We start from the raw sequence: 217,284 nt of genomic DNA, 5'->3' as shown, positions 1-217,284 counted from the left end.
ACTGTGATCTTCACTCTACGTCATTCCAGGTCTTTGGAGCTTAGCTCCATCCATGGTTGAAATGGTACCCATGATGCATTTCTTAAAAAAATTTTTGTTTTAATTTATTTGGCTGCTGCTGGGTCTTAGTTGCAGCATGTGGGATCTAGTTCCCTGACCAGGGCTCAAACCTGGGCCCCCTGCATTGGAAGTGTGGAGTCTTAGCCACTGGACTGCCAGGAAGTCCCCCACAATGCATTCCTTCATTTCCTCAAGACTTAGGGAAGGGGCAACACAAATATAAACTTCTTGATGTATCTTTATCAAGAGTCACTTGGTGGGCTGTTTGGGGATTTGAGAGGCCACTTGTGGGCTGAACTATGTCCCCCCGAAAGATATGTTGACTTCCTGACCCCTGGAACCTCATGTGTCCATATTTGGATATAGGGTCTTTGCAGATGTGATCAAGTTGAGATGAGGTCATTCTGGATTAGCCTGGGCCCTAAATCCAGTGCCTGGTGTCCTTATGAAAAGAGGGAAATTTGGACCCAGACACACAGACACACACAGGATGAATGCCATGTGACCATGGAGGCAGAGACTGGAACAATGTGTCCATAAGCCAAGGGTTGCTGGCCACCACCAGGAGCCAGGAGGGGCCTTGAGCAGATGCTCCTGAGTCTCCAGAGGGAACCAACCTGCCCTCCCCTGGATTTTGGATGTCGACTTGAGAACTGGGTGAGAGCACATTTCTCTTGTAACCGCCCGGTGTGTGGCAACTTACTACAGCAGCCCTAGGAAAACGAGTGCACCGCTATTCCAGAGACACCTTCTTCATCTGCCAGAACACTGAATCCTGCATCGTGGAAGCTTCGAGACTGTGGGGTGGAAGGAAGCTAGGCATGCATCTGCAGAAAATGAAGCTGTCTGAGACTTCCGGTGGCCGTGGGATAGATCACCCCACTGCAAGTCTGTCACCGTGTCCTCTGCAAAGCAGAATGAGCCGAAGACCTCTGTGTCTGATGCATCACAGGCCTGCCTGTCGGCTTGCTCAGTTGTGTCAGACTCTTTGCGACACCATGGACTGTAGCCCACCATGTTCCTCTGTCCCTGGGCTTCTCCAGGCAACAATACTGGAGTGGGTAGCCATTTCCTTCTCCGGGGGATCTCTCTGACCCAGGCATTGAACCCCCGTCTCCTGTATCGCAGGTGGATTCTTTACCGTGGAGTCACCCGGGAAGCCCACTGTGGCACAAAGACGTGAACTTCCGGCAGCTCCCTTAGGAGTGCCGTCGCAGCATGCTGCTTTCAGCGTCTTTGTGCCGCAGCAGGTGGTTCACTTGGATACTGACACGGATGCAGTCTTCTCACTGAGTGGGGCCTGCAGAGGGAGCTTCGTCTTCGGGGCCCCTGACGCCTGCAGCAGACGTTACAGGTGTGGGCGGCACGAGCCCACCTTCCGACCCTCATGAAGAGTTTCCTGGACCCCGAGCTGAGGGATGCCGGCACCAGGCTAGGTCTCTTGTTGGTTTCCTGGGATTTCCTTCCTGGAAGGGGATTCACGCTTCCTCAGACACAAGCTCCTGCTCCGCGCCCTCTTTCTGTTCTATCTGTTTGTGTCAGCAATAAATATTAGGACCAGGTAGCAATTTGGGGGGTTTGGTTTTTTCTAATTTTAATTTTTTATTGGCGTAGATTTACAGTCTTGTGTTAGTTTCAGGTGTACCGCCAAAGGATTCAGTTATATCTGTTCTTATTCAGATTTTTTCCCCTGTAGGTTATTACAGAGTATTGAGTGGAGCTTCCTGTGCTACACAGTCAGTCTTTATTTTGTAATTAAATTTTTTATTTTGTATTGGAGTAGGGCCCATCAACAAGTAGGTCCTTGTTGATGATTTTATATATAGCAGTGTGTGAATGTTAATCCCAAACTCTTAATTCATCCCTCCACTCCTTTCCACTTTGGTAACCACTGTAAGTTCGTTTCCTAGGCTTGTGAGTCTGTGTGTGTCTTGTAAATAAGTTCATTTGTACCAATTTTTAAAAATAATTTTATTTCCTTATTTTTGAATTTCACTGCTGGGCACAGGCTTTCTCTAGCTGTGGCCAGCGGGGGCTCCTCTCTAGTTCCGGTGCCCAGGATTCTGGCTGTGCCGGCTTCTCTTTTTGGGGAGCACGGGCCTAGTACGCTCATGCTTCAGTTGGTGTGGTTCCTGGGCTCTAGCGCACAGGCTCAGTAGTTACAGCATGTGGGCTGGTTGTTCCGAGGCAGGTAGGATCTTCCAGGATCAGGGATTGAACCTGTATCTCCTGCATTGACAAGCAGATTTTTTACCACTGAGCCACCAGGGAAACCCCTACCAATTTTTAAATTCCTCACATAAGTGATCTCGTATGATACTTGTCTTTCTCTGTCTGACTTACTTCACTTCGTATAATCATTTCTATGTCACCCGTACTGCCAAGGGCATTCTTTCTTTCTTTTCTCTTTTATGCCTGAGTGCTATTCCGTTGTATATGTGTGCCACAGCTTCTTTGTCTATTTCTCTGTCGTGGACATTTAGGTTGGTTCCATGTCTGGGCTGTTGTAAATAGTGTTGCAGTGAACACTGGGATGTGTGTGTCTTTTGAAGCATCGTTTTCTCCAGATACATGCCCAGGAGTGGGATTGCTGGATCATATGGTAGCTGTATTTTTAGTTTTTTATTGAGCCCAGGGGGAGGCTATTGAAATGATCTCCACGCCATAGTCACAGAACCCAGTGGAGCAGACTGCAACACGCAAGCCCAGGGAGAGTATGGGTAGCCGTTCCGATCGCAGGAGGCTGGGCTGTACTGCAGGGACAGATGACTCACACATCTCAGTGGCTAGAACAGTAAAGGCTCATTTCTTGCCCCAGATACATGTCCACCGGGGGTTGGCTGTAACCGTGTGATCTGAGATCCAGGCTGATGGAACAGCGTCTATCTGGAGCACTGTCTGTGGTGTGGCCAGTTCTGGCTGCTGTAACAGAATACTTTGACTGGGGGCTTAACCAACAAACGTTTATTTTTCACAGTTCTGGAGGCTGGGAGTCTGGGTTTGAGGGTGCAGCATGCTTGGGTTCTGGCAAGGACTGTCTTCCTGGTTTACGGATGGCTACCTTCTTGCTGTGTCCTTACATAGCAAAGAGAGAAATCATCTTCGTAGTGTTTCTTTTTTTTTGGCCACATGGCTTGTGGGGTCTTAGTTCCCCAACCAGGGATGGAACCTGGGTCACAGCAGTGAAAGCACTGAGCTCTAACCACTAGACCACCAGGGAATTCACTCTAGTGTTTGTTTGTTTATAAGGGCACAAATCTCATTCATGAGGAATTCACTCCCATGAACTAATTCCCTCCCAAAGGCCTCATCTCCACATATCATCAGCTTGGGGGCTGGGGCTTCAGCATGTCCCCTGGGGCAGGGAACACAAACAATTAGGCCAGAGTACCTGTTTTATGGCAGAAGGAATGAACGATGGAGAGAACCACATGCTGGCTCTTAGGTTTCTGCTCAGAAATGACACGTGTCACTTCCTCTCATATTTCATTGGTCGAAGCAAGTCACATGGCCAAGCGTGATGTCACCGGACAAGGATGTGTAAACTCACAGGGAGGGGAAATGAAATGCTGCAGTAAGCAGTGAAATGTGAAGGCAAAAGGCGTTCCTGTTTCTAAGAAAATGAAGTTGAATTTTTTTGGAAGACTGGATAACAGCAAGTCCCTAAAAATACTGTTGAATTATATTCGACTCAGATAAGTGAAGACACTGGCGAAATCATAAACATCTAGGATTCTGTGTATCAGCTGCTAACGCAGTGCCTTTCAGCTCTGACATTGAAGAAACCAAGAAATTATACACAATCTCTCACAGGTGAGGACTGTGCATGGAAGATAGGAAGGCATTTGATTGGCATCTTCCCCAAACTAAAGGCTCCAGGCTTCATTTAAAAGCCATTGTGGACTCATTCAGTGTTCAGGCCAGGAAACAACCCACTCCAGGTATTTTAAGTAGAGAGGGATTTTGCAGAGGGAGTCGAGTGCTTACAAAAAGGCACAGACATCAGGGGCCGATCCAGACCTGTGCTTTATGGCCCTACCACCACAGCTGTCACCCAGAAGTCAGAGCTTGTTCCTGTCTGATCACCCACACCATGAAGCAGGTGACCAGGCAGTGGGGCTTAGGTCCAGCTACTGCCAACATACATGTCTGCCAGAGTCTGCTTGGCCCCTACTGCCCTAATCTCCTTGGAAAGATTACCCCCAAGGCTTGCATGGATATGTTCAATTGGTAAAACCTTATGTCCAATGGAATCCTAGCTGCAAGGGAGTCTGGGAAATGCAGGCTCTTTATTTTCTAGTGTTCCTACCCCTGCAAATAGATCATAAGTTAAATGAGGGTTGAAAGAAGCTATGTATCCAGTAAAATATACTTTTATACTTAAATATATTTTTCTTTTATAGAGTTTAAATTAAAATAAGTTGTTTAAGGGTGAAGACACTCCAATGATAAGATGTTAGGATTTCTGGCTTTCACCAGTTTCTTCTTCTTGAAGAACAAGACCCCAGTGCATCAGGTGATGAGGCATTAACATAATTCAAAATATACAAAAAGCTTGCTGGGTAACGGGGCGCCCTCAGGAGCAGTACTGGGAAGGGAGAGCTGGCTGACTGCAGAGAGAGTGGATTTGACCCAGGGAGCTCTGCTGATAGGGGAAACCTTGAATGATACTACTTAGTGATAAAGATAATCAAAACAGGTAGCTCTATATCTCTTCCTAATTATAAAGTTTTTTTTTTTTTTTTTTAAGAGCAGATGCCAACAACTCTCTTCCGGGGGCAATGCCTTCTTGTCAGTTTGGTGATGGACAGAAAGTGTCCCCTGGGCGCACCTTGCTCAGAGTAGGAGCCCCACCACGTGCCCTGGAAGCCCAAGGTTTCGTATCTCTAGCTCCTGGAACAAAGCTCAGCACAGAGCTGGGACTGTGAATATTTACTGAGTGAACAAATGCGTGATTATCCGTAATTGATAGCTGAGGAAACCAAGTCTCGGAGAGATTGCATACCTCACTGAAAACTACAGGGCTGGGTGGTGGTGCAGGCAGGACTCCCAGCTGGGGATCAGGAGTCCACAGCGCTGAGGCTACCGGAATGACTGGGTTGATTTCTCCGTGAGAGGGTAATATTTTGAAGTAAGGCAGTCCTTGATTTGCAAGGTAGCGTGGGACTCTAGAAATGACTGCCCAAGTTAAAAACATGCAGAACCACCTTAGTCAGTGGGTGGGGGAGGTTTGCAGGATACCACTAATACGCTAAAAACCACTGACGTGTACACTTTAAAATGGTTAAGGTGGTGAATTTTGTGTTATGTGAACTTTGTCCCAATAGAAATTGTTTAATGAACAAGTGGTAGAAAAAAAAAAATCAGTGGGGAAAGTGTGATTGTTTTATGACCTTCAAACCTTAACAATTTTCTTCTTGGTTATAACTGCATAGGGAAATAAAAAATAGTACAACTAACATTTATCTAGTACATTCTAACTTAAAACACTAGAAGCACTGAGAATTAGAGTGCTCTATTTCTTTGTACAAAGGTCACACAGATACTAAAACTGGAAAGATACAGAGAAGGTGAGCGCAGTTTTGCACGAGGGTGACACAAATTCATGAAGTGGTCTGACTTTTTACAACAGTGTGAGTGGAGTTAATGCCACAGAACTGTATACTTGGATGTGGATTTTATAGTATGTCTTTAACCACAATTTTAAGGAAAACTTATCAGGAGTAGTTTGAACAGTGCCTGCCCTCTCCTCATTGTATAACTGACCATAGGGAACAGGCACTTTTCTCTGCCATGGTGAACTGTCATTGTCCGTTCTAGATCCGGACCGGCCTCTGACATGGCCTTTGCATGCTCAACCATTTGAAACATCTCTGACTTCCTTTACCACGAAGGTTTTTGTTAGCACCACTTCCTCAGAGCCTTCCTCCTTCTCATCACTCACCAGGTTCCTCAGCTGACACTTCTGGCCCTGGAGCAGCAGCGGAATCCACATCTCCCACCAGTTCTTTCTTCTAGAATTGTCACACGCATGCTAACTCACTTCCTCCTCGACCCAGAGATTGAACCCGCATCGATTTCGTCTCCTGCATTGGCAGGCAGGTTCCTTACCACTAGCGCCACCTGGGAAAATGGGCTCACTCCAATCTGATTGAGCATTATGAGCAGTTTTGGTACCTTTCCTGCACTTCCACCTTTTAGCCAACTTCCTGTGTCAGTTTAAAAAAATTATTTATTTTACTTTATATATTTTTAGGTCAGGTCTTAGTTGCTGCAGGTGGGATGTTCGGTCTTCACAGGAGCATGTGAGTCCTTTAGGGCAAGCGGCTCTTCGTTGTGAGATCTAGTTCCGCACCCAGGGATTAAACCCAGGCCCCTTTGCATTGCGGAGCACACAGTCTTAGCCACTGGACCACCCTGGAGGTTCCTCCGTTGATACATTTTTGTAACACGTTAAGTGGGTTTATCACAGGAGGCAACACAACTGCACACTTTGCTGGCTGTAGGAACTGAGTGGCAGCTCTGCAGTGGGCAAGACTTTGAAAGCAGCGCCATGAGGGGTTGGCGCAGGCCAAATAGCCCGCAGCGCAGTTCGTACTTGAGGCAAGTCACTCTCCTTAACACACCGAGGTGACTGATATCCGAGCCCTGCAGGGACTGCTGTTATTTTACTGGCCCACAGTAACTAAGCTCAGTGCCTGTCGGAGCTGTGTAAGCAGGGACCGCCTACCTTGTCGCTTTCCTTCCCTCTTCCTGCTCCTTCGCCCCCTGTAAGTAGGAGCCAGCCTGGGCCCCTTGCCGCAGGACTGAAAGCGGAAGGTGCCTGTGGGTCTTTCAGACTTTGGATTTTCCCCTAAGTCCCAGACAACAAGGATGTAAGGAAGAGGAAGGAAGAACTGGAGTCTCCCTTGTGGGCAAAGTGTCCTGGAGAAGCGGTGGGTGATGAGGTATCCTGGGCTGCGGGGAGAGGTAGGGGAGGGGGTCCCGGGCCTGCTGCCCACTGGCCCCCAGAGAGCAATGCAGGGGGGGTGCGCTCAGGTGCAGGACCCCCGACAGGCTCACCAAAGCAGCCCTCGAGGCTGGGGGCAGCAGACATGGGATCCAGGGGCTGCAGGGACTGGTGTGGGTGGGTGAGGAGTGGCCAGCAGGTCTCATCCCCCCCGCCCAGGCCCTGTTCCTGCGGAAGTCCTGACTCAGGAAGGTGCAGAGCTCTGGAACGGACTCCTGTGATGTGCCACCCCGTGGAATCGTGGGATGGGAACTGGGGTCAGAAATTAGGCTGTTACAGAAAGCGGAGCTGGTGGAATGGCCCGCACACACATTTTTGGCTGGGGAGTCATGCCTCTGACAAGCACGGCTGTGCCCCGTCCTGAGCTAGCCTGACCTGATGGCTTTATCTGACGTCCACATTAGTGAGATAGCTTATTATCACTGCAGTTTGAAGACAGGGCAATAGTCGAAGGCAGAAGTAACCTGCTAAAGATCTCATAGATAGCAAGATGCATAGGACGAGCTCAAACTCAGGTGATACTGCACATGTCTAAAGCCTTTTAACCATCAAGACGGTGTAGGCCATCTCCCCCACCCCCCAGTCTCCAATGTAGCACCAAGCACAGAGGGGCTGCCATTGCTCCCTCTCTCTCCCAAATATCCCCCAGCAGCCACTCTCTGAGCCTCCACTTTCCATCTGTAAAATGGTGGCCACTGGCCTAGAGTGACAACATGGTCATCCAAATATCTGCTCGGAGGGTTAAGCATCCTATTGTTCACTTTGACAAAAGAGTTTCCTCCTTTACTTCAAGGGATGGAACCATTTTACAGCCCCCTGCCCCAGATTTCCAGCAGGACTCCTAATCTGGTGAGGTGCAGAGCAGAGGGCGTGGTGTCCTGCTAGGTGGGACTTTGTCGAACCTCAGTGCAACGGTCTGTTTTCAGCATGAAGGCAGACTGGACATGTCCACAATTTTATTGACAAGATAAACCCCAATTTTGCCCTCAAAGTGACAGGACGTAGTGTTTCATCAGGAAACACGTACTACTTCCTTGACCCCAGTAGACGCTGGAATCCTCTGCTCTGCCAGTTGGCCTTCTTTAAGTCTGACAATTGCCGTTTCTCTATCCTAAGCGATTTTGTATGTATTTTCTAAGTTGAGCAAGAAGGGGCCGTGGTTAAGCCATTTAAGCTCTCTCTACGTCTGTTCGTCGCCCATGAGGACAGGAGACAGTGTTTAGAAGCACGTTGCCCAGTATTGTCTGGAGAAGCTGCACCGCAGCCTGGAGGGTGGGGGGTGGTTGTACGTTGAAAATGGGATCAAGTGAGGCTGGGAATCCCTATGCTAAACAAAGCTTAAGGACAGGACTTTTCCGCAGAATGTGAGATTTTTGCAAAAGCCACGTGACTCTCCAGGGGGTGGGAAGGTGTGGTGTTCCCCAAATTACCTGGCTATGGCATGTTTCAGTGGAACACTGAGATCGAGCCAGTGTGGGGCTAGAGACCTACAGGCGATGCACGGAGCCACCAGCACAGAGCAGACCCAGGCGCTCAGTAAACCGGGGCCGTGAGTTTTACACAGCTCACAACCAGCGGCTCTGCTGATAGTCCTCACCGGCCAGATGAAGGACTCCACAGACATCCGCCTGCCTTGCTCTCAGGCTTGTTGAAAGATACCTTTCTCCTGCTACTAAGCTGCCTTTGGAGGGGTTTGGAATGTGAGGCTGGCATGGCAGGGGGTGGTGAGCAAGTTCTGGTTCTGATAGGATCCTGGTGCTGCCACTACCAGCTGAGTGACCTTGGGTGAGTCCCCTAACTTCTCTGTGCCATCTTCCCCTTCCTTACATGAAGATAATGAACCTAACTGCCCCAGCAGCTCTGTGAGGAATACACGAGATAAGGCGGTAAAGCTGCCAGAACAGTGAGAGGTCACTCACAGCAGCTCTTGTTAATGCTACTGTTATTAGTAATAATGATAGCAGCGCTGGAGCCCAGTCTGCACTGAGCCCTGATCCCAGGTCTGGGAGGAATGTAGGACCTTCTGGGCACAGATCTGTTTAGTTTTGAAGCATATACATATAGGTTTCCCTTACTGAAAAGCTAAGACCAGATATCTTGTTTAAATTGCATGTTTATTTTTTCAGCTTTCAAAAAAATGTGGTAAAATATACATAAAACTGGGACTTCCCAGGTGGCGCTAGTGGTAAAGAATCCACCTGCCCATGCAGGTAGACATAAGAGACACAGGTTCGATCCCTGGGTCGGGAAGATCCCCTGGAGGAGGGCACAGCAACCCACTCCAGTGTTCTCGCCCGGAGAATCCCATGGTCAGAGGAGCCTGGTGGGTTGCAGTCCACAGGGTCGCAGAGTTGGACACGACTGAAATGACTCCACATGCACGCACTCATACATAAAATTGAAGCATTTTAAGTGTACAATTGGTGGCAACCATCACTACTGCTGCTGCTGCTAAGTCGCATCAGTCGTGTCCGACCATGTCCAAACAGAAACTTTCTACTCTAAACAATAACTCCCTGTCACCCCAACCAGAGGCGCTGCTCTGGAAGGAACTCCTCCTTGGAGACCTCCCTTCCCCAGAACCCAGTGCCCCCTCAGCTGTCACTTGTCACACACACCAGAACGCAGCCCCCGGCAGCAGCTTCCGCCCTAGCATTTACTCAGACTTGAAGCCAAAGAGAAGTTCAGCAAGTACATGCTTCTTTAACCTCATCTCTCAATACTGCGCCTTCACAATGAAAAAGTCAGGTGGACAATCACATGTGATGCAGTATTCAGACGGGATCCTGACGCAGAAGAAACATACTGGGAAAAAAACGAAGAAACTCTGAACAAGCTGTGGACTCCAGTTAACAATAGCGTGTCTATACCGTTAAGTCAATTGTAGCAAACGCACCAACCATGTAAGATGTTAGTAACAAAGGAGATACTAACGTAGATGTCAATAACAAAGGAAATTGTGCTGTGTGGTGGTGCCATGAGGAGTAACATAGGTACCCCTTTACTCTTTGCAGCAAACCGAAAATTTTTTAAGTCTGTTAACAAAGAAAGTGAGGCAGGGGCTGCTGTGATGACCGCATGGGTCACAGAGCCCCTCCTCTCGAGGGGGATCAGACCTCCTAACGCGGCGGTGGGTGGCTCTGGTTCTCTGGGGAAAGGGTCCCGGGGTGGCCATGCCTAGTCTGCTCAGGGCCCGCCCCTCCCTTTACGGTGAAACTCGCAGCTCCCGCCCGCCCTTCCAGCATCCTGAGTGTGCTCCCAGAAGACCAGGAGCCTGGTCTTCCAGACACCGGGGCCGACGATGGAGATCAGGGGGGCACGAGGGCCAGGCGGTTCTCACCGACGAGAGCCGAGTCCCTTCTGGAGGAGCTGTATGGGCTCCTCCGGGTGCAGGAGCCACCTGGTGGAAGGCCTGAGGGCTGAGCAGGTGGACACCTGGGTCCAACCTTGGCTCCTTCGCGCCCAGGCTGTGCGGCGTCAGCACTGACGCCCCTCTACGACGCCGACCCCATACTGCTGCTGCTAAGACCTAGCAAGACGACACAAGGCGAGCAAGCGGTTCGCACCGCCACAAGCCAACTCTGGACGGCGGCCCCGGAAGTCAGACAAGGACAGGGGGCTCTGCTCAGCGCGTGATCTGCGGTCAGCTTCCCGGGCTGGTGGAACCGGGCGCCCGCTTCCCGGGGCCGCCGAGTCCCTCCTGGCCTTCGCCCAGCTTCCTAGCCGGCGGCGCGTTCCACGCACCCCGCCTCCTCTCGCCTGGGGGCAGCCCTGGGCCCGTCTGACAGGTGAGGGCACTGAAGGCCGGACCACGTTTCCGGCGGGCTCCTTGTTCAGTCAGCGTTGGGACTTGCCCACGAAGGCGGCGTGCGGACGCCTGGACCACCCCCCGTCCCCACCCGCCCCCCGGCAGCCCGCGAGCTTTGCCAGCAGGAAGCCCATTTTGACTCCAGATCGCTCTAAGCCCTTTACCCCGGTAGCGGCCGCTGCGGTCACGTGTCCCGCGGAGACCGGACGCCCTGGGATTGGCCTCTCCCTGCCAGGGGGGCGGGAATCTCTCTCCGAGATCTCCGACTTTTGCGTGAATCTCGCTTGCTCGCGAGACTGCTGTCCAATTGGTGACTTTAAGCCCCACAATGCATCGGGCGGGGCGGACGTGTGTCTTCGCGCGCCGCTGGCGTCATCTTTCCGAGCCCGCCTGCGGTTTGCGGTCCTCACCCGGAAACCTTGGTTCGGCTCACTTGTTTCTGGCGAATGGGACGAGTTTCTCAAAACTTACGGGTCTTCCGTGGCCGTCCCTGCCCTGGCCCTAAAGGCCTTGTTCCCGCGACCTTCTCCGAAGCCTTGGGTTCCACCCTCGGTTTTGTCTTAGGCCTGGCTCGCGCTCCAAACCCTGATTTGAGATTCCTCGTTCCATCTAGACTAGGGATACTTAAGCCGGGGTCTTTGACTGGCCTTTCTGGGATCCCCTTCAGATTATATGCAGGATAGGCCGTGTAGGAAATGGCAATCCACTCCAGTATTCCTGCCTGGAGAATCTCATGGACAGAGGAGCCCGGCGGGCTACAGTCCATGAGGTCGCAAAGAGTCGGACACGACTGAGCGACTAACACGCAGGCCGTGTAGGAGCTCCTGCGGATTGTTGGTGGGGAGGCCTTCATTAGGTTTATATGCTAAGAACCCTCGCAGGACTAATGGGGCCCCACTTAGTCCATCCGTTGGCTTTTTTTTTTTTCTTTTCTCAGCATAGAATCTGGCACAGATGTTCAGAGGTGCTTATTAGAGGGAAGAGACTATTCTAACGTTATTTCTCCCAGTTACCCTGTGCACACGCCTGTCTACTCCAAAGGAACACTTGGTATTACCTGTACACAACTTTTGATTGCACAACTGCCTGGGGGAGTCAGGCTCTTCTTTCTGGCGGATGGTTCAACCGTTCATTCTTCCACCCGACTTTGAGCTTGTAAACCAGCCAGTCGAGGGGTGGAGCACAGCGCCAGACCCTGGAGGCACAGTGGTGAACAAGACGGGCTCAGGCTCTGTACCCATTGAGCTCACGGTCTATGGGAGATACATTGAGCTAAGACCTGAGGGACAGGTCGTGGGTGCCTCTGGCTGGGTCACCAGGGAGATCTGAGACTGAAAGATAAATAGCTAATAGCCGAGTCAGGGTAGAGAGGGGAGCAGCATGGGTAAGATTCCAGCTGTCACAGGAGGAGAGGAGAGAAGGTGGCAGGGCCAGCGTTTTGACCCTTGGAGGATTGCTGGGAACGTGCGGACCGATGAGAGGACGGTGCAAAACCGGGGGTGCTCTCATAGGAAGAGCTGGCTGGCTGTTTATGTGAGCGGTTCAAGGGCAGGAGGGAGTTGGGCAGACTGAGGTGGTAAAGGGAACAGCTGAACAAAGGCTGGTTGTGGAAATCTGAACATTGGCAGGAGCCTCTCTAGGCCTCAGTTTGCCCATCTGTAAAGTGTGGGGGCTGGACCCATCATTAAGGTCCTCCTACCTGTGATTCAAATTGAGCAACACTTGAGTTAGGTGAGGATTTAGAAGTGATTACAGCGGGGAAAGAGAAGGAAGGAGGCAGGAGAGAGTGACACAGACACAAAGGGAACACTGGGAAGAGTGGGACTCAGCGGCTTGCTCGGTCGGAGAGCCGGCCCTAGGTTCAGACCCTCAGTCATCCAGCTGTGGGACCTTGGGCAGGTCACTCCAAATCCCAAGGGATCGAGTTTTGTCTTTATAGTTTGGGAATGGTAATAATAAAAATTCTGGGTGACACTGTCTTTGGGTTTTAGGGGAGGCCAGAGCCAGAGCCAACTCTGAATAAAACAGCATTGATTTACAAACATTAAAGATAATCTCTGGAAAAACAAGCAGACTTGTCTCGGGGAGTGGAACTGGGTGAATGGATGGTTTGGGGCAGGGAGGGCACAGAGGGTTGGAAGGAGAGGGTTTTTTGTTTTTTACTGCTTTTCATTTTGAATTTTGAACAACATGGCAAGTCAGAGAGTGATGCCAGGCCTTGGTGTTTCTGCACTGGTCCCAGCTGGGCACACACCAGACTTGAAGGCAGAGGGAGCATTAGCAAGAGCACATTCTGGATACCTGGACACCTGAGTTCTGATTGGGGGTCTCCCACCAATATACCTTGGATTTATTTTCTTAAGCCTGGTGTGCTGCAGTCCCTGGGGTCTCAGAGTCGGACACGACTGAGCGATTGAACAACAACAAATTGATAAATTTGGAGACAGTGAGGGCTTTATAGAGGGTAAAGCAAGATCTTAGGGCCCTGCTGGCCTGCATTTGGATTCAGAGTCTGTTAGTGACTAGCTGGTGAGCTTGGCTCAATCACTTAATTCCTCCGAATCTCAGTGTTCTCATCTGAAAAGTGGGGATTAAGAACACTAACCTAATTGTTGTGAAAATTCGATAAGATGCTGTGTGCAGAGGGACAGTCCAGCATGTTGTAGGCGCTCAGTAAGAATTACTTCTGGGTGGGGGAGGGACAGACTGGGAGCTTGGGGTTAAGATGCAAACTATTACATATAGAATGAATAAACAACAAGGTCCCACTGTATAGCACAAGGAATTATATCCAACATCCTGTGATAAACCATAATGGAAAAGAATATAAAAAAGAATATAACTGAAGCACAATACAGCAGAAATTAACACAAGATTATGAATCAACTATATTTTAATTTAAAAAATTAAAAAAAAAAATTCCGTTCTCCCCTTCCAGCTTAGAAGAGCCAACCATGACCTGGACTAGGCTGGAGAAACATAACCGAGTTAATATTTTTGTCCATCTCACAAGAGCTTAATTTCATTTAAAGGGTATGATGCTGGGAGAATGCATCAAGAAGCAGAGTGTTCAGTTTACAGCACAACCTGACCAGCAATTATGTAGAAACAGTTTAGCATGAGGAGGCTCAGGCATCCCATATGCCAGCTGCTGCTGCTGCTAAGTCGCTTCAGTCCTGTCCGACTCTGTGCGACCCCATAGACGGCAGCCCACCAGGCTCCCCGGTCCCTGGGATTCTCCAGGCAAGAACACTGGAGTGGGTTGCCATTTCCTTCTCCATATGCCAGAGGGTGGGGAAATCTCTGTGGGTGCTTCTGGCGCCCTCTAGTGGTGAGGAGGGAGACTGCGGGTCAGCGTAATGGCCTGAGAGGCAGCGGGACCGCCTGACTCCAAATGTTGCATTGATAGGTGACACACGATTTAAAAAAAATCAGGAACGTACACGTGTGAGATCAGTGCACGTATTTCAGAAATATATAGGCTCTTGGCATATTTAATTTTTGCAATACTGACATTATATATAGTGTATGGTATAATATATATTGCTGTTCAGTCTCTGAGTTGTGTCCTACTCTTTGGGACTCCGTGGACTGCAGCACGCCAGGCTTCCCTGTCCTTCACTATCTCTAGGAGCTTGCTCAAACTCATGTCCATTGAGTCGGTGATGTCATCTAACCATCTCATCCCCCTTCTCCTCTTGTCCTCAAACTTTCCCAGTACAGGGGTCTTTTCCAATGAGTTGACTCTTTGTATCAGGTTGCCATAGACATATATATTTTCATTATATATAACATATATATTCATAATACATATGAATTTGAGCAAACTCTGGGAGACAGTGGAGGACACAGGAGCCTGGTGTGCTGCAGTCCATGAAGTCGCAAAGAATCGGATATGATTTAGTGACTGGACAACAGTATTATATGTATATATATAAATAAATACATATGTTATAGTGTGGGATGCTATATATGTGTATGCATATAATGTGATGCTGTTATGCAAACTGTTTTGGACCTTGCTTGTTTCATCTAAACATATGTTTTGAATAACTTTCCATGTGAGAACATACAGTTTTAACACATTGTCCATTTTTAAAAACTGTTATGGAACTGTTGAAAGCATAAAATATATTCATCTTAGGCCTGTGGCTCGATATATCTTCGCGTGTGCACACTCCGAATGCATTCCTTTTTCCAACAGATGAAAAATGATAATAATCATAATAGTACCCTGAATATGTTCCAGGCACTACTGTAAGTGCTTGGAGAGCTTTCATTACAGTTTACATACTGTTCCGTTCTACAGATGGTTAAGGAAAACAGATATCATTCAGTCACTACAGACCCCAGGGGGAAAGCTGAGTTCCGCTCTGACTTGTGCAGAGGTGACCGGTGTTTTAAAGAGAGGATGAGCGAGTCAGAAGGGACGTGTGGAGGGTGGGGGTTCAAGTGAAAAATCACCAAGGCTGGGTGAGTGCAGATCAGACAGGGCGGCTGGGTCAGAATTCTACCTCCATGGGAGCTGTATCCTTCCTTCTGAGTCCATTTCAAGGGAACGACTTTCAGGTCCTTGAGAAAGACACTCCTGGGCTGTAGGAGGTACCTATCCGCCTCAAAGGGGCAGAGGAAGGCTCACAACTGCAAGCCCTTCTTAGTAAACGCTCTAGAAGGGAAGTCAGGGCCTGTGGTCAGGGGTCGGCTGGAACAAATGGAAAATTCTCCTAGGGCAGTCCCCTGGCTTTCTCAGGCGGGTGTTTTAATGGGGAGCGGGGGTCCTGGGGTCCTCCTAGGGACACAGCCTCGTGCCACAGGAACCAGGCTGGAGTTTCGTCATCTCTTCGTGCCCGGGTTTGGACGGAGCCGCTATGTGCCAGGAGCTCTAAGTTCTCAGGATGCACCTTTATTTATGAAATAAGTTCTCTGTGGCTTCCCCCACTCTTCACTGTAGAGACCGAGGCTACTGTGACCATCTCAGGCTCACAGCCATCGTTCTCCTGTGCCAGTGTTACTGGTGGCGGAGTGCCTAGACGCTGACTTGCAGTGTGGAAGGCATGACATTTAAAAGATGTTTTACAGGTTTTTTTGGGATGTGAATCACTTTTAAAGTCTTTCTTGAATTTGTTACAATATTGCTTCTGTTTTATGTTTTGTGTTTTTTTTTGGCTAGGAGACATGTGAGCTCTTACTGCCCTGACCAGGTGAAGGTACCCCCTGCACTGGAAGGTGAAGTCTTTTTTAAAAAATCTACTTATTTATTTATTTATTTCTGACTCCTTATTGCCAAATTCAGACTTAAATTGAAGAAAGTAGGGAAAACCACTAGACCATTCAGGTATGACCTAAATCAAATCCCTTATGATTATACAGTGGAAGTGAGAAATAGATTTAAGGGCCTAGATCTGATAGATAGAGTGCCTGATGAACTATGGAATGAGGTCTGTGACATTGTACAGGAGACAGGGATCAAGACCATCCCCATGGAAAAGAAATGCAAAAAAGCAAAATGGCTGTCTGGGGAGGCCTTACAAATAGCTGTGAAAAGAAGAGAAGCAAAAAGCAAAGGAGAAAAGGAAAGATATAAGCATCTGAATGCAGAGTTCCAAAGAATAGCAAGAAGAGATAAGAAAACCTTCTTCAGCAATCAATGCAAAGAAATAGAGGAAAACAACAGAACGGGAAAGACTAGAGATCTCTTCAAGAAAATTAGAGATACCAAGGGAACATTTCATGCAAAGATGGGCTCAATAAAGGACAGAAATGGTATGGACCTAACAGAAGCAGAAGATATTAAGAAGAGATGGCAAGAATACACAGAACTGTACGAAAAATATTTTCACAACCCAGATAATCACGATGGTGTGATCAGTGACCTAAAGCCAGACATCCTGGAATGTGAAGTCAAATGGGCCTTGGAGAGCATCACTACGAACAAAGCTAGTGGAGGTGATGGAATTCCAGTTGAGCTTTTTCAAATCCTGAAAGATGACACTGTGAAAGTGCTGCACTCAATATGCCAGCAAATTTGGAAAACTCAGCAGTGGCCACAGGACTGGAAAAGGGCAGTTTTCATTCCAATCACAAAGAAAGGCAATGCCAAAGAATGCTCAAACTACCGCACAATTGCACTCATCTCACACGCTAGTAAAGTAATGCTCAAAATTCTCCAAGCCAGGCTTCAACAATTCGTGAACCGTGAACTTCCTGATGTTCAAGCTGGTTTTAGAAAAGGCAGAGGAACCAGAGATCAAATTGCCAACATCCGCTGGATCATGGAAAAAGCAAGAGAGTTCCAGAAAAACATCTATTTCAGCTTTATTGACTATGCCAAAGCCTTTGACTGTGTGGATCACAATAAACTGTGGAAAATTCTGAAAGAGATGGGAATACCAGACCACCTGATCTGCCTCTTGAGAAATCTGTATTCAGGTCAGGAAGCAACAGTTAGAACTGGACATGGAACAACAGACTGGTTCCAAATAGGAAAAGGAGTACGTCAAGGCTGTATATTGTCAACCTGCTTATTTAACTTATATGCAGAGTACATTATGAGAAATGCTGGGCTGGAAGAAACACAAGCTGGAATCAAGATTACCAGGAGAGATATCAATAACCTTAGATATGCAGATGACACCACCCTTATGGCAGAAAGTGAAGAGGAACTAAAAAGCCTCTTGATGAAAGTGAAAGTGGAGAGTGAAAAAGTTGGCTTAAAGCTCAACATTCAGAAAACAAAGATCATGGCATCCGGTCCCATCACTTCATGGGAAATAGATGGGGAAACAGTGGAAACAGTGTCAGACTTTATTTTTCTGGGCTCCAAAATCACTGCAGATGGTGACTGCAGCCATGAAATTAAAAGACGCTTACTCCTTGGAAGGAAAGTTATGACCAACCTAGATAGCATATTCAAAAGCAGAGACATTACTTTGCCAACAAAGGTTCATCTAGTCAAGGCTATGGTTTTTCCTGTGGTCATGTATGGATGTGAGAGTTGGACTGTGAAGAAGGCTGAGTGCCGAAGAATTGATGCTTTTGAACTGTGGTGTTGGAGAAGACTCTTGAGAATCCCTTGGACTGCAAGGAGATCCAACCAGTCCATTCTGAAGATCAGCCCTGGGATTTCTTTGGAAGGAATGATGCTGAAGCTGAAACTCCAGTACTTTGGCCACCTCATGCGAAGAGTTGACTCATTGGAAAAGACTCTGATGCTGGGAGGGATTGGGGGCAGGAGGAGGAGGGGACGACAGAGGATGAGATGGCTGGATGGCATCACTGACTCGATGGACGTGAGTCTGAGTGAACTCTGGGAGTTGGTGATGGACAGGGAGGCCTGGTGTGCTGCGATTCATGGGGTCGCAAAGAGTCGGACAGACTGAGCGACTGAACTGAAGTGAACTGCGCTGGGTCTTCGTTGCTGCACGAAGGCTTTCTCTAGTTGCGGCGAGCAGGGGCTTCTCTCTAGTTGTGGTGCTCGGGCTTCTGCTTGTGGTAGCTTCTCTTTTTGCAGAGCGCGGGCTCTTGGGAACGTGGGCTTCAGTAGTTGTGGCGCTCAGGTTTAGTTGCCCCACTGCATGTGGGATCTTCCCGGACCAGGGATCAAACCCATGTCCCCTGCATTGACAGGTGAATTCTTAACCACCAGACCACCAGGGAAGTTCTTACAATAATTTTAATATTTAATATTTTAAACATTACCCAACTGCCCTTCTAAAGAGTTATACAAGGTTGCATATTCATCAACAATAAACGAAAATGCTCTTTTCCTCTTCTGCTCCCCCACCGCCCCCACTGCAGTGTGAATTTCTTTCTCAGCTCTGTGGTGACCAGTGCATCCCATCAGGGTGGCTGACTTTCCATGGTTGAGCCCCCTTCCCTCTCGGAGCCCTTGTTTTCTCGCTGTGAAACGGGGCGAGGGTACGTCATAATTATAGCAGGTGCCATCTGCTGGCTTCCTCTACCTGCTTCAAATGATCATCTCTAATCCTCCCAAACACCTCCCAGGACTGAACCATTGTCTGCATTTCATGGTTGGGAGTCTGGAGGGCGAGGGAACTGGAATCGCAGCCCAACCTGCAGGCTGCAGGCCGCTTTCCTCCCTAGAGCCCAGCCTTGGAGGGCGAGCTGGAAAGCGGCCGTGGGTGGATGGGTCCTCTGGCATCGGGACGGGGGAGCGTTACGGTAATCACCTGCTTGACGTCTCCTCAGAGCTTATAGGGATGCACCCCTAGGGAGGACCCATCGGAGGAAACCGATTCCTTTTCCTCCTTTATAGTGACAGAAGGGCCAGCTTCCTCTTGTCAATTCTGGGTCATCACCTGTAGCGTCCTTGAAAGAGTAGGTTTCATGGAGAGTTAATTCTATTGTTGTTGTTCAGTCGCTCAGTTGTGTCTGACTCTTTGTGACCCTGTGGACAGCAGTACACCAGGCTTCCCTTTCACCATCTCCTGTGGTTTGTTCAAATTCATGTCCATTGAGTCAGTGATGCCATCCAACCATCTCATCCTCTGTCGTCCCCTTCTCCTCCCGCCTTCTATCTTCCCCAGCATCAGGGTCTTTTCAAATGAGTTGGCTCTTGGCATCAGGTGGCCAAAGTATTGGAGCTTCAGCTTCAGCCCTTCCAATGAATATTCAGGGTTGATTTCCTTTAGGATGGACTGGTTTGACCTCCTTGCAGTCCAAGGGACTCTCAAGAGTCTTCTCCAACAGCACTGTTCAAAGGCATTAATTCTTTGGAGCTCAGCCTTCTTTATGGTCCAGCTTTCACATCCATACATGTCTACTAGAAAACCCATAGCTTTGACTATATGGACCTTTGTCGGCAAAGTGATGTCTCTGCTTTTTAATACACTCTCTAGGTTTGTCATAGCTTTTTTTCCCAAGGAGCAAGCGTCTTTTAATTTCATGGCTGCAGTCAACATCCACAGCGATTTGGAGCCCAAGAAACTAAATCACAAAACCTCACTCCTGGAGGAGGGGGCAAGCAGGTGGGGGGAGGTGGGGCCCCCGTGCAGCCAGAGAGAATCACAGCACTGGCCTCACTTTCAGTACAGCCTCATTTCACACTCAGGATTCACTGAGAAAATCCAGGAGGTCAGAGAGCACCTCCGTCATCTACTTGCCCCAAAGCTGTACCTCTATGTTAATTTCTCCCTCTCTTCCTTCTCTCAGCGCTGCGTCTCCTTGCGTGCATGCGTGTGTGCTCAGTCACTCCAGTCGTGTCCGACTGTGTGTCCCCATGGACCGTAGCCCACCAGGCTCCTCTGTCCATGGGATTCTCCAGGCAAGAATACTGGAGTGGGTTTCCATGCTCTCCTTCCGGGGATCTTCGTGACCCTGGGATCAAACCCGTCTCTTACATCTCCTGCATGGTTCCTGCATCTCCACGTGGTAGGTGGGTTCTTCACCACTCATGCCACTTGGAAGCCCCTGAGCCCTCTTGCTGCCCCTCTTTCTGGCAGGCCTGCCGTGTCTGGTCAAGGGCCCGGGTCGGCAGGGGCGGGTGACAGACGAGAGCAGTGTTTGGATTCCTGTCGCCTGGATGAGGTTCCAGCTCCGGTCTGCTCAGAACAGGGCCAGGCCACGTGACCTCCGAGTCTCTGTCCCTGGGCTGCCTCCTGGGTCAGCGCACAGCCCGAGAGACAGCAAGTGGACGTTCCCCGGGGGCGGCACGCTGGCCACCCTCTGTGCAAGGGGACCCTGCACAGCCTTCTCCGGGCACCGCCCTTCCTCCCTATGCGTCCAGCCTGACTCCTTGGCATGCCAGGGTTTCTTCACTCTTGGTCTCCTCCGCGGGCACCCCAAGTCCCAGTGGCAGCAGAGACTTGGCACCCTCAGGCGGCTCCAGCTCCTCCCAGCTGGTCCTCACTCTTCTGCATGGGAGCCCCCACCCACCCTAGCTCTTGTCAACTTGCAGGGCTTACCTGTCACCTGCCTGTTCTAATCTTGTCACCCCCTCTGGGTAGAATTCTTTTCAGTTGCCCACTGCCCACGGGCTAAAGTCCGCATCCCGCTGGCCCTTGCACACATCTACAGCCTCATTTTGCAACCACTGCCCTGGGCCCTCGGGTGGCAGCGTAGCTCCAGCAGAACTTCAGGCCTTTCCCACCTCTGGGTCTTTGAGCGCTTCCCTTTGCCTGCAATATTCTCCGCCCTCAGTGGGCAGAGCCCAGTGGGGTGCCCCTGCAGAACCCTGCCCTCTCCCTACTGGGTGCTGGGGTCTGTGCTGCTCATCCCCACCATCGCTGCCTGGCACATCCCATAAACACCCATGGGATGAGGGCCAAAGGGTCCTCCTCCTCATGGCCACCTCCTTTGGGTGCACAGCCCCTCTCGGGTGGACATCCAGCCGTTTGTACCTTCATTTGCTTGACTGAGTGAGCAGAGTATCCCAGGGACGGAGCTGGGCGCAGGCGACATACAATGAGAAACAGGTGAGGTCCCTGTATGGCGGTGGAGGCTCTTAACTGAGAAACAAAATTGCAAATTGTATCAGGGCTCTGAAGGGAAGGGAGTGGGCTGAGAGGAACGGGGATATCCAATTTGATAGGGTGGTCAGAGAAGCCTTCTTTGAGGAAAAGACATGGCCATTTAGACCCGTGGGATAACAAGAAGCCGGCCAGGCCACTTTGGGGATGGCAGGGGCATGACAGCCTGTGCAACGGCCCTGAGGCAGGAAAGAGGCAAGACTGAGACCAGTGATGGACCAGGTCGGCAGGAGTCGGATCAGAGACTCTTGTTTCTGCAGCAACGAGTTCAGGCTTTAAATGCCTGGTGAAACCACTCAAGGGTTTTAAGCAAGAGGGTGACATGATCACCGTTTAAGATGCTCTGGAGAGAAGGTTGTCACACTGTCCAGGGGACTATCAAAGCCCACGATGGAGGCCCAAGAGCGAAGCTTGGGTAAGGCAGATGGACAGGTGCAGCTGGGAGGCGTGGGCCCGGGATTCAAGACTCCACGCGCAGGGAGAGCCAGGCTGGCCTCCGGGCTTGGCCAGCGGAGGAGGTGGCACTGGCCCCTGGGATGCAGATGTCAGGGTCGTGGCTGGGAGGTGGCAGGCAGGTGTGGCCCATCCTGCCAGCGCTGGCCCCTGTGTGTGGGGTGTTGAGACCGTCCCAGGCACCCTGGGCCCCACCACCCACACATGCACAGACATCTGTCGTTCAGAATTCTTTCCACTGTCTTCATCAGGTCACATCTTTACTCTTAGCAGCCTGGGTTTGATTTTTTTTTATACTCAAATTTTGCAAGGTTAATGAGTGAAAAATATGGTACTTTTTTAAAAATAGGAAATATGTGGTTATAAATGAACACTTCTGGTACATCCTGAATAATGGACTGAAGACGATTCAAAATGCTTTTCCCAAATGTTCTGAGAAACTTGGATTTTAATATTTTGGGCTTCTCTTGTGACTCAGCTGGAAAGAATCCGCCTGCAATGTGGGAGACTTGGGTTTGATCCCTGGATTGGGAAAACCCCCTGGAGAAGGGGAAGGCCATCCACTCTAGTATTCTGGCCTGGAGAATTCCATGGACTGTATAGTCCATAGGGTTGCAAAGAGTCGGACACGACTGAACAATTTTCACTTTAATATGGGCCTTATTTATTTATACATGCTGTGCGGCTTGGGGGATCTTAGTTCCCCAAACCAGGGATGGAACCTGGGCCCTGGCAGGGAAAAAAACACCGAACGCTAACCACTGGGCCGCCGGGGAATTCCATGAGAATTTTTTCTTTTCACTCTGAAAATATTTAAATTTTCACTTGTTAAAAAACATTTCCATATGAAGCTCATTGCCTGTCCTAAGTATTTCATTTTCCTAGAGAGATAGTTAAAAAATTCACAACCTAGAAAGAATACAACTGGCAGGCAACATAAAGGATGACCCACAAACACACAATTCTGAGGCCGCATTAGATGGGCTGGGAACCAGCATCTGCTGGTTTCATCCAGGGCTTTCCCGTCTCTGGGTCTGTTTCATTCTCTGTAAAACAAGGGTTTTGAACTAGACCAGGGTTCCTAGAATCCCAGATTCTGCAGAGCCGGAGGCAGATCAACGCTGCTGTATTACTAGTTTCTCCAGGGGGTGAGGGTGGTGCACAGTGGCACCAATTGTTTTCAAGTAGGGAATCACTGAAAACTACTATTTATGTTCATGTTTCACGAAGGCTTAACGCCAAGTGTGGAGGAGAAGCATGTCGGGTGAAGGACAGCTTCCTGACCCAGGTGGCACAGTGGTAAAGAGCCTGCCTGTCGATGCAGGAGACGAAAGGGACGGGGTTCGATCCCTGGGTTGGAGGATCCCCTGGAGGAGGAAATGGGAACCCACTCTGGTACTCTCGCCTGGAGAATCCCATGGACAGAGGAGCCTGGCGGACTACAGTCCGTGGGGTCACAGAGAGTCAGACACGACTGAGTGACTGGGCACAAAGGGAGGGAACCGGCTCAGTGCCCTGGAGGACAGAGGAGCCCTCCGTCATGCCCAGCACTGTGTGAGGAGACCGGTGGTGGGGGCCCGGGCATGGCCATCAGGGATCCGACACGGTTCCCATGTCACCTTAGATGGGGCGGATTTGGGGTCTCAAATCATGTCGACAAGAGCAAGGGGCTGGGAATTGGGAGATGTGGCTTTTCTGCTCACTGAGCATCTGTGGACCTGGGTATCCTCACCCACGAAGCAACTTGCTTTGGGAGGAAGTTATGCCAGTCTCCGGGCCGGAGAAGAAAGCTCACAAGGGACCTAATGGTAACTTAGAGTTACTGGACTGCGTCTTGGTTTGGGCAGTGGGCCCGTGGTGTTCATGGTGGTTATGAATGGATGAGTGAAGTCAGGAAGCCTCTTTTGCCCGAGATCCCCACCCTGGAGACTCCTGGGCCCCTGTCTGGCTAGGCGGGTAACCAAGACCACTGGTTACCTAGACACCTCCCCTTCCACCACTCCGTACTTACCAGGATGCCCTCGCCGACCCGCCTATTCTAGAAGCCCAGGGAGCAGGGAACACGTTTCCCCCAAGTTCAGACTCTGAGTTGAAGGGAAAATGTAAAGCGAGGCGTATTTTCAGGTTTATTTGATGTTAATGTTAAACACAAGTCACCTCGGGGCCACTCCCGGGTGTCACGCTGCGTCCTCCGGGAGCGATGGAGCCTCCTCTTCAGGCTCTGTCCTTCTGCTGGGCAGCTCAGGAGTCTCGTCTCCGGAAGCTTCTACTTCCTCAAGTGGCTCCGTCGGAAAGCGGGTCTCGCAGTTCACCCGGCAGCCCCCTCCTCTTCCTGTCTCCACGTGCCTGCGTGGTGGAAGCCGTTAAAGGCCCCGCACACAGGTGCCACTGGCTGCCTGCCCTGCCCCGTGCTGGCCGTAGCCGGGATGGTTAACCAACTTCGCTGTGCCTCCCGCTCATCTGTGAGGCGGCTGAGCCCCCAAGGGCTCCCCTTTCCCCGACACAAGTCTGCCCTTTGCTCCCGGCAGGTCACCTCTCGGCCCTGGGAACATCCTGCCTGATAAGTTCATCTCGGGGGACCTTGGGCCTCCCTGGAGAGTCTGTGCTAACGGTGGGATTTGCGGGGTAGAGGGCAGAGCTTGGGGCGCACAGAATCAGCTCCATCTTTGGGGGGATTGGACAACACTCATCAGTTGTCAGTGTGATTGACCCCCAATTAAACTGGACACCAAGGCTGGGGCCACGATGGCCAGGAGGAGCCGGGTGGAGGGAGGGAGGAACCAGGTGTCTGGGAGGAGGTGGGTAGGTGGCGGGGAGGAGGAGCTGGGTGGTGGAGGCGGGTGGGGAGCTCCCAGCCGTCCCAGATCACCCCACTGGCTCCCGCATCTCTCCCTGCGCTGACTTCCATCTGGATCCATCTGGATCCTTCTGCTCATGAACCGTGAGGACGGCAGCTCCGCTCACTTCCACATGTCCTTAAGGGGAATCAGGGAGCCTGAGGTGCTGATGTTGGGACGCTGAACTTGGCAACAGCCCTCCCACCGATGGCCTCGGTGAGTGTCAGGCCGCCCTCGGGGTCCAGGAGGCCTGTTTTCTCCTCTGCCCATCATGTGAGTGACCCCCACCTGCCGTGGGGCTGGGTTTGGCTCAGTTTACCCTCCACAGCAGGCTTTTTACTCCAGTCTTTTTGAAACTCAGAGAAACAATTGTGGAAGAAGCAACCTCTAGGTTGCCTAGCAGAAGCGTTTACTATGGAATCATCTGGACTCTGACCCAAAGAGAGAAAGCTTTAAGATAGTCCGCTCAACAGCAACACTTTCTGTGGACATGACCTGCTGTGCGCTCACCTGGGCTAAGTTCTGAGGAGCCTGCCTTCAGTGTGGTCTGAACACCCTCTAAGCAGATGTGGGGTGAACGTGTCCCCTGGGGCTATTTCCCCTGCTCTGCCCGAGTGGAAGCTTCAGCTCACAGCCCTACCCGTGTGGGCCCTGGGGCTGCAGGAGGCAGTGGCAGGTGCCCTTAGATTTACAGGGAATTTGAGAGGTTTCTGGCAAGCGCACTCAGAGAGGGCAGTGAAGACTCTACTAGGGGCCCCGCCAGAGCCAGTGCAGCCCGACCCTGCCCCTTGATCAGTGCCAACCCCCCCAGCGCATATTCTGACTCTGTGTGTGCTGCTGCTGTGAGCACGTCGGGGTGTGTGTGTGGGGGGTAGGGGGTGCGGGCACGGGAAGGCCCTGAGGACACAGCCGCTCCAGCAGCTGCACCAGCGCCGAAGGGCCGCCACACTCGGGTACCCTCCGCGGTGGCGCACGGCCTGTGTGCGTCTCCAGAGTGGCCCCGTCACCAGACACGCGGGGACGTCCCCGAGGTCGTCACTGAGCCCCGGCTCCAGGAGCTACTTCGGCACGTTCGTCATTGGTGGTGGGTGGCGGGGAGGGGTGGGGAGGAGTCACAGGGCCCGCGTGACAGACAAGGAAGCGGAGGGGCCTGGGTCACAGCCCACCCGCTGGGAGGCCTGAGGAGGGTGAGCTTGTCGCCATGACTCCAGGGAGTGGCTGATCCTGGGCGGCACCGGTGAGGACAGAGAGCCCCTGGGGAAGATGAAGGTGGATCAGCTAGGACCCCAACTCCTCCTCAGCCATCCTGCTCTGCTCTCAAGACTTTAACGTCCCTTCAAGAACCATTTTAAACATCACGGTTAGGGCTCGAGTAATTCCATTTCTATAAACTGTGTTCTGATTCACATTTGCCTACTCGTAAAACAAGGGTGGTCATTAAAAAGTCATCTCTACTTTTTTCCATTAGAGAAACAAACAAAAAAAATGAGCTTCTGGAAGGCTCGGGGAAGACAGGGCTGTGGTGGACGGCAGAGTGGCCACGCAGCCTGTGTTGCGAGGGCCTTCCAGCCGGCGTCCCCGGCGGGGCTGCCCGCCCCTCACCGTTACCTCACAGTGATCGGCACCGGCTTGCCCAACACCATGGCTGAATTTAGCGTCATGATGAGCAGTAAAATTCACAGGTTCTTTATTTAGTCCATATAATACACCATTTTTTAGAGTTTTTCTTCTTTTAAAATTAGATAAAAGAGCATATTAAATGGCAAGTGTATGAAGTTTCTCTTCATAAACAATGTCAAAACGAAAAGTTCTGAATTACAAAATGTTAAAAAATATGTAGGTACTTAACATTTCACTAAAGCATAAAGTTACAGATATTCTCTAAAGAAAAATAACTGTGCCACTTACCTATTTTTGCTGTTTCTATGAACTTTTTTTTTTTTTATTCTGTACATAGGACATTTTGTACAAAATATGAAGTCTACATTTTTATTACTCATTACCATAAAACAACGGTACGATGTATGTACAATATTAAAAGGAAGCCACACTAAAGCCGCGCTAAAAAGACACTCGGAACAGTGACATTTCTGATGTACAGATACCTTTTGGAAAGAGTGAAGATGCCAAACGCAGAACTTTATGAAGAAAAACAGTCACCAGTTTATTTTCAATGCAGTACTTTTGAAATCAATTTGGTACAGAATAAACAGTGTATCTATGTAATAATATGTAAGCTGAACAATTAGCACAGGGAATCTGAGTTCTAACTAGGAAAACTTTAAGAGGCCAAAATATTAAATAATACTCTCGTCAAAGAAAATCAGTTTCTCTCAAAACCTTTTTTTTTTTTTTTCTTCCCTTTTTGGTGAATGTTTGTCTTCAATAAAGAGCAGAAGGAAAACCTAGACAAAAAGATGTTCTTAAATGCTGAGCTTTCCACGTCACTCAAACCCCGAGGTTTTTCGCTTTTTTTCCTCGGGCGAGAGGAGAGGCTTCCCAGAGACCTCTCGGGGACACACCGAGAACATCCTCCGTCAGCTGAAGACTGAAGTTCAAACAATGGTTTATCGAGATACACAAGACGCTGCTTTATACAGTGAAAAGCACCCTTTTTCCCTCAAAAGGAGAAGGCATCTGAACTTTTTTTTAAATGATAAATTTCATAATGGCAAAGTGGAGGGATACTTGTCAAGTTTCTCAGGAAGGTTTCTCCTCCCGCTTTCGGCTGGGGCGGCCTTCCGATTGACTACCTGCTCTGAACACAAGGGGTCCGCTCCCTCCAAGTGACAGGACCCAGGGAGATGCACGCCATCGGGTGGGGGGGTTAACTGAGACCCACGGGCAGGAGCTCCGAGCTGCATGGGGAACGATGTCTGCTCTGCTCCTCACAGGGTCTGAATGCGTCCCCCCAGACCTTGAGCGAGAGATACATCCCGACGGAAGCCTCTGAAGCATCAAGACATTTAACATCAAGTTGTAGCATCTTACACCAGAGACACGGGAAACTAGAATCACTGGTTGAGGGCAGCTGTGTGCATCTCAAATAGCTTTCGAGCAGGATAAGTCAGTCAAAATACTGGCCACCAGGAGAGACGTAAAGAACAGAGCCTTAAGTTTAAAGACTTTTCTCCTCGTGCTGTCCCATTGAAAACAAAGAGCTTAATACATGCAAGGAAGTCTGAAATATTTAGCAGCATTGAAGACCAGTGAAGACTCAGACGCTGTATTTTCCTTATGAAGCTTCGACTAAGGTGTCCTCTTTGCAACAGAGACTCCTCGGAGGCCATCGCTGCTGCCTCTGCCGCCTCCATGAATCCCTGGGGACTGCACTGTGGGGAGCGGATGGGGGCAGGGGTGGCACTTGCCCATGGCACTGATCCTGTGACTTCTGCCCAAAGGCAGCTGTGGCCTGTCTCGGGCCTAGAGCTGGCCTCACTCAAAATGATTCCCGTCTGACTTTCTATAAAATGTGGAATTCTCAGAGAATTTTATCAGTTGAAGAGCCTCATTCAAGGGTAACAACATGTTAAGTAAAGAAAAATCATTCTTCTAAGTAAGACATTGAGCACGCCACTTTAAAGTTCCAATTCCAGGCAAGAGAAAGCTTATTATTATTATTTTTTTTAACAAATTTCTCCTATGAGCTCACTCCTGGGACCCTGGTGCTGGACCACAGACCTGGAAATATGGCTTTAGTGACACGCAGCAGCAGGGCATGGTGTGCACGGCACTGGTTGGAGTAAAGTGATACCTCGGGAAGACATGGCGGGGAGAAGGGTCACGTCACTTTCCCAGTGAGCTGTGTTAAGATCAACAGCATAGAACCACCTCGGTGGGATTAAAAACAAAAACAGACCGAAAAAAAAAAACCCACCACCCAGAAGGAAACTGTTGGTGTAACAGTCTGAAGGGCTGTACAGTCTTAAAAAATATGTGATACTCTTTTATAGTGTTCCTTTGATTTGAAAACCATTGATATTCTCATAGGACCCACCTATCCTAAATGATTGCAAATCCCATTTGCGGAGAACGTGAAGGTGACGACTGGGGTGCTTTCCTTAGCTCTGATTTTGGGGAACCATCTTACGTGGGGCCGTGCGGGGACCCCGAATTTGGGGGGCTGCGCGCACAGCCCTGGGGGGTCACCATTGTTTGAACTCCTAGTCTCGAGCTGAGGCGGAAGGACGTGATTGCCTACAGACGGGGTTGGAGAAAGCTTGGACTTGAGTGTGACTGACTGGTATGGCACACGGAGCGTGTCTTCTCTACAGGCGGGCGTGGGGGCTAGCGCCCGTCCTGGGGCGCCGGCTCCTCGGCGCGGCCGTGGGCCTCCAGGGCGCTCTTGGTGTGCAGGTCCTGGGGAAGCTCGGACTTGCGGCGCGCCAGGGGCCGCTCCTTCTTCGGGTCCTTCTGTGCCTGCAATGGAAACGCACAGCGTTGGCGACAGACCCGGCGGCCCGGAGGTGTGCTCGCCCTGCTCTGAGCCGGCGCAGCCCACGCTCCAGGGCCCCCCTGAGGACTCCAGACGCCCAGAGGGACACAGTGACTGAGGGGGATGCCTCGTCTATTAAGAGATAACCCAGGGACGGTGTGCGCGGTGTTGGCATCGTGGTCTTCTAAAAGGTACAGTTTTGTCCAGGGTATTGGATACCTCTGTTTTGCAAATTCATCAGCTTTAGTACATCTCATAAATGGCAAAATCTTCCCAGTTCATAAAATGTCACCGAAACCATTTTATGGTTGTGTCCCTTACAGAAGCATTTCAGGAAGTCGAAATTTTCCTTGGAGGTAGATAAAAAAAAAGAATGAACAACATATTTAAACTGGACTCAAAGCCAGCAACGGGTCTAAAACTTCTATTAAATTTCAAAAAAGATATTTAAAATGAGAGGTATTAAGTAGGTCATGTAAGGGGAAAAACCTTCTAGAACTTAAAAAAACTATACATTTAATCATCTACATAAAATTTCCTAACATTAAGGGTACGATATAAGACTCCCCTCTCCATTCCATTTTCTTCCTAAACTTAGGACATTTTGGTCTTACTAGGGGAAAAAAAGAAGGAAAAAAGTTAAACGAACCCGTTTGCATGGGGATTTAGAGAATTGTGTCTGCAGAGAAAAGGTGGTCTGAAATACGGGGAGTTTAGATACCAACAGAGTCCATTTCCATGAGAAATAGTTAAATTATTCAGTTTTGAGGTAGGGCCATTGCATCAATACCAGTATATCTGAAACAAAACAAGAAGCCATCAAAGTTGCCTCAACACACCGTTATATACCAGGAGGCAGCCAGTTTGTAAGGAACTTTGACAGAACCACAACTTCCTTTCTGTTTAAGTGTCTCCAGCAAAGGGGAGATAGTACTTAAATAGCAATACTTTGGTGGTGATGAGCAAACACCTACCAGAAAACACTTGTACTAAGTCAGTCACTTGATAGCAAAAAGCACACATCTCTGACCACTCCCTGGAGTAGCCAGCTTGCCAGCACTGCTGGCATGATACACAAAGTATACTTCTCTGTGCTTTAATAACAATATTCAGGGACTTGCAGAAACCATATATGAAAAGTTCAGCTTTGCAGAGCTACTATTTCTTACGGTTCTTTGCAAATTTATCTATGAAGACCATAATAATGTCAAGGTTTGGAAAGAATTTTGTGTCACATCATTTTAGGATTGTTTCTAGAAATGTTATTTGGATATTAAGGTTCATTTACGGCAAAGGCAGGAATTCTGATTTTCTCTCCTGGAAACTGGTGTAAGACAGCTTCAGGACCGCCAGCATGTCGGGAGACTGGAGGCCCCCCAGTCCCCGAGGGGCTGCTGATCATGGTCACAGCCCTTGTAAAAGTGCCCTCATCGGTGAAGCCTGTTTGCCTTCGACCCGGGAGAAACTCAGAGGGAAATTCTACCCTGAATTTTATGTCCATTCCATGTTGAGTTGTAAAACAAAGCAAAGCAAGGCAAAACAAAAGCCTTTCAGATACTTGAAATATTTAATAACTGCCACCGACAGGCATTTCAAAGAGAAGAAACATTTTCATAGAAAAAGGCAATAGTAAAAGCCTAGGAGCTGGAAAACAACAAACGCAAATTGAGAAGGCAAACTCGACCGGGGAAGCTTCTGGAAGGAGAGAAAGAGAGAGTGAGGGACCTGCTGAGTCTTCCTGTGTAGCCATTTAAAACCAGGGTGTAAAGCAGAGAGCAGTTACACAAGCCACAGAGGTTAAAAAAAAAAAAAAAATCAGAGACACAGGAGGCAGGAGAGAGATGTCATGCAGGTAAGTCACCCCTGGAAGAGCGACCCTGGTGGAGGGGCGAGCATGCTGTCGATGGGGTGGACGAGACAGATGGAAATGCTGCCCCGGACACCTCCGCGGAGGTGAGCCAGAAAGACGTGGTCTCTGTCCGCAGTGGGACAGCGGCTCTGAAAGTGGCCATTCAGGAAGTGGGGGGCAACATCGGGGTGGGCGCATGGTAAGACAGCACGCTTCCACTACTTAATTCAAGGACAGGACTCATCAGAGTCTCCTGAGGGACCAGATGCCTTTGTCTTCACCATCACAAGCTGGAATGACAGGGGGGAAAAAGGGAAAATACTTCATGTACACAGCATTGTCAGTTCTTTTCCTAAATATAAAAAAAGCCTTATAAATACACTTCTACGTACTGGAGTAAGGAACACCTTCACTTCCCACCTTCCGTCTTTCTACACCTTCCTTAACTGCACGCTCGACACTGCTTTCCTCCCGACCGACTGTTAAAAATGAGAATTGCAAAACATTTTAAATTTCTCTGGTATATGAACGTCATTCACATGAACTTTACTAGTTCTCTTTGGAGGTTCTACATAGGGTTACACAATTTTCTCGGAAGAAATACAAACCACAGTTCTGACAGGTAAATACAGAATCGAATTTCTCCACAGGATCCCAACCCAGTATGTTGCACGACCATTAGGGTCTCCTCCACTGGAGAAGATTCTCCTGCAATGCTGCCTGCAGTAAATGCAGTGCTGCATTCTCCTGCACTGTACCTCACGTCAGCTGTGAGCCCACATTCAAATTACTTCGAAGGAATGTAAGAGTTATTTTGGAAAAAATAAACATAGCTGAAAATAAACTAAAAGGGGCAGTGAAAATATTCAAACTGCTAAATATAAAAACTGAAAAGCCTAGTTTTTAGCATAACCTCTTAAGTCAGTTTGGTCTCCAAAATAGATTTCCCCTGCATCTCAGTATCTTCTCTTTGCTTTAACGACAGTGTTTTTGAGGATTTCAGGACTATGACTCCAAATACTTTCAAATTGACAAGAGCCTGTCATATCAAATATTATGGCTAAGAGACTGCACTATAAATGTCTTCACTAGGTAGGCTGCTATTTGCAGGGGGTTGGGTGGGGGCGGGGAGTTCAACTGATCCACAGAAATCCATAATAAGTCTTGAAATCGGGTGGTGTTAGTCTTCCAAGTTTATTCAGAGTTATCTTAGCTAGTCTAGCTCCTTTGCATTTCTGTATACGTTTTAGAATTAGCTGGTCAATGTCTTAAAAAAGAGAAGGGTGACTGTTGGGATTCTGACTGGGTTCTGTTAATTTGGGAGAGAACTGATACCTTAATAGCACAGAGTCTTCCAACACAGGAGCAAGATCCATAGACACTTAAAGGTAACGTGAGGGGCGGGGAGGGGAGATTTTTGTAGGAATGTCAATTACACAGAAAGCTCAGTCTTATAATCTAATTTCAAGAGTTTCATGAAAATAAACTGGCAAACAAAGAGACGCCCTGTCTACACCCAGTGACCCAGGACTAAGGAGTGGATAAGCAGAGAGGCTGCTTCCTTCTCAGAGAGGGGAAGGAGACACGCCCTCCACACGCCCTCCAGGGGCCGCTGGAAGATCAACCAGCTGGGAAGGAGCAGCCACCACGGAAATACGAGAGCTGACTTTCAAAGGCAGTCTTTCTCAAGGCAAGAATGCTGTTTTGTGTTCTAAATCCCCTACAGAGTGGGCCCTGAGTCAGAAATATACCCAAAGATCGCACAATTATGTAATGTGTTCATTACACTTTGGGAGTAGTCTATCTTTTTCCTGGGTTTAATTATCACGTCAAATGACGTCCCCCAAAGAAAACCCCTCCAGCCCTAAAATATTTAACGTATCAGGACTGGCTTGTAAGCTGTCGGTTTCCCTTTCTGTGTTGTTGGGCCTGAGTGACCTAAAGACCACCGTGAGGTTAGACTGAAGGCCACCCACGGGCAGGCTTGCTGCTAAGAGGGACCCTGACATGCAAGCCCTCTGCCTGCCTGCAGTTCTAGCCCACCTGAGGCTGTAAACTCGAAATGGCAATCAAAGAAATGACTTCAAATTCCTTTCCAAGTTAAAACAAAACAAGCCTTAGTAAAGTAACACCCCCATAAGACTGAGAAAAAAGATAAAGGTTTTCATTTTTTTTCATTCAGGCTATTCATTGCTAAGACTATTGTGAGGAAATGATGGAATCCAAACTGGATTAAGTAAAAAATGCATCACTGATGTTTTTCCACTGTAGTTTCAGTGTTTGCATCCACCTGCCTTTCCCTGAACCTGAGGCCAAGAGCTGGCCGGGAGGGAGGAGGCATGGCGGGGTCCAGCAGCCCCTAGAAGGGGGTCTGGGCCCGCGCTGCTGGGTGGCAACACAGCGCTGGCCACACACACAATTCCAGACTGTCTAGCAGCCACGCTGAAAAGGTGAAAAACCAACAAATGAAAATCATTTGAGTAACATTTTTCATTTAACCCAGTATATCCAAAATATTATCATTTCAACACCTTGTCAGTGACAGAAAGCTAAGAATGAGCTTCCTAGGTTCTCTTCTGTGCATTAAGCCTGGGAGTCCCTGGGTGTGTTCCGGGCCACAGATGGCCATGGGGCACACGGGCCTCTTGGCTGCCGTGTGGGGCCATGCAGTCTGGATGGTCCAGAGCGTGTGCCCGTGGCGACGTCCAATCCTGTCTGATCATGCGGGGGACACAATTTACTTGAATGAAAAACACAGAGTTAAAAAAAAAAAACACAACCCTGAGCTCAGGATGACCCTCTCCTCTCGAAACCATCTGCATTCAGCTGCTGCTGCTGCTAAGTCGCTTCAGTCATGTCCGACTCTGTGCAACCCCAAAGACGGCAGCCCACCAGGTTCCCCCGTCCCTGGGATTCTCCAGGCAAGAACACTGGAGTGGGTTGCCGTTTCCTTCTCCAATGCATGAAAGGGAAAAGCGAAAGTAAAGTCGCTCAGTCGTGTGCGACTCTTCACGACCCCATGGACTGCAGCCTACCAGGCTCCTCCATCCATGGGATTTTCCAGGGAAGAGTACTGGAGTGGGGTGCCATTGCCTTCTCATTCAGAGTGCAGCTCAATTTTAGCCTCTCTGTTTTTACATTTCAGGATTGTAGCGCTGGGAGTCTTTAGGAATTCTTATGAAGCTCAAAGGGGATTCAAGTTTTAGAGTCAGAAAGGGCCATGTCCCCAGACTCGGGGAGCACTTATCAGCTGCCTGGACTGAGAACGGGAGGCACCGTCAGAGACACAGGACGACCGAGGCGCCCCTCGCAGGCAGTGACTCCACCCACTACCCTCTGCAAAGCCTAAATAGTGTCTGCTCCCGACTTAGCGACAGGAGCCTTTCTTTGGACCAGCGGTGATCTGAATATGCATCTCTGCGAAGTGGAAACAAGACCATGTGACTGTGGGTACTGCCTGAGGGACCCCAGAGAGCCCTGGTGTTGAGCAGGACCCTGCTGTTGACAGCACGAGAGCTCTGCCTGCCGTCCTGGGGCCCCTGGGGGCTGGCAGGAACTCTGCGAGAAGTTAAAGGGGCCGGCCCTGGGCCAGAGCAGGAGCCAGAGGTGGGCAGAGGGCGCACACAGGGCAGACATGACCGCACACCTTTCAAGTTCTCGCTCTAGCTGTGAGCTGACCTGCAGGTAAGAGCTGGGATTATTACTCTTAAGAGTAAACATAGAAAACGCGTTTCAGGCATGTATTAACCCTTAAAAACTGCTTCTACTAACTTGATCTAAGATGGACGGATGGGAGGCTTCCCGTAAGATGGCCAACTCATGAGTTTCCACGTCAGCTTGCACGGGAGGCGCTGCAGCCCACCACGTGTCTAAAATCGCACACACGTCTTATAAGCAAGTCTCTAAGGGGCGCGGCCAGCTGAGCTCTGAGCGCTTTTACCTGGCGAGCCTCTTCGTTCACTGTCTTTCTCAGCATCTGCACATCTTCAAATAAAGGCCCATCTGTCTCCATTGCCACCGGGATGCTGATGGTGCTCGCTTGACTATACACTGCGTACTGCAATGCAAAGCGCGGAGTCATTCTCGGCCAGCACTCAGGGGGGCGGCTCCAGGGCTCCTCCTCTAGACGCCGCCCTCCCCCGGGGCCCCTCCTCAAGGAAGCCTGTGTGCAGGAGGAGCCTGAGCCTGGCCTACACCTGCCCACCTGCGGGCGGGGACAGCAGAGCAGCCGCCTCACTTCCAGGCTCTCCCAGCCCTGGGCCACAGGACACCACCCTGGAGCCTTGGCCTCCTGACGCCCTGGGCCTGCTCATGGGGACCGCTTCCTACAGAAGCCTGTGCCTCCAGCCCCAACCTCTGCCCCCAAGCTGCGGGCCTCATCGTGCCTTCCCTGTGTCCACGCCACCCTGACTCATGTCCCTGTTTGCTCTGCATTCTCCAGACTCGCCCCAACCCCAGCACGGACCACACCCGCCCTTTGACGCCTCTCTGTTCGCCTCCTGGACGATGTGCTCTTGATAGATCCCCCAGCTCACACCTCACCCTGCCAGGCGGGGCCGGCCCTGCGGGGGGCCTGATGCGCCAGTGGGGTCCCATCGGGGCACCTGGGGATGCCACTCTCCCCGGGCTCCAGGCCAAGTCGGGCTCTGGTGTGAAGTGTGGTGAAGTGAAGTCTGCTCAGTCGTGTCCGACTCTTTGCGACCCCATGGACTGCAGCCTACCAGGCTCCTCTGTCCAGGAGATTCCCCAGGCAAGAACAGTGGAGTGGGGTGCCATTTCCTTCTCCAGGGGATCTTCCTGAACCAGAAATCAAACCTGGGTCTCCCGCATTGCAGGCAGATGCTTTAACCTCTGAGCCACCAGGGAAGCTCTGGTGTGAGCAGGACGGTTTCTGACTTTGCTTCTGAGAGTGCGACTAGGGGTGGGGTGGGGGATGAGCTTGCTTCACAGGTGCTGGAGAGGCCTGACTGTCCTTAGCGCTCAGCATCCACTCGTGTGTCTGCTGCGAGCTGGGTGCTACTCCAAGTACAAGCTATAACGTGAGTGCTAAAAGCCCCTGACTGAAGGATTGCTGCGGTCCTTACGCTAACCCACCGAGGCTCCGGGCCAGTGCAGGGGGGTCGGGGTCCCGAGCTGAAGCTCCGCCCTCCCTGCCCAGCACCGTGCCCTCCTGTCTGGGCGGAAGGCTCTCCGGTCCACAGCGAGCCCCTCCCTCCCACCGGGCAAGCACCCAGGAGAACCGCTCAGCTCTCGGGGGGGCCCTTCTCCTCCTGATCCCTCAGGCCTGGGTCTCGCCTCTCTGACGGGACGCTGGGCACCAGGCTGTGGGTGACCTTGTGACCATGCGCTGACCACCGTCAGCCCTGAAGCCGCCCCCTCCCGGGCCTGGGGCGCCAGCCAGCCCAGCTCCTCTCTCCTCTGCCACAGCTTGGATGACACAACTGTCCCCCCTCACAGCCCCCGAGGGTCTTGCAGACTCCCGCCCTCAGCCCCCTTGCAGGAGCCACATCCTTGAGTCCGATTCTTCCACTGAAGGTGCCCAGGCCCTTCAGCGCCCCCACCCGCCCTGGCCAGCAGCAGCGTCTCCACAGGTGCCCCAGAGCACCCCAATGAGCTTTCTGAACACAGGTGAGCCGGGACGACGCCCGCACAGCGGAGGGGATCAAACCCACGGGTCCTGCTCCCTCTCCAGCTTCGGCCCCGACTCTGACCACGCCTACTCCTGCCCCGTGACGACACTCCATCCACGAGCAGCTCGGTCTCCTTAGTGGCCCCATTCTGTCCTGACCCCCGGCCCCTGAAGCACCTCCCAGCTGAGTTGAGACGTGTTGGCTCCATCTGCAGGCAGCCCAACGCTCTTAAGTCCTGGTGGCGTGGGGACACCCGGCTGTGCCCACCCTATCCCCAGCCCTCCTTTACGTGTCCCTCTCTAAAGGCACGACCAGACTCTCGCCAGCATCATCCCCCATGTTTGTATCATCTGACAGTCTGGGTTCTCTCTGTTCCCACCTGGCTCCCATCCTTGACACCCGGGCCCTGTCTCATTCTCATCTGTGTATCCTAGGACATGCAGTTGGCACCATCAGCTGAGAGAGGAGGGGGCCTGCTTGGCACAGGGAGCTGGGGGCCTCACGTGACTTGTCCCAGCAGGACTCAGGCTGGGCAGGGCAGATAGGGCAGTGCCCAGGAGGTGGTGCGTGGGGTTTGAACCAGTATTTCAGCTTTTGGCCATGCCAGGAGAAAATCAGTGCTCCACACAGAACCCACGGATGAACGGCTGTGCCGAGAGCAGCGGAGGGGGACTCTGAGCCCCTGGGGGGCTTGGGGCAAAGAGAAGTTCGCACAAGGATGCTAGGTGATGTCTGCAGGAAGTCAGTGTCACCAGCAGGCTCGGGGCGGGGAGGGGCGTGGGCAGAGGAGTCTCACCAGGAATAAAAACCTTCCCCCACCTGCCGAGGCTGATGTTTTCAACAGGTGGGAGAGGGAACGCACATGCCCAGAGGCTCGTCTCGCACAGGAGAGGCAGGCAGCCAGGCTCTGTGCCCCGGGCCTGCCACACATTGTCCTCTCGCTGCTAACGGACAGAACGCTGAGCCACAGCCGCATCTGAAAATCACAGAGGTGCGCCTGGACTGCATGTCACGAGATGCCCGCAGAAGGGAGATGAGCATTAAACCGCTGTGTGGCTTCTTGGTGGATTGAGAAAAACACATTCACGTTAGAAACCTTCCGTATTTCACGACTTTACTAAACTGAATTACGTCTGACGTTAAAAACACCCCAACGCAAGCCACCACAACTGCTAAGACAACCCGAATCCTGAAGGACCACCGCTTTCTGAATCCAGCGGCCTACGCGGGGACCTGCGGCCACGTCTCAGGGCGGATGAGACCCGGCTTGGGCAAATCCAAGGCTCAGCACCAGGCAGACTGCTAGAGTCCCCCCCGCGAACAGAGGGAGGGGCTGGGGGCTGCCTTAAATGAGGAAACTGGTGAACCACTTCTCAGATGGCAGGTTCGAGATGGAGCGTGAGGCTGCAACCACCCAACTACCTACTTTCGTTACAGAGATAGAAAGCAAACTCTATTACCCACAAAATTATTTACCGTTTTTGGTTGTCATAAATGGCAAGCAGGATTAGAATTTAGAAAAGATTTTCTCTCTCTCTCGAGAATGAACAGTGAGCACCAAGGCCCTGATTTCCAGCTCTGAGACACTAGCCCATGAAGTATTTTCCGACAGGGAGCGGTGGACTGCAGCGTGTGGATGGGACGGGCCGGGGTGGAGGTGGAGGTGGTGCTCAGGCACAGATGAGGGACGGGGCGGTGCTCAGCCCGGGGCTCCGCAGCACAAACGAGGCGGACCCCAGCAGAGCCCACCCCGCGAGATGCCGGGAGACAGAGCAGCCGAAGGAGGGAAAACGCGATGGATGAACATTCAGGAAAGGTTCAGAAATGGGAATGAGGACGATACATGTATATATGTTAGCGGGATCTCCCATGGGGTTTTATTCCTGTTTTCCAGGTAAAACAAATAAAATCAGACCCTCTGATTTGTACACATTTCACCTGTTTTCCAAGGGCGTGCGTGACGGGGGCCCTGATGACCTTGACTGGGACCCTCCGCCCCGTCTGACCTCGGCACGTGAGCTGTCAGAACAGAGCAAGGCAGCCGGGTGCCTCGTGAGGCCCGGCCTGTCCACCAACACACCCCAGACGCAGGGCTTTACAACAAACGTCAGCCGTATTTTAACCTCACGTTCAGCACAGATTCTGTTCTTAAAAGTATACGCCCATAGCCACCCGCCTCAATAACTACCGCACTGTTTCACAGTAATCTTGAAACAGTACTTCTGCATAAGAGCGTGGCATACAGACAGGAATAACAAATCAGCATGTTGTTACGAAGGTGAAGGACGTATTTTCAACTTTGATTCACGTGTCACTTTTTATTAATCGAGAACCCACCGAACACCTGAGATCACGATGACCTGTGCACACTTCTCACCAAAGGCAATAAATAGGCTGCGTGTCATCTGCTTCACCTCATAGAACCTTTCAGGACCTTAGTGGGTAGCTGGAGCAGTTATCCTCAGAAAACAAAAGTCTTTCCTTTTCTGGGGAGCTGAGCACAGCCCTGAGAATTCTCAGGGGCGGCAGAGACTCACAGAAAGGGCCTTCAGGGACGGTCAGATGGACACTCAGCACCGGGAAGAACGCCTGCCGGGACCTGCTCCAATCCCCCGACCAGAGGACACGACCCCAGCAGCCCCAGCTCCGGCCCCCGACTCCGGCTGTCTGGGGGGGTGTCAGCTGGCTCACCTCTACAGGGGACACTGCTTCAGAAGACACTTCTTCCAGAAGACACGCCCGCTGGGCCCACTGGCCAGGGCGCGCCGGGACGGGAGAAAAGGGTTAGTTGCTAAGATGACAGAAGTCAGTCCACTGTTAGTGAGAAAGGCTCAGGCCTGTAGAAACCTCATTTTAGGAAACAGGTCACTGACTTCATACTTCACCTATTTCAAATCCAGTTTTTATTTTTTTTCCCTGTAGAATTAATTTGATATTAAAAAGAAAAGAAAGTACTGTTTCAACTACAGCATCTATGATATCGGAGAGAGAAAAGCAAGCTGTAATCTGGGCCCAGAACAGAGGTTGTATCCTGGCTTTCTTTTTACCACAGTATATTCGAAAGGTCTGTATCTTATTTAAAAAGCATAATAATAATAATAAATAAAAACGCCAATCCTGTGGTAAAAACTTGGTGGGGCAAAATAAGTACTTATACGAAAGTTGAAAAGTATTTTTATTGCAGACAGTTTCATACACAATGTTAGTGAAGTGGATCTGTCTCCCTCCCACGATGAAGCCACACTCCTATCTCACAAAAATACTCAAGTCACACCCTAGACGTTTTCACGTCACTCTCTTTTTTAGTACCTGGGGGTTTGCTTTGGCTAGGTTTTCTATTTTAACCCACGCTTCTTCTCGTTCTTTCATTTTTAGCTTCTCTCTGAAAAATAGTAAAAGGTCGTTGGCGTTAGAGAAACAGATCAAATTCAAGAGAGCGTTAAGTGGAGGGGGGGCCATGGCCGGCAACACGACCCCTCACTTCCCCTTTGTCACCGTCTGGTCTTATCTCACGTACGTCACAGTGGTGACCACGAGGCATGCAATGGGGGAGAAAAACAAAACTGGGCTTAGAGGAGAAAGAGCTAAAATTACAAACACACCAAAACCTTAACACGTCTAAGAATTTCAGCTCTTAGGAACGTCTGTGCCAGCACCTCCACGCCTCCTTCCTCCCCTGGCTCTGTTGCGCTGTCACAGGATGCTCACGGCTTCGAGGAGAAGTCTCTACACCCGTGAAGAGTGAGACCGCACCCCAGCGTGGAGGAGCCAAGTGAGGACGTCCTCACAGAGGCACAGCATGCAGGTCTGCACCCGCGAGGCACAGGACCTTCAGGAAATTACTCATCACGGGACCGACTCTTTAAATCTAGAAACCGTGTGGCCTGATGAGTCAGGTCCCTTTTAGGGATGCGATGTCCCATGGACATTGATGCACCATCAGACAGGCCCCGGGGGTCACGCACTTCAGCCCTGGACACACGTCCACCCGAGGCAGGAGGGGAGCCAGGCAGCCTGAGGCCTGAGGACACCACGGCCAGCTCCCCGCGCCCTCCTCCTGCTGCTCCCTTTGTTACCGCCTCTCACACACTCGTTGATGTTTTGCTATCTTTCTCTTTCTGCACCGCCCAGGGCAGAAACTCCAGAAGGGCAAGGGTTTTTGTTTGTCTTATTCACAGCAGGGCCTGGCATACAGGTAGACACACACTGAGGAACGAACATGGCACTGTGTGATTCTAATAATGGATAGAGCACGCTGTTCCCAGCACCGCTCGGGGACGGCCTCATTGAGCGTGTCCCTGTGCAGGTGTGGGCTCTGGCGTCCTCAGGGCACGAGAGCAGGGCCCTGATTTTGTGAGGGACTCAGGCACCAGACTCTAGAGAGAATGCCCGAATTTATGGAGATCAACAAGTCAGAACAATAAAGCTACGCTGGATGAAGTTCCAGCTTTCTTACACAAAACTTACAGGATAGAATCTAAATTCCTGCCTGATGACCATGAAAAATTACTACACATTCCTGTTTTTAAGTGTCCCCTGAGAAATGCAAAGATTTTGAAAGTTAAATTCTTGATTATTACATGTACTTTTTGCAAAGATGACTGAACTGGTAGAATAAGGGAGGGAATAGCTAAGGTCTGTTTTTTGCGGAGGGGCGGGCTGTGAGGCTTGTGGGATCTCACTTCCCCGAGACTGAACCTGGGCCCTCGGGAATGGAAGCGTTCAGTCCTAGCTACCACGGAGGCGCCAGAGAATAGCTAACTTAGAAAATACGTTTTCATCACAAAGATTTAATTTGCTTTCCAGTACAACAGGGCAGACTTTGCTTTGAAGTGAAGAATAACTTTTTAGGACAAACTAGTGGCAGAGGTTTATTCAGGATCAAGGGGAAAAAAATCCTTGAAAGAGTAACTGTTGAAAAGAGCAACTTACTTCAGTTTCTCTGCTTTAAACTGCTGGGTGCAGTCATCAAACAGTTTTTGGTTCATCTCCATGAAGAGCTTCAGTGCGTTGTATATCAAGCCATGTATTGTCCTGCAACGAGAGCTTCGTGTTCAAACTCAGGATGCTTCATCTTATTCATCTTTTTGGATCCCTCTCCCTCCCCTCCCCCACCACACACTCCTTCCTCTCCCAGCCTGGCAGCGTATTTCAATAGTCCCACAAGTCTCCTAAGCTTCAGAGTTAAAAGCCTGTGACTTTTTGACTCCTTGCTGGTTTTCTCAGAGGCAGCCCTGCTTCACCACGCCTCTCCTCTCAGCGCCTGGGCCTTCTGGCTCACCGACCTTGCTAATGGCAGCCAAAAGCCGCATCATTACTTGAAGTCGAATAAAAAACGCTGAACCTTGAACAGGTACAGTTAAGGCAAGGTTAGTCATACAGAGAATAATGGAACCGTTTTACTTCCTGTAGACGTCAGCTTCCTTTCAATCTTACTAAGGACAAAAAACTAATGTTGACACTGCCAGAGCACAGCTTAGGAGAGTGTTAAACGAAACTGCTACCGATCAACTTAATCCAGCTCAGGTCTCAGGCGCTGACACCAGGAGGGGGAGGGCCCAGCTGTCCCCCTCCCGGCAGGGCCTCAGGAGGACTCCGGTCTCACCTGTCATCAGCTGCAGCCACGTGAGGGACCCCCCCACCCCCACCCCGTGATTCGGGCAGAGGACTGCCCCTCGGAGCCTGGTCAACCCACAGAATTGGGAGCAACAACCAAAAACTCGACTCGCAAGTCTTAACTGGTATTTAATTCACTATAATAAAACCAGACCCTGTTTAGCAAACATCTAACAGGACACGCCTGTCTTTGCAGGGGGCAAGGACATAAGCCGTCACTGCCGGCCTTTGCAGCGCTCTGCACCACACGCAGGAGCTGGGGCTTAGCTCGAGGGCTTGGTTAGCACCTGCTGAGCTCAACAGAAGAGGAACGTCACGCAGGAAAGCTTGTTGAAAGCGACACATGAACACTGACCGCCAGGCCACTATTCCCACCGCCACGGCTGCGTCTCTCCTACCCTGGCCGTCGGAACCACTGCCAGACCTGTGGCTGAGGGGCTGCTGCAGAAGCGCACTGAGTGCAGACAGGCGCCAGGAGCTTTACACAGACGTACACTCACTCCGTCCCAACCAACCTCCGCAGCAGGGTGGAGGGCACCACAGGGCAACACGCTGCATGTGGCCTGACGTTATCTTGGTCGATCGATCACCTCTGAACAGTGGGTGCCAACATTTACTCCTTTTTTTTTCTTTGGTTGAGCCAAGTGGCTTGTGGGACTTTAGATCCTGGACTTGGGGGACCCTTGGCAGTAACAGTGAGGAATCCTAACCACTGGACTGCCAGGGAAGTCCCAGTGCCAAGATCTTCTCTACTTTTCAGATGAGGAGGCTGTGGCTGAGAGACCCAGTGGGCAGCAGGGCAACTCTGTGAGCCAGAACAGCAGAAGGGGTGACGGCAGACCCCGCGGACAGAGCGGCCCACCAGCTCCCGGCGGCGGGCCGGGCCGCGTCCCACCCCGCCGTCCCCCCACAAACAGGAGGGCGGGACTGGATATCAGGGCTCTGTCCCTCCTGCTTTAAATGTGGATTCACTGATTATAACCCAGAAAGGGCAGAACGTGGACGACGCGGAAGCCTGACTCCTTATTTATGAGCACAACGAGGGTACCAGGGCAGCCCGGAGGGTAGCGTGGTTTGCAGTCTTAGCAGACGACCGCTGCGAGCGTCAGTCTGCTCACCTGTGTCAAGTGAGAGGAGGGGGCAGAGCAGCACGGACAGCCAGGTGTCAGAGACTCCGAGGTAGCGTTTAGGTTACTCGCCCCTTCTCTCTGGCTGCCTGGGCAGCGGGCACAGAGGGGCTCACTAGGGCGAGTGTCAGTAGGGCTCCGGGGGCCCCCATGGGAGGGGTGGCCTCTGTGCTCCAGCGGGGACTGAGCCCAAGGCTGTGATGACCTTCAACTCCTCTGGAGGGAACTTCAGAGGAGGCCTGGAAGATGCACCTCCTGACCCGCCCGGGGACAAGATGGGGCTGGGCAGGGAGGTACTGTGTCCACCTACGTGGGCCCGACTTGGGCACAGGATGTCAACGAAAGGGCGAGATGCAGTCCACGCTTCTGCTTGGTCACAGCCCACGGAGAAATCGGCATCTAATTTTTTAAACTGATACTGAGACTTGGATTCAATAGTAATTGGTTTCAAGTATCAGCAAAATACTGTACACAAAACTTAAAAATGGCCAGCGCAGGACTTGCTTGGTGGTCCTGTAGTTGAGAATCTGCTGGCCTATGCAGGGCGCGTGGGGCACGTGTGATCCCGGGTCCGGGAAGACCCTACATGCGGTGGAGCAACCAAGCCCGTGTGCCACGACTCCTGAGCCCGCACATCTAGAGCCCGTGCTCCGAAACAAGAGAGACGCTGCAGTGAGAAGCCCATGCACGCACCTAGGGAGGAGCCCCTGCTAGCCCCAACGAGAGAAAAGCCTGTACGCAGCAACAAAGATCCAGTGCAGTCAAAAAATAAAAGCTACTTGAACTAAAAAAAAAACAAACAGGTTAATTAGAAAGGGGTAAAAGAAAGGCGGGCGGCGGGCGCTCACTTGTTCCAGTGGGTCTTGGAGTTGCGGTACAGGGACGGGAACATGATGGGCAGGATCTTGGCCGCGTTGTCGCTGATCAGGCTCATGATGTACTCGTTGTTCCAGTAGTACAGCGCCCGCTCCGCCACCTGCAAGGCAGAAGGGCGCGGCGCTCATCGGCGGTACGCACACAGGTGGGAGAGCGGACTCTACTGGACGGGAAGGGTAGTATCGCTTCTGCAAATGAGAGTGCTCTAGACTGTAACCCTGAGGCGCCTTCAACAAAGAGGCGGATGACTCCATGTCCCTCAAGATCACGGTCACTCAGCCTTCCGTGAGATGGATCAACACTGCTGTGGGACACGGGCCAGGTGCTGAGGCCACAAATCACATGAGGTCGCCCTCCTTAACCATCAGCTGCCCAGCACCCTCTACGGGCGTCTCCCCCTGGGGAGGGCGTCTCCCCCTGGGGAGGCACCGTCCGGCCCTGAGGATCCTGCGGGGAGGCCTGCAAGCAGAAGCCGTCGCCGTCGGGGAGCTTGCGCTCTGTGGGGTGAACCCGTGACGCCGAGTGGTCTGACGTGTTAGCGCTACAGTGCGTGGTGAACGGCAGCAGGGGAGGCAGGGGAGCCCGTGTGTGCACGGAAATGTGGCTTCTGCTCAAAACCGGTGGTGGCGGGGCCCGTCCCTGCCGAGGGCCGGCGGGAGGGGGCGTGAGATGGCTGCTGGGTGGCCGGCTGGGGACAGCAGGGTGGGGGACGCGGGCCAGCTCTGAACCCGCTGGCAGGACGGAGCAGCCACACCGCCCTCTCCGGCCAGATCGTGACTCCCTGGAGACTGTGAGGTTCTGCTCCTTTGGTGCTTACGTTTCTACCTTGTTCACAAAGACTTCACCATAAATACCGTCTCGATACAAAACGATGGGGTGCCCAGTGTGTTAAAAGAAGGCAGAAAGGCTGGAAGAGCCACCGGGATGACCTCTGACGGGGGCTGGGAGGGTATGAGGGCGTATCGGGAGAGGCGTGGCATAGCTGCGGCCCCCTCACAGGGATGTGGAAGGGATGGAAATCAGAACCACGACTGTTTCCTAAAACTCATGTGTCAGAAGTGGAGTGCTTATGGAGGGAGGGAGTGGAAGCCAAACAGCTGCACATTCTCTGTAAATATTGAGATCTCAGCTGTGGACGGTAAGGCTGTGTGTGTCTGGCAGCCCAGGGAACGCAGAGACAGAGGCGGCTTACAGAGAAGCTGCCGTTAATCACTCTTACTGAGAAGCGTGTCTTTAGTGGCAGGGCGGGACGAGGCACTGGAGGCTTATTTCATAGACCCGAAGCCTCAACGTGTTACAGCTGAGGCGAAAGCCTGATTGTCACCTTCAGATTACCTGAAGGGCAAGAACACCACCAGCGATGCCCCGGGACCCACCAGCTCCTGAGGGGACGACTTGAGGCCGCTCTCTGCGGCGCCCTACCTGGAAGTGAGGGCTGGAGACGCACTTGGCCAGCTGCCGGAAAAGAGGCTCCATGATCTTCACGAACTCTGACGGCTCAATGACATCCAGAATCTCTTCCAATTCGTTCAGGAACATGACTTCTTTTGGACTGTGGGTCTTTGGCCAGTACTTGAGAAGTGCCATTACCACCTACAGAAGAGAGAACACACGGGGGTCACGGCCTGCTCCCCTGCTCAGGGGTCCCCTCTGAGAAGCCACAGATGAGGTGGTGCTTTCTCCCTTGTAAGAAGGAACAGTGATTCAGTGGTTGAGAACGTGGGCTTTTATAATTAGTGTTCAAGGTGTTAGTCGCTCAGCTGTAACTGACTCTTTGCAACCCCATGGACTGGTGCCCGCCAGGCTCCTCTGTCCTTGGGATTCTCCAGGCAAGAATATTGGAATTGGGGGTTACCATGCCCTTCTCCAGGGGATCTTCCTGACCCAGGGATTGAACCCGGGTCTCCTGCACGGCAGGCAGATTCTTTACAATCTGAACCATGAGCTAGACCTAATCTTACATACTTTAGAATCACAGTTTTAATTTATGTGACCTACTCTGTTTAACCACCCTCTCAGTAAGAGTCAGATCTTTAAATTAAAAAAAAAAAAAAAGATATGCAGTTAGGTGAGTTTAGAGAAAATAAGACCAATTGAGAAATGTAGAGCCTATGAATTTGTATAAATGTCTTAGGGTGGAGACACACATACATAGGCACAATCCATTTCTCTCTCAAATTAACTGACTCGTCATATGTATTCACACACATACACACACAGGTGGCTTATGTGGTAAAGAATCCACCTGCAAGGCAGGAGATATGGATTGGAACCCTGGGTCGAGAATATCTGTTGAAGGAGGAAATGGCAACCTACTCCAGTCTTCTTGCCTGAAAAATCCCATGGACAGAGGAGCTTGGCGGGCTCCATGGGGTTGCAAAGAGTCAGACACAACTCAGCGACTGAACACACGTATACATACATAGCTGTGTACAGTGTTTTCAATGTGTTAAAACACATCAGAAAGAGAGACGTGAAGTGCTGTGAAGTACTGACGCTGCTGGCAAGCCGTCTGCGTGGCCACGGGCTGGTACCAGCCCCTCAGTGTCCCGGAGCTCTCCTTAAATACCAAGGGGAACGACAAGCCTCGCCTTGGGGCTGCTGAGAGGACGTTATTACTAAATCCACACAAGCGCCTGTGGAGTGCTGGCTGCAGTGCGGGGGTGAGCCTGGCCCGGGCCAGGGCCCCAGTGCAGGTCTGTGCAGCCGTTCCCCGTGAGGCGTGCCTGGTGGGGTGGCAGCGGCCTGGCTGGTGAGTGCTGGCCGCTAGGTTCCTTGCCCGTGACACAGGCAAAGTCCCTGCTGGGCAGCCTTTCTTCATCGTGTTCCTACATTTCCCAAACTTCCTACCAGTAGAGGCTGTTCACCCAAAATATCTGATGGGTAATGCAGACTAGTAGTATCCCTAAGAGTTTAGCTACCTTAAGCCCAAAATGGTACAATGATGCAAAACATTATGCTGCTGCTGCTGCTAAGTCGCTTCAGTCGTGTCCGACTCTGTGCAACCCCATAGACAGCAGCCCACCAGGCTCCCCCGTCCCTGGGATTCTCCAGGCAAGAACACTGGAGTGGGTTGCCATTGCCTTCTCCAAAACATTATGTGCGTGTCTGTAAAGCGCAGACACCTACTCGCCTGTGTAACTGAACGACGGCGACGTGTCGCCTGACGCAGCCATCTACCCTCGTCACGGCTGTTCCTGGCCGCCAGGGCCAGGACTGTGGTGAGGATCGCTGCTCGTGGCCGGGATTCCATTCGCTGCTCATCCCCGGCTTCGCAGACCACTCCAGCTCTGCTGCCAGCATGGGCGCCGGCACCGCAGGCAAAGCGAGCAGCTTCGGAACAGCGTCTGCCGAGGACAACTCTGCCTGGACGCTTCTGACCTTCAGGCTCCTGGATAACCTTCTCTGTCCTTACACTTTATAAAACTCCAAATTTACTCAAAAAGTGCCCCCAGTTTTGAAGTCTGTCATAAGAAGTTAAGACACAACTGTCTTTAAGAGGGATCATTTAAAAAAAAATGCATTATTTGATGATTTTCCTACTTTTTTGCTCAAAATCATGTTAGTAGACATTTGAGCCCCCCACTCCACTCTGTGTACTGGAATCACTTTTAAGGTTCAGCAGGTGCCAATTACTTCACAAACCCACCATTCCTTGTCATTTGACAGAATGGAGTTTTTCTAGGAGAAATATGCTGATCTGTGAACTACAGAACCCAACTGATTTATCTGGCTAATGTCTCTAGAAAAGGTCTTATTTCTGGAATCAGAGTTGTATACTGGGCTTACTTTTCACACTGTTTGGAACGACTTCTGACCAATAGCCAACTGGTTCAGCTCCTTCTGAGGGTGAGGATGTTCTGCAGGAGCAGGAGTCTGCTCAGGGAATGCTAATCTGAGCCAACAATGGCTCTCGCTGTCGGGCGCACTTCAAGACTGAGTTCTCCTGGGGAAGCCAACGGGCGGCCTGCTCCCAGGGGGAGGCTGGTGGGGGGGCAGTGGTGGTGGCTGGCGAGCCCGGCATCCCGGAAACCCCTCTCCTGTCCTGGAACACCAGGGGGAAAGGCCACGGGGCAAAACTTGGTCAGCTTCAAGGGACAGGTGGGTGGAAAAGGAACTTGATTTTACTTCCACGATGAGCCTCTGACTCTTATAACGACAGTGCACACGTTCCACACACCCAGAAGGCTTTTGGGCACTCTACACAATTTTAAACAACAACACAATAGTTACAGATCACCAATGGGTACATCGTGGGTGCAGGACCGTGAGACGCAGGCCGAGTGCCCATCCCAGTGCCTTCACAAGGGCTTACACCTTCATCAAACTCTCTACATGCCTTTGATGCTGAAGTCAGACAAGATGGGCTTTGGATTTTTGTAACACATGAATTCTAAAGGAAGGAAATTACTGAGGCGAGGGTCTGAACATTTGCAAACTTTTTTTTTTTACATTAACATCTTTAATAGCACTCTGTAATCAAGGGTGCTATTATATTACTTGTGCTATAGGAAATCAAGAAATGAAGTGGTTCTGGGTGGAAATACTGGGGACTGCGTGTGGGGGGACCTGAAGTAGCTTTGGGCTCATGCCGAGTCATGATATTAGTCATCTATCTACTATCTAAGACAGAAGGACCCCACTGAAGCCAGGAAGGACACTGTCTGTCTCCTGCCTTCTTTCAGACAACTACAGTTAAAAGCTCTCACTGCTGAAAAGTTGTATTAGCTTATTATTAGTGGGAATTTATATGGCAGTTCAGCTGTTAAAGAATCCTCCTGCAATGCATGAAACCCTGGTTTGATTTCCTGAGTCAGGAAGATCCTCTGGAAAAGGGACAGGCTAACCACTCCAGTATTCTTGGGTTTCCCTGGTGGCTTAGATGGTAAATAATCTGCCTGCAATGCAGGAGACGAGACCTGGGTTTGATCCCTGGGTCAGGAAGATACCCTGAAGGAGGGCGTGGAAACCCACTCCAGTATTCTTGCCTGGAGAATCCCCATGGACAGAGGAGCCTGGTGGGCTGCAGGCCATGGGGTTGCAAAGAGTCGGACACGACTGAGCGACTAGGCACACATGCATAAGCTTTATCAGCAGCCATATTACTTCCAGGTGAGAGAGAGAAGGGGGTGCAGGCATTGACTGAGTCTTGCTGGAGCAGGATTAGGACCAGGTTCTGACAGATGGTGGTGGTGGGGGGCAGGGTGGGGGGTGTGCAGGTGGACAGAACCTGCAGGGGGCGGCTTGGTGAGAAAACCTGATTCCATGATAAAAATGTAAGGTAAGAGTCAGTGAATTCTTTAGCCACTAGACAGCATGAGAAATACGCACAAAGAAATATCACACAAGGAAACTGCACACTCTTCTTATTTTTGAAGTAGGAACAGTAGGAAAAGAGCAGGCTTCGTGTTAAAATTTCTTCATATAACAGTTTGGAAAAGAATTGCAAATATAGACAGGAATTAGGATGTGTCACTAGAAAGACATTAAAAAGGGCTTTTTTATTATTAGTGCTATCTCATTTTTCTTTCCCTATCTAAACATGTCGTCAGTTTAGTAGGAGGATAAAATAACACGTCCTCAACCTAAATTGCAGTAAAGACTTTTGTGTATGGTATGGAAGTCTGGTAAGATTTGGTACATCTCCTGGTTTGGGAGGTGGACGTCCAGAATGTTGGTCAGAGCTGAGGCAGAGGTGCAAGGGAGACCAGGGAGGGGCTGCAGAGCAGGGGGCTCCTGTTCCCCCTGCAGGCAGAAGCTGAGCAGTATGACCAGGGGCTTTCCCTGAATTTTAGGGTGAAGGGGGGTGGCCACATGTGGAATTTAAAAGCTTACAAAGAAAGGAGAGATCAGAAGCAGTTTAACTCAGGATACAGTATTAAGAATTTCTCTTTTTTTTTCACTATAAAAATTACAATTTCAACAAGGAAACTGTGGAAGACCACTAAAGGACAAGGAGGAGTCAGGAATTACGACAGTCACCTTTTCAGTCCAGTAGTGATTTTTCAACGTGTTCAAACCTTTAAACTGGCACCTGACACTTCCTGCTCTGTTACTCAACAGTAAACCAACCCAATTAAAAATGGGCAATGAATTTAAGAGATTTCTCCAAAGAATAAACACACATGGCTAATATACATGTGTAAAGATGCCCAACATCGTTAGTCATTGGGGAAATGCAAATAAAAAACCATGAGATACTCCTTCACACTCACTAGAAGGGTTACAGTAAAAAGAACGGAGAACAGCAAGTGTCTGCGAGGGTGTGGGTCAGCTGGAGTCCTGTGGCTGCGGGTGGGAATGCAGAACGGTGTGGCTGCCGTGGAGAACGGGACAGCATCTCCACAGAATTACCAAACGATTCAGCACGTCCACTTCCTGGTTTATACACAAAAGAACTGAAAGCCGGGACGCGAAGAAATGTTTGCACACAGGTGTTCACAAAAGCTGAAGTGCGGAAACAACGCGAGTTTCCGCTGACAGGTGAGCGCGCTGCCCACACTCGGTCTAGCCACGCAACGGAACACTACTCAGTCCCGACAAGGAGTGAAGTTCTGGCACACGTGGCAGCACACACAAACCCTGAGCACATGACACTGAGACAAGCCAGCTGCAGAAGGACAAATCCTGGACGAGTCCACTCACATCCGGAATCTAGAGCAGTCAAATTCAGGACAGAGAGGAGAGCTGAGGTTATCACGGGGAGGGTGGAGGGCAAACGGGGCAACCCTGCTTAACGAAGACAGAGCTTCTGTCTGGGGCGCTGACAAAGTTTTAGAAACGGTGGTGGCAGCTGCACAACATCCTGAATGGAATCAATGCCCCTCAACAGCATTATCGACTCAAAGGACACGAGCCTGGGCAAACTCCAGGAGAGAGTGGACAGGGAAGCCTGGTGTGCTGCAGCCCACGGGATCAGAGTCAGACATGACTATAGCGACTGGACAACAACAAAACTGTAACCTTCAAATAACAATCTTGTTATACGGTATATTTTACCACATTTGAAGAAATTAATGACCTAGTATATAAAAAACCATTGAACCACACACGTTAGGTGGGTGAGCTGCATGGCACAGAATTACATCTCAATAAAGCTGGTGAAAAAAGTGTATTCAAACGCTTCAACGGCCACCTGACACACCCAACTTTGTGAATCTAAGTGACAACAGCCTTTTTATTTTTAATAAAGATAAAGTGCCAAGAAACCTGGAAATCTAAACACTGACGGTGGCAATCTAACGTTCATTTATGATACAATGATCATAAAATAGTTACACTCTAACTTGGGGAGAATTTTCAAAACAGCAAAAGCTCTTTAGTATAGGCATTTTGAACCCTTACTACACTTCCTCTGACTGAAGTCAGTAAACTGTGCCGTTAAACCAAGCGACGTAATTAAAATTGCTACAGTTTGAAAGCTCGTAACACACGAATAAGATCGGTCTGCGTCCGTCGGTGCTGTAACTTAGGAGGGAGAGGCTGTCGTGGTGAAGGTGGAGGAGCCAGACTGCAAGGCTGATAGCTGCAGTGCGCACACCACACCGCAGGGCCCTGAGCGAGCGGCTGTACTTACCGGCTCAGTGAGGGTGCTGTCCTTCTCTAAAAACTGCACCACGCAGTAGGCCAGCTACGCGAGAGAGACAGAGTGTTAACATCGCACGTTACCAAGGAAACGCGGCATCACCGCCAGACACCTTCCCCTGGGAGACAGGCCTGGACGTGACCCGTGCCCCCCACCTCCCGCCCCGGGAGGGACTCTCAGGGAGGGACCCAGGACCGATGTGCGACACAGGTCAACTGTAGAAGGAACATCAGGAAGCTGAAAACAAACAAACAAACCCAGGAGACGGTCTTTTAGACCAAGACTGCCAAGTCAGCCCAGGGCTGGTGAGGACTTTCCCTGTGGCCTTTTGGACACCATAATGAACAAGTAATCTAAGTGCTGGGGGAAAAAAAATCTGTTTCCATCTTAAATCCCTAAACTATTAATTTCTAATACAGAACAACTAACGTGATAATAAATTGGTTGGATGTAAAGATGTTACCAGTTAATAGGAAGCAGAGAAAAAACTCTAAGTAAAAGATTTCTCAGGAAGCCAGTGTTATTAGAATGGCTGGGTTCCCCAGTGGCTCCGCTGGTAAAAAATCCACCTGTAATGCAGGAGACACAGGTTCAATCCCTGGGTTGGGAAGATTGCCTGGAGAAGGAAATGGCAACCTACTCCACTGTTCTTACCTGGAGAATCCCAAGGACAGAGGAGCCTGGAGGGCCACAGTCCATGGGGTCACAAAGTTGGACACGATTTAGTGACTAAACCACCAACTACCACCCAGGAACACACTTTCTGATGCTATGAGGCACACTCCTCGAGGGAGGCCCCACAGAATGCAGGGGGGTGTTTCCTGGTTCTCAGACCTAGACAAGGACCCGAAACTTCCCGAGCCGCGTCAGTGTGGCTTATTTCTGTCTACATGGAACTTAGAAGAAAAGTGTGAAGGAAAATCCAAATTTCCCGGGGGAAATGCAGCCAAACAACCAGTTAGAAACCATTTATGGATTAGTTTTTCAGTGTAATTGTAAACAGATGTTTACAAAGTTATAAAAACCCCACAGCTTCAAAAAAAAAAAAAAAAAACAACTTTTTGTTTGGAAATATATACTTTTTTTATTCTTTTGGCTGCACCACGTGGCTTGTGGAATCTTAGTTCCCTGACTGGGGATCAAACCCGTGACCCCTACGGTGGAAGTGCAGAGCCCTAACCACTGGACCGCTGGGGAAGTCCCCAAACAACCTGTCGTTCTGCCACTTTACTGGCGGGCAGACACAGCGGTGTCGTCTTTGGGGTGCGAGGTTTCTATCCCACCACAGGAAGTCTTCCTCCGAGAGGTCTTCCTTGACCCCTTCATTGTGTGAACCGCTCCCTTTTCGATACTGACAACCAATTTTGAAATTCTCCATTCTTGAGAATTTTCTGATATTCTTAAAAAGCAATCTCCTTTACTCCCTTATCCTTTCACTCATCATCGGAATCCTGATACCCAAGTCCACATGTAATGTAACAGAGAAAGCACTCCCTGCTGAAGGCTGGGGTTCAACATCCCAAGTTCACTGAGGTCCAAGCAGAGACGGCCACGCTCCCTCCCGAGGCCCCACCGACCGTCGAGGGAGGAGCCCTCACCTGCGGATGGTAGACGCTCAGAGACTTCACTTTGTGCAAAGGTAATAACACCTTCAATAAGAAAATCTTGTGCTCTTCTTTTAGTGGTAAGGCAAATCCGTTAATTATACTGTGAAAACAGAATTTATTCAAAGTTTGAATATTTATAAATTCCAGGTTAAAAAACGTATCTCGCCGTTTTTTAGTTTTTGTGTTCACCATGAAAACCAGCAAGCAAATTATGAGTGTCAGAAAAAAGGAGGGCGGATAGTAGCAAAAATTAAAAGACTGTCAGGTCCCTTTCAGGAAGCACAGTCATTTCTATCTTTGGAACTGCAGGGTGATTTAAAAATTCTGAGCTCACAGGTAGCTACCCGGAGTAGTGGGAGCCTCTGGGGGCAAAACCTCCTCCACCAGGCAGGGCCCTGAGACCGGCAGCTCGGGTGGGCACCAGCGCCTTCCTTCAGCCTCCACCATCGTCTGGAATTCTCACTCACTTCCCCAGAGAAATCCTGCCTCTTTATTCTAGTGCTGGCAGAACAGTCTGCGTGTGCAGAGTGGGGGTCATTTAAAAATCAACAAGAAAGCTGTTCCCTTCTGCAGGGAAAGGGGATCCCCTGCTCTTAACCTCCAAGCTGAAGTTTTCATCTGCAACATCGAGGGCTTAGTTACCTACTTGGCGTTTTACACTCAGGTAAGTTGCTGAGAGCTGCAGAAGTGTTACAGCAGTTTCTCAACTGGTGCCTTGTTTGTGAGCCTGGCGCGCTGGGCACTCAGGCAGGATCAGTCCGAAGTGACCACTGGGGTGATTTGGGGACAGGGGGACAGGGGGACAGGGGACAGGGGACAGGGGACAGGAGAGGACCTCGTGTGTGGTGTGGGGGCTGTCCGGACACGTCACTTGGCTCACCTCAGCCTTGCAACAATCTCAGACATGAACACGATTACCTTCCCATTTTACAGGGAAGGAAACAGGAGGCGCGAGTGTTAAGTAAGGCACAACAAGGGCACCCACTCTCGTGCTCACTGCTCTCTGCTAAGAGAGAACCCGGGACCGTGTCAGAGAGGAGCTCGCCACGAGGACTGTTGTTAGCTTTACATTTTATCTGAAACGGCGAGGGAAGTTGTTTTCAGAACGACTGGGCCTCGGTTCGCCAGATGACAACACTGCAACGGTGTTCTAACAGCTTTGGGAGTTATTAGACTGAACAGGAGGACAGTTTCCTCCCCGCAGGACTCCTCAGAACCTTTAGCTTCTAACGTGAACTGAGGTGTTGGGGAAAAAGCACTTTCGAGCTTATTCAGCGTGGAACCCTGAGGAAGGCTGTTTGAGAATCAGTGAGTTAGGAGGCCTGGGAGAAGACCTATTGGTCGTTGATTAAAAAAAAATGATATGAAGCAAGAACTCTACTTGGATTAAGACAGTGACATTTTTGAAATGTTAGTTTATAAGAATACATATGAAAAATTTATAAAATCAAAGCAATTTCAAATACTAGTATTTACTCAATACCCCAAATGTATAATAAATGACCTATTCTTCTTCTAAGTGTCAGATATAAATCTTCTTAATGTAGCTATTTTTAGCACTGCTCTTGAGGAAATAATTGAGATGGGTTCCCATAGTAATGCTACTGAGGTATATACGTGGAACAGAATCTACATATGGAACCATACGATGGGAGAGTCCCGTCACTCAGTCCTGATCCGAGGGCTCACCAGCCCCTGCCACTCAGTGAGGCTGATTCCAGTTCCTTCAGAGGACAGCCTGCTCTGCCCTGCTCTGGGGGGGCGGCTGAATGCAGTGAACTGGATCGCTTTGGCACGAACCCCACCAAAGGCTGTTCACTGCCAATTAACAGAGAGACAGCTTACCTTCCCAATATTTCCAGTAATTCTGCTATGCCATTGTGATGCTCTGTTTCATAAATAAATCTGGAAAAAGCAAGATGTCATTTAGAATTAGAACGCTGAAATCATGGCTAGAAAAGATGAAAATGCTCTGAAGAAGAAAACAAGGCTTTTAGGAAGAAAACCATGTAGCCAGGCAACGAGAAGCACCGCTAACTGTTATCAGAGACTCCTCAAGGCCTGGGTGTGCAATACTCAGGGGGCAGGGAGCAGGGCTCGCTCCCGTTTCTCCCGAATATTTCACTTTGAAAGTTTCAAACATAAATTGGGAAGGATGTTTACAGTTAGCACTGCATCTCAACACCCGGATGTGACAACAAATAGCCTGCTGTTTGCTTTTATTTTTTTGCTGCATCTCAAGCTAAGCTGACACCTGACTCAATTTTAAAGCCTCCGATATTTAGCATGGTCTCTGCAAAGGGTACAAGCTACTTCCTTACCACTGGGGCTGGCTCCCTTACCTCCTCCCTGACACCCCACACTTTTCCTACGTCGCTTCAACTGCCATCTTCTGAAACCCGTCTGAGCAGCCGCTCCCTTGGGCCCCGTGCGTGGTCCCTGGGGCTCCCAGCGCCTGTGTCAGCCTGAGGCAGCAGACCAGAACTTATTGTCAACACGTCCCTGGTGTGAGGGCCAAGCCTGGCCTCTGAGACACGACTGCTGAGTCTACTGGGGCCAGGGACAGGAAATAGGACAGCGTCTTCTCTCTCCAAGGGTCCCCCAGGAACAACCCACTGCCGCCCCACAACCTGGCTCGCCTGGAGTCAGCCTAACCCAGAACACGCAGCGAATTCTGCCTGAAGCCAGAGGGGGCTGGTGTTTGAAAAACGTTCCTGGCTAGCAGACAAACACTACCAGTTTAGAGCCAGCTTCGGGCCAAAAATAAGTTCGCAATGAATAAAAATTTTCATGGTCCTCGTTTGAAACAAATGGAATAGGGACATTAAGGTAAAGACCAGGTCGGACACAAAGTGTGACACGCTTCCGAGGAGCGGGTCTAATGTCTCTAGATTTTGGAACCAATCTTTTAAAAATGGGGTCGTGAGGCAGGGAGGTAACCCCTTTGGCTACAACAGAGGTGGGTGATGGGCAGGCAAGGCAGTCACGCGGAGGCCTGGACACCAGCTTGGACAGATCGGAGCTGAGCCCACAGGGACCCGGGTGACAACCGCTGAGCAGCAGAGCACAGTGGTGTGGTCGCAGCATGGAGCTGAGGCAGGGGTGTGCCCGTGATGGATCGTGGTGGCCAGGCTGGTGACAGCAAGGCTGCGTGGCGTGTGGAGGCTGTGCCAGCCTCAGACACATCGGCCCCGCCGCCCTGCCCTGAGCTGGAAAGCTGGCCCCTAGGGAGCTCCAGCCTCCTTGGACATCTACACGGGGAGGAGCTTCAGCTCATGTAACTCAAGGCTCCCTTCGCTTCACCTGTTTTACCAGAAATACTTAAAAACGGCTCAGACGTACAAAGTTACATTTTTGTCCAGCACGGCTGGCCCACTTCTGTTTCTATTCCTCTGTGTCCACCGGGGCGGCTGGGCAGGCAGCAGCAGGGCCAGGCTCCTGAAGCCTGAGAGCTTGGCTCTGGCTCCTGACGCCTGGAGGCGGCCAGGCCCCTGGGTGCCACCTGTGACCCAGCGCCACCAGCGCCGATGTTTAAACAAGGGTGGCCTGGAGCCGGCAGCCATTCTGTTTTCCTAAATCAACTTTACTATCTTCTCATCGATAAACTCTTAATTTGGATTACTCGATAGATGTGGAGCAGGTACAGGAAACAGAAGGTTTCCCTGGTGGCTCAAACGTTAGTCTGCCTGCAGTGCGGGAGACCCGGGTTCGATCCCTGGGTTGGGAAGATCCCCTGGAGAAGGAAATGGCACCCCACTCCAGTACTCCTGCCTGGAGAATCCCATGGATGGAGGAGCCTGGCAGGCTACAGTCCATGGGGTCGCAAAGAGTCGGACACGCCTGAGTGACGTCACTTCACTTCACAGAAAAGAAAAAGCAAGTACAGCCCCCTTCCTTCTTTTCCAGAGGAGAGCAAGAAAGCGGGTGCAAAATGGGAGGCAGCCCTAAGGGTCCATGCAGAGCTGTGGTGTTCCTTCCTCCTTCCACACAAAGGAGCCAGGACTCCCCCCACGCTGGGCTGAAACCTGCCTGTCAAGGACAGGGCCCCCACAAACGGATGCCACGCACCCCTCTCATGAGGGGTGAGGCGCTCTGCACCTCACACGGAGGCGGAAGCTGGTCCCCCTCGAAGCTGGGCTGTGCTCACCTCCCCGAGTAGCTCTGACCCATACCAAGGGAAGAAGCCAGCTTGCCCCAGGCCGAGGCCAGGCCCTGTGGGGCGCCGGCAGCCCCTGCGGCCTCTGCCTCGAGTTCCTGGGGCCTGGGCGGGTCACGGGACGCGAGGGCCAGCAGACGGCTGACCGAAGCTTCCGGCTGCAGGGGCGCGTTGGCAGCAGAAGCTGAGGCCCGGCTCTACCTGCCACCTAACCTTCGGGCTCCACCAGTGGCCAAGACGGGTGCAAGCCCTCACCCGGAGCTGCCAGCCCTCAGCCGGGCTGTGTCTGACTCAGCTGTGAAGACGCTGACTAGACTTGAGAAAGCACAGGCCTAGGTAGGGGCCTCGCACCAGCAGCCCGGGGAGGGGGCCGAGCGCATCGGAGACCGTCTTACAAGCCACGGCTGCGCCACGTCGGGCGCGGCGAGCGGGGTGCAGCTCCTGGGGACCCTCTCCATCTTTCTCACATGAAGTGAGGAGCGGGTGGTGCTGAAGGTGGAGACCAGGCTGGTCACGGAGCCCACAGAACCGGCTCCATTCTGACCGCACCCATCAGGGGCGGTTCTTACAGACGGGATCACTGAAGATAAGAGGAGACGGCCACGTGCCCCGCACCGAGCGCGCAGGGAGAGCTGAGCTGTACCGGGTGACAAACTTCTGGACAACCACCTCGTCAGGCATTCCAGGCCGAGGTCACGGTTCCTCAGGTACGAGGCAGCCTCTCCTCCCTGCACGCAGCACTGACTAGTGGTTCTGCACAGAACAGAACCCACCTGCCCAGGGAAGGAACCTTCAGGCAGAGCTTCCTCCACTTTAGTCTAAAAGACTGGAACTGAAATCCTACCTGCTTGCTGTTGATTAAACAGGGGATGCTATGCTTTGATATATAAGCACATCAGCCAAGGAACGATCTTGTTAAAAAGGAAACACTACACCAACAAAGACAGAACAGGACATGACATTTAGGAAACACGACGTCACCCCTCTAAGTCATGGGTCCAGCCTGGGCTCCGCCATATAAATGGGCCATGTGGAGCGTGGAGGGAGTCTGAAGGGAGGCCATTCGTGAGCTGGACAGTTCTGACGCCAAACTGCATTGTCAAGTCTGCAGATAAAGTGGGGGGCGCCAGACCCTGCTGACCTGCAGGCGGGCGGGCGGGGTGAGGGACGGCTGGGGCAGGCCGGCCCTGGGGCGGAATTCCCAGAGAGGGCCGCTGGTCTTGGCTACAGGACCCTGTGTCTCGCCCACTGTCTCAGCCCCTCTGCTTTCCCTGCTTGGTCACGGCCACTAAAAAGGCCCCGGCCAGGCTACTGGGGTGCTCTGTGCGGGTGCCCCCAGGCCACCCCGTCCCACAAAATCCGCCGGCCTTCCAACCTCACAGCAGATGCCCGTCAGCGCCGGGATTCAGCACTGCCTGAGGCATCCCAGAGCCGGGGGCTTGGGGCTGAACTGCCCCTTACTGCTTCCAGGGGCAGAGAAGGAACTACGCTAAGGGTTTTGTCCACGGACATTTATCGGGCGCCCCCAGGAGCCGGGCAGGAATCTGGAGCTGGAGCTGTGAGACCAGCCTGCCCTCCCAGGAGACCAGACCACCCGCCACGCCGGGGCCTTTCTGGTGTGGGTCTGTTTCCAGAGCCCGGGCGGGTGAGGAGAAGGGCTGGTGGAAAACGGGAGGATGTGCGGGGCACTGGGGGCTCGCCCAGAACCTACATCTGCTCATCCGAGGAGCATGCTGGCGCAGGAGTCGGCGGATCTAGGGGCGTTAGCACCCAGGTTCACAGAGGTGGAGGTGGGCCGGTGTGCGAAGGGAGAAGGGGGTCAAGCTGAACACTTGAGGGACACTCTTCCCTGAACCCTGGGGCACGGCCCTCCTCCACCATACCAGGGCCGAGCCGGCCCCCGTGGACCTGCAGGCCTGGGGAGGCCCTGGTCGCTGCTCTGCCTCACCCACTGCTTCCAGCAAGGACGCCTCCAAAGAGCCCCTGCGCCACCCCCCACCCTCCTCCTTCCACCAAGATCCACAGGGAAGCGTGAGCTGGTGCGGCTCTGGGTGGGTCCAGAGGGAGCCAGGCTTGGGGTGCCCAGCCTCCTGATAAGAGCTGGACCACAGGCTGGGGTGCGAGCCGTGGGGTGTGGGGTGGGGGGGTAGGGGAGCAGGCAGAGCGAAGGGGCCCTGCCCAGCGCCGAGGCAGGAGGTGTAGATGGGCCCCCAGCTGCACACGACAGGCCGGCTGCTCACAAACAGCCCCTCCTGCTCCTCAGCCTCTGAAGGAAAATGGCGAGGCTAAGTGTGACGGGACCATCGGCGTGCAAGAGGGGAAGGCCACCGTGCACGGACTTACCTATAAAATATATTATTTATCTGTTTTCTGATGTAAGCTCTTAAGCCTAAGAATTTTCCATAGATTCTGTGAAGGGTAGTTTTGAGAAAATCTCTCTCGCGGGGATCTTCACTGTCAAAGAGCTCTAAAAGCTTCAAGGAGAAAAAGACACTCAGTGACACGGTAATGCTCTCTGCGTAGATCACGCAATCTGTAGCTTCAGCTAATCTGGGCCTTACCTGCAATACAAACTTCTGATCAATATATTTCTTCGCTATATTAGGTTGGAAATCTGGAGACTCTAAAAGTCTTAAGAAAAACTCATAAACAAGCTAGGAGGAAAGAAAAAAAAAACCACAGTGAGTCAAATAACATGGAATTTCATTAAATGGAGATTTCAAAATATACTATGAGTTGAATCTCTGTCTGCAAATACTAACCTTAAAAAAAACCACAGGCATGTATCTAAAGAATCCGTATCAAAGCACATGGCTTAATTATACTGAGGATGGTAATTGCTTTACTTATAAGAACCACAGGCTATACTCTTCCGTGGCATCTACACAGGGACGCCCGTGGCTGAGGTCGCCCCTGCTTGGAGCCCACAGTGCACAGGAGCCACGACCCTGGCTGGGAACAGACTCCAGGTGGGATGTGCAGGTCCCGGCATCCCAGGGTCCTGGTGGAAGGCTGGACGCACAGGAAGCTGGGACCCCCGCATGAATGGGCTGCAGGCTGTCACGGTCACACACGATACTGAGGGCAGGGTGCTCTGCCTCTGGCCCCTCCTGTCTGCTCCCCATCGAGCTCCTTCCCAGGGTGTTTAGCTCCCCGACTGTCCTCCTTCAGCCGACCCAGACCTCCCGATCTAGCTCATGGGGCTGGCGCCCTGCCCAATCCACCTCTTTCTTCACAAATGTGTCAGAAAAACAGCATCTGTCAAGCAGGTGGGCCCTGGGATGCATCGCAGGCAACAGTAAGTCTGAGGACCAAGACTGAAAAATGTCTGCATAAGACCCGCGACCTCAGCTCAACAGTTACTTCCACTGAAAATATACTGACAGTTCTGTAGCTGTGTAGTTTCTGTAACGTGTCCAAACAAACAAAAACCTTCTGCTACAACACTGCTCTCGGATGTGCAGGTCTGCAGGGCTGTGACACCAAAGCTCAGAGGCCTCCCCCCGCCGCCCCGGGACCAGCTGGGCGTGGGCTCCCGTCCTGGAGAAAACACCGTGTCCCGCCCCTCTGCTTCTGGGGCACCCGCGACCCGTACCTGCAGGTGAGGCCAGGCTGCTTCTAACGTTGGCTCGTCTTCCTCTGGGTCAAATTCTGCTCCCGTGGGGTTGGAGGAAGGTGGTAACGTTCGAAACATGTTAACTGCAAACTAAAACCCACATATTTTATAATTATAACCAGGATATTAAAACAATTTCCAGAGAACATCTACAACAATCTCAAGGCATTCTAATGGCAGCTGCCTCCTGTGGCGATCTGGCTCGTCTTAGTCTCAGTGTTCGGAAGCGGCGTGGGTCTCGAGAGCCTGGGTCAACGCCGCAGCCGGACCCAGGGCCGTGACAGCCTACACCGAGGTCCCTGCCTGACCTCTGGACAGCCAGCACCAATATGCACCACCCGGCAGGGATGACATCTGTTTCAGAACACGGAGAGAGTTCCGAGTGCTAGTGAGAAAAGCGGAGATCACAAAGGAAACTGTGGAGATCCAAGAACTGCAAACGGGGAGGAAAAAGCAGAGGTCGTGTTGCACTGGACGCCGTGTGCACCTTCTGGAGTCCTCCGCAGGGACAGGGACAAGAGAGGCCACAGTGACGACACGGTGGTCTCCGGGTGGGCGGCCAGAGGAGCCTTTCCAGAGAAAGGGCTGTAGTGTTGGCAAGGAGAGGAGGATAGCCTCCTCTCGCCAGACAGCCCGGCCTGTGCCAGGACAGGACGCACAGACGGGCGAGTCCTCTGGGGTCCGGGCGATCCCCCCGCGCGACTCTCTGCCCTCTGCTTTGTTCTCCTCCTGCACTGTCCGTCACCACGTACCCCCAGCCCAGGCTCTGATTGATCCCAACTTCATAAACATCAGCGGGCTTTACAACACATGTTTTCTATACACAGTCTAGAATTCCTGGGCGCACAGGGGTCCTCACGGTTAATGAGGATAAAGCACAACATATATGACAGATTCCTGATATAAAATAAAAGTTTAGTTTCTCTCTGTCACCAATTCATAACCTATTTTTCTTTTGTAGTCAGTTTATTTCTAGAAAATTTCTGTTTTGTTTGGCTGTGTCGGGTTTTGGCTGTGGCGCTCGGGATCTTCTCTCGGGGCACACGGACCCTCCAGTTGCGGGGCACAGGCTCAGCAGTTGCGGTACTTGCTCTCCAGGTGCTCCGGGGCACCTGGGACCATAGTTCCCCAACCCGGGACTGAACTCACGTCCCCGGCATTGCACGGTGTATTCCTAACCACCGGCCACAAGGGAAGTCCCCTCGTAGCTACTGGTTTAACTGTGACCAGTGACCTCACCAAAATCTTTGAGCCGACCTACGCCAGTTAACAGAGCTTGACTCCAGGGATCAAAAGAAGCCCTCTGTCCCTGCAGCCCAGATGCACAGAATCAAACCCCCCCAACCTACAAGGCAGAATCCCGTTCCACGGCAATAGAGAGGGTCTCTGCAGGGAGTTCAGAGCAAATCTGGCTCTTCAGAGAACAGCCTTGTAGAGACCAAGCGAAAACTCCAAGGCACCTGTTTTGGCTCGTCCTGTTTTTCTGTAACACCATTTTCCATGAACAAACACAGTCACTCCCCATACCACGGGCTCCAGAAGCCCCCACACCGAAAGTCTGGTCTCTAAGTCGTGTGAGAGGAGCCCACACAGGTGGTGCAGGAACAGGAGGAACAAAGAACGGCTGGAACAAGGAGCCGAAAGCCGGAAACAACTGCAACAGTTTACTAAAAATACGAGTGACGCTCTTCTTGCGGCTCAGCTGGCAAAGAATCCTGCATCTGTAATGCAGGAGACCTGGATTTCATCTCTGGGTTGGGAAGATCCCCTGGAGAAGGGAAAGGCAACCCACTCTAGTATCCTGACCTAGAGAATTCCAAGAAATGCAAGGACACGCATGTGTAGTGCAGGGGGTCGTAAAGAGTCGGCCATGCCTGAGCGCTTTCACCCTCGCTTTCCTAAGATAAAAGTAAGAAGGGGCGGTGCTCCAGAACCTGTGGACGGGCTGTGCGCACAGGGCCCGGAAGAGGCCCCCCAAACAACAGGTGACCGCAGAGCAGATGCTGGGACAGCCGTGGCCAGGTCGAAGGGGCAAGTCCTCTGTCCCTGGCCCCCAGGTTCCCGCCCATTAAAGAGAGGCGAGCTCGTCTCCTCCGGGCCTGAAGGGTGGGGCGGGGGCAGCAAAACAAGCATGGTCACCACCGCCCGCCACCCCCCCTCCCAGGCTGCGGGGTGTGAGAGGACAGGATCAGAACGGAGCCGGGGGCCTTCGTGGGGTGCGGCATTCCTGGGCCGGGCTTCCCAATCCTCTCCCTGAGAGCCACTGGTTGGGGGGCTCCCAGAGACTGGGGCTGGGAGCCCTGGAGGGGAGGTATCTGTGAACACACTCCGCCTTCCTCTTTGGGAGACTTGCTGGTGGGCCCATGATGTTGGGGTGCAGGGCACCTAGAGGGGAGCACAGGGGCCACAGAGGTCAAAGGGGAGAGAGGAGGGGTCAGCTTGCCCGGATAGGGGCTGGAGGCTGGGACACATGGGGAGATGGCCGCCCCTCAGAGCGGGTATCCAGGGAAGCCCAACATTCCCCAGAGCACAGACACCCCTGGGAGGGGTGGTGACCCGGGCAGAGGCCAGGCTGCAGGACGGCAGGCACAGGCCCCGCTCAGGGGATAGGTGGGGATGGTGAGGTTCTGAGCCGGGGGTTGAGTGTTAAACTTGCTGTGACAGCCATAACCAGAGGAGCAGGAAAGGGAGATATGACAGATTGTGGTTAAGGCAATGGCTGAAAAAAAAAAGCATACCTGGCTGACGGCTTAGAGTACCCACTATTCAATCCAACAGTGATCTGACTGTCACTGTGATGGCATTTAGTCACTGTGGTCACATCTAGATCAGCTCACTTTAAGGAAAGATTACCCTCGAGAATGAGAGTGGGCCTCATCCAAGCAGTTGAGAAGTCTTCTAAGAGCAAAACCAGCTTCACCAAGGAAGAAGCAAGTTCACTGTGCACAGCGGCGGCTGCTCCCGCCCCTCGGGGTTCAGATCTGCCCCGTCGGACTCCACGTGTCCTAAGACAGAGCCTCAAAAATCCACCCATCCATCCATGCATCCATCTGCTCCTCTCTGTCTTTCTCTGCTCTATCTTACTGGTTCTGCTTCTCTGGAAGAACTCCGACTGATCCATCCTTGGGGCCTGCAAGGGGCTGTGGACCAAGTTGGTTTGAACACAAAAGTCCCCTTTTCAGTGTCCTGTGAGGATGACCATCTTCGGTCTAGGAAGTTTTATTACTGGCCAGCTCCAATGGATAGAAAATTATTTGTTTCATGCAACAACAACAAAAACCTCACACTAATTTCTACCCTCCTTTCCTACCACATTTCACTGCACTGATTTAATGCTCTAGAAAAGGGTAAAGACATTAAAAACTAAAACACAGATAAAAGAGCAGAAAGCAAAAAAACAGGCCACCTCAAGCTGTCCTTGGGTTTCCAACCCACCAACATTTCTTAGCCCGGAAGCTTCGGGGTCAAATGAATTGAGCACCGTGGCGTGGAGTTTAGCTTCAGCACTATAGGAGGCGATCACTGCCAGCATCACATCACGCCATGGATATCAGAGGGAATCCGTTTCTGCCGTGAGTCTTGAAGCCTTAGATCTGGTGCAGATCATGCAGACCACCCCCCACAGCCTCTCAGCGTGCACCCCGATCCGGGCACACAGAGCCGGAATCAGGTCTTGGACAGAAAGGTGCAGCGTGACCTTGGGGCAGCCTCCCTGGGCCCTCTTCTCACTCAAGAGCAGGACCTGAGACTCAACAGCCTACTCAAGCCTTGGTTTTCTCACCCGCGGAAAGAGAGTAAACCCCTGCTTTGCATGGGGCATGTGAGAAACAGACGTCGTGACACGTGTAGGCGTGCACAGCCCCCGCGCACGGCGTGGACTGACTGTGCCGTAGGAAGCACCTGCTTTGACAGCTCTCCCGACACTTCTACTTTCAGTATTTAAATGACCCTGGAGATGCTCTTCTCCCAGTTGCTAAATTTACTGAGTAAACACAAACCAAAATGGCTCAAGAAGCGAATTTATGGAAAAGTCTCACCATTGAGCAGTAACATGCACGCTTTCTATGCCTGTGATACTCACCGCCAGTGGGTGAAGTAATACAACACTCATGCTGTGAGACACCTGCAGTACAGTAAACAATATAAAGGTTTAAGACAGGAAGGGATACACTCCAAAAAGGAACACTGATAATCTAATTTCAGAGACAAGGAAAGAAAGGTTGATTACTCAGTTCTCTGTTTAAAACCACAAGGGTTCTCTACTGCTACTGATTCTGTTTTATTCATATCACTAGGATTTATAAAGATGAGTCCACCAAAGACCAAATTACAGCCCTTCCTCCGGTAACAGGAAGGCCAGGCTCTGAGGGTCATATTGCTAAGAGACACATTTTGGGGGTAGGGAGGAATGGAGCCCTTCCACGTTATATTTTAAATGGCAAGCTGTTATTTGACTGCAAATTACGTAACTGGGAAAACCAACAGAGGCAATGGCCAGAGCATCACAGTGGACCACCCATACGAAAACCAAAAATACACACCTAACAGCAACAGCCTCTCCACCAACAACAGGTAATGAGGAAACAGCTTCTCCACCAACAGCAGGTAATGAGGAAACGTGATTAATAGGTGGACCCCCAGATATGTGGCCACAAAAACGACCAAGGACCTGGGAACTCACAAGCCAGTTACAAGGCCTCAGAGCATGAAAACCCTAGGAAAGGCACTAAAGAATACCCGAAAGAACAAGGACCCTTCCCTTCGCCAGTGTGAGATGACATCGTATTACAAAGATGTAACTTTTCCACAAAGCAATTCATACTTTGAAAGCAATCGTAGTAACTCTAATTGACTTTTTAGGTGGATAATAATCCTAGTAGCAGTCTTACAGAGAAAAACCATCCCCTGCCTCACTTGTAAAATGAGATCAGTCTGGTTTCACAGCAGAATTCAGGCGTCATCCTGGGGAACGTCTGCTTGACTTTGACCCTCCAGCACCTGCCGCAGCGCCCAGCACCTGGTAGGGCCTCAAAAACCTGCTGAGAGTAAGTGGGTCCTTTGGGAAAAGCACTGACCAGTCACCTTATTAACTGCAACACCAAGTAATTACCTGGAAACTGTGAAAATGTCCCAATTAAACCTCAGCTCTCCGCTGCAGTGTCATTTCATCAGGGGAACCTCTCCTGACCCCAGGCCCAAATTGGGCCCCTGAGTTCAAGCTCTTCCATCATCCTGGACCTCTCTTCATGATCTGTGTCTCAAATATAACTGGACGGTTGGGTGATTCCTGGTCTAATGTCTTTCCCCTGGTGCTGCTTTCCAGGGCCCATCGCTTCATGCGGCACAGAATGAGCACTCTATTAACGTGGTGGGGCAGTGAAGTTGGGTCCCCTCCTCCAGGAATCGACATCATCACTTCCTCTAAGTGACAACTGCTTTCAAAGGATGCAGCTTCACCTTCAAACAGATGCCCGAATGAAGGAACCACAAGCTGAACTCTTACTGTGAACAGCTGGTTATTCTTACGATCAAATATGTTCTTAATCAAAGTTAAAGCTATGGAAATAAATACCTACAAATCTTTATAGAATACTTAAATAAAGGAAATTTACTCTCACGTTTTCAAACAACATACATTTTAATTTAATGACTATTTCACTATTAAGGGTATAATAGCATCTTCTTCAAATGAAAATATGCTCGTCATTTACAGTTATGTGATTCATGGGGTCGCAAAGAGTCGGACACGACTGAGCGACTGATCTGATCTGATCTATAGTTATGCATATAAATTTATTCTTTAGTTTTTATTTTTTGAACTTCAGAACAGAACATTTACTTACAAAAGATAACCACTAATCTGCAATACTTATAGTTCAGTTGGTGCTATTTAAAGATAACACTGCAACTGGAAGCTTCTCCTAAACTGTTTACTCTGGATCTAAGGTGACTTTTACACAGCCTCTGAACGATGTATTCCCCAGTATCTTGCTATGAAAAACCTCAACGATAAACAGCTGAATTTCATAGTGAATAACTATACAGCTACCAATTAAATTTTACCATTAACATCCTTATACATTACATACATTGATTTTTTTTTTTTGCAATAAATTGTGAAAAAGTTTAGGAATGCTTTGGAATGGCAAAACTATGTATTCTGCATTCAACATGAGAGAAATGAACTGAAAAGGGAAGCTTAAGAGCTAAAGTATTTTATCTGCTGGTCATGTATGCATAACCAACCATCTTCTTGCTATGTGCCATCTCCACTGGCTAGATGTACACAGCTACACGATTATAAATTATGCACATAACCTTTAATTAGTTCATTTTTTAGAATCATTGCTGGACCACCTGTGTGGATGCAGTTACAAACCAACTGAGTATCTATTATAAATGAAGCAGAGACTTACACTTCCTGACAAGACACAGAAACAGAAATGGGATTTGCCCTACTTCCTGAAACAATGAAAAAAACTAAGCTAAAACATATGGAATAATGGTTTGCAAGGCATGGATTTCAGGCAGTGAAAGATAGAGATTCCTGAGAGATGGGAAACAAATACCCAGCTTTCTCCTCCAACAGAATTTCCAGGTTTCAGCACAGGCAGAAAGAACCCAGGTGACGTTCAGCAGACACAGGTGTTAGAATTTGCAAGGTACAGTCCCAGAGAGGACAGAGGTGCACAGAGACAACTCCAGAGACTGCAGAGGTCTCCTTAAACTATTCAGCAGAGGACTGACCAGCACATCTGTGTCAGAAAACTACTGGAGCCTGCAAGAAGAACACCCGGAAAGAGCAGAGACCCAGTACTCCCCCGGGGCCAACAGCAGTGCCTGTTCCCACCAACCAGACTGGAAGAATTCATTAATTCACAGAGTACCGGGCTCATAATCAGAGGGGTCTTATCTCAGTAGAGGGGATAATTAGCCACAGAGTGACTATGACCACAGTCCTTCCTTCTTGTTGTTCAGTCGCTAAGCTGTGTCCGACTCTTGGCAACCCCATGGACTGCAGCACTCCAGGCTGCCCTGTCCTTCACCATCTCTTGGAGTTTGCTCACAGTCATGCCCACTGAGTTGGTGATGCTATCCAACCATCTCATCCTCTGGTGCCCCCTTCTCCTTTTGCCTTCGATCTTTCCCAGCATCAGGGTCTTTCCAATGAGTCAGCTCACTAGTCCTTCCTAACACCTCTTAAAAGCAAGAATCAAAAGGATCAAACTGTTTGCAAGTAACTTAACTGCATGCAAAGCAAAGCTCCAGAACATTAGCAGAAATCAGTTAAGTACGCAGTATTCATCAAGACAAAATCCACATGGTCAGGCATCCAATAAAAAATTAATTACCAGACACATAAAGCAGCATGAAAGATATAATCTATAACAAGAAGGAAAACCAATCAATTGAACTGACCTGGGACTGACACAATGGTGGAATTAACAGATAAGGCTAAAACAACATTCTGTGTTTATAAAGTTAGGTGGAGACACGAAGATATAGAAAATACATAAACTATATAAGATGAAGACGACAATGTGAGATGAAAAACTTACTGGGTGGGAATTAACAAAAAAGTGGAGACACTGCAGAAAATTACTGAACTTGAAGACAACAAAGGGAATCACCAAATGAAACACATGGAAAAAAAATACAATGCTAAAGAGAAAAAGAGCACCTGTGAGCTGGGGGACAACTCTCAGGGGCCTAACACACACGTTACTGGAGTCTCTAAAGGATTATGGTGCAGGGGGGCAGAAAAAAATGTTTGCAGAGATAAGGGCCAAATACTTTCCTAAATTTGATAAAAATTATAAATGAACTCCAAACACAAGAAAAAGAAGAAAAATACACCAAGGCCCATCGTAATCAAGGTGCTTGATTAAAAAGAATAAAAGAAAAAGATCGTAAAAAGCAGCCAGAGGGAAAAAAAAAAAGATGCACCAGGTTCAAAGGAACACAGGCAGGAAAGGCAGCCGACTTCTCATGAAAAACGATGCAAACAAGGAGAGAGTGGAGCACAATTTTTAAAGGATCAAACTCTGACCTGCTGCTCTATACCCACAGAGGTATTGTGGGTTCAGCTCCAGACCACTGCAATAAAGTGAATGTCAACAATAAAGCTAGTCACACGAAGCTGTTGGTTTCCCCGCGCCTAAAACAGTTACACTGAAACCGTATTATAGTATATTAAGTGTACATTGAAACCGTATTATAGTATATTAAGTGTACATTGAAACCGTATTATAGTATATTAAGTGTACATTGAAACCGTATTATAGTATATTAAGTGTACAACACCGTACGTCTAAAAACGCTAACCATTATCTGAGTCTTCAGAGAGTCATAATCTTTCTGCTGGTGGAGGGTTTGAAACATTTTGAGCATTACCAAAGTGTGACAGCGGGACACAAAGCGAGCAGAATGGTTGGGAAATGGTGCCAACAGAGCTGCCTGTCACAGGGCCGCCACAGATCCTCAATGTGTCACAAACACAATGCATCCAAAGCGTGATAAAGTGGGGGATGCCTGCGTGTCATTCAAGATCAAAGGCAAAAGAACGACTTTCTCAGGCAAACAAACGCTAGAAGAATCAATCGCTGGCAGACCTCAGGGGTGGGCCTCCCTGATAGCTCAGCTGGTAACGAATCCACCTGCAAAGCAGGAGGCTCTAGTTCGATTCCTGGGTTGGGAAGATCCCCTGGAGGAGGGCATGGCAACCCACTCCAGTACTCTTGCCTGGAGAATCCTGATGAACAGAGGATCCTGGCGGGCTATCGTCCATGGAGTCGCAAAGAATTGGACACAACTGAGCGACTACCCATAGCACAGCACAGATGTCAGAGGTAAAGAATCCACCCGCCACACAGGAGACTTGGGTTTGATCCCTGGGTTGGAAAGATCCCCTGGAGAAGGAAAAGGCAACCCACTCCAGTATTCTTGCCTGGGACATCCCATGGACAGAGGAGCCTGGTGGGCTATAGTCCCCATAGGGTTGCAAAGAGTCGGACACAAATTAGCGACTAAACAACAACAGACGTCTACGACAAGAGAAATTTAAGAAAGTCCTTCAAGCAGAAGAAAACTGGAATCAGATGGATATCGGAATGAAGAATACTGAAAACGGTAAGTATTTGGGTAAGTATAAGAGGGTTTAAGAAAGAGAGGAAAACAATAGAATGGGAAAGACTAGAGATCTCTTCAAGGGAACATTTCATGCCAAGATGGGCTCGATAAAGGACAGAAATGGTATGGACCTAACAGAAGCACAAGATATTAAGAAGAGGTGGCAAGAATACACAGAAGAACGTATGAAAAAGATCTTCACAACCCAGATAATCACGATGGTGTGATCACTCACCTAGAACCAGACATCCTGGAATGTGAAGTCAAGTGGGCCTTAGGAAGCACCACTACAAACAAAGCTAGTGGAGGTGATGGAATTCCAGTTGAGCTATTTCAAATCCTAAAAGATGATGCTGTGAAAGTGCTACACTCAATATGGCAGCAAATTTGGAGAACTCAGCACTTGGCCACAGGACTGGAAAAGGTCAGTTTTCATCCCAATCACAAAGAAAGGCAATGCCAAAGAATGCTCAAACTACTGCACAATTGCACTCATCTCACAAGCTAGTAAAGTGATGATTAAAATTCTCCAAGCCAGGCTTCAGCAATACATTAACGGTGAACTTCCAGACATTCAAGCTGGTTTTAGAAAAAGCAGAGGAACCAGAGATCAAATTGCCAACATGTACTGGATCATGGAAAAAGCAAGAGAGTTCCAGAAAAACATCTATTTCTGCTTTATTGACTATGCCAAAGCCTTTGACTGTGTGGATCACAATAAACTGTGGAAAATTCTGAAAGAGATGGGAATACCAGACCACCTGACCTGCCTCTTGAGAAACCTATATGCAGGTCAGGAAGCAACAGTTAGAACTGAACATGGAACAACAGACTGGTTCAAAAGGAGTATGTCAAGGCTGTATATTGTCACCCTGCTTATTTAACTTCTATGCAGAGTACATCATGAGAAACGCTGGGCTGGAAGAAGCAAAAGCTGGAATCAAGATTGCCGGGAGAAATATCAATAAGCTCAGATATGCAGATGACACCACCCTTATGGCAGAAAGTGAAGAAGAACTAAACAGGCTCTAGATGAAAGTGAAAAGGTGAGAGAAAAAGTTGGCTTAAAGCTCAACATTCAGAAAACAAAGATCATGGCATCTGGTCCCATCACTTCATGGCAAATAGATGGGGAAACAGTGGAAACAGTGGCTGACTTTATTTTTCTGGGCTCCAAAATCACTGCAGATGGTGACTGCAGCCATGAAATTAAAAGACACTTACTCCTTGGAAGGAAAGTTATGACCATCTTAGACAGCATATTAAAAAGCAGAGACATTACTTTGCCAACAAAGGTCTGTCCAGTCAAGGCTATGGTTTTTCCAGTGGTCATGTATGGATGTGAGAGTTGGAGTATAAAGAAAGCTGAGCACGGAAGGATTGATGCTTTTGAACTGTGGTGTTGGAGAAGACTCTTGAGAGTACCTTGGACTGCAAGGAGATCCAACCAGTCCATCCTAAAGGAGATCAGTACTGGGTGTTCATTGGAAGGACTGATGTTGAAGCTGAAACTCCAGTACTTTGGCCACCTGATGCGAAGAACTGACTCACTGGAAAAGACCCTGATGCTGGGAAAGATTAAGGGGAGGAGGAGAAGGAGATGACAGAGGATGAGATGGTTGGATGGCATCACCGACTCAATGGACATGGGTTTGGGTGGACTGCGAGAGTTGGTGATGGACAGGGAGGCCTGGCGTGCTGCAGTTTATGGGGTCACAAAGAGTTGGACACGACTGAGAGACTGAACTGAACTGAAGAGGGTTTAACAGTTTTTAAATCTCTTTAAAATAGAACAGTTTCCTAAAAATAATATACCATGGGGTTTATAACATACGGAGAAGATGTACAGCAACAACAGCAGAAAAACTGGGGGAGAAGACATGGAGATGCGCTGCTGTAAACGTATTTACGTGACACGGTGTACAGTCACTTAAAGGCTAACTGTGATGAGTTAAAGATGCATTCTAGAAAAGCTAAATACATGAGATCAAACACTAGTCATAGTTTAGGACTTTCCTGGTGGTGCAGAGGATATGAACCTGCCTGCCAGTGCAGAGGACATGGGCTTGATCCCTGGTCCGGAAAGACCTCCCATGCTGTGGAGCAACTAAGGGCGTGAACCACAGTTACGCGGTCCACGCCCCAGAGCCCACGAGCCGCAGTACCAAGTCCGTGTACGCTGGGGCCTGAACGTCGCAGCTCCCGAAGCCCAGGCCTGGCGCGTGCACTCCACAGGAGAAGCCCCGACAATGAGAAGCCCGTGCAAGTAGCCCTACTTGCCGCAACTAGAGAAAGCTCTCACAAAGCAATGAAAACCTAGCACGGCCGAGAATAAATTACAAAAAGTTTTTTTTTAAAAACAGTGATAGTTTAAAAGCCAACAAAAGAGATAAAATGTAATCACAAAAAATATTCAATTGGTCAAAAAGAAAGCAGAAAAAGAGGAAAAGGGAACAAAACCCAGATAGAATAAATAGGGAAAAAATATAGCAAAATGGTAGATTTAAACCCAACAATATCAATACTCACAATGAAAGTTAATGGTTTGACTACCCCAATCAAAAGGCAGAGATTGCTTGACTGAATAAAAGTATAAGACTCAACCATATACTGTCTACGATAAGTCCACTTTAAATAAAAAGATACACATTGGTCAAAAGTAAAAGGAAAGAAGAAGACTTGCCATGGTAACACTAGTCAAGAAAGAGTTGGAGGGACTATACTAACATACAAAGTAGGTTTTGTAGAAAATAATGTTACTTGTGATAAATGGATCATTTTACAGTAATAAAGGACAATTTAATTAATAAATAATACTAATACGTGTGCACTGAATGACATGAAGCACGTGATGCAACTGCAAAAACAGAAAGAGAGAATGAAAAACTCCAATTACAACAGCAGCAAAAAACGAAATACTTATGAGTCTAAAAAATACACGGGAATCTACATGCTTAAAACTTCAGAGATGACCAAAATGCAGAGATATGCTGTGTTCCTAGACTGAAAGGGTCAATACTGTTAAGATACCAATTCTCTCCAAATGTACATATTCAGTACAATTCTAATTAAAACCCTTGAAAGATATTTTGTAAATAAAGACAAGCTGATTCTAAAATTAATTTGGAGAGATAAAATAACTAGAAAAGCTAAACAATTTGAAGAAGAATAAAAAGGTTGGACTTGATCTCAAAATTTAATACAAAGCTAATGGATTTCCTCAGTGGCTCAGATGGTAAAGAATCTGCCTGCAGTGCAGGAGATCTGATTTAATCCCTGTGTTGGGAAGATCCCCTGGAGAAGGGAATGGCTACCCATTCCAGTATTCTTGCCTGGAGCATTCCATGGACAGAGGAGCCTGGCAGGTTACAATCCACAGGGACACAAAGATTCGGACACAACTGAGCGACTAACACCATCACTTCACAATCATGAAGACATGGTAGAGGTGAGCAGATCCCTCGATCAGTGGACGAGAATACAGGGTCCAGGAACACACTCACAAATACGGTCAGTTTTTGACTGACCACATCAAGAAGGTGGAAAGGAATTCAGTGGAGAACGGTTATTCTCTTCAACAAACACTTGGATATCCATAGGCCAAAAAATGAACCGAAGAGAAAATGGATCATAGATTTAAATGTAAAAGTAGAAACATTTAGGAGAAAATTTTTTGAGTTTGGGTGGGGCAAAGAGTTCTTATACATGACACCAAAAGCAGTATCCGTGAAAGAGACAAATCATGAATTAGACCTAAATGAAAAACTCTGTAAGACACTGTTAACATAAAAAGACAAGCCACACACTGAAAGAAAGGATTTGCAAATCACGTATCTGGCAAAGCGTTTGTATCCAGAATATGTAAAGAAGTGTCAAACTCAGTAAGAAAACAACCCAATCAAAAAATGGGCCAATGATATGAACACACACTTACCCAAGGAAGATATGCAAACACAGGAAAAGATGCTCAGCATCGTTAACCGTCAGGGAATTCCAGCTTAAAGTCAAAATAAGATAAAAGGACTGAAGACACCAAATGCTGACAAGGAGCTGGAGCAACTGGAACTATCACGTGACTGGTGGGAGCACAAAAAATGCACGTCGACCCGGGAAAACAGTTTGGCGATTTCTTAGAAAGTTAAACAAGTACTCGACGATATGACCCAGCAAGCCCACGCCTGTGTGCTCAAACATAACTTCAAACTTGTTGTGCTAAGTTAAAGGAGCTAGACTCAAAAGGCAACATACTGTCCGAGTCCATTTATGCGACATCCTGCAAGAGGCCAAACAGAGCTGGGGGAGAGGTTAGTGGCCGCCAGAGGCAATGGATAAGGGGAAGGTCTGATTTCAAAGGAGCAGGGTGCAACGCGCAGCGCTTTTTTGGAGGGCAATAAAACTGTTCTCTATCCTGAGTGGTTACATGACTATACATATTTGTCAGATCTCAGAGAACTCTTCACGAAAAAGTTAATTTTGCCATATGGAGATTTAAAATCAATTTAAACATGTTACAGAAAGGTATTTACTAGGTTCTAAGTTCTCAAACCTTCTTGGTTCACAATGCCCTAAATGTCATCATAATTTCTTCACGGTGCTCCTAGATCAAAAGAAATAGCTACCAATTTAGGAGCTTAAAAAACTCCAGCTTTTGTGAGGTACAACTGACACGTGTAACTGTACATCAACTGTACAATTTGATACATTTAACATTCGCATACATCCATGAAATGAGCATGCAAGATAATAAATGTATCCATCATCTCCCAAAATTTCTTAGCAGTCTTTTGGGAAAAAAGGTACATATAAGTTGGTTGGCTGGAGGTAGGGCTGGGTTTAGGTAGAACCAGGAAAGGGTGGAGTAAAGACAAAGATTAACTTTTTTTTTCTTTTTGTATTTATTTCACTCATTTAAAATACGCACACATTTAAAAATAATTTTAATACACCCAACAAAACAAAGGGTAATTCTCTCAAAATAAGAACAAATCCCCAAAAAACGGCTCACTGACACTTAAGGTAGAACAAGCATTCTCTGGACTTCAATAAGCACTTGCTGTTTTCATCTCCCCTTAGCTCATCTCTGATGAAAGCGCTTCTTTACCCCCATGTTACGGTGACTTTGGTAAAACAAAAACAACTAGGCAAAAAGGGGAATGCATTGTTCATCGGAAGGACTGATGCTGAAGCTGAAACTCCAGTACTTTGGCCACCTGATGCGAAGAGCTGACTCATTGGAAAAGACCCTGATGCTGGGGAAGATTGAGGGTAGGAGGAGAAGGGGACGGCAGAGGATGAGATCAGAGGATGGCATCATTGACTCGATGGACATGAGTGAGTAAGCTCCGGGAGTTGGTAATGGACAGGGAGGCCTGGCGTGCTGCAGTCCATGGGGTCGCAAAGAGTCGGACACGACTGAGCGACTGAACTGAACTGATGGTTTAAATCACCACCTGAAAGAAATCTGCGGACTACTGAAGCTTCAGTTTTAATATACCACCCCCTTTCATTCAAAATGCCCTTTCCCCTCTCATTTGCAAACTATCTTTACCCTTACAACACATAAAACTTTCCAGAACACACTGCAAACATCAGATATAAACCCCGAAGGAGAGTATCCACCATCAGTCCTTACTGGACACAAGACAATCACCAAGGGGAACTCGGCATGAAACCTCCCGTAAGGACCAGAGAGAAACGCTCTGCTCTTATTAGAAAATGCCGACTTGAACCCCAAGCCTAAAAGAAAACTTGCAAGGCACCATCTCGTCACTGACAAGCAGTACAGGTTAAAATATGGTGATGCGCTCATTTCCCCTGAAACTCAACATGGATCCCCACAAGGACAGTACTGCTGTTACACTACACACCAGGAGGGTTTTTTTTTTTTTTTTAAAGAAAAACATATTTACTGATTTTTGATGATGGCAAATGAGATACATAATCATATGAAATTTTTTAAAATTACAAAAATATAGTAAAAGGGGAAAATCCACATAAACACACCACGTGGAGGCAGCTACTATTAACAGTTGGCTCTGCGCTCCTCTAGAACAGTCTGTCTCTGAGACAGTAAGGGCAGGGTGCGGAAGGGCACCTCTGCGTCTGATTCTCTGACTTCTATAGAGTAATCCAGCCCCACAGAGATAGGTGATTCCAGAGAGGTCTACCTTGATGTGAAGCACTTCTGAGCCAGCCACTCCACTCAACCGGTGACCAAAACAACTTTTCTGACCTGCAGGCTATATTCATCTGTGACTAAGACTAGCCTTAGTGCCCTCGCCGAGGCAGGAAACTATCGAGTGAGGGTTACTGAGCTCTGACCAGGACTTGTGCTAAATTCCGAGGAAGAAGCGGGGCACTGCAAACCGTATTCTCTGGAACTGAGAGCCCAGGGGGAGTTGGAGTTGTTACAGGCTGCACGGGAAGGCTTCATCTCAGGGGGCGGGGCAGGGGGCGGGGCAGGCAGGCCATTCAGAGTGACCCGGAGACGCTGGCAAACTCAGCTCGATGCCCCAGGAAAGCGATGCCCCGGGAAACGTTTCTGAGCCGCTCCCAGGCTGTGCTGGTAGACCTCCTTGAGAGGAGTGCTTCTCACACTTTTTGGTCTCAGGACCCCTTTAAACTCCTGCGAGTTATTGAGGATCCAAAGAACTTTAGTTATTAGAGTTCTGTCTATGGATATGGACAGTATTGGAAATTAAAGCAGAGAAATTAAAAAAGAATACTTGCTCATTGAAAAATAATAAACTCATTATGTCAATATAAATTTATAAAAATAACTACATCTTTCATAACTAACATTAGTTATTTCATAAAACAACTCACATTAAATAAAAAGATTTCCTAAAACAAATTCAGTGAGAAAAGTGGCACCGTGTCACATTTTTGCAAACGTCTTTACTATTTGGTTTCATTAAAAAAAAAAAAAACCCACAAAGCTGAATTCTTATATCTGCTATGCTCAGAATGTTCACTTGGTTGAAATACAGGAAGAAAAACCTGTCTCCAGCAGATACGTAGTTGGAAGAGCGAAGGGTGTGATCAATAGCTCTTCTAGATAACTGTGGATTTCTTTGATACTTTACCAAAACTTGACAAGTGGTAGTTCACTAAAGGAGAAGGCAATGGCACCCCACTCCAGTACTCTTGCCTGGAAAATCCCATGGATGGAGGAGCCTGGAAGGCTGCAGTCCATGGGGTTGCTAAGAGTCGGACACGACTGAGCGACTCCACTTTCACTTTTCACTTTCATGCATTGGAAAAGGAAATGGCAACCCACTCCAGTGTTCTTGCCTGGAGAATCCCAGGGACGGGGGAGCCTGGTGGGCTGCCGTCTATGGGGTCACACAGAGTCGGACACGACTGACGTGACTTAGCAGCAGCAGCAGCAGCAGTCCACTAAAGGTTACCTATTCTGTGGAATCCTAAATCTTATCAATTAGAGGGGTCTCTAATTCCTGAAAACCCCATGATGTGTCTTGCACTCTAAATGGCTCTCCGGCCAGTGAATGATTTTATAATATCATCTGTTCGTCATTTGGAAAATACTGGCCTCACTGAATTATGTGTGTTAATGTATTGTAAACAAATTGCCTATTAGACCGAAGTGCCATGCTTTTTAAAAACAGGTTTATTGAGACATTCACATATCATACAATCCACCCCTTTAAAATGTACAACTTGATTGTTTTTAATATATTCACAGGACTGTCTAGTTCCTTTCATTGTGTATACTAAGGATCCCACTCATTGGTATCGACGCCAGTCTCAGCAGGACAGCTTGCAGCACTGGGACGCTGAAGTCTGCACTGGCAGATACAAATCTTCCAAAATTCAGAATTTCTCCTGAGAGCTTGAATTTTCTTTTTGAATGCTCAAATTTTAATCACTGACAACAAACATCATCAGTTATCTTCCTTAAAGTGACATTTTCATTTTATTTTGTGAGAAGATGCTCCCTGACAACCCAAGTCTGAATAACCTTTTTGTTAGTCGTTCAAGTATAAATGGTATTCTGTGAAAGAAGAGGCTATGCTATTAACTTGGTTTTGCTATGAGAAAAATGCCAAAGCCTGAAAAAAGGATTAATTAGATAAGTTAATTAAATACCAGATGGCTGACTATATTTTAAAAATGGCCGAAATATTGAGATAATGGAGTTTATGTAATTTAGCCCAAGAATCTAGACTCCAGGAACTTCCCCCCTGGGTATTGCTCCCTTTTCATCCTCATCTCCCTGAACCTAAGCTATTTTAATCTGGAAAATAAAGGTCGGGCTTGATGATCTATAAGCTTCATTTAATTTCGGTTGAATGACGTATAATAGAAAGACACAGCTCACATGAAAAGTGCTAAACGTCATTAGCCAAGAGGGAAACACTAACCAGAACGCCAGTGAGATCCTAGCTCATACCTACCAGGATGGCCACCATCAAACAGACGGGCAGTAACAAGTACGGGAGAGGTGGGGAAACTGCAGCCCTCATACCCCGCTGCTGGGAACGTGAAACGGGGCAGCCACTTTGGGAAGCAGTCTGGCAGCTCTCCAAAACGCTAAACACACAGTGTTAGCACGGGACCTAGCGTTCCACTCCTGGGTAAACACTCCAGAGAAACGAAGACATGTATGTACACAGAAGTCTGTACATGAATGCTCACGGGGCATTAGTCACCACTGCTAAGTAGCAGAAATGACACAAATGTCCATCAATGGATAAACAGATAAATAAAACGTGGAGTATATATTCATGTAATGGAATATTATTCAGCAATAAAAAGAAGTTCTGACACATGCTACAACATCAATGAAACGTGAGAACATTATGCAAAGTAAAAGAAGGTCGTGTACTGTATAATTCCATTTCTAAGAAATATCCAGGTTAGGCCAATCTACAGAGGGAGGAATTAGGGGAGTGGTTACCCGGGACAGGGGTGAGGAGTTAGGAAGAGTGGCAGTAACTGTTAATGGGTACAGGATATTTTTTAGGGGGATGAAAATATTACAAAATTATATGTGCTGATGCCTGCACAACCCTGTGAACAGACTAGACTGAATTGTACATCTTAAAGGGGTGGATTGTACTTATGAATTACCCGTCAATAAATCTGTTAAAAAAATATAGCAGCCCAGTGTAATAGGCAACGTATTTAAAAGATGTAAGCATAAAGAACACAACATCTCTAGAGTTTTGGATTCTTCAAAGTCAGTAGGAATAAATGTCTGTAAAAATATTAAGACAGGGACTCCCTTCGCAGTCCAGTGGTGAAGACTCCATGTTTCCACTGCAAGGTATAAGGGCTCGATCCCTGGTTAGGGAATTAGGATCCCAAGAGCCATGTGGTGCAGCCAAAAAAGAAAAAAGCAAAACACACACCAGGCAACCCTTCAAGCAAGGCTCATGGTGAGCACACCGGGGCGTTGGGATGGAACTGCAAAGGGGCCCACCTCTCCGCCTGCCCCGCCGGGTCCGGGCGCTGCGAGGCGGAGGCCTTCTGTCGGCTCTTGAGTCCTGCACCCGCTCTGCTTCTGAGAGGGTCAGACAGGCTGCTGGCGCCATCCCCACCACACTCTTACATTGTGTCTTTCCTCAGCACCCTCCGTCTACCAAGCGAAACAGCGAGAGCAGACACAGCGCAAACCCTCCCTCACTCTCATTAACCCATCAACAGGGGTGCCCCCTCCCCGCCCCTCCTCGAGGGAAGGCCGGCTGTGCTCTCCTGCCCTCGCCACAGTCAGAGACAGAGCACAGAACGACCGTCCCTGTCCTCAGCGACACGGGAAAGCACCTCCTTCACGCACCTTCGTGGGACGGTCTAACTCACCTCGTACCAGGTTTCTCTCCGCACCTCTTCCCACCACATGGACGGTCCTGCAACTCTACTCTCTCCCCACTTCCCCTTCTTTCATGGCCTCACCTTAACCAAAAATGACACGTTACTGATCCCAGCTCTGGGAGGGCGCACATCTTGCTCACCACTCTTATTTCCTCACCTAAAAACGTGCTCAGGGGATGCTCAGCAAGTGTCTGCTATGTGCATTAGAGGCAAGATGCCCAGGACTCTGAAGACGGCCTGCATTGCCTGGAGGGGAACAAAGCTAAGATGGTGGGAGAGCCTGGTTATTAGGACACGGTTTTAACAGGGAGGCAAGAAGTAACGATCACTTCATCTGAAACAAGTCTCAAGAGCTCAAGGCATGCTAAGTGGTTCTGGTAACACGACGCCTCAGTGAAAGACCCAGGAGAGACTGGGGCCCGCAGGCAGTGCAGGGCAGGCATCCAGTCCATACCCGGCCAGCCTGGGCCTCGATGCCCCTTGCGGACCCCCTCCCTCCCGGGGAGAGAGCGGGACTCAGGGGCTGCTGGCAGCCCAGGCTCCGTCCAAACAGAAGAAGCTTCCACACGGGTCATCTAATACAGAATATATTGAGTGTTTATAATAGATGCCATTTAGATACACAATGGCACCCCACTCCAGTACTCTTGCCTAGAAAATCCCAAGGACGGAGGAGCCTGGTGGGCTGCAGTCCATGAGGTCGCTAAGAGTCAGACACATTTGAGCGACTTCACTTTCACTTTTCACTTTCACGCATTGGAGAAGGAAATGGCAACCCACTCCAGTGTTCTTGCCTGGAGAATCCCAGGGACGGGGGAGCCTGGTGGGCTGCTGTCTATGGGGTCACACAGAGTCGGACACAACTGAAGTGACTTAGCATAGCATAATTCAAAAATAGAATACATTTAATATACAGTAAAGCAGCATTTAAAGTCAATGGAGAAAGGGGAATATTCATCACACGATGTAGGGACTAATGATTTTTTAATCATTTTAGAAGACAGTTATATCCCTACCCTGAGACATTAAAAAAAAAAAAAGGTTCCAGGAGGACTGCAAAACATCTTTTTTTTTGATTTTTGAACAGAATTATCAAAGTGTTAGAAAAGATTAGAGATTTCTCTTTGCGAGTCTGGGGTTTGGGAGGCCCTTCCATAGTAACTAAGAGTGGAAGTTAAGGAGAGAAAAAGACATTCCCTGATTTTCCTTAGTCTGGATGAGAGAAGCTTTAAAGGATTTACTGATCAGTATACACCTGCCAGGGGATAGTGAAGGACAGGGAGGCCTGGCGTGCTACAGCCCATGGGGTTGCCAAGAGTCAGACACGACTTAGTGGCTGAACAATAGGCCTGTGATGGTTCTTCAGGTAGGCGTCTGGGGAGGAACCCAAACGGACCTCACAGCCCTAGGCGGACAACAGGCTGGTAAAGTCTGACCTTTAAGAGTTAACCAATAAAGGAAGCAAGTTGATCTCAACTTTGGATACAATAGATTATGAATTACACAAAGAACGTGACTTACATTTCTTTTCTTCCAAAGCACACATACTAATATAAGAAGAAACATATTTTAGGTCAATGAACCTAGTCAATTTTGAAATATATAGCTTTAGGGGAAAAGAATCAGAAACTTAAGAGAGTTCAATGGAAATCAGGATTTAAAATTTTATATTAAGCCACAAGGATTCCCTAGTTATCAAGGAGTAGATTTCAATGGAAATCAGGATTTAAAATTTTATATTAAGCCACAAGGATTCCGTAGTTATCAAGACAGATAAAATAACAATTCAAAAAAAATGCAACAGATAACTGGAGTTCAGCATTAAACATTAGAGTTTTAAAAATGGTATCACATGAAATGTTTCTAGATGGTACTGACTGAGGTCACAGCGGGACCTGCAAAGGACCTAGAAACGGGCTGGAGAGTCTGAGACTCAGACAGGGATTTGGGAGTCAAATGAAACCAACGGTGAACCCGCCAATCAGGGAGGACTGTCCTGACTCCGGCTTGGCCCACCACTATTTCACCTCCTCCCAAGCATCAGCATTTTCCTGCTGATGTGCGGACCACACGCTTACTTCTGAATTGTGCACGGGCACTGTTAAAGAGGGTAAGACAGTTAAGAAAAAAATGAAAGTTCTGACATTTCTACCCCACGTGGTGGCTGTGAGGAGCAGGTGAGTTAACACACGCAGGGCACAGCGGTCCTTCGAGTCCCCTCACCGTAGTCGATGTTCATTCCTCCAGGTGCCAGTACACATTTTTGAACAGGAGGATTTTTTTTGGTAGCAAATGTCATGTTAGGCTTAAACGTCTTAGCTTATTCTAAGCAAGTCAGAGTTCAGCTTGTAACCGAGGGTTGGGCACGCTGGTTAAACGGCAATTACTTACCATATGGACTACTTCTGGGTAAATAGGCTCTGTGATCACATTCCGATTATGGGTGATATATTCTACCATCTCACTTAAAGCAGCTCGTTTTACTTCCTTCCACTTTAGGTCACTTAGTGGATCGGAAACAAAGTCAAAGAGGACACAACACTGACGTAACTTCTGGATAAAAAGCTTCTCTTGATCAGCAGGAGGAACATCTGAAAAGGAGAAAGCAAAGTATTATTGATCGCAACAATGCTTAACCCAGAATTACTGTGACGCGCTTTTAAGTTTTCTACAACTTTTGAATCTCTATTGAGATTTGAGAAACAAGAGATGGGGTAGGAGTGAATAGAGATTATACATTCCTTAAAGACAATGAAAGGAAAAAATAAGCTAGTCGCTGCTCATATCATATGTTTCATATGACAAAGTTTCTATGTTTCTTAACTCTCTGAAGCCATGTCCAGAGTACTGTTCAAAATAAAATTCTAATTAAGTGCTTGCATTCAACAAACGTGACCCTGAAGCCATATCAGATGCTGGCAGGATGCTGGGCAGTGGGACAGGAGGCAAACCACAGCTCCGGTGTGGGGTGAGGGGCACCAGGGCCCGCTGCACACGGCAGGTGAGCGGTCACAGGAGGGGTGCCCCCCGGGCCCGCTGTTGCTCTAGATTTACGGGGGAGGGCGTGGTGGCTGTCCCTCGGCCAGCTGGTAAGCAGCAAGGGCCATCGCTGTGGAGCTGCCCAAACGCGCTGTTCCATGCACACAGTGGGGGTCTCCACCCACCCTGGTGCCCCATATCCTCCGTCAGCGTGGGTGACGGTCAACACGTGTCACATACGACAACAGCAACGCAGAAACAGCGCAAACAATAGTGGTGTTACTGAGGGAGTGCTCGCCTGGGCCGGGGGTCGCACCGAAAGCTTTATACACATCACACATACTTTTCTCACGTAATCTTTACAATGACACAACAGAAACGAGATGCAGGCACGGAGGGTCAGTGTAGGACTGGGAAGTGATGGAGCTCTGTGCGACGTTCTGGGAGGTGTTGGAAAGCCCCGATCTGCCCGTGTGAGTGTGACAGCTTTCTGGGGTGAAGAGGAAATCGGTGGTGATATTAACAAACAGGATCTATTGACCCATTGACTGAAATGTGTCCAAGATCTGCCTGACACAGTGAACCAAGAGTTTCCACAAGATCACACTGGTGTTACACTATCAGTTAAGGGTAAAATAGCCATTCGGAGGGTGAAGCAGCCCACCAGGTCTTAATTTGATAAGGTGTACAGGAGCCTATTACTGTGGTTTCAGAGTCCACGCTGCAGAATCCTTCAAGAAACCTCTCACTGCTTACTTTTTGCTGTGGTATCAAAGAAAATGTCCATAACGATCTGAAAAGCCTACTGAAACGCTCCTCCCTTCCCAATCATGTGTCTTCCCGGAAGCATTGTTTTAACCCAAACACATGGCAACAGGCTGGATGCAGAGGCAGGCCGCAGAATCCAGCTCTCTCCTCGTAAGTCAGACATTAAAAAGACTTTCAAAATAGAAAATGATACCACCCTCTCTGGTTTAATTTTTAATGTGGTCAATATCAGTAGTTAAGCCTGCATAAACAGAAGCTCTCCACATGGTTCTGAGGAGCGTGAGAGGGTCCTGAGACCAAAGCTGTTGAAACCCCCGCCCCATAGAAGCCAGCACCGCAAGTGGGTGCCCTGGTGGCCCTGGCTTCCCTGCTTCCACCCGCCTCTCCTCGCATCAGCTCCCCCAACCCACCTCACCTCCCTTTCCTCCACCAGCTGCCCCTCCTGTTTGGAGTTCTCGCTTGGCCTGCTCACTTCCTGGTCAGACAGGACGCACTCCTGGTCGTCATTTAGCTCCTCCTGCCTTGAACGGTCAGCTCCCTCACTGGGCATTTCTTCCGCATCGGACTGCTTGCTGAGAGCAGGTGCCAGGTGGATGTCCCCTGGTTCTCGGTACCCTCCAGTGCCCAGTGTGGAACCCTGCAACTAGCAGGCACTCAGCACAGCCTCCCACTTCCTGGGAAGCTCCCCGAGCCCCCACACTGCACAGCTGGTCCAAGGAGTGAGGGCGTGCTGCCTGAAGGCTACTCAGGACTGAGGGACAGAACTATGACCACAGACATCCTGAGTCTAGGTGGCTGTTGAATCACTTAGATGAGTAATAGTCACTACAATGTCTGGGTCTCTTTACAATCAAACATCCAGCCCTCTTCAATGAAAAGCTTCATTTTCTTAATGACCTCTGAGCTTGACTTCAGTCCTCACTCAATTCCACACCTGCACTCACCCTCCACTTTGCTAGAAACACCTTGAATGAGCACATTTTGTAGTCACAGCTCGTGTACGTGGAAACTTTGGCTTTCTCACACTGTAGAGAACCGAGAAGCCCGTATTTACCCCTAAAAACTACATGATGACTCAGCTGTCACCAGAACTCTGAAACAATCCTATTGCAATAAGAAGCAAGAGCAGAGTAAAATCTTTTTTCTTCATAAAATTTCTACCTATAAATATCCTTCTAAAAAAACCAAGAAAATCTCAACTTGCTGAAACTGTCAATTCTTCCAGGGTTCCAGATGGCTAAGGTGTTCAGTTCAGTCGCTCAGTCGTGTCCGACTCTTTGTGACCCCATGAACCGCAGCACGCCAGGCCTCCCTGTCCATCACCAACTCCCGGAGTTCACTCAGACTCACGTTCATCGAGTCAGTGATGCCATCCAACCATCTCATCCTCTGTCGTCCCCTTCTCCTCCTGCCTTCAATCTTTACAGTATTAAATATTTTTGTTTATAGTTTAAAGTTTGTGAGCAAAATCTCATGACCTCGTGTTTTAAAACCTCATTTGGCTACATTTACAACTTTATTGTTTTTTAAAAAAACTATATTAGACCAATCAAATCGAGTGAAAAATATTGCACCCACAGCCCCATCAGATATTTCCTTATGTTCACTGATTTATTTGGCTGCATCGGGTCTTTGCTTGGCAGGCGGGATCTTTTGCTGTGGTGCACGGGCTCTCTAGCTGTGGTGCCTGGGCTCAGTAGCTGTGGCACACGGGCTCAGCGGCTCCATGGCATATGGGATCTTAGTTCCCTGAGCCCTGACCAGAGATTGAACTCGTGTCCTCTGCACTGCAAGGCAAATTCTTAACCACTGGATCACCAGGTAAGTCCCTCCTGTGTTTTCTGAATGCAGGTTAATTTAGGTTCTTGTTGGTCACTATATTTTAAAAATCTTCAGTACTTTCTGCTGTGTTAATAGACTGTACCACTGGGGGATAAAAATGAGTGGAGGTGGTGGTAGGAGAATATGCTTTTTACCCTTGTGTACGTTGGGTCTCTACAGAATGAGTTATTTTTGTAATTGAAAAATAAACTCTCTAAAAACTATTATGTTAGCATCGCTAATCTTTTTTTAAAAAAAACTATTTATTTTTTAGTTGAAGGATAATTGCTTTACAGAATTTTGTTGTCTTCTGTCAAACATCAACATGAATCAGCCATAAAGCATTGCTAACCTTGAAAGAGGAAAAAAGGTATGACGGATACAGCCCATACTTGACCGGACTGTTCTGATTACCACGTAACGTGGATCAGACAGTAAAAGCTACCCGGGGCTGACACTGTCGGTGTATCACGCTTCAGCGTTTGGTAGTCAAGACTGGTATTGACTCTCGAAGTAATAAACCACGACCCCGGATTTGACCCAATTTTTACAATTACTTCTATGAAGCAAAATAAAAAAAGAATGGATTTTGAATTCTGCCCATGAGTGACAGTGGTTTACTTTAAACTGTTTATAGACGAGTTAACACTGACATTCTTGTTTTCAGACATATTAAAGAGCAACCTTGAGCCCCAAAGAGAGCATCAACTAAAAAGCACAATATGAGACAAACTGCTGTAGCCCGCGGGTTTGGCCGGGAGCCCCCGTGACAGGGGTCTGGACGGGCCCCGGGCACCACCCGGAAGCCTGACAGTGTGCGGAGTGAGATCGCTGATCTAAGAGCAAGAGGAACACGGAAGGGGCACTTGCAGCACTGGCTGGAGAGCGTTCTTCATGTTGAGCAACATTTCCTTTCATTATTATTTTTTTAAGTTAAGAGTGGTAACATTTCTCGCTACAAATAACATCACAGGTGCCTTGCATTTATGTTAATTTCTTCACCCCTCCCTCAGTTGTTTTCACTGATTTGCTAATGTGAACTTGGGATGCTTCCTGATTATTTCAAGGTAAATCCTTGATGATACCAGGAGAAAACCTGATGATACCCACACAAAACCTGCAGGAGGCAAGGAGCAGAGAAAAGACATTAACCCACAGCATCTGAAGAACGCGTTACTCTTCGAAAAACATATTTCCTAAAGGGAAGCCTGTAATTAACAACTGATGCATAGGGGCGCTTAATGAGGGTCGCTGCCAGACTGGGGTGGCTTCGTGAGTGCCCCTGGCCCTTGGGTGAGGGAGGGCAGCATTCTCACCAGTGGCCCCAGGGCAAGCTCATAAGCAGTGGACACCCTCCTCTGACTGCTGACCCCCAAGATGCGGGTGAGCCCTGGGGCCTACCCAGGGTGATGACAGAACTTCTACGTGTGTTTTCTTTTACAAAGAACAGAAAAGTAAGAGGCACTAATATTTGACAGGAGCTGACGCACGCTGGAGGTGTGTGTTTAAGACTGCTCTGCTGCCAGGCAGGAGTGATCGGGAGCCTGGGGACCTCTGGCCAGGCAGTGAGGAGCCTCTCCAGGCCTTCCCAAGTGAATCCAACACAACACAATCCACAGGTGTTTACAGCATCTGTGCATCTCAATTATCGCAGGGCCGGACGGACATGACCACACGCTGTAACCGTCAAACTGTAGGACGGGACACAAAAAAGTTACAGCACTGAACGGTCACTGTACCGGAAGGGGCGGCACGTGAACTCTGACTCTGAGTAGAAATATTATCAAAGGAAACAAAACAAAACAGGGAGGCCCACTTCCATGTGACTCATCTCGGTGGTGACGAGAAACATTCCAAGAGGCCAAAAGGACCAGCTTTGGCAGGACAGTCATAGAGAGGCAGGCCTTTTTAGCACGGAGATGATGGCTTTTCCCAAATAAACACAACCCCGATGAGGACCAGAGCCAGAGCTACACGAACTGCCAGCCCAGAGACGTCACTTTGAGAAGATGCTCCCGGAGGCACGGCCGTGAGGGTGGGAACCATTTCGCAGTCACTCATGTACTCCGTGCTAAGCAGATGCGGCAGGCTAGCTTTGAGAGACCCCCGTGCATCCCTCCCGGCCCCCAGCGCCCACCTTCCTGACAGTGTGGGGATGAGAGTCTACAAGCATGTGCCCATTCTGAGCCTGCAGACAAGAGGCAGTCCACACAATATGGAAACACGTACAAACTCTCCAGAAGGAGAGAGCCAATCCTTCAGCCTGTCTTTCCAATACACTTATTCTGAGTACAAAGTGAGTGGGAATACGGCTGAATCCAATTACTACCAACTTGGAGTAAATCTGGGATTCGTCATTAATAGGCATTGAACTCCACTTACTCTTGGCAAGTACCCCCCACCAAGAAGAGTTCAGCGATACTGCTTTGATTTTGAAAGAGAGAATCCACACTCTGGTTTTTGAAGTGACTGTTTTCCCCACTGCCTCCTGCGTCTTCTGTCCTGAACCACGTGTCTGCAGACATGAGAGCCCTTCTGTTGCACCGTCACCTCCCCCATCGCAACACAGCAGAGCCTCACGACGGGCCTTATTACCTGTCAGACGACGCTCCTTCACCTTGCCCAGCTTTACATCTAGACCATGCATGGCCTTCAAATTCCCCAGATCAATTTGGAGAGAACAGAAGTCTTTGCAACATTGACTCTTTCAATCCACAAACAAGAAATATTTCTCCAATTACTCTTTTCCTTAAATGTCTTTCAATAAAAATTTTATACTCTTCTCCTAAAAATACATTACGCATCATTTTTCAAGGTTTATTCTTAGGTATCTGTTATGTTCTGATGCTACTGTAAACTGTATCTTTAAAAAGACTCAAGAATTTTCTAACTGCTGATGTGGTTTAGAAGGAAAAAAAAAAGATTTGGAATATGACTTTTGTAACCAGCTACCCTTTTGTGTGTATGAAAACAAATTTCCTGTATTTTTTAATTAATTAATTTTTAATTGGAGGATAATTGGTTTATAATATTGTGCTGGCTTCTGCCACACATCAACGTCAGTCAGCCACAGGTATAGACGTGTCCTCTCCCTCTTGAACCTCCCTCCCACCTCCCACCCCATCCCACCCCTCCAGGTGGTCCCAGCTCCTATCAACTCTAATGACGTCTCTGTGAGTCCTTGTGGATTTCTGTGGGTACCACCCTTTCATCTACGAGTACCGACACTGTTCTTTTTCTCGTCTGAGCAACGCTGCAAGGCAGCGGTGAGGGTGTCACCTTGGTCTCTCCATCGCCTCCGAGGGAAGTTCTCCCTAGCTCCCCAACCAGATAGACACTGGCGATAGGACTCTACAGATGACATTTAGCAGAAAAAGGAATTGTTCTATAGGTTTATGCGTGCATACTTAGTTCCATCCAACTCTTTGCAATCCCACCTGCCAGGCCCCTCTGTCCATAGGATTTTCCAGGCAAGAATTCTGGAGTGGGTTGCCATTTCCTCCTCCAGGGCATCTGCCCGACCCAGGGATCGAATCCATCTCTCCTGTGTCTCCCTGCATTGGCAGGCGGATTCTTTACCACTGAGCCGCCTGGGAAGCCCCATTGATGGGTTCAGTGCCATCTCAATCCAATCCAACAGTGACTTCTGTGAACTGATAAGTGAATTCTAAAAGGTACATGGCAAAGCAAAGGGTCAGTACTCACCAAGACCCTCGGAGAAGAACAACAGGGTGGGTGGGGGGGGCTTGCTGTTTCAGAAACCTAGACTCACAGGGAAGTTTCATGAATGAAAACGGCCACCAAGAACAGGGCCCAGGACAGGCTTGTAGAGACGTGGATACTTGATTTACGACAGGACTGCATTACAGAACAGCGAAGAAAGATCAGTCTTTAAAAATACAGCTCTGGGAGAGGAAGGAAGGATAGAGAAAGAAGACATCGGATCATATTCTACGCAAAAATAACAAATAAGTTCCTGGAGGACTAGGACTTCAGTCTGAAAGATAAAACTCTAATGCTTTTAGAAAATAATACAAAAGAATATCCCATGTAGAGAAAGAAGTAGAGAAGGACTTCTTAAGACCTAAGGACTGCAATCATTACAGGACTGATGTAATGAACTATATAAAACTCAAACCTTTTTCTTCATCAAGACACCACAAAGAATGAAAAAACATGCCACAGAGTAGGAGGACTATTTGAATACATAAAGCCAATGAATTAACGTCTGGAATATGTAAGCATTTCCAATAAGTCAGTAAGAAATACGCAGAGTACCATGAGAAAACGAGGCAAAAATTTTAACCGGGCACTTCATGCTGCTGCTGCTGCTGCTAAGTCGCTTCAGTCGTGTCCGACTCTGTGCGACCCCAGAGACGGCAGCCCATCAGGCTCCCCCGTCCCTGGGGTTCTCCAGGCAAGAACACTGGAGTGGGTTGCCATTTCCTTCTCCAATGCATGAAAAGTGAAAGGGAAGTCGCTCAGTCGTGTTTGCAGCCCACCAGGCTGCTCCATTCATGGGATTTTCCAGGCAAGAGTACTGGAGTGGGGTGCCATTGCCTTCTCCGTATGCCCCAAAGGCTAACTGATCGCCACTCACTAGCGGCTAGAGCAATGCAAATGAAAAGCACAGTGAGGCACCATGAGACACGCCGCAGACTGGCAGACAGTCTGTGGACACCCAGTGCTGGGAGCAGCCGTGTTGGGCTGGGCAGGGCTGCAGGGCCCGGCGTCACCAAGGACAGAGGTGGACAAATGCGTCTGCGAGCTGGGATGCACTGCTGGGAACTGTGTATGTTTTAAATACGTGTGTGCGCGTGCACATGTGTGTGTGCATGTGTGTGTATATATATACACACATATGTACGTTCATATAAACCTAATGGAATTCAGACACACGTGCACCACAACACGTGTCAAAGAATGTCCACAGCAGCACTAACAGCTTGAACCAGAAACAATCCAGTGTCCACCAGCAGTGGGCATTATATAATATTCTGAAGCTGTGGCGATGAATGAAATACAGCCACACACAACACAGACGTACCCTACGAAATCCGACTGAGGGAGAGAGGCAAGATGAAAAGAACTTACTCTGTGATTCCATTCATACGGAGGCTAGAAACAGGCGCCCCTGAGACCTGTGTGAGACCTCCGGGGGCTTGTGGGGGTGACGGTGGGGGTGCCGATAACAGGAAGACTTGCTTCGCAATGACCCTTCACACTTTGCGCTTGTTGTGCACAAGTCTGAGAGTTACATCACAAACTGCAAAGGTTGCAGAATACACGCAGGTGGCAAAAAACGCCCGCAAGAACACTCAGGAGCACACGGCGAGCCGTGAGCCTCCGACCCTCCTCCCAAAGCCGAGTGCCCGGGGCCCCCAGAGCCGCCCGGCACAGACTCCACACGCAGCATACACGGGCGTCTCCTACACAACAGCTTTAGAGGAACGAACACTGACGATCTCCAAACTAACCTTGATGGACACACACACAGACGATCCTAGCACATTTTCTAAGGTCCCTCCAGGCATTTCCGTTGAAGAATTTAAGCTCTGGATATGTGCTTTTTTTTTTTAATAAATTTTGAAAAAAATTACCAATCAAGATGCAATCTTAGTGACCTCTAATTTTTTCTAACTATATAAAGTGTCTCCCTGTTCCTCTCAAAGAAAGGATCAGTAATTATGACTTCAGATGCATAATGTAAAAACGGTGGCAGGATTTGTTCATCAGATCTAATGCACCTGGTATAAAGCAGAGCAGAGCAGGCCCCGGCCTTGAACACGTGGAGCCTGTATCACAAGGAGCTGATTTAAGGATGTATCCAGTACACACACGGGAGGCACTGTACCAGGCATGACAACAGAGAGATAAATTAAAGCATGCTACTTGATCTAAAAGAAAGCAACAACTAAAATGTGTGAGAACTGCAATGATGCATGAGGCAGGACGGGGCCTGGGGGTGGGGAGTGTGGTGCAGGGAAGGGTTTCCTGAGGCGCACTTGAACTTGGCCTTGGAGGGAGGGCAGAGCCACGGCAGCTCAAGGAGGCGAAGGTTCGCTGTGGAGGGGCCGGGCCCCGCTCAGCTGGAAGAAGATCCACAGGTGCTGTGCTGTGCAAGTCGTTTGGTCGTGTCTGACTCTTTGCCACCCCGTGGGCTGTAGCTCACCAGGCTCCTCTGTCCATGGGATTCTCCAGGCAAGGATCCTAGAGTGGGCTGCCATGCCCTCCTCCAGGGGATCTTGTGGGCCCCGGGATCGAACCCGAGTCTCTTACATCTCCTGCCTTGGCAGGTGGGTTCTTTACCTCTAGCGCCACCTGCCCACCTCTCAAATCCGAGCTCAAAAAGACAGAATCTTACCCGAAGGCAATAGATTACACTTTATAAACCTAAATTAATCACAGTGGATCTTTAGCGATACATTTTCACAGAGGACAAACTCTGTCTTGCTCACCACTTAATCCTTAGTATCTAGGACTGGCCAAGCACACAGCAGAACCTCAAATCATCTGCTGAATTTGAAAAAGTTGATCGGAAGGAAACAAATACGGGTAATTTAACTGAGCAGCATCATAATTTAAATCACATTTATATTAAAATAATGACACAGGTATCAGAGCAGAATGCAAAGTCCATATAAAACTTATGACAAAGTTCTTCAAAGAAGCTGCTCATGTGAGGCATTTCAGCACTCTAAACTCTCAGAGGTTTGCATTTTGACAGAGAAATCTGAGAAGTACTCCGAGTAGACAGATTTGAATCAGAGAGGGTTTTTAAGTGGATGATCGACATGAACACAGCCTGGAAGTAAGATCTCTTCAGAAGTGACACGGGGGCACTGAAATGAAGATGCAGGAGCAGCGGGGATCTACTAGGAGGGAGAAAGCAACAATCTATGAACCGACTTCTCAGTCTTCTCAAGAGGCATTCGTCACTCCGAGCATGGTTCCTTAGGGCGTTGGCCTGGCAGGGGTCATTTTTGGTAATAATTATCTCTTACTCCACAAATCCAAACTTCTGCAACTTGAAAGCCTGATAAATACACTGAATGAAACTCTCACTTCTCTGCAGACGATGCGATGAGACCAATTCTACGCGGATCCACGGTGCCTACGTGATTTTAAAGTTGAGTGAACCCTCCCTCTCCAGCAGTTCCTCACTTGGCTGATGAAGTTAAAAACCATCATCAACCTTGTTAAGTCTTTCTCAGTGTCACAGGGCAAGGGTCAAAGTTCATCTATTCTAATGTTTACACGTTCCACTTCAACAGCGAACAGACCAAGCTTCTCTTTCCATGTTCTCTTTTTTTCTCGGTGGTCCTTAAAACAAGGTTGGACTTACAATCAACAGCGTCTTAGATCTGATGGGACTTCACCACACACACTGAGCTGCGGGGTCAGATATTTCATGCAAATACAGCCCACAGGCTGCCGCTTCACGCTGTCTGTACCGCCTACACGAGGAGCTAGTGGCCCGCTGCTGGTGTGAAGGGGCCAGAGCGCCGGGCGCCGTCCACCTGCTGCTCAGAGAGAGCCAGCGCGGACGGCCAGCCCTGCATCCTGCCTCGCTGTGTAGAGCTGCCCTCCTCCGGTCCTGGATGGCGTTCTGGGTGCCGCAAAGTGGAAACACCGCCCGCTCTATAATCTGGATGTAAATCTGGTGATGCAAGGATGCCAGCAGCTTCTACACCACCGCTTTCACTTTAAACATGTTTCGCTGGTGATAACTACGGCTCGAAATCCATTATGAATGCTCCCTTCGCAAACTCCAATCCTGTAGTTTATCAGCTGAGCCACACACATGCGTGAAGCTTACCTCCTCCCTCCCACAGGAAAAGACCTGCCCCCCCGGGGCCGAGTCCGGGCTGGAAGGTGGCTCAGGACAAGCGCACCTTGTGTAAATCCGACATCTGACTGGTTTCCTTGCCAACCTGGGTGCGCCTCCATCCAGCCTTGGAGACCCGGTTTCCCCACTGGTTTTCCTGCAGTTCTTCAGTCTTCTCTGTATTTACAGACAAAGCAGGTCCCATTCCCCTTACTCACTGACCTTCCACCGCTGACCCCCAGCCCACCATCCCTTTCTCATGAGACTACAGTGTAAACTTATAAGGCAGTTATTCTCATTTCAGAAAGCATCATCTGAAACCAAGGTCTAGTTCATCCCCGTGCTCTGCACCCTGGGAACTGGCAGCTTCGCAAGGGAGGCGGGGCGGGCAGAGGCTGAAGGAGGGTCAGACTGAGGTGAGACAACAGCCAGCAGAGACTGGTTTCCTCAGAAAAGCTCTTCATCAAGGCAAGTGATCTCAGGAGAGATGTCACATGGAGAAACAAACTGATTTCCAGCCTAGACCCTGCCGTAAAGAACACGGCGAAGTCACGACAGGATTCTAAGCCTGGAAAACCTTGAGTGGACACACAGGAACGTTTAGGAATGTGCACCTCCCAGCGCAGGTGGTGCATAAGAGGAAGTCAACAGATTTGGCTGAATTATAGCCTCCGCTCTTTTGACAGTGAACGATTAAGTCAAACTCCTAGGAATAAAGAGATTCAGCCCCAAATTTGTTGACAAAGGCTTTCTTTCCTGCTTAAGGACTTAGTTCTAGAATGCCTCATCGGGGAACAAATAAGACACTCACCATGAGTACAAATTAGTAAACGCCCAACGTCTCTGGTCACGTTGCTTCCTCCCTCACTGAGGCTGGCGTTCCTGACGAAATATTATACAATACCACTGCGCCTGGCGACCAACAGCGCCAGCAACACAGCAGCTCTTCTCTAAGGCACAAGGACAGGTTATCACTTCAGGAAAAGTAACTGCTTTTATTACATTTGACAAATAAGAGATGGCCAAACGAAGGCTGCAGAACATCTCATATCTTTACCAGTGGACAGAACCATGTGGAGTTGTGAGAAGGATATACTGAAAAAATAATAGAGGTTTTTCAGTTTTTATTCACATTCTCTACCCCCGTTCTCTGTGTCTCAGATAGACGAGTGATTCCTTCTGGACACAAGCTCCTTTAGGATGGACTGGGGGCTCTTCACGCACGTCTGGCCCAAGGCTGCGGCACGAAGGATCAGTGAAGGACACAGTCCGGTAAACCCCAGGGGCTGTGTGCCCCGGGAGCCGGGGCCCGGGAGCAGTAAGGCGCCAGGACACCGGGGGGCACGTGCACGCTGTGGGTCACCCTCCCCCGGCGGGGGGAAGCTGATGGAGATGGCGCTGGACCCCTCTGAGCCCTCACGGGAGCTGCCAGCCTCCTCATCTCCCGTGCCCACCGCCCTGTCCCTCGCGGTCTAGTATTAACTAATCAGCGCTAATATTTGCCTGTGCCGGGTTCTGGTCTTCAGCTCATAGCCTGTCAACTACTCCCTGCCCAGAGGCTGGTCCTGGTAAGGACGCCAGCAGTAAAGACGGAGGACAGCCCCCCATCTCCAAGGCTCAGCACACCCACGCTGAAGGTCGGGGGGTGCCCCTCCAGGGATACAGAGCTGAAGCCTTCCCCAGGGGCTTCCCGACATCCCACACTGAACTTGGCCTCAACTGGGGAGGACCATGGAGGTAAAGAGGGGGCACAGCTGCTGTGCCCTCAGCAAATAAAAGGCATCTGACCCACGTGCCACAGAAACCAGAGGCGGGACAAGGACAAAGCCAAGGGTGCCGACACCCCTGCCAGGGTGGTCATCGCAGACTGAACCCTAATACAAAGATGCACCATCCACGGGGCTGCCCAAAGGTTCATCTGCCCTTGGAGAAAAGCATGCCAACTCAATCGCCAGTGTTTTTGTTATTAGTTGAAACAGCAAACACTCTGTGTTCGGGTGTGTGCTGAAAGACACTCAGCTGCTCCTTTACTTCCTAGTTGACCCCAACCTGCAGGGCAAACCGAGACGATGCTTCTACTTGGTCCCCGTTTGCCTGACGTGCAGGGTCTGGTGACACGGAGAGCCTGCTGGTCTGAAGGGGGCTCCGCTTGGCTCCCACACGAGCTGCTCCTGGACTCAGGAAGATGAGCCCGCCCTGCCCGTGGGCCTGGCGAGGGGCAGAGCTGCAGGCGGTGCCAAGGGCCACAGGAGGAGCCCTAATTGAGCAGGCAGCTGTGATCTCAGTGTCTGGGGACAGGATGGGCACAGCCTCACGGGGAGGACGAGGCGCGCTGAGAACCACGGTGGAAAGGGAGGACACGTGGGGCGGAATTTCAGTACCACCTGTTACTAACTTACTGACCTTGGGCAGAAGGCTGGACCCCTGTGGGCCTCGGTTTCCTCAACTGGGAAACGGGGGGTAACTAAGCAGTGGGGAGTGGGGGGCTGTGAACAGATGTGATGTGATGCAGTGATGTCTGAAACAGACCATGCCCTCAATACAGGGTGCTTGCTTCTGTCTCCCGTTAATCAGATGCAGTGGCTTGTTAGCGTCTATTACTCCATCCTGTTTATGCTCCTATCCTCAGAAAATGTCTGGTACGGAAGCAACGTTTTTCATCCTCTCCAGGCATTTCCGAGCAGGCCGCCAATGCCCTGCACTCAGCAGCGAGCCCGGCACCTAACAAAGGCCGGCTCTCAGGCTGTGGGCGTCTGGTTGTGCATAACACAATTACGTGGGTGCTCTGGCGAGCAAGGCACCGTGGCCGCGCGCGGCTGCCCCGGTCCCTGGAACAGCGCAGCGCGAGGGCAGCTACGTAACTGCTGGCCGAGAGGGGCTGGATGGACCCCAAATCCAATTATGACCCGTGTGCCTGCTGGGTCACGGAGGAGCCCATCTCTCTGTTGAGTTCATGGATGTTTTGGACTATCAATTTGTGGTGTAACTGGATTTGGATGGGAAAATATCCTTGAAACTTGAAAGGTTTATAAGGGATGATGGTAGAGCTGGTTTTCTGGGGAGTAAGCCTGCTGCCTGAAGCTTACCCGGGTGAGGAGTCAAGATGAACTGGAACGCAGAGGCAGACCAGGCCGGCAGGAGACACCGCTGTGCCCTGCGGTGGCCAGTCGCGCGATGTTTCTGGGCCGCGGTTTCTATATCTAAAAACTAAGGTTCTTTCAGGCTCAATGAGATTGTGTGAGACCGCTGGTCTCAGACACTGGGGTGCTGGCAGCAGTTTCCAGAGCAGGGAGATGAAACTACAACAGGTCTCTAGAAACAGTAACTCCTACATGGGCACCACAGGGAGGAACACACACAAAACCAAGGGCTTGAACCTAGACGCGAAACCTTTCTGCACATGGCCGACCACCAGTCAACATGAATTACCCCAGCCAGACATTTAACGTTGAAATAGTATATTTAAATCAATTTACTCAGTTTAAATAGCATTTTGAAAAAGAACTATCTTCAAACCCTTGAGATAAAATCCTTGAAATATAACTTTCTGAAATAACAGAACAACTTGCTTACAGCAATGATAGAACTGGCTGTAAACGGGTGTGTGATCCGAGAAGCAGCGATTCTGGTCTCAGGCTGGCAGGTCAGAAGCCCAGAAGGGAAGCCCTCGCCTGTGGCTGTGGTCAGGTCTGGCGGCCGCTCTCTCTCTGCCGGCAGGTTGGGGGACTTCCAGACCCAGGTCTCTGCCTGCAGCTTAGCTGAAACCCCGTTCAGCTTCCTCGCCTCAACTGTCTAGAGCATTTCAGATTTTATTCTATTTCTTTTACTGGAGGTCTAATCTTATTTATCTTTGCTTGGGGCCTGAAGAATTTCCTTCAACAATTTTGAAAATTTAGTTTACTATTGTATTTCATTTTGCTGGTTCTCCACACTGTCTTCACTTCACATCCTAGAGTGTGAAGTCAAGTGGTCCTTAGGAAGCATCACTACGAACAAAGCTAGTGGAGGTGATGGAATTCCAGCTGAGCTATTTCAAATCCTAAGAGATGATGCTGTTAAAGCGCTGTGTTCAGTACACCAGCAAATTTGGAAAACTCAGCAGTGGCCACAGGACTGGAAGAGGTCAGTTTTCATTTTAGTCCCAAAGAAGAGCAATGCTAAAGAATGTTCTAACTACTGCACAAATGCACTCATCTCACATGCTAGCAAAGTAATGCTCACAATTCTTCAAGCTAGACCTCAGCAGTACATGAACCGAAAACTTCCAGATGTACAAGCTGGGTTTAGAAAAGGCAGAGGAACCAGAGATCAAACTGCCAACATTCGTTGGGTCATAGAGAAAGCAAGGGAATTCCAGAGAAACATGTACTTCTGCTTCATTGACTACGCTAAATCCTTTGACTGTATGGATCACAACAAACTGTGGAAAATTCTTAAAAGAGATGGGAATAACAGAACATCTTACCTGTCTCCTGAGAAACCTGTAGGCAGGTCAAGAAGCAACAGTTAGAACAAGACAAGGAACCGTGGACTGGTTCAAAGTTGGGAAAGGAGTATGACAAGGCTGTATATTGTTTACTTGCTTATTTAACTTCTATGCAGAGTACACCATACGAAATGCCAGGCTGAATAAATCTCAAGCTGGTATCTAGATTGCCAGGAGAAATATCAACAACCTCAGATACGCAGATGATACCACCCTAATGGCAGAAAGCAAAGAGGAACTAAAGAGCTTCTTGATGAGGGTGAAAGAAGGGAGTGAAAGGCTGGCTTAAAACTCAACACTGAAAAAACTAACATCATGGCATACAGTCCCGTCACTTCACGGCATACAGAAGGTGAAAAAGTGGGAGGAGTAACAGATTTTATCTTCTTGGGCTCTAAAAGCACCATGGGCCGTGACTGCAGCCATGAAATGAAAGATGTTTGCTCCTCGGAAGGAAAGCTAGTAGTAGTTGTTCAGTCACCCAGTTTTTTCTGACTGTTTGCGACTCGATGGACTGCAGCACGCCAGGCCTCCCTGTCCCTCACCATCTCCCCAAGTTTGCCCAAGTTCATGTCCGTTGCATCAGTGATGCCATCCAGCCAGCTATCTCATCCTCTGACGCCCTCTTCTCCTTCTGCCCTCAAACTTTCCCAGCATCAGGGACTTTTCCAATGAGTCAGCTGTTCGCATTAGGTGACCAAAACACTGGAGCTTCAGCTTCAGCATCAGTCCTTCCTACGCGTATTCAGGGTTGATCTCCCTTAAGATTGACTGGTTTGATCTCTGTGCTGTCCAGGGGACTCTCACAAGTCTCATCCAGCACCACAGTTTCAAAGGCATCAACTCTTTGGCGTTCTGCCTTCTTTACAGTCTGGTGTTCACAACCGTACGTGATCACTGGGAAGACCACAGCCTTGACTGTAAGGACCTTTGTTGGCAGAGTAACGTCTCTGCTTTTCAGCACACTGTCTAGGTTTGTCATAGCCTTCCTGCCAAGAAGCAGTCGCCTTCTGGGTTCATGGCTGCAGAGTTAAAGAGCTGGCTTAAAACTAAATACTAAAAATACTAAGGTCATGGCATCCAGCCCCATTACTTCATGGCAAATAGAAGGGGAAAAGGGGAAAGCAGTGGCAGACTTCCTCTTCCTGGGCTCTAAAATCACTGTGGATAGTGACTGCAGCCATGAAATCAGATGACAAAGCTAGACAGCATATTAAAAAGCAGAGATATCACTTTGCCAACAAAAGTGCATATAGTCAAAGCTATGGTTTTCCCAGTAGTCATGTATGGATGTGAGAGTTGGGACCATAAGGAAGGCTGAGTGCCAAAGATTTGATGCTTTCGAATTGTGGTGCTGGAGAAGACTCTTCAGAGTTCTTTGGACTGCAAGGAGATCAAACCAGTCCATCCTAAAGGAAATCAACCCTGAATATTCATTGCAAGGACTGCTGCTGAAGTTGAAGCTCCAATACTTTGGCCATCTGAGGCAAAGAGCTGACTCATTGGAAAAGACTCTAATTCTGGGAAAGACTGAAGGCAGAAGGAGAAGGGGGCGGCAGAGGATGAGACAGTTAGCATCATCGACTCAACAGACATGAATTTGAGCAAACTCTGGGAGATCGTGAAGGACAGCGGAGCCTGGTGTGCTGCAGTCTGCGGGGTCATAAAGTTGCTATTCCACTGAGCGACTGAATAGCAAGGACATCTTCACTTTTATCTCTTTTAAAGACTTCTAATAGCTAACCATCCCTGAGTACTTACTATGTGCCAGGCATTATTTTAACTCTTCTAAGCCCAGGAATCGAGTTACACAAAGAAACAGATCCACACAGAGGTTAAGGTGACAAAGCTCAGAAGTGACAGGGCTGGCATCGATCTAGGCGGTGTGGCTTCAGAGCCTCTGCAGGGGACAGTTCTGGCCACTCTGGTGCCATCCACTGGCCAGGAGCCCTTTCAAGCCTCCCAGGCTGGTCTCCACGCGCTGCCCGCTTCTTATGGGACTCTGGTACCACCCACTGGCCAGGAGCCCTTTCAAGCCTCCGGGCTGGTCTCCACGTGCTGCCCGCTTCTTACGGGAAGAAGTGTGGCCCTGCTACTCCTGGGCAAGATCAAGACCGTGACTGTCCCCCAGTCTCTGTAAACCTTAATAAAACGTTAACAAAATTATTTCTAGGATCTTAAAATCGCCTCCAAAAAAAAAAAAAAAAATCTGTGAATTAAAATCAGCGGTGCCTAATATAAATAACTCTGACACAGGCCAAGTTCCCCGTTAGCTCATATCCTATATGAGAGGGCGGCCTGGACAAAGGAACCCTTTCAACAGATCATCAGATGGCTGGGATTTTGCCTGAAGTCCTGGGTTTCATCTAATAACACCACCATCCAACTAAAGATCCAAACCGTCCACTTTTCCTTCTATGGATTCTCTCAGATGCTCAGCGGACTGCGAAACATGCCCCACGCTGGCAGCCATGGAGGGCACACAGCCTTCAGCTCCGAGGTGGGATCTCATCCACCAGCTCTCGGCCCAGGCCCACCTCTCAGGCATCCCAACCCGACAACCCTCTTCTCCCCACAGAACACCGCTGTTTCGGCGTCTGCCAGACAGGCTGCCTCAGACGGCCACGGCCTCAACCGAACGGTTCCGGGCCATCGTCAGAGACTAGAGACAGAGGCGCCTCCGCCCCTCGCCGTGAGTGTGCTGCGAACAGACCCCTAAAGGAAAAGGCTTCTCCAGGGAACTGGGAAGAAAGGGAAGCAGAACAGAAGGCCCTGCCAGACCTTCTAACCTTCCTCTGAGGCTTCTTTTTTAATCATCACATGCTCCCGAGTGAGCTGTATTTAAGGAAGTGATTTTCCAAAATTCAAGGACTTTTTCCTCGTAGGTTTTCGGAAGAGTCATCTTGGGAGAGGAGAGGGTAGTCGTAGTCAATTAGAGGATTGATTTCTGATTCCTCCCAGGTTATACAGTCACTGCTCTAGTCTCCAATCAGATTCCTGATAAGACCAAACTGATATCTTACCACGTAAACCCTTTCTACAATGCCCCCAAGCAACTTGACAGCCCTCAGACATTAAGCAAGCATCACATGACCTCGTGGTTTAAGAGACTTGGATGTCAGGACTGGCAATGATGCTGAGGTTTTACCTACAAGACGCTGGGTGTGGGAAGAGAATTTCCCCTGGAATCACCCCCTGACCTTGAGAGGGAAATGCTTTCTCAGGTCAATTACTGGTGGCCTGTGGGGTGTCAACAGCCACACTTTGATGTTAATCAAGGGATCACTTAATGTCACACTTTTTCTTCCTCTCCTTTTTCTGAGAAGACTATTTTTGGCCCAGCTTGAAAAGACCACTTACTCCTGAAACTGGCCTTGGTCTCACTGTCCCCGCCTCTAACCTCACACCCAACCTCCAGGACCTCAGCGCGGAAGACAGGCTGGTCGGACGCAGACGGGGCTCTCCCTTCCCGGAGACAGGCTTCGAGGGGCACGTCAGCCACTGCTCTCCGGCCAGACTCACAAGGTGACCCTTGGTCTGTGACAAACTGCCAGGGCCACACCGGACTTGGTCGGTCAGAGAAACAGACCACTTTGGATTCAGTGAAGGTGGGAAGCCCAAACCAAAGCGCTCTGAGGCACATTAGAGAGAAAACGTAAAACATACTTACGGCGCTCTCGTGATTCCGGCAGTGTACTGACACACAAGTGCCGCCCGATCCCAGGACAAATTGATGAGAAGGCTCATTCGGCACGGTCACGTGCCCTGATGGCTGGCCGGGAGAGACAGAACTCAAACCCAGGGCCTCTAACTCCACCACATGGCGTCCTCTCGAAAGAAACCAAATGAACAAAAGTGGGGGCGAAACGATCATGGCCAGAAGTGAAGGCAAAATCAGGACCAGTTACCCACGGCGGTAGTGCCTAAGGAACCATCACACCACACAATTAGTCGTCGTAGGCAACTTTCCGATCTGTGACAGTTTGTGCCCAACTTCGAGAGTTGAGGGATCTCCCCGCTGACCCCAAGCAGCTCCGTCTTAAAACATCCGCTCTGGTCATGACAGGCTGGCCGGGACCCCCAGGCATCAGCGGGGCTGAGCGTCTCTCAGGCCGGTGAGGACGCCACAGCAGTCCCAGGGTCGGCCCGAGGGGCAGACCCGGGTGGCTGGTTTCTCTCACGCCCGTCCCCTGCTCCCCCGCAGCCTGGGCCGAGAGCAGACGTGAGCCCAGCGTGAGGTTCTGGCCAGGCCAAACCTTCTCTCCTGAAAAGTGAAGTACCAGTACTCCGCTTTCACTAGCTGTGGGTCTGAATTTGGAAACGAGGGAAGAACTGGGCAGATCTGATCGCAGTGGCTGCAAACATGGCTGGTTTTAGCGCGTCCCACACTCTGTGCTGGGGCTCACACCCTCGTCGCACTGAAAGTAGAACCCACAACCACTCCTTGAGAGAGAGGGTTATCATTCCCAATGTACAGATGAGCAAACAGTTCCTCAGCAGGTTAAGTGACTCGCTCGAGCTACACCAGCAAGCATAGAGAGACACAGAGAAGTCACCCAGTGAATGAGGGTGCAAAGGGGCACTGAGGGTGAGGTGAGGAGGGGGAGGGAGACAGCACGCAAGGCCAGAGTGTGGCCGCAAGTGGCCGGACGGCTGTGAGCCTGGCCCTCCCCTGAGGGCTACTGGGACCCAGACCCCTCCGTCTCCGAGTCCAGCGCCACCAGGCTCCTGTGCTTGGAAGCAGACAGGAGACTGCGGGGCTCTTTCGAACAGTCTTCCTGGGATGAACTCAGTGGGCCTATCCCAGGGTTTCCGTGCTTCAGGCATCCCCAAACACCTCAATTTCAGCCACATCTGTGCACAGTCGTGCTACTGCTTACTTGGTGTTTTTGTTTAAGTGGACACACTTTTTACTGGGCCTTGTCCTACACAACAATAATCTAAGAAATTGTGGATTTGACACGCTAATTACATACTTTTACATCGATATACAATGCTTAAAGTGAAAGTCGCTCAGTTGTGTCTGACTCTTTGCGAGCCCATGGACTATACAGTCCATGGAACTCTCCAGGCCAGAATACTGGAGTGGGCAGCTGTTCCCCTCTCCAGGGCATCTTCCCAACCCAGGGATCAAACCCAGGTCTCCTGCATTGCAGGCGGATTCTTTACCAGCTGAGCCCCAAGGGAAGCCCATATAATGTTTAAAATAATGTTCAATTCTGAACCACTTAAAACCATCTCTCGTGCGACCAGCAGGTGTACCGACCATTTCTGGAAGCACCTTGGGTTACCCCAGTGTGTAAAGAACAAAACAAAACTCTTCTTTCACCAAGTTCATGCTTTTCTTTGTTGACTCTTACTACCCAGCAAAGGGCATACTTTGGAGTCCTGAATGAGAAGCAAGATCATTGAGCCCCTCTCGTACATTCTGTTTCTCTCACTGAGGGAACAATTGCTCTCAGCCTCTGCTGACCCTCTGCCAGTCTCCGGGTCTATAAATATAAGACTATTTAGGAACCCTGTGTCAGAATCTCTCCATCACTCCCAGGCAGTCAATTAGTTCTTCCAGGTTTTGCCTTCAAATCTCCGTCATAGTACTGCTGCCAAAACAAGAACGTCTTCAGACAAATTAAACTCAGCTTTAACCAGTGTAAATAACAGATGAATTCTTTTACTTATTTCAGGAATAAACTACAATAAGGTGGCCATGTCCCACCTCACAAATCACACAGGAAGGTAAGCACCTTCTTTTGTGCATTTTGCAATTGTTTTAGTTATAAACTAGAAGCCAGCTTAAAAAGATGCTATGCCCATTGGACCATTAGTAGCATGAATTTTTTTTTTCTGAAACTGTGCCAAACAGCTCGATTCAAAGGTTGAACTGACCCTCCAAACTGGTTTCTAATACACTTTTTCTTTAATACACTGTTGTATATATTCTAATACTTTAGGCCTCACCGAATTCTTTTTTGGAAGTAGCTAAAATAATAAAATGTCCTAGGTAAGCATGCAAGCACGTCTTATACATTAAGCTATCACAAACACCAACAAGAAGGCTCATATTTCATTTGTTGTAAAACAAGACAAATCACCAAAGCTGAGCAAGGCTTTGGTGCTTAAAACCACCTCTTGTTGCTACCAGCGGTGTGTGCCAACCACATCTGGAAGCACCTGGGGCTACCCCAGCATGTAAAAAACAAAACCAAACCCCTTCCTGAGGGCCGCTCGCCCTGCACGGCTGCCACATCTGCCCACCGCAGGGCTTCCAGGTGGCACCTGGGCTGTTTGCATTCTTCGCCTGGTATGACACAAAAGTGCTCAGAAAGGTGCCGGATGAACACACTTACAAGAAGCCTCCAGCAGGGCCCAGGCCCAGCCCCCACCCCTCACCGGCACCCGGGCACGTCTTCGCCTTCCTGCAGTTCCCTCTGCCGCATACCCCACACCATCCCGACCGCTGCAAGTCCAGCCGGCGGGCAGGCGCCCCCTTGGAACCTCACTGAGCCTCCCTTCATCCTCTCCCCCTGCAGCCCCACAGCCGCTTTCCTCCAACCTTCTCCACAGATACATGGTTCTCTTCTGGTCATCCCCAGTCCACGGGCTCCCTGAGGGCGGGCCCTCTTGCTTATCCTTTCAACTCAAGGACCTGACACAGGGGCTAGAATTTGACCCAACTTGACAGAAACCATGTGTCTCTTTGGATACCATAACAGAGTTATACTAAACCTTACCCAAATATCTTTGCTAGAGGAGACCCATTTCACGTACGCCTAGCACAACACAGAGCCCGCACTGCGTTCCTTTCCAGGCCCAGGAGCCCTGGGAAGCTCCGGTGAACTTCTGGCCGCTCTGACTTACACAGGTCTGGGCAAACCCTCAGCGGTCGTCGGCCTCAAAGCAGTACTGAATTGGGACAGAGCCTCCAAAACCACAGCTGAGAACCTGTTACAGTTCCGAGGTGGGTCATCCTTACGGGCGATACGCTGGTCTCGGGATCCGAGGGAGCAGCGTATAGCTCACAAATCCTCTGCGATTCCACTTGGGAGAACGGAAGGTTTCACTCATGTAAAATGTTAGAGGGGCTACAAAGGTTAACTGGTGATGGGGACCCGAATTAACGGATTAAGACGTTGCCTCCCTCCTGTGGACAGCAGCCAGCTGAGCCTCGGAGAACGAGCGGGAGAGAAGAGGCACCGTGATGGCTCACACTGCAGGTTCCCACCGAGTCAGGACACAGAGGCTGCCTGCCTCGATGGCAGGCCTGAACGAAGCAGGTGTTTTCTTTACAAAAGCAGAACTCTTTTTTACGGAATGATACAGAATCTGAGATTCAGATGGGATCCTGCATGCCCTTGTTTCGGTTCTGGCTCTTAACAGACAAGAACACGGAGCAATCAGCTGTGGCAGCTGAGGACAAAATAGAAATGACTTCAGAAACTTCTTTTTTTTTTTTTTTTTGGTCACTATGGACGCTAAACAGTTTCCAGTACAACTTCAACGCCGCAAAGCAGAAAACAATGCTGACAAGAACCACGAAACAACAGGGGGACTGAGTTGCCCCTAGCCTGTGAGGAAGCGCGACTGGAAAGCACCGGCTAAGGGCGACTGGGGAGCGGACTGCCGCGGAGCCATGTCTGAATCCCTCCCTCCAAGACCTATGTGCTTGGGACTGCCCTGCCGTGAGCAGGCTTGAGGCACGGAAAACCATTTAAACACTGCCAAAACTCAACACACTTACAAACATAAAGTCAAAGTTAAGAGGAAAAAATCACCTTCCTAAAAAAAAAAAATCCACCTTATGGACACCTGACTAGAGATCCTGAACTCTGTTACTTCAGAAAACTAAGAAACCTCAACAGTGGTGAGTGTTCCCGCCCCCCCAGAACCCCAAGTCCAGGGTGGCTCAACCCCAGCGCCTCGGTGGGCGTTCTGTGGATTTCCTTCTGGAAGCAGCAAGGAAAGAAAGTCTAACAACAATGCTGTGCTCGGAATTTGTAACAAGGGTTCACTTAAAAATAACGTAGGATCTTTTCTCTCCTTTCTTTTTTGGGGGCAGAGGAGGACAAATTTCATGTTCCCCTTTCAGGGGTTACAAGACAGGACGTCACGGACCGTCTCCAGCCTGGTGGCTGGCGTCCCAGTAAACGCCAGGGCAGAGCCGCTGACAGAGCAGCAGGAGAAACTTTATTCCGCTTTCTTCTGATGGCGGGTCCAAAACTTCAACTTTCCAGGGTGAAAGGTTGTAAAAAGCAGGTGGATGTACATTGTGAGATGAGACTAAAGTATATCTTTGAGTTTCAGTGGAGTCTTAAAACCAACTTTTTTGCTGTCCCAAAGCAGAAAGTCTGTTGATCTGGTTAGCTTCTAATGATAATGCTTAAAGACACAAATTAATAATATATACCAGCGTGTGTAAGCACACATCCTGTGCTCACCTGGATTCATATAACCCCGACACACCCCCCTCCCACCTTCCGGCTCATATATAATTACAACATTGAATAAAACGACTTTAAAAAAAACCGAGGAGAAATTCACATAACCTACAATTAACAATTTTAAAGTACATAGTTCAGTGGCATTTAGTGCATTCAAGCGTTGTGCAATCACCCCTCTCTGGTTTCAAGACTTCTTCATCACCCTAGAAGAACACTCTCCCCCTGCCCCTGGCCACCACTAACCTTTCTGTCTCCGTAGATTTGCCTATTCTGGAAATATAAAGGAAATAAAAAAATGGGCTTTTAAGTTACATAAACTGTCTGAAATATTATGTGGTAATTCCGAATGTAAACAAGGCATAAATAGGAGATTTGTGGCTTAAAGCAATGTTCTGAAGTTTGATTTTGCAGATCAATAAAATTTCACAAGGAATCTTAAAGACTGACATTGGCTTACCAGTGTAACTGACAAATAGGAACACTCTTAAAAAAATCATAAAAGACGTTTTAATACCAAAAAAGGACAATCTTAGCATAAAGGATAGGCCTGTAAATTGAATTAATTTAGCCGTGTGAAAACTCCACACTACATCACCTTTACCTCTGCCTGGACAGGCAAAAAGCCTTGTCACAGAGCAGCACAGGCATTTGGAAATGACTATTTCCAGGCCGTCACTGTCAATACATCTGAATCTAGATAAACTAAGGAGGGTGCTCCTGGCCGAGAACTTGACCTTCCAAGAAAGGATAACTTAGGGAACGGAATGGATTGCACCCTGTAGCAATCTGTTTGACGGCCAAGACCGACAAGGTCTAAACCTGCCTCAAGTCTCGAGAGGAAAGGGCGGCAGCCTCGAGGTCAGGCAGCCCCACCTTGCCTGGCGGGCGGGCGCCAGCCTGGGGTCTGCAGAGGTGATTCAGAAGCTGATGGTCAAAGAAACAACCGTCACAAACACAAAAGCTCCACCGGGCAGGTTTCCTGCAACTCGGCCTTTCAAACTGGGGCATGTGATCTGAGCGTGGGGGGCGGGGATGTGTGCACAAGACCGCAGGATAAACACGGCACACTTCCTGGAGTATCCGTCTTAAAAAGCAGTTGAAATTATGTCAGACATCTTTATATTAAACTATGATAATTATACAGAGAACACAAAATTCAAACAGCTTTCTGAGACAAAACCCAAGACTTCAAACATTTTGGGGGCTCTCACTAGAGCAGAACGGACTCATTGGCAAAGAGCCTGATGCTGGGAAAGACTGCAGGGGAGGAGAAGGGGACGACAGAGGATGAGATAGTTGGATGGCATCAAGGACTCTATGGACATGAGTTTGAGCGAACTCCGGGAGTTGGTGATGCACAGGGAGGCCTGGCCTGCTGCAGTCCATGGGGTTGCAAAGTCGGACACGACTGAGCGACTGAACTGAACTGAACTAGACCAGAACAGGACATGGCCCCAGACTCCCAACAAGAGCAGGTTTCTGCCCCAATCAGAGGAGCTTCCAGGCAGAGTGCGGAGTGCACTGTCCTGATCTAACCAATGCTCGCCCTGAAAAGACTAGTGAGAGAGGCCAGAGGAGCTGACAAACTGGCCCTAAATACTACATGGAAATGCAAGGAACCCTGAATACAAAACAGTTTGGAAAAAGAAGAACAGAGCTGGAGGACTTCCATTTCCTGATTTTAAAACTTCCAGTAGAGCTACAGGAATCAAGACTCTGGTACAGACATATAGACCAATGGGACAGAAGAGAGTCCAGAAATAAATCTTCACACTCACGGTCCACTGATTTTCCACAAGCGTGCCAAGTCCATTCAGTGGGGAAAGAACAGCCTTTCAATAAATGGCGCTGGGAAAACTGGAGAGCCACATGCCGGAGAATGAAGGTGGACCCTTACCTAACACCACACACAAAAATTAACTCAAAGTGGATCAAAGACCAAGTGAAAGAACTGAGGTGGTACAACTTTTCAAGGAAAACACTGGAGCAAATCTCTGGATCAGGCAATGATTTCTTAAAAATGACACCAAAAACCAAAAGCAACAAGAGACACATTAGATGAACTGGATTGCATCCAAATTAAAAACTCTTCTGCTACAAACGATAACATCAAGAAAGTGAAAAGGGAGCCCAGAGACTGGGGAAAAGTGTTTGCAAAGCGTGTCCATACTAAGGGATCGTGATCACAGGCACCACCGTGGACTGCTCCCGGGAGGCTGCCCACACCTCACCCACCCAGTCAGCTCCTCTCGCCCATGACCCTTTCCTCCCTCTGCCAGGTCACCATGCTCCCCTCAGTTTTCTGCAGAGGGCTGCCCTCTTGTGCCACCAGAAAGCCCAAAGCCATTCGGCCTCATCTTCTCCAATTTCCTTCTTAAATTCCCCCTCCAGCCCTGAAAATTTCTGAAAACCCTCTCTGCTGAAGACGATGCTGCGATTTGGGTTTCCAGCAGATTTGGTTTTGACAGCCTTACCACCCACATGCAAGAAAGGAAGAGGGCTGACCGCACCATGATGACACCTGAAATACAGCAAAACTGGTTCATGCGACGAAGTGAAATGCAACGGGGAAAGGTCAGTTCAACCAGAACCGTATAGTCTGAGTGAGGCCCTGGTTAGGAAGTGGAGGTGACTGAGAGCCTTCCTGCATCCTGGGCTCTGCAGTGAGGTCGTGGGCCAACGGGCTGGGCCAGGGCTGGCTAAGCGAACCTCTGGTCACGTCTCAAATCCAAGTCCGTGACAGTGGCCTTTCCACCCCATGTTCTAACTAGTTAGCTAGGAGCACAGGAACACGGCAAGATGAGTAACCACACATGCCCTCCACTTTACTGCTTTGTCTCCCTTTTAGTTTTTGAATAGGAATATGTTTACAGCATACACACACAGTGATAACCCAGGTATTTCCCTACCAAAGGCATCAGCTTCTCGCCTGTCTCTGAGGTTCACTGTGGGAGGAACCGGGGCCCTCCCTTCCTGTGTGACAACCATGGTCTGCAGCTCAGTCTTCTCACTCCTAGCTCCCTGATGGTCTCCACTTCTGGTCCACAAAGAGATGCTGCTTACTTGACAAAAACCCTTTTCTAGCGCTTCTCTCACCACACCCGTCGTAACACACTCCCCGATGTGCTGAACGAGTCACCCCTGGCCCCGCCAGCGCCTGGGACCACCAGTGAGCTTATCCAGGATGACTTCGGTGAGGCCTCCCCGCCCCTGCCCCACCCGGCCAGACCACTCTCTCCTCCCCGGTGCCAACCCGGTGCCAACCTGAAGGTGCCCAGACGTGCACCTTCAGCGCCCAGCACAGCACCGACCAGCAGGGTGGTGATTTATAAATACTTGTTCAGGGAAGGAGACAAAGCTTTAGGGGGCCAGAAGGCAGAAGGTCACAACTAAATTTTGTTCTCTATATTCCATCAAGTTTTCCCTCCCATCAAAACAAACCTGGTGGACTAAAAATCCGGGGTCTGAATTTTAACCTCATCTGGCACAATGAAGGCCAGAGTGCTGCTATACTACCAGTGCTGAATTCAACAAGAACACGTGCACAGGGCTCTCGGAGCAAAGAATGAGGAAGGAAACATCTCAGAGCTTCATGAAAATCAGGAACATAAGTTCACTGGCTGTTAAAAAACTATTTTTAAAATGTAAACATCCTCCCAATTGTATACATCACCCAAAAGCAGCTGTCCTTCCTACTATTTCCCCTTGGACAAATGCTTATACTGAAACAGCCAGTTTTCAGATAAAGAACGTCTCTCCTCCCTATCGCCCGAAAGCTCCAAATTCTATTACAACAGAACAACATATCTTACTTTGTTCTAAGTTCTAAGATCACTCATGAGGAATCTTTACCAGTAGTTAAGTTTATGTCAGCATCGAAATCCTCTGTTAGCTATGGTGAAAACAAAGCTTTGACGTAAGTCTCTTGGGACGTGCAAGGCCCTCGGACCAAGTGGAAAGCAGTCCTGGAGACTGTGTTTCAACAGGAGCTTCCAGGTTATGCTAAGGGCAAGTGGGTGCGCTTTAAGGCTCCACTCAGTTAATTTCATCTGTACCCACAAACCCCCAAGGCACGGCCCTTACCTTCAAGACCCAGAATCTGCATCTCTTGCTTTTCTAGATGACACCATAAGATCAACTAACCTGGTTCCAGCTGCACGGCACTCTGCACCCCTGTGAGAAACAGAGCAGAAAGCACCGCGCTGCTGGACGTCTGTGATAAAGGGGCTGAGAGTGGCGGTGTGCACATCAGAGGGGTGTGGGCCCCGAGTCGTGACTCGGAAAACCCAGGAGCTCATCCTTCTGACCTCGGGCAAGGCCGGGAACCTCTCTGCTTTGGCTTCCACAGCTGTAAAAGAGGGACTAATAAAACCTGTTTGCTGCCTCGCAGGAGAGAGGGGATGGTTAATGAGTACCTGCAAGGTGCTCTGAAGATGAAAAAGGTTCCTGGGCGCTAATGACAAACAACCGCAGCCTCCATCGGCCTCTGGGTATCGATAGCACGGGAGGACGAACTGCCCTGAGTAAGCTGGCCCTCCCAGTTTCTCTCTAGGCCATACAATTTCGAAAACCCTGCAAGAAATGGGTGATGGCAGTGCTTGGTGTACCAGACAGGACGCAGGGCCACGCACTGGGATGGCTGATGCCCAAGCTGCATCAGCCCTTGCGCGGCCCTGCTTCGGTTCTGCACACTCCTAACCCATCTAAATATTTACCTGGCGTGTCTGAGTTACTATGGATGTCACAGTCAAGGTGAGTAACTGGCTGATAAGTCCCTGTTTCCTGGCAGAGAACACGTTACTGAATATGTTTCTTAAATGCCCCTTTATATTTTTAACATGATGTAGTGTTAAAATTATAATCCCAGTTTAGCTTACATTTCACTTCAGGGCTCTCCTCCTTTTTTAAAACAGAAGAAAGGCTCAAATAAGCAGATGATCAAGGCAATATACTAAACAACAAGGCTAGAGACTGAGCTAAGTTGGTGTTTGGCTTTAGAGACACATGTGAGCACATATATATGTGTGTATACTCCCCAAAGGTGTTTTCCCAATCCAGGCATATGGGACAGTCTATGTTTGTTTAATTGGGTACTCACAATTGCAACGCATATCAAATTAAGTGCAAAACTTCAAGATCAATATTTGAAATTTTATATTTAATTGGTGCACAAAACTTAGAAGTGAAAAATCCAAAATTCATATCCACCGACACTGTATTATTTGAATAAGTCAACCCAAGGAAAGTTACATGCCTTAGAAAAGGTCAGTTTCAAGATCTGACGGCCTCATCTGAAGAATAAATGAGACAAAATAAGAAAGGAGAGTGCTTAATGGGAAGAAGCAGGCAGAGAGGAAGAAGATAAGCAAAAAGACTTCAGGACTTTGCAAGTTTAACTTTGGCTTAAAGTGTAAACTTAAGTTAACCTTTGTTTAAGACGAATAATGCTTCTTCAATAAAATGTCATTTGTGACTTTATTGCAAAGAGATAATGTTTTTAAATTTATTAAAGTCATTAAAAAAAACAAAACAAAACCAAAAAACCAGTCACTCAAGTTTTCTACCAGCGTAGCATTTCTCTTAAGGATAAAAGGAGCAATCTGCTTATTCTCATCACGTGCTTCTGTCCTCAGGGACAGGAGGCTAGAATTTGAATCTCAGCTCTTTTCTTTCAATTCCCTTGAAAAACAAGTAATTTAATCAAACGCATTTAAAAATATAGCACATTCACAGACTCAGGAAGGTCTGGAGACAGCCAAGGACCCCAGTAACCCCATAAGACACACTGTTAGGCCTTAGCCTTGAATCCGACAGCTCGACTGCGGCATGACTGGATCTAATTTAAGAAGGGGGTCTAACTGACAAGACCCCAGTGTCTTCAACATCTAGGAAAATATTCTAAAAAGCAGGCAAAGGAGGGTCACTGGTGGTATCTCAGGTAAGATGACTCCTGGGGACCAGGCCTCAAGCACAGAGAAGGGGCCACATTTCCAGCACGGAGGTGTGGGAGAAGCCAGCCCGGCTCCAGTCCGACGGGCCTCACCACTCACTGCCTGGGCAGGTCTGCCCGCGGACGCTCCCTCTGGACCTCTGCACAATGAGCACGGAGCCTCGGTGCCACCTGGCTGTGTGCTGCGAGCGCCCGAGATCGTCCCTGGGACGGCCTGGGCACGAGCCAGACGCTCCACTCGCTGCAGCCTCCCGCCAGACGCCCACCTTGTCCCAGAGGGGTTTAAACCCAACCCGCAGAAAAGTGTGGGACTGCACTTAAAGAGTTTATGCGGTGTATGTATATACAGCACGATTCAGGATACTATAATGTTACACTTAGCTAAGAGCATCAGGAACTAGTTCACAAAGCTATCAACACGTTAAAACCTTGTCAAAGGTTTAGTTTTCCAAAACTACTATCATGCTAGCTTTTTTGTCTTAAGAGATAAAAAAACAAAACAAAACAGGGAATTCCCTGGTGGTCCAGAGGTTATGACTGGGCACTTTCACTGCCAAGGGCCTGGGTTCAATCCCTGGTCGGAGAATCCACAAGCTGCGAGGCGCCGGGAAAAAAAAAATCCACAAAAAAACAGAAAACAAAAAATATTATATACGTCCAGTCAGTAGATAAATCCACGTTTACATTACTTGGTGTGAATACACACACACACACACACACACACACACACACACACACACACACACACGTAAAATGATACACAGCAAACTGCAAACAATTTGCTCTGAGATGCCAGGGAAGGTAGGAGACTCATTTTGGGGATAAGGCTAGGGATAATTTTAGTTGGCAATATTCACATATGGATTTTTTAAAAAAGATCAGAAAAAGATAAAAGGGAGCCAATTAATGCCAAAAGAGAGGGCCCAGTCCTGGGGTGACTCCACTACCCACATGCTGGGCACAGTTACTGGCTCCCACTGTGGCCCGGGAGACCTATATACACTATTAGCTGATTAGTTAATCTGGAAAGTTTTTTTTTTTTTTTTCTTTTTGAGAGAGGAGGAGAGAAAAATACAGAGACTTAGTAAAAACAGGGTCCAGCAAGTCCAGCTCATGCTACAGAGCTGTCTTGGGCCAAGGGTTTTCACTTGTTTTTGGTGTCAGAATCAGGTCCTCTAAAAACAGTCTGGAGGACCCTGAAGAGCGTGGATCACATGGATTCTACTTACTGATACCAGATTAGAGAGGGTTTAAAACACGTACTGACTGATTCACTTAAGGTAACAGGCTCATTGCATGTTAGCTGAAATATCATGAGAATACCTGTATTAAAAAATAGCAAGAAAAATGAAGACTTCACCAGGGAGGTATTTCAATGACTTTAAAAAAAACTGTGGTTATTCTTCTTTGAGTCTATGCTAATGTTCAACAAGCGGTAGTTTCTGAAAGCTTAGCTGCAACATGGAATCTGAAACCATACTGACGATGTCTCAGTGACATCAAAGCCCGTGGTGTGTCCTGCACTCTGAACGTCTCTCCTGCCCACGAATGTCTGCAGCATCTCTGAATGTGTTCGTGTGCAGTCGTGCAGCTCTTCTGTCGTTCAGATCAAGAAGCCCCGTTTGTTAGTATCATCAGAAGTCGTCAGCGCTGGGAGCTGTCAAGCTCACACTGGCAGTTTCCCAAAATTCAAACTTTTGCTTACAAGCTTGAATTTTATCCTGGGCACTAAGTGTGCCACTGCTGTCCCCTGAGCTGACAGGCCTCCTTCATTCCTTTTTGAGAATGGGCTTCTCTGGTGGTTCAACTGGTAAAGAATCCGCCTGCAATGTGGGAGACCTGGGTATGATCCCTGGGTTGGGAAGATCCCCTGGAGGAGGGAAAGGCTACTCACTCCAGTATTCTGACCTGGAGAATTCCATGGACTGTATAGTCCATGGGGTCACAAAGAGTTGGACACGACTCAGCGACTTTCACTTTCACTTCACTTTCGAGAAAACATATGTCACATACTCGGGTCTTACTAACCCCATTTGTCTGTCTCTTGTTCTTTCAAGTAAAAATAATGTTCCTGAAAAAAGTGGCCAGTTCAGCTTGCAACTCACACAGCTGCGCAGGGTTCTTGGAGACCATCGCAGTACTGCAGCACGCCCGCGGGCTTCATGTGAACTGTGTCATCCACAGAACGTTATTAAAAGGCGTGTGAGCAAAGGCTGAGATCTAATAAAACTAACCATTTCATCCTTCATCAAGGATCGACTTGGGTCAGACTCGTGCGACATGATGGGGTGCGTGGTGGTCTTCAGCTGGACACCACGGCCTGCTCCGCGAAAGGAGCTATTTTACCCATCACTGCCTTTGCACCATCAGGGCAAACGGCCACACAGGCGAAAAAAAGGCTGCTGTATTCTTGAGAAAGGGCTTCCCTGGTGGCTCAGATGGTAAAAGAATCTGCCTTCAATTCTGGAGACCACTGTGACCTTGCAGCTCCCTTGGAAGTATCTCCGGGACTCCAGGGGCCCAGTGACCACTGCTTTATGCCAACACTGAGGACACCCGCAGAGCTGTGAATACAGTGTTATCATATGCCAGCGCTGGAGAAGCCTGGCCTACTACCAGGAGAGAAGAACAACTTCTGGTTGTATATACGCCAAAATGGTCTACAAACATACACCGCTCCTCCCCTGGTCCCCGGCTCTTCTTCCTCCTTGAAGTTACCAAGCATGAAGGACCAGCAATTTAGGAAAACTGGGCTTGTTCCTTAGGAAACATTACTATGCTCATAACTTTATAAGTTGAACTACCACAATTAGAACACATTGCTAGTGAATAATGCAACAAGCAGACAAAAATTCAAATGAAGTTCACACGCATCAAAGACAGAGCAGAGACTGAAAAGGTTAATCAAACAGGTGTTAACAACTCAAGTTCTATTAGAAATACTACAATATTAAACCTTGAAACAGTAAGGTATAAGGTTATAGTTTGGATCTCAGTTGGTTCAAATACTATCTTTTTTTGGGGGGTGTATGGCATGTGGATTGGCCAAAAAGTTCTTTGGTTTTTTTCCCATAAGATGCTTCTTGTAGCACTTAGTTGTCTTTTACTACATTCAAAACAGTTTTGTTAAATTGTATTGTGACAGGTGTCATATCAGCATGAGTTAAAAAAAACGAACACCAAACTGGATTGTGTAGCCATTTGTAGTAGCCATTGAAGATGGAAGAAAAAAAGCAACACTTTCAGCATATTATGCTTTATTATTTCAAGAAAGGTAAAAACGCAACTGAAACGCAAAAAAAAAAGACTTGTGCAGTGTATGGAGAAGGTGCTGTGACTGATGGAATACGTCAAAGTGGTTTGTGAAGTTTCGTGCTGGAGGTTTCTCGCTGGACAATGCTCCTCGGTCGGGCAGACCAGTTGAAGTTGATAGTGATCAAATCGAGAAATTAATTGAGAACAATCAGCGTTATATGCCACAGGAGATAACCGACATACTCAAAATATCCAAATCAAACACTGAAAATCATTTGCACCAGCTTGGTTATGTTAATCGCTTTGATGTTTGGGTTCCACGTAAGTGAAGCAGGGGTGGGGGGGAACCTTGACCATATTTCCTCGTGTGACTCTGCTTAAACGTCACAAAAAATGTTCTGTTTTTAAAACAAATTGTGACGGTGATGAAAAGTGGATGCTGTATAATAATGCGGAATGGAAGAGATCGCAGGGCAAGCGAAGTGAGCCACCATGAACCACCCAAAGGTACCGGATTTCATCCAAAGAAAGTGATACTGTGTACACAGTGGAATTGGGAGGGAGTCCTCTAGCATGAGCTCCTTCCGGAAAACCAAATGATGGATTCCAACATGTATCGCTCCCAACGAGACCAACTGAAAGCAGCACTTGACACGAAAAGTGTCTGGAATTAGCCAACAGAAAACGCATCCTCACCTTCCACGAGGATAATGCAACAAGACTACACGTGGCTTTGATGATCAGGCAACAATCGTTACAGCTTGGCTGCAGCTCTGATTCATCAGCCATGCCAACCAGACCTTGCACCTTTGGATGTTCTGTTTATTTCAACCTTTACAAAATTCTCTTAATGGGAAAAATTTCAATTCCCTGAAAGACTGTTAAAATGCACCTGGAACAGTTCTTTGCTCAAAAAGATAAACAGTTTTGGGAAGATGGAACTATGAAGTTGCCTGAAAAATGGCAGAAGGCAGTGGAACAAAATGGGTTGTTCAATAAAGTTTTTGGTAAAAACGAAAGGTTTATTTTTTAACCTTAAAATTGAAGGAACCTTCTAGCCAACCCAATAGTTCCAACCAGGGACTGAATCTGCGTCCCATGCATCTGAAGTGCCGGAGCCTCAACCACGGGACCTTTAGGGAAGTCCCATCAAATACTATCCTAATTTAAAAATCCGCACACAAAAAAGGAATTCAGGAATTCTAACAAAATGGGATTTGACCATATGACAGTAAACTTTTGGAAGTCAAATTACTAATGCATCAGAAAGCAACATCTGCATTTAAAAACAACGAACTATCATCCTATTTGGGATTAATCACAGATAAAATCTCTAACTTCTTAAAGGAGAATTCCTTATAAATCTTATGCTAAACTGGCTTTCTTCAAAAGAGTTAAAAATGAGGTGAGGAGAGGACTGTATTAAATGCTGATTTCCTGTTGCAGGCTGGACCCCTGAGAGCAAGAAGTCTGAATGGGGGTCATCAGTACACACCGAACGGAGCGGCTGATGATCATCCGAGGGTCGCCTGATGAGGCAATTTCTGTATGCGATCTACAAGCAGAACACAGCGCACACTCCAGGGTCATCAGTGACACCGACTTCCTCCAGGTGGTGAAACGACAAGCAAATTGCAGGAAGAGAGGCTTGGTAAACGGGGGAGGGAGAGAGAGCAGATAGAGACAGGGACACAGATACAGACAACACAGTGGCAGAAAAATAAGACAAGCTGTGGTTAAGGCGCTGGGCTCTAAATTACCACCGTGACCTAGAAAAGAGAGGACAACCGCGGCAACCATGAACACGGCCCATGGGCTCACAGCACTCTGGGCACCGTGTGAAGAGTTTCACACGTATTCACTCACTTAACCAACCCTCATAAAATCCAGAGAGGTAGATCCTTTGACAACCCCCCATTTCTTTCCCATTTCTGGCAGGGAAATGAGTGAGCTTGCCTGAAATGGCTCAGCTAACCCACGGTGGGGACCCCTGTGACTTCTGAACCCCGCCTTTAACCACTGAGCACCCCGCCTGTCAAGTTCAGAGGGAACTTTGCTTTTACCTGAGAGTGTGCTTTAAACTGTTACATTTTAAAAGACCAATAAAAATGCCAATAAACATTAAAAAAAAAAAAGGTACACCCCGCAAAACACTGTTCGGTAAGATGGTGTGGCTGTCAGGGAACCCACCCGCGAGGCGCTGGGCTATAGGGTCTCAGCCCCAGCCCATCCGAGATGACCACGCCCCTGCCTTATCATTTCACCACGGGCCACTCATTTGTTAGCAAGGGAGTAAAAGCAAAAACAGAAGAAAGGCCCAAGCTTGAATATGAAAGACCACTGCTCACTGCTTAGGAAATAATTTCTAAGTAATGTCCTTTGCACATTTTTTTCTAAAGCAGAACACTTTAAAGACATTTCAAACATTATGAAGAAGTTTAAACCTACATGGAAGGTGAATACTTGTATTCCTTGTATATACTTGTATACCCACATGCCCACTTCCCTAGATTCAACAACTGGGGATATGAGCATATTTTGCTTTACAGTTTATTTTTCTCTTTGCTGTTTGAAGTAAGGTGCAGAGACCGTGATACTTCACCCGTATTTAAATACTTCCATCTGCAATTCCTAAGGATGAGGAAAGTTCCTACAAATCAGAATCCCTTTGAAACTAATGGTAATTCCATAGAAAATTCCATATCGCTCTACTCAGCTTTCCACAACAGCCACACGAATGTCTTCTGCAGGTTTGATTTTGTTTTGTTTTTAGAACAAACATCTGATACAGAGTCATTCACTATGTTCGACTGTTACATCTCTTGCGTTTATTCTTTTCAACTTGAAGGGTTTTTGATTTATGAATAATTCAAGGGCCTAAAACAAAACCAGCTTTTTCTGGCTGTTGCAGTTTGTCCTTGCGCACGTGAGCCAATGTCTCTCCAAGATGAATAAGCAAGACTTTTCCTTAAGTACATTAGTGAGAGAAACTAGCCCAGGCTTGGGAGTTCTCCGCATCCTTGATGGGCCTTTTCCATCTGACAGGGAAGAAGAGGTGCGGCGGGCCTTGTCTGGAAGCAGACGGGGGGAGATGGGGCAGGGGTCTGCATGCCCCTGCCTGCACTGGCCCGCGCCCCAGCCTCTGGTCTGGGATGTTCTGTGTGGCCAGGACCCGAGCTGATGGAAGGCTGCTTTGTCCTATCTGATCACTTGGAAATCCAGAGCCCCCCAAAGATTGCTCTAGCTGGGTCTCCAGAAAAGGCCAAAAGGAAATATCAGAAGATGATACACGTGGCTGTTTCCTCTGGGAGAACCACCAGCAGTGGCCTGGGGACGTGGAGCTGGTGGAGGGGCAGGACCGTGGACTTGGGACTCACAGGCTGGTGACCTTGGGGAAGAGAGTCAAGGACGTCCCAGCCACCTCCCAGGCAGCAGGGCTGGGCGGAACAAGTCAGTGTTCACAAAAGCTCGTCACATCTGGCAGGTCATTGGCCCAGGGGAGAACCGCCCTGTGGGGCTACCTGGCGTATGGAAATGGGGTGTGCTGCACCCCAAATGGCTGTGCCTGGGAGGACTCGGACCAGTCCTAGATGCAAAGCACCCTTTGCCTGACTACTAACCATACCTCCTTATTTGACTACATAATTAGCATCTTTTAATGAAAAAAATATGATCAGTTCAGAGAAGACTAATTAACAAAAGGTGTGCGGGCTTTACATAAACACACACCACCCCCCAGAGAGCTCTCTGTTACTCTGGTTACGTTCCTTGTTCCTCACTGGCAGGAATGATGAGAGAGAAACAGCTTTATGTAGAGGCTCACTCCAGGTAGCTTTCAAGGTATACTTCTAAAAAGTCGCTTCACAGGGAGGGACAGCTACATAGGAAACACCCTGCGTCTAGTTCTATTTGGAGAGACAGAGTCACTAGTGAGGTCTTTTGAGGGTGGCTTTCACTTTCTGTAGTCGATGACCCGATTTCCTTCCTAATTCTGGGGGGTGAGGACAGCACGGGGCAGCCGCCCTCACGACGTTTACTGGCTTCAGCCACGCAGGAGCACCCCACACCTGGGAGCCGTGTGCACGTGCGCAGCGGGGCTCAGCAGCACGGGCTAAGTCATCAGGTGGGCTGAGGCAGAAAGGAAGCCCTGGGCCTCAGCCTCCACACTGCCCCTGGGTCATTCTTCTCTAAGTTTCTATTGGAAAGGTAAACACCTTTCCTTGAATCGGTGACTCAGGAATACTTGTGAGAAGACAAACATTTCCTACAATCAGACTTCCGTTCCCCAAGAAAAAGCGGTTTTACACAAAAAGAACAATTTGCTCCCCAGCTCCCCACCAGGCCTCGGTGACCCATCAGTCTTTCGGAGACTGGACTCGCCGACCGACTCTCAGATCAGAGCACGTAATGGCTTTCCTGAGGCCGGAATAAAAGCCAGCTGGATCCGGATGGACAGCAGATCTTCCTTTCTGACCATCATCATCTTTTTTGGCACGGCTATTCTTGCCTTAAACCTTGCTCTGGAAGTGGCAGACATCTTACTATGCTAAAACCGGCAATTAAAATTCAAGGAAAAGTCTTGACCAGTGGGGGGGCTCGGGGCTGGGGGCTGGGGGTGGGGGAGGCAAACTATGTCCCATGGGCCAAATCTGGCCAGCCCCCTGTTTTTGTAAATAAAGCTTTATTGGAACATGGTCATTCCTATCTGGGGGCTGCTTTCAGGGCAAAAAACACTGACTTTTCCTGAAAGAGTCTGTCGATCCCAGTCTAGAACTGTGGTGTTCAATACAACAGCCACTAGACATGGGTCTATTTGAATGTCAAATAGCCAAAACGAAATAAAATTAACCATTCCACCTCTCAGCTGCACTAGCCACATTTTGAGGGCTCTGCAGTCACCTGTGACTGAGGGCACCGCGGTAGCCAGCACAGAGGACATTCCCGCCACCACAGACAGGTCTCCTGGTCAGCCCCGGGAGGACAGGATTTAAGTCATCAAGCTAAATTTACAGCCACCAAGTTCCAGGTGACGCCGCTCCTTCTCCAGGCAGAAAAATTTAGGCTAAGTTTCAACAACACGTTCCTGTCACACTTCTTAGGACACGCTAATTCACTATACTGACCACAAACTCTAGGCTACGTAATAGGAGATGAGTGTCAAGCCCACTGGGGCTACTAACCAACTCAGGAACTGCACTGTTTATGGACTGTAGGCTCTGAAAGCTGGGCCGCGGTGCTTGCTTCATACTCCTAATTAGGAACCTGCTTGGCACGAGGTGATAGGGACTCAAGTATTTGCAAAATGAATGAAGAAATGAATCCTAGGCCCCAAAACTGTCATCCATCAGAGGCCAGTGGAAAAGATGGATATTGATAAAATGCTGGGGGAAAACACTGCTCTTTCCACAATCCTGTGGCAAAAGGTTCTACGAACAGCCAAACTTTCTATTTTAAAATGAATTAAAGAAAAATTCCATACAAAACAAAACTGCCTGGGTTGGGATTCTGGCCCTACCACTTACAGGCTGTGTGCCGCGGGCTGTTCTTTTCCCTCTGTGGGGACGACCCCTCTTCTCTAAACACATGGGGGAGAGGAGTCGGAGGTGAGCCCCAGGGCTGCCGGCCCGCTCCCGGCACCAGGAGGCATCAGGCCCCCGCTCGCTTCCCCACACCCGCCCAGACTCAGCTCCCGTGCGCCTTCTGCCCCGGGGCCCCTGTGTGGGTCCCTCCACTAAACCATCGAGTCCTCTGGGGAAGCACCCTCAGCACTGGACACACAGAGGAGAGGCGAAGTGGAGATGAAATTGATCAAGACTCTAAAAGCCAATAAAGTAAAAATAAATTTTGCTAAACCACTCATGAATATGCTTGCCCTCAAAACTTGTGAGTAAATTAAGCATTTTTCAAGTTTTAACTAGTTCACTGTTTGAACCAGAAGTTAAGCTTTACTACCGGTTATTCCTTCTTAAAAACTCAAGTCTCTTGTAGGTTAGTACACTTCACTACTTTCCCCCCTCACAATTAGAGAACAACAAACAATTCAACCAACAGCAAAAAAAAACAAAAACAAAAACAAAAACCAGATTGGTCACAGTAGTCTTAGAATTAAAAAAAAAAAAAATCAATGTGGTATAAGATATAAAATCAAATATTCCAGTTTGGAATAAATTCATAGCTCAAATAAAAAAAGTACATTAAACTCAAACTAAAAAAAAAATCTGTTATTTATTAGAAGATACCTTAAAAGTTTAAACATTTCATGTGCAATAAAATTTTCTTATTGCTAACTCAATCAGTCCCTGTTTAAGAACTTCAATGGAAACACAATCATTTTGTTTTAGCCTGTTAAAACACCTGCGTGCTAACTGTGGTCCACATTTGCTCTTTCCTGGCTGCACCGCAAAACCAAGTGACCTACAGTTGGTCACTGTGGACCTTAATTGCCGCCAGCTTCATTACAGAGGGTTTGCAGAGAAAAGGCAACCCCTATCTTATTCCAGCAGACTGGGTATTCATGTAGTTTCATCTTCCTTCCCTGGGTCCACCCTAGGATCTGAAAAATCTCGCCTGGCATTTTAGTCATCCAGACGATTAGTCACCTGGAGATCTTGCCCCCACCCTTCCTTAGCACGGGTCCTGACAGTTCTGTTCTGTTAGGACAGAGCTGGGATATTATATACATTTTAAAGTGATTTGATGAAGCTTAACTATCATTTTCTATTTCACCCAATTACGAACAAAAAATGTGTATAAGAAACATTTTTAAATGCTTAAGAAAAAGTACACAATTATCCTGATACCTATGTTTTAATATAATTATCAATTTACTGTGGTAATTCTGTTTTTAAGCTAAGTTCTGTATAAATTTTAAGCTAAATTCTGAATTCAAATTTTGTATAAATTACAACTGGCAAACTGTATTAAAAGTGATCTATACACACATTGAAAACTTGCTGCCACTTACAATTTTTAAGGCAAATGTCAATACAGAGCCTATTTAAATGCAAAGTGTCTCCTACTATCCCACAAAAAGGCTAAAAGCTCAGAAATTATGACCCACAATGGATTTCAGTATTTCAAAGCACAAGTGTATTTCTCTTTTAGGCTCCATGGCAAGGACGAAAACGATCCTTTTAAAAGGGGGAGTTCTTTTCTGGTTGTTCCCGCATACTTTCTGGCTGCAGTTCATCTTTAATTCAGGGGAAACCTTCGGGGTGTTAATCGAGCGACACATCTGTAACAGAAACTCTGCGCACGGACAACTTGGCCAGGCGTGCCGCCCGCCTCTCCTTCCTACCCCCACCCAACGCCTTCCCCGGGCAGTGACTTCACATCCTTTGACATCAGCACGGCTCTGAAAGGGGGATGGGAGAACGAGCAGAAAGCAGAAAAACCAGCTTTGAACTATGCATGCAAGGCCTCTCTCAAGACTCAAATTCTGTAAGTAGTTCGTAAAATGCCAAACTGCAGCGACACACCCAGCCTCCTCCAGTTAGGTTTGCCGCAAAACGGGGTGAATTCTGCTAGAAAGGACTTCCTGCTTTTCTTATCTGAAGCACAATGGCCATTTATTAACTAACCACAGAAGGTTCCGTTTCAGTGAAACACACAATAACTTACCTCGAATATGGAGAAGGGCCACGGGCTGGAAAGGCCCATTGGAGCTGGCCGCATCCACCACCATCCTGCTGCCCGCTTTATTACATGTCAACATCTAGACTTCAGCGGGGAAGGCAATGTACTCCTTAAGGCAAGAAACCAGCCTCCATTTTAGTTTAAAAAAAAAAGACAAACTGAAGCTCTCTGCAGCTGGAGGGAACTGGCTGCTTCGTGATGTCAGCAGGCACGGGGCTTGCTGATTGGCCAGAAGCTGCAACTTAAAATGACACTAAAAAACTGCAAATGGAAAGAGCGTTCTGTTTGGCTGTCAGTGTGTGTGAAAAGCCTGGACATTTTTTGGCTTTCTCAGTCTTTATTTCTCACTAACTTTTAGGCAAAGATCCCATCTCTCAAGGGGCAGGACTGCGGCCGCAAGTCCAGCCAGACTATAAACAAATGATTCGGAGAGAGCTACCAAAAAGAAAAAAAAAAAAAAGTATGCATATGTGTCTACGTGAACTTTAAATTTCACATTTATCTGGTACCCCAAATTCACTGGTACCTTATACCCCCCTGGCCACCTCCTGTTTTCTAATTACTTTAATGTCTGTATCATATTTAGCACTTGGGCAACCTATTTTTTTTAATGCAAATGGCTATTTAAATATTACACAATCCCAATTCATTAGTTTAGACTCTTGTTCTATCACCCTTTCCTACTACCAAGTTATGAACTAATAATCCTCAAACAGTGTTTTTTTTTTTCCTCAGGGTCTAATTTTTTTTTATTGGAAAAATTCAGTTTAAAAATGACATGGAAAATGAAAGTTTTAAATGCAATAGCTAGAAAGTGCTATAAATTAAAGGTATTTATACCACCTGGCTGTGAAAATTAAAGTCATAAAATAAAATGTAAGTGTTTATTTTTATACCTTAAAAGGGTCAACATACCACTTTATTTCTCATTTTGTTTACATTAGAATTTTTTAATTAAAAAAGATATTTCCCTTCTTTTTATGGGGCTAGTATTAAAAGCTGTTATTCAGATCTTAGTCTCCTATCTTCAAAAAAGGTTAATGTAAAAAGCTGCTCCAAGAAAGGACATCATTTCTGAATCAGAGCATCCTGGGGAGGGGTGTATGTGTGTGCTGGTGAGATGATTCCCTACCATAAGGTTACTACTAGCTTCAAATGAAAGTGAATGCGCTATGAGAAGTCTCTGTGCCAGGCAAAACTGAAAAACCCCTCACCCCACACACACACACAACCACGCCTGTCCCAGCCACGCCCTCTCGCTTTGTAATTCTCACACAACTCCCGCCATCCCCACTCCCCCAATTTGTGAACAAGAACCAAAAAACCCTTTGGATTCTAAACGTCATTCACAACAGTTAGAAATGGGCTAGGATTTGCAGTTACACCTGTGGGCTGGCACGCACACCATTTCAACCAGCAAATGAACTGCGGTCGTTCGGGGTGCTTATTAGGTGCCCCCACACTAAGTAAGAAGGTAGTATTTTACTGTGTGGATCAATAGCCATTAAAAAATACTCAAATAAAAGCACACCAAATCCTACCCTGGCCCCTCGTCCACAGAGCTGAAGGACGCTGCTGGATCCCAAAGCTGGGCCATGAATTCACTTACAACAAGCAACGGGGAATGGGTGTCATGTGAGCAGGCTCTCCCCACCTGAGCCCACCTGCGGCCCACCTGCCCGGCTCCTCTGCTCTCTGAACAGCCGGTGCTCTGAGGCAGGTACTGTGAATGTAGATCCTGGCTGCTGACGCCCTGAGTCCATCAGATGCGTGAGGATAGCTCTCCGAGGACTCACTGTCACCTCACACTCAGATGAACTCAGACTCAAGTGCAGCCAGGATTGAGGCTTGCAGGGGGCTTCCCCAGGGGTCAGAAAGCAGATGCTTAATGCAGATCTGTACCCTAAAGAGACAGTGATTTGTTCTCAAACAGTTTAATATTTCATATGAGATGAGAAGGGGAAATGTGCCTATCCTAACTAAGACCGTGCTGATGAGTGGAATGCAGAAATAACAGGGAAAGACTCCTAGAATCTTTATATAAAATATACAGATTAAAGTCAAAGAAAAAGGGAAGACACTTCTTGATGTATTTTTCCTAATGATCTCGGATCAAAAGATCTCAACTTTATTAGCGATTTTCCCCCATGCTCTTTTGAAGCCTTATGCATATGAAGTAGCTCTTTAAAGAACTTGAAGTCTGTGATCTGAAAATCACTGGTGAAATAAGAGTCTAAAATATAAATAAGCAAACAAACATAAATAATATGGAGAAAGAAAAAAAAAGACGAACAAAAAAAGATAAGGTATGTTTCTGGACTGGAAGCACACACAGGATAAATAAGCTGATGTTAACATTTCCCCAAACTGATTTATAGTTTTAAAGCAATTTCATTCAAAATCCAGAGGAGGTGTCTTATGTTTCTGGGTAATTCTAAAGTTCACTTGGAAAAATAAAAAGCATGAAGCATGAGAACACTACTCACGAGAAAAGCAGGTCCTGCCAACTATAAAGTTTATGAACTGAGGATAGTATGATGTAGACTGGAGACAGGTCTTGGGACAGAAAGCAACAGCCCCTGACACAGCGAGTGTAGTTACACGAGTGTAACGTCTGGATAAAGAAGGACGCTCGGAACCATGGCAAGGTGAAGACTGCCCAGGCAACTAACGGTTACGTGTGGGCAAAAATCTAAGCCTTCACCTCACACAAAATAAAACAGATGGGTCAAAGAAAAAATGCAGTTAAAAAAAATCAAATCAGCCCCACCCCCAAATCCCCACAGTGCTGAGAAGAAAAGGGAAGTGACTATCGATTCTGAAGCTAGAAAAGGATAATTAAAAGACACTGGACAATGCTTAGGGCATATTCCTCACATTAAAATATTTACAAGATTTCTATACGTTCCCTCCAAAAATCAAAAGGAAATATAAATGCTATAATTACAAGAAGTTAATAATATACTGTAATTTACTCAAAAAAATTGGGCAAGCTCTGGGAGACAGTGAGGGACAGAGAGGCCTGATGTGCTGCACTCCATGGGGTCACAGAGAGTCAGACGAGACTTAGCGATTAAACAACAACAATAATTAGAAAAAAACTAAGACCTCAGAGTTCAAATGATCCAGTTTGCAAAAGAACTAGAACTGATCAGTTGTTGCTGTTCAGTTGCTCAGTTGTGTCCAACTCCTTGGGACCCCATGGACTGCAGCACACCAGGCTTCCCTGTCCTTCACCGCCTCCCGGCGCTTGCTCAGACTCATGTCCGTTGAATCGGTGATGCCATCTAACCATCTCGTCTTTGTGTGAAAAAAGTATTCATCTGTCAAATCAGCAATAATTTTAAAAATTATAATTAATACTGGTAAAGGCATGTTGTAACCTTGACAACAAATCTATAAATTGTTCTGATCCTTTTGGAAAATAAGGATTGGCAATAAAATGTGGCAATATGTAAAGATTCTTTAAGAAATTTAACTTCTGGGAGTCTATTCCAGAAATGTAGGTAGCCATGAGTGAGCATCACGTTTTAGAAAAACAGTTATTTAAAAATTTGTGCTAAAGTACTTCTCAGGTGGTGCTAGTGTAAAGAACCTGCCTGCAATGCAAGAGGTGTAATGAGATACGGGTTTGATCTTGGGTTGGGAAGATCCCCTGGAGGAGGGCACAGCAGCCCACTCCAGTATTCTTCCCCAGAGAATTCCATGGACAGAGAAGCCTGGCGGGCTACAGTCCTTAGGGCCATAAAGAATGGGACCCGACTGAAGCGCAGCATGCACACGCATGACATGAAGTTTACCGTCTTTCCCATTTCAGAGTGTAACGCTCTAAGTGGCATAAGCACACTCATAGTGTTGTGCTAGCACCACCACCATCCACCCCCAGAACTCGCTTCATCTTGCAGGACAGGAGATCTGTCCCTATTAAGCACTTCCACCCCAGCCCCTTCCCCTCGGCCCCTGCACGTTCGGTCTCTATGACTATGACGACTCTGGGTTCCTGATATGTGGGATCATGCAGCTTTTGTCCTTTGGTGACTGGATTATTTCACTCAGTGCAATGTCCTTAAGGTTCTGCTGTGTTGCATCATGTGCCAGAATTTCTCCCCTTTTTAAGACTGGACAATACTCTACTGCAGGGATATACCACATTTTGTTCTATTGATCCCTTGATAGACACAGGCTGTGTCTGCCTTTTGGCCGTTGTGAATAATGCTGCTATAATATGAATATACAAATGTCTAAGTCTCTGCTTTCAAATTTTGGGGTACATTCTCCAAAGCAAAAATTACAGTAATTCTATTTTCAGCTTTTTGAGGAACTGCCATGCTGTTCTCCACACTGCTGTTGTTGCTCAGTCATGTCCGACTCTGTGCGACCCCATGGACTGGGGCACGCCAGGCTTCCCTGTCCATCATCATCTCCCGGAGCTTGCTTGAACTCATGTCCATTGAGTCAGTGATGGCATCCACCCATCTCATCCTCTGTCACCCACTTCTCCTGCTGCCCTCAATCCTTCCCAGGATCAGGGTCTTTTCCAGCGAGTCAGCTCTGCACATCAGGGGGCCAAAGTGGCAGCATCATTCTACATCCCCATCAGCAGTGCACAAGGGTTCCAATTTCTCCACATCCTTACCCACACTGGCTAGTTTCTGTTTTTCTGACAGCAGCCATCCTAGCGGGTGTTAAGTGGTATCTCACTGGTTTTGATGCGCATTCCTAACGATGAGAAATATTAATCATGTTTTCATGTGCTTAATGACTATTTCTGTATCTCCTTTGGAGAAATGTCTACTCAAGTTCTTTGCACATTTTTAGATTGGGTTGTTTTCTTGTTGTTGAGTTGCAAGAGTTCTTTAAAGTTTTGGATATTAATCCCTCATCAGACAGATGATTTTCAAATCCTTCTTCCCGTTTCACGGGTTGCCTTTTCATTTTGCTGCTTGTGTCCTTTGCTGCACAGTTTTAAATTCTGATGTAGTCCAGTTTATCTACTTTTGCTTTCCTTGCCTGTGCTTTCGTGTTGCGTCTGAGATATCACTGGTAAGTCTAACGACAGACTTTCCTCTATGTTTTCCTCTAAGGCAGTGTTAGGTCTTTGATCCACTCTGTTAAATTTTTAGGTTCGGTATAAAATAAAGGTCCAGTTTCATTCTTTTGCATGTGGCTATCCACTTTTTTCCAGCACCACTGTTGAAAAGACTGTCCTTTTCCCAGAGTGGTGGCCTCCTAGAAAACCATGTGGCCATACACGTGGCAGTTTACTTCTTGATCTCTTATACTCTTGGCGTCTATGTCTTGGTTTTTATATATATATATATATATATATATATATATATATTTATTTATTTATTTATTTGGTTGTGCTGGGTGTTAACTGCAGCATGTGACCTCTTCGTTGGGGCATGTGGGCTCTAGCTCCCTGGCCAGGGACTGAACCCGGACGCCCTGCACTGGGAACACAGAGCGCTAACCACTGGACCACCAAGGAGGTCAGTGCCACACTGATTTGACTACTGTAACTTTGCAGTAAGCTTTGGAATCAGGAAATGTAAGACTTCCAGTTTTGTTCTTCTTTTTCAATGTTGTTGTGGTTATCCTGGGTCCCTGGAGACTCCATGTGAATTTTAGAATGCATTTTTTTCTATGTTTGGGAAAAAACATTGTTAGGATTTTGACCGAGACTGCAGTGGATCTGTGGATCTCTTGGGGAGTGCTGAGGTTTTAACAATACTAACTTTTCCAATCCATGAACACACGTCTTTTCCATTTACTGGGGTCTTCTTTAATGCTTTCAGCAGACAAGTCTTTCACCTCCTATGTTAATTCAAAGTATTTTACTCATTTTGAGAGCATCACATTTTAAATTTAAGATTCTAAAATACTAGAAAATACCTTAACATCAAAGGGATTATCCCACACAGTGAAATTTTTTACACATTTATCAAAAGTACTTATGGATTTGTAAAGTAAAAATAAGTGAGCAAAGCAGTATATAATTTTTCAGAAATAGTATGAACATAAAAAGAAACATTCTCAAAATACCAATGGTAATTACCGTGGAGTGTTATGGCTATGTGTAGGTTTTCTTTCTGAAACATCTCTACATTGTTCAGTATTGCTAAAATAAGCACACAATACTTTCATGAAAATTAACTAAAGACATACAGAGTTTTTTTAAAAAAATTTTAATTAGCTGATATTCTTATTGTCATCTTATTTATATTTTGGCTGTGCCACATGCCATGTGGGATCTTAGTTCCCCAACCGGGAATCGAGCCTGCACCCCCGGCACTGGCCGCACAGAGTCGTAACCACTGGGCCCCCAGGGAAGTCCCAGGACACACAGACGAAGTGACAGCAGGAAGACTCCTTTAGAGAACGCTGCCCCCTCAGACACAGGCTAGGAACGGAGAAGGGGAAATATGATGCAAAAGATTCCCTGTGCTGCATGAATGAGACGAGTGTGTAAAAACACACGAACACAAGAGGGCCTAAATGAGGCGTGATGAACGGAACCACACACACGAGGGCCTGACTCCTCGTCTCAAGGAGCCGGTTACGGGCTACTCAAATCCTGACTGCACGCTTGCATGGAATCCACGGGCTCATCTAGGCCTCCGAGGCCCAGTCAGCCTCCAGAGCCCTCTCCTCTCAATGAAACAGGGACTCAGCCAGCGCCTGTGCCCAGGGAGAGGCCGCCCTCACCCTGCATAACCCCAGGCTGCTCCTTCTTTCCTCACCTGTCGGGGGGGCGCGTCTGTGATCCCCCCACCTCCTCGGCTTTGTGGAGGCACCGATGCCACCGATGTTGGGGGGGGCGCCCAGGAGGATGAAGCCGCCCCCAAGGCGGGATCCACCCGCACGTGCTCGGCCATCCCGGGGAAGGGGCAGTGAGCACTGAAGCACCTGAAGAGCAGGGTCTCGGCCCTGGGGCTCAGTGTGAGGGCAGAGACGCCGACGGCATCCCTGTCTGGACTAGCCCCCTCCGGGAAGCCTTCCTCTCCCCGTCCTGGGCCACTGGCTGTCTTCCGGCAGCCCCAGGACCACAGCGAGCACACTCACTGCACGAAGGCACGAGTCAAGCAGTGATGCCAGATTCTGACCCTGCCAAACTTGTCCCCGTAGTGCCGAGTTAAGAGGGGTATGCCACTGACCACCTGGAGCGGGACAGGTCCCCCTCCTGAGTGCAGAGCCCCTGCCCAGCGCCCCCCATCCTGTCGGTGCCCAGCCCCCACGCCCCCCACGGTGCCCTCCAGCCTGGTTTCTGGACGCTCCCATGACAGCTTTTCCTGCCCTGCGGAGGGCTTGAGCTGACTTCGAGGAAAGCACCTTTCCGGGCTCAGTGCAGAGCTCCTTGCAGAACCGCCAAGTGGGCAGACAGACTATAGCTCTCAGCACATCTGTCCGGCACGGTGGCAAAAGCGAGCATCATACTGCACAAGGATGGGAGGTTTAAACAGGAGTTCCTCTTTATTCTTGGCTTCCTCCGTCACTTTACGTGGGTCTTTATTTACAAACAAGCTGTCTGTAGTTACGTCCCATTTGGAGGTAGCATTCCTGGCTAAAACGTTCATATTTTCATTTCTAAATTCAGCCAAAGGTTTTAATTTTCATCTCCCCAGGCAAATTTTATAGGCAAATTAAGTACGCTTATATTTTAATGAAGAAGCTTTATAGTTTCTTTTATTAAAGGAAGGCTGTGCTCTGAGCTGACACTTAACTGGAAACGACACGGGCACGGGCGATGTATGTTTCGTTGGGTAGAAAATCTAACCCAAAAAAATTTGGCTTCACTTACAGTTTAAAATAGCCTTTTTCCTTAGGCAGATCAAAGATATCTAGCATTCAGCTGTGTTCAAAGGTTGCCAGGGCACTTCTGCTTGCCAACAGCAAGGTCAAAGGGACGCTCGCTAGCTGCCCTGTTGATCTGAACGAGTCCTGCGAGTGGTTTAAAGGGTGGACAAGCTTATCTCAGGAAAGGCCAGCGGGGGTGCAAGGGGTGGACGAAGCAAAGAATCTGCCCGGAGTGCGCTGCTGGAGACCTCTGCTTCTTTGTGCTTTCCCCGCAGCGGGGCTGGAAACCCTTTAAAGCCAAAGAAGTCGTCACACCCCTTCCGTGTTCTGAGAAGGTAGGAAACCCACGCACGGTACAGAGCCAAGGTGACACGCCAAGTGCTTCCAGGTCAACTGTTAGCAGGAAACCTCGGTTCATGAGGAAGAGCCCGCGTGCAGGGAGCGCTGAGCCCGGGACGGGGTCCAGCCCCACAACAGTTCCCAGAAAACTGGAGGATGCGGGGAGGCCCCGGGCCCAGAGCGCTTTTTGCTCCTTCAGCAAACCTGTGTCTCAGGGATTCATGGCAGGTACTAGACTGGGCACAAAGCAGACACACAAACTGCCTCTGCCCTCAGTGACACTTCAGACAGAACAGCATGTGGCATGTTCTGCAACCAAAGTGTCCATCATGATGAACAGATAAATGGTGCTCCATCCACAAAATTGACATCTCTGACTCAATAGACACGAGTCTCAGCAAACTCTGGGAGATGGTGAAGGACAGGGGAGCCTGGCATGCTGCAGTTCAGGGGTTGCAAAGAGTCGGACACGACTCAGTGACTGAAGAACAACAATCCACACAATGGAGTGCTGTTCAGCCTCGAAATTCAGGAATAAAATGCTGTATGATTCCACTTACATGAGGTCCCTAGAGGAGTCACAATCACAGAGACAGAAAGGAGAACGGTGGGTACTACTGCCAGAGGCTTTCCAGGCGGTGCTAGTGGTAAAGACCCTGCTGCCAATGCACGAGACATGAGAGACGTGAGTTCGATCCCGGGGTTGGGAAGATCCCCTGGAGGACAGCATGGCAACCCACTCCAGTATTCTGGCCTGGAGAATCCCGTGGACAGAGGAGCCTGGCGGGCTGCAGTCCATAGAGTCACAAAGAGTAGGATACAACTGAGCGACTTAGCCTGCAGGCAGGGGCTCGGGGAGGGGAAAGTGAAAGTCGCTCAGTCGTATCTGCCTCTTTGCGACCCCATGGACTATAAAGTCTGTGGAATTCTCCAGGCCAGGACACTGGAGTGGGTAGAGGGAGGTAGTAAGAGGCCCAGAGTCATTGCGGGAGGAAGAAGAGACAGTGGCAATGGGCACACTGCATGGATGCCACTGAACTGGACACTTACAGATGGTTAAACATAAATGTTATTCTGTGTATGTTTTACCACAATTTAAGAGAAAAGATAAGGCAAGACTCAGCCAGGGTGGCTCAGGAAACACAGTGGGAAACAGAGCCTGTAGGGCACGGGGCTGCCCCTGGAGAAGGCAGAGCACAGGGGAAACCCAGGCCTGGAGGGTCCGGGCAGGGGGTGAGAACACGCAAGGAGTGTGTGTGTGTTGCGTGTGTGTGCGTGTGCGCTTGCACGCGCAAGCATGCGTGCCTAAGATGCTGGGAGAAACCCAGGTGAGGTCTACAGAAGGCCTGAGCTAAACATTAAATGCGGGATTACAGCTGCCAGTTGTCACCGATTCCCTGAGTTCTGCCGAGAAGGGGCTCACCGGGGATGACAGGCAGAGGCTGAAACTGACCCTGGGGTGAGAGCCACACCTGTGGCCGGAGGAGAGTGGGCAGGAGGGCGCCCCAGCAGCCAGGCCGTGCTCAGGGCTGGGCTCAGGCTGACGGGAGACGGCCCGGGGCACCTCTGCGACAGACAGCGGCGGGGCCCCAGCGGGACGGGGCCGCAGACGCCGCGGATCTGGTCTGTAGCCTCCCTGAGAGCCGGGGCCACCTCTGCTCCTCATCACTGTCCTGGCCGCCTCCCAGTGCTCCGACAACCCCGGCGGTCAGCAAACATTTGCTGTGAACTGGCGCCTGGCTCGCCGAGCTGTTTCCTCCCCTTATTGTGGGCATCAGGAGAAGATACAGCACCAAACATGTGGCAGAAACAAGACGGATGAAAGCTGAGTTTCTGAACCAGGAGAATTCAGAGACTAAGAGAAAGAACTCTGGTACCTTCTCGCTCCACTTTTATCCTTCAACAAACGGGCAAGAGGGGTATGCGTTCCTGGTTGTGTCCAACTCTCTCTCTGTGACCCCAAGAACTGCAGCCCACCAGGCTCCTCTGACCATGGAAATTTCCAGGCAAGAATACTGGAGTGGGTTGCCATTTCCTTCACCAGGGGGTCTTCCCGACCCAGGGATCGAACTCACATCTCGCATCCCCTGCACTGGCAGGTGGATTCTTTACCAACAGTGCCACCTGGGAAGCACGAAGCTCCTCTAAATAGATGCTAGTTCATTTTCAAGCAGTAAAAAATGATCGCTTGTATGGCAAGATGCTCAACTGTATCGGAAAATAAACTGCTTTGAATTTAGGCTGCAGTACTGCATTTTCACAAAACGGGGGCAAGACACACATTTTTAACTGCTATTCCAAAGTCAATTTCTAAAAACTCAGATAAGTTCTCCCAACAATGGGACAACTTCTTTCCGCAAAGGCCTAACACTTATTAGCAGTTCTAAATTTCTGTCCCATGGTCTCCAATGAATTGTTATTAAGCCCTGGTTGTTTCATTACATCTTTGACTTCTCCAGAGGTCTGTCTTTTCTAAAGCAAGGAGAATGGCTTCAGGAAACAAAGTCCATGATTTATGAGCCACCTAAAAAATTCGCTCTCTTCACGTTACACTTCTACCTTCCAGACCAAAAATATTAAAAGAAAGGACTAATTCAGAGAAATCTTTGAATGAGCAAGACTACATTTGAATGAACAAGGCTACATTCAGCCTCATTGTTAAAAAAAAAAAAAACAAAGATAGGAAATACCATTTTCCACTAAGGTGCGGTAGGGCAGGCACCTCCTGTACTCTGGCGGGAGAGTTCACGGGGCCGCCTCTTGGAAGGTATCTGTACAGGGTTCTTGAAAACGCGTGGCCTTTGATCAGTACCTCCCTTCTTTGATTCCAGCTTAAGGAGAGGTTCAAAGGTGTGAACGACAAAAGATTTACATTAAAGCACAGTTTACAACAGCTGAAAACCAGGGGAATATAAACAGTATAATTAATAAATGCTTCTTGTGGCTCAGATGGTAAAGCGTCTGCCTACAATGCGGGAGACCCGGGTTCAACCCCTGGGTCGGGAAGATCTCCTGGAGAAGGAAATGGCAACACATCCGGTATTCTTGCCTGGAAAATCCCATGGACAGAGGAGTCTGTAGGCTATAGTCCATGGGGTCACAAAGAGTTAGACACGACTGAGCGACTTCATTTTCACTTTTCACTTTCTATTTCCATTAAAGTCAGGAACAAGACAAATACGCTTGCTCACACCACCACATATTAACATCTTACTGGACTTTTTAGTCATCTCAGGAAAAAGACACTAGAGGTATAAGAACTAGAAACAAAGAGGTGGGATTACCTTTACATGCAGCTCTAATGAATAGCTGGGACATTAAAACAATCAGCTGCAAAACTATGCCAACAATAAGACAATTCAGTAAGGAAGCAGGATGTGAAAGCGAAGCACAGAAGTCACCAACCTCCACATAAACCATTTACAGCTACTTAGAAGACAACGGAAAAGGAGACCCCAATTTACAATAGCAACAGCAATAGAATATTTGGGCACACACTAAGAAACGTGCAAAACCCTACATGAGGGAAACTTAAAAACACCCCTAAAGGAAATGAAAGTGGTCTTAAACAGAAAGACACTACACTCTTAGATGAGGGGATTCAAACATCCTCAGGATGCCAATCCTCTCTAGACATTTTTTAAATTTAATGGAATCACAGCAAATAAATCAGCAGCTTTTTTTTTGCAATGAAATGAACCAATTCAAAGTTCCTATTGTTTGTAATAAAATCATTATTGCTGTGAGTAATTTTAGTATGATACAGCAATAGAATGATATCAGAAATCAAGATTTTCAGTGTGAGATAAAGACACAACTATGAAAATTCAAGAAACACGTGAAACATCATAATGTTATAAAAGCACAGCTAAAATATACACATATATATTCTAGAATATATGTCCATATTCTAGCTCCCTCCATCGAACATACCTAAAAGCAACAGCAGGCCAGTAGCAGTGAGAAGTCCCTAGTGCCCTGATTTTGGTCTCTAATATTATTCCCCACTGAAAGGAATCATGGCTCTTTGAAAAATGGCTAATTCCAAGTCTGGGGGGAGGAGGGACATCTTACTGTGCCAGAAACCAGTAGACAAAAATGACACCGTGCCAAAAAATACACAGCAGCTCTCCCAAATATCAGACAATGCTTAAAACTATGCATCTGCACAGAAGAAGGAATATGGTTTTCGTACAGTAAAACACACTGATATCAAGGAAACGCATAATGGTAGTCACAAAAGAAAAAGCAAAAAGACCTTTCGTTTTCACCATTTGAGGGAAACTGGTAACTCAAAGGCAAAGATTTAAGCTTCTCCTCACTTTCCAGTAGGAGCTACATGTCAGGATAACCAAATAGGCCCCTTTGGCAAGAAATGGCTCTGCTCTTAGAAGGATGCCAGATCAAACGCTGAAATCTCCAGTGAAACTGTTGACTCGGACAAGGATCATCAAGCGGTGCTTAAAGCACCGGCACGCGGTTGATGGGAAGAGATGCTGCAGGGGGCCAAGAGAGCCTTGCAGACGGTCACGAGCACTTCTGAACTGCGGGCAAACGCCGGGCACTGGAGAGACGGACGTGTCACCGCCTCCTACGGCACAGGGGCAGAATGAGGCCTCCCATCCTCTCATCACACACAGCACGCACCTCGCCCAATAGGCACGCTGTCTCCGGAGTTACACAGCATGACTTTTGATACAGTCTGTCCCAGAAAAGGTTTCCACTTTCAGCAGCTACCGGGAATCAGGGGATATTTCACAAGGCAAGCTCCTTGGCTAATCTAACAAGTCATACAATTTGCTGTGGTTTATGGCACTCCCAGACTAGTAGTGACCCCAGGGGTCTTGCAGAAGCAAAGACAAATCCCTGCTGGAGAAGATAGCTTCATCCTAGGTTTTAGTTTATTTCAAATGTTTGAGTAGAATGACCAGCATACACTAAAGAGTAATCAGGGACATAAGGAAGTAAGACATCATGAGCAACATGTGACAAGGACTTCAGATGCTGGTATTATCTGACACGGACTACAAAGCTGCTGGGCTGACTACAAGACGTGACATCTGCAAAAGAATAGGCAACTATAAAAAATCACACAGCGGATTAGAAACAGAACTTCCATAAATGAAAAAAAGTATACCTGAAATCTAAAAATCTGTGACTGTGTTTTATGTTTCATTGATTTTCACTATATTTTATGAAAGTATGAGATGGGTTGAAAACTAAAAAGAAAACTGGTCCTTCACCATGGGTGACATGAAACTCCAATCAAGAACATAGCACCGTTCCACAAAAATGCTGAAAAATACAGATGAGGAGTAAAGAAAGATAGTAAATGAAAGCTTCCAATACCTATTTGATTAGAGCCGAAGCTGGATGGGGAGAAAACTTAATATAGAGTTAACAATCGAAGAAACAATGGTGTATTTCCTCGGTTGTGCGGGAACTTTCCATACAACTGAGGAAATATAACAATCCAAGATTCAGAGTGAATTGCAAAAAAGACTGATAAAAAAGAAATCCATACTTGGAGACCTCGTAGTGGAATCACTGGAAAAAAAATCATTTTTTAAAAAAAATTTTGTACCACCAACTGACTTCGTTGGTGGTATACTGGATAAGAATCCGCCTGCCAGCCAGGGGACACGCGTTTGATCCCTGGTCTGGGTGGAGTCTCTGCGCCACGGGCGACTGAAGCCTGTGTGCCACGGCTGCTGAGCCGGGGCTTTGGAGCCCGTGCCCTGCAACAAGAGAAGCCACCTCAATGAGAAAGCCGCACGCCGCAACCACAGAAAAGCCCATGCAGCAACGAAGACCCAGCATAGTCAGAATAAATAAATAATAATACTTTAAAAACCCAACCACGTCTTGGTCAAAATCAGAAAAGTGGCCAGAAATCACAATGCTTTCCAAAATAATGAATTTGGCTTCTCAATGCTGCTGCTGCTGCTAAGTCGCTCCAGTCATGTCTGACTCCGTGCGACCCCATAGACAGCCTCCTACCAGGCTCCTCTGTCCCTGGGATTCTCCAGGCAAGAACACTGGAGTAGGGTGCCATTGCCTTCTCAATGCTAATGGAAATGAAAAGGCAATGAAATGCTGTCTTCAATGCACTGAAGGAACGTAACAATCCACAGTTAGATACTCAGTGATAAAGTGTTTGCTGCCAGCAGATCCTTATTAAAGAAGATCCTAAATGATGAATTCAGACAAGAATTTGACCTCACAGGGAAAGTCTAAGATACAAAAAGGAATGAAGACTAAAAAGATGAAGTACACAGATCTAAACGGTTATCAACAGAACAAAACAGTAATGATGTTACGGAGGACTTAAAATGGTTGGAATTCAGATATCCAATAATGGAGAAGTCCACAGAGATGGCAGTAGCAGCTACCTCTTCTGAGGCATAACTGACATATTATATTAGTTTCAGGTGTATAACAAGTTGTTCAGTTGCAAAGTCATGTCCAACTCTTGGCAACCCCAAGGACTGTAGCACGCCAGGCTGCCTTGTCCTTCACTATCTCCTGGAGTTTGCTCAAATTCATGTCTATTGAGTTGGTGATGCCATCCAACCATCTCATCCTCTGCCACCCCCTTCTCCTCCTGCCCTCAATCTTTCCCAGCACCAGGATCTTTTCCAATGAGTTGGCTCTTTGCATTAGTATCTATTGAAAAATGATCACCACAATAAGTCTAGTTAATAGTTAACATCCCTCACCAGACATAGTTAAAGAATATTTTACGTCTTGTGATGGGAACTTTGAAGATCTCGTCTCTTAGCAGCTTTCAAATAGTCATCAGAGTATTATTAACTGTAGTCACTGTGCTGTATATTACATCCCTACGACTTCTTCATTTTAACTGGAAGTTTGCACCATTTGAGTTCCTTCACCCATTTCACCCACGGCTCCACACCCCACCTCTGGCAACCGTTTTTTAAATTAACAAACTTTAAGGATTAGGTTTATAGAAAAACTGAATGTACGGAGTTCCCATAGCTCTCCCTCCCCTCCCCTAGTTTCTTCTATTACTGACACCTTGCAGTAATGTGATGTATTTCTTACAAGTGAAGAGCCAACACTGATGCCTCATTATTAACGAAAGACCATAGTAAGGATTCATTTTGTGTTGTACATTTTGTGGGTTTTGACAGACACAAACAGCCATGTGTTCACCACATGGCAACATACAGAGTAGTTCACTGCCTAAAACCTCCTGTGCTCTGTCTATTCATCCCCCTGTTCTCCCAACCCCTGGTCTTTTCACCGTCTCCCTAGTGTTGTCTTTTCCAGAACGTCGCATAGTAAGAATCATACAGAAATGCAGCCTTTTCAGGTTGGCTCTTTTCACTCAGTACTATGCGTTGAAGGTTCCTGCATGACTTTTCATGGCCTGGCAGCTCATTCCTTTGTACTGCTGAATGACATGCCATTATCTGGATGGTTTGTTTATCCATTCACCTACTGAAGGACATCTTGGTTGCTTCCAAGTTTTGGATATTATGAAAAAAGGGTGGCGTCGTTTTTTTAACCACCCCAAATTCTTGCACAAAATTATACAGTGCAACTAAGATGGCAAAACAAATGCCCATGGCCAACATCGACAAAAAATTAGGTGAAAATGTGTCCCCCAAAGACATGTGAGCATATGGGTTAGACCCCAGCAGCCACAGGCCGGTGTGCACTCAGTATCTGTGGGGAAGATGTCGGAGAGAAGCAACGAGTGTTCTCCGCAGGTAAGAACTCCGAAACAACCAAAGAGCCGGGTGGACGCCCCTTGAGAACAGCAGAAAGCAGAAGGGGTCTGTACACCCCACAGCGGGTGAGGGCAAGGAGTCCACAGCCGGGACTGGAGGGGCCCTGGGAACCCTCGACATTCAGCAGCTGTAGCTTCCTCCCAGAACTAGGTCACACTCGGGACGACTGCTGGGCAGAGGATCCAGAGAGGACAGCAGGGAGAGAGGAGAGGAGCTGGAGAACGCAGGTCTGGTATTAGCAGCAGAGACCAAACCAGGGTACTCAGGAGGTCAGGCACCATATTTTTGAAAATTTCACAAAAAAATAACTGGAGCTAAAGCTCCAGAGCCCCAGCTCCGCTTTACTTTCACACGAGCACCGGTGGGATCAAAGTCAAGTCCCACATGGAGTTCTTATAAGGAAAAAGCGAAAGGGGACTGAGCGACACCTACGCAGCAGTAAAAGCAAGACAGGGAGACACCCCACGAAGACGTGAAGAACTGCAGCCTAACATTTCAAGATGAGACAAAAGACACTAAAGGAATCACACACTGTGTCAAAGGGCTACATGAATATTAATAGGAAAGCTCAGAGGTAGGTAGTAACTCTGTAAAGAATTAAAAGAAGAAAATCATTTCAGAAATGAAGATTCACTGAAGAGAATACGAGAGCAAATAAACACAACATAAAATGCCTCACAGGTAACAGCACATAAAAAAGAGGGGGAAAAAAACGATTAAATAAAAAAGAAATGATAAAAACCCAGAGGGAGACAACAAATACCAAAAACAGGCAAAGAAGATTCAGTATGTGTACAACAGGAGTCTCCAGAGGAGTAAATGAAAGCAAGGGGAGAGAACAAATCCTCAAAATAATAATAATCCAAGAAAAAGAGACTTGGTGTTATCCCTGTGAAAGAACACAGCACGTATGTGGGAAAGTCAACCCAGAATGATATACTCTGAAACCACTGAACTTTAAAGAAAAGGGGAAAAAAAAACTGTTCAGGCATCAAAGCAAACAGACCAAATAACCTGTAAGAGAAAAGAAAATCAGACATCGGAGTCGGACAGCGGTACTTCATCGCAGAAGGAAATGGAGAACACCCTTGACATACACATGAAGAGGACACGTGAGCCAGGGACGCTCTACCGACGCTTTCGGAGGTCTGAGACAGAAGGCGCCCAGAGAGGACGCTCACCGCACAGCAAAGTACCGAGAAGCCACGCAGAGACGGCGGTGAGCGTCGGCCGCGCTCCCGCGGAGGACTAGTGCAAGCAGGGATGCGGCGAGACAGCACAGGTTGTCACGGCCAGTGACTAGCTCTGACAAAGAAGACGGGTAAAGCTATTAAGAAAAAGGGTGGGGGGAGGGAGGCAATGAAAAGATGCACAAATTTGAACCTTTCAGTCATTGTACTGGTCACAATGTTGGTATTATTTGTTTGAAAATACACTCTGTATAATGTGGGATAAAAAGAAAGTCGCTCAGTTGTGTCTGAGACCCCATGGACTATGAAGTCCATGGAATTCTCCAGGCCAGAATACTGGAGTGGGTAGCCTTTCCCTTCTACAGGGGATCTTCCCAACCCAGGGATCGAACCCAGGTCTCCTGCATTGCAGGTGGATTCTTTACCAGCTGAGCCACCAGGGAAGCCCAATGTGGGATGAAGTAAATGAATAATTATCTGATATTTAAGTTCTATTTATTATCTCTGATGTCCCTGAGAACCAGAAATCTCCATGTGACTAAAAGGAGGTGTAAGACAGAAGTTAAATAAATGCCTGAACTTGAATGGAGAGTATCAGCAGGAAGTCCTGATGTGCTATGTCTTGAAAAAAAAAACCACGTTATTTTCTAGTTCGGTCCACTGAAAAGTCCTGTAAACACTGACCATTCCAATAGCAAAGAGAATCCTGGCACTCAGACCGCGGTCTTCAAATACCATCCCCCACTGAAACAAAGCAGGGACTTCTTAGACAAATGGCCGATTCTAAAACTTGTACGGAAATGAAAAGAGCCAAGGCAATTCTGAAGAAAAAGCTGAGGGACTGAAGACTACTCGATACCAAGACCTGCTAGGGTGGGTTAGCGCTTCCCAGACACAGCCCAGGCAAGCCCGTGGAACAAAACAGGGCCCAGAAGGGGGTCTGCACAGCGATGGTCCTTTATTCACAACAAGATAACACCACAGTGAGTGAAGGAAGGGCGGCCTTTCCAACCAAGGCACTGTGCCAGGGAGCACAGTAAAAAGGGGAAAACAGAGAAACACGGAAAAGGAGCTGTGATCTCACAGCAGGCACAAAACTCGACGTGGACTGCACGGTTCAAGGTGAAAGGGCAAAGAAAGTTTTAGGAAAAACAACGTAAGGTAACATCTTCATTACTTGGTGGAAAGCAAAGATTTACTCAGCAGGCCGACGCACTGTCAAAGCGCTCATGTCTTTGAGAGTAAAAACTCAAGATACAGAGTAGAAGAGAATGTGCAGTTCCCATATCTACAAGGACCTACACCTGAACTCCAACAAATCTGTGTTTTTTTTTTTTAAATATCTTAACAATCCAATGAGAAAGAAAGGCCCAGAGACTTAAGCTTGCACTTCAGAAAAGAATATATCTGAGCAGATGATAAACCTACAAAGAGATGCTTACCTTCATTCGTCATCAGCTGGCTTTGAAACCAGCTCACCAGAATGGCTAAAATGAAGGACAAACTACAGTGGAACAAGGTATTTATAACACGTGCACAGCCAACAGAGAGTTCATATCCCGAATAAAGAAATCGTCAAAGACATTACGAAAATGTCAGGCAGTCCCATGGGAAAGGACCAATAAACACTTGTGAGGGCACCTGGCCTCATGATAGAAATGAAAATGAAAGCGGCAGTGAGCCCCTACAATGAGATCCTGTTGCCCTGCGGTAAAGTAGGCATACAGATTGATATGATAAAATTGAGAGTCCAGAAATGAATTTTTACATTTATGGTCAATTGGTTTTTGATAAGGATACCAAGGCAACTGGCTTCCCAGGTGGCACAAGTGGTAAAGAACCTGCTGCCAGTGCAGGAGACGTAAGAGACTGGATTCCACTCCTGGGTGGAGGAGATGTCCTGGAGGAGAGCATGGCAACCCACTCCAGTATCACTGCCTGGAGAATCCCACGGATAGAGGAGCCTGGCGGGCTACAGCCCATGGGATCAGGAAGAGTCACACACGACTGAAGTGACAGCGTGCATACACGCACCTCAGCACGCCGCCCTAACGGCAGGAAGCAAAGAGGAAGTAAAGAGCCTCCTGACGAGGGCAAGAGAAGAGAGTCGAAAAGCTGGCTTAAAACTCAGCATTCAAAAAACTGAGATCATGGCATCTGGTCCCATCACTTCATGGCAAATAGATGAGGAAAAAGTGGAAACAGTGGCATATTTTATTTTCTTGGGTTCCCAAATCACTGTGGATGGTGACTGCAGCCATGAAATTAAAAGATGCTTGCTTCCTTCTTGGGAGAAAAGCTATCACAAACCTAGACAGTGTATTAAAAAACAGTCCTCACTTTGCTGACTAAGGTCCATTTAATCAAAGTTATGGTTTTTCCAGCAGTCACGTAGGGATGTGAGAGTTGGACCATAAAGAAAGTTGAGCGCTGAAGAATTGATGCTTTTGGAGCGTGGTGCTACAGAAGACTCTTAGGGATCCCTTGGAGAGCAAGGAGATCAAACCAGTCAATCCTAAAAGAAATCAACCCTGAATATTCACTGGAAGGACTGATGCCAAAGCTCTAATACTTGGGCCACCTGATGTGAAGAGCTGACTCACTGGAAAAGACCCTGATGCTGGGGAAGACTGAAGGCAGGATGAGAAGGGGACGACCGAGGATGAGATGGTTGGATGGCATCACCGACTCGATGGACACAAGTTTGAGCAAATTCTGGGACTTGGTGAAGGACAGGGAGGACTGGCGTGCCATATAGTCCACGGGGTCACAAAGACTCGGACACGACTTAGCGACTGACCAACAAAGAGGCGGAAAGCAAATCAGTGGCCACCTGGAGCTGGGATAGGAGTGCGGGCTGATGGCAAATGAGCATAAGGGGCGATGGAAACATTCTAAAACTATTAATACATTGTGGTAATGGCTGCACAACTCTCCATGTTAATTACAATAATACACATTTCCAATTATAATTAGTGAATTCTATAGTATGTAAGTTATGCCTCAATAAAACTTTTAAAAAGGCTATGATTTTAGAAAAAAGAAAGAAAAATCTATGGTCAGAGCTAAAATTATACTCAGAGGAGCACACAGTTTTAAGTTAAGTGAACTCTGTATATAATAACTGAGGGAAAAAAAAAGAAAAGAGGATAATTAAAAGTGGAAATGACGTATATTGAAAAGGAAATAATCAGAAAAATAAGTGAACTCATAAGGAGACAGCACCACCTCAGAGGTAGGAGAAATTAAGAGATTCATTACAGAGCACAGTGTGTGAGTTAACACGTGACCCGGCCTAACCTGGCCTCACAAGGGGGGATCTGCAGATTCATCCCTGAGCAAAGCACTAGGCCCAGCCAAGTTCCGCCGCAACCTTTCACCCTGAGCCACGGACGGTGAGGTGCATCTGTTCTCCCACAGTTGATCTCTGCTATCGTACAACCTCTGTGAGAGAGGGCATGAGAGAGTGGTGTATAGTTCTCTAGACGGCATTCAGGAAAGAGCGCAAAGTGCCAGGACGGACACTTGAGATTTGATACAGTACAGCAGTTTACAGAAAGGGAAGAAAACCACGCCCAGCTTCACGCAGTAAACGTGGAGGCAGAGAGTAACGAAAACTAAATCCAACACAGCACGCAGCGAAGCCACACTGCGACGGCGCCGAGGTTCCTCCCAGTATTCATCAACACGGCAGTTACTAAAGTCACATCTTAAGGAGAGAAACCATACGGCATCTGATAAAATCCAGCAGTGGCTCTCGGACATGACCCGCCAGCCACGGCGATATGGAAACAGCGATGCAAAATGTGGACCGTGGAGCAGCAGCACGCTGGGGCAACGTGATTTACTGGAAACCGAGAGATAAGCAAGCCTTCCTCAGCGATCAGTGCAAAGAAATAGAGGAAAACAACAGAATGGGAAAGACTAGAGATCTCTTCAAGAAAATTAGAGATACCAAGGGGACATTTCACGCAAAGATGGGCTCGACAAAGGACAGAAATGATATGGACCTAACAGAAGAAGATATTAAGAAGAGGTGGCAAGAATACACAGAAGAACTGTACAAAAAAGATCTTCACGACCCAGATAATCACGATGGTGTGATCACTCATCTAGAGCCAGACATCCTGGAACGTGAAGTCAAGTGGGCCTTAGAAAGCATCACTACGAACAAAGCTAGTGGAGGTGATGGAATTCCAGTTGAATTCCAGAATTCAAATTCTGAAAGATGATGCTGTGAAAGTGCTACACTCAATATGCCAGCAAATTTGGAAAACTCAGCAGTGGCCACAGGACTGGAAAAGGTCAGTTTTAATCCCAATCCCAAAGAAAGGCAATGCCAAAGAATGCTCAAACTACCGCACAATTGCACTCATCTCACACGCTAGTAAAGTAATGCTCAAAATTCTCCAAGCCAGGCTTCAGCAATACATGAACCGTGAACTTCCTGATGTTCAAGCTGGTTTTAGAAAAGGCAGAGGAACCAGAGATCAAATTGCCAACATCCGCTGGATCATGGAAAAAGCAAGAGAGTTCCAGAAAAACATCCATTTCTGCTTTATTGACTATGCCAAAGCCTTTGACTGTGTGGATCACAATAAACTGTGGAAAATTCTGAAAGAGATGGGAATACCAGACCACTTGACCTGCCTCTTGAGAAATCTGTATTCAGGTCAGGAAGCAACAGTTAGAACTGGACATGGAACAACAGACTGGTTCCAAATAGGAAAAGGAGTACGTCAAGGCTGTATATTATCACCCTGCTTATTTAACTTTTATGCAGAGTACATCATGAGAAACGCTGGACTGGAAGAAACACAAGCTGGAATCAAGATTGCCGGGAGAAATATCAATAACCTCAGATATGCAGATGACACCACCCTTATGGCAGAAAGTGAAGAGGAACTCAAAAGCCTCTTGATGAAAGTGAAAGTGGAGAGTGAAAAAGTTGGCTTAAAGCTCAACATTCAGAAAACGAAGATCATGGCATCCGGTCCCATCACTTCATGGGAAATAGATGGGGAAACAGTGGAAACAGTGTCAGGCTTTATTTTTGGGGGCTCCAAAATCACTGCAGATGGTGACTGCAGCCATGAAATTAAAAGACGCTTACTCCTTGGAAGAAAAGTTATGACCAACCCAGATAGCATATTCAAAAGCAGAGACATTACTTTGCCAACAAAGGTCCATCTAGTCAAGGCTATGGTTTTTCCTGTGGTCATGTATGGATGTGAGAGTTGGACTGTGAAGAAGGCTGAGCGCCGAAGAATTGATGCTTTTGAACTGTGGTGTTGGAGAAGACTCTTGAGAGTCCCTTGGTCTGCAAGGAGATCCAACCAGTCCATTCTGAAGGAGATCAGCCCTGGGATTTCTTTGGAGGGAATGATGCTGAGGCTGAAACTCCAATACTTTGGCCACCTCATGCGAAGAGCTGACTCACTGGCAAAGACTCTGATGCTGGGAGGGATTGGGGGCAGGAGGAGAAGGGGACGACAGAGGATGAGATGGCTGGATGGCATCACTGACTCGATGGACGTGAGTCTCAGTGAACTCCGGGAGTTGGTGACAGACAGGGAAGCCTGGCGTGCTGCGATTCCTGGGGTCTCGAAGAGTCGGACACAACTGAGCGACTGAACTGAACTGAACTGAGGGCCGTTTTCACGAGAAACGAGGAAAAGCTGAAGCCATTCACCCAAATGGGAGACCACAGCGGGCACGCTCTCACCTCTGATATCTGTGTGTTACTGGTCCCGGCTGAAAGCAAAATAAAACTAAGAGCAGCAGTATTTGCTGGTACAGATACCGGAAGAGAAAAATACCTAATTACAAATGACAGGACCATATATACGGATGCTAATAAAAACATTACTAAGATTAATAAGAAAATCTGGTGACAGAGTAAGAAAGTATTAAAAAACCAACAGCTTTTCACTGTTGGTTAATAAGAACGAATTAGAAGCATAAATGGAAAAAACACAACGCAAGAATGACAAGACCTAGAGAGCACTTGGGAGGAAATTTAACGCAAGGGTAAAGAATCCCAGGAAAAATCATAAAACCTTATGAAAAGTCAGAAAACAAGAGCTGAAAAGGCAAGGCAGCGTGCCATTGTCCTAGATGGGTAGAGTATCATCAAAACAGAATTCCGCCAGTAATTATATCGTTAATGTAATTCCAGTCAATTCCTATTTTTTTCTGAACCAGACGAAAGTTGCTCTGACATGCTTACAGAGGCACTAATGTTTTAGAACAGCCAGAAAAGACTCACCACACAAGAGTGATGAGGGGTACGGCTTGGCCAGGGTGAGATTCGGGCCAAGTGGGTGTGTCTTTCTGGGCACGGGAAGGGAAGGGGTCGACCTGGCAGGGCACAGCCTCGTGGGCAGGGGCCGACCTCCATCCAGGACAGGCCCTGGGGACAGCTCCTGCGCCAGAAGGCTCAGCACAGCGGTGGGAAGCCTGTCCACCCCGGACAGCTGTGGATTCTGGCCGGGCCTCTGCAGGGCCCTGGGAGCAGGGACAGCAGGTGGCCCTTCACTCGCTCCCGGGGGTCCCGCTGGTGGGGGAGGTGCTGGCTCCAGCAGAGCAGGCCCTGGGGTTTTCTGGATGGGGCACCCCCAGAACCTAGAGCAGGGCTGGTGTGGGGGTGTTCCACACGGTGTCCGTGAATGGCTGAACAGCACCAGAAAGGCATGCTATTGAGGAGGGAAGACTCCTCCAGAAGGACTTACTAGGCACGCTATCTGCTACACAGCTAAACGAAATGCAAGCCAGACACAGCTCTGCAGAAGGCAGTGAGACGAGAGCCTGGATCCCTAGCAAGTGAGGGGTCAGAAGTACATCCATGAATCCATCAATCCCTCCCTCCACCCACTCTTCCACCCCCTCCATCCATCCACCCTCCCCCACACACTCCTCTCTGGCTCCAGTCACCCTCTCTCCCCCACCCCTCTCCACTCACCCTCTCTCCATCCACCACCCTCCTCTCTGTCCTCCCTTCCTTTCCTCCATCCATTCTTCCTCATCCACCCTCTCTCCATCCACCCTCTCTCCCTATACATCTATACTGAGCTCCGGCTCTCTGCCCTGCGACGCGGAAGGCGTGGGAACACAGCTGTAAAGATGACGAGCTCCCCGCTGCAAGTTCACACACGAGGAAAATTCACCGCAGAAGACCCGGTGTCAGGAATTTAAGATACGAAAATGTTTGACGCTTTACTACACTAGTCTCATATGTTAGCAAACATAGAGCTTTTCAGAGGTTCATGTTCGACTTTGGGGCCCTTACCTTGCTTCCCCAGTAAGATTTTATGTACTTTGACCTCAAAATCTCCTAGAGAAGCACTTTCAGGGACTGAATACCGCCCAGACAGAAAGGGGTGGCTGGGCTGTTTTGGGGGGAAACTTGAAGCAAAGAGCACTGTTCCCTGACTAACCTCAAGCAGGAAACCCCGGGTAGAGGTAATCCCCAAGTGACCCAGAAGGAGAAAGTCCGTAAAAGACTATTGCTATCGTCCTTACTTCTCCAGCACCAGAACAATGAAGAGGTTCTACCATAGTTTTTACAATTACTCTACTTGCGGTAACTCCTTTCTGGATTTCCAGAGTTCTAAGACCAACGAAAGAGGAGAATTACTTGAAAGAAAACTGGCTAGCTGAATTACAATGAACAGGAAAAGATTTAAGTCTTTGCTCTGTGCGAGTTAAGTATTTTACACCCGTAATGTACTCACGATTACATTTTCATCGTAAACAGCTCTGTAATTTGAAATATTAGTTGGTTAAGTTAGTGGCATTCAACCTGAAAAAACTCAATAAAGAAGAAAAAATAACCCTACAGAATTTAAACACAGCAAAAGTATAAGAAGCTAGCAAACCATCAAAACGTTGCTCCTTACCCCTACGTGGGCAAACTTTAACTTTCACAAGATGAATAATAAAAATTACCTTTTAAAGACGGTAGTTTTTGAAGTTCTCTGTTATTGCTGGCGCTCAACCTGGAAGAGTTTTGCCGTCTGTCTCTCTTCACTATGGGCTGAGGGGCTGGTACTTTTATTTTACTAGACGCTGCAGACGGGGCAGCAATAAGGCTGTTTTTCCTGCTGGGAATCTGTTTCCAAAATGAAGACAAAAACAAATATGTATGTCAAACAGTTGTAGTTTATAGCACAATTAGAAAGGGAAAAATACACATGAAAAAGGCAAGTTTTGCTCGGGGACAGTCTCTTTCACGCTACTAGAAAACAACTCAATCGCTCACAAGCCACTGGAGTCTGTGGTTACATCCCACCCCAGCGATGCTCTTTTTCTGGAGATTTCACAGATACACCTAATTCCCTGCATCTTCTTTTGAACTTCTGACTATAGGGCTGATGTATATACATAGGTTGATGACAGTGACCCTCGAAAAATGCTCATATCCTAATTTCTGGAACCTATGAAAATGTTTCCTCACTTGGCAAAAGGGACTTTTGCCCACTCTTAGGTATATAGCCAAATGAACTGAAAAAGGGGTGTGAAGCAAAACCTTGCACACCAGTGTTCACAGCTGCACTGTTCACAACAACCAAAGGCAGGAAAGCCCACGTGTCTCTCAAACGATAGCACACAATATGGCATATCCACACATCGGAGTATTACTCGGCCACGAAAAGCAGTACCGTACAGAGACAGGCTGCAAGACAGATGGACCTTGAAAACACCATGTGCAATGAAAGAAGCCAGCCACAAAAGGCCGTATATTGTATGATCCCACCTGTAAGAAGCAACCAGAAGAGGAAAATCCACGGAGAGACGGCAGGTGAGTGGCTGTCAGGGCCTGGCAGTGGGGGAGGTGAAAAGCGAAGGCTCGACGCTTAGGGGCTTCCCTTCGGGGGTGAGGACAGTGTCTGCAACTAGACGGTGGTGATGGCTGCACAGCACGGTGAGCATACAGAGCGTCACTCGGGGTACGTTTCGTGTTGGGTATCTTTTACCACATACAAAAAAGGATGTCATCTGTTCCTTTTTGGCTTGTTTACGGAACCCCCTGCCCTCACCCCAGGCAGAACCAGGAGCTTCTTTGTCCTGTGATCCTCCACTGACCTCTAAATAGGGTCTGGCGCTGGGACGGTGGTCTCCCCTCCAAAAGAAGACTGGCAGCTCTTGGACTTTTGAACTGTGAACGCCAGCGCATGTCAAGGACAGTGCCAGTCATGTACAAGGGAGGAACCAGTGTGGAAGAGAGAGAAACACGCCACAGCCGCTAACCCAGCGCTCCCAAAGGGCCTTCATCCTTCCAGACGGACTCACTCACAGCAGCCCTGGAGTCGCGGGCGTGCACGTCCAAGGCTGCTCTGGGCTCTGGCGCGAGAAGGCGCTCGAGTCGGCTCAACAGTCAGTGACAGACAACGGGCTGCTTCCTCGGTTCAGGTGTTTACACGCAAAATAAAAACTCGATTGTCCGTCTCGGAATTACAAGAAATTTTTCTAAAGAAGAACGATACTGTCTAAGCTACTTGACTTGGGTAAGATCTAAGCAGACTAACTTCTTCCCTTCTTTGCCACTCCGGGAAAGGAGGTGATGGGCAGTTTCGTTTTTACGTATTCACTCAGTGAGGCGAGAGGTGCTCCAAGACTGGCTTCAGCCTCGTTTGTTTTGGATCAGTGATGGGAAACGATCATCGTTATTAACATTTGGACGCGCTGTGTGGCCCGCAGGATCCCAGCTCCTCCACTGGGGACGGAAGCTGCGCCTCCTGCCGTGGAAGCATGGAGTTCTACCACTGGACGGCCAGAGAAGTCCCGATGGGAAGTTTATCAAACTCAGAATTATTTATCAAAAGAGCTGCCCTTTTCCTTCCACTGGACGTTGCTGCAATTTAGCGGGCTCCGGAGGTTCCGAAGCGAGGGTGCACACACCCACCGCCACGTCAGAGGCAGTTGCGTTTCCAGGTGGGACGTGGGGGCCTCGGGATGCCCTGAGACTCGCATGAAGCCCCGTTAGTGAAGCGGGTGCCAGGCCCACTCTTCTCAGCTCAGGGCCTCTTTACAGCAGGGCTGCGCGGACTCTGGGGGGCGGGGTGTCTATCACTGCCGGTTGTCGGGACCCTTGAGGCCTTGGCAGTGGGGTCTTGGAGGGCTGGGAGGGGGAGTCTGTCAGGCGCCCCCTGCCCAGCCCCTGCACACTGCTGCGCCCCCAGGGAGGGGCACAGCAAGAGGCATGTCTGCTGGGGGCACGAGACGCCCCCCTTCCCAGGTCTTGCAAGCAGCCCAGGCTGCACCTCGGAAGGTGGAAGGGCTTCCTCACCCTCAGGAAAAGCGGTCCCCAGCAGTTTCTAACGTGGGGTGCATCAAGTCTGAAGGTCTCTGGACCCAGCAATATGCCCAAATCCCCAACTTTCTATGCAGCCAGGCAACTGCACCCCCATAAAATCAGAGTGAAGAAGAATGTGGACAGCAGATATATGGGTATTTGTCAGCTTCTTAGTATTCTGAGATATTTCATTCAAACAGCAAAACAGACAACTGGATTTGTGATAAAGCCTCATTCCTAGATGTTTCCCCATATAGGGGATCACTCCTAAACAAGCACCTCTTTCCTGCCATTCAAACACTGCAATTAAAAAATTCACAATTAGCTGAAAGACATTTATCGCTCATTTGAGCAGGGCCAAATCACTGGCCTCTCAATGGCATCTAGGTGGGGAGTGGGGTCAAAGACCCCACTCTTTCATATCTCTTTCACAGAGCACAGTCTCCACAGGTTTCAGAGCAGAGCCCAGAAACTCACCAGGCAGCGTAAGTGCCCTCACCAAAGGGTTTCTCTTAAGCACGGAACCTGATTTGGAGTCCACTAAGCCAGGGGTCAGTGAGTTATGGCCCATGGGCCAAATCTGGCCACCTACCTGTTTTTGCAAACAAAGTTTTACTGGAACACAACCGCACCCATGTATTCACCTACTGGCCATGGCTGCTCACTTGCTACAATGGCAGCGATGAGTAGTTGCCAATTACCCCTGGCTGAGGGGTGAGAAGGAAGGAAGGACAGAAGAGAGTTTCCTGACGGAGGTCAGGCCTGCACTCACACTTAACGGTGTAGGTCTTAAGCACGTGACAGTGAAGGCGTGAAAGTCACAGCCTCCAGTCACAAGACCTGCACGAGGAGTCGCTGGGCATCTAAGGACGAGACAGTGTTCGCTCCCCAGATGTCTCGAGAGTAGAAAGCAGACGGAGGGGTGGGGCCAACGAAGCGAGACCCGGGCAACCTCGCTCTGGAAACCACACAGCGGGTGAGGCTGGCAGGAAAAGGCGGGTGACCTGCTTCCACAGAGCCCCCAGACTCAGAAATTCTGGGCAGTGTGCGCAGGAGTGAAGTTTGGGGCTAAAGGGACTTCCCTGGCAGCCCAATGGTTAACACTGTGTGTCCAACACCGGGAGCACAGGCTCGATCCCTGGGGGCGGAACTAAGATCCCACACGCCACGAGCACAGCCAAAAACAAAGCAAAACAAAACAAACTTTAAAAGAAGAGATATGGGGCTTAAAAGGAGATTACTTTTTGGACTGAATGCTGACCATCCACAGCTACTGAACCACGTGTGCGTGACACTGGAGAACCGGCTGTCTGTGAGGGAAGAAAGGCATTCTCCGAAGAAACCAGACTGTCCAGGAAAAAACGAAGGCTGCGAGGGTAGGAGCCGGCCCCGCAGAGCACAGCTGTCTGCATTCTCCTTCAGGGGTCAGAAGCCACGAGGGCCAGCTCTCAGCTCAGGCCTGTGAAGCCAGCGGTCAGTTGACAAGCCCATTCAAGTGCAATGCCCACGGCCAGCCGGGCCCAGCCTCATCCTCCCAAGCGTGGACGAGGAACCCCGGCATCTGAGGGGCTGGGTCTTCAACCTGAAATGCGCCTCCCTGTTCCCACTCCTGCGCCTCCCTGTCCCACTCTCACGCTTCCCTGTTCCACTCTCGCGCCTCCCTGTCCCACTCTCGCGCCTCCCTGTCCCACTCTCGCGCCTCCCTGTTCCCACTCTCGGCCCTCTGGTTCCTACCCAGCAGGTGCAGAGGTCTTTGGAACCACTTAGGTTGGATCATCTCACGTCCCTGCTCACCCCATCATCTTAGAGTAAGAATCCAAGGTGCTGCGGATAAGCCTGAGAGCCTGCTGGGCGAGCCTGTGCGCCCTCTTTCCAAACTCCTCCTCGACGTGTTTCGCTTCTCTCCAGCCCGGCTGGCCTTCTTTCTGGTGGACACACCCAGCTCCCTCCCGCCTGGGCCTTTGTACTAGCTGCTTCCTCTGGCTGGAACACCCTTTCCCAGATCTCTGCATCTCTGGCTCCTTCTGCACCCTCGGGTCTCACCTTTGCCCTCGTCCCCCTGGGGAGACTGTCCCTGACCACCTGCAGCAGCCTCCTGGCTTCCAGCGCAGGGCAGCCAGAGGTGGTCCTGCCCACCAGGGGTGTCTGGACACGTGACACACCTGGATTCGGTGTCACGAGGACCAGCGGGAGCTGCTGGTGTCCGGAGCCCCGGGACCGCAGCTCTGCCCAGCACGAGGCGGTCCCACGCCGGCGCAGCCGCTGCCCCTTAGGTACAAGAGAGTACACGGCGCTCACTGAAAGCAAGCTGCACGCGTGCGGGAGCCCGGCTGTGTCCCGCGTCGAATCCCAGCACCTGCGGTGGTGCTCAGCACGCAGCGGGGCCTCAGAACGTGCCTGCTGGGTGACTGAGTGCATCTACTGAACAGAAGCCTGCAACATAAAACACGATGGCCATTCGGCTGGCCAGGCGGGGCGACGTGCTTTCCACCAGAGAACCGCAGTCCAGACTGTCGGTAACCTTGCGGGTAGGCCGCGGCATGGTCAAAGCTGTTGTGACTTACTCAAAGCCTGGACTGGCCACGCTTGGGTGCTATGCCAAGGTTGAGCTGGTTCCTCCATCTCCTGCTGAGATCTCTACAGCTATTCAGACCAGCAGCTTCGGACAGTGCAGTTAAGGAAGCTCTGTGAATGGCTTAGTGGCCACCAAGGCGTGACTATGGCTTTATGTTGGGGAGACTGTGGGCAAGTGTGGCATCACTGGATATGATGTCTGAAGACCAATCTTTCATATGTGATTATATCTGCTTTATTACATCGATGTTCCAACTACCATACAACTGTGCTCATTTCACATGCTAGCAAGGTAGAGCTCAAAATCCTCCAAGAGAGGCTTCAACAGTACGTGAACTGAGAACCTCCAGATGTACAAGCTGGATTTAGAAAAGGCAGAAGAACCAGAGATCAAATTGCCAACATCCACTGGATCACAGAGAAGAAAGAGAATTCCAGAAAAATGTCTACATATGCTTCATTGACTATGCTAAAGCCTTTGACTGTGTGGATCACAACAAATTGTAGAAAATTCTTAAAGAGATGGGAGAAACCTGTATGCAAGTCAAGAAATAACAGTTAGAACCGGACATGGAACAATGGACTGGTTCCAAATTGGGAAAGGAGTACGTCAAGGCTGTATATTGTCACCCTGCTTATTTAACTTATATGCAGAGTACATCACGCGAAATGCTGGGCTGGATGAAGCACAAGCTGGAATCAAGACTGCAGGGAGAAATATCAACAACCTCAGATATGCAGATGATACCACTCTAATGGCAGGAAGTGAAGAGGAACTAAAGAGCCTCTTAATGAAGGTTAAAGAGGACAGTGAAAAAGCTGGCTTAAGACTCAACATTGAAAAACGTAAGATCATGGCATCTGGTCCCATCACTTCATGGCAAATAGATGAGGAAACAATAGAAACAGTGAGAGACTTTATTTTCTTGGCCTCCAAAATCACTGCAGATGGTAACAGCAGCCATGAAATTAATAGACATTTGCTTCTTCGAAGAAAAGCTATGACAAACCTAGACAGTATATTAAAAAGCAGAGATATCACTTTGCCAACAAAGGTCCATATAGTCAAAACGATGGTTTTTCCAGCAGTCCTGTATGGATGTGAGAGTTGGACCATAAAGAAGGCTGAGAGCCGAAAAACTGGTGCTGAGGAAGATTCTTGAGAGCCCCTTGGATAGCAAGGAGATCAAACAAGTCAATCTCAAAGGAAATCAGCCGTGAATATTCATTGGAAGGACTGATGCTGGATTTGAAGCTCCAATACTTTGGCCACCTGATGTGAAGAGCTGACACATTGGAAAAGACCCTGATGCTGGGAAAGACTGAAGGCAGGAGGAGAAGGGAACGACAGAGGATGAATGGCTGGGTGGCATTACCGACTCAAAGGACATGAGTTTGAACAAACGCCAGGAGATGGTGAAGGACACAGTAGCTTGGTGTGCTGCAGTCCTGAGATCGCATAGAGTCAGACCCGACTGAGCAACTGAACAACAATTCTGTGGGTGTTCCTGGACCATGTGTGAGCAGACTGGTATTTGAATAAAATAAGACAATGTGTCAGGAAGGAAAGAGAGAGACAAGAGACCAAGAGAATGCTAGCTGAGGGGAGGAAGATGACTCTGGGAGAGATGAGGCTCACCCCGCAAGCAGAAAGGCCTCGCCCTTTAGAGCCCAGGCTCTCTCTCTCAGCATGCAGCACTGCGACCGTTAGATCTGGAAGGAACCAGACTAGCCCTGCTCTAGGATGCAGGGTTCAGAGTAGATCAAGGAAAATGAGAAACTGCAGACTTCTGGACTCTTTTTAAAACCAAGTTTGTTCTGATCCCCGCCACCCGCAACCCACAAATAAAGATAAATGTCTAAAAAGAAAGACGAGAAGGACACGAGGCTGCTGTTACTCGAGGGCCACCCTGGGTCCACTCCCTGGGTCCACTCTGATGGGGAGGGCGTGGCCTCGGGCTGAGCACCAGGGGTGGGGCTTTAGAAGGTAGGTGGGGCCTCTTTCCCACCTCACATCCCCTTGTCACCTGCCTCTTTTCTCTAATTTTACCCATTTGCTCTTTTGGTCAGTTTATATGTCTTCTTGTCTCTTAAATTTAATCCTAGGTTTGATCCTTTATAGTAAGAAGAGGGACAGCTAACAAGTTCAAAGCGCTCACACTGGAAGTATTTTGAAAGCTGCTGCTGGGCTCTGAGGCCGCTCTGTCCAGCAGAACTTCCTGCGAAGTGGGACCTGCTCCCTGTGCTGTCCAGCAGGGCACCCATGGCCAGATGTGGCCACTGAGCACGTGGAATGCGGCTGGTGTGACTGAGGAACTGAACTTCTGAATCTGATTCATTTTTGTTAATTTACACGTAGCTGCGTGTGTCGAGCAGCTAACTCTTGGGCGGCGCAGGTCTAATGCCTCAGTGGTGCCAGGCACACTGCTACTCCCGTCGGCCAAAACCAGCTTCAGGTCGGAACTAGCGCCCCTTTCGGAGAAGGCACTGGCACCCCACTCCAGTACTCTTGCCTGGAGAATCCCATGGGGAGAAGCCTGGTGGGCTGCAGTCCGTGGGGTCGCTAAGAGTCAGACACGACTGAGTGACTTCACTTTCACTTTTCACTTTCATGCCTTGGAGAAGGAAACGGCAACCCACTCCAGTGTTCTTGCCTGGAGAATCCCAGGGACGGGGGAGCCTGGTGGGCTGCCGTCTATGGGGTTGCACAGAGTCGGACACGACTGAAGTGACTTAGCAGCAGCAGCGCCCCTTTGGTGGTGCTAGTGGTCAAAGAACCCCCCTGCCAACGCAGGAGGTGTAATAGATACAGGTTAGATCCCTGGGCTGGGAGGATGCCCTGGAGAAGGAAATGGCAACACACTCCAGTATTCTTGCCTGGAGAATCTCATGGACAGAGGAGCCTGGTGGGCTGCAGTCCATGGGGTTGCACAGAGTCGGACACGACTGAAGTGACTTAGCATGCACATACAAAGCCCCTTTAGAGCCTTGCTCAAGCTCATCTTTAAAAAAACACATATAGGGTTCCCTGGTGGTCCAGTGGCTAAGACTCTCCACTCCCAGCGCAGGGGGCACGGGTCTGGTCCCTGGTCAGGGACCTAGATCCCACATGATGCAGGGAAGCTCTCACATGCGGGAACTAAAGCTGCTGGAGTCAAATAAATCAATATTAAAAAAAACCCCACTTATGATAAAGTCTTCTCAGACGGTAAAGAATCTGCCTGCAATGCAGGAAACCCGAGTTCGATCCCTGGGTCGAGAAGACCCCCCTGGAGAAGGAAATGGCACCCCACTCCAGTATTCTTGCCTGGAGAGTCCCATGGATGGAGGAACTTGGTGGGCTGTAGTCCATGGGGTTGCAAAGAGTCGGACACGACTGAGCAACCAACGCTTCCATCATGATAGAGGAAAACATGAAGTCCTCCAACTGAGAGATTTTCTTCCTCCCCTCTTGGAGCGTTTACTTCTAGGCCGGCTCTCTCCCGCCCCCAGGTGGAGAAAACGAAGATGACGCCGTGCCCGGGGTTTGGGAAGCAGCATGTCTCAGCAGCTGCTGTTCTGGAAGCTGACCTACAAGCAGGGCCTGGGGAGACTTGGCTCAACACCACCGGCGGACAGGAAGACGCCAGGCTGTTACCAGAACGCTGGGCCAAGCCAGACAGCATCGTGTCCCGACCTGGGCAAGTGCCCAGTACTTAAGGAAACACCGGAGATGCTGTGAGAGCTGCCATCTTTCAGAGGAATTTTCCCTGTGACTTAGGAAAAGATCCCCGTGATTCACGCTGCTGCAGACTGACTCACCCCACCGCCATGGGCAGGGCTCCGGGCCTGCACTCGCTGGGAGAAGGCTGACCCAGGAGCTCCTACAAACAGGGATGCTTCCTGTTATCTCACACAAGTCAGTTCCAGGCTAGCTCGTCAGGCAGAGGAGCTTTTACTGAAGAGGAGGGGGTGCTCACTGACCTCCGCTGGCTTTACCCACGAGGCACTCCCCACGCCCACCGCCACACCCCGCGTCCCACGTGAGCTCGGGGGCTCCTGGGTCTGCTTTAAACCCTCTGCTTTCCTCGCCCACGGCTGTAGGGGGAGCTCTTTACAAGAACGTGCCCCACCTCGACCCATCCATTCAGCGGCTGCTGAGTGCAAACGACGGGGGCCAACTTACCCCCAATTCTACTCAATGTCTGAGAGCAACAGCTGTGACCCTTCACAAATAACAGAAAACACGCTTCATGGGTGACACGAGGGCCTCCCTCTTGTCTTCCCCAGCGTCTTTATAGGACAAGACACACTCCAACTTTTGTCTCTCTTTCTATATATGTACACACACAACTTATAAAATACGTATGATCTACTGAGAAATATTCCCAAAATAAATTTAAAAAGAACGATAAAGCACCCCAGATTTGTGGATAAGAAGGGCCAACTCTAAGTTATGCTGGGATTTCTGACTGTGCAAACAGTCACCCCAACCCCCATGTTATCCAGGGGCCAACCAAACCTTTTACAAGAATCTTTAGAAACATCAGAAAAAACACCTAAGACGATAAGCTTCAGATTTGTGTGTGTGTGTGCTGAGGTGCTTCCATCATGTCCGACTCTTTGTGGCCCCATGGACTGTAGCATGCCAGCTTATCTGTCCGTGGAATTCTCCAGGCAAAAAAACTGGGGGGGTTGCTATGCCCTCCTCCAGGGAATTTTTCCAACCCAGGGTTTGAACCTGTCTCCTGTGGCTCCTGCGTTGCAGGATTCTTTACTGCTGAGCCACTGGGAAGGCCCAATCTTCTGCTCTAATATAATGCTATTTATTTGAAACAAATTACACTGAATGAAAATTCTGCATTAAAATTCCCTTAGACGATCAAGGAGGCGATACATAAATAAGCCTCTTACCAAGAGAGATTTTTTTCTTTCAAATTTACAGAATCAGAAAGAAAACAGCCAGCTGATTGATTCGAAGCTCTCTTCCTTCCTGAACACTTTCAAAATCCACCAACAAGTACTTCTTGACTCCAGTACTTCTTGACTCCTAACACATCTGGCAAGTGCAAAGAAGAATCCAGTTAAAGTGCTGGCCTCGAGGTCTCGGTCTAGTGGGGAGGTAAATCTCAGGTAAATTAAAGTTGTCCAAGGCACTATACATGGTAAACAATTGGCAGAGCAGATAACTGCTATGCAAATTGAAAAGACAGGGAAAAAACACGTTCCAGGATGGTGAGAAAAAGTTTCCTCTAAATTTCATAACAAATGAACTTGAGTTGGAGATACAAAGACGAAAGCAGGAAAGGGATGAGAGGAGTAGTCTAAACATCAGGTCTCCGAGTGGGCTCCCTGAGGCCCCTGGGGGGGGGGTCTCCTATTTTTATGGTAACATTGAGACATGCTTTGTCTTTATAACCATCACTTTGCTGATTTCTCACAGGCTACCGGACTGCTGCTGCTACTGCTGCTGCTACGCCACGTCAGTTGTGTCTGACTCTGTGCGACCCCATAGACGACAGCCCACCGGGCTCCGCCGTCCCTGGGATTCTCCAGGCAAGAACACTGGAGTGGGTTGCCATTTCCTTCTCCAATGCATGAAAGTAAAAAGTGAAAGGGAAGTCGCTCAGTCGTGTCCGACTCTTAGTGACCCCATGGACTGCAGCCTACCAGGCTCCTCCGCCCATGGGATTTGCCAGGCAAGAGCACTGGAGTGGGGTGCCATTGCCTGCTACTGACATATGATATCAAAACAGACAGAATGCAGGCACAGACTCAGGAGACCAGCTATCTTCAGTTAAGCCAGATATTCCAGGGATTTGCAGAAACACAGAGCAATGCCATTTTTCCTAGTGAACTTTTGTAAACAGTCATTCCTGATGAAAAATATTCTGTTTATGGCAACACACCATAGGTGTGGTATAGGTATTAAATAAATTAACGCATAACAAAAAATTTTCTCTTTTAGTTTCTGATATGAAATACGTAGTTATAGCCCACCTCAGTCAAAGCGCTCAGGGACCCTCATGAATTCTGAAGGGTGTGAAGGGGTGTGGGTGCCCCTCTATCTGAGCACAGCTCTTCCCATCAGTGTGCCAGGCACAACTCACAAGCAAGAGTGGGTAATTTGTGCAGAGAGCTTTCTAGAGCAGTGGCTGCGACACGGGGCCATTTTGGCCTCCAAGAGACACTGGGCCATGTTAAGAGGCATTTTTGCTCATCACTGCCGGAGATGGGGAGCTGCTGGCACCTAGTGGGGCTGCCCAAGGATCCCGGGGGGGCTCCTGAGTGCACAGCACCACGGGCAGCACCACAGGGGCGCACCTGGCCCCCCATGGCTGTAGTGCTGAGGCTGGGTTGCCCTCTCAAGAGCAGTGGGTCTCTGGTGGGAGGCACTCTGTGCCCACCAAGTGTCCAGCTTGTAGCACAGGACAGGAGCTGGCGCTAGAGAGGGGACAGCTCAGGGAGTCTTACTCTCTGAGGACAGTGACTCCTGGCACCTCCAGACCCCACATCCTACCAATCCGACTGTCCTCTCTGCAGAGCCGCCATCTTCCTGGACACCTGGGCCCTAAGGAATGATGATGCGGAATTCCCATTCCCAACAAAATAACTTGTAGAGAGTCCCTTGGACAGCAAAGAGATCAAACCAGTCAATCCTAAAGAAATCAACCCCAAATATTCATTGGAAGAACTGATGCTGAAGCTGAGGCTCCAATACTCTGGCCACATGATGTGAAGAGCCCACTCACTGGAAAAGACCCTGATGCTGGGAAAGACTGAAGGCAAAAGGAGAAGGGGACGACAGAGGATGAGATGGTTGGATGGCATGAGTTTGAGCAAACTCTGGGACATAGTGAAAGACAGCGAAGCCTGGCGTGCTGTAGTCAATGGAGTCACAAAGAACTGGACGTGACTTAGCAACTGAACAACTAACAACAAAATAATTACATAAGAATTTTTAAAAAGTTGTTTTTTTCGGCCCCACCCAGCGGCATGAGAGATCTTAGTTCCTTGACCAGGGATTCCCCTGCAGTGGAAGCAGAGTCCTAACCACCGGACGGCCAGGGAAGTCCCATCAAAACAGATTTTAAAGTACTCCTCCTTGGAGCCCTCTCCGAGTGTCCCTGGAGGCCAGTTTGCGGTTGTATTGGAAAAAATCGGTAAGATGACGATGGGAGAAGGGGCACGGGAAGCCCCCAGTGAGCCTGAGTTGAGAATTCAGCCTCCACACAGAGGCTTTGGTGTTCTGGGGACGGGAGGTGGGGACTCTCCTCTCGGGAGGGGAGGACCACAGCTGTCCCCCCGAAAGCACAACTACTTCGCCGTCCATCTCCAACCTTACGCAGCTCAGAAAGCCTGCTACCAAGTTATGTGACTGGAGAGTCAAAAAACTTTTCATGGACAGGCATCTTTCACAAAAACGTTATTCCTGTTAACAAAAAATGGGCGTTACTGTCACTATTAGATGAATTAATAAGCATCTCTAAAATTTCAGTTTAAATTTCTAAAACAGGACTCTACCACCGATGCTGACGGGACCCCAGCAAGTCTGGCTTCCTGTCTCAAGAACCCTGAGGGGAGGGGGTGGGGAATGCAAAGGGACAGGTCACAGAGAGGAAGACGAGCTACTGCTGAAGGTGGAAGGGGTCAGAAAAAGCTCACAGGTTAGGAGAGAGGGCTGTTCAGCTTTTCTTTCAGCAACAGATATTATGTAAGAGTTGCTGTAGAGACTTTCAAACAAAACTGAGCTGAAACAGGATAAGGAAGACATATGACCAGAGAACAACACTCAAACGACCTTTAATGTGCTTACAACCAATCTCTTTACAGAAAGCATCAACACTTTTAAAAACGTAACTTTGGACACAGTACACAAATTGAAATAACGATAACAAAGCATATAGTCGCGAGGTCTGATCCTCTGCAGTGGACTCTGGGACTCTCCAAGCGGTTTATTAGGGTTCTAAATGCTCATCCAACGAGCATAGCTATGTGTCTACAGACTTGATGCTGACTGAGGACAGCTGCTCAGGGACGAGTTCGCTCTGTCAATCGCCACAGGTCTACAAGGTCAAGGTCCCCGTGAACTCATCTGTCCTCACTCCTTAAAAGCATGCTTGAAATAAACCAGCAGGAAGTAATGGATGGAAACTGATTCCCAGGACACTTATGGAAAGGCAAGTCAAACATTAACCATTCTGTTTGAAAGGAGGAAAAAAAAATCTACTTGCAAAAAAGAAAAAAATCAAAGATGTACCAAATACAGGTCAGTCAAGAGGTAGAAATTTCTCCTAAAAGACAAAAGGTATACGGCAGCAGTTGTGACTTTTAACGGTATTTTGCTGCCCTGAGAGATATGTCCTGGCCATGCATCTTGTGGGGAAAACGTTCAAGAGGGGCCACGCCTGATCTATCCCATGCAGTTAAAAATGGCCAAATGTGAAACTCACCAAGTCACTTTAGAGATGAGGAGCCAGGGCCACGGAAGTTAGGTGCCACTGCTGACGGCACCAAGGGGTCAGCGTTTGTGTTCACGAACCCTCGGCTGAGGCACTGCCCCAGCCACACTTGTCCTGCCTGAAGGACTTCATGTTCTTGCTAAAGACTCATGCCGTTAAATGGCCCCCATTCTAACCAAAGCGGTCTGCGATGCTAGCCACCAGCTCCTTTGTTTTCCTTGAGGCCAGCTTGTCGCCAGCCAGGACTTTGTATAAAGACCTTTCCCCACACTTGAAGTGGCTGGTATACTGAGTCAGCCGCAGGCCAAGTTCTTTTTTTTTTTTTTTAGGCCAAGTTCTTTTAAGTGTTCTCGGTAGGGACGACTTGTCTGCCCTGGACGAGCACCTGCTCTGTAGCCCTCGGGTTATGAGGTCCAGGATGTGCTAACTGTCCTAATGGAGGTGTGTCTGCAGGGTAACGTGAGCCAATGCCGACCGTGAAGGTGATGTGACATCTGAAAGGTTCGAAAAGCAGCGTGGGAAACTGTAAGTAAGTAAGTGTTAGTCGTATCTGATTCTTTGCAACCCCATGGACTGCAGCCCACCAGGCTCCTCTGTCCATGAGATTTTCCAGGCAAGGATACTGGAGTAGGTTGCCATTTCCCTCTCCAGGGGATCTTCCCAACCCAGGGATCGAACCTGGGTCTCTTGCACTGCAGGCAGATTCTTTACTGACTGAACTACCAGGGAAGCCCAGGGGAAACTATAAACCCATGTGAACCGTTCAGGTTAAAACATTCCAGCTCAAAGTAACATGGGCAGACAGGAGGGGAAGAAAGTGTGCGATGGTTTCATTCACCCGTGTGAGTAAATCGCACTGGCTAAGGGGGTGGGACTAGAAGTGAAGATGGACAAGAATACAGAGGGGAGAGAGACAACAGCGGGAAAGCAACGGCCAGCCCAGAGTTCAGAGGCACAGAAGAGCCTCAGCTAGTGCGCCTGCAAAATACCCAGGACCTGCCAAGTGTCAGGCTTAATACGCCATGTTGCCTCTGGGATCCTGAGGAGGAAGCAGTGAAGGGCCCAACATTTCAGCACTTTTCAGTGGTAATTTCAAGCTCTGTAGCTCCAGCTCTTAGACAGTAGTGCTGGAAAAAATACAGAAGGACAAGTGGGGCATCACACTCAAGACACTGGAGGCCACACCTCAAGATTCTTAAGCCACTGACAGTCTAAGAACCCAATCCACCTCAAACAGACACTTGATTTAGGAGTGGCTTTGGGATTGCTGAGTTGCTGAGCAGTTGTTGTTGTTTTCCAGATTCAAACTTAACATTTTCCATCCTTACAGTCAGGTTCTTTTCATTGAAACAGGAATAAATGAACCATACGCACTGATCTGTGTGTGTGCAACACTAACAGAGACAGGTATGCGAGCAAGAAAGGTCTGGGGCAGCACTCGGAAGACTAAGCAGTTTTAATGAAAGAGCAACAAACCAAAAAAGGGAAAAGAAAAGGCATATACCTTTGCAGAGCAGCTAAATTTCATTTAAATCAATTTAGTCAAAAGAGTGACACGGAAGTAAGCCAAGTCAAATGCAAGAACGCCTCAGTGAAACGTGACTGTCTGCCATAAAGAAAGGACGGGGAAGACTGGCACAAAGACACTGGTATTTAAGGAACCTTTTGGATTTCTGTTTTCTGCTTTGGGGAGGGCAACAGATTTGCTGGAGTAAACCACCTCCTGAAGAGGAGGGAGACTTAGAAGGTACCAAATGGTAAGGAAAAGATAACCTGGGGCTATATATATTAAAAAAAAAAAAAAAGGCTAGTGCAGATAATGGCCCGTTAACTTACTTCCCAGACAGAACTGAACTCTATTCTAATTTGGCATATAGGAAAGGGTCTGACACTTGTAAATTACTGTCATTGGCGATAAGACTAGGGACCTAAACAGTCCAGCTCTGGAGAACTATGACACCAAATTAAGCAGCTTCTCTGCTACCAAGGATTCAAAACAACCCATTAGCTCTGCCTGGGTCTGTGTGGCTCCCAGACCCTCAGCCCAAGGTGCTCTAGCTAAACCGGTTGCAAGGAAGAAAGGGTGAAGCCAAGCGCTGGCTCTGTAGACACCCTCAAAGCACGCTCCCACCAGGTAGACACAGTCCCCACAAAGCACTCCGGCAGCTTCCTCAATAAGCCCAAAGGAAAGAAGCGAAAGAAGTCAGAACTGGCCAATACAAAGAAAAACAATGTGAAAGATGATGGACGATCGCACAAAAATAGCAATACCAGAAAATCCAAAATATACCAGCACTGTGAGGGACAGAGGCTAATGGGACAGGACACTTACAGGGAAAAACACAGCAAAGTCTGCAGCCCAGAAAGCAAGGGTGATGGGAGGAGGGGGAGGACGAGCTGCTGAGACAGACCTGCCTGTGAGCATGCTCAGTCGCTTCAGTCGTGGCCGACTCTTTGCCACCCCATGGACTGTAGCCCACCAGGCTCTTCTGGCCACGGGATTTTCCCCGCAAGAATACTGGAGTCGGTTGCCATTTCCTCCTCTAGGGGATCTTCCCAGCCCAAGGATCGATCCTGCGTCTCCTGCATTGCAGGCAGATTTTTAACCACTGAGCCACCAGGGAAGCTGAGAGACAGACCTGGCCCCTTGCAAAGGAAGAGGGAGGATGGGAAAACTGAAAGGAACCTGAACCCAGTCTTGAAAGAGTCCTTGACGCCAGGCTCACAGCAGGGCTGCTAGATTTCAGGTGGTGAACCTGAATATACCAGCTGCGCCAGACGTACACAACTGGTCTGAAAACATTCTTATTTCCCCAAAGACAAATAATACAAACCCAAATAACTAAAATGGAGGGCTATGAGCGACACAAGTAAAAGATCTCATACAGGGGAACATTTCAGAAGAGCCTAAATTTTCTCACCCTCAGTTTTCCTACCCTAAAAAGGTGTTTATGAAAAAAAATGGAAACAATACTTAAGAATAGTTACCTCTGAGTCTATTATGTCTTGTCCTTCTTTTGAACTTTTTCCACTCTTCCCTGCTTTGGGTGATTCCTGGGAAACATCAAGCAGAATCAATTAGGTTCCTCAATTTTTAGACTGTGAAACATCAAATAAACCAAAATGCAGTTTCATAAATATTTAGACAATTTAACTATGACTTTTGATAGTTTTCATCAATACCGTCACGACTTTCTTCCTTTATATGGTTAAGAGACCCAGGATTGTGATGTGACACCCACCGGCCAACCCAAAATTCAGATTCTCCTTGTTTTCTTCGTCTGCATTATCTGGCGCTCAAAACTTGAAGCAGAAACAGGTAAACGCACATTTGTACCATGCTCTCGGCATCTTGAAAGATGCACATCACAACCCTTTTTTCCCCTTCCCACACTCAACTCTGGGAGCGAGGATATCCGGGGTGATTCTGAAACGCTACAGAGCTCCACCTGAAGCAAAAACATACCCCCCCCCCACCCGTATGCAAACGCAGCACAGTCACAGCCGTCGCAGCCGCCGCCACCCAGGATAAGAATAGTATTTGAGAGCCCCAGAGTGTCCCTCCGGAGGGCAAACAGTTCTCCCCAAGCATTAAGCCCGGTCCATTCGCTGCCCTCCTCCCCAGCCGGAGGGTCTCTGCTGAGACGCCTGCACCCCGGCCTCGGAAGCCCCTGTCCAGGGGCCGGCAAGGATGGGTCAACCACCTCCGCGGCCCCACCTGCCCCCTCGCGCCCATCGCGCGCGCCGCCCCCCAACCCCGGCCGCGCCCCCCACGCCCCAGCCGGTCCCAGCCTGGGCTCCGAGGCCCCGGGCGGACCCGCTGCCCCCCGCCCCCACCCCGCACCCGCGCGATCCGGGAGCCCCGCCGGGCCCCGCTCCCGGGCCGTTCCCCGCTGCCCCTCGCGCCCGCCCCGTCCGGCGGCCCCGGGACCCGACTCACTTTCTCCTTCTTGTTTTTATTCGGCATGGCTGGTGCGGACCGCCGCCGCCTCCCCCGCCGCCTGCCCCCGCCCCGGCCGTCGCGCCTACCCCTCCCGGCCGCCGCCGCCGCCGCCGCCGCCGCTGCCGCCGCCCGGGGACTGAGTCGTTCGCTCGCTCGCGGTTCCCCTTTCCCAGGTTCCCAGAGGCTGCGGCAGCCGCGGCGGCGGCAGCGGCGGCGGCGGCGGCGGAGGCAGCGGCGGCTTCTCTCCGCCCCTCCCCCGGCCCGCCCCGCCCCTCCCCTCCCCCAGAGCTCTCCCCGCCCCCGCGCCCGGCCCCGCCCCCGTCCCGCGGCCCCGCTCCGCCCCCAGCCCGCCTCCGCGCCGGCCCCGCCCCATCTCCGGCCACGCCCCTGCTCGCGGCCCCTCCCACCACGGCCCCGCCCCCAGCCCGCGGTCCCGCCCCTGCCCCGCCCCGCCCCGCCCCGCAGCCCTCCAGGCCACCCGGCCATTGGCCGAGGCGCCTCACGTGCCCTAACGCTCTCCGTTCTCCCCGCTCCTTCGCGCGGCTTCGGTCTTCCTCCCCGCGCTCCGGCTCGGGTCCGTCTCACACAGGGCAGCGGCGGCGGCTGGGGAGGGAGTGTGGGGCTTCGGCTGAGGCGACAGACCGGAAACTGTTGTGGAGGTTCGGTACAGATAGAGCAGGGGACACATTTGAAACGGATGGCAATAACTTGTGCGGCCAGAGGGACGCGAACGGCGACTTCGGCCCCTGGCCGCCGCGGCGCTGGGTAGCGGCTGAGGAGGCCCGGCAGCCACGCGAGCAGCGGCTTCGCGGGTTCCCGCTAGGGCCCGCCCATAGGGGTCCGCCCGCCTCCTTCTGTGTTGGCCACGCCCCCAGATCAACCCCGCCTCCTGCGTTGGCCCCGCCCCCGGATCAGCCCCGCCTCCTCCTGTGTTGGCCTCGCCCCCGGTCCGGGGCCCCGCCTCTGGTGGCCCCACCCGACAGGTCAGGCTCCTGCTTTGCCAACGGGATTTTATTTTATTCTTTAATTTGGCTTGATCGTAAGAAGAAATCTCTGCATTATGACCAGGAATCACGTGGTTCATTTTACCTGGCTAATAGCTCTTGGGAGATGAGTTTTCCAAGGGAAGTGGGCTAACTTTGATATTCCCGCAATTTGTGTAGTGCAGAAATACTTTAGGTATTAAGACTCTAGGAGTGAGCGGATTTCACGTTCAGGGACCGTTGGTGTCTCACCTGTGAAGATTAGGAACTGAATCTTACCTGGGCACTTCGAAACCATTGTGTTCTCTTAGGCCTGGGTTTTCACTCTTGAAAGTTGCCAGGCAAAGCATTTTCGGTTATCCCGCGCGGCTCTGCCGTGAGAAAGCTAAAAGAAGAAAAAAAGAACTAATGTGAGGAGTGTCGTGGGAGGTCCTGAAAGTAAGTTCTGCATGCAGGTGTCTGAACGTGTGTCTTTAGACGAATATCCTCAGGTTAATTGCACAGCACAGCCCTAAACAGCCATTTGTGCAGAAGAAACGGTTTTTGATTAGTCTTTTAAGTGGGTTAATAGTTTCTCCAAAAAAAAAAGTTAAAAGTGGAGAGAGGGTAGAGCAATGCCTCTGGTTAATAACACTTCATTTTTAAAATGACATATATGCTGACAATCTAATAAACCCAGTGTAAGTCTATATCAGAAAGGACAATTCTGAAACTGTTAGTTGATGACCACAGAGTTCTAAAGGGGCTCAGGGGCTTTCCTGAGACTTGTCTGTGTCACCAGTATTCTTGTATCATAGCCCTTGATGCAGTATTGCCGTCATTCATTCAACAAACATTCTGTTGGATGCCCACTGTGTGCAAAGCACAGTGCAAGGGATACCATGGTGAACAAGGCGTGACCCTTGTCTTGAAGCACACCAGCTCCTTGGGGGTGGAAACAAGAAAGTCAGGAATCACAGGATGTGACATGGTGACAAGGCAAGCCTGCAAGGTCTGGAGTGAGAATGGCCTGGCTTGTAATCCTGAAAGAACACAGGAGTATATTTATGGCCGGAGATGAGAGTGAAGGAACAAAGACTTCTAATTAAGACTAGTAGGCTTTGGCAAGGAATTGGACTTCTTTTTGAATGTATAATGGTTCGGGGTCACTAAAGGATACTAAGCTGGGGAGTGACTGGCTCACATTTGCACTTTAGAAGACATTGTGGCAGGAGTGTTGGGGGAGGGGAGCAACCAGGCTCTCATTCTGGTCCAGATGCTGCCTGTGAGGGCTCTCGATGACAACAACGGGAGGAAGGACCCCAAATACCCTGGAGGCCAACTTGCTCAGGCAGGAGAGCCAGAATCGAAGATGAAAGGCTGATGCCCGTGTTTGTAGTTTGGGCACCCTCATGATGAGGAAGGGATGTAAGGGGATAAGGAATGGAAAGCTGGCTTTTGAGAAAACATGATTTCAGTCTTGGGACATGCCGAATTTGAGCTGCAGCTGCAATATGCTAGTAGGGGTGTTGACTGCAAATGAAAATGCAGATCTGACAGAGTGTCAATGCATGTCAGGGTAGGTGTTTATCAGGTCAAATTGAGTTGAGGGAAAATGTAGGGCAAGATATCAGAAGAGCTACCTAGTTACCACCCAGTGACCTTGAAACCACAGTAACTGGAGAAACGAGTCAACACTGCAAACCTACCATGTGTGGTCCTCAATGGCCATCGAGCTGGTTTTCATTTGTCCACATTAGAGAGGGCCATCTCATAGCCAGTGTTCTAGCCAAAAGTTATAGAATGTTCCCAGGGGATGCTGGGAACCGTGCCGTGTCCTGGCTCCCGTGGCATTTACAGGAATGCAGATGGTAGAGGTAGATCCTGGTCTCAAAAGAAGGGATTCAAAATAGGCTGTCAGAGCCTAGATGGGAGGGGAGTTTGGGGACAATGGATATATGTATGTGTGTGGCGGAGAAGGCAATGGCACCCCACTCCAGCATTCTTGCCTGGAAAATCCCATGGATGGAGGAGCCTGGAAGGCTGTAGTTCATGGGGTCACTGAGGGTCGGACACGACTGAGCGACTTCACTTTCACTTTTCACTTTCATGCATTGGAGAAGGAAATGGCAACCCACTCCAGTGTTCTTGCCTGGAGAATCCCAGGGACGGGGGAGCCTGGTGGGCTGCCGTCTATGGGGTTGCACAGACTCGGACACGACTGAAGTGACTTAGCATAGCATAGCATGTGTGTGGCTGAGTCCCTTTGCTGTTCTCCTGAAACTACCATGACATTGATAATTGGCTGTTGTTGTTGCTCAGTCTGACTCTTTGTGACCCCGTAGACTGTAACCTGCTAGGCCCCTCTGTCCATGGGGTTTTTCAGGCGAGAATACTAGAGTGGGTTGCCAGTTCCTTCTCCAGGTAATTGGCTATGCCCAGTAAAAAATAAAAAGTTAAAAAATAACCAAACAGGCTGTTGAACTTCCTTGGTGGTCCAGGGGTTGAGAATCCACCTGCCAGTGCAGGAGACACAGGTTCCATTCCTGGTCTGTGAAGATCCCACGTGCTATGGGGCAGCTAAGCCCGTGAGCCACAACTACTGAGCCTACATGCTCTAGAGCCTGTGCTCTGCGAGAGAAGCCACTGCAATGAGAAGCCCGTGTACCACAACTAGAGATTGGCCCCTGCTCACCACAACTAGAGAAAGGTGTACAGCAAGGCATGTACAGCAATGAAGACCCAGCACAGCCAAAAATGAATAAATGCATTAAAAAAAACAGGCTGTCAAAGGGATATAGAGATAGTGTGTGTGTGTTCATACTCGTATGTGCGTGTGTGTGGTGCGTGCACATGTGTCTGAGATGGCCCATGTTCATAAAGACACTGCCTCTATTACACAAAACCCCTTTTTCTTCAGACCCCCACCCTTTTCGAACACTTATCCTGAAGATGGCCCCGAGTAACCCAGAAATGCTTTCTCCACGTCCAGTTCCTCTGTACAGTGGATTGCTGCATTTGTGGCGCCAAGGTCTCTCAGGGCCAGAGAGGTCCTGGAGGACTTGGGTCTTGGCTGCACGGCAGTCATCAGCCGCAGGACCACAGAGTCTTGCCGCCTCACTTGGGGGCAGGGGGTTGGCTGGTGAGGAAAGGCAGGGCACAGAGAAGATGGCTCCTGCCCCACAGTCAGCCGTGGGGTCCTTTAGTGCACCCACCCTCAGGAGTCCTCCACACTCCCCTACTCTCAAACACATCTGTGACGGCCCTGCCCTCACACACTCCTCGGAGGCCGGGCCTGCCTTGGCCCTGCCGCCGTGCTACCGCTCGGGCCTCCCTGACCCAGAGCCTCCTGTCCGGGCTCCCTGGACGTCAGCCTGGGTCCCACCACGTCGCACACTCAGACTTTCAGCTGAGGTTCCTGGGGGAGTGATCACCTCACAGGCGTTCTGGGTTTCCCAGGGCCCGGTGTTGATTGAAGAGACTGATTTCCCCTGCCTCTGTGGTTTGGCCCATCATCTCAGCCTGTCCTGTGACCTCCTCTCATCTCCCCATCAGCCTGGGGTGTGCCTGTAAGCCCCCTACTCTGTCCAGTAGGCTCCCCATCCTCACTCCTCCCCACTCCTGGCCAGGGGCTGCCCACAGCCTGGATGGGGCAGTAACTTCTTCAAGGCCACCCCTGGGCCTTCTCCACTCCAGAAGTTCAACTCGTTTACCCCGCCTCTACTGTTTCCTCACTTCATTTCCACAGATTGGTGCTTAAACACTCATTTCTTGTGGAATTTTGGCCTATTTATTCACACATTACAAATTTGCAGAGTAGGGGTGGAGGGGTAGGGAATACATGTCAGTCAGATTACACTAGAATGAAATGTCCACAAGGAGTTTTGACCACAGAAGCCAGCACACACTCAGCTTGGTTGCCACGGAATGGACAGTGATTTGATGGGAACTGCTCTTCAGCTCTGAGGATCCAAGGAAACACACCCCAAAGTCACCAACCTAAGGCCCAGGGGTACCAAGACTACTCAGACTAAGGAAAGCCTCTTGCTTGGCCCCTTAAGAGCTGTGATAAGTGCCAGGGGTCAGCTGGTGAATCACCGTTTGGCAATAAACCACCCTGCTTTGCAGGGTGTCCTTGCTATGACAAACCTAGACAGCATACAGAAAATCGAAGACATCGCTTTGCTGACAAAGGTCCATATATGGTTTTTTCATAAGTCATGTACGGATGTGAGAGTTGGATCATAAAGAAAGCTGAGTGCCAACGAATTTTTAATTGTGGTGCTGAAGACTCTTGAGTCCCTTGGATTGCAAGGAGATCAAACCGGTCCATCCTAAAGGAAGTCAATCCTGAATATTCACTGGAAGGACTGATGCTGAAGCTGAAGCTCCAATCCTTTGGCCACCTGATGCAAAAAGCTGACTCCTTGGAAAAGACCCTGATGCTGAGAAAGATTGAGGGCAGGAGAAGAGGGTGACAGAGGATGAGATGGTTGGATGGCATCACCGACTCAATGGACTTGAGTTTGAGCAAACTCTGGGAGATGGTGAAGGATGGGGGTGCCTGGGTGCTGCAGTCCATGGGGTCACAAAGAGTCGGACACAACTTAGCAACTGAGCAACAACTGTGTAGGGTGAACCTGGAGGACTTTCTCTGTGAAAGCCAAATGGTGATACGTTTATGAAGGTTCTAAAACTTAAAGTTTTGTAGACTGCTCTAAAACAATCTATCAAAGTCATTAAAAAAGTTCTAAAAATATTTTAATTTCATTAAATATAGAAGAAAACCGGGCAACTACACAAAATATAATTTCATTTTCATGGAGATAAAATCCCTTTCTTTTTTTCCTCCCAAATCCCTAAGTCCAGTGGAGGAGATAAGACAGGACAGAAATAACCCAAGGTGGGGAGAGAACACCGTAAGAGCATTAGAGACCTGGGATTAGGAGGTTTCTGAGCGAGGAGGGCAGGAGGCAGGCAGCAGAAAGCTAGCGGGAAGGCCAGGCGCTGGGGAATAGCTGCAGTGTGCCAGTGCTGAATTTGAGTTCTCGTCCAGAGTTTGGTGTTCGTGACTTCAACAGGCAGGAAACACATGGCCCAATCCAAAAGGTCTAAGCAGGAATAAATGAATGAAAGGTCTATGGACAGACGCAGGCAGAGGTCAAGCAAGTGTTGGAGGGAGGGCACAGCATGGTGGCAGGGGTGATGGGAGCTGTCCATGTCCCCACACCTACCTGGGCAGAGGCGGGGCCGTGGTGCTCCCTGAGCCTGGCAGAGCCACGATCAGAGCCCTCTGTGCACGGAGGGAAGCCAAGGAGGGGGAGTAAATACTCTGACCTCTCTCCTCTCCCCCCCCTCACAGTACCTCCCACTGGTGGCCTAACCACCTGGAGCAGTGGGCCAGAGAACCAGCGATGCGGTCCCTGGGATGGAGCAGGGCAGAGAAGGGTGTGTATGTGGTGGGGCCTCTGGAGGGACCTTAAGTGAGAATAACCCCGTGTCATACAGGGATGGGAGATTAGGAATCAAAAGACGCAGGTTTACGTGTCAATTCCATGTGACCTTGACTCAGATCCTCTGAACCTGTGGTTCTCAAACGGGGCAGATTCTATGCCCCGAGGACATCTGACAATGTCTATAGACATTTTGGGTTGTCAGCACTGGGTGGGGGATGGCTGCTACTGGCGTTTAGTGGTTAGAAGCCAGGGATGCTGCTAAACATCCTTCAGTGCACAGGGCAGCCCCACAAGGAAGAATCCATCTGCTCCAAATGTCAGCACTACCGAGACAGCAGGCTCCGGGAGTTGGTGATGGACGGGGAAGCCTGGCGTGCTGCGGTCCACGGGGTCACAAAGAGTCAGACACGACTGAGCAACTGAACTGCCGGAACTGAGACAGAGAAACCCTGGTCTAACCCCACATATAACAGATAGGACACGATCTTCCCGGCTCCCTCCGTGGTTACTGTGAGCGCAACAGAATATAATGGGCCGACACTGTGTCTACACACTTCATTTAAGAAGAAATTCTCCATCTGGACAGAACGTTACCGTTTGCTGAATGCACTTACACACACACACACACACACACACACGTTATTGCCATCTTTCTGCCCTTGATGTGGAGAAAGAGAAAACCTCAACTGTGCTTTAAAGACCTGAGAGTAACACCTTGCCTAGTGAGCAAAATTCCTTGCAGACAACGACTCCGTGCTGGGAGACCTGAAAAGACTGCCTTTTTGCATGAACCACCATCCAAGTTTTAACTGAGAGGTGATGAGACTGGCTTTCGAAAAAACATTTTTTTGATTGTAAAATACATATAAAATCTATTATGTGAACCATTTTGAAATTGCAGTTCAGTAAGTATACTCACATATTCACATCCAGATTTTTTTCATCTTGCAAAACTGAAACAACGTCCTGTTTTCTCTCCCCGGACCCCAGTCCCTGGCAAGCGCCATTCTCCTTTCTGTTTCTATGAAGTGGAATCACGCATGAGTTGACCTTTCTTGACTGGCTTATATTATGTATACTGTCCTCAAGGTTCTTCCATGTTGTCGTGTGGGCCAGCCTTCCTTTATAAAGCTGAATAATAGCTCATTGTATGGATATACCACAGTTAAAATTATTTATTCCTTGATGGCCATTTGGGTTTCACCTCTTGGCTACTGTGAAAAAGGCTCTTATGAACATGGGTATGTAAATATTTCTTTGAGATCTTGCTTTCAATTCTTTTGAATATATATCTGGACGTGGACTTGCTGGATCATATGGTACTTGTATATTTAATTTTTTGAGAAACTGCTATAATTTTACTATAGAGGCTGTACCATTTTATATTCCCATCAACAGTGCACAAGGGTTCCATTTTTTTCCACATCTTCACCAACACTTGTTTTTTTCCCTTTTGTTAGTAGCCAACCTAACTTGTTTGTGTGAGGTGTTATCTCATTGTGGTTTGATTTGGATTTTCCTAATAGTGATGTTCAGCATCTTTCCATATGCTTGTTTATTTGTGTATCAACCCTGAATATTCACTGTAATGGCTGAACCTGAAGCTGAAGCTCCAATACTTTGGCCACCTGATGCAAACAGCCGATTCATTGGAAAAGATCCTGATGCTGGGAAAGATTGAAGGCAGGAGGAGAAGGGGATGACAGAGGATGAGATGGTTGGATGGCATAACCGACTCAATGGACATGAATTTGAACAAGCTCTGGGAGACAGTGAAGAACAGAGAAGCCTGGTGTGCTGCAGTCTATGGAGTCACAGTCAGACATGACTTCACAACTAAACAACAGCAACAACATGTCCTCTTTGGAAAAATATCTAGTCATGGGCATTTTTCAGTCAGGTTGTTTGTTTTCTTGTTGCTGAGTTGTAGGAATTCCTCATGTAGTCTGGATACGAACCCCTTATCAGATGTATGATTTGAAAATATTTTCTCCTCTACCGCAAGTTGCCTTTTCACTGTTGGTTGTGTCCTTTGAGGCACAGAAATGCTAAATTTTGATGTAATCAATTTATCCTTTTTTTTTGGTTTTTTGTTGCCTGCTCTTTTGGTGTCATGTTCAAGGAAATATTGACAAATCCAATGTCATAGAGCTTTCCCCCTGTGTTTTATTCTGAGGGTTTTATAGTTTTAGCTCTTATGTTTATGTTTTTGATACATTTTGAGTTAATTTTTATTTATGGTATAAGGCAAGCCTCCAACTTCGTTCTTTTGCATTTGGATATCCAGTCTTCCCATAGCCATTTCTTGAAGAGACTGTCCTTTCCCCATAAATGTCTCGACAGTCGTGTTGAAAGCCCGTTGGCCACATATGCGAGGCTCTGCTTCCGGGCCTTCTCTTCTCTTCCGCCGTCTGTGTGTCCGTCTGTATGCCAGCACCACTGTTCTGATTACTGTAGTTGTGTAATATGCTTTGAAATTAGGACGTGCGAGACTTCTCACTTTGTGCTTCTTTTTCAAGATTTTTTTTGGCTTGCTCAGGATTTCTTGAGATTCTATACGAATTTTAAGATGGATTTTTCTATTTCTTCAAAAAGTGCCATTGGAATTTTGATAGGGATTGTATTACACCTCTAGATTACTTTGGGTAGTTTTGACATCTTAACAATATTTTGCATTCCAATTCATGAACACAGGGTCTTTCAATATATTTGTGTCTTCTTTCATTTCTTTCAGCAGTGATTTGTAGTTTCTCCTATCTAAGTTTCTTTTACCTCTTTGATGAAGTTGATTCTAAAGTATTTTACTCTCTCTGATGCTACTGTAAATAGAATTGTTTTCATACTTTCCTTTTTGGGTTGTTCATTGTTAGTCTACAAAAACATAACTGATTTTTTTGGGTGTTGATTTTTATATCCTGCAACTGCTGAATTCATTGATAAGCTCTAACAGTCTTTAAGGTTTTCTACATATAAGATCATGTTTTCTACTAACAAGGGTGATTTTATTTCTTCCTTTCCAATTTTGGTGCCTGTTTTTTTCTTACTTAGCTGCTCTGGGTAGGACTTCAAGTACTGTGTTGAATAGAAGTGGTGAAAGCAGATGTCCTTGTTTTGTTCCTGATCTTAGAGGAAAAACTTTCAGACTTTCGCTTTTGAGTATAATGTCAGCTGTTGACTTTCTAGTCATAGCCTTTATTATGGTAAGGTAGTTTCCTTCTATTCTTAGTTTGTTGAGTATTTTTTTAAATAATGAAATGGTGTTAAATTTTGTCAAATGTTTTTTCTGTGTCAATTGAAGTCATCATGTGTTTTCTCCCCTATATTCTGTTAAGTGGTGTATTGTGTCAATAAGATTTTCACATGTTGAGCCATCTTTGCATTCCAGGAATAAATCCCAGTTGGCTGTGGTGTATAGTCTTTTTAATTTGCTATTGATTTACTTTTGCTAGTATTTGGTTGAGGATTGTTACATCAATATTCATTAGGAATGATGTCTATGGTTTTCTTTTATTATAATGTATTTGCCTAGCTTTTGTACGGAGAAGGCAATGGCACCCCACTCCAGGACTCTTGCCTGGCAAATCCCATGGACAGAGGAGCCTGGTAGGCTGCAGTCCATGGGGTCGCTAGGAGTTGGACACGACTGAGCAACTTCACTTTCACTTTTCACTTTCATGCATTGGAGAAGGAAATGGCAGTCCACTTCAGTGTTCTTGCCTGGAGAATCCCAGGAACGGGGGAGCCTGGTGGGTTGCCATCTCTGGGGTTGCACAGAGTCGGACACGACTGAAGCGACTTAGCAGCAGCAGCAGCAGCAGCTTTGGTATCATACTAATTCAATACAATGAGTTAGAAAGTGTTCCTTTCTCTTCAATTTTTTGTAGGAGTTTGAGAAGAACTCATGTTAATTCTTCTTTAAGTATTTGGTAGAATTCACTGGTGAAGCCATGTGATCCTAGACTTCTCTTTGTTGAGAGGTTTTGCTTAACAATTCAATAAGACTGCCTTTTAGAATGAATTATAATTTTTACATCCAAATTCCCCCTTCAGAAGAATAGGCCTTCACTTTGGAGGATATCCATGTACTTTTCTCAGATTTTTAGAACATCTTTTTTTGAATAATAAACTCTGGATACTTTAATTTTTGCCATAGTTTGTTTTCTTCTTAAGCAGGAAAGAAAGAGAAGCAACTCAAGACATTAGTCTCAAGTTGACCCCGTTTGACATAGAATGACTTTTGGCATTTCCAGATACCAAGTCCACACTCAGAAAATAAAGATTTGCCACCATTTCAGGTATATAATGGACTTCCCAGGTGGGGTTCCTGTAAAGAATCTGCCTGTCAATGCAGGAGACAATCCACAAGAGATGTGGATTCCCATCCTTGGGTCAGGAAGATCCCCTGGAGTAGGAAACAGAAATCTGTTCCAGTATTCTTGCCTGGAAAATCCCATGGGCAGAGGAACCTGGAAGGCTACAGTTGATGGGGTCACAAAGAGTCAGACGAGACTGAGCATGCGGCACAGGCGTATAACAGGATCTGCTGCAGGCTTATAAAAATATGAGTTCCAACTCATAGTAGATTAATTGAACTTAGGACTAATGACAGGTGGGTCCCTCACATGGTTAGCTCCTAGGTCGGGGTGTCTGCAGGCCCTGGCAGCTGTGAATTCCTGGGCAGGATGGAGACTGCGTGCAGAGGGTCCTGTGTGAACCTAGTTCTGCCTCTTGCTGTTAGTGTGTCTTACCAAGTTCACTCGTTCACTCTTTCTTTTTTAAGAAGTGCTTATATGTATGAATTTGGCTGCACGAGGTCTGAGTTGTGGCGTGTGAGATCCTTTAGCCGTGGTGTGCAAACTCTTAGTTGTGGCCTGTGGAATCAGTTCCCTGACCAGGGATCGGACCCAGGCCCCTTGCATTGAGCATGTAGAATCTTAGCCACTGGACCATCAGGGATGTGCCTTCCATTCACTGTTGACTGAGCCCCCACCAGCTGTGTCTTGTTCACTTAATCACCTTGGGGCTCAGCTTCCTCATCGAGTCAATGGACATAAAAATGCCCCACTCCCTCAAGGACTTGGTAGGATAAAGCTCCCAGGACAGGGTCTGGTCAGGGTTTCACGGGCCTGTGACTGTGTGGTTGTGCCGGAGGCTTTGTTTGAGGCTCAGACATTATCTTCTTGTACTTATTTGTATTTTTGAACAGGGGGCCCCAGGCGTGTGTTTTGCACTGGGCTTCACTAGTCATGCCGCAGTCCTGTGTCTGCTGTGTGACGGGAGCTGGGGTGTCAGCAGAGGAGGTAGCTGTTCCCACCCTCCCGGTACCACCTGGTACATGCCCGTCCTCTCCCCGCTGGCCCCCACCCCCCACCCCAGAGCCCTCTGAGTCCTGAGAGGCCTCCTGGGAGGCCCCTGCACTCCTAGCCTCCACATGTACACACCTGGCGTCGGCTGCCCCTGGGGTCCTGGAGTCCCCCGTGCCCTGCCTGGGGTGGGGAGGGCCCCAACCCTCTCTTTTCATTGCTCTGCTTCCTTGTTCCAGGGCAGGGGCTCTTACTTGGGGCTCTGGGGTCTCCCAAAAGTTTCAGGGAAGAAGCGTTTTTGACTGTTCCTTTCCTTAGGCTGTGGCGTGAGTCCATGGGAGCGTACCTGAACCCTGGCGCAACGGTTGAGCCTCCCGCACACATGCGAAATGGAGATGATCACACTCCCCCTCCAGACTGTCGTGAGGCTTAAATGATACATGAGCATCATCATGTCGGGGGTTAGGAGGTGCTTAAAGAACTCTGTGTCAACATCAATAAAGTCAGCTGCCATCGAACAAATAAAGTGTGTGTGCGCATAATTGGAAACAAGATAAAAGTATTGAAAGCAAACCATAGTTTAATCCATCAGAGCCATTCGGTAACCATCTTCTCAGGGTTTCCCTTTGAATAGGTATTTGGAAATACTTTCTAAATGATAAGAAATGACAAAAATGGCATAAAGAACATCCACACGCCCTTTACTCACATTTACCTGTTGTTAGTGCTTGGCCCCGTTTTCACTTATCTATTATCTATCCATCTGTCTGTAAACGTGATTTTCTTCTTTTGGCCTGTGAGAGTGAGCTGCTCAGATTACACGCTTCTCCCTAATGCTAGAGTTTGTATTTCCTAAGAGTAGGGAAATTCTCTTGCATGAGCGTAATGCATAAATTTACACGGATGCAGTACTGTGGTCTACTTCCCACACTCCAGTTTTGTCAGTGCACCTAATTATACTTTCTAGAGAATTTTTTTCCCCTCTACCCTAAGATCCATCCTAAGCTTCAGGTATTGCATTAAATTGTCATGTCTCTTTAGCCTCCTTCAGTCTGGAATATTCAGTCTAGTATATTTCTACAGCCCTTTCTTTCTTTCTGATATTAACATTTTCAAAGAGTACAGTCCCCTTTTAAAGAACGGAGCAGTCCTCATTTTGTTGTCGGATGTTTCTTTGATTCCTGTGAGGCTGTGCATTCTTGTGTCTTTCTTCAGGTAGCACACTGGGAGGTAGCAGTATCCTCAGCTTTTACCTGGTGATTCCAGATGCTGGCCTGAGTCAAACTTAGGACTCATAAGACAATTTTCTCTGGGTGACCCTAATGTCCCCTCTGCCTTTCTATCCTACCCAAATAGTCCTAATGCAAACCTGATCTATGAGAAGAATTTCCAACCATTTGTGAATTAGAAATAATTATTTCCAAATTAGAAATAAGATAGTTGAAAATTCTTTCCATGCTTAGCCTCTTTCATTCTTTTTTAAAAATAATAATTAACATGAATTTTATTGATAAATAGAAATGCTATGATAAGTAATTGATATTATCCTTTGTGGGTTTACAATAGAATTTCTCAACTTGGATGCCTGGTTTAGGTGAGATATGGTTGTGGGTGGTGTGAATGATCCTAAAACACAAAAAGAAATTTTTGTACCTTGTGCAAGATCTTAGCACTTGCAGTTGATGGAGCAGCCCCATTATCCGGTTTTTAGAGTTTTTCTTCATTCTTAGATTGTGTTGTTGATAAGACTGTATTTGACAGTCCTACTCTTTGCCACCTCATGAACTGTAGCAGAGAAATATCATATAGAAATATCGATAACCTCAGACACGCAGATGACACCACTCTTACGGCAGAAAGTGAAGAAGAACTAAAAAGCCTCTTGATTAAACTGAAAGAGAATGAAAAAGCTGGCTTAAAACTCAACATTCAAAAAACGAAAGATCATGGCATCCAGTCCCATCACTTCATGGCAAATAGATGGGGAAACAGTGGAAACTGTGAGAGACTTTATTTTCTTGGGCTCCAAAATCACTGTAAATGGTGACTGCAGCCATGATATTAAAAGATGCTTGCTCCTTGAAAGAAAAGCAATGACCAACCTAGACAGCATATTAAAAAGCAGAAACATTACTTTGCCGACAAAGGTCCATTTAGTCAAAGCTATGATTTTTCCAGTAGTCGTGTATGGATGTGAGAGTTGGACTGTAAAGAAAGCTGAGTGCCGAAGAATTGATGCTTTTGAACTGTGGTGTTGGAGAAGACTCCTGAGAGTCCCTTGGACTGCAAGGAGATCCAAGCAGTCAATCCTAAGGGAAATCAGTCCTGAATATTCATTGGAAGGACTGATGCTGAAGCTGAAACGCCAATACTTTGGTCACCTGATGCAAAGAACTGACTCTTTGGAAAAGACCCTGATGCTGGGAAAGATTGAAGGCAGGAGGAGAAGGAGATGACAGAGGATGAGATGGTTGGATGGCATCACCAATGTGATGGACACAAGTTTAAGTAGGCTCCGGGAGTTGGTGATGGACGGGGAAGCCTGGTGTGTTGCAGTTCATGGGGCTACAAAGAATTGGACACGACTGAGTGACTGAACTGAACTGAATTGTGGTGTGCCAGGCTCCTCTGTCCATGGAATTTCCCAGGCAAGGATATTGGAGTGGGTTGCCATTTCCTCCTGCAGGGGATCTTCCCAATCCAGGGATCAAACCTGTGTCTTCCGGAATTGGCAGGAGGATTGTTCATCACTAAGCTACCAGGGAAGCCCACTCCTACAAAGCAGTGGGAAAAAGCACTGTGCTCATTTGGTTGTGCTCATTCTCAGTTTTGAGGCCATGTAGGAGAGACTGTTTATATTAATCATTGATGGCTCCAGGTTACACAAAAGGGACCAGAGGAGGCTGATAATGTCAGACTCTCTCAAATCACTTACTCTAATCCTGAATATTCATTGGAAGGACTGATGCTGAAGCTGAAGCTCCAGTTCTTTGGCCACATGATGTGAAGAGCCGACTCTTTGGAAAAGACCCTGATGCTGGGAAAGAGGAGAAGAGGAGGCAAGAGGAGAAGAGGGTGGCAGAGGATGAGATGGTTGGATGGCACCACTGAGCCAATGGACATGAGTTCGAGCAAACTCTGGGAGATGGTGGAGGACAGGGGAGCCTGGCGTGCTGCAGCCCATGGGGTCACAAAGAGTCAGACACGACTGAGAGGCTGAACAATAACAACAGCCTCCTGTTAGATGGCGCCAACTGATTTAGGAAAATCGTGGGAGCAAAGTGCTATTCCATCCTAAAAGAAAGCCAGAGGGAAAGTTGAATCAGAAGAGAGAATTTCTAGATGCTGCAGCTGCCACTCCCTTTCGCGCTCTGCTGTCGTTGCCACTACTGGGTAGAGTGGAGCGTGGTGGCGCCTCTCATTCTCAGGGAGCTGTGTCCCAATCACGCTCACGACACTGCTCAGGATTCCTTGGTTTCAACTAACAGGAACCCTCCACGCTAAGTCGACTGAAATATGGAGAGTTGGGGACACAAACACGAGATGAGGGTGGGCCTGGGTCCCCACAGCAGGAGGCCTGGGCCTGGGAGCTGTGTCTGACAGCCAGCCCCTGGTCCCCCAAGTTCCATGGAATTAGGGAGGGAGGGTTCCCCAGGGGAGAAGGTGCAGGACAAACGGGAAGAAGAGCAGATGCCCAGCGCACATCCTGCCATTTTCTCGGCCTTTTGAACCCGAGTTTCTTCTCCTGTCGTGAGGGCACCAGCAGAGCGTCTGCATCGCTGACCCGTGAGTGCCAGGCGCTTTACGGGGCTGCCTTGCTCGCAGACACGTTTGTGCCACGTCATCCTGAGACCACAGGGAATTAGTCCAGATGGAGGGGGCTCAGATAAGAGGCCCAGTCCTTGGTCTGGGCAACAGTTTGGAGTGTGTCCTGATGTCAGGAGGCTTGCTGGACCATCTGAACTAAGAAACGCGGGGAGAACGGGGCAGAAAGTCAAAGGGGCTGAAGAGTCAGGGAGGAGGGTTAGGGTTGGCCGCGTTCAAGTCAAACTTATGAGGGATGGAAGGAGGAGGAGAGACACAGGGATGAGGAGCCGAGGAATCCATCTGCTAGAGTCCCATCTAGATGGGATGGAAGCAATCAGAACTGCAGAGGTCAGAGCTGGCTCAGAGCTACAAGTGTGCTCCAGCCCGGTTCCCAGAGGGCAGGCTCCGTGGAAGCCTGTGTCCTTGGCTTTGTGTTCGAGTCTGTCCTTGGTATAGCTTACAGTGGGCTCTTTCTCAGGCTAGTCTTCCAGCTGAGTTTCTGTGCTGACAGCCGAAAAGCCTAATGATAGTGCCATGACAATTCTGGGGCTTCCCTGGTGTCAGATGGTAAAGAATCCACCTGTAATGCGGGAGACATGGGTTCGATTCTTGGGTCAGGAAGATCCCCTGGAGAAGAGAAAGGCTACCCCCTCCAGTGTACTTGCCTGGAGAATTCCATGGACCCAGGAGCCTGGTGGGCTACAGTCTTTGGGGCCACAAAGAGCTGGACATGACTGAGCAACTAACACACACACGTGACGATATTTGTATCCTTCTCAAATTCACGTTAAGGCTCTAGTTCCCAACATAATGACGTCTGGAAATGGGGTCATCGAGAGGTAATTAGTTCCTGAGAGTGGAGCCTTCACAGTGGGACTAATGCCCTCATAAGACACAAGAAAGCTTGCTTCTTCTCTCGCTCTGTCTGTTCCGGTTTCTGCCATGCGAGGACCAATAAACCAGGAAGTAGGCTCTCACCAGACACCAGATCTGCTGGGGCCTTGATCTTATACTTCCTAGTTTCCAGAACTGTGAGACTAAGCGTGTGTGGCTTAAGCCACCCAACCGATGGTGTTCTGTTACTGTGGCCCAAACTGCTACAATGATAATAATACAGGTAGATGGCAAGAATGGCCCTCCTCCCCGTCTCCACACCCATTGCCATGCGATTTTGCCGGGCCCTCCCACTGTGTGTGGAGCACACGCCCCCGCCTTGTGACGTGGGGTCCCGCCATGGATTTGTGCTGGCCAGCAGGACAAGGCAAAAGTGGAGGTGCTCCAGTTCCAAGCCTCACCTTCAGCAGGTCTGAGCGCCCCCCTTAGTCTCGGGGCTTCTGCCATCACCATGGGAAGAACGCGCCGAGGCTCGCTTCCGGTTTTGGAAGAGGTGCGTGGTCTTTGGAACAGGGCTATCCCTGCCAACTCCACCTGTGTTAGCCACCCTGGGCAGCCACAGACGTGGGGCTGACCTCCACCCAGCCCAGCCTGGGTGAACTGACTGCCCGGTAACCCTCGGGTCACCCGCGGATCTGTGAGATGAAAAGGTGTCTGCTTAAGTCACTGAGCTTTGGGGTGTTTTGTTACACAGCACATTGGCAATGGCTGTCTGATGTAAGATCTAACCAAACTATCAAGGAAAGATTCAATAACCTTCAACGTTCACCTTTGCTCCTTTTATTTGTTCACCATTTATTGCACTCTTTCTGTGTTGCTGGAGTTGGGATGATAACAGTAAAGAGGATGAACAAGCCGCTTCTCTTATAGAACCTGTATCCTGATGGGGAAGACACACAGTCAATACGTAGGCAAGCAGACGAAGGAGGTCATTTCGGACATTGAGAGACTATGAAAAAAAAACAAAAACAAAGCCAAGTGAGTAATGCTTTAGCCCATGCCATCCAAAACAGTAGCCACTAGCCACATGGACCCTTACATTTAAATTGAACTAAAATGAAATAACATTTAGAATTGAACTCTTTATCCACACTAGCCATTTCAAGTGTGCAGTAGACACATGTCTCTGGTGGCTACCGCACTGGACAGAACAGACACAGAACATTCCCATCATTCCAGAAATTTCCATGAACAGTGCTAACTAGGTTAGACTCAATCAGGTGCCTGGTCAGGGGACAGTGGTGGCTATTTTAGCTACAATGATCAGGAAAGCCTTCTCTGAGAAGGTAAAATTTGAACTTATACCTGATTTAAAAAAAAAAAGTCAGCCGTCTAAGATACTGGCAAGAGCTTTATAACCCAAGGACCAGTTGGTGTAAAGGCCCTGAGGCATTAATGTTATTGCCTGACTCTTTGTGACGCCATGGACTACAGCACACCAGACTCCTTGACTATCTCCCAGAGTTCACTCAAATTCACGTCCATTGAGTCGGTGATGCTGTCTAACCATCCCATCCTCTGCTGCCCACTTCTTCTTTTGCCTTCAATCTTTCCCAGCATCAGGGTTTCCCCCCATGACTCAGTGGTGAAGAATCTGCCTGCAATGGAGAAGCCAGTTCTATCCCTGGGTCGGGAAGATCCCCTGGAGGGGGAAATGGCAATCCACTCCAGTACTCTTGTCTTGAAAAATATCCCATAGACAGAGGAGCCTGGCAGGCTGCAGTCTATGGGGTTGCAAAGCGTCGAACACAACTGAGCGATTAAGCATGAAGCACACTGAGGCATAAAGACATTGGCATTTCAACCTGACTTAGACCATTGTTTTGGTTGACGGATGAGGTGGATGTAGGTGAGGGTGGGGATGGGGTGGGCAGAGAAAGCCAGAATGCTAATTGGCAGCCTTCACAGGGGTCCTGGCTGGACATAGAGTTGACTTGGGTTGTTTTCTTCATCATAAGTTGCAGCTGGTACTGACCTGGGTAATTTCATGTTCTCATTATTTGGGACTATCCTAATACTGAGGTGACACCACGATAATCCTGTATTTCATAGGTTGCTGTTCGATTCAGCTTTGACAAGGTAGGGAAGGCCTGTTATGGGGTTCTCCCTTTTCTCCACTTTTTTCAAAATCTAACTCACTCCGAAGGTAAAACATTTGTTGCACAGAATTCAGCAGGCACCAGTAAATAGGAGAGAAACTAAAATGAATTATAATCTCATATCTTTGTGTATGCTGCTGCTGCTGCTGCTAAGTCGCTTCAGTCGTGTCCGACTCTGTGCGACCCCATAGACAGCAGCCCACCAGCCTCCCCTGTCCCTAGGATTCTCCAGGCAAGAACACCAGAGTGGGTTGTCATTTCCTTCTCCAGTGCATGAAAGTGAAAAGTGAAAGTGAAGTCGCTCAGTCGAGTCCGACTGTTAGTGACCCCATGGACTGCAGCCCACCAGGCTCCTCCATCCATGGAATCTTCCAGGCAAGAGTACTGGAGTGGGGTGCCATCGCCTTCTCTGATCTTTGTGTATATCTTTCTATTTTTTTCTATGTATATACATATATATTTTTTTACTGACAAATGGGAACAATAAAACTTTCAGGGTTTTTTTTTTTAAAGGTTTATATACATATGTATATATATTTTAAATTTATTTGTATTTGTCTGCGCTGGGTCTTCATTGATCTGCTTGGGCTTTCTCTAGTTGCGTCCAGTTGCGGTGTGCAGGCTTCTCTTGCTGCAGAGCACGGGCTCTGGGCCTGTGGGTTTCAGTAGTTGTGGCTCACGGGTTTAGTTGCGCCACGGCATGTGGGAATCCTCCTGGACCAGGGATTGAACCCGGGTCCCCTGCCTTGGCAGGCAGACGCTTATCCACTGTACCACCAGGGAAGTCCTATAAGTATATATGTGTGTGTGTGTATACATATATATATATATATACATATATATATATTTATTTAATGCATTCATTATTTTATTTTATATTATTTTTTGGCTGCACTGTGCAGCTTGCAGGATCTCAGTCCTGACCAGGGATTGAACCTGGGCCAAAGCAATGAAAGCCTGGAATCCTAACCAGTAGGCCACCAGGAAACTCCCTGAAACCTGCAGCTTTAGGACTGAACGTCATGGCACCTTAACTTGCTCCTATGCGTAGCTCTATGGACGCTGCTATCCAGGAAGCTGGTCCCCCTTTAGTCTCCTTTCCCTGTCGGAGTCACTGCTAGTGCTAAGTCGCTTCAGTCATGTTTGACTCTGTGCAACCCCATGGACTGTAGCCCCTCCGGCTCCTCTGTCCACGGGGATTCTCCAGGTAAGAAGACTGGAGTGGGGTGCGATTTCCTTCTCCAAGAGTCACTGCGGCCCTCTGCAGACTCCTCCCTCGTTTGAGTCCCTTTTTTCCCCTCTGTCTCCTGGACTCCTGGTCCCACTGCTGTTCCTGAGGACCAGTAATCACAAGACAAAGACCTTCCACCCCCACGTGGGGTTCTTGTCCTGGGGGGCCTTCCAGCTCTGTCTTCTGACTCTGCCTGGGGCCTCCTTTCATCTTTGGACTGTTCGTTGTGGATTCCTTGACTAACTCTTGGTCCCTGAGAGCCTTGCCTTGGATCTTCCTCTGGGTCTTTCCACCACTGACTGCCTTGGGTGCACATCTGGCCCCTGGGGCCCAGCCCCAGCCTCCTTGGTCAGTGTCCTGGTTTGGTCCTCAAACATTCTTCCTTACAGACTTTTCTTGGCACCAACAGGACAGATCTAACTCCTCAGGATGCCAGCAGGGCCCTCTGAGATGTGCCCTTGCCTCTGCTTCCTCTGCATCCCTCGTGTCTTCCAAGTATCCTGACCCCACAAGTTCCTGCCTTGGCTGTAGCCTCTACCTGCTCTGCTTCCCCGACCTCCTTGCCTAGTAAAATCCTCCTCAGTCTGAAAACTCAGCCCAAAGTCCACCCCAGCCCTGGGCCTCTCCCAGCCTCCCTGTGGGAATCACTCCCTCCTTCGGTTCTGAAGACGTGGCCTCAGGACCCCTGGAGAGATATCAGTCCTTTCTTTGTCCTCCCCCGCATTGTTGCTGGCTGCTTACCGTCTGTTCTTACCTGGCATCTCTCACATCTCTTCTGCTGGGATTACCATTCAGCCTGGGGCCTAGAGCCAGGCCAGGTCCACACTCCTCCTCTGCTTCCAACCTCCAACGCACAGAAGCAACTGAACCTCTATGCCACAGCTGCCACAGCTGTGAAATGGGTGCAGCCCTTGTGCCTCCTTATAGATGGCGATGAGAATTGTGTGTTAAAAAACAGACGTCACTTTGCTGACAAAGGTCCATCTAGTCAAAGCTATGGTTTTTCCAGGAGTCATATAGGGATGTGAGAGTTGCACCTTTATAGAAGGCTGAGCACCAAAGAATCGATGCTTTTGAATTGTAGTGCTGGAAAAGACTCTTGAGAGTCCCTTGGACAGCAAGGAGATCAAACCAGTCAATCCTAAAGGAAGTCAACCCTGACATTCATTGGAAGGACTGATGCTAAAGCTCCAATACTTTGGCCACCTAATGTGAAGAGCCAACTCATTGGAAAAGACCCTGATGCTGGGAAAGATTGAAGGCAGGAGGAGAAGGGGATGACAGAGGATGAGATGGTGGACGGCATCACTGGACATGAGTTTGAAGAAGCTCTGGGAGATGGTGAAGGACAGGGGAGCCTGCTTGCCACAGTCCATGGGACTGCAAAAAGTCGACCTGACTGAGCGACAGAACAACAATGAGGATGGAAGAGAAAACAGTGCCTCTTTATGAATCTCTCTCCCTCACCAATCTACACTCTCCTTTGTTGTTCTTATTGTTGAGACACTCAGTCATGTCTTACTCTTTGCAACACCATGGACTGTAGCCCGTCAGGATTTCCCAGGCAAGAATACTGGAGTGGGGTGCCATTTCCTTCTTCAATAATCTCCTTAGGGGCAGGAATCATGACGTGTTTACCTTGATGCCTCTTCCCTCCCTTCACCCCCAACTGAGCAGAGTGCCTGGTATACAGTAATCACTCAATAAAGATCACGGAACTGGACTGTCAGGCAAGGTTGCATACTCCTTTTGCAAAGGACCCTTCATGCATTCCCACGGGACCTGGCATGTTTTAGGCCCTCAGTAAATGCATTCTGGATGGAACTTGAAAACACGTCCTCATTTATTTCTCACGGGTCAGGAGGCTGTGGCCAGCTGCTACAATTCACGCTGGTTTCTTTGGACCCTGGAGGAACAAAGAGAAGTGACATGAAGGAAAAAGGGGGCCACGTGGCCAGCAGGTTTTCCCTCAGACGCTTGGCATCTATAATTACTCACTGTTCGCAGGGAAGAGTCGGCAATCTAATTTACATGCCCGGCATTCTCCTTGTGGTGCAGAAAACCCTTCTGCCTCAGCGTCCACATGCTGGAGAGGCTGTTTTTGCCCCAAATATGTTGCTTGCTTTCCCCCCTTCCTCCTTGTTTTCCTCCTTCCTTTCCTCCTTGTTTCTTTCCTTCCTTCCACCAGTTTTAGATGACCTACAGGGTTATTAGAATTAAAATCCTGTGCAATGCATCACATGAGATGCCTTTTGCCTGCAGTCAGCTCCACCCAGAAACTGTACCCTCATCTCAAAATCCCCTCCAAAGCCGCAATCTGCACGGGCAGGGTGGGACAAGGCCACGAAAGCCAAGCAGATGTTGCTACTTCGGGGCCAGATCCTGGGGCCCACAGAACAAGGCAGGCCTGTTGTGGAGAGAAATAGATGAGGCTGTTTGAACCTAAACTATGATTAGTTGCTCTGCATGTTGCTGAAGACTGTAAAATAGTCAGCATGCCCATGCACAGACTTGTACCTTAAATAATTTGCAGCTATTACACATCCAGAGCTGAGTCCATGCGATAGGCTTTGATGAAGTACCTACTGTGTGCTTAATGGTTAACTAGGAGCCGTGAGGACTATAAGAGTCTGACACCGATTCCACTTAAAACGGAGCTGCGAGGCCTTTCCTGGTGGTCCGGTGGTAAAGAATCCAGCTGCTAACGCAGAGGACATGGGTTCGATTCCTGGTCCGGGAAGATCCCAGATGCCACAGGACAGCTAAGCCTGTGCACCACTACTGAGCCCGTGCGCCTGGAGACCTGGCTCCACACCTTGAGAAGCCCGTGCACGGCAACTGGAGATGGCCCCCTCTCACCACAACTAGAGAAAATCCATGCAGCAATGAAGACCCAGGGCAGCCATAATTCATTAGTGAATGAATGTTTTAAAAAGGCCTTCGAGAATAAGACTCCTGTGAGGGGGCAAAGGAAGACTTGCTGGGAGTTGGCCATGCAGACCTCTGGCACCCAGGCACGGCTCCAGCATCCTGTAGGCACTCAGTGATTGCTCATGGGGAAAATCAATCCGCAACACCTTCCCTTTACAGAGCACCTCTGTGTCTTATCTCATTTTGGGATGTTGACCAGGCAGGGGTATTAGTATTGCAGGACCACATCCCAGGAGGCTGAAACCCCAGACGGTTCTTGCCTCCCAGTTCTGGAGTCTGCAGTCTGCACTGAAGATGCTGGTGGGGTTGCTTCCTCCGTGGTTCACGAGGGAAGCCAGGCCTCTCGGCTCGGCCTCTAGACCGCTGTCTTGTCCCTGGGTCTTCACGTTGTGTTCCCCATGTGTGGGTCCCAGTTTCTCTTTTTGATGAGGACACCAGTCGAATGGAATTAGGGGCCTCCCCTGATGACGTCACTGCAAATTGATGACCTCAGCAAAGACCTCATCTCCAAATAGGTCGTGTTCTCAGGTGCTGGGAGTTTGGATCCCAACGTGGTTTTTAGGGGGAGGTAAACGATTTGAAGTCTAACAGCAGGAGCAGTGGGGGTGGAGGACCCAGAGAGAGGTCACGTGGCTGGGACAAGCCCACATCAGAGCCTTTTGCTTCAGATTCCGGGTTTTCCTGTGTCTCCTGAGGCCCCACCAGGCACACCAGGTGGAGGGACAGTCAGTCCCATGGGGACCAGAGCCGAGAGAAACCTGGGCCCAGAGGGAGCGTGACCCTGGAGGAGACGGGGCCTTGCAGCGGGGTCCACGCGGAACTCCCCAGGTTGCCTGCGGGGAAACCTTACTCTGAAATCGAGGTTGCTGGGGTGGCGTCTCTCACAAGGTCAAGTTCTAAACCGTATGAACAAGGGGGTTGGTAGGGAGGAGTAGGGCTGTTACAATAAGGGGAGAAAAGGTAGAGAGGGGTTGACTAGGAGGCCACAGGTAGATATGGGGGTAGTTCATGAGAAAACGGGTCAACCCCTGAATCCTAAGTGCTGCAAGTCTTGGAGGAGTTCAAAGTCACAGACGAGGGGTGTGGGAGGGGTTTTCTGCAGGTGATAAGTGTGGGTGGTGGGGGTGGGGTGGGGTGGGGTGCAGAAAGGACTTCTCCTGTGTGATGAGAGTGCTGGGGGACCTGAACCATGAGCCACCTTGCAAGAAGTGCAAGCTGAGCTCAGAGAGCGCAGGACACCCAGAGAAGCATCCCGGCCTCTTGGGAGAGGCCTCCTGCCCACGGCTGCCCAGACAGAGCCTTTCTTGTACACACTTGCTGCAGCCAGAGCAGAATGGCCTTGGGGCCACAGAGCACCTGTCAGCCCTCCTTTTTGTTTTTTTGGCCTCCCGACTCGGGTTCTGGGATCTTAGTTTCCTGACCAGGGACTTAACCCGGGTGCCCCAGCTGTGAAAGCTCCAAGTCCTAACCACTGGACCTCCAGGGAAGTCCCCACATCTCTGCTGATTTGACTCTCAAACAGGCGAAGGTTCAAGGCTGCTGCAGCCGAATCCCAACTGCGGTCTTTTTCTTACGCTTCCAGAGCACTGTGTCCACACTAGCATTAACCCGTGAGGTGGGAGGAGGCCTTCTCCATGTGCTGGGAGGAGGCCTTCTCCTGCGGGGCAAGTCACAGGCCTCAGGAGCAGCAAGAGTGCTGGGGGCTGGTGCTGGGGCGGGGGGCGGGGTGTGAATCTGTCCTGAAACATGGAAAACTGCTCTCCCTGTGTAAAGTGGGAAGAAGACAATTTTGAACTGTACAAAGTCAGAATTACAGATTATTATCATTCAGAGAAATGCATGCTCATAGTTATAAGTTTCTTATACAGACAGCTGTGGCAACCAGACTCACAAAGAATCATCTAGCAGGCCTCCCTGGAGACTGAACTGAAGGAAAAAGTAATGATTTACTGTTTGTACCTAGAAGGTGGGCTTCCCAAGTGGTGCTAGTGGTAAAGAACCTGCAGAAGATGTAAGAGACATGGGTTCGATCCCTGGATCCAGAAGATCCCCTGGAGGAGGGCCTGGCAACCCACCCTAGTATCCTTGCCTGGAGAATCCCATGGACAGAGGAGTCTGGCGGGCTACAGTCCATGGGGTGGCAAAGAGTCGGACACGACTGAGCGACTTAACACGCATACACGCGCCTGGAAGGCACGTGAGGCTGACCGCATGTTCCACTGTGGTCCTCGGTTTCCGTTTTCCACAATGTGACAATCACAATCCACCCACTCATTCCCTTGAAACTGAGGTAATGTGGGATGACCACCAAAGCTAGGTCATAAAAGGCTTTCCCTCAGGGCCTTGCACTTAGAACCCAGCTGCCATGCTAGAAGGAAGCCAGGTGCACACGGAGGCCTTGTGTGGGTGTCCTGGCAGCACCCTCCGCTGAGATGCCAGCCCAGAGGCAGCACCAAGCTCACTCTAGGGCAAGCTGCCGACTGCCACACACCAGCAAGAGCACCAGCTGAGCCCAGTCAACCCCCAGAACCCGGGGAGGTGATGACACCGCACTTATTGAAAATGCTTATTGTCGTGTTAAGCCACTCAGGTTTGGGGGTGGTTCATTAGGCAGCAATAAGGAACTGGAATAGATGGAAACGGTGCTTATAGGAGGCAGTCAACCAAGTGAACACAATTGATTTCACCCCATTGTTTACACATGACGTGCTTGAACGCACACACCTAATATTGCCTATTAGATGCATAGTTACCTCTGCCCACTTAATGATCATCGAAGCACCCTGAGATGGGCGGGTGTGGGGCGCAGCAGACACACAGAGTATCCGTGGAGCCCGAGGCCCCAAAGACAATGCAGCGTTCACTCGTTAAGCAGATAGTATTAGGCGTGTTTACCTAGGAGGAACAATCTGTGAAATAATAAATCTGCTGATTTCTATTCTTCTCCCTTTTCAGGCTGAGTTTTTATTATTTTCATCCTAGCACCAAACGGAAAACTGCAATGTCTAAATATTGAAATGGTGTGCTTCCAAAAGCTGCCAAGATGTACTGGCAACATGAGTTTCTCTCCAGAGCCCTAAGTTTTAGAGAGCAATCCGAATGAGTCAGATCCTTGTGGTCAGGGGCGATGCAAGGTGCTCTGGTAATGACACCACACAGCCGGGCTCAGCTGCCCTCTGGGTGCAGGGCCCTTGCTCACAACCTCATTAAATCCTTAGAACAATCCTGCGAGATGGTAGTGACTGTCCCCACGCCATAGACCCAGGCACCTCTCAGGGGTGCGTCCAGTTTTATGAGTCCTAAAGCTTTCAAGCTAGAGTGGATCCTGGAAGGGAAAGAATATACTTTAGAATACAAGGTGAGGTCCTGGGCCCTGGGCCAGCCCATGTGAACCAGGGGTCCCAAAGGTAAACTGTTTAGCTTCCTTTGAACTTGTAAATGTTGACGTTGGAATCTAAAGCCCTGGCTGTCCGTGCAAAGCCCGAGGTATTTCTGTGACGTGCCAGTCTTCCTGTGTCATGGGCAACAGCAGGCCACGTCCAAGCTCGGGATGTGGCACTTTCCAAGGAGTTGGGTCTGTAGGAAACGGCAGTGCGAGCTGGACTCTGCTCCCAGCTTCTCTGCTGCAGGGTGGCCAGTGGCTGCCAGAACAGCAGAGTATCCGGGCACCTGCCCCATCGTGGGGGTCCTCCGGCCGGTCGCTGCCATCTGCGGTCGACTCCCTCCTGCCTACTCGTGCTAAGTCGCTTCAGTTGTGTCCGACTCTTTGAGACCCCATGGACTGTAGCCCGCCAGGCTCCTCTGTTCACGGGATTCTCCAGGCAAGAACACTGGAGTGGGTTGCCATGTTCATCTCTAGGGCATCTTCCTGACCCAGGGATTAAACCTGCGTCTCCTGCATCGAGGTAGATTCTTTACCGCTAAGCCACTGGGGAAGTCGCCAACTCCATCCTGCTCTCCTGCCGTCTCTCCCAGGCTGCTGTCTTTTGCTCTCACAGGTGGGCACTGGGCATTCCTTCCAGCCTCTCATTTCCTCCTCCCGCCACTCGAAAACATTTGAGAAAGGCAGGGAAAGCCTTGTGGCTCTGCTGTTGACAGGAGGCCTTCTCTTCCTTCTGAAAGTAGAAACTGGCTCCATCTGGTCTGGCTGAGGCTGTTTGGTACCCGCTGGGCACCAGAGGTTCCCGGAAACCCATCTTCCTCCCACGCTTTCCCCAGTGTCCACACCCCTGGCCTGTGACTCCTGCCTGAGATGCCTCTGGGAAAGCAATTCTTCCTTTTATTGTTGAACATTGCCCTCCTCTGGCTCCTCCTTTGAGCCACCCCCGGGGGAGAGTTTATTTCCACACTGCCGGCAGGGAACAACACTGTAGACCCATGCAAGGGGCTGGCAAATGTTTGTGAGTGTTAGAATCTTTCTGGGGGGGATTGTTAAAACAAGGGGCTTCCCTGGTGGCTCAGCGGTAAAGAATCTGCCTGCAATGCAGGAGACACAGGAGGCACGGATTCGATCCCTAGGTCGGGAAGATCCCCTGGAGGAGTGCACGGCAACCCACTCCAGTATTCTTGCCTGGAGAATCCCATGGACAGAGGAGCCTGGCGGGCTACCGTCCAGGGTGGCAAGGAGTCGGACACGACTGAAGTGACTGGGCACGCAATGGACTGACATTAACTGCACATAACTACGGCGTACAATTCGAGAAGTCTGACGGAGACAGCCACCCTCGAAATCTTCGCTATCATCCGATAAGGCAGCCTGGGCACCCCCAGAGTTTCCTGTGTCTGTTTGGAGACCCCCCTCCTGCTTCCCCAAAGGCCCCTCCCCTCCCAGGCTGGACTGGGCTGCTTCCTGTGACTATATGTTACACACATGTCCTAGATTCGTATACAAATGAAATCATGCAGGGGGTGCCGTTTTACATCTGCTTTCTATCACTCAGCGTCATGATTCTGAGATTCATCCAATTTGCTGCATTTATCAATAACAGCGTTTCCTGGGATCAGCCCTGGTCATGATGGACCATCCCGCTTATATGTCATTGGTTCCATTTGCTACTGCAATTTTGTTTGAATTTTGGTGTCCATGTGCCTGAGAAAAAATGGTCTATCCTTTGCTACCTTCTCCCCTCCTTTGCTTTCTTCTTTTCTTCCTTTAAAAAACAAATCGCGGTTTTCGTATCAAGGTAATACTGGTCTCATATGAGTTGGGAAATACTCTTTTTCAATTTTCTGAAAGAGTTTCGGTAGAGTGAGTATTATTTCTTTCTTAAATGTTTAGTAGAATTCACCAGTGAAGACATATGAACCTGGAGCTTTCCCTGAGGAAAAGTTTTCATTATAAATGTATTTCTTTAATAGGTTGAGGTAATGAGATAATAGATAAACCTATTCAGGTTATCTATTCCTTTTTGAGACAGCTGCTTTGTTTTTCAAGACGTTTGATCTTTTATTTCTTGGAACCATGCAGTGTCTAAGGGCGTGCGTGCTCAATTGCTCAGTAGAATCCAACTCTGCGACCCTATGGACTGCAGCTCGCCATGCTCCTCTGTCTATGGGATTATCCTGGCAGCAATACTGGAGTGTGTGTTAGTTGCTCAGTCTTGTATCTGACTCTTTGCGACCACATGGACTGTAGCCTACCGGGCTCCTCTGTCAATGGAATTTTCCAGGCCAGAATACTGGAGTGGGTTGCCATTCCCTTCTTCAGCGTATCTTCCCGACCCAGGGATTGAAATTAGGTCTCCTGCATTGCAGACGGATTCTTTACCACTGAGCCATTGGGGAAGCCATTTTATTTATTTGTTTTTTATATAATTTTGTTTTATTTATTTTTGGCTGTGATGAGTCTTCATTGCTGCTCGGGCTCTCTCGAGTTTCAGCGAGTGGGGGCTACTCTTTGTTGCAATGTGTGAGCTTCTCACTGCGGTGGCTTCTCTTGTTGCCGAGCACGGACTCTGGGTGCTCCCGGGCCCTGGAGCACAGGCTCAGTAGTTGCGGCTCATGGGCTTAGTTGTTCCACAGCATGTGAGATCTTTCCAGATCAGGGATCGAACCCTTGTCTCTGCCTTGGCAGGTGGATTCTTTACCACTGAGCCACCAGGGAAGCCCTCATACATTTTATTTACATATAGGTTATAAAATCCTACAACGCATCATTTTGATTTTGTGTAGATGATACATTATACTTTAAAAAATTTAAATAGTAAGGAAAAATGGCAAACCCACGTAGTTGCCATTTCCAGTGCTATTCATTCCTTTCTGTAAATCCATATTTTTACCTGCTGTCGTTTTCCTTCTGCATAAATGGCATCCTTTAACATGTCCTGTAGTAAAGATCTGGTAGTAAATACGTTAAGCATGTGTGATGTCTGAAATCATCTTTATTTTGCTTTCATTAAAAACCTATTTTTGGGGTGCAGAATTCTAGGATAATTGTGGGGTTCACTTCATTTGTTTTCACATTCTCAAGGATTAGTGTATTCTGTTACCTGATGCCCAGTGAGTTGAGAACTCTCATTTCTTACATTTGGTCCAGTTTATTTTGGTTGTTTCAAGTAGGAGGGTAAATCCATTCTCTACTACTCCATCTTGTCTGGGAGTGGAAGTTTTCGTCTTCTTTTAAAGTTGAAAATAAGAAAGCAGTGGTACATATACACATGGAGTATCACTCAGCCATTAAAAAGAATACATTTGAATCAGTTCTAATGAGGTGGATGAAAGTGGAGCCTATTATACAGAGTGAAGTAAGCCAGAAGGAAAAACACCAATACAGTATACTAACACATATATATGGAATTTAGAAAGATGGTAACAATAACCCTGTATACGAGACAGCAAAAGAGACACTGATGTATAGAACAGTCTTATGGACTCTGTGGGAGAGGGAGAGGGTGGGATAATTTGGGAGAATGACATTGAAACATGTATAATATCATGTATGAAACGAGTCGCCAGTCCAGGTTCGATGCACGATACTGGATGCTTGGGGCTGGTGCACTGGGACGACCCAGAGGGATGGTATGGGGAGGGAGGAGGGAGGAGGGTTCAGGATGGGGAACACGTGTATACCTGTGGCGGATTCATGTTGATGTATGACAAAACCAATACAATGTTGTAAAGTTAAAAATAAAATAAAAAAAAAAGTTGAAAATACTCTTCCAATTATAAAATGAGTTCACACTCAATGAAAAAGAATCAGAAAATAACAAAAACATAACGAAGAAACTATTCATCACCCCTGGCGTCATCTCACCATGGCCACTGTCAATGTTTTGCTCTGTGTTTTGTCACCTTTTTCTGTGTGTTTGTGAGCGTGTAGCAGGGTCAGAGAACCACTCACAGTGCACCAGATGTGCAGAGAAAACAGGGCTTCTTTATTTTCCTACTTAATTAATCTGATCGTTCTTGAGAGATACCATCTGCTGGGTAATAAGAAGAGGGGAAAAGCAGGAGTCCATTCTAGCAACCTTAGTCTAATGATTTTAATGTAGACAGTTTTGTTTTTTTTTTTTTTTGAGAAACTCATTGTTCTTAGGCTGAAATGCTTGTGCTTGACCAACCAGGTATCTTCCTGCTCTCATCTTTGACTTCTCAAGACTGCCTCTAGTATATGGGGGAAGGGCTGTAGGACTTCTGGGTCCTGTTTGTAGCAGGAGGAAGGGGACCTGTCAGTCAGTTCAGTTCAGTCGCTCAGTCGTGTCCGACTCTTTTCGACCCCATGAGTCGCAGCACGCCAGGCCTCCCTTGTCCATCACCAACTCCCGGAGTTCACTCAGACTCATGGCAATCAAGTCAGTGATGCCATCCAGCCATCTCATCCTCTGTCGTCCCCTTCTCCTCCTGCCCCCAATCCCACCCAGCATCAGAGTCTTTTCCAATGAGTCAGCTCTTTGCAAGAGATGGCCAAAGTATTGGAGTTTCAGCCTCAGCATCAGTCCTTCCAATGAACACCCAGGACTGATCTCCTTCAGGATAGACTGGTTGGATCTCCTTGCAGACCAAGGGACTCTCAAGAGTCTTCTCCAACAACACAGTTCAAAAGCATCAATTCTTCGGCGCTCAGCCTTCTTCACAGTCCAACTCTCACATCCATACATGACCACTGGAAAAACCATAGCCTTGACTAGACCGACCTTTGTTGGCAAATATCTCTGCTTTTAAATATGCTATCTAGGTTGGTCATAACTTTCCTTCCAAGCAGTAAGCATCTTTTAATTTCATGGCTGCAGTAACCATCTGCAGTGATTTTGGAGCCCAGAAAAATAAAGTCTGACACTGTTTCCACTGTTTCCCCATCTATTTCTCATGAAGTGATAGGACCAGATGCCATGATCTTCATTTCCTGAATGTTGAGCTTTAAGCCAACTTTTTCATTCTCCTCTTTCACTTTCATCAAGAGGCTTTTTAGTTCCTCTTTTCTTTCTGGCATAAGGGTGGTGTCATCTGCATATCTGAGCTTATTGATATTTCTCCCGGCAATCTTGATTCCAGCTTGTGCTTCTTCTAGCCCAGCGTTTCTCAGGATGCACTCTGCATATAAGTTAAATAAGCAGGCTGACAGTATACAGCCTTGACGTACTCCTTTTCCTATTTGGAACCAGTCTGTTGTTCCATGTCCAGTTCTAACTGTTGCTTCCTGACCTGCATACAGATTTCTCAAGAGGCAGATCAGGTGATCTGGTATTCCCATCTCTTTCAGAATTCCCCACAGTTTATTGTGATCCACATAGTCAAAGGCTTTGGCATAGTTAATAAAACAGAAATAGATGTTTTTCTGGAACTCCCTTGCTCCTGTGGTCCACATACATTCTCCAGGTTCTCCCTAATCTGAGCCGCAAAATAGTTGGCCTGGCTGCTCCATGGAACAGTGGTTGCTGAGGGACAATGATGGCAGGAGACCAGCTCACGAAGGTATCATGTAGGGCCTTGTGGGCCATTGTAAAGACTTAGTTTTTATCCCAGGTGAAATAGAGGAGCCACTGGAGTGGTTTACTTCAGTGGTAAGAGATGAAAGTGAAAGTGAAAGTGAAGTCGCTCAGTCGTGTCCGACTCTTTGCGACTCCATGGACTGTAACCCACCAGACTCCTCCATCCATGGGATTTTCTAGGCAAGAATACTGGAGTGGGTTGCCATTTCCTTCTCCAGGAGATCTTCCCCACCCAGGGATTGAACCCGGCAGGGTCTCCCGCATTGTAGGCCAATGCTTTACTGTCTTAAAATGGGTTCAAGAGAAAATGGGAGAAAAGAAATAGGAAATAGCAAAAATCAATACTTTCCAAGTCTTACTGAAAGGAGGAGGGAAATGGAATGAGGAATGATGAGTTTGTTTTCTTGTTTGTGTCAATGGGAAATAGTGGGAGTTATCCAACAGAGAGGGGAACGAGGGCTGGTGGGAAGTTGCTGAAGACTGAGGAGCTGGTACCTAAGTGGGGTGGGGGTTGGCCTTAGGGCACAGCCAGGGTACCGTAGGGCAGGCAGCTGGGCAGATGTGGAAGGGACTGTGTTGATGTTCCTGGATGGTTTCCCTTTCTCCGTGAAAAAGGGAAATAAGTTCATCAGCTGGACACAGTGTCTTGAAATGAGGAAGGAGCTGCTGGGGCTTTGGGGAGAACCGAGTAGACAGGCTTGCCAGCCTGCACTAAGGGCATATTTGAGATCGATGTGCAGGAATTAAAGTGAGACCAGTCACCTTGTTTGCAAGTATCCCTTCATCCTCCTTCAGCTTAACAGGCACTGCCATGGTTTAACCAAGTTCAAGGTTTTCCCAGGCAAATCAGTAAAGTGAGAAGGAGGGGAGGGAGCTGAAAACCTACCCGAGGTGAGGCGGGAGCTGCAGTGACGGCTTATGCAACCCCAGTCGGGGAGGAAGGGAGCCAGGACCTCGGCTGGGGGAGGGGCAACTAAAAATCAGGAAGAAAAATTAATGACGTGTAGAGCTCAGCGGATACAACAGTTGTTGGCTGGTGTGTTGTTGGTGGGAACATACATTGGTACAGTCACTAAAAAATGCTTCCCAGGTGGCTCAAACGGTAAAGAATCCACCTGCCGATGCAGGAGCTGCAGGTTTGATCTGTGTCAGGAAGATCCCCTGGGGAAGGAAATGGCCACTCACTCCAGTATTCTTGCCTGGGAATTTCCATGGACAGAGGAGCCTGGTGGGCTATGGTCCATGGGGTCACAAAAGATTTGAACATGACTTAGAGACAAAAACAATATATACAAATATGTATAAATGTATGTATGTGTGTATATATGCTAAGTGAAAGAAGCCAAGCATAGAGAGACACTGCAATAACTCACTTCTTTGTGGAATCTAAACAAGTTCAACTCACAGAAGCAGAGAGTAAACGGTGGTTATCAGGGGCTGAGGAGTGGGGTAAATGGGAACATACTGGTCAAAGGGTATCCAGTTTCAGTTACTCATGATGAGTAAGTCTGACTTAGTTAATGATACTATATTGTATACTTGAAATTTGCTAACAGAGTAGATCTCAAATGTTCTCATCACATGCACACCCAAAACTATTTAAGATGTTAGCTTGATTGTAGTAACCATTTCACAATGTATGCACATATCAAAATGTCACATGGACACTGTAAATGTATATAATTCTTATTTGTTGATTATACTTCAATACAAGTGGAAACACTTTCTGAGACTAATTGAGGCCTCAAAAAATATTAGTGAGATGTTTTACATTTTTTTCCACACTTGGTCTTTAACATCACATCGACTAGCACGTGTGGCCACTGCCTTGGACAGAGAAAATGAAGATGGGTGAGTGCGGCCAAAGGGGACTGGGAGGTGAGGTCATTAGAGGAGCGGAGGTCACAGGCTGGATACATTGTCGCTGTGGATTTCAGATCACCCAGAACCAGAACTTGAGGTGCTTAGAGTGAGTGACAATGAACTAGAGGTGAAGATCTCTAGGAGCTGGCTGGTAAGGGGGACCGGGGATTTGCAGAGAGCACAGGCAGGAGCTGGAGGACTCGGGGAAGGCGGCAGGGATGCTGCTGCTACTGCTTCTGCTGCTGCTGCTGCTAAGTGGCTTCAGTCGTGTCCGGCTCTGTGCGACCCCATAGACGGCAGCCCACCAGGCTCCCCTGTCCCTGGGATTCTCCAGGCAAGAACACTGGAGTGGGTTGCCATTTCCTTCTCCAATTCAGGAAAGTGAAAAGTGAGAGTGAAGTCGCTCAGTTGTGTCCAACTCTTCGTGACCCCATGGACTGCAGCCCACCAGGCTCCTCCGTCCATGAGATTTTCCAGGCAAGAGTACTGGAGTGGGGTGTCATTGCCTTCTCTGCAGGGATGATAACCTGAAAGTAAATACAAAAAATCTATTTTTTTTGTTTTTTGTGTAACAAAAAATTTTGTCATTTTCAAATAACAATAAACAATATTGTTATTGTTTATAACAATAAAATAAACATCATTTTATTGTTAATAAGGATGCTACCAAGAGCGAGTCTTTCTGGACACAGACCAAGAAGATGGGGAGAACTTGCATGGAAGAGATACTTGCCATCAGATTCTGCTCATCTCCTAACCCAAACCCATCTTCCATCCCTCCTCCACTCCTCTCACCAGGCCCTCTGGACCCTAACCTTGCAGGGACCACACTCCTAAGAGATGACCCAGGAGTTCTGGGCTTCTTTGGTGAATCAGGAGAATAGGGATGAAAACACTCTCGTTTGGCTTGATTTGTAGCAATTGCCCATTTCCATGGTGTAAATATCCTTACCACATCTGGTTTCAAGTTATAGGTGGTTTAACAACTAGCTTGCATCATGCCTAAGCAGACCACTGGATACAGGGTCTGGTGGTCTCCAAACCAGATGGCATGAGGGGGATGTGAGAGCAGAGGCTGGAGGCGGGGGAGGGAGGCATGGAGGTCTTAAAAGAATGACGGAGAGCTGCCTTTGCACCACTCTCATGGGGTCTGGTGGAGAAGGCAATAGCACCCCACTCCAGTACTCTTGCCTGGAAAATCCCATGGACGAGGAGCCTGGTAGGCTTCAGTCCATGGGGTTGCTAAGAGTCGGACACGACTGAGCAACTTCACTTTCACGTTTCACTTTCATGCATTGGAGAAGGAAATGGCAACCCACTTCAGTGTTCTTGCCTGGAGAATCCCAGGGACAGCGGAGCCTGGTGGGCTGCCGTCTATGGGGTCACACAGAGTCGGACACGACTGAAGTGACTTAGCATAGCATAGCATAGCATGGGGTCTGGAGAAGTGGGCTGTTTGTATTTTTAAACCAACTTTTAATATGAATCTTACTGTTTTTTGTGATGAGTCACCCAGATGCCTCTTCCTGGAAGGACCGTCATCCCAGCTGCTGGGGTTATAAGGTCGGCTGACTCCACCCACCTCAGGACGACTCTCTAGGGTCAATTCCAGTTCGCGCACACCCCTTGGGAGCTGCCACCTGGTCTGCATTGCAGTTTCTCCCTCCCTTTGCTCTGCGCTGCCCTCCCCTCCCATCCACAGGTATCAATCCCAAGGCCAGTCCCTAAGAAACATCTAACTCCATCTCAGACCCTGCTTCCCAAAGAACCCAGCTGGCAATCCTCACCCCACAGGGATGAATTCGAAAGAGTCAGTTTGATAAGGTGGAAAGGTGCCCATATGAATTTGCCACTTTGATAACTGGTGGGGTTGAATCTTTTTTATAGGCATTGACTGAATTACTTCCTTTGTGGATTGCCTTTTTGAATTGCTTCGTTTGCTTGTTTTTCTATTAGGGTGTTTGTCTTTTTTTCTTTCTTTATTGATGAGAGTGCCTACGTGTGTTACCATCATAAAGATATTCATCTTTGCTTTCTGTGTGTGTTTCACAAAATGTTCTCAGGCTTCCCAGTCTGTGATGTGTCTCTTTTGTGGTTAAGACTCGGTCACACTGCCCTACCACCTCCTAACTGTGTAACTTGGGTTCATCCTTTATCTACCGGAGCCTTGGTTTTTCGTCTGTGGTTATGTATTTGCTCCGTTGTGTCTGACTCTTTGCAGCCCCATGGACTCTTTGCAGCCCTCCAGGCTCCTCTGCCCATGGAATTTTCCAGGCAAGAATACTGGAATAGAGTGCCATTTCATACTCCCAAGGAATCTTCCTGACCCAGGGATCAAACTCACATGTCTTGTTATCTCCTGTGTTGGCAGGTGGGTTCTTTACCACTAGTGCCACCTGGGAAGCCCTTTTCATCTATAATTGGGGGAAATATTAATACTCTCTAGGCTTGTTATGAGGACTGTATGAGTTAACAACATGCTTATAACAGCACCTGGAATACAATATATATGAGATAATTATTTGCTTTTTATTAGTATGTATATTATTTTTTCTTATTAGCCACTCAAAGGTTACATAAATTTTTTTATTGAAGTATAGCTGATTTACAACATTATGTTAATTTCTTCTGTGTAGCAAACTGACTCAGATATCTATCTACCTACCTATATATATACACACACATATGTGCTCCTTTATATTCTTTTCCATTATGGTTTATCCCAGGATATTGAATATAGTTCCCCGTGACACACAGTAGGGCCACGTTTTTTATCCATTCTCTATATAATAGTTGCGTGTACTACCCCCAGCTCCCAGTCCAGCCCTCCCCCGCTCCCGCCCCCTTGGCAGCCACAAGCCTGTTCTCAATGTCTGTGATCTGTTTCTGCTTTGTAGATAGGTTCATTTGTGGCGTATTTTAGATTCTGCAAATAAGTGATTGCAGATGATGTTTGTCCTTCTGACTTACTTCACTTAGCAGGATAAGCTCTAGGTCATCCGTGTTGTACAGATGGCCTTATTCCATGCGGTCTTATGGCTGAGCAGTATTCAATCGTGTATCTGTGCCGCATCTTCTTGACCATTCCTCTGTTGATGGACAGTTGGCTTGTTTCTGTGTCTTAGCCATTGTGAATAGTGCTGTTATGAACATAGGGGTGCGTGTCTCTATCTGAATCATGTGGTAACCCTATTTTTACTTTTCTGAGAAAACTCCACACTGTGATCCATAATGGCTGCACCAACTTATACTCCCACCATGGTGTGGGAGGACTCCCTTTTATCCACGCCCTTTACAGAACTTGTTTTTGTAGACTTTTTGATAAGGGTCATTCTGACTGGCATGAGGTATGCCTCATTATAGTTTTGATTTGCATTTCTCTAATAATTAGCGATGTTGAGCATTTTTTCAGGCGCCTCTCAGCCTTATGCAGAGGTTAAATTTTATGTAGTAAGAGATATCTTTTATGGGTTTTGCCCTTAAAAGTGATATTCAGGAAAAACTTTATTGTAAGATTATATAAATATCTACCACAACTTTCTTAGTTGTACTTTATAGCCTTGTTAAAATATACAGATAATATATATATAATATACTACACATATTCATATGTATTTGAATCTTATGCTCATCCAGGCCCCAGAATGTGTTTTGATGTGAGATTTAAGACTGTGTGCAGACATACAGTGCCTGCGCATCCAGTGTTCCTCTAAGGAGCTGTATTAGTGTTCTCCAGAGAAACAGAGCCAATAGGATATTTGTGTATATCAAAGGATATTTCTCATGAGGACTTGGTTCACTCAATTTTGGAGGCTGGGGAATCCCACAATGTGCTAGAGGCCCAGGAGAGCTGGTGGTGCAATTCAGTCTGAGTCTGAACACCTGAGAACTAGGAAGCCGGTGGTGTGAATCCCAGCCTGAGGGCAGGAGGAGATGGCAGGAATCATCAGTGAAGCAGGGAAAACAAAGGGGAGAAACCCCTCCTCCACCCACCTTCTCTTCTATTCAGGCCTTCAATAGATTGAATGATCCCCACCCACATTGAGGGCAATTATTCTACCAAGTCCACTGATTCAAATACTAATCTCATCCAGAAACACCTTCACATACATGCTCGGAAACAATGTTTAATCTGGGCACCAGTCAAGCTGACGCAGAATTAACCGTCACAAGTCCATTCTTTGTCAACCTGGCACCACACAAACTTCCTAAAACCCTACTTTATCTCCAGATAAGTCAGAACAAGGTCATAATTCTGCCTAACGATATAACTATCCTGTGTACAACAGAAAAACACTAACTCTTTCCCTAGAAGGGGAGGGAAGGTCCTTAACTGATGTGTCCTCTTTCCTTGATGTTCTGTTACGAACATACTCTGATGTAAAATGAACAATATTTAACTACTATGATACAAAGTCAATATATCTTATACGATAAGGGAATAAGAGAGGGAAGAAAACACACACATATTCATAGCAAAATAGGGAGGAAGTACTCGGGACAATAACACTCCTTGTTTCTGTAATGGGTCATGTGATCACAGCTGGTATTCACAATGACCTACTGCCACGACCTGTTCTTTTTTCTCTTTGCCTTTTGTAAGCCCCTTAGCTGGTTGTGGTTCTTTATATGGTGGGGTGCCCAAACCTTCATTCCTAAAGGGTCTGGGTCACTGGTGGTCCTGCCTGGATGAGGGCCATTTCAAGTTTTCGTAAACACTAAACTCAGAGACCCTCTAAGGTGCCTCTTGTTTTCCAGACACACTCTGGGCCACTGGCACCACCGAGGAAGCCCCCCTCAGCATGATGTCATCAGTATACTGGACCAGGGTGATGCCTGTGGATGGAAAAGCGGCTGAGGTCCCTGTGAACTAAGTGATGGCCCGTGTGGGAGAGCTGATTCACCCTGAGGCAGGGCAGTGTGGTGTGCACGGTCTTGCCAGCTGACGGCATCTGGCTTCTGCTAAGCCTCACGGACAGAGATGGGGGAAAGACATTTTCCAGAGCAGTAGCTGCATGCCAGGTGCCAGGGGATGTGTCAGTTTGCTCAAGCAATGACGCCACATCTGGTGCAGCAGCTGTGATTGGAGTTACCACCTGCTTAAGCCAATGACAATTCTCTGTCATTCTCAAGATCCACCTGTCTTCGCACAGGCCAAATAGATGAGCTAATTGGGGTGCGGTGGGCATCGCCAGCTGGCATTGTTCAGGTCTTTGATGATGGCATACATCTCCGCATCCCTCCAGGGTTCACTACTGTCCTGGGTAGAGTCTGTTCTGGGGGCTTCCACTTGGCCCTTCCCACCATCAGAGCCGTTACTCCACGGATCAGAGAACCAACGTGGAACTCTGCCTGCTGCTGAATGTGTGTTTTCCAATTATGCACAGGATGGGAAAATGACCTCAAGACGGGCTTGGGGACCCACTGTGAGACAGACTTGAGCTAAAGCTCCGTTGACCACCTGACCTCCATAAACCCTAGTCTGACTGGAGAGCCATGGTGACATCTGGGGTCTCCTGGAATCAGTCCAGAACCAGTGTCCAGTAGTCTCAAAAGGTTCAATTGTTCCCTTTTCCCCAGGGTGCAGTGGTCTAGGGATGGAAGGAATGAAGGAGAAAACCTAACCTGATACATTTCAGTAATGTGCTGGGACCTGGCCTCCCTTCATTCAGGGGTCCCGGGTCTGTAAGCTGCCCCAAGTCTGGGAATCCACTGAGGGGCCGTGACTCTGCCTTTATGACTGTGGTCAGTCATGTGTTCCCTTGACCCGGAAATACTCTGTTTATAGAGACCAAGTAAGAACTGAGCAGGCTTCCTGCCTGTTTCCCTTCTAGAAACATCACGATCCCTGTACCTCCCAAGACTGCTGCTGCCAGTGCCCCCGTCCCCAGGGCAGCCCACTGCTGACCCATGCCTCCATAGAGTTTTTACATAAATAAAAGACCAAAGGCTTTACTTATTATTACAGTACATGGTCTGAAATGGTACCCAGTATATGGAAGACAGCTGAAAGGAGAAATTTTTCTTTAAGAGGCTATAATGACTCAACAGCTCATTTTCTGTTTATCATAGACATTATCATGGAAGGCAAATTGAAGATATTACAAGACAGGATGTCATGACTCTGGGTGTTAATTCTTCAGTCAAGAGTTTGCCCTCACAAAAAGTGTTTATGTTTTTCACAAAACTAGATTTCAAATCTCTTGGCTGGATATATGCAGTGCATCAGAAAAAGCAACTAGTTCATGATAAGCTGGATTCTCCAGGATCATCGCCCGGAGGTCTGCACGAGCCGGACCACCCTCACCACGGCTTTGGCTCTGGGTCCACCACCTCCTGCCTTTGGTGCGTGAGTGCCCCTTGGCCCCGGGAATCCCGTGGCCCAATCCTCCCCTTGCGTTCAGATTTCCCACCTCAGTGACCACAGTTCCCCGGAGGTCTGATCTACAGAGTAGGGCAATCACAGAGCCCAGCTGGGACGGCTGGACTCCCATCAGCAAATGATTCCTCACAGTCTCAGTGAAAGGTGCCTTCTGGCCCCTCCCACTGCGGGTGAGTAGATCTTCACTGATAAAGCCACTCTAACCTCCCAGTCTCCCTAGGCCTTTGAGCCCCTCTCTGTACATTCAAGCAAGGAATGGTGCAGTTGACTCAGGTTGCACCTCCTTTGGCTCCATGTTGGAGCCATCGGAGCCCTTTCTAACTTTCCAAGCTGCTCTGTGAATGTAGAATTTCTGCATAGTGAGTCCACATCAAAAAATTCAGCCTAACCAACCTATGTTTTCTCCGCCATACCCCATAGCCCTACTATCAATTCCCACACATGTCTCCTGATTTCTGTCTGTGAATTAGGAAACTCACATAGTTCTCTTGCAAACAGGGCTCCCCCTTCTTGAGCCATGCTTTGTACTTCACTTTAGGGTCCTCCTGGGACTAGATTCTAGTAACGGGCTTACCTGGTGGCTCAGATGGTCAAGAATCTGCCGGCAATGAGAGAGACCCGGGTTCAGTCCCTGGGTGGGGAAGATCCCCTGGAGGAGGGCGTGGCAACCCACTCTAGTATGCTTATCTGGAGAATCCCGTGGACAGAGGATCCTGGCAGGGGTCCATGGGGTCGCAGAGTCGGACATGACTGAGAGACTAACAACAACAAAACATAGGTCTAGAAGCAAAGAGGGGTGATGAGATGGGTCCTGAGGAGAGTCAGTCTTGTCCTTCACGACACCTGCCTCAGGAAGCCAGCAGTTTTCATCTCCTCAGACCGAGGTAGAAAGTCAGGTTCCTACTCTGGAGAGGCTGACAGCCCTGCAAGGTGGGCAGACCCTGCTACTGGGAGAGAAGACCACCAGAATCTGAGGCTCCGTGTTCCCAGTTCATCAGGGTCTCTCCTCAGATCCTCACGCCCCACAGCCAACACCTTCACTTTATTACTTTTTTGGAAAACATTTAAGAATATATCTAGGGACTTCCTTGGTCCTCCAGTGGTTAAGAATCCGCCTGCCAATGCGGGGAACATGGGTTCAATCCCTGGTCAGGGAAGATTTCATCTGCCTCAGAGCAACTAAGCCTGTTTGCCACAAGTACTGATCCCTTGTGCCTAGAGACCGCGCTCTGCAACAAGAGAAGCCACTGCAATGAGAAGCCGGTACCCTGCAACCCTGCAACTGAGGGTGGCCTCTGCTCGCTGCAACTCGAGAAAGCCTGCACACGGCGGCCAACACCCAGGGCGGCCATAAAAAGGAATGTGTGTTCCTCTGCTCAGTCGTGTCTGACTCTTTGTGAACCTTTGGACTGTAGCTGGCCAGGCTCCTCTGTCCACGGGATTCTCCAGGCAAGAACACTGGAGTGGGTTGCCATTTCCTTCTCCAGGGGATCTTCCCAACCCAGGGGTGGAATCTGCATCTCCTGTGTCACCTGCCTTGCAGGCGTATTCTTTACCGCTGAGCCACTGGGGAAGCCCAAATGTATCTTTATTTACTAAAACAGTGTGCAATATTAAAATATGTTAATGTATATAATGATCTGCTATTGTCATCTAAAACAATTATGTAACTCAAGCTCTACATTTAATATTAACAAGATTTTTGTTTTGTTTTTAAAACATTTTACTTTATACTGGGGCTTTCCAGGTGGTTCTGTGATAAAGAATCCACCTGCCCATGTAAGAGCTGTAGGAGTCACGGGTTCAATCTCTGGGTCAGGGAAGGTCCTTGGAGGAGGAAATGGCAGCCCATTCCAGTATTCTTGCCTGGAAAATCCCATGGATAGAGAAACCTGGTGGGCTATAGTCTATGGGTCACAGAGAGCCAGACGCGACTGAGCGCACGCGCACAGGCAGATATTTGGTTAACAATGTCGTGTTAGTTTTCGGTGTGCAGCACGGTTTTAATGTCCGGACTTTCACAGGAGCTGCCCTTTGAGGCTGAGAGTTCAATTTGTGTTGTAATTCAGCTAATCACAGGATGAACTGTTTGACTGTCAGCAGTTCCAGCCCGGCAGCTCTGCAGACGACCATCTCCTTCAGGGCACATGGGGAAGCTCTTGGGTTATTTTTATGGATTGCATGATGCCCACCCCCGACTGGTGAGGGACATTGGCTTGACAGAGTCCACTGATTCAAGCGGTAATCTTATCCAGAAACACCCTCCAAGACACACCGGAAAGGGTGTTTGGTCTGGGTACCTCGTGGCCAATCATGGTGACACATAAAATTAACCCTCACAGAATCTCACTGGTCCCCATATTATTTAAACTTTTAAATCACCCTTTTACTTGAGGACAGCTACGGAATTATTATGAAGATCATCCAGAGAGCACTTGTAAACTCTACATGGTGTCTCTTATTCTTAACACCTGATATCAGCGGGGTACATTTGTCACAATAATTGAATCTATACTGGCATATTATTTTTCACAAAGTTGCATACTTTATTCAGATTCCCTTAGTTTTCCGCATTCCAAGATCCCTCCCAGGACACCGCATCGCGTTCAGTTGTCAGGGTAACCTGAGTTCCTCTAGGCTGTTTGTACGACCTTGATATTTGAGGATGACTCGGTGGAGTGTTTCATAAGATGTCAACCAGGACTTGAGAGATGTTTTTCTTGTGATTACACCGGGGTTATGGGATTTGGGAGGGACGACCACAGAGGTAAAATTTCATTTCCATCACATTGTACCGAGGGCACTTGCTATCAACATCCCAGATGACGTGGACATTTATAACCTGACTGCGATAATGTTGGTCAGGTTTCTCCTGACTAAAAAAAAAAGTTATCTTCCGCTTCCCACACTGGGGTCTCTGGGAGGAAGTCACTGTGAAGCTGACCCCTGAGGAGGAGGGAGCTTTGCCCATCTCCTCGAGGGCAGAGCAGCTACGTAAATTATCTAGAATCCCTCTGTGTGAGAGATTTGTCCCTTTCCCTACATTTATTTATTCCATCATTTATTTCTATGACTATGGACTTAACGGATCTTTATGTTCTACTTTGGGTTATAATCTAAGACTAAGTTATTTTCTGGCTCAATTTGTTCCAGTTTGGGCCATTAGGCGTTCTTTCAGTTGGCTCCCGGGTCCCTTTGTGATTACTTGTTGTTGTTCAAGTCAGTCACTAAGTCGAGTCCGACTCTTTGCAGCCTTATGGACTGCAGCACGCCAGGCTTCCCTGTTCTTCACTATCTCCTGGAGCTTGCTCAAACTCACGTCCATTGAGTCGGGGATGCCATCCAACCATCTCCTCCTCTGTTGGCCCTTTCTCCTCCTGCCTTCAATCTTTCCCAGCATCAGGGTCTTTTCCAATGAGTCAGCTCTTTGTATCAGATGGCCAAAGTATTGGAGCTTCAGCTTCAGCATCAGTCCTTCCAATGAATATTCAGGGTTGATTTCCTTTAGGGTTGACTGGTTTGATCTTCTTGCAGTCCAAGGGACTCTCAAGAGTCTTCTCCAGTACCACTCTTCAAAAACACCACAATCTGAAAACACAATTGTGTGATCACTTTGGGGTTCTTTTTTTGAGCTGCCCACCCCTACCCTGTGTGTGGTCTTGGCCACTAAGCCCCTCAGCACCTTGACCTCCTGCAGGAGGTACTTTCTTCCACAGAAGATGCCAAGGGGGGCAGAGAGCTGGCCTGGCATGGCCACGGCCCCCTATGCTAATGAGGAATTACCCCAGACAGAGCCTCCTTGGGGAGAGCGGAGCCAGGAGAGGCAGATGCAGAAAGAGGGAAAGAAAGAGACAGCCAGAGAGAGAACTCTTGACTCCTGTAGTACCTGGGTCTCGGTCTGTTCAGTTATCAACCTAAGACCTTTTCTTTTTGTTTAAAGTGTTTTAATTTGAGTTTCTATGACTTGTAACAGAATGACTTAATAGACAAGGCTTTGTTATGGGCTCTGTTTTAGTCTGCTTGGGCTGCCATAAAAAGAAAAAAAACAAAAACAAAAAACCCACAGGATGAGCAGCTTAAAGAGCGAAATTTTACTTTCTCACGGTTCTGGAGGCCGGAAATCCGAGGTCAAGGTGCTGCCAGGGCTGGTTTCTGGTTTGGAGACACTGCCTTCCTGCTCTGTCCTCACAGAGCCTTTTTCTGAGTGTGTGTGAAAAGAGAGACAGAGAGACAGACAGACAGACAGGCGAGTGAGAGGTCTCTGTGTCTCGGATTAGGGCCTTTCTCTTATGTAATACAGGAGACGGGGGTTTGATCCCTGGGAGGATCCTCTGGAGGAGGAAATGGCAACCCGCTCCAGGATGCTTGCCTGGGCAATCCCATGCACAGAGGAGTCTGGTGGGCTACAGTCCACGGGGTCGCAAAGAGTTGGACACGACTGTAGCGACTGAGCTCGCACATCTCATGGCCTCATGTATCCTTAATTACCTCCGTAAATGATTAACTCCAAACAGAGTCACACGGGGCTCAGGCATTCAGCATATGAATTTGGGGAGGCATAGTTCAGTCCTTAACAGATTGACGTGTGTCCCCACAAATTCCCAGGCCAAAGCCTTAACCTCCAGGGCCTCAGAATGTAACCTTATTTAGAAACAGGATCCTTTCAGAAGTAACTTAAGGTGAGGCCATTAGGGTGCGCCCTGATCTGACATGACCAAGGTCTTTATAAGAAGAAGAGATCTGAGTACAGACTCACGCCACGGGCAGACTGGAGTCCTGCTGCCATAGCCGAGGAAGCACCAGCAGCTGGGAGAGACGCCTGGACCGGAGCCCTGCTGACCCCTTGCTTCCCGAGTTCTGACATCCAGAGCTGCGGACAATGCATTTCTATTCTAAGCCCCCGTGTTAGTGTGCTCAGGTTCCCATAAAAAAATCCATTGCCTGAGGGCTTAAACAGCACATATTTCTTTCTCAGTGTTCTGGAGACTGGAAGGCCCAGATCAAGGTGTTGGCAAAGGCTGGCTCTCCTGGGATCCCTCTCCTTGGCTTGTAGATGGCCATCCTCTCTCCGTGTCTTTCCATCGTCTCCTCTTTGTAGTCAGCATCCCTGCTGTCTCTTCATGGGTCAAATCCCCCCTAGTTATCAGGACACCAGGCACACGGATGAGGGCCCACCCACGTGGCCTCACTGAACCTTAATCCCCTCTTTAATGGGGCTTCCCAGGTGGCTCAGTGGTAAAGAATCTGCCTGCCAATGCAGGAGCCAGAGGAGAGGAGGGTTCGATCCCTGGGTCAGGAAGATCCCCTGGAGGAAGAAATGGCAACCCACTCCAGTATTCTTGCTGGTATAATCCTGTGCAAGAATAGAAGAGCCTGGTGGGCTACAGTCCATGCAGTCGTGAAGAGTCGGACATGACCGAGGGGCTGAGCATGCACACCTCTTTAAAGGCTGTGTCACCAAACAGTTTCTGAACTCCTGGGGTGAGGGCTTCACCAGATGAACTTCAGCAGACACGGTTCAGTCCATCCACCACAGCCCTCAACAGTGGCCATGGCAGCCCTAGGAACCTAGCAGGGTCTCTGACTTATCTGTACCTAAGTGGCCACTGACCTCAGCTCTGCACAATCTCAACAGAGCTCTCAGGACCTCTAGATGGCTGCCCACCTGTCCCCCCATTTCCACGGGCCCCCCTCCTTCCCCACTTCTCTCTTCACCCTGGTTGCACAGCAGCCCTCCCAGACTGGTCCACACTCAGATGCCTGCACACCCCCGATTCTACTGCATCATCTGGTGGATGCTTCATCCTGGAAGCAGCGGTGACCAGCACTTGAGGACCAGCAGTGCACGCAGAGCTCACGGTCAGAGGTGGACATCCGGCCAGTGAACATCCGGCCAGTGAATATCAGACGGCAGGCAGTGTTGTAACCGCTGGGGGGTGGGGGGGAGGGCCACATCCCAACTTCCTCCGCGTCCCTCCCCTGCAACCACAGGAGGCACCTTCTCCTAACTGGCACCAAGACTCCCTGTAGGCCAACCAAGTGGGGTGGGGGCCAGGCGGCATTCTGGAATTCGAGGGAGGTACCCCAGGAGGGAACGCTGGGCTGGACCTTGGGCAGAGTCTCATTTTGAGAAGACTGTGGTGGAGGGGCGGGGGGTGGAGAGCTCACAGGGGGTGTAGGGAGGAGGAACGGTGGGAGAGCTGGGAGGCTTGGGATGGATGAGGGCTGTGGAAGGTGGGGGGACAGAGGTACATGTGTGAAGGAGAAAGTTGCTCAGTTGTGTCTGACTCTTGTGACCCCATGGACTGTAGCCTGCCAGGCTCTTCTGTTCATGGGATTCTCCAGGCTCGTTGCCATTACCTTGTTTGGGGGATCTTCCTGACGCAGGCATTGAACCTGGGTCTCCTGTATTGCAGGCAGATTGTTTGCTCTCTGAGCCACCAGTACAGGGGTGAGCTGAGCTGAAGTAGCATGGTGGGAACAGAATGGAGGGCTGGGTCCAGCAGGGGAGACCCTGGGGATGGGGGGCGTGGGTATGGGGAGAGGGGTGACCACCCTGTTAGCGGTTCCACCCAGCCTGTTGGAAGTTCGATATTCCGTGGCTCAAAAGGTGGAGGGGACCACAGCCTTGGGGTGAATTTGCGTGAGAAGGACAGACTGTGGCCAGCTCCTAGGTGGAGGCCTGGAGCCCCGGTAACCAGCTCAGAGGGGCTTGTCCTGACCTGAGGGAGAGCCAGGGCCCTCTCCCTAGCCAGCCCCAGTCCCAGAGGCTCCACCCCGCTGCCCCACACCCAGATCCCCTGACCCCCATCCTGGGCTTTTCGCCAGGGGTGGCTCCACTTCCTGCAGCCCACCCTTAAGTCACTGTGACCTGGGGGAGTGCATCCGTCCAGCTGAGCCTCCTTGGGGATGAAGAGTCTAGGGCTGATGGGTGGTGACCACCTCCGGCCCCTGTTGAGGCCAGAACACCTGCTGGAGCTGCTGGCGCCATCTCAGCTCTGGAAGCTGAGGAAGGAAGTGACCTTGTCAGGGACCTCCACCGGAAGGTTAAGTCATCGACACTGACCCTCTTTCTGCAGAGTGGGGGTTCTGGGGAAGGCAAACTCTGAGAACTGGACCCAAGCAGCTCCAATCCTCACTGGCTTTCCCAGGCAGGCTCTGGGAGAACCAAAGAAAGCAAGGCAAGTAGCCCCTCCCCATCCTCGCTAAGCAAGATCCTCCTGAAGCCCCTGTTTTCCCAGGCAGCCTGGCCCTCCCCATCTTAGTATCATGCTTCCTTAACTCATCAGTCAACCAGAAAGCAAGGTCAAGATCCTGCTTACGGTGCGTGTGTATATGGGGTGGTATCACTCATATAGCACTAAAGGCCTTAGAACTCTCCCGAACAGCACCCTCCAATACAAACAGAATGACAGCCACATATATACTTTTTATTTATTTATTTGGCTGTGTCAGCCTGCAGCACGCAGGCTCAGGAGTTGTGGTACACATGTGGGATCTTAGTTCCCCAACCAAGGATCAAATCTGTGTCTCCTGCATTGGGAGGCAGATTTCTTAACCATTGGACCACCAGGGAAGTCCCCACATATAACTCAAAATGTTTTAGTTCAGTTCAGCTCAGTTCAGTCACTCAGTCGTGTCCAACTCTTTGCGACCCCATGGCCTGCAGCACGCCGGGCCTCCCTGTCCATCACCAACTCCCGGAATTTACCCAAACTCATGTCCATTGAGTCGGTGATGCCATCCAGCCATCTCATCCTCTGTCATCCCCTTCTCCTGCCCTCAATCTTTCCCAGCATCAGGGTCTTTTCAAATGAGTCAGCTCTTCGCATCAGGTGGCCAAAGTATTGGTTTCAGCTTCAACATCAGTCCTTCCAATGAACATCCAGGACTGATCTCCTTTAGGATGGACTGGTTGGTGTTCTAGTAGCCACACTGAAAAAGTAAAATGAAATGGGTGACACTGGTTTTAATATATATTTGATTTAACTGACACATCTGAAGCATCATTTCAACACGCAATCAGTATAAAACTTACTACTGAGATACTCTGCATTTTTTCCCCACAGCCACAAAATTAAAAGACACTTGTTCCTTGGAAGGAAAGCTATGACAAACCTGGACATCACTTTGTCAACAAAGGTCTGTACAGTCAAAGCTATGGTTTTTCCAGTAGTCATGTATGGATGTGAGAGTTGGACCATAAAGAAGGACCAAAGAATTGATGTTTTTGTATTATGGTGCTGGAGAAGACTCTTGAGAATCCCTTGGACTGAAAGGAGATCAAACCAGTCAATCCCAAAGGAAATCAGTCCTGAATATTCACTGAAGGATTGATGCTGAAGCTGAAACTCCAATACTTTGCCACCTGTTGCGAAGAACGAACTCATTAGAAAAGACCTCGATGCTGGGAAAGATTGAAGGTGGGAGAATGGGACGACAGAGGAAGAGATGGTTGGATGGCATCACCAACTCAATGGACAGGAGTTTGTGCAAACTCTGGGAGATGGTGAAGGACAGGGAAGCCTGGCATGCTGCAGTCCACAGGGCTGCAAGGAGTTGGACACAACTGAGCAACTAAACAACTGTCTTTACTTCCCGGGTGTGTTTTGCACGTACAGCTCAGCTCAGCTCAGACCGGCCCGGTACCTGCACAGGGACAGCACAGTTCTGGATGGTTCTGGGAGAGGAAGAGGCTTACTAAGAACATCCAGGAGGCCGTAGGCGGCTGACCCCAAACCAGAACTTTCTCAGCCCTACAAGTGGCGCCTGGGGATCCCCAGCAGCTTCTCACGGGCTTGTTCAAAGAGGATGGAAGGAAATGGGGTGTGAGACTGCGGTGGGGCTGTGCTGAAGCCAGCTGCTCCCAGCCTTGCACCTCTCCCCATCCACTTGCACGTCTAGGCTGCAGGAGGGGCCACCCCAGACGTGATGGAAGCTTCTGGCAAATGCCTGCTGAGTGTCTTCTAAGCCCCAGCTTCTGCTGCCAGGCTGCCACCCCTCCCCTAACAGAGATGTGCCTCCCATCTGAGCCTGGGCACCGAGCTGAGGGTGGGGCTTTACCCTACTTGGTTCCTTCCTTCCTTCATCCCTGGCCTTCCCTGGTGGCTCAGTTGGTAGAGAGTCTGCCTGCAATGTGGGAGTCCTGGGTTCAACCCCTGGGTTGGGAAGATCCCCTGGAGAAGGAAAGGGCAACCCACTCCAGTATTCTGGCCAGGAGAATCCCATGGACAGAGGAGCCTGGCGGACTATAGTCTATGGGGTCGAAAGAGTTGGACATGACTGAACGACTAAGTGTGTGCATTCATCTCTCCCCCTCTCTTCCTTTCCTTTCTTCTTTCTGGAAATATCAAGTGAAGACCCAAAGGCAGGGGGATTAGTCTGTGCAGAAAATGCTCAAAAGAGCCAGGAGGGGATGGGGGCAAGAAGAGAAATAAGGGGCGTTGACTCATGCAGGGGAGAGGGGCGTGCAGCCTGGGAGCAAGGAGGGTAATTGACATTCTCCATGGCCTGGCCAGGTCAGCCTCACGGGGAGAAGAAATTCAGTCAAAGAGCCTCCCTCCTGTGTCACAGGTGAAACCAGTGTGGGAGGCTGCCAGCCCAGCAGGTGATTAGACGGGGCTCCCATGCAGGGGCCAGGCCACTTCCTCTTCTGAGTGGAGTGAGGAGATGGACTTGCAGCCCCAGGGGAACGTGATGTGTGGGATTCCAGGTCTAACAGTCTGGAGAAGGGAGGCTGAGGGGGTCAGGGCCTCTGGGCATCCCTTTGAGGCAGCTCATGAAGACCCAGCAAAAGCCAGAGGGGCATCTCCTGGGCGCTGGGAGTCTGCATGCCTTCCCTTTGTCAGTGTGTGTGCAGAACCCCAGGCTGACTGGCCTCCAGCCCAGCCTCCTGGGGGACGCTAGAGTCCTGCTTCCTTTGTGCTGTGGCATCTTTTTGATTGGCTGCTGCTGCTGCTGCTAGGTCGCTTCAGTGGTGTCTGACTCTGTGAGACCCCATAGACGGCAGCCCACCAGGCTCCCCTGTCCCTGGGATTCTCCAGGCAAGAACACTGGAGTGGGTTGCCATTTCCTTCTCCAATGCATGAAAGTGAAAAGTGAAAGCAAAGTCGCTCAGTCGTGTCCAACTCTCTGAGACCCCATGGATTGCAGCCCACAAGGCTCCTCCGTCCATGGGATTTTCCAGGCAAGAGTACTGGAGTGGGGTGCCGTTGCCTTCATACACATTTAAATACTTTGGGAATTTATATTTTACTTTGGGAATTCCCTGGTGGTCCAGTGGTTAGGACTTAGCGCTTTCACTGCCATGGCCCTCGTTCTTAGAAACTACGATCTTACAGGAGGCATGGCATGACTGAAAACACTTTTTTTGTTATTTTATTTTATACCCATCCCTGGAGGCTCAGTTGGTAAAGAGTCTGCCTGCAGTGCAGGAGACTGTGGGTCGGGAAGATTCTGGAGAAGGAAATGGCAACCCACTCCAGCATTCTTACCTGGGAAATCCCATGGACAGAGGAGCTTGGTGGGCTACAGCCCATGGGGTTGCAAGAGCTGTACACGACTTAGTGACTAAATCTAGCTACTCCCATCCTGGGGGCCCAGGGGAAGGCCCTGATGGTCTTTCCATTCAATGACTGTTAAGAGGCTGGGGGAGCTGGTGGGGAGAGGGCCTGTCCAAAACCCAGTCCTGGTGCCCCAGGGGAAGGCCCTGATGGTCTTTCCATTCAATGACTGTTAAGAGGCTGGGGGAGCTGGTGGGGAGAGGGCCTGTCCAAAACCCACTCCTGGTGCCCCAAGCTGGCACAGGAGGTGACTCCAGGCAGGCACAGGAGGTGGCTCTAGGTTCTTTGTGCTAAAAATAATGTAATCAGAACAGCAATACATAACATGAAATAAAATATTATGTACAATTATATTTAAAACAAAATGACAAAGAATTAGACAAAAGAAGGCACGAGCCTCCCAGACAGACATCCTGTGCCTGGGGAGGTGCACCCAGGAAAACCACATGAAGAACAAGCCCCACGGGAGGCTGACAAGGCTGCTGCTCCAGGGCCCCGGGTCCTCTCTGAACCTCCGCTTCCTGTTCTGCACAGTGATGACACTGGCCTCGCAGGGTGGTTTGAAAGACTGAGTGGGCTCCCATCATTCTCCAGGGCAGAGCACCCCATTTGTCCTAGTGAGGCTGAGCAGGTGGGCTCTGGACTCCCCGACCCTTTCAGCCAGAACAGCTTTGCTTCTGTCTCTTTTGTGTGTGGGTCCCACCTAAGCTGTTTGGGCAGGGGCTAGGGGGTGGGGAGCAGAGGGAGAGACCGTCTTGATCCCAGCTCAGCTCCGAGCCTACTTCCTCCCCAGCGCCTCCCGTGCGGGAACAAACTCAGGTTGCATGACGGAAGTGAGCTTCTGATTGCGGTATGGCCAACCACAGCTCATGGTGGGTGTGGCTGACAGGCGTGGCCAACCACAGTTCGTGGTGGGCATGGCCGACGGGCGTGGCTGACCGCAGTACTTGGTGGTCTGTGGGCGTGGTAGCCACGGTTCGTGGTGGGTGTGGCTTGTGGGCGTGGCAGCCACAGTTTGCGGTGGGCGTGGTCTGGCGGCTCAGTTACCGTCTAAGAGGCCCCACATTTTCCCCACCTTCTGGGTCTCGTGCTGGTAGGTGGAAGGGTCTCCAGCGCTGGCCTGGGTTAGAGGCAGGCCTTCGGTGGCCGGGTCGACCCAGCTGTGGGAACTGGGGCAGTGCATCGTTCTCTCCCACTCAGCCCTCTGCAGCAGCCCCAGGTGCTTGAGCAAGGGTAGCGGAGACTGTCAGTGGGGGCG

General features: G+C 48.8%; 1 protein-coding gene and 1 long non-coding RNA gene across 13 annotated transcripts; one reads left to right on the top strand and one right to left on the bottom strand.

Moving 5' to 3' along the window:
- Nucleotides 1-26,324: 26,324 nt before the first annotated feature.
- PPP2R5C (protein phosphatase 2 regulatory subunit B'gamma) lies at nt 26,325-165,835 on the bottom strand. Of its 12 annotated transcripts, none has more exons than XM_024981629.2 (17): nt 165,607-165,714; nt 164,655-164,720; nt 148,305-148,467; nt 82,506-82,705; nt 61,131-61,241; nt 60,097-60,189; nt 59,879-60,009; nt 55,225-55,284; nt 53,371-53,479; nt 51,764-51,817; nt 45,610-45,780; nt 44,160-44,287; nt 41,501-41,602; nt 39,878-39,950; nt 34,879-34,995; nt 31,331-31,417; nt 28,983-29,073 (listed from the first exon to the last, which is right to left on the bottom strand). In XM_024981629.2, exons 1-16 carry the CDS (start codon nt 165,631-165,633, stop codon nt 31,370-31,372), a joined length of 1,653 nt encoding a protein of 550 aa, XP_024837397.1. In that variant the 5' UTR covers nt 165,634-165,714; the 3' UTR covers nt 28,983-29,073; nt 31,331-31,369. The 12 variants fall into 12 exon arrangements, with proteins under 12 accessions (XP_005222201.1, XP_005222206.1, XP_005222208.1 ...); XM_059878971.1 differs by having other exon boundaries at nt 29,011-29,073; nt 31,359-31,417; XM_024981630.2 differs by lacking the exon at nt 28,983-29,073 and adding an exon at nt 30,887-31,228.
- Nucleotides 105,456-118,373, top strand: LOC132343394 (uncharacterized). Its single transcript, XR_009492229.1, has 3 exons — nt 105,456-110,430; nt 110,555-111,186; nt 117,086-118,373. It is a non-coding gene; the product is annotated as an uncharacterized lncRNA (long non-coding RNA).
- Nucleotides 165,836-217,284: the final 51,449 nt, after the last annotated feature.

This window comes from Bos taurus, chromosome 21, assembly GCF_002263795.3.
Source record: "Bos taurus isolate L1 Dominette 01449 registration number 42190680 breed Hereford chromosome 21, ARS-UCD2.0, whole genome shotgun sequence".
NCBI classification, from domain to species: domain Eukaryota; kingdom Metazoa; phylum Chordata; class Mammalia; order Artiodactyla; family Bovidae; genus Bos; species Bos taurus.
Note: the sequence above shows the minus strand (reverse complement) of the source record. Positions and strands in the feature narration are given on the sequence as shown.

What these genes read in the sequence shown, in the direction of transcription:
- PPP2R5C (XM_005222144.4), bottom strand. Translation starts at nt 165,633, where the DNA reads ATGCCGAATAAAAACAAGAAGGAGAAA. An exon ending in CAGCCTGGCCTCACCTGCAG is followed by an intron (nt 60,190 to 61,130) that starts GTACGGGTCGCG and finishes CTTTCCTCCTAG; the next exon opens with CTTGTTTATGAGTTTTTCTT. An exon ending in ATCAGAAGTTTGTATTGCAG is followed by an intron (nt 60,010 to 60,096) that starts GTAAGGCCCAGA and finishes TTCTCCTTGAAG; the next exon opens with CTTTTAGAGCTCTTTGACAG.